Source organism: Melospiza melodia, chromosome 3 (assembly GCF_035770615.1).
Source record: "Melospiza melodia melodia isolate bMelMel2 chromosome 3, bMelMel2.pri, whole genome shotgun sequence".
NCBI lineage: Eukaryota > Metazoa > Chordata > Aves > Passeriformes > Passerellidae > Melospiza > Melospiza melodia.
In genome coordinates, this window is record NC_086196.1 from 20,720,176 (window position 1) to 21,008,533 (window position 288,358).

General features: G+C 42.9%; 1 protein-coding gene and 1 non-coding gene across 6 annotated transcripts; both read left to right on the plus strand.

The window, feature by feature from the left end:
• The first annotated feature begins 235 nt into the window (after positions 1–235).
• Positions 236–204,870, plus strand: EVA1A (eva-1 homolog A, regulator of programmed cell death). 5 transcript variants are annotated; one of them, XM_063150943.1, is made up of 8 exons: positions 236–428; positions 56,453–56,667; positions 66,800–66,923; positions 84,435–84,587; positions 98,817–98,960; positions 190,361–190,525; positions 194,274–194,462; positions 201,554–204,870. In XM_063150943.1, exons 1-8 carry the CDS (start codon positions 329–331, stop codon positions 201,922–201,924), a joined length of 1,461 nt encoding a protein of 486 aa, XP_063007013.1. In that variant the 5' UTR covers positions 236–328; the 3' UTR covers positions 201,925–204,870. The 5 variants fall into 5 exon arrangements, with proteins under 5 accessions (XP_063007013.1, XP_063007014.1, XP_063007017.1 ...); XM_063150944.1 differs by having other exon boundaries at positions 194,277–194,462; XM_063150947.1 differs by lacking the exons at positions 236–428; positions 56,453–56,667; positions 66,800–66,923; positions 84,435–84,587; positions 98,817–98,960 and adding an exon at positions 137,011–137,131.
• On the plus strand, positions 123,145–123,216 carry TRNAC-GCA (transfer RNA cysteine (anticodon GCA)). Its single transcript has one exon. It is a non-coding gene; the product is annotated as a tRNA-Cys (tRNA).
• Positions 204,871–288,358: the final 83,488 nt, after the last annotated feature.

The following is a 288,358-nucleotide window of genomic DNA, read 5'->3' on the forward strand; positions in this document are numbered from 1 at the left end:
CCCCAGTGCAGCTCGCAGTGCCACAGCTGGACAGCTGCACAAGGCTGCAGCAAATTTGGGCAAAGAGGTGAAGAGGTGCCTTTTAGGACCCTGGGAACTCCGCCAAGGCTCAGGTAGGTCTGTCTCATTCGTCAGCCGGGATTCATTCACTCCCAGGGATGTGTGTGTGTGTGCGTGTGTGCCGAATGCTTTTCCTTCCCCGCCGCTGGCTGCGAGCCTTCCCAGCAATGGGACTAACGCTGCTCTCCGGGCAATGAGGAGTGCTGGGCAGGGACAGGAACAGCTTTCCTTTCCTCGGGAAGAAAACGAGCCGTGAGGACACCTAAGGATGTGCTGCCCAGATGTGCTGCCCACCCCCACCTTCCTCCTAGGACTCATGTGCTTGACAGCTTTCAGCAACTTTGCCAAGACTTCTGCAGACTTCTCAGGTAGGGAGAAGCGCCGATCCCTCCGTGTGCTGCTCGTGCTTGGGGGCTCTTATCCCAGTGCTCAGGAGCAGCTCGGGGAAAGGGGATGTGAGCAGATCTGGGATAGTTATGTGGGAAGTAATTTGAATCTTTTAAAAATAAGCCAAAGATGAAAAGCGTCTTCCGTGCGAGGATTTTGAGTTTCTTAGAATCCTGTCTCCATAATCAGCGAACCAATTTCAAAAGAGTTCGTCTGACTAACTTTGGGAACAAGAGAAACAATAGTGTTAACTTGTGTAAGTTTGTAGCAGGAATGGTATTAACCTGTGTAAGTTTTTAGCACGTTTTGCTCTGTGTTTCTCAAAGGAGTGAAAAGAGGCAGATTAGGAGACTGGGATGGTTTAGGGTGTAAATTAAAGCTCACATAGCAAGTCTGAATTATTTTGTAGTGGGCCAGATTCCCTCCTCTTAACATATAGCTCCTGGTTGTTGCAAAAGCCCCCTGAGCTGAGATAAAGGAGGTGCATGCACAGAACAAATTATATTCTGAGCCTGTGCTCTCTTAAACTGCAAGAAAAAGTCTAATTTAATAATATCTTCTGAATCTAAAAATGTTGATAGCACTTGTTTGGAGTTGTACACAGCAGGTAAATACCCAGCACTTTCAAAGTCTGGAGTCCCATGTAAGTTTTATAACTTTATAGCTGCGCTAGTTGATTTAAAATTATATTTCTGCTTCTGTTCTTTCTGGATATGCATGTGGATCTGACAAAACAACAGAATTCATTTTGCAGCTTCAGCAGGGCTGATCATTTTGCTTGGGAGTGCCCAGTGAGGGCCACTTTTCTTTTAGGATATTGGTTCTAATTTTGGGTCTTAGTGTGAATAACTAGCCTGGCATACTCTTTAGGGGTGTTTTGCAAAACTCTTGTAGTGGATAAGAGCTGCCAATTATAGTTTGCTGATGCAAAAGAGTAATTTGCAAGGGTTGAACCTCACTGGACTTGGGTTTCAACACATCCCAGCACTGCTGCTCACTGCCTGGGAGTGCATGTGTCTGTGTGCTGTGGGAAATTTGTGTTAGAAAGGAGGAGCTTGTGGTGGAGGGTGGGGGAAAGAATATGTACGGTGCTGGAAGTCTTAATGTGAATTGAAGGGGGCTGGCTTGCCTGTGATTCAGTCTCCTTTGGGGGCACATCAGTCCTGGGGGCTCCCATTCAAGGCAGATCTGCTTCTGAATGGAAAGGACTGAGGCATTTCCCTGTTTCTGGTGTGCTTTTATCCTTTTCTTGGCACTGAGCTTTCTCTGTGCTCCTGCTTGCAAGCAAGTTGATTCAGATGGGGTGCATGGAGTAGGCATGATGGGAGCCAAAGCTGCAGCGGGGAAAGGAGTTGTCTTTCTGAAATGTAGATAAAGTTTTCCCAGCCAGGCCAAACTGCCAAGCATTAAAATGTGTCCAGGTGTCCCAGGGCAAGGGTGCTTTACATGGTGTTTGTACAACATAGCTGCAACAGTGGAAGGAAATGAGATAGGCTTCAGTGGTGCTGGCAGGGGGACCAGATGCTGTTCTTTTAAAAAATGGATAAGAAAGTTGCTGATAACAAAGTTTTCTGTAGCATCCAACTGAACTATCATGCTTTGGGAGAAGAGGGGTGGCTAGTATCCCTGCATATGTGTGTGGCAAGACTGTACTCTGAAGCAGGGTCTGTAATCCCCACAGCACAACCTCCCATGAGTTTCCATAACTGTTGAAACCTTCTGCCAGGTCCAACCTATGTTTCCTGATAGCAGGCTTGGCAAATGTCCCCAGTCTTGTCGGACTGACTGTACCTTGCAGGACAGGAAACATGATTTGCTGCAGGAAAGGGCTGTACCCAGTGTGTAGCAGCTCAAATGTAGTTTTATAAGCTCAGGAGCTGAGTACCCACAAGATGATAGGGGGTAGGGAAAGGTACAGCATTTCCCAAATCACACCTTATGCTTTCCCAGCACATTTGCACTGACCCCATCCACCTCCCTGCAATGCATGAGGATTTGCACTGTGTGCCTCTCTGAAGGAGCAGCAGCCCAGGGAACTCTTCCTACCTGATGGAGAATCTTGTTTGTCACTGTTATCCCTGTAAGTGAATTGTCAGCTAGCTTAAGGAATGGAAGGAGGACATCCTTCTAATATTATTTGACTGTAATTATTTCTGGCCTGTTATACCCTTTTCTATACTTCAGCATGTTCTGAATTCTTCTCTGGCATGACTGGAACTGAACAGGTGAAAATCTTTGGGGGCAACTTACAGCTTTATTGTATGCCATCCCACCTAGAGGTGGTGCATCCAAAACATAAATTGTCTACACCCCAGGGAGATGAGTGGATTTGTATTGGGTATTACTGCAGAGGAATGTAAGGCTTGCTGTGATCCCACAGAGGTTTCTGCAGCAGTTGGTGCTGCAGGGAGATGACACAGCTCTTTGGGATGTAAAGGCTTTTCCAGCTTGCAAATGAATAGCACTACTGTCCAGAGACAGCAGCTGATGCTCTTTGGGGAAGAATGGGGGTTTAAAACTCAGTCCTGTAGACCTTGTAGAGCAGCAAAACCTCTCTGGCTTCTCAGCTTGGTTTGACCCAGCATTACCAAGGAGGTGCTGCTGTTCGTAATAGGCTATGGCTGTGTGGTGGGGGCCAGACTTTGTGGGTCCAGCCCTGGAGGGAGAAGCTCAGGGACAACAAGACTTGAGCTCTAATCAGATCATAAGTCAGCAGCACTGACCTGACTCTCATGCTGCAGCTCTGCAATAGGGCTGGATAAAAGACTCACCAAGGACTTCAAACCCAACCACATCCCACTGCTCCCAGTACTCTCCACTGGCTGGGTCTTCTGTATCTCTCAGCTGCAGGAGGATTTGATTTTCATGTAGGTCATGGCAAGGCACACCCTGAGGAGGTGCCCAGAGATGTGGCTAATGGAGTCTCAGCTCTCACAAGAGAGCACAAGCAGGGCTGGTGGGGATTTCTAACCCCTGAGCACACAGCACACTCCATCCCTCCTGTTTGAACACCTCAAATGCCACAATGTGAACATGAGCAGTGCGTGTCCTGCTGGGGACTGGTGCAATCTGAGATGTAAGAATTCAAATTCCTTTTAAGTGAAGTATTTGAACTATGTGAAGAGTTTTGAAGTTGTTTTCTTTAATAGTTCTTTAAACATTGATGTTTGTAGCAGGGTGTGGGGGTAGGAAGCAGATCCTGAGGGAGAAAGTGGACTTATCAGGCACTTTGCAGCCACTTCTTAAGAAGACCTGGACTTTTTCTCTGTGGCTCCTTGTAGAATGACGTCTTGGTTTAATCTCATTCTGTGATCTGTTCTTGTGCTCAGGACTGTTTGAAGACTTAGAACCTGCTGTCTTGATGTGTCACTTTCCCCTAATGTTAAAGGTGATACTTGAGGACTGTGATGAGGTGTGGGGTAAGAATCTGGTCTTTTCAATCTCAGTACATTAACCATAAACCTCTAGTGCTAATCTCTGCAGCAGCAATGAATTCTCCAAAATCCTTGCTGTTTGATAAAACTTGACCTTTGTTTTAGGCCCTTTCTAATTTTAGTGAGAGTCTAAGACAGAGCAATGCCCTTGCCCCTGCCAGGGGAAGCTGTGCCATAGCTTCTCTGCATGGGCTCTGGGAGGCAGTGATCCGTGTGCAGTGCTCAGGCCTTGCTCCTCAGAGGGACAAGGTTAATGAAAATGGGGCCAAAAGTAGGCTTTGGTGCTAACTTTAAATGCAGGCATTGAAAGCTTAGTCAACAGCTATTGCTCATATCCTGTGTGCTCTCTCTGCTCAGCCACGATGTTCCTGTCTCTGAAGCTAAGTCATGCAAACACATGTTGAATTTTGCTCTGCCCACAGCTGCCAAGGTGACCATTTAACTTCCAGCTGCATACCTGCAAGGAATTAAACTTGTGTTGGTATCATGCCATGCTCTGATTCTCCTCAAGGATTTTCCTGTTTATTAGCTGATTTCAGGCATGTTGGGCAGAAGGATGGTGGCATCAGATCTATGGGATTGCCACGAGTTTCATGTTAATGGAGACAGGTCCCTCCATACTGCAGAAAGGGTTGTGAACTCAAGCATTTACAGACATCAGAGAATCCACTGCAAGCATCTAAGCCAAAAACTTAGTTTTCTAGGCATGGAAACAGCTTGGCTGGGAGCTAGTGCCTTTTTTGATACAGGAGAACTCAGCTGAAAGAAAAACCAGCCCCGGTAGTGCTGCTCCCCTTGGGTCTGCTTTAATGTTTATGTTCTTTGCATTAGATTTTGGCACAAGCTGGATGTGAGCAGCACTTTGCTTAAGGGAGCTGATGTGGCATGGAGCCAGATGAACACAGGTAACTCCCATCCACACCCTGCAGGTGAGCCCTGGGTAGCTTTTGGAACCTCTCCCTGGAGGCTCATTTTGGTTTTGAAAGCATGAAGATTTTTGTTGCTGTTGTTATTATTGTTGTTGGTGGTGATTGGTTGGGTTTTTTTTTTTCCCTTTTCCCCAAGAATATCAGGTTTCAAGTGAAAGCTGCTCTTGCCACCTCCCTGCTAATTGGCTCAGTGTGTTTGTTTGAGTGATGAGGGCTGGAGTTGGGGAGGGGAAAGGCACTTCTCCCTGATTGCATTTAATCAGTCCATAATAAAGGCAATTTGTTTGACAACTCCATTCACCAAATTATCATCAAAATCTACATGCTAACAGCTTCTGAGTGCCTAATAGCCCTGAATGGGTCCATGGTGTCAAGGGGGATTCAGGATTTCCATGTGTTGAAGGTTTCAGGCTGTAAAAGAGGGAATTTTCAAGAGAAAGGTAGATATACCACCACACTGGAAAACAAATTGTAACTCAGTAATGAGGGTTGAATTTTTGAGCTTAGGGGCAAGCAGGCATGCTTTAGGCTTTGGTTAAAGCCTGGGCCATGTCCAGGCCACCTCCATACTTTGTCTTGGGGAAGGGCTCTGAGTGATGAGGTAGGATGGACCTCAGATTGCTGCTTAGAGAGGTCCCTGCCCCAGGTGATCTTTTCCTCCTCAGCTGGAGGCTGAATGTGCTACTCCATCCATCCCAGCTGCCTGGGCTGCAGTTTGGCTTACTGAGGGCAAACTGCCCATGCTGGGGTACAGAAATTCTCCTTTGCAGAGCTGACAAAATCCAAAACCTCATCAAAGCTGCTTTAAAACCACTTGGCCTCTTCTGATAATGTTCTGGAGATGTGGCTGCATGGGGTGGGAGCTGAAGGGGGTGGCTGTGTCTGGGAGCCGTGGCTGAGGGGCTCTCACGGGGGAAGCTGCAGCTGGGGTTTGTGTCACATGTATCTGCTTGACTGTGGAAAAGAGTCTAAAGACCTCAGAGAGCTGGGAGGTGTTGGAGGAGGAAATCAGTAGGAGTTTGGGTGGGTACCAAGTGCCAGATCTGCTGCTCTTGGGAGAGCAGGAAAAGAATCATCACAGACGCTGGGGCTATTTTGGTGCCTGAGAGAGTTGTTCTGGTTTATCAGCAGGGATGCAGCTCCATGGTATCAACAAAGCCATGTTACCCATACCAAATACCATTTTAAGCAAAGATACAGGTTTCTGTCCACCTCTGTATGGAGGCATGCTCCAGAAAACACTGTGGGTTTCCCAACAGTTGTGATGAAAATGCTGTGAGGGGAGACTCTGTGCCTGCTGACTGTAAAAATATTCAACATTTACTTTTACTGACAGCTGAGGGGAGCAAATTGAGCTGCGGGATGACAAACACGTGCTTCCAATTCCTTGTGTTTGTGGTCCTGGGCAGTCACCAGGGGCACTGCTGTTACTGCTGCAAAAACACAGCTGCTGGCTGGTGTTTGTGGAGCCAGGGAAAGGAGACACAGTCTGGGAGGGATGGATGGGGCTGCTGTGGGTGCCAGGATGTCTCATGAGGGGTCTGTGTGAAACCTCATGTAGGCAGTGACTCCAAGCTCAAGAGCCATATGTGTGCATCTGGCTCCTGTCACGTGGAAATCCTCTGGTTTGGCCATCACAGCTGCCAGCAGGAGCCAAGGGACCTCAGGGATCCCAACGTCTGGGTGATCACTGGCAGTATTTATATTGTATCTACTAATTGCAGAAGCCCAGAAAATGATGAAGACTTTTGTTAGTACCAGGAATACTTTATTTATTAGTAGTAACAAAAAAAAAGGAAAAAAAGAATCTGCTCTGGTAGTTTTAATGACTTCAAAGTATCCCAGTATCCCACTAGATGCACAGACAATTTGAGGAAATGGTCCTTGCAGCATTCTTCCTATGTCTCTGTGTTATCAGGGATACAACTGCTGCAGAATTAAAGAAAGCAACTGTTTATATCCTCAGGTAAAAATTTTCCCTGACTTAAGGCACTGTGAAAGCACATTTTATATGCCACAAATTTTATATTTTTAGTTTGGTCAACTAAAAATAAAAAAGTGAGAATTTTGACTTATTATTTTTTCAACTGAGATACTTAGAAGCTAAATTCACAATTTCATCTGGGAGTGGGGAGAATAAGCTCAGTCTCTGCAGGAGGAGAAAAACTGTGTATTTACACTTGGCACTGTGCTGATCCTTTGTTGATGCTAATTTAAACACAGCCTGATCTCCCAAAGTGCTCAGTGTTCAGAGCTGAAGATTGGCCTGGGCTGTGTTTAGGTGGGTGTACAGTGATTTAGTTGGCCAACACCAGGGCTGTTTACATGTCTTATTTGAGACTGGCTGCTTATGCTTGGCATGTTTGTGCAGGTATAGATTGAACTTTTTGTTTTCTGCTCCAAAATAGCAATCCCAATCCCTGGGGGTGGGGGGACGGACCATTTAAAGCAACTGCCCATTTTGTTTTGGTTTTTTGTGCTCTTGTAATTTCTTTATACAGGTACCAAAGAGTTTCACAGATTGTGTCCCTTGAAAGGTGTGTGACTGCCTGCAGGAAGAGGTCCAATGTGCCCCTCAAAGTGGTTGAGAGGATTTTTGGTCAGGATGGTTTGGTACAATACTACAAGGCTCCTTGTGTCCTTTCCAGTGCTGAGCCTCATTGATCCAGCATTGCTGCTGTCTGGGATTTTTGTGCTCTTTCAAAAAGGCAGCCACAGGCCAAAATCTGCTCAGCTGTGAGGCAGCTTTGCTGGCTTGCCAAGAGCTGTACAGAATGAACAGAACCACAGAAATTAATCCCAACTCATCTTCTAGATTAAAACTAGTGTAGGAGTAATAATTAGGAACATGCTTAAGAGAGCTGCTTGGGTTACCTGTTATTATTATTTATTTACTTTGCTGCTTCTTTTGCCTGAGGATGGATGGTGAATTGTGGCTCTTTCAGCCTGGGTTTGGGCTAATCCAAATGTGCCTGGCTCAGCTCACTAACTGAGGGTATGAACTCATTTGTAGTAATTAAAACTGTGAATGTCTCCCCTTTCAGTGTGTGCAGTGCCTGGCTGCCTGGAGCTCAGTGTGTGTCTTCTCACATCAGAGAGACAATGATGAGTTGGTAGTTCTGGGTTGCACAGGAAGTAAATCTTGGCTGAGTCTTTTCAGATATGCTCTGTGCTCTTGAATTGTGGTGTCAGTGTTGATGGGGGTCCTTTGGATGCTGAGGCTTGCTGTTCAATAATCCCTCTTGGATCCATCTGGATCCTTGCATGAAGATGGTGCAGTGTGTGTGTGAGCTGCAGTTTGGCCAAACCCTCTGAGAACTCAGGTGTCAGAAGTGTGTTTGAATGAACAGATGCATGTAGGTGCTGCTGAGGAATTTGCAGGAGATGTTGTCCAAGCACTTTAGTTGTGGCAGGCAGGGGAGCTCACATCCAGCTGTTGGTAAAGTATCTCACATTCTTAACAAAGAGGAAGAAAGATTTAAAAATACATTTACTTTTTTTAATGTTGTATTTAGGGAAGAAGGCCTAGAGACCTAGAGGAGATTCCTCAGCCATTTACAATCAAAAAACTTCACTGTGTACTTTTGTGCACCAACTTTTGACCTGATATCAATACACTGTTTGCCAGAAGAGGGATTTTTTCACTCCCCCAGCAGCCCATAAAAGAATCAGAATCCTCAGAGTGTGAGAGGGAGCTGACTTCAGGTGAGATAGACAAAATCCTTGACAAACTGGGTACCTGATGGGGCTGCTTGTCAAGAAGGGGCCATTCAGACCACCTACTCTGAGACCCCCAGTGTGCTTGTTTTATTTTATTTTCATCTACTATCAGATGCCTGTGGTTTTGCTGCTGTGATATTATCAACATGTGTTGTATCAGCCTCAAGGGTTTAAAGTGGGCTTTTACTCCCATTAGTAAATATGGAAACAAACACAGCAGTGTGGGGATTTTCTGCTAATGTTTCCTCTGTGATTTCTGTATCATACTGTGGGCTGGTGTTGAAATTAAGGCTGCTCTACAGCAGGTGCAATTCCTGACATTAATTTCCCATGTTTGCTGTATTATGCAAAGGCTTTTGGCTCACACGCTCTTCCTAAAAGTTGCGTTGGGCCAAGAGTGCAGAGACTTGGTGCAATTAAAGTGATAGGTGGTAACTTGAGCTCCTGTGGCTGGGTTATGGATTATTGTTTTGGGCCTCAGTCTTTGGGAAATCTCCTCTCTGTGGTCTGCGTGGGGTCTGTACATGCAGTGCTGCTGTGGCCCTGGGTGCCCACAGGATGCTATGGGACAAAATTCTGCTGTTTGGTTTGGAAAATGTTTAACTTTTGTGTGAAACATTTGAATAACAGTATTATTATTCAATCAAACATTTGGAAGTTAAGAAATGTTAAAATTAAGGTAGTCTTAACTGCTTGAGTCCAGCCCTTTGGGTGTTTATGTTACTCTTTAATGAGAACATTCTTTTTCTCTAATTCCTTGGGATTCCTATGTTGTCCAGGGCACAGAACAGTGGTCTTAAAATTGCTTTCTTTATTCTTTTGTTCTTTATAGCCCTGGGGCCTTATTTCCTGTATGTTTAATGGTATTTAAATCCTATTATGTTATTTAAACCCTATTCTGCTTGTTGTGAGGGATGTACTTACAGGGATGTACTTACCCTTCTGGAAGGAGTCTGGAATGTTACCTGCATTGCACAGATAAGGATCCAAGGCAGAGAGATTAGCATCATGAGCTCAACTTGCCCAGTATTTCAGAGATTGTTTAGTATCCACCTTCTTCTCCAGGAGCAGCCCCTTATCTATTCTCTTAAGCTGTGGTAAGCAGGAAGAAATGTACTCAGTACGCAGTTCCTTCTCCAGTATTATATTATCTGTGTGCAATTGGACTGCACAGGTTAAAATGGACATTTCAGTTGCAAAGTCAAGTGCACAGAACTGAGTGTTGTGGGTTAACACCTGTAGGCAGCCAAGCACTGCCCAACTGCTTGCTTGCCTCCACTTCCTACCTCCAAGTAGGACAGGGGAAGAGGGAGGGAAGACTAAAAGCAAGAAAACTCATGGAATGACATAAAAATAGTGAAAGAGAAGTGGATGAAATAAAAAAAAAAAGGAAAATAAGTGATGCAAAGTCATTACCACTGCTTCCCACAGGCAGGCTGATGCTCAGTCAGTTCCTAAGCTGATTTATCCCACTCCACTCTGTTTTTATTGCTGAACGTGACACTACATGGCATGGGAGATCTCTTTGCTTGGCTGGGGCCACCTGCCTGGCTGTATCCCTCCCAAAATCTCGTGCACCCTATAATCTATTTGCTGGGAAGGCAGAGTGAGGGACAGACAAGGTGCTGATGCAGTGCAAAAGCTCTTCAGCAATAGCTAAAACATTAATATATTATCAGTAATGTTTTGGCTGTGGATCCAAAGCACAGCACTGTACAAACTGCTGCAAAAAAATTAACTCCATCACAGCCAGACACAGTACACTAAGGAAAGGGCAACATTACACCTGTATTTTATGTGTAATATGAGCTAGAGTTTGATATTATAGGAAACCTTCAGCTGGCCAGCTGGCAGATATGATCTGAGCCATAAAGTGCAGTTGTGAGAAGGGTTTTGTTTTGCATAGTGGTTTCCTTTTTTTCTTTTCCTCCTTTTTTTCTTTTCCTCCTTTTTTTCTTTTTCCTCCTTTTTTTTTTTTTATTTATTTTTTTTTTTCCCTAGGGCAGTCATCCTTTCAGGGTACTTTTAGGATGAGATAAGAGCTCTTAAAATTGAGTTACAAATTTGGGGTCAGTCCTTGAAACACATTCTAAAAGATCTTTTAAAATGAGTTTTGAAGACATTTAAGACATTTCCCCCTCCAATTTTCTTTTTTTTTTTTTTTGCTTGCTTCTGTTCCTCCATAAAAGAAGAAAAAAAAAAGTTTGTGTATCTATTCAAGGGCACAAATAAAGATCCTGCAGTGCAAGTGATATTGCTAAAAATAAATCCTCTGGGATTTGTTGAGTTTATTTCCCTCTGGATTTTTATTGTGTGGGTAACCCCTTGGAAACCGAGGTTGTTGATCTGACTGTTTCCAAAGCATGCCCCTCTCTTCATGTATCCTTTGTGCAGGAGCCACTTCTGTTGTGTTAACACCCTTTGCTTCCTGGTTTATGTGCTCATCTGAATTCCAGCTGAAAGAGGTTCCAGCCGTGTCAAAGTGAGTGTGGCGATGCCGCAGCTCGCGGTGGTGCCGGAGCGCGCACATCTGTGACCCACGCTGTGCTCACATGCTCCTGCATTGTTGGCCTCACAATAAAGGAGGGAGCTGGGGTTTTGTTCAGCCAAACAACTTGGATGGAATGGGTTGTATGGAAAAAAGAATAGATGAAGCTTGGCTGTTATTTGCCATAATGTGCTTTGTTTTAGCTGCGGTGTGGGGGATGCAGCACTCCCAGAAGAGGATGGCCTCTATAGCAGCCAAGGGGAGCTGATGGGTTGGAGGGGGATGCAGAGAGATGTTCAGCAAGAGTGGGTGAAACATTTTTCTGATTTGGATTTGCTTGTCTTTAGCTGACAGCCCCAGGCTTTCACTTTGGCTTTACTACAGGAGCAGAGACTCTGCTGTATCAATAAGTTGGACCATAAATGTGTTTGGTGCCATTTGCCCTGGGTTTGGTGCAGAGTTACTGTGCACAGATAGTAGTTAGTGCATTTGGCAATGGTACAGCCCAGGGGCTGGACAGTAAAGGTCTATCAGCAGCTGCAGGAAACTGAATACTTGGTGTCAGCCAATCCATTTTTCTTGCTGGATAAATGAAAATCTCTTTATCTCTCTTTTCATAAACATTGTCCATATAATTGGAGGGCAAGGTTCAAGTTCAAACTGATAAGATTATTTTGCTTCCCTAAACTCTGTGACAATAGTCCCCTTGGCAAATTAAGCCATGGATCTCCTTTTGCTGTAATGGGAACCAATCTCATTAAAAACAGAGCTGGATTAGTGATGAGTCCAACCTCCCATACAGATACACATTCTGACCCCAGCAGGCCTGAAGCGCCTTTTGTTCAATCAGCCTCCTGTGTATTTTCCCAGCGCTCCTGAATCTGTGTGATGGAGCTGAGGGTGATTATTTCTACTCAAGCAAGGCCTGCTGAGGGTGGAAAACAAGCTGATTGGTCAGTATGATATCAGAATAGGAATGATAAGGTGTTTTTAAAATGTTTATCTTGATTTAAGTCATTGGAGTACAAGACTGATTAAGTTGCCTGTTACAGGATATTGAAGATTAAAGGCCAATTGTTACTGCTTTGACTTGTGAGGAAGATGATCCTTTTCTGCCTCTCAGCACTGCTGTCATCTACCCATCAGAAAATCTGAATCTATTCACACCAGCCTCCCCAACATCTGAACACAGGAAACTCTTTTTTGGGGACAAAGAAAGACAAACCTTTTCACCTCTGACCTGTGTTTGTTCTGTCTGTCCTTCTTCATGCCAGTTTTGGCTCCTGAGGGGCTGTTTGCAGCCATGTCCAAGCTGCTTTATCAAGCAGGTGGGACTGAGAGTCCCAAGACTCTCATGGAAGAGAGCAGCATGTCTGTGCCTACAGCAACCTCCTGGGCAGATGTTGTGGCTCAGGAGCAGTGCTGAGCTCTGGGGATGCTGTGCTGGAACTCACTCTATCTATCTATCTATCTATCTATCTATCTATCTATCTATCTATCTATCTATCTATCTATCTATCTATCTATCTATCTATCTATCTATCTTATCAGCAATTTTTCCTCTTGCAGAGGGTCCTTAGCTCTGAGAGATTAGAGGTGCAACCCTGGCTGATTCCAGCTGCTCCCATGAGATGGAGCCTTGCTAAAGATGCTAAGAGGGGTAAATCCCACTGCTTCCTGGGTTAAGAGCCATTTTCTGATCCTTAAGGAAATCCTTGTGCCCTTGCATCTCTCTTACATCCTACTTTTCTGTCTTGGAGGTATTGCCAGGAGGTTGACTCCTGGATGGAAGTTTGTGCTTGAAGCAATCTGGTAGGGAGGGCAGACTGTGGGTGTGATATTTGAAAGTGGCACCAAAGGAAAAATGAGCCTGATCTGTTATTGTAGTAACTAGTTGCTATTGATTAGCCAGGGGGCTGATGATGAAGTGGAGGGCAGTCCTGACTTGGTGAGTAATTCACTAAAAATCAGTGAGGTTATTAACATGAGGGAAAGTTGGATTCTCTATATGCCCACTCCTGATGGGTCCAAAGTGGTGGTGTTTTTTTTTTTTTTTTTTTTTTTTAATTCTTATTAAATGTGATTTTCAAGAGCAAGGGTTAACCAGGGTAACTAGCACTGCTAAGCTGTAGTCTGTGTCTCACCAGCCAGACTGCAAATGGGCAGCCAAAGAAACAGATCTGTTTTCTGTTCTTGATACATTTCTGGATCTATTTTGAGGTTTCTCTGAAAGATCAGAACAATGAAGCACCCTTTGACAATAGCAATCTCTTTTCTCTGTGATGCAGCCTGAGGAAGCATTCAGACCCTTTCCTTCTGGGATTGCTCATTTCCTCTTTTTTTTTTTTTTTTTTTTTTCTCCTGAAATAAAAACAATACTCTCCCAAAAGCACAACTTCTGCAGTGCTCTGGTAGAGCCAGCCTCTGTCACTCCATCAGGGAGGCATCAGATGGGACATTGTCTTCTGTTTTTCCCCCTCTAAGCTGCAAGTCAGGGACAACAAATCACAGCAAAAAAACCCCACCAAAAATAAAACAAAAAACCCCAAACTCCCTTTTCATATATTGTTTTAGTGCTGTCAAAAATAGTAACTAATGCTCACCCTGAATTTCTCTCAGTCTTTTTGCCAAAGTTTCCATCCTTGATGTGCACAAAGGGGAATGAGGCGTGTGGGAAAGAAATGACATGCAGTGAAATGAAATATCATCCAGTCACTTGGAGCCACAGTCCTTGGGTGTCCTGAAGTCTGAGGCTGCAGCCCCAAGCCTGATTCAAGTGTGAGAGGAGCCTGTGATTAAAGAGACTGTCACAAAACTCCTGTCCCTGCAGACACATCCCTGAAGCTCACTGTGAGAGCTTGAGATCTGTGGGACTCTGCCTCTGTTTTCATGCCTGTCCCTTTTCATTACATGATTCCTAATTGTCTCCATATGTCTTTCACTGTAGCTTGAGACTTTGCTGGTTTTCTTGGAGCCCATATTCCACAGTTACCTGAATTGTGGTGACTTCTAAATAGTTTGGGGGCTGAGAAAACCTCCCAGACTGATGGTGGCTGCCTGCCTATGCCAGGCAGATGTGGCTGGTGGGAGCATTTTCTTTGTCAGCTTGGCCTGATGATGGGCTGTGTTACTTTTCTATTGTCCCCAGGCATTTCTGGTGGAGATGGTCGAGAATTAAACTCTTCTACTACTTTTTTCTCCACTGCAGCTGTGCCCACCCTCTTCTGCTCTCCAGTACAGTATCAGAATTATGTTGGTTCAAACTTTATTTTTGTCTTATTAAGGACTAAATCAGCCTGACCCACCCTGATCCCCAGGGGAGACCTTGTCACAGCCTTTCAGTACTTGAAGGGGACTTAAAGACAGAGAGAGAGTTTTTGCCAAGACCTGCAGTGACAGGACAAGAGGTAATGGCTTTAAACTGAAATGTTTAGATTAGGCATAAGAGAGAAATTTTTTTATGATCAGTGTAGTGAGACATTGGAACAGGCTGCCCAGAGAAGCTGTGGGTGCCCCCATCCCTGTTCAAGATTGTGATGGAGAGGGCTTTAGGCAACCTGATCTGGTGAAAAATGTTTGGGTGAGTTTGACTAGGTGGTCTTTGAAGATCCCTTCAAACCCAAATAATTCTGTGATTCTAAGATTTCAGAATTCTGTTTAAACTCAGACTTGTTCCTTTTTGCAAAACTTTTCTGTTGGTTGATAACCACTTTTCTTCCGTAGGGTTAGAGAGGGCTGCAGGATGATGTTAGTACTCTGGGTGAGAAGGTATTACCCTTGTATCCATGCCTGTTGGATGTGGAATTGCCTTATAAAGCCCTCCTGAGCCTTGTCAATGTTGGTGGATTAGTGCAGAGCTGCATTTCTGTCTCTGCTGGCCAAAGCCAGAGAATGCTGCATGGGGAGGGAGGCTGGCCAGATGCCTTGTCCCTTGTTTCTGGCCCAATTCCTGGTATAGTTTTCTGAAGAACATCAGAGCTGCCTCCATCCCAGCTGTGTGTCATTGGCACTACAGCAGCACTGATGGATGGGGAGAGAGATCAGGCCTTTTCCTCAACACCTGGGCTGGTGGTGGTGGAGCAGGAAGGAGGTCAACACCCTCTTCTGCTCAGAAGGAGTAGGGGCAATCACTTCATTTAGGGTTTTCCCCACTGGTGATGAGTCTGATTTGCATTGTGGAGAAGCTGACATGTAGGTGTCTGGCTCATTTGATAAGAAAACTCAGCTGTGCTCCATCCCCTGTGAGATGAGGGCATGAAGTTTTCTTGGACGTTAGGCATGGGGAAGGAACAATTATCACAGAAATGTGGTGGGAAATGTCTGTCTGATGGTGTGTTTAAACAGAGAGCGAGGATGCACAAAATTGTCAGACAGAGGTGAAAATTTATTCTCCCAGGCCCTTCTCCATCTTAATCTTGCTTGGCTATGTGAGGGGAGGACCCAGGCTTCCCAATGCCCAGGCACAAGCAAAGCTTGCTGTATTTTCAACACTCTGAGGAAGGCTGTTTTTTTATCAATCTGATGGCCTGATCATACTAGTACTTCACTGATAAATAATTATTGGTGTTAATGAGGCTTTTAGGATTGCTCTGGAAACTTTGCAATAATATAAGGCAAGGCTGCAAATTAAACACCCTAGGGGCTTGGTGTGCCTCCAAGGCAAGACAGGCCAGGTGCTTTTATGTTTGTGACTTTACTAAATGTTCTAGCTTTACTTAAAAGTTCGAATTTTCCTTCCCACTTCTTCCTCTAGTCCTGAATTTCCATCAGATCTCCAGCTAATATGTTCAAGCACATTCAATAAATCTATGAAGTGGAACTCACAGTTAGAGATCATTGATCATTCATGAAGAATTAATATAGAGAATAAATACCAATAGCACTATTTTTCAGCTGAAGAAACTGAAGCACAGATTGTACCATCAGTAGTGGAATTCTGTTTTCCTTGGCTATTCCAGAGACCTTCATCTCACCTAAGTTGTTGCTTTGGACTTCTAGGGGATGCATCATCTGACTTTTATTACAGCTACTTATAGAGATTATTGGCATCCCATCCATGGTTGCTGGTTCCTTCTGACTGTCTTTTTAGGATATTTTTTTTCAGGAAACTTCCTCTTAGGGGTGTGAGGTGTGAACTGGAATACCACCCTCTTGTCAGTGTCCTTACAAGGAATGTCTGGGCTGCACTAGCCTTGCAGTTGCTCCCTTACCGTGAGGAACGCCAGGTAAAACTCCCTGTACTGCTTTGATGGAGCTAAACAAGCCCAAAGAGCCCCGCTAGCCTCAGTGGTTTGAGAAGAGTGTATTTGGGTTTTCTATTTTTCTCTTTCCATCCTAAGGACTCTACTCATTGTTTTGATGTATGTGCCACCCCCTATTCTTAGAAATGCTGTGCTTGTTTAAAGAACAGAATGACATTCATTCACTCTGAAACAACCTGGGGATTTGTTTTCTTGGGCGTTGTAAAGCAGACAAGGTGTAACTGCTGCAATTAGGAGGTGATGGGCTAATCTCTTTAGTCAGTGGGGGGAAAAACTGGGGTCAGTGGGTTGGATAAGGAAATGTGAAGATGGATTTTGATGTGCCAGATGGCCTGGCATAGTGGTTCCACTAATTTGGGAAGAAGGAGAGCCAACAGTAGCTTTGAAGAACAAAAGCTGTAGCAAGAGTTGGCATGTGATTTCTCTGAGCAAAAAAACCTGTAATTTCTCAGCTGAGTGGGGACTTGTGGGATTCATCCATGCCTGCTGTATTTTATTTTATCTTTTTTTTTTTGCCTTTTAGACCAGTTTTGGGCAGTAAGAGACAGTCCTCCAGCGAAAGTCAATGAGACACTGGCATTATATCGATGTGCTTGGATGATTAGTGGCTGAGCAAGAAAAAACAATCCCGACATCTCATTCTTTTAGAAGAGGTTGATAATTTAAATATCTCTGTGGGGAAAGTTATGTTAATGGTGTCCCTTTATCCACAAATATGTAAGATTTTAGATTTAGGAATACCAATACTTGTTTTGGGGATGAGATTTTAGGCTTTCAGCAAAATGCTTTGGGCTCAGCCCTTCATTTTCTGACATCAGTCTTTTCATCCTTATGGAAGTAAGCAAGAGATAGAGGTTTGGGAGATGAAAGAATGGAGAAGAAAAAAAACTGTAGTTTTCAAGAGTGAGCTCTGAGACAGGAACATCTCTGCTTTGGCTTGGCCCAACCTGAGATACTGTCACCGGATTTTGCTTTCACAAATAACCCAGTGGCTGTTTTAATTTCCACTCATTTTTGTGTTCTTGGTACACACAAAGGCATCAGCACATGCTGAGGCACTTTCCATCCTGAGTCTCTGCAGGGCTGTGGCCCAAGAGATACCCACAGGTAGGTGGGAAGAAGTTGGATGGAGCCCTTCTCCTTCCCACTTTGCTCCACGCTCAAGACAAGTGCTCATTCCTTACCTCTGTCACCTACCCTCACCTATATTTTTCCAGGAAAAAAACAATAAGCAATCTTTGGCAAGCTTGGCTGTATTGCCTAAAACAAAAGCTGAGGAACTCAAATTGCACACTCTGGCCACTTCACCTGGCAACACCACAGTGCTCTTTTCTTTTAGTGAGCATCCAGCACAGGAAAAAGCTTGTTCTGGGCTCTGGGCCATTACAACAGTTCTACTGAGGAGTGCCCAAACTTGGAACAGTCTGATAAGAGCTCTTAGTCTATAAAGCAATGACCAGGCTTCAACTGGCTGTGAAATAATGAAAAGTATATTTATGATAAGAAGCCTTATTGAAAAATGTACTTGTAACTGGAACACAGCCAGTCAGCATCTGTATTTCCTGGCAGTAGAAAAAGGAGGAATTTTTCACACTGGTTTAGTGTGTTTGGTATTATGAATGTTCTAGGGGCTGGATTTTTAGCAAATGGACAAATGTGGGTCTAATGGCAGTAATAATGATCTGTGTACAACCTGAGAGTGCCTCAGGTTAAACATAGCTGCATCCTTTCCATCCCCAAAGAGCAATAAGGGCTGGAGTTTCTTAGTCTCCATCTTGAGTCCTATTTACATTATCATTAGTAAAAATCAACACATTTTTTAACCTATAAATGCCATGCACACAGCAGCACTTTGACACAATACATACAGCTTAGCCATTTCCAACCTAATGCCTTCCTAAGAGTAAGCCATGTAGAATTTAATGTGGAAAACGTTAATCTGGCAAGAGATTTCTTCCTTCTGCAAAGGGTGTGGGTTCTGCTGCTCAGGGGATGTGACTGCCAGGCACTCCAGTGATCAGAGGCACTCACAGTGTCAGGCAAAGTCCCCATCAAGATGCAGCCGTGGGGAGGCTGTTGTAAATCAGAGTGGCCCCAGATGTCCTACAGGGCAGAGGGGAGATTGATGGGGGGTGGGGAAGCAGAGGCAAGGAAAGTTCAAGCATCACCCTGACCCTCAAGAAGGGAGAATAGCCCCAACCCTCAGCTAGGTTTGATTGAAGCCTGCTGCTCCCCCAAAGGGGAAAGGTCAGGCTCTGCTCTGTCAGGCCCCCTCAAACACAAAACCTGTTTATACAGGACCCACCCCCGGACCTTGTGAGGTGGAGGGTAAATGGGCTTGGAGACATTCAATGCTCCTCTCTCTGGTAACCCTTGTGTCAATGAACAGTGGAAATTCAGATGGGGCTGGTAGTAAAAGCCTGGAAGGAAGTGATCAGCTTAAACCCCACATAAACATTAACTGGAGTTAGCCCCCATGAGCACTCCATTGGTGGTCCTGGGATGGTTCAGCTATGGATCCCTTGCAGAAGGGATGTGCTGTGTTTGGGTGGTGGTGGTTGCCAGCATGTGCCTGAAGCAGGTCACCTCTGTGCCCAGCCCTGTGCCCCACAGCCTGAGCACGGCTCAGGGTGATGCTTACCTGGGCAGAGGAGGGTTCCCACACTTCTCTGCCAGCCCAGTGACCTGGAGCAAAGTATTGCCAGCCCCAGTGGTTTGCCTGGAAGTAAGATGTAAGTTTGCTGTGTGTCTGGGGACCTGTGGTCAGGCGGGCAGACAGAATTCACAAAAGAATTAAAGAAGAGACCTTAAAGATCATTGAGTCCAACCCATGCCCTAACACCTCATCTAAGCCATGGCACTCAGTGCCACATCCAGTTTTTTTTTAAACACATCCAGGGATGGTGACTCTACCACCTCCCTGGGCAGGCCATTCCAGAACTCTATCACCCTTTCTGTAAAATCTTTCTCCTAATATCCAACCTATATTTCCCTTGACGCAGACATTTTGATGTGTCCTGAATTTCCTGCAGTGGAGGTCTCTGCCAGAAAAATTGACCTTCTCTGCTCCCAGACATCATCTTTCCTGAGACCACTAAATGTGTGGACAGGGAATAGCTTCTGGCCACCTGAACTATTATTGTGACCTGTGGCAGTCTTACAGAGGAACTGTTTTGATCCCATGTCACCTGATGAGCACTTGCCCAAGTGTCATTTGATACAAAATGCTTGTGTCACTTGTATATGCAGGACAGAAATGTAGATATTTGGGTTCAGGTATGATTTTCATGTCCTGTCCTCCATCTGGCTTGTGCTCACATTGTAATAAGGCTGTTTGGAATAAGCAGCCTGTTTGACTTGTCCTAGCCAAAGGTTGGGCACCTCTTCAACTAACCACAGTAAGAACTGGCAATTTCTGGAGTGAATTGGATGTTTCCATCATAGGATAGGGAGCAGGAAAATAGCTTCAACCATCTGATTTTAATGTACCACCATGCATCTACTGGAGCCCTCCCAGCTGCTTTCCAAACTCTCCTCTTCCTTTCTGCCCTTAGAAGAAGCTGAAGTAAGTACAGCTCAGCCAAGCATGGCACCTCTGCTCTGGTCCTGCATGGCTTCTTTCTGTTTGAAAGTTACCAGTATAGAACGCATTGATTAATAGCCCAGTAAATTAACTGGCAGCCTCTGTAGCTTGCTTTGCAGCTGATGGCTTTCAGGGAACTGTTGGAGTGGAAAAACATCACAAAGTGCCAACTTAGCAGGCGTGGTAGTGCCCACTGTATGGCAGGCGTTTTCGTCACAGGAAAGAAAACAAAGGCTTTTCTCTCATGAATGTTGCAGGCAGAGACTGACTCACAAGTAGGGTGAAGGAAAGGAGTTTTAAAAAGTCTAAAACCAGGGGGAACTCCTTAAACATGTAGTTGAAACACAAAGTTGGCACTTTTCAGGTAGTGGAATTTTTTGCCACTAGATTGTAGCTGGAAACTGACCTGGATTTATTATTTACAGATTTTGATTCTATGGCGATTCCTGTATTGAAGGGAAGATAAAATTCTGCCCAGATCTGAGGCTGTGAAATTTTCCCTCCTGCTCTTTCTTTCCAAGGCAGCAGAGTTGTAACTAAAGAGGGAAGTACAGGCTGTATCTCTGCCTGTATCTCAGCTGCTGCTGAGGCACTGCTTTCCCCAGCTCTTCAGAGTCAATTTGGATTAGTAAGCAGAGCAGAGACTGGGAAATATGAGCTTAGAATACTGTCCATGTGAGCCAAATGAACTGCTGATATTAAATATCAAAAGCAAAAATTTCTGTGTTCCTGTAATAAATTGATATTCCGATCTGTGTGGGAGCAAATAGTACCATCAGAAAAGAAAGAAAAAAAAAAAGAGACTTGCCAACAACAAATGAAATAAAATGTATAACATAATTTAAAAAATGTTAAGGAGAACAAAATTTTGTCTGCCTGATGCATTCATTTAGCTCTTTAGTGTGAGCCCCATTGCTTTGTTTCTCCAATTTTGTATCAAAATCTATTGAGGCTTATTTGAGTTGTCTAGGTATTGCAGGAAATAAAGCAGAATTGCCTTGCTCTGCCCTGGTCTGAGATGGTTTCTTGTGTGAAAATACTGCTCTGCAATGATGCCTCTTTACCTGGGGGGCTTCTACCGTATTCAGTTTTGTTATTGTTGCTTTAGTGGATAGCAAGGAGCGAGATGCAGCTCCAGAAATCAGTTCCTCCAAACAGACTTTGAAGAACTAAGACTTAAGTTGGATCTTAACCAAGCAGCATTTTAGCTCTTGCTTAAACTCCTGGTTTCTTGGTTGTGTTTTGGTGGGAAGTAAGGATTCCAAGCAGGACTGGAGAGCCAAATATTGTGTTAAATCTGGGTCTTTAAGTCACGGGATGGTTTGGCTTTGGCATAAGGAATGGAACAAAACTTTGCTGTGGGAGTCTAATCTTACCAAAAAGGAAATCTAACTTTATGGCTTTTGTGATTCAAAATGTTGAGCATTGTAATACAAGAACTTCCTCTGTGTGTTCAAAGTTGTTAAAAATGATTTTGATGGGTTTAATTTTATATTAATTCAGAAGTGTGGTCTTGTTCAGCAGTTGGGATAAGAGAAATGTGTGGAAGGGATCAGAGTAGAGAGCAGATTTCCAGCTGTTTCCTGGCCCCATGGTTTTTCCCCACTATGTGGCTTGCTGTCCCTCTGCCTGCCGTGTGAGGTCTGTGCATGGAATAAAATGGAGCACACGGTTTGAAGGTGGGAGCTAGAGATAGTGGGGCAAGTCTGCTTGTGTGGTGGGTGCTGTGGGTTCCTCAGAGAGTTGTGAAAGACCAGGAATATTTTGTCTGAAAGACCTTGCTGTGACTTTCTGCACATTGTACATCCAAGGTGGTTGATCGATAGGATTCATTATGGGAAATTAATGCCCCAGCCAGCAGATCTTTATTTGAACACAGTTGTGCCTCACACCAGTTTATGTGGAGACAGACTGGCAGCCCTCGTGTTTTGCCTTGTCTTTGCATAATGAGACACTGAGATATTGCTTGTCTTGGCTAAACAACAGAAACAGACTGTGATGAATTGCATTTATGCCTGTTCCTGATTGTTTTAAGGTGCCTATTTCTGGTGGCCAGGAAGAAAGATGAGTGTTTACATTTTCTTTAAATGCTGACACAGACTCTTTGCCCCTGAGTAGTCCAGATTAACGCATAGCCAAGACTTCTGGCATAGGTCCACAAGGACAGATTATTCACTGTACTTTGAAAGGGTGTTGGGTTTCTGTATCTGACCTTTTGGGTGGATAAATGGGAGGATTAGCTGCTAAGGAAGCAATTATCCACTCTCTATAATTAATATCTCCTTCTTATTCTCTGGTGTTACTTGACCTGGAACTCTGAGAGCCTGTTGGTGTTGCCAGTTCTGTAATTACCACCTTTAGAATGAGGGCTGCAGTCCCCGACCTTCCAAAGTCAGCGCGGTGGAAGTGGGGAGGAAGAACACAGGGGAGGAGTTATTGAATCCAGCTCCAGTGACCAAGACAATGGAGATGGGGATGATTAAAGACTGTAGTTTTGTTTCTGAGGTAACTCTCTACCCTTTAATGCCACAGCAGCTTTCGACATGAAGATGAAACATGCCTGCTATTCTTGTGAAACAAAGCCCGCCCTGTCAATAAAGCAAACAGGTGCCTAATGCCTCTGCACATGCCTTTGGGAAGGTTGCCTTTCCCATCAATCCCACGGTGTTTTCAGTTGTCACTGCTGAAAATGCCATCTTGATCAAGTGCAGCCAGGGATTGTCATTCTGCACTATCATTTCCCATTTGCAGATGTAGCCAGAAGCTGATACCATCTGACAGTTCTAGGAGGAGGATGCATTCTTTTTACTCTACCTTTAAAAGCAATCCTGGATTCCTCACTTATCCCTCTCTGTTTTGAGGTATTTATGCTGTCCATTGCCATTGGAAAGGAGATTGAGACTCAAATAGTATTTAATGATTCTTGGGAAATCTTAAATTTTGTTGTGTATCTGGATTTAAAAAAAGATATACATTTGTTATATATAAATCTATCAATATATAAATATAATTACATATATAATAACTAAATAAATTATTTATATAATTTTACATAAAACAGAGCAGTGGTTTGGCCAAATCAAATTGGAATTTCTTATTTGAAAACATTTCTTGTTTTCACAAAAATCACTTTTGAAACAAAAAGCCAAAGGAGCATAAACTTTTAAAACATATAAGTATAAAGATAATATTTAACTTATTTTTCAATTTCTAAAAGGATTAACTGGTGCTTTTAAATTGTGCTTGTAATTTAGAGATTTATGGCAGACTCTTATTTGATGCCATTGCTGAAGAAGCAGCATAGGTGGAAGTTAGTTATTTTTCCCCTGCACTGTATTTTGAGATAAAGGGCAGTCAGAGTTAATAAATTAAAGACAATTAAACCTTTTACATATATGTTGTTATTCAGGTATGTGCTACCTGAATATCAAGGGTTTTCAAGGGGATTTCAGCCGAATGAAGACTCGGGAAATTTTTCTGGGAACGATGAGGCTTGAGCAGGTAAGGTGGGACTTTGTACAGCACAGAGGTAAATGGGAAAACCACATAAAAACATGGTGAGATTATGCACCACATCCCAGCTGTGGGATTATCTTCTGCCTGCCACACACTGAAAGCAAATACAAGCAAAAAGGGTGAAGCATTTACAGTGCTGAAAATCAGCATTTACTCAGAGGAGACCTCCGAAGTTGTCTCCTGGGGCCACATCTAAGGAAGAGCTAATCTGTCAAATGGTCTTCTGCAGAGCACTAATTCAGGAAATAATCTGTTTACCAAGCCTTGAGTGAATAAAAACTTTCATTGAATAGTCAAAAATAATGCAGAAATTTCCTGTATGTGAGCAAAGATTTTTTTTCTCCTACTGAGCAGGGGAGGCTGAGTTCCCAGAGAAAACACCTTCCATGCTTACAGCAGACACTAGAAAATGTCACTTTGTTGACAGAAGAAGGTGTCAACTGCTACTAATACTGTGGAGTCATTGTCAAAGCAGTGGGGTCCCCCCTGCCTGGGCCGGGCTGTTTGTCTGAGCTCAGTGGGAGACTGAATTGGCCTGACTTAACCCTGTGCATCACGGGAACCTGAGGACTGTGATATTACCCTTGAGGCAAATTGAATTGGGAGACAAACATTGACAGTGCAGATTCAGAAGAAGAAAAACACGTGAGGAATGTGAAAGCTGAACATCCTGTATGCTCTTGCTGCTTACTTGGTGCTGCCTTTTATTAAACCATGGAGGTCACCTTGTGTTGTAAAAGATATTTGTCTTGGTTTTCAGAATCCGCATGGACTAGCCTGTATGGAAGCTTCAATCAGATCTCTGCTGTCTTCTGTTAAACTTACTACTTCAAATAAAATAATAAATTCAAATAATAGAGTAACACAAATCTTCTTCAATTAATGAATCATCATTAAGTAGTAGCAGCAATAGTTTATAGGAGTCATCACTTCTCAGCTGCTGTGTAGAAGTTGCATGTCTTGTGTCAACATTTGCTTTTTATTGTCAGGACTTTTTAATATGCAGGATGTGCATCTACCTTGACAAGCTCAGATCAGGAGCGTGTTGAATTTTCTGCATCTCAGCTGAAATTGCATAGAGCTATAGAAGCGCAGAGTAGTTTGGGTGGGAAGGAACCTTAAATATAATTTATTTCCAAGCCCTCTGTCAAGGGCAGGGATACCTTCCACTAGACGAGGTTGCTCAGATCCCTTCCAGCCTGGCCTTGAGCACTTCCAGGGATGAGGTATACACAGCTTCTCTGGGCAGCCTGTGCCAGGGCCCCACCAGGACCTTCTCAGGGAAGAATTTTTGTAGGCTTTCTTGGCTAGAGAAGATTTCCTTTGGCAAAGCAGTCTTTGGATGTTTCCCGTGATGAGATGCTCAATCTCCCAGAGCTACCAGCAGTGCTCCTTTGGTGCCTGTGTCATTTCTGCCAGTGGTGACTGTCCAAGTCTCAAAACTCATGGTCACCTCTTGTTTTCTCAGGTCCAGAAGAAGGGCTTTCTGGTTCTTTTGATATTCTCAGCCTTTACTTTTCTTGGGTATAACTGCAGTTTCTCTTCCTCCAAACATTCAATGACAGCAAATCATGACATCTGCTATAGCAATAATAATTACTTTATTGAGAAATAAGTAAAGTTAGAATCAATTCAATCTGTCTGTGGTTGTACCCATACATCTGCTGGGGTTATTCAAAGCACTTTTAGATTTTTCCACAGTGTCTAAAATGTACTTTAAAAGTAAGTTAAATAAGAGTTCTCCCATAATCACCTGTCTCCAGGAGATGGAGCTCCAAGAAAAACACCAATTACTGTTGGGTTTGTAATTTAAATTATGAAGGTTAGCAACACTAATTCTATGTCCCTGGCTGGGAAGACTTGTCAACAGCTCAATTACCATGAGTGGATCTCATTTTGTATTCCAGAAGTGTAGGGAAAGAAACTGAGAGGAGAAAAATACACCAATTTACTTCAGCTACAGAGTGCCTGGGCCTGTATCCAGTTGTGAGTACTGCTCACTGGAAACAATACATGAGCATTTAACAAGGAGAGTAATTAACTGTTAGTGTAGCTTATGAAGATTTGCCACAGATTTTTTGCTTCTTTGGAGCTTTTCAATCTGAAGCTCAAGGGTTTGCTTTGTGAATGCTTCTTTTTGAAGTTACTGAGCCTCAGTGAAAGGTTTGCCATGTGAACACCTCAGGCCTGTGTTACAGTGGAGGTCTGGCTAAACAGCTTTAATGGCTCTGCTTGGCTTTGAAACCTCCGTAATTGGGTTGCACACAGTGCTAAGATTTGCTCTTTACTGATTAAAAATACTCATGCCAAAGAGACCCTCTGCATTTGGAACTTGAATAGGCCACTTGCATTTGGCTCTGACAGCTTTCAAAGGAAGTCCTGAAAGAGGGAACCCATGGGCAGCAGAGCTCCTGCTGCTCCCCTGCCCCGGCTGCCTCTCCTCCCTCCGGCCTGGAAGTGCCTCCCTGGCCTTTGGGAAAGCTTTGCCTGGAAGGGGCTCTGCTTCCTAAGGGACAGCTGGCTGGGCACAAATGCAGCTCAGCAGGTCCTGGGAGGAGGTTTGATGGAGAGAAATCCAGCCTGTTCAGTGCTGGACTTTGCAAATGGGTTAATGGAAAGTTTTGCTTCTTGAGAGGAACCATGACTTTACCTTGGCTACAACAGACCAGCCAAATATTTCAAAGCTGTCTAGCAAATGACTACTCAAAAATGTTAATGCTTATTGTGGGGGTGGAAAAACATCTCATTGTAAAACATGAAGCCAAGGAATAGACACAGTTTTTATTTAAATAAAAAGGAAAATGGGTTCTACAAGTTTCTTTTTTTTTTTTTTTTTTCTATGAGTTTTTCTCTGCCCTCATTTTCTAATTTGAAAATTTTAAATAAGGTGACAAATTTAAATTAAGAAAACAAACAAAAAACTTTTGGAAAAAAAAGCTTTAAAAAAAAAGAAAAGTGATGAAAAAAGAAAAATCAATAACAAAGTGCACAGTCATGTTTTTTAATTTCTTTTTACTTTTAATGATCTAAGACAGATAAGGGCCTTTGGTCACAGTGAATTTTTAAGTGCTTTAGGAGTTTTTTAACCATCACTAAAATCAATAGTGAAGATTATAAAAGATGGCAGTTCAGCCTGAAAAATAGCTGTTGCTTGTGCAGGCAGAAATGTTCACATATACTCAGCTGGAGCCCTGAATATGTTTTTATGAGTTCAGACCAAACATCTACCCCAATAATATTCCATCTAGGGGGATGAAATCAAATTAACAGACAGCTTCACACTGTTGGAAATATTCAGAGCTCTTTTTCTGACAATGAATAACGCAGAAATTAAGATGTACCTTCAGACAGTGGAACCTGCTTTTGTGAGTGCAATATCACCGATCTTTAAAGTTGTTTTCTGACAACGTGGGAATGCTTTGGTGTGCAGGTGATATTTTTGAGTGCTGAGTTCTGTTTTTGTAAGCCATAATTCTTCCTGGATTTTATTATTTGCCATAGATTTTGGACATTGATATCCTCCAGTCACTTTTAGACTCTGCATGAAGTACAAAAACAACTGAAGTGCTCCTGAGAAGTTCCTGCTAAGCCACAGTTTTGGTATTGGCTGTATCCTCTCTCTGGTTTTCCCTTGTGATTTATAGATGAAATCATGGATCATGACCATAGTGCCGTGGTGTTTTGATGATCTCTCATACTGTCAGACACTTGGCACTTTCCTAAACAGTTTGAGTCCAGTTTCTGGAGTTAAGGATGGGCATGGAGGCCCAGAGAGCTGCTTTGAAGGTTACAGGGGTTTAACCACATAGGCAAGGCCAGGCCATGTCAGTTGTCTCAGGACAAGAGAATGGCATCCACCACTCATTACTTTTGAGGCTGTGCAAGAAAAATAGGTGATCAGGGCATCCTTTATTGTCATATTGCAAATATGTGAAGCCCAAAGAGAGTAGGAAATCAGCCAGGTGAGGATTATGGAGTCTCTGGTGGGGCCCATGTACACCCACAGGTGCCTGCATGATGCGGCAGCTGGAGGAGGTGTTTCTGTGCTGCAGCCCCATAACTGCAGGAGGCTGTGAGAGCTGCCTGTTAGGGAGATCTCCAGGCAGTTTCAGTGTTATGGAATTACAGCAAAGGCAAGTAGGATGGATGGGCAGAAATAGAAAGTTGTGAGATAAGCAAGGCCTTGAGCACAACCTAAAATTTAGAATGCTCTTGGGGCTGCCTCTAACATCACCAGCTCCACTGGTGCTGCCATTGCAGAGGGCTGAGTTCTGTGGACAGCCTCAAATAGAGCACCAAGGCTGCCCTTGGGTAAGGGTGTGCACACAGATAATATCATGTTAACAATCACTAACACGTTGCTCTCTTCAGGAGCTCAGGGATCACGTCCTTTCTGAATGAAGGAACAGTTCCTCTGGTCCTTCTGTCATGATCTAGGAGCAGCTTGGTGAGGAAATATCCAAAGTATCACATATTCATGGGGCCAGACTGTTTAAGAAATAACTTTGTGCCACACAAAAGTTTGGACCAGTGTTTCCAGAGAGTCAGTGGTCCTCATAGCTGCCATTCTTAGTTCTGTGGAGTGTTTGCAAGCACCAGCTTAAATTCAGCTATTTTAATGGTTGGCAAGAAATTGGTTTGCTTTGCTCCTTCTAGAATAATAAAATTGCTAGAGGTTGGAAAGGAACATTCCGATCATCAAGTCCAAACATCAACCTATCAATGCCATCATGTTCACCACTAACCATGTTCTCAGGTGCCACCTCTACACATTTTTTTGAATGCTTTCAGGGATGGATGGTGACTCTAGCACTTCCCTGGGCAACCTGTTCCAATACTTTACAACCTTTTCTGTGAAATAAATTTTTCTAATATCCAATCTAAACCTCCCCTGGCACAACTTGAAGCCATCCATTTTCTCTCATCATGTCGTTGTTACCTAGTGGGAGAGAGGTAACCCCTACCCCTACCCCACTACAATCTCCTTGCAGGTAGTTGTACAGAACAATAAGGACCCTCCTGAGCCTTCTTGATTTCCAGGCTGAGCCCCCCCAGCTCCCTCAGCTGCTCCTCATAAGATTTCTGATTGAGGTGTGGGTGCTTGGCTCCTTGTGAATTGCTGATCCTCATTGTTTATTACTGGGGAGAACTGTCAAAGGCTTGGGGGTCTGGAAAAGCAGTTGAAGTGCATTGCCTTTCTCCCTGATTTTCCATGGCAAATTCTAGAGGAGGTCCCTCACTGCTTGTCAATGCAGAGTCATGAACTGGGCTTTCTATGAGCCCAGTGTTTCTTGGCAGCCTCCTCACATGGGCTGGTTGAGGAAATAGATGTTGCTGCATGCATATTTTCCCAGGATATTCCAGGGGTGATTCAAAGAATCATGGAGGGGTTTCATTCCTCTCCCCAGCAGACCCTCTCCCGCAGTTCTCCCACCAGAGCAGTGGAGCTGCCACTAATTGGCCTGACAAGTGGAACAGCTCCTTTCTGAGGGGACCCCACGCTCCCTTGTGGAGAGGAATTTGCTTTGAAGTCTTCTCCCTGCCCTGCATTGTCTACACACCTTGCTTTGTGTGAGTGTGATAAATGGAAATCAAACAGTCCCAGATCAAGGAAACAAGCACTAAGTCCTGCCTGCCTTTCCAAAACATTTGCTGTGTTTATTACAAAGCTGTCAGGGTTGCACAGAGCAGCCAAATTCAAAGCAGCCAAAATGCTGAGTAGCCAAATGCTGCTCTCCTCCTTTTGACTGATTTTTTGGTGTAAGAACACATCAAAGCTGATGGAAGTGGGCTGAAGTGAGCTTGTTAGTACTAATGTCTCTGTGTGACACAGTGTCAGAAAAACTGTGACCTGGCACAGCTATACTGTTGCAGTAAGAGGCCCAAATCAAAGTTTGTAATTAGGATACTCAAATGGATTATTCCTATTATTACTGCTTAGAGCCCTCAAATTTTTCTCAGCCATGAAAAAATGGAGATTTCATGGTCTAATGGTTTGATGAGTAGAGCAGTATCAGGAGGGCACAAGGCTGGGCTTCTGTTCCCTGTTACTTTCACTGAATTGCAATGTGAACTCCCTAAGTCATTTCATCTCTCTGTGTCTCTCCTCTTCCTCTCTGCCTCTATTGTCTGTTCTGAATCACATGGTAAGACTGAATTAGACTCTGCACTTATAGGGGTAATAAATCCCTCATTTTTCTTTATTTAGTGCATCTGGATGTGGAAAAGGAGGCAATGTTCCTTGAGAAAATAAAAGGGGGAAACACTCATTAAAAAAAACAACCCCAAAGGTGCAGGTTTTCACCTGCTGCTCATAACAGCCTCTGTGGCTTGAGAGGGAGCCTGGGACAGAGAGGGGAAATCAGTATTTTTCAAAAGATGGGATTTCACTATAGGGAAAATATGGATGACAAATTTGGTGACCCTCTGTAATGGGGTTACAGCAGAGGTGGACAAGGGAAGCACAACTGATGCAATCTACCTGGACTTGTGCAAAGCATTTGACATTGTCCCATGTGACATCCTTGTCCTCAAACTGGGAAGACATGGATTTGATAGATGGACTGCTGAATGGATTAAGAACAGTCTGGATGGTGACTCTCAAAGAGTTATGGAAAATGGCTGAATATCCAAGTGGAGACCAGTGGCAAGTGTGATTCCTCAGGGTTGGTATTGGGATTGTCACTTTTTAACATTTTGTCAGTAACTTGAACAGTGGGACTGAGGCACCCTCAGCAGGTTTGCTGGTGACACTGAGCTGTGTGGTGCAGGTGACACGCTGGAGGGAAGGGATGCCATCCTGAGGGGCCTGGACTGGCTTGAGAGGTGGGACTGTGGGAACCTCATGGAGTTCAACAAGGCCAAGTGCAAGGTCCTGCACCTGGATCGAGGCAATCCCAAGCAGAAATCCAAGCTAGGTGGAGAATGGATTGAGAGCAGCCTTGGGGACAAGGATTTTGAGTGCTGGTGGATTAAAAGCTCAAATGTGACCTGCCAAAGTGCACTCACAGTCCAGAAAGTCAAACGTGTCCTGGGCTGCATCAGAAGCAGAGTGGGCAGCAGGTCAAGGGAGAGGTTTCTGCCCCTCTGCTCTGCTCTTGTGACACCCCATGAGCAGTGCTGCATCCAGCTCTGGGGCTCCCAACACAGGAGGGATGTGGAGATCTTGAATGAGTCCCGAGGAGGCCATGAGGGAATCAGAGGAAGCAGCTCTGCTGTGGGGACAGGCTGAATGAGTTGGGTCTGTTCAGCCTCATGGAGAGAAGGCTTTGAGGAGACCTTGAAGCAGCTTTCAGTATCTAAAGGAGCTACAAAAGAGCTGGAGAGGGACTTTTGACAAGGGCATGTAGTGATTGCATGGGGTGGAATGGCCTATTGGCTCAGCAGAATTTTAGTTTCTCACCTAAGAGATTTCTCTTTCCCAAAGATTTAAACTGTGCAGGGAGGGAAAGTATGTGGCTGTTCAGCCAGTCCTGCCACTCTGGAAGTCTGGAAGAGGATTTCTACCAGCTGAAGAGCTGAGCTGTGTGGGGTGGGGTGCAGTGGCATTGAATGCCAGCAGCTCTGTTATCCAAACTTTTTGTTTCCTGAATAACTCAGTTTCTGGGCACAACTGGGCCTCAGTAATGTGGGAGGAATCTTATTAGGAGGTTGCAATGAAGAAAGACTGGCTTTTGTAAGAGGTAAATGAAGTAGTTATTAAAAAGGAAGGACAAAGCTACCAAAAGCCTCATTCATGTTACAGGTTCAGGCATGGGACAGAAGAGAAATCCACAAAAATCTGCCTTTCAGCTTTTTCTATTGCCTGTGTTTGAATGGGAAATTGGATATCCCCAGGATCCTGGGAGACAGCACACATGAAAACAGCGCTGAATTCCTTCAGGGGGATGTGAGGAGGAAGTGACATCTGTTTTGCATCCAAACATTACTTGAAGTCTAGTTAAAACTCTTGTTGTGACAGGGAAGTGAAAAAACACAGAGAAAATCCCCCTTCCTTTATGGTTGGGAATCACTGCAGCCAGGCAGGGGGAATACTAATGGGGATCTCTGATCTTTCCTCCACTCACGAATCAATGCCATCCCAGTTTCAAACAAGCCACTTAGTCACCCATGATCAAGTCTTCAGTAAATGTGGAACAACTTGTTAGTGATAGATGGGATCATTCATGTTGGGCTAACTTGGCCTCTCTGTATGAGAAAGAGAACAATATTAATCTAAGCAGGTAATTATTTGCTGTTCTTCAGTTAATTATCTTGACTTAATCTGATGTATGGAAAACAGTGGCTCATGTAAGTTAAGGCTGGTATTTCAAAGGCAACATGGGGATTTGGGATGTTGATAGGGATAGGGAGAGACAGAGAACAATCTGTATGTCATGAAATGTTTTGAGGCTTTTGGCTTTGAAGATCCCTTAACTTTTTCACAATCAGAGCTGCTAGCTCTTTCCCTTTATGCTTTTTCTAGAATAAGCATTCTTTTTAGATGCTTGCCTTGAAGCTGGAAGAGCCACACACAAGTGCCTGAAGGCCCAATTTATAGGATCAATTTCTTTTTGAATCCCCCGTTTGAAGCTCTTCTATCCTGTGAAACATCCCTTTGGTGTATGAGATATTACCTGATCTTCACCATGTTCAAGGAATGACCTGGACATGGCACTTAGAGCTGTGGTCTGTTTGACAAGGTGGTGATTGCTCAAAGGTTGGGCTTGATGATCTTGGAGGTCTTTTCCAATATAAACAACTCTGTGATAAGCCTGCAGTTACCTGAGATAGAGAATTCGTGGACAAGGATCTATCCCATACAGGACAGCCCAGGGATTTCCTTGTCAGCTGTTCTAAGGCTGTAGCTGCCCTAGCACCTTGCTTTGGAAGTCAGGAAACATCCCCATCAAAATGAAACCATAATGAAAACAAGTTTGGAAGCGTGGAAATATTGCATTTTTCTTTGGATCCTTACCCACAGAAGTAACTTTGGGGTTTTTTTTAAAGGGTTCTAGTTCATTCAGCCCGCAGCTATGAAGGTAGGCGCACCTAATTTAAAATATCCCCACATTTTGCATGTGCCCTCCACTCAGCTGCTGGAAGGCTGTGGTGAAACAAGAGAACAGCTGAAGGCTGCATGTGAGTGCCTCCCCCAGATCCTCTGTTTTGGGGCACTTAGGGCAGCACATCTCTTGCCCTGCTTGCCAGGGGCACTTGAGCTGCTGCTTTCTGAACCAAGATGCCTCTAAGCACCCATGTAAATCAGGCTGAAAGCTGAATTATTTCTTTTTCTTAAGCAGAAGGATTAAGCAGGCAAGTCTGGGCTAAAGATTACTTTGCTCTATGGGACCACACAGCCAATCTCACCTGCTCTCTGCTAGACAAAGCACAGAGCCTGGAGGTGGGAACAAATGCTGGAGGAGGCCAGTGTGGGGAGGGACTGCTGATATTCAGTCAGGAGGATTTACCTGGCTGGTATGATAAGAAAGACAGATGTGCTGGCTTTCCTCTTCATACATAAAAATGAATAATCAGTATATAAGCTGCTGGCATTTTCCCTGTTTCATATCCCAGTTTGGACTACACTTATAATTAGCAGAAGACTGAAGCAGCCTCATGCTTGCTCTATGTCTAATCATGGGAGCAGGTGCTTAGGATGATTTGTGGATTTGTCTGATAAAATCCTACTTTCTCCCTTCTTCCTCATTCTTGACACAGTTTCACTGTCTCCCCAGGCAGGCTTGAGCTCTTCTCTGTGGAAAGCAGAGAGGGAAGATGGAATACCAGAGGTATCCTGGCATGTGTGAGACTGAGTGCCATCAGTCAGATGATGTTAGTGTGAAATCTGCAAGGAAGAAGATGCTGCAGTGCAGTTATATTTGGCAATGGAAAATTGCCAAAGAGCTGCTTCTGGAGCTGAGCTCCTAATCTTTGTTGTTGTTGTTGTTGTTGCAAAATTATGAATAGTATTAGCATGAAGGAGATGATTAGCAGGTCAGACCTTTGTGTGGTGTGGGGAGTTAGTTTGACTCTTGTGGTATTAAAGTGCTGGTGTCTTGCATGGCCTTTCTCAGACTGACACAGGTAACAGGTACCTCTGCACAGACCCCTCTTTGGGAGGCAGAAGCTGAAGAGTTCCCCTTGCTCAGCATGGCAGAGATGGTGATTTAATGCCTCAGATGTGCATAGACCAAAGACCTGGTCTACCAAGACAGGAGTGAGTGCATGCTCACGTTTTCAGAAGCAGTTTATCTTGTCTGAGTTGAGAGTCAAATACATAAAATATTTCCCTGGATTTAGCCCTAAATGACCTAATAGCACTAGGTTCTGGCTGAAATAGTGTCCAGTATCAGGAATGATGCCAGTTCTTGAACATAACACTTGATCAGACTCTGACTACCCCAGCAACCAGTATGTATAAGGCTCTGGAAGGGAATCATTCTGTTAAGTTTTAGCTCCTCAAACTGTTCTGCTGTGGTTTTGTTCTCCCAGGGGGCCTGATGTACTCCAGTGGCTGTTCTTGCAAAGAGCTGGATTATAAAAGTCTCTTGATTCTTCCCTTGTTAGAGGCTTGTGGTTTATGAGGTTAGAAACCTTTCTGGCTTAAGCTTTCACTTTGTCATGATTAGCTGTTTTACATGAGTGAAATTAATTTCTCTTTGGGTAATTTCAACTAAATGGGCCCTTTTCACCTACAGCAGAAGAGAGACCATCTTTGGGATTTTGAAATGAAGTCTTGCTAGTGAGAAAATCAAAAGCAAACAGTGGGCAGCTGTTAAACTTCCTCTGCACAGAAAAGCAGGGGAAGTTTATTGAAACCAGGAGATTTTTTTTTTTGGTTGAACTTGGGAATTGAACTTCAAATTTATTTTTTCCATTACCATTACACCTTTGCACAGAAGGCAATGCCTGATACAGCTCTCCTGCAGAGACTGGGTGGATTGTGAGAGACTGGATTTCTTTGTGTAACTCCCCTAGCTCATGGTTTCTCCAAAACCTGCCTAACAGTTTTCAGAATCTAAGTGTTAGTCTTCCTGTGGATGTGTGTTCTTTGTGCTGCAGGCTGTAAGGCAACTGCAGCAGAGAGTGGATTCAAAAATTATTAATTTTGGTGCTGAGGTATTGGTATTCTAATACTGGAGCACCTGTGAGACTTTCAGGAGCAATATCTGGGGCATAATGGGGGAGGACAGAATGGGAAGTTACATGAAGCAAAGGAAGACTTCCAGAACACCACAAATTAGTTCAGTGACATGGCTGGAGGGCCAAAAACCCAGTCTATCCTTTTCCCACAAGACAGTGGCCCATTCTTGGCACATTCATGTTTTATGCAGGTTGCATCCTCACATTTCCCTTAGCATAGCAGAAGTAAGTGTGATGGGGTGTGGAGTGAGCTGTGTCACAATTGACCCTTGGACAGTGTCCCTTGTGCTCTCCTGTAATGACCCTGTTCAAGGGACCCTGTGCACATCTCCAGAGAAAGTGATGGAGGTTCATCTTCACTTCTTCCTCAGCCTCAAAGTGTTCCTGCCCTGGGAGTGACCCTGCCCCTTGGAATTCTTGCCCAGAGGGCTATGTGGGGACATTCTCTGAGGGTTTCTTTTCCCCATCACATTATGTTCATTCAGGCAGTGTGTGGTCCTGTTGACTGCAAAAGGTCTGGCTTCCTTTCTTGGTCTCCCTAGCATGCTCTAATGTTTGGTACTGAAAGATACAAGCAAAAGAAAGCCAAATAATTAGCTATCCCAGCCCTAATTCCCTGGGCAGAAGTTCACTTTTCAGTAACTGAAACTGGCTTAATCCTAATCCCCTGCAAATCCCCCTTCCTAAGAGTCTTTGTGAGGTTCCCTTATTGGTAAGAGCTTCCAAAAAAGACCAGTGCTGCTTTTGGGCTGCTTTTTTTTAAAAGCCTCTAAGTATTGTAGCTGATGTGATGTAATACAAGGACAGTGAATCTCTGAAGCCATAAACCCCTTTCTGTGGGTTATTAATGTACAAAACAAACTGGAAGAAGAGCTCTGGTGTTGCAGGCACAAATCTTCTCCCCCTGTTATTGCTATAAACCTCGTTGCTTTCCCCTCCTGCAAGCTGGCCATTTTCTAGGAGACAACCTTCTCTGAAAAACTCTCACTGCCCCTTCTGCTTTGCTGACTGACATTGGTGGATTTGAGGGGATGCTCTGGGATAACTTGTCATTGCTGCTTTATTTAGACAGTGAAGAAAATTTCCCATAACTGATACATTTGGCACTTGTTTCTGATCATCTGAGTCATGGGTTCGTTCTGCTTCTCTGTGTTGTCTGTGTAAGGAACCAGAGCCTGACTGCCCAGATCAGATCTTTGTGCTCTTGATGACTCAGTAGTTAGGGCACTGAGTTGGCCTGTCTGAGTTGTAATTCATGGGCTGTGTGTCTCAGGCATGTATGGGAGTTAAAAGAATTCTCCTTCAGCTTCACAGAGAGGGGGAAAGAGAAAGATTTGAGGGAAAATTAGATGTTCCTGTCCTTTGCCTGGAGTGGATATTGCTGATGAAACCTACACTTTTCTTTTTGCAAACAAATGGGTCAGATTTCCCTGTGCCCTCACATCCTTCTTCTACCTCTTAGTTCTCACCTCTTCCAGTTTTCAGTCCTGGGAACGGACTGGATGAAAGACTCTGAGTTGTACAGGTGCTGGCCTCACTTCCTCTACCTCCTTTCTCTGCCACAGGGATCAGGTGGAGCACACCTGGACTAAGGGGAAAAGGCCCATTATTTATTATGACAGCCTGATAGATGAGCACCTTTCTTTGAATAGACATGCTAATTAAAGGCAGTCTGTGTGCTAATTATGTTTTTCTGCATTGTAACCAAGAACTCTAAGAAACTTGCTGGTCTCAGCAATAAAATGGAGAGAGATTGGTGGTAGGAAATTTACAGTCTAATGCTGAGGGAAACTTCTTTGTTATCACCACAGATTTAAAGATTTTTCTGCTCTCTACTTATTTCCTTCATAAACCTTTGGACTAATTAGCTTCTATGACTTTCCTCCTGAAAAAGGATTAGGACAAGGAGTTAGGAGATAAATGAACATTGAATGTGCATTTTTACAGTGTTGCTGGTATTCTTCTTCCCCACCCCTTTCTCCCCCTTTTTTTTTCTTTTAAAATCCCAAGGTACTTCAATCTCCTTTTCATTGTGCATTTCTGATGAAGTGTCAGGGGTCTGATATAATTCTGAAGCTTCATCCAGGCCTTGTGGCAGAGTTGTTTTGTAATTGCTTCTCCTCCTCTATGAGCTTAAGTCTCACCCCAGTTCAGCACATGCAGCTCTGAGGAGCAGGGTCATGGTGGCTTGTCCCAGGCTAAATCCTAGATCAGTCCTAGATCCAGCTGCTTGGGAATACCTGGGTGGATTTAAAACAGTCATGGCTCAGATTTGTGAAGCTGTTACTCAGACATGAAAAAGATGATGTTTCTTATCTTTAGATGAATTCACACCTGTCAAAGGTTTAAATAGCACTGGCAGAAGTAACCTGCTCACTCCTGTATTTAAAGACAATGTCTGTGTCAGGAATGTATGTGTCCTGGGCATACTCTGGGATCTGTGGAGGGACAGGAGGCCAACTTGAACCCCAGGCTGGCTGAAATGCCCTGCTGAAGTGCCCTTCCATCTCCACAGATGGCAGAGGGACCCTGGGGTGATGCTGCTCCTACATAGCTCAGTAGATTGGCAATATTAGATAGGTGACCCTGCCTGACCAGGACTGCAGTGCTGGTTTTAGTGATGCTGTACAAATGCCTAAAAAATGCTTCTCCCTAACCTAAAGTGAGCATGAAGTCCTAGATTGCAACATGGCCAAGGCAGTGCCAAATGCATTCCCCCACCTTGCTTGCAGAGGAAAAGTTATTTTTGTGCTGGGATAGCCACTGACACCCCTGGTTGCTGAGTTGTCTCATGGTAAATGAGTGAGCCTTAGGAGGTTTCCAGAGCCTATTTTACTGGCTTTTGCTGCTTTAGGTAAATCTACCAGCCCTTACTTTTCTGCAAAGTTGCATTGGTAGAAGTTGATAGTCCTAAAGTGAGGGACCCCTGGCTTTAATGAGGGAGCTGACTTGAGTGTACTGATGTGCAAAGAAAGGCTTTGTGAGAGGACCTGTGCTCCTGAATCTAATTCTCTGTGCTTCACTGCTCTAGAGACTCACTTGTCTGGGACTGGGAGAGTTGCATATTGTTATGCTGAATTTTAGGACCTGTCTAGGAAATGACCTTCCCAGCCTCCAGGCTGAATAGGGCTTACACCAGCCTCCCCTTGTGTCCATGGGTCATTTACATTTTATGTTAAGGGACAGCATAGCTCAGATCATAGTGCTTTTCAGAGAAAGGTGATAGTTCCACTATCAGCTGAGATTTAATACCTCCACAACAGGCAAAGCCTGTCATATCAATTTGTTGTTCTGGCCCATTCCCAGGCAAAATGCCATTCCCTGGTACAAAAGCTCCTATTGTTGGCATTGGGCTGATTCCTAACATGCTCAGTGCTTTCTCCCTCACAGAAATGCAATGTGCAGTATGAAACACAATTTTAAGGCTTGTAGATTGTAACTAATTCTCAGTAGTCCAACAGAGCAGACAATGACAATTATGGAAATCTTAGGAGCTGCCTGAAGATGAGCAGGAGATGGAGAAATTAGTCTATTATTGCAAGTTTTTATTCTTCCAACTATTCAAAACACATTTAACAAAACATTCTATCTTTTGGCAAGAGGAACTTTGATTAAAATTTTTTGGGGAAAGAGGAGGTAAAGGAACAGCTCCCTGACTCAGGAAATCATACCTGTCCTGTGGAGAGCTGCTTACCATATGGTTATGCCTGCATGAAAGAATTAAACACTTTTAAGGGATTGGAATTCAATCAGAGAATAATCAATGGATTTAGGGTGGAAGGGACCACTGGAGGTCTTGTAGCTCAAGCCCCCACTTAAAGCAAGGTGCACCTCGAAGTTGTGTTAGGGGGGTGTGATCTTGCCCAATATACCCTGAAAATATCCCAAGGATGTGGCTTCCACAGGCTCTCTGGGCAACCTGTTCCAGGACTTACCCACTCTGGTGGTAAAAAATTTAGCTTGGTTGGGTTTTCCCTTGATGTAACTTCTGACCTTTGCATCTTGTCCTCTATCTGTGCACTTCTGGGAAGGATCTGGCTTTCTCTTCAATAACCAACCCCATTAGGAAGTGCAATCTGCAGTCAGGTCCTGCCCTTAATCTTTCCCAGACTAAACAAACATGCTTTCATTACTCCTCTGTGTATGTGCTCCAGCTCTCTAATCATCTTGGTGGTCCTCTTGGTGAACTCCCTTCGGTTTTTCAGCATCTCTGTCTGACTGGGATTTCCGTGAGTGCTGGGGAGATAGGAATCATCAGTCCCTTGGCTGCTGAAGTGAGGAGGATTTCAGCACATTAGTGTGTCTCTAAGTGCTTTCCTGGAGCTGGAACAAAGCTATAACCACAGAGGTTTTCAAGTTGCTCAGGGTCTTGTTCAGCTGGGTTTTGAGCAACACCAAGAACAGAGATTATACAAATTCATGGCAAAAGGATCTGGGATAGCTCACAAATTGTTCTTGGGAGGTGACTGCTTCTCATTGTTGACTTTAAAAAGATGCAAACAATGATAGTCCAGATTTGGATGCAAATTTAAGTGCCCTATTATGAGGTTGATGCCTGCAAGATAATGTCCTTACACAGTCTGTCTCAGCTTAGATCTGCCCCTGTAGCCGTGGGTGCTGAGTCAGGTGTGAGCAGGGCAGAGCAGGTATGCTCTCCTCTGCTCATTGCTGTGGGAGTTTGGGTTTGAAGGAAGATTGTTTTATGGGTATTGTACTGGTAAATTTGTTCAGTATTCCAAATAGGGAAGGCAGAAGTGGCTAAACTTTGTATCACCCACATTAGAACTGGGTAAATTCCTATTTCCTGCATTTACTCCAGTTTTCAGATGAGTGGATGTTTCACCTGGTGACTGAAACGTTCTCAGACGTGATTTTGAGGAGCATGATGTGGTGCTAAAATATGGGGATTTTTGTGGTTTTTAAAGCTCCAAGTCACCTGAAAACATCAAACTGGGTTTGAGTCAATATACCCTTCTCAGTGATGGGAATATTAAGCACTTCAAAAGTTTCCAGCTCACACAAGCCTTCCTTCTACCTTTGGAAGGATTGCCATGGATCAGCTACCTCCAGCCCTTTTTGGGAAGACTGTGCCCTTCAATTTTCCTTTGATATTTTGATTGAGAGCTAGGTGAAGGGTTGGAGTGACCATGAGAACCTGATGATAGCTATATGCCCTGTCTGCATGTGAGCTACACTGAGAGTTGCTTCAAATATTTATAGCCCTGTCCCCTTCTGCCTCATCTGAAAAACATCTTGATAGCCAGGCAGGCTCAAGCCTGAATGAAGAACAATTCAATTGCACTCCTGTTAGGTCTAGAGCTGTAATAGAAAGAAACAGACTTTAAAATTCTTCCAACCAGCCCTTCTGCCTGGGCTGGACAGGTTGTTGAAAGGCTCTTTGTATTACTGTTGGTTTTGGAAATCCCTGGATTGCAGAGCTGTATGTGAGGCTCTGAGCAGCAGATCAATCTATTTCAGCCATTGTTCCCAGATGGGAAGTATCCCAGTAACCTACCATTTTTTCCTTTTCCTGTGGGGAACAAGAGCTGCTGGGAGGAATTATTTCAGTCTTGTGAGATCTTAGAGTCACTAAGCTCTAAAAGCTGCTTTTTGGAACTGTTAATTTGTGTTTGGCAATTATTCCTTGCTGTCCTACTCTTTGCAGTCCTGAGGAAGGTTTCCATCCCACCTAAATGCTCTGTTTTTCTTTGGAGAATAATTCTGCTTGACCCCTATGACTTTAAAAACAATATATAGAAGGTTTTTGGTGGTTTCCCCCACAGCTTAGCCAAGATATAGCAGTTCTGTTGTTTCTCAATGCACAGAAAGTAATGTCTACACTGAAATTGTATCCAAGAAGTTTCTCTCCTTGTTATGGTGCATGTTGTGGAAACCCAAGATTTGTGCCCTTGGTTTGTCCTCTGGGAGGGACAGTTCTGCTCCACAGAACCTGAGGCATTCTGCCAATTCCCCACTGTTGTTTTCATCCCCTGACCTTTCTCCTGGCTAACCCCCCTCCCACCTCAAGGGTGAGAGGCAGTGGAAGGAAGATGGAGTTACAGCTTCCTAGACGTTTGGCTGTTTTGTCTTTTGTACATCACTTTGTGGCTGACAGGATGTTATTTTTTTCTTCAGAAAATGCCTTGCATGCTAATCTCTGTGCATTAGCTGATCACAACATAAATGCTTGTCCATTATTCCAGTGCCTTCCTGTGTGTCTTTCATCTCCATGCTCTCCAGCGTTCTCCCGTTTCACTTTTTCCCCTCTTTTGTCATTAACTCTGCTTAATACAATCCACCTCAGTACCACAACTCCAGGCTACAGAAACAGGGACAGATACTGTAATCAGATTGATGGACTCAGTTAATAAACCCATTATTAACTGAGTTAACTATTATTAACCTGATTCTGAAGTGCTCTGCAAAGTCCAGGCTTCATGGGACTGTGACAATGATGTCCCTTTCCACTATTTATTTATCTGCTAATAATAGAGGCCTATTGACTTTTTTGCTGTACTAAAAGTTAACTAGTATGCTCCAGCTTATTTCCAGAGAATTCAACAATTGCTGTTGTTCTAATTATTACTATTATTATTATTATTATTTTTTTTTAATTGCTCTTTTACATTCTGATATTTAGGGTAGCTTGAGAGCAAAACTCAGTGCAAAGTAGGCTTGGGGTTTCTCTGTCCTTACTTCTGAGTATGCCATGCAGATTTCTGTATCTCAGGTCCTGGGCTCTCTGTATAGGCACTGCAGAGATGGATGCATTCTTACATCAAGCAAGAGCAGCTGAACCAGCCCGAACTGAAGGAACATCATAACCATTCTGTTCTAGTGTATGACCAGCCTCACAGCTCAAGGAGTTCATAAATCAAGAGCTGTATGTGAACTCATTGGTTCTTGATGGGTTTTTCTTCCATTCATGGATGTTTTGGTCCTTGTGAATGTTTGAGACCAGCAGAAGTGCAGTGGCAACAAATGCCACAGTTCAGCTTCTCAGGTGGTAAGAAAATCCCCTCTTGTGTTTAATCAACCTTTTTTATTTAAATTGAAAGAAACAGCATTTTCAATCCTTTCATTTCCCTTCCTCACTTCCACTTTCTGTGTGGTCTCTCACCTCCCAGTTGCCTGTCTTCCAGGTGGAAGAGGGTTAGTTGCAGTTTAACACCTTTCTCTTAAATGTCTCTGAATTCTCTGCATGATTTCAGAGGGATGGGAGGTGGATCTAGTAATGCAGACACTCTTCTGGGTATGAATATGGAATGGTTATACAGTGACACCGTGGTGCTTTCCTCATTGCCTTCTATTCCTTCCTAACAATTCCTAGTTTTTTCCCTCTGTTATTAATGAGTATTGTTTTTTATATTTTCACAGAACTTTGACTACTCCAAGACTCCTATCATGTGTTCCTTTGTTTTACTTACATTGTCTTTCATTTGGGATTTTTGACTAAACTTCAGTACCTGCAGTAAACTTGACAGAATTTTCACTGTGTGATGCTTCAGACCTGGGCTAGGTGTGTGCTTTAGCATGAGACATTACAGGAATGACTGCCTGATTTTTCTCCATTTTGCTGAGAGATTGCTTGTGGTGATCCAGGAAGGCATTTGTTGGGATTTGGAGAAAGAACTTCAGGAGGAGTAGTCAAGCAGGCTACAAGGCAATGCTGTTGGTTTTGAAATATCTGGACACTAAGTCGTTATGTAAAACTCACAACAAATTTTTCAGATTTCGTTATCTAAAACTGTTCCTGTAGCTCTCTCCATGTTTGCATCAGAATAAATCTAATTAATAAACACAGATGTGAAGACTAAACAAATCCTGAAAGGTGGTATTGTTACAGTGCTTGCTCAGCAGTCAGAGTGCCAAGTGCCATTTCCATTGTCTGGAGCAGCAGTTTGCTTGAGTGATAACATTGTTTATAAAGGTCAGTGATGCTGCTTGTGCAGGAGATGTACCTGGGAGGGCCTTTTCTTGCTTCCCTTCTGTTGCAGGACAATTCAAGTATAACTAATAGGCATCTCTGTGTGAGTAGAGCTGAGATGATGCTGAAATGCACCTGGGGTCATAACAAACAGAATTTCTACTCTGAATAAAGTTGTTTTTTTTTCCAAGCTGTCTTAAAGGAGACTGGGGCTTGTCAATGCATCCTGAGAAGTGATTATATCACAGAATGACTGAGGCTGGAAAATCACAGAATCATAAAATTATTTAGTTAAAAAAGACATCTAGATCATCTTGTCCAGCCTATCTGCTTAGAGCAGGGTCACCCACAGCAGCTTGTTCAGGGCTCTCTCTAGTTGGATTTTGAATATCTGGAAGATTGGAGACTCCACAATGTCTCTGGACAACCTACTCCAGAGTTTGATCACTCTCACAATTACACATACATGTTTAAATGGAATATCCTGCATTTGATTTTGTTCCCACATCTTCTTGTTCATTCACTGGATACCAGTGAGAATACCAATCTGGCTCTGTGTTCTTCACTCCCTGTCCCATCAGTTATTTATAGACATTGACAAGATCCCCCTGAACCTTTTCTTGCCCAGTCTAAGCAGTCCCAGCTTTCTCAGCCTCTCGTTATGTAACAGATGCTCCGTCCCTTGAGCTTTGTGGCCCTTTGATGGACTCATACCAGAGTCAGGGTTTTTTTTTTTTTTTTTTGCACAGGGGAACTCAACTGGGCATAACACTCCAGCGGGCTCTCACCAGTGCTGAGGGGCAGGCTTTCCTCTCCTGACCTGCTGCTGATGCTCCTCCCAAAGGCTGGCTTTGCTGTGAGGGCCCATTACTGACTCATGGTCACCTAGGCATCTGCCAGGACACCCTGGTTCTTTTCTACCAAGCTGCTTTTCAGCCTGTTGTTCCCCAAAATGATGCACAGGGATATTCCTCCCTATGAGCAGTCTTGAGATTTCCCTTTAGTTAAAATTAATGAGATTCCTGTTTGCTCATTTCTGCAGACTGTCAGAATTCCCTCTGAATGATGGAACAACCATCTGCTCCTTCCTGTTCTGTGTCATCTGCAAGTATGCAGATGCCATGCACAGGTTCAGAGGTGTTCCTTAATGTTAAAAAACATAACATTTACCTCAACAGCAGAAAACCTGGGTGCAGGTGCCTATCCTGACCTAAACCAGGATAATGGAGGAGGGAATATTCTTCAATCTAAAGTGTCTGAGGAGAAAAAAACTCAAACAAACAAAACCCCAAAAAACCCAAATCACCTTTTCTGGGGAAGAATGATGTGTCTGAATCCAGCATGGGGTTGGGATACAGCTGGGACATGCACTCAGATGCAGCAAGTCAGAAATGCTCCCAGGTCTTGCAGTTTAATCCCAGCCTTTAGCTGTAACACTGTCCATATATGAGCACAATCCTCACTGACTTTTCCAGCAGCTGACCCTGGAGCTGTTTGGGCCTGGAATACAATGGGTACAAGGAAAACGTGCACTGTGGATGTAGCTGCTGTTACAGCTGTGAGGCAAAGAGCCCTGTAAAGTGCTACTCTGCTAAAGAAATCCCTTCCTCTAATCTATTAGTCAAAACAACTGCTCTGTGTCAAAGCAGCACAAATAGCTTTTAGCCAAAAAGCTTTTCTAGCTGCTGTTTGGCTGGGGCCTGTCTGCCCTGCCCAAGTGCTGTCCCCATGCAAGGGGTGACTGCAGCACTGGGGTTCATAAATTCCACTGTCAGCTTTCCATTGTCCCTTTGTTCTTCGTTGCCAAGGAAGCCAAATATTATTTCTGTCCTTAAAAGAAGTTGCAAATATGGGGAATGGCTTCAGTAAAAGGTGGGGAGAAATACCTTTTGTGTTCTCTCTTATTGCCTTTAAGGAGCTGATTTGGGTGATGTGGTAGAATGGGGCTGTTCTGTCTTTTCTCTGTTAGTCAGATGTCTTTATCATTATTATTAACTTATATTCCAGACTAAGCAGTTCCCTCTCTTTGTGTATCCTTTCATCTCCTTTGTCACATCCTGAAGTGCTACTGAGTGGTCCTGAATAAAAATCAGTCTGCATTTATATCTCTTTATCCCCAGGCTTTCTGTGATGCCTGCTACTTCACATTCACAAGCCCTTTTTTTTTTTTTTTTCTGGTCTTCCCATGAATATAGATGCAGGATCATCCTCAGCTGACATTTGGAAAACTGAGGTGCAGGTGAAACTGATACCAGATTAATTATACTGGGAACTCCATCTGGCCCTGTGGCTTCCAGCCAGAGGTGACCATTTTTGATCACACAATCAGAGAATGGTTTGGGTTGAAAGGAAACTTAGAGAGCCTCTCATTCCAAACCCCTGCCATGAGCACAGACACCTTCCACTAGACCAGGTTTCTCAAAGCTTTCCACTTGAGCACCAAGAAGGTAAAGCTTGTTTAGCAGGTAGAAAGGAAACTCCTGCATTAATACTTGATTTTCAGCTCAAGGTACAGAGACAGTCCTGCCTTTACTCCCCAGTGCTAATTTTCTGTCTTTCTCAGGAGGAATATGTGTAACTTGAGGTTAGGTGACTTCAGGCTGCCTGGGCAGTGTTACAGCTTGGACTGGTGATGCTCAAGATGCCTGTCTATTGATAGTATTGTTTATATCAAACAATAGAAGAGCAATTTACCTGTGACATCATCATTCCAACTATCCTGACAACATTTATCAGGGCTTAAAGTTGTCCAGTTGCTGGTGAATAATAAATTCCCTCTTGGCTAAAGTCAATGGCTTAAACAGCAGATGCTGATCTGGCAGTTTTGCCTGGTTGTGGCAGATGCAGCACACTGCATGTCCTGTTAAGACAATACTTGAGGTTTGTAGCCAGGTCATCAGAGATAGAGCACATCAGAAATCAGGAGAGACTTACGGAAACCTACTTTTGATCTTCATTTTTTTTACCCCCCTCTTTTTATAGCCTCTCTGAGATCCCATTTTTTCCTGGATTTTTTTTTTCCTTTTTGCAAGCAGGTATGATTTGGAAATAAGAGATCACATGAGGACATAAAGACAGGTCACTTACAAATGGATACCCTTGCTCAAAATCTTTATCTTTTCTCCCTTTTACTATTTTAAGGCTGCTCTCTGTTCCTCCAGTTTCAAGTGACCCAATCTCCACAATCCTTCCAGCTGATTCTTGCTGTCATGATGAACTCCTGAGACCACTCTTCTAACTGAAAAATGAGAAAGAGATTTTATATGTCTATTCTAACCTCTGTCTTCTTTTATTTTCCCTTTTTCATTTCCTTCTTTTTCCCTTACTCTGCTTTATCCTTTGACTGTTTAGCCTCTTCTATCTTGTCTCAGTCTCTACTCATTTTCTTTCCTCTCTTGGGGTTCATAAAGCTGCCAAGGCCTGGCCAAAGCAAAGAGAAATATGCATTTCACAGGCAAAGGTCATGCAGAGGGCAGCTCTTACTGCAGGTCCTGGGGAAAAGGATGCAAGTTTGTTTCAGAGCTGTTGCTTTCATTACATTTGACAAATCTACTCTCAATAAGCATAAATAAATAAAATATGGAATGTAAAGCAGAAGGAAAAGGGAGATGTGAAAATTCCAGTGCTGGAAAAAAGCTTTTGCCTAACTTTTGGATTGTCTTGGGAGGTGAGTTCTGGGAGAATTAAGCACGAGGTCTCTGTTCTGGAGGGAAATCACCAATGTGGGTTTTCTGCAGTGTCTCATCAGAGCTCATGCAATATGTGAGCAGTACCTGCCCTTCCCAACACAGGCTGTGATTTGTCATTATCCCCCAAAATTTTCTGCTTTTTCACTGGAAAATTTGCCAGGTGGGAAAGCAATCCAGTGATTTGACCTCCCTGAGCGTGGAGATTGCCAACCTTACCTATCATTGCACAGCACCAAATGAGAGAGGCCTTGAATTTTAGTTTGCAGGGCAAAAAAGATTCTAATGAGAATGACCATTGCAGTGCTGAACTGCTTTTTAAAAACAGTGGAGGAGACTACAACCTGATTGGAAAGTTTTTCTGTAGGAAAACTCTTCTCTGCCAAGTTGGTATTTGCACATGTAAGTCACACTCTATTATTTCATGCAAGGTAACAGGATTTCAGATTTGCTCTCTGGGATCACAAGAATTGTTCAACATTTTCACCTGCCAGTTGAAATCTACATTTTTCAGGGATGTGTGGTCACTCAGAGAGCCCCAGAGCTGGCTCCTGGCACTGTGTGCAAAGCACTCACATCTGCTTGTGATGGCTTTAGCAGCAGCTCCCGTGGGGTTATGCACTTTTGCCTTCCCTTCTGCCACTTGGCCCAGTCTAAATAAATCTGCCATTGCCCTGTACTCACAGTCTTGTCAGAATAATTTCTTCTGAATGGGCAGAAACCTGTTTATTCAGTGTTGGTGTTTCTTAGCCCTTGTCATATTGTCATGGCTGAATTCTTGATTTGTTTAAAGGATTGGTCAGCGTGCATAAAGTCTTGTCTGTCACTTGTGTGGTCAAACAACCACTTTCTTTTTCACAGTGTGATATGCTGTGCAAAAGATTTCTTTTAATTTGGGTGGTAGCAGGATACTTCCCTGTCACTCCTAGTAAAGCTGTGGGCAAAGGCCAGGCAGATTTTAGGCACATCTTCTGCTGTAGCTCTGCTGAGCTCACAGTTACAGAATGGCTGATTTATAGTTCCCTTACTGCACGTTCTGGTGCAAAAAAACCCCTCTGTCCTCTGTGTTTGCAATGGTGAAAGCCTGGGTTTTGGTAAAATTGGACCATTCCCAAGCTGCTGCTCTGTCTCTCACAGTCACACTGTGTGGGGACATGAAGGAGCTGTTACAGACCTTGCCAGAGATAAACACAACCTGCTTTCATGACAAATGCCAAATATTTCCTATTTCCAGAGAAGATTTGGGATCAAATTTTCTTTGGTATGTGGTGAACTGGTAAATCCCTTGCTTCCTAAATACTAGAGATAAAAAAAGGTGCATTCATTGGGCAAAAGGGTGCATCAGGGGGCTGCTGACAGGCTCTGTGCTTGCCAGCATTGACTTCTGACACAGCTGAGGGCCCAAGAAGGGATTTGATGGAGACACAGCTGCCAAATGACACAAATTTGATTTCAGGAATTTTAGTATCTGGACCAGAAGGTGCAGAACAGTTATCAGTCTCTTGCCCTAAGACATAGTGATGCTTCAAGGACAGGCTGAGTGTGGCACAGATCCTGTTTGAGCTCTTAAACCTGGCTGCTGAAAGACATCAAGCTTTGGGATTGTTCTTTTCTTAGCTGGGCTCTTTCCAATTGCATTTTAATTTTGTAATGTTGATTTTCAAGGCTGAATTTTTCATAAGAATTTATCTCCCAAAGGGGTGGGATCAAAAGGACTTTAGTGTGAAAATATAAGTCCAAATGAACACCAATGGGACTTCAATACATGAGGAAAGGTGCATTGGTAGTTATGCATGTATCCTGAAGAGTTATATGGATATAATTATGGCAGACTAATTATATCCCTGTAGTTTTGCTGTTAAAAATCTCCTGTATATAAACCACCTAGATAAAACTGTCCTTTGAATAAAATAAATCTGTTATAACTTAATTTAGAAGAGCTGCATGGCTGTGGTGGTGTTAAGTTCTTTATTGCTGCTTAGAATGCAATGGCAAGGCCAGAGTGAGCAGTGCTGTGATTTATGTGTGGGATGACTGTTTTGGAAAGGACTTGGTTGGGAGCCAAGGAGAAAGAGCCAGCTGAAGCTGCTCAGGAAGTTTCACCCATGCAGTTCCCTCAGCTGTAAAGCAATGACCTTAAGCCTTACTGCAGCTGTATCTCTGGAATGAAATAGTGCCCAGCTTGTCACAGTGTATGGGATTGACCTTTGGGGACTGTTGGAAGTATAGCCTAAATCTCTCTCAAAATCACAGCTCTCATTCTCTGAGTGCTGAACAAACCCCATAAGGCTTCTCAAGACAACCTGGTTATGCTATAAGATGTATTTTATAAATTTGATTGCAGTATGTGCAATATAATTTATGTATTTGACACATAATACATACCACTGCAAGTTATCCTTTTTTCAATTAAAGCAAGACATTAATATTTATAATGCTGTAACACTACCATATTACTTATATAATATATTAATATTTATGAAGTTATGACATTATTCTAACAAAGTGTTATAAGAAATTTAGTACTGCAAAAAATGAACTCCTCAATTGTAGTGAGGTTCAGGTTCTTCTGCAAATTAAATTAGGTAAAATATTCTGTCAAGTTGCTTGGTTTTTGGTTTTTTTAATACACATGTGTGTGCATATGTCTACATATAAATATATTTTTCATATATACACATACCCACATGTACACACACATGGAATTTTGAGTGGGAAGGGTTAGGAGTTGCCAAATCTGGCAGCCTGATAGGGCAGAGATACAAGAGCCCTGTGTCCCCGGGTGCAGGCAGCTGTGGTGCTGAGCAGCTGCTCTGACAGAGCGGGGCTGGGTCAGGCCACTGGATTCAGGCACCAACACTTGGCTTCCACACAAACACAAACAGCACCAGTTGCCTCATCCTGTTCCCCTGTCCAGCTGAGCAGGATGAAAGCCTGTTAGTAGGAAATGTAAAATAAATACATTTCATGTGGATCCTCTGAAAACTGGCCCCAGAGTGTCCACTCAGGTTTGTGGTCCTCAGTCACCTCACACAAATAGGAGAATGCAGAGAGGATTTGTTGACTCCTGGTCTTGCCGTAGCTGTCCTGGACTTCCTGAAAACAACTCAAAGCCTCTCTGGCCTTGGCAGTATTTGTCTTGTGGCTGCTTTCATACCTGCCTCCCAAAGCTTTTATTCTACTTGCCAGCCTGCCCAGCTTGACAGCCAGCAGTGGCCCCAGATGTACCTACACACTGAGCACTCAACCTCTTGCTTCAGTGGCTGGCAGGAGACATCCATGGACACTGACCTTGTTCCAGCTATGGCTGCTCTCAGCTCCATACATCACATGCACACAAATCACTGGAAGAGACTTAGATCTGAAACCAGGGAGCAGGAATCAGTAGCTGGAGAGAGGGTTGCAAGCTGGTGAAGTCCTTGTGCACTGCCTTCCAACCAAATTCTCTGTACTGTCAAATTTCTTGCAAAATTGTGGCTGCCTGCAACCATACAGCTCAGCAAACAAGAGTTTTTTGAGAAATTGCTGAAATCCAAAGGAAGTGGGTGGACAGCACCTTGAATAACCAGTCATGATACTGGTGCACAATTCTAGGAGAAACACTGACAAATGGAGGGAGTCCAGTGGAGGGCCAGGAGGATACTTTGAACCTGAAGCACATGGCATAGGAGGGATGGTGGAGAAGAGAAAGCTAAGCAGTATCCAGATGCTTCCTTCTGCTTCCTGAAAATGGCTATACATAAACCAAAGCTGGGCTCTTCTCAGAGCGGCAAACTAACAAGGCAGGAGGCAAGAAACATGAGTCGTGGCAGGGGAAATTTTTAGCACTTTTTTGAAATAAAAAAAAAAAAATTGAAAAATTTGAATGACAAGGGAGGTGAAGCCCTGGCAGAGGTGCCTCAGAGGCTGGGGAATCCCTGTTATTGGCAGCCCTTGCTCAGGGCTGAACACGGTGCTGAGCAGCTTGATTTCACTTTGATATTGACCCTGCTCCAAACAGTAGTCTGAGCTGGGTGACCTGCAGGAGGCTCTTCCAGGATAAATATTCAAGCATTAAAAAAAAAATAGATAACTTTTTAAACTCTGTCCATTTGTTTTTTTAAAATGTAGAATTTCAGGAAAAATAAATCTCCATAGGTGTAAAGGCTTAAAAAACTTGTTTTAGAAAAAAAGTAAGCTCTCAAGAAAGTATGGACTTATGGGACAGTCAAAAAAAATCATCAAAGATGATAATTCAAATAACAAAGATTTTTGGTATTGAATTTTTAGACTGATTGTTTAAAGTTATAGACCAAAACTACTTGCAGTTGGAGTTGCTTTTTTATTCCTCCAGAGTAATTCCAACTGTCTGTGTAAAAGCTGTAGTGTTTATTGAATTTTGTAGAAGTTTAGAGTTAGGGAATTTAAGGGAATAATTAGTAATCCTCAATAGTGTCTATGTCATATTCAAACCTGCAGAATTGAAAATGACAGTGTTTTTACTTCTGCCACCCCTAACCTTCACCAATCTGACTTCCAGTACTTTCTCATCCCTACAAAAAGCTGGAATGAAATACTGATCAGCATTTACAAAACCTACCTTGTTTAGACTTTAGCTGGCACTCAGCTGCAGTTCTAAGTTCACTCTTCTTTCAAAACCATTTTTCTGAATTAACACTGGATGCTGCTTGAAACTGTAGCTGAGGCACAGAAGATCAGATAGTGGGCAAGGAACTGTTGACTTAAAATAAAAATATTTTCCTTAATACGCTTACAAGATGTTCAGGTTTGTTCAGAGCTGTATGGTATCTGAAAGGTGAAAGGCTTGGGGAGTAGCTGAACTGAAAGCAAATCCCTCTGTAGAAGGATTGTAATAGCACATTTCAATCTCCAGCATTAGTAACAAAGCAAAACAAACCCTACTTGTCTGTACTGGGCTGCTCTGTGATTCGAGAGAGCAGCTTTTGCTGCCACCACCACAGGATTATCAGTAATGCCTGGTATGAAATGCACTCATTTAGTCCCTGCTCTGGCTTCAAGCCTGTTCGGGGGTCACATTTCAGCCCTGTTGGCCCATCCTCACGGCTGTCACTCGATTCCCCTGGCTCAGCTCTGTTTCTGTGAGATGTTACAAGGATCAGTGCTCTGCCCATAAAGAAAAAGCTGAAATTCTCCAGTCCACAGCCTGCCTGAAAACCAGTGTGGTTTAGGGGTTGTCTGAACTCCAGAAAATCTGATTAAGGTATCTCCTGGAAAAAAAGTTCTATGTCACATTCAGTGTCTCTATAACATCTGCAAGGGAACTGAGGAAATTAGAAGAAAATGGCAGCAGATTCTGAAAAAACAATATGGATTTGGAAAATAAGAGGATAATAAATAAAAGAATCTGTGTGAACCAGCAACAAGGGAATACTTAATTCACTAGCAGTTAATTGCAGTGACTCCATGTGTTTCAGTGATTGGTAAATCACTTATTTCTAAGTATAAAGTCCTTTTTTTATGAGGCTGATTTTTCTCTATGATATGTACGTACTCCTGTATTTGTAACCACAAGAGCTCAAAATGGGATATTTTAAGAAGACATTACAATAGCTTGGATATAGCTTGATGCAGATGTTTATGAAGCTCTGGCTTTAATTATATGTAGTAATTCATTTACCATTAGGATCCTTTGAATTTTCTTGTAATTTATTAAAAGTTTTGGATCACATCCAAACTGTAAAAAGAGTTAGTTCTATTGTGATTTTCTCTATTCTTCCAGCACATTCCTACAGGGATGTTCCCTAGTGAAAGATGAAATCTCTGTTCTGAGGATTGGCAGCTGGTGAGTTGCTATGTGCCTTGTCAAGCAAAACTAGAACTGGTTTTAGTGGAAGCAGGAGAAGAGAACTTGCTGGTTTTAGACAGCCATGGCTAATTGGGATACATGAATGAATGTGTGCTCTGCTGTTATCAAAGAACAGTTACAGACTCATAGACTCATGGAATCATAGAACAGTTTGGGCTGGAAAAGGACTTTAAAGACCATTCATTCCAATCCCCTGCCTTGTGCAGGGGCACCTTCCTTTATCCCAGATTGCTCCAAGCTCTGTCCAACCTGGCCTTGAACACTTCTAAAGATGGGGCAGCCACAGCTTCTCTGGGCAACCTGTGCCAGTGTCTCACCACCCTCACAGTAAAGAATTTCTGCCTAAGATGAGAATTTTCTAGTTTAAAGCCATTCTGTCTTGTCCTCTCACTTTGTGCCCCCGTGAAATGCCCCTCTCTGGACTTGTTGTAAAGCCCCTTTATGTACTGGAGGCTGTATTTTCCTACTTCTGGATGGGGTGGAAGCCCTTATGCCATCTGTGCTTTTGTGAACTGCTCCATCAGCTGCTTTGGTTTCAAAAAGGAAGGGCTGTAGCTCCACGAGAGAAATAAAGGAGGATGTTTAGATTTACAGTTCCTGTAAAATGGTGATATTCTGTATGAAGATGTTATGTTTCTCTTTCCTTCATATGTGTTAGGATCTAGAACTGACTGTTGGAGGACTCAAGTGAGTGTTGGAAACTCAACAGTTTCCTGGAGAGACAATGGTTCAAATGATTCTTAGGAGCTGACATTTCTGGGGGGGATAAAGTTACGGTCAGCATTAAGGATTGTGTTTGGCGAGTAGTGTAAAATAATTGCTGGTGACTGATAGCAGGCAAACCCCACACTTTGGAAAAATAAATTGCAGGTGGTGTTTGAAGGGAAGATTTCCTTCTTTTTGAGGGAAAAAAAGATCTGTCATTTCATGATGCATTTCTTTTGGTTGTTTATTCTGTCTTCAGAGTGTAAATCCCTGCTTTGGTGGTGACACTGTTTTTTTTGAATTGAGGAGATGTTTAGCTCTGGAGCTCTATACATTGATTTAACTTGGGAGTATGAAAGCCCATCATCAAAGATTCCACATCCTTGACACAATCCTTAAGAAAAGAGAAGTGTTAACCACAAAACATTTTGAAATTATTTTTGTTATCCCAGGTTTTCAAAACATGAAGCAGTTAGAAAAGGTTTAATGGGCTTAATTATTTAGATTTCTTTGTTGCTTTTAATATGTTTTCAAATGAAATTCATATTTTTAAAGAAAAGCTCAAATTACCACCTGGTCTAACATTGTTTTACCCTGGTATACAAATGCTATTAAAGTCCTCAATCACATGCCATTGGCTTCATGTTTAAATATTTCATTCAGCAAAGAGACTCCCAGTGGTTCCCTCCCTGGTACCACACGTAAGGGTATAAAAGGTTACTTGGAGACTTGTTACTGAAAATTCAACAAGGGTCCTGAAAAGAATTCAGATTTTGGGTTACTGAACAATGAATCAATGGGTAATGAAATGCCAACACTTTCAAAAGAACTGCCAATGAATTAGTACAAATCTGACACACTTAAAGAGAAAAAAAAAGCAATAATTCTCTACAGCCACTTCCTTTTGCACTTTGAAGAACATCATCTCCTCCATGACCATGCCCGTGCCTAATCCAGTCTCTTCTCTCTGACAGTGGTCAGTGCAGATGTTTCAGACATTGTGCTTTGTGTATTATGAGTCAATCACCATCAAAGCCTTCAATCCCATCAATATCTTGAGCTTGAGCGAACTCAAGTTATTTTGAGATTTCTGGTGGAAGATGAGAGGAAGGAGCTCTTTCAACAAGTGATCTGCACTAATTGCAGGGGCTGTAACCTTCCTGATCCTGAATTGGCAATATGAAAGGCATGCTGTAGGAGGCTGTTCTGACAGAGTAGTTGAATATTCAGAGGAGACAGTAGAGTCCTGACTGCACTTTGGTTGTATTTCTCTGGCTCCTTAATAGGATAGCCTCAGGGAAAAGTCCTAATGCACTGGACTAACAGTGTGGAAATGCATTTCAATATTTTGTGCTGTATTCTGATTCTGTTTGTGGTTTGCTTGCCCTGATGGCCATCCTGCATAGTTGCCTTACTTTTGAGGGAGAGAGCTGAACTAATTGCAGGACTAGGTGTGCAGCACCCACAGGGCATATATTCCACCAACTGGGAAAGCAGGTCCAGCCCAGTGGTTAATTTTGTCCCAGAGTGCCTCCTTGAACAAGTGAAATAAAGGCAGTAAATTAAGTAGTGTTTTTTGCTGATCTGATGCAGCCCTGTCACTCACTCTGATAACTGAGGCTGTGTCTCAGCTTTTTTCTTATGAGCAAAAGCTGCCCTTGGGACTTGGAAATTAACATGCTGATTTGAGTAAATATTTATTTGGCACACACCTCGAGGCACTGCAGCAACAGAACTGTGAAGTAAGAACTACAGGCTAAAATTTAGAGAAATCAGAGAATCCAGCCCCCACAGTGGCAGCTGAACAATGAAGCTAAATTACTGTGTGTTGGTTTTCTCTAAGAACAGTAATCGTAGTTGTTTTAGACACCTTGAAATTTGTTGAGATTGGTGGTCTTTCACAGCACTCTTGAGCTAGGTTTTGGTGTTGGCATGGAAGAAGAGCTATTCCCAGTAAAAGGTCTGGATACAGGAAGTGAAAAATTGGGAAAGTGGGGTTTAATTATTGTTTTAAAGTACCTAAAGGTATAGACAAAATGGAAACAGTCGTCTCTCTGAAAGGGTTCACTGTGACAGCTGTTAGGCTTTGGCACAGGGTGCTCAGAGAGGTTGTGGAGGCTCCACCCTTGGGTTCAGAACTGGGAAAGCTGGACTAAATTAGCCCTGCTTGGAACAGAAGGCTGAACTAGATGACTTGCAAGGTAACAACCTAAGTCATTCTGTGATTATGGGTCACCAAGAGAATAGTCTTTTTTTTTTGAAAAAACAAGTTTTATCTCTCCTCTTAGGAATTTGTCCAGGGATTGTTTCTTTTAATTGCTCTGTCTTTTTTCTCTATTGTATCTCTTAAAAGTATAGCAGCAGCCATCCCACCATGTCCTCTCTCTGTCTTCCTCCACAGAGCAAGAGGAATATAAGGACAGGCATTGTGGGGTGGCTGCTTGTAGGCTTGTGTAGGTGGCAGTAGTGGGAAGGGGACTTTCAGACCCATTGCAGAGAGGAGATCTGTGGGGTTGAATGGAGCCATAGCTGACACTGATATGGGGCATGCTCTAGTGTTCCCTGTATGGATGTCTCTGTATCAGCAACCAGGAGGCTTCCCTGAGTGCGGCAAAGTCAGGATTGTTTGGGAGCTCCCATGGCAACCTGACTGTAATCAGCCCTTTTGACTCAGTGTAATTTTAATGAGACTTTGTGCCGCTGCTTTATTCTTGTCAACAACTTCATTATAGTGGATAACATAATCCCCTAAGAAACAAGGAGAGATTTGGTTCTGTATAATGTTCTCCTTCAAAAAATATTGTGACTGTTCAAAATGAGAGAGAAAGCAAAGCTCTGAGGAAGTGTCAAAGGCCTAGGACAGAAGGTGCAGCCAGAAGAATTAAAATGGTATAATGTGAGAGGAGATCAAAGATGGGACTGGAGTACCAGGATGAAAAAGGACCTCATATAACCAATTGTACCCCAACCTTCCCCTTAGTGACTCTGCATTTGGGCCTTTTTGCCCATGACCATTAGTTTATAGGAAAAGTGATGTTGGAAGGGACCTCTGTTCTCTAGTCTAACCTATTGCTCTAGAATGTCAGACCTGCTGGCTCAGGGCTTTATCCAGTAAAGTCTTGGAAACTTCCAATAATGTAGGCTGCACAGCTTCTCTGGGCAAGCTGCTCCGCTGCTTGACTGCTCTCTGAAGGACTTGCTCCATATATCTGGTCTAAAACTCCTGTTTCTTACTGTGCCTGTTATTTCTCATTTTCCTACTGTGAAGAGCCTGCTCCATCTCTTTGATAACCTCAGAGTAGATACTGGCAAGCTGCTGTTATTTCCTCCCAAAAATGTCTCTTCTCCAGGCTGAAGAAGCCACTTCTTACAGGGCAAGTGCTCCACCTTCCAGCCTTTTTGGTGGCTTTCTGTACTCACTCCAGTTTATTGAAATCTGTCTTGTACTGAGGGGCCAAAAATTGCATTTGTCATCTAGACTAAGTCTAAATGATGAGTCTGGCTCAGCTGCATTTCCTGTAAACTTGACGGATATGCTGATGTAAATAAGTTGTATGATTCAACTAACAGTTTAGAGCATCCAAATGTTCCTTCCACTAAGGATATGAAACATGGCTGAAGGTCAAATCACCAAGTGTCCCTAATGTCCCTGTCATCGTGTCTCTCCTTTGCACATTTGTGAGATGAGTAATAAAATCTGCATCCCTCATTGACTATTATTTTGTGTTTGTTGGCTGCACTGCTGTAAATCAACTAATTGTTAACTACTTTTCCCTAATGATGGTTTTTGTTGTGTTTTTTGCAGGTTACATATCACAGGTATTAAAGAATTACACTGACCATGCCTGTGATGGAGAATATGTGTCCCTGAGATGTCCCCACAGAACCACCATCAGCATCCAGTCTTCTTTTTACGGCCGAATTGTACCAAGCCATCAGCTGTGCCCTTCTCGCTATCCCCACTCCTATGCAACTTTAATTAAAGAAGATGTTGCCTGTTCAGTTGGCACTTCTCTTCAGGTATTGTTAAAATGCATTTCTTAAATTTGTACTTCACCTTTCCTTGGCCAGGCAGCAGCTCTCAGTGTTGGTGCAGCACAGACCTGCCTTAAGCAGGGCTACCCAGCATGGGAGCTCTGACATCTCACACAGCTTAGTGGATAATTCATCCTTGTAGTTTAGACAGGACTAAATTAGATTTTGCTAGTGAATTTCTTAGTTTTCCTGCAACTCTAGTCAGTAACACTTCAGGAATGTGGTTGAAGGAGAACTACACTTGAGGGCTGCATTATGTTTGACTGGGTTTGAAGAGCATTATTTTTATAGTTTTCCTTCCCAATTATTAGCTTTTTCAACACATTCAGAAATTGCTGTAGCATTCTTTTTAGCTTTAGATATTATTTCAAGAGGCTTTTACTTTGGTAACTTGAAACCCAAAAAGAATCCTTGGTTTTACTTTTTGTGACTCATTTGGCTCTTGGGCCATTGTAAGTGGTCATACATCACTTAAACTCGTAACATCCCCCAGTAGTTAATCAGCTCTGACCATCTGTGTAGGGAAAGTTGTCTCTGTGTATTGTCCCAAGAGCACATGTGACGTCAGCAAATCAAAGGATTACTTGGAAGGTGCCAGTGTTACTCAACTGTCAGTGGGAGCAACTAAAATTAGCAACATGAGTTGGCTGATGTTGTTGAGATGAATAGGGTCTGCTCCTGGGTGTTGAAGCAAGCACAAGTTTTTCCAAGTGCCAGATTTGGGACTGTGAAAACTTTTGGGCAAAGCTCTCAGTTATCCAGTGTGTTTATGGCTTAGAATCAATAATAACTCATAATAAAAAATTATAGCAGACTAGATTAATGAACCTACAGGGTTAGTGAGTAATTTCTTTTATAATTTGGCTAAAGGCCAGAGTTTTCCACATCACTTCTCCCCCTTGCATCCAGGGTTTTTAAGAGACATTTACAGCATTTTTTAAAAAGTTGATGTGAGTGCTTTGGCTTCCAAACACCAGTGGTAAGTTCTCAAGAATTTGGACAAGGTTGGTGTTTGGCTGTAGTGTAACCCTTAGGCTGACAGATTTGAAGTTGCTCTCATGACACTTCCACTGCACAACAAGGGACTGAGTTGTAGTATGGGAGGATGTGGTCCTTATCAGTGGAAGGTTTTCCCAGATATGATAACAAAAGTTCATAATGAAACAGATGAGAGGCAGTTGTGTTGTTTAGGTGGGAGAACACAGAGAGAAAGCTTTGACAGAGGCTAGCCTTCACTGCTTTTATTGATTTGCTGAAAAATTTACTTGCAACATTTCATTTAGCAAGGTGATTGATAGCTATGAGCATCGCCTGAACCCTTGTGGGTGAGTGGCACACTTAAGGCATCTGGAAGAACTTGAGAAGAAGGAAGATATTACCCTAGGGTTTCCATTTCATGGTTTTATGTGTAGGAGGGATTGAAAATAAATCCTTACCTGCCTCTCTTAGCATTTTATGTCCTCAGACCTGTTCCCCATTAGCTTTGCCTTCAATACTTAGGTGCCTTGTAATTCCCAATCCCTGTTTATCAGAGTGAGAATTGTGTTCCCTGTAGGTAGTCCTGCAGTAGATCCCTTGTGCAGTACATTTCTTACATGATGATGACCAGAACACTTATTAACCCATTTTGGGGGATGCAGATGTGCTGGGAAAGCAGCTGACATTCTCTCTTCTGCCACAAATTTCTTGGGACACCTTTGGCAAGTTCCTGAGCCTTTTTGGAGGAGACTCACAGCCTCTTTGGTGCCCCCAAATGTGGCTTTGATCCTTCCATGTGTTGTGGTTGCCCAGGGTAGGATGAGTCCAAATGCCAGAGATGAATCTCATCTTCTCTCTCAGTTCTGGAGGGGATGAGGCCTCTCTGAGGGGTAAGCCAGGAACTCCACAAGCTGAATGGCAAGCTGCCTGCAGCTCACTGGTAGGAAATGCATGTGTGTTGGAAAATTGGAAAGCTGTAGACAAGGAAATTGTGTGTATTTTTGTGGTTTTGCAACTCAGATATATGGCTGCTACAGGCAGGACCAATTGTGTGTATATTCTGCTTGTCAGTAATTGAAAAAGTCAGCCAAACCAAACCCTTCATAACTAAGTATATAAAATCACTGTGTCTAATCAAAGCCATGACTGTATAAATCTGCTGCTTCTCTGGAGAGCAGTCTGGAGGGAGTGAGGAGCATTTATTAACTGTGCCCTGCAAACACTAGCTGTGCATGTAAACTCCTGTTTACAATCTCTCTCCACTGTAAATGTCCAGTTCAGATATTGTTTCTTTGTTAAAAAGGGAAAAGAAGGAGTTGATTACACTGAGAGAACCACTGCTAATTCATCTTTATGTGATTGGCTGCCAGGATTCCTTGCTTTAGTCACTTGTTTTGTTTGCAGACTACCTGGGAGAGTGTGGATGAGACATTAGGGCAGTGACCCAGTGACCCCAGACTACACATTTCTGTTGTTCTAACACTGTAATGTCAGATTCAGTGGGAGCTTTCCAAATGCACAAAGAATTTGGACATTCATAGAATCACCACCGACTCATAGAACGGTCTGAGTTGGAAGGGATCCTAAAGATTGTCTTGTTCTAAGCCCCTGCCATGTGCAGAGACACCTTCCACTAGATCAGGTTGCCCAAAGCCCCATCCAATCTGGCCTTGAACATTTCCAGGGATGGGACAGCCAGAACTGGTCAGTCTGTTCCAGTGCCTCACCACGCTCCGAGTAAAGAATTTCTTCTTGGTATCTAATCTAAATTTACCCTTCTTCACCTCAAGGCTTTTCCCCCTTGTTGTATGACTGCACACCCTTCTTGTAAGCCTCTTGTAAGCCCCCTTTATGTACTGGAAGGCTGAATTCTGGATCAGTATTTCTGATGCCACTTGTTTTCAGCAATGAAACACTTGAGGTCTGTATGGAAGAATGTATAATGGTTGGCTAAAATTATTGCTTATTACCAGAAAACTATATTACACTTTACAGCTGATTATCTGCAATTTTCTCGTTTTGATAAATTGGCAGAAAATAAAACCACAGCTTATTTGTAAGGAAAACAGAAAACCCTGGAGAGCCACTTAATTTGTTGTGCTTCTGCCCCCTGATATTTACCGAACACATTGAGGGCTAACTTCTCTCTCCATTTGCACAGATACTGAAATCAGCAGATAGATGCTCTTCCAAGGGCAATATTTTGCTGTGTCACTTGTTTCCCCAGGAGGAGCTGTGCATAGAAGGTGCTCTGGAGCTGAATCCTGACTCTCCTTAGAAAGACTAGCTAATCTGGGGAGGGCCTGTGGGCATGGCCTGTGCCCTGGGTCTCTTTCAACACTCTCCAGGACAACCAGACCTTGGTGACAAGGATCACTGGTGCTGCTGATGTGGTATTTCCTTTTGTCCTTTGGGTGAGAGACATGACACCTTTGCTGCCACCATCACCTGCTGTCGCTTCAGCAACCCTGCAAGAGGGAGCAGATTCCTTGCATGCTGACCCCAGGATTGCCTGAACTCTTCCTCTCTCTTTTTTTTTTTTTTTTTTTTGTCATTTTCATCCACCAGGAAGGTTTCTGTGAAACAAACAAACAAACAAACAAACAAAAAAGAAGAAATGAAAGGGAGCTGACCTCTTTGCTGGTGGAAAGATGAGACAAACTTTCCAGAGATGGCTCTCAAAGCTCAGGCCAGCTGTTGATCGCAAAAAGAGAGGGCTCATGTTGCTGTTTCCAAAGTGGATTTTGTTTTCCCCAGTTATTCTGGATTGAAGGTAAAATACAAAGTAAAAGAAACATTCCCAACTGCTCCAGCTTTCTTGGCAGGCCAAGGACCATGGCTCCTGACATGTCCAGTCACCAGATATTGCATGGTCCCACTGATGTCACAGCCCTAAGTGGCCTCAACAGGAATAAAAAAGGGCCCTTTCTCATGACTTTGAACATCTAGAAGATGATGATGGTCAGGGGGAAAGAAGGAAGAAATTGGTAGAAAAGAAGAATAATGGTCATCAGTACCACTGGGAGGAGAACCCATTGTTGTATTGAATATTAGAATTCCACAGTTTCTAGGAATTTTGAACAAGGTTTCAGTCTCAAAAATGTCAAATGTCAGTGAACTAAAAAGCAGTGTGGGAAACTTTTTTAGACCACATGAATTACTTTGCAGAGGATGGTGAGCAGTGAGCTCAGGGTCCAGAAGAGTTTTCTGCACTGCCAAAGTTGCTGCTAAAAATCACAGAACCAGTGCTGTTTCATTCATGAATCTTGCCTAAGCTGAAATAGAACTCTCTGGCAAGTGGCTCCTCCAGCTAGTTATTTGCAAGTAGAACTGCTGGATGCAGAGGTCACAGACAATCTCTAAATTGCTATGTCTGTGAAATCTTTGGCATGACTGAAGTAGCTCATCAGAGCAGAGTGATTATGTCCTTGAAGGAGTAGAGGCACTGGAGGCAGAGGTGGCCAGTGCAGCCTGTCTCCCTGATGAGGCAGGACTGCTCCCCAGGGTGTAAGCCTCCTAATGCTTTGTTTACTCTAAATTTAAACTTTCCAAGTCATGGGGCTTCCATCATTGCCACTAAGACCCTGCTTGACAGTGTAATGGTTTGCTCCCAGGGGGTTTTTTTTCCACTTTGTGTTTTAAGCTTTCCCTTTCTTTAATCTCATGACTTTTGGTTATGCATCCTTTTGTATTTCTTCAGCTTAGACCTCCTCTCCCTTTGAAGTTGACCCTGCATACAGATTAAGTTTCCTACTGTTAGGAAATGTAGGTAATGTTAATTAGGTGATATTTGTAATGCAGCTTTTATCAGGCCCTTCTATTTGGTGGAGATGTTGCTGCTCTTTGTGAATTGCTGTTTCTGGGCTCTTTCAAGGCCCTAACAGAGGAGCACTGGTGAATCCTGCTGTTGTTTTAACATCCCAGCCCACTGCTATGTGCTCTACTGTCCTGCTGGCATCTACTACTCCCATAGCAGAGCTGGTGACAGGGAATGCATGCCTAGTTTTCAGTCCTTTATTTCACAGTCTGGTATGTTTTTGTGACTGACCAAACATGTGGGCATAGTTTCCTCCTGCTGACTCTGCTGTGAGCCAGCAAAGTCCATGGGAGAGTGTTAAGAGATAGTAGAGCACTAAAACCTGCTATAGATCAAGATTCAGGGCCTCTGATCTCTTCTTCAAGTGATGCACAGATGGAATACAGTAATTTGGGCAAAGCTGAACTAGTTTCTAGTGGAGCAGGCTGGGAAGGTGGCTCAGTGAAGCCATAGGCAGGTCACCTGCACCTCATCAACATGGATTTCACTTCCTTATGTAGTCTGTGCTTCCCTGTTGCTGATTCTTGGAAAATCTTCTTCCTCCATGGACTTCAGTAATTTGCATGAATGGAGATGAATGTTCAGTGTTCAGCAACAGGACTGTAAATAAGTTTTCAACTTGAAAGCACTAAGTTTATAGCATGCTTTAAAGTATTGCCAGTGTTTAAGGGTACATAAAAGAGTATCAAAATTCAAATGAAATGTGACATGAAGCCATTATGAATGTATTGTGCTGTAGGGAGAGTTCATGATAACCTGTTTGTTGTATTTATTTCCCATTGCAAAAACTCTGAAGGTGCACCAATATAAGTGTTGGTGCAACTCCACCATAATGTCCATGCCTGGACTGAATTTCACCTAAAAATACTTAAAATTACTGGTATCTTCTTGCACAAGTTTCTTAACAGAGCTATATGCATCTTCCTTTGACTGCACATGGTTCTGATACATTCATGCAGCTTGCTCTGTGAGTTACTCTCCCCAGCAACACACAATTTGAGCAATTATTTAGTAGGGCTCCTCTGTGTAATTTCATGCATGACTGACATGCCCTGCAGTCATCCTTATGGTCCTTTGAAGATGGAGGCTGTACAGAGAGCAGCCCTGTGGCAAAGCCCTCGTTCCCATTGAGTTTCACCATTGGCTTCTATGGGCCCAAAGTTACACCCTAAGTGTGTTGGATCTCTGAGCTGCTCTGAGGGACCAAGAACTGAGATAAGTTTAATTGCCTTGGGTGTTAAGCTCAGTTGTGGTTTATTTTAAGCATGCAGGGGAAGCACTTCTTGAAGAATGATTTGAAGAGACAGGCTAAAAACGAGCACACCCCTGGGAATGGCTGGGGATGGCCTCCTTGCAGAGCTCACATCCAGCTCCTCATTTAAAAGGTTGTTATCTAATGAGCACAAGCAATTACTTAGCTAATGAGCACAACAAAATGAGCACGAGAATGCAGTTTCGTCTGCAGTGGCTACTTGAAAGACATGATTTTGAGCTTGAGGCTGCCCTTGCTTTAAGACCCAGGTCACTGCAGGGAGATTAATCCAGGGCACAAATCACAGGGGTTAGATTAGTGTTTGTTTTACTTGAATTCACTTTTCTTGCTCTCTTATCTCCTCTAAATCTTGCAGCTTCTTAGCTCAGTCATGAACCAGGGAGTGGAATGGGTTTAAACAGCCACAGCTTCCCTCCTGAGCACTGGCTGTCAGCCCTCAGGCCTGATTTACCACTGTAATGCAATTATAAAATGGCACAGTGCAATTAATGTGTCTTCCCTCCTCTTTCATGCCAGACAGGAATTCCTGAATTCCTCCTCCACCTTCCTCAGTTGGAGTGATTGTTATAATATAATCTAAACTGAGGTGACTTTATTTGGCTTTAGTCAGGGATCCACCAGACTTGGAGACATGTGGAGCTGGTTGTACTTCCCAGCTAGGGCCAGTTCTGTGAGCCTATTGCGGTTTCTGTGCAAGTCCAGATTATTTGTGGGCCTCTTTCTGGCTGGTTTTGTGGTTGTGTTTTCCCACCTTTTCAGCTGACAGTGACAACCAGAATAACAAGGAAAACATGGAATGAATTGCCCACATTTTCCCATCCATTTAGCAAAAGCCATGTGAGCTCAAGACATTCCCTCACTACCAAGTGAGCTCTCAGCTTTCCTGGTATCAGTCTACCTGATCATCTGCAAATGCTTCAGAAAAAACATCAAACATCTGCCAGAACTCTGATACTGCCTAGATGTATGATTTTTGAGAGTGAGGCCAGAAAGCCAAGGTCTTGGCTTCTGGTAAACACCAGAACCTCTGGACCTGCAGGGAACTGTACCTTTGGGGGGTCATCTGGTCACACTTGTTCTGCATGGTGTTTAAGAAGATGCTGGTACATAGCACATACTGATGAAAGCAGTGGGAAAGAAAATTTCTGTGCATGCAAGGATAGGTAAAGTTATATGTGCAAGTTTTTAAGTTAACATTAAGACTGGTGTAACAACATTTTTAAAAAATTTTAAGCAAGGAAATGCACCATCAAGTAGAGGTAATTTTCCCTGCATTTTTTTCCTGATGTATTTCACTGAGGATTGAACATATATATTTTTTAATTTTACCTTTTATGGATATGTTTCATTATGCATAAGACATTACTCAAACTGTGTGCAGGAAATCAGAAATCTGAATGATTTTTTTAGATTTTCAGGAAAAAATGTTGCCCTTTGGGGGAGGTAAAATAGCATTACATGAATGAAAAGGAAATATTGATTTCTTTCCCCCCATGAAACTTTTCAGAGTCATGGCTTTTGTCAAATTAAATTGGAACTGTAGCTAAACACTATAACAAATTAGTAAATGGCATATTGAGACCTAAGAAAACTTCACTTTTTTATCTGCTTTCACAATGGCAGAGATGACTTTTGCTCCTTAATTTAGTTAGAATTTTCTCCCTAGGGCTTTTTTTTTTTGCTGCCCCCTGGTTTCACTTATGTGGAATACAAGGAATAAGCAAGAGCTGCCACAAGTTAGAGCAGAGCCAAGACAAAGTGGCACTGCCTGAAGGCTGCCCATGTCTGTGGTTCTCTGAGGTCAGTGAATTGTTGTCTTTGTTCCTGATGCTGAGTCTGAGAATAGATGAACAAATGTTGCAGAGGTGTCTTACCGGAGGTTTCAAAGTTGTTTTCTTGTTGGCCTACCTCAGTCTTTCTGAAATCCAGGGAGGTTTTCCAACTGGTTTTAACAGCACCCATGACACAATGCTGAAGTTTCTTGAAATGCCCACCTGTCTGCTGTGAACAGGTTTGTAGTTCAAAACCCAAGTCTGATGCCTTTGAGGGGAGAAAGCTTCCCTAGAGGGAAAGGAAACATTTGGGATCCTGCTTCTTTTCCCTTACTCAATATTTTTAGTTTTACTTGTATATAAGCATGGCTGTCCAGTACCAGAAAATCTTTTCAGGTGCACAATGATTTGGAGAGAATTTCTCTCAATATGTGTAGCCCTCCAGAATTGTTTCAGTTTTTCTTTGCTTTTTTGAGATGAAAAGAGTTATCTGTGCTGGAACCATTGCTTAAATTCCTTTGCAACTCACTGGATTTTGCATTAAATTAAATTTCACATGCTGAGTGAGCAGCCAACCCTTATGAGCCTAGAGGAAAGAATGTGCTCTTTCTATGCATTTTAATGTGATGGTCAAGCTGGGGCTAATGCTCCCAGGCACCTCCTTCAGTGTTCACCTCACCATCCTAAATCCTGTATTTTTAAATGAAATGCCTGCATTTTATTACCTTTGTAAGTAGAAAACAACAGCATATGTTCTCTGCCTGCTAGAAAAGGCCTGGATTGTTTTGGTTTGAACTTTAAAATAAAGGTCAGACTTGAGGCAGGCATGAATTCTTGCATGTGTCAGCCCAAAAGGTGAAAGCTGTAGGAAGTTATGAGCAACTGCAAATGAGGCAGCTTCAAATTGCACTTGAAACTGGAACAGCTGTTGTTCAAAGCATGACATTCAGAGTTATAATGCTAAAGATTCTATATATTACATTCAGGGAGAACTCAAAAATAGAAAGTACTCACTGAAGCAGAGAGAAAATTGGTTTGGGTGGCACATGGTTGAGAAGGAACAGCCTTTATATTAATGGCACATGGAGAAGATTGTGGGAAAGCCCAAATATCGAGAAGGGTATAAGAACAGTGAACAGAGAGAAGACAAAAGAGACCAGGGGAGCCTAGGGGAATTTCTGAGGAAGGATTTTCCAGTGCCTCCTTGCAAGTGAAATTAATTGTTTTGGGGCTGGAATTCACAGCTCTGTATCACAGGGACTTAACGAGGCTGGTGGATTACCTCGCTCTGTGGTCTCAAAATGCTCTGACAGGTTCATGTGTGTCAGGCAAACATTATGGTAATTTTAGTGCTTTAGGGGCTCTACAGGAGTACATAAATACCACCTTAGCCATCCAGCTGAATTTAAAACTTAATTACTGCCCCACTCAATATTATTCTCCCCCCCTACCACTGCTTTAGAGGATCAGAGGGTTAAAAGAAATCATTAATCTTCCTTAATGAAGCTATTTTCTAGCAGGAGACAGAATGTCTTGCCCCTGAGGATTCTGAGATGGAGTTTTTGTGAGAGTTATGAATGAGGGAGTGGGGAGCAAGTGCTAGAGGAAAAGCATAAAAGGGGGTAGGACCCAAAATGCCAGTAGTGGGAGAAGCCCCTGCCTCACAGTCCCTTCCTGACTTTAGCTAAAAGAATGTAATAATCATGGGGGAAGAGGAATGAGCCCTATTAAAAACTGTCTAAATTGGCTGTATAACAGTGTTCCCACCACAACTACTAATTATTGGAATACCAGCAATTTATATATCTATATATTTACCAGCTTTTATATAACTGAGACAAGAGCTGTCTTGAAATTGTGTATCTCCAGAGAAATCTAAAGCAGATTGGTGGTGGCAGAGTTCAGGTCTTTACTTTTAACTGTCAAGGTGGATCCATGTCCTCAAAGCTGCTTTTCCTGGGATTATACTGTTTTATATTATGATTAAATAGCATGCAAGTGTTTCAAAATCTCTGGGACCATCCCAGTGCAAATCCTTCCTTTTGCACCCAAGCAAGGGGATGAAAACCTGCTCTCTAAACAGTGCAAGGAGCACTGAATCTGTGGCTCCTGTGGCACCCGCTGTGTCGGGCACCATCACCTGCCTCCTGCCAGGGCTGGTTGTGGAGGCAGGGACGGCCTTCTCTTTCTGCAGGTTGTGTCTGTTTGATGTTCCCTTTAGCGGGGACACTGAAGTGCTTTTGTTTCTCTGTTTCTGGTGCCTATCCCCGGCTGCAGAAGATGCTGGATGAGTGCCAGGACAGGCGGAGCTGCCAGTTCCTCGTCAACAGCCGGCTCTTTGGGACGGACCCCTGCCCCGGGACTGGCAAGTACCTCCTTGTGTGGTACAAGTGCAGGCCAAGTAAGTATTTCTCTATCAAATCACTTTGCTCTGTTGAGACCAAAGCATTTTTGTACTTAATGCTCACCAGACAGCCCTTCTAGGACTTCTTGTTCCCTTCTGACCGGTCCGGCCTTTTGCCTCCACCCGGTCACACGTAGGATGGCCTTGGGATAGCCCGCGCTCCAAAGGATGAGTGCACTCTTCAGATTTTTCGGTCTTCAATATTGTTTATTGTTTCTTATCTACAAAGTTGTCTCCCAGCCTGACAGAGGTCTGACCAGCAAGGCAGCCAAGGGCACACTGACCTCCCATTGGGCAGTCGTCTATTTTTATACTAAAAACTACGTACAATATATTTACCTTTACCTTCCAATACCTTTTACCCTTATTAACAAGTTCACATTTGACATGAACCAATCCCAAAGTGCCAACATCACCACCAAAGATGGATGACAGGAAGAAGAAAGAAGAAGGACAAGACATGCCCTAATTCCTCCATCTTGTCTCCTACAACCCCCCTGTACCAAAATCCCAAAACCTGTATTTTCACCCTGTGAATAATTAATTCTTACACCACTTATCCCCAAGTGATTCTCTTGTCCTCATACAGGTGGCACATCTCGTGCAGGGTCAAAATCCAACCACCAAGCACTTCTGGCAACATTCCAGGATTTCCAAGCCCCCCAGGGGTTATCTTGGCAACTCTGGACATCAGGAGTGATGTGCTGAGTTCCCACACCCTTCCACCTCTAATTTCAGTGTAGATAACTCCCAGTGTGGAGCATTTCCCTTTCCCCCTCACTTGCTGCCTTGCTGGGATGCTCCAGCTCGGCCTCCTTCCTGCTTGCCAGCTGCCTGAGTTTCTGCAGGTGGCAGTGCCAGCCTTTGCCAGTGTTCAGCTCATGCCGTCAGTGCTGGCTGGGCTCCTCCTGATCCCACCTGCAGCTGCCCTCCTGTCCTGGTGAGTAGAGGGACAGCTGTCCCCTCTCTGCTGGCTGCTCCAGGGGCAGTGGGAGTTCCTTGTCTGGCCCTCAGAGCTGGGTGTCTCAGCAGGCCCTGGTGGAGGTGTTGGTGTGACAGGAACCTCACCTGCCCATGCCATGCCAAAAGCCAACTTTTAATTGCTCCCAGATCAGGCTGGGAAATGTTACCTTGTCTTTTGCATGATCTCATTAGCTGTGTTTAAATTAAATAGGGCTGGATACTGGGAGTGCAATCATGTGCTGCAGAGGAGTGAGCCCAGAGCAGCTTTGGCTCAGGACACCCAACACCCTCTTGGCCAATTCCTGGCCCCAGCAGGGGAGTTAGCACAGCCTAGACACCATTCTCCATCAGGGTTTTAGAAGCAGATACATTGTTTTGGAGACTGATCAGGTTTGATGTGAACAAACTGCCCACTGATGTCAGCTGGAGAACAGTACCCATTTCTATTTAAGCACAGGTCTGATGAGGAGCATCTGAGGAAGCTGGGGGTGTTTGACCTGGAAAAAGGAGGCTCAGGAAGGACCTTATCACTGTACAACCACCTGAAAGGAGGTTGTACCAAGGTGGGGGTCAGCCTCTTCTTCCAAGTAACAAATTATATGACAAGAAAAAACGGCCTCAAGATGCACTAGGGGAGGTTTAGGTAGGATCTAAAAACGGGAAAAATCTCTTTACTGAGCAGTGGTCAAGCATTGGAACAAGTTGCCTTGTTCCACTCTTCCAAGGGAAGTGGTGGAATCACTGTGGTTGGGAAGTATTCAAAAGTGTGTAGATGTGGTGCTTAGGGACATGATTTAATAGTGGACTTGGCAGTGCTGAGTTAATAGGACTTGGTGATCTTACAGATCTTGTTCAACCTTAATGATTCTATGAATTAACTGGTTATGACAATTAATCTGGACATGGCATTTCAGACCAGCCTCAAGATTTTTAGATGACATTACTAACATGGCCTCAGCATTACAGCAGCAGTATTTTTGGGAAAGAATCAAAAACCAGGAAAGTTTTCACAGTAGAGAAAAACAGATCTGACTTCAGAAAAGGTTTAAAAAAAAGCAGAAACATTCAGACTGCCAGCAGCAGCACAGAAGAAGACTTTTTGCCCCAGCAGGAAAAAACCTGTGCTAATGAAGTGAAGGGGTCTGGCCAGATCTGTGTGGAATTCAAATCAGAAGTAGGTAATGAAGCATCTGCATTTGTTGTGGGATTTTCATGGGTGATTGTAATATCCCTTGTTGGGTGAGAAATGCATCTCTTTGAGAGGGGTGTTCTGACAAGTCCTCCTGAACCTGCAGGGTTTGTATCAAAGCTCACTTGAAAAATTTGACTATTGAGGCCTGTGCTGAACTTCTGAAGGTACTTCAGGACCCATCTGTGCATTAATATTTATGGCCTGGCATTCTTTGCTAATTACAGATACAGTAGTAAAGTAGTAAAGTCAGTGTGTAGAGTAGGTGACTTTCCTGAAAGAGAGCAGGGGAAGCTGCTTGAAAATATTTCCCCAAGACATTTTTCGGGCAGCTCAAATTTTGCAGAGTGAAACAGGATAATCTGACAGAAATTATTGTTTCTTAGTGATTGGGCAAACTATTAATCAGAACCCCTTAGATTACTAACAGTGTTTGAAATATGTGAGAATTAGCCCAGATATACCAGGTCATAGTCAGCCTTTCCCTGGTGATTCAAAATGTTGATTTTGAGTCTCACAAACAGTATCTAGTGCTGTTGGGAGTTCAATAAGCCTTTCCACCTATCTATAGGGAGAAAGCTAATGAGGGGACTGAGGAATGATGCATCCATAAAATGTGAAATACAGGACAATAAGAAATTTGGGTGGACTTTTTTTTGGGTTATTGAGTGTTGTTTATGAGCTGTAAGTAAATATATGCTTAAGAGCTGAACCCCAAGACTGTGGTCCTGTGAAGTTCTGAGCTGTTCCAGAAAATGTGAACACACAGAGCTGTAATCAAAGAGTCCTTGTGAAGAGCTCACTTCCTTGCACAGGATTTGATCATAAATTTAGCAAAAGAAAAATATAATTTCTTGGGTTCTGTTTCTGATTTTGTCTTTCTTGACAGCAGACATAGGAGAAATACTTTAATAAGAAGATATTTAAGGTCTGAATTTTCTTGAATTAATATTGATATCTATTTCTTTTTGTTGCTTATTGAGGGAGCCTGTTATGATTATGTCACTGAAGTAGGTGTTTTGGTTAAGCACCTACCTAGGAAAAATGAGTGTGAGAGAAGTGGCCTGCAGATTTCAGACAGGCCATCTTTAATATTAAATAAGGATACCCAAGTTCTTCTATTGTCAGAGTCATGCTGAAGCCTCAGAAGGCCTCTGAACAGAGGTAGTTATCCAAAGAGAAAGACTTCCTTGAAAGAAAGCAAAACTGAAGTTAGTGGCATTTGCTTGTACCTTTGCTGAGGGATTAAGAGATGGTGCAGTCATCCCCTGGAGCCACTGTCACTGCAGCTTTGTCTCCCTGACACTCCCCTGCACTTGAAATCGAGTGGTTCCGATGCTCGGTGCTCTGTGGGGGTCATGCACAAGGCAAGGTGCTATTTTGGTTTCTCATGGGCAGAATTTCAAGGAGATGGAGGACAGTAAATCAAGCTGAAACTGAAAGACAAAGATTTTTCAGATGGTGGGGCTCTGGGGGGCAGGGCAATGAGGGGATGTCTCCTGTACTCATCCCTCAGAGACTGCTCTTGCTGGAAGCAGGGAAAACTTGTGCAGAGGCGTTGCAGCTCACCTCCTCTAGAAATTAAAAGAAATAATTCAGAGAAGTGCATGCTTAACTAGAAGCAGTGAGAAAGGAATTTGCTTGTGTGTTTTTTTGGGAAGCCTTGTGCTATTCATGATCTCCTATGATCCAATAGATGGACCTGGGATCTAATGGACACTCATATTGCATGTTCAGGACTTGAAGTGTCAGCAGTTTGGCAGTCCTGTGAATTCTCTGTGCCTGTAAATAAATAAATACACTATATGTGTGTACTTTTAATTTTAAAGTTTAGGATGTGTAAGGAGATCAGAAATGATCAATAAAATACTCTGTTCTGTCTCAGTTTTGGGCAAAGGAGATTTACTTACAACTACTAAGTGTCTTGAGAGCCAAGGTCCATCAGAGTGTAGAGAAGCTTAGATTTCATTTTCAGCTGACGTGGTGGTGTTCAATCAAAGTTTGGAATTGATGATCTTGGTCTCTTCTAACCTCAATGATTCTATGGTTTATTTTATTTTTCTGTACCATGTGTGCCTTGGGTCAGAGGAACAGTACAGGTCTCAGCAGAGCACAGCTTGTGCTTCTTCCCTTGGAGGTGCTTCTGCAATTCCTCCTGCTGTCCACAGCCTCAGCAGAGCCCCTGCAGGCTCCCTGCAACTCAGGGTGGGCATGCGCTGCTGCAGCACTGAAACCTGGAATTGTTCTCTCCTAGTGTAGGTTTAGTTTGGAATTTAGCACTGGCCAGAGATGGTTTCCAGTGGGAAGTCTGGGTTATGGGCACCTTGTTTTAGAAGCTAAAAAAGTTGATGAGAATGATGGTCCCACAACAGTGGGCCTCAGTGCCAGGGAATGGGCACATCCAATTTATCAGGGCCAATGTATCCTGAGATCCGCATCCAAAGTGCATTGAAGCCTAGGATCAAACCCTGAACACACAGGGGAATTAAATCTCCAGGGTACCTTTCAGGATCATTAAAAAATTGCACATAAATCCAATTATTTCCCAGGTAACATGCTGATTTGATTTAGACTCATTAAGTGTAATTACCGGGTGGGCTGCAGGAACAGATAATTAGAGGGAATTGACATACTATTTAATTGGACTAACATGAATTCCCTCTAACTGAAATCTGGATTCACCAATATTATTCAAACAATTCAGTGTTTGTTCATCCCCCTCACTTCAGAGACAGAGAACCGTGTAAGATCGTGTGTTATTGTAAGCTAGGAAATATTTGCTCTGTGTGCCAGACTTTCTGGAGGGGCTCTGTGATCTAATCCTGGCTGGGAACAGGATCTGTGGGGCTGCCCAAGTCATGCTGAAGAAATAACTTCACCTCTCTGCACCCCAGCAATACCACTGCAGCTGATTTTATTTGGTTTGGTTGCTGCTCTGGGCTATTGCACCAGCAGAGATCCATCTGCCCCTGCGCAGCAGCTCTTTGCCCGTTGTGGCTTTTTGGTTGTTTGGTTATTTTTTGGCTTTGCTGTTTCAAAAGTGTCAATGCTTCTGAACAAAGTGGGGACATAAATGTTTTCCCGGCTCTGCAGAGGGAATACTTAGGGTGAGATGTGCTGTCAGAGTGGCCATTTCAGGCAGTGCTGTCAAGAAATGGGATGGCTCCTACCTTATTTCTTTTACTTACTCCATGAGATCTCCACATAGTGCCTTTCTTTTGTGTCCTCCTTTGCCATTGCCACACTGTTCTGGATGGAATGATTCCTTCTCAGCTCTGAAGAGCCTAAAGCTGCAGCTTCCTATAAAATGCTACAGTGATATTTTCCCATTTTTCTCTTGGGCAGTTACTACTTCAGCTTATGACTTCAAGGATTCTGGGAGGGATAATCTACATCCTTTTTTAAAAAAAATTATTTTTATTTCATTTAAAAATGCTGAGTGAAGGAGCTGGATGTGATAATTGAAGGGTGGTGAATATGAAGCTCCTCTTAATCATCCCAGTGATGTAACAAAGTGTAAATCCAAACTTTGCTGCTCTACATTTATTCACAAATGTAAGCCTGAAGTCTTTGAAGTTCCAGAAAGCCTGGATTGTGACCTAGGCTCAAATTTCAGCTCAAATCCTTCTGTAACAATACAAAAACTTATTTGGGAGGGGAACATCAAGGCTCTGAGAAATGTATTTGGGAAGGAAACGTTTGCTGGCAAAGGGTGAAGTGCCAAAAATTTGCAAGGAGTTAGGAGGAGGAAAGGGGGTGAGGGAGATCACATTATCCTGGTTTGGAACCTGTAGTTCTGATTTATTGGAAAATCTTTGAGCTGAGAATTGACTGGACACATGTTTTGAGGAGAGCAGACTTTAATTCTCTTCACCATAGATTTGATAAAATGTAAGATAAAAATGTAAGAAGCCCGGTTAATTCTTGTGAGAAGTCAATGACTTTTTCAAACACAGGAATGACCATCCTTACTCAGACAACTTTATTTTTCTTAACAGCCCTAAGCAGCTTTAACTAGAAAGTGAATGAATTTAAAAAACAATTAGGAATTAATCCATTTAGATCACCTTCTGATAAAAGTGCCATCTTCAAATTTCTGCTCTCTATCATACAGTGACAGCACTGCCATTCTGTGTCCCAGAAGTGTGTGCCCTTTGGTGAAGATGTGCCAGGGCAAACAGCAGAATGCCATCAGTGTTGCCAGAGCTATTCCAACTGTCAAGGAATGGTGAAGAGTCCTGCTCCTTGTTGTGATTTCATGTCTTTTGGTGAAATGGTCAGGTCTGCTCATCAGATTTCAGCTGAATTGGCTGAAAAGTATAGAAAGGACATTTTGGAAGGATCACCTAGGCGTGCAGTGAGTGCCTTTTGTTCAGCTTTTAATTTTCCTACAGCCCATTCCTTCAGTATTGAATCTTGTATGGGCTTTGCCCTTGGCTTTGCTTGGCTGGGGATTGCATATTTCTGTTAAATTCAGTGAACACAGCCTGAAAAGCCACATCTCATCACACATCCTCAAGGCTTGCATTCCCTAGACAGAATTTGTAAAATGCTGTGAGAAGAGCACAAGGCTATAGAAAGTACAGAGGTTTTGTGGAAGTTTAAGATGAGAGCAAAGAAGGACCTAAATGTATTCCTGGTTGCTTTAATGCTGGTGATTGATTTTAGTGCTGGAATAGATTGGTAATTCAGTGGTCATCAACCCTCTCAGAAAAGCATTAATCTCCTTCATCAGACAGGTTTATTGGTGGCAAGAGAAGTTCACTGTATTGTTTGCTGCATTGCTTTTTGGTGGGCCAGGCTTCCCAAAGCAGCGTGATGGAGTTGAGGATGTTTAATGGGCACATCCCCCTGGCCCAGCCACTGAGGCAAGAGAAAGAGCCTTTTGCCTCCTGCATTCACCAGCTCTCTCTTGCTTATTATCTGTATTATTTCTAAATAAGGTGATGCAGGGAGTGGAAATTTATAAGGGCAATAAAACCTTAGGCAGCAACCACTGTGGTGATGAAAAGGTGTAAATAAAGGAATGTTGTAAATAACAGAGGTCAGATCTATCAGCCCACAGTTGTGGCCAGAGAAATGCTAATGCTAATGATTAATACTGTTTTAAGCTGTTGATGCACAGAGATTTTCAGGAGCTGTCAAATAGCCCTATCTCTGTAGCACATTAATCACTGGACTGCCAGAAGGAGGATTAACAGGAATATGTGATTCCAGTGTCAGCAAATGCAGAGATTGTTGTCAGTTTAATTATAAATATGATTGCAATATTAATACAATATATTAGCTAATATAATAAATGAAAATATTATATTAGCACTAATGTAATTATATTACAGCATTTTTATTATAATCATAATTTTCTTCTCCTGCAGAGAATGAAACTGCTGCTGAACCTTGGAGAGTTAAAAAAAAAATCTCATTTTGCTTTCAAACCCAATCAGTCAGCCCTGATTGACATAATAAGGAAGCAGTGAAAACTGTGGTGTTTCCTGCTATGTAGATATAAGGATTCCCTTTGCTGGATCAGGTCTCCAGTGTCCAGATGTGAACCACTAAAAAAGACAGATTCTGAAATCTGCCTAAATTGTATAAATACCAGAACTGTGACTTTTACAGATCCTCTTTGTCCATTGTCATTTAAGTTTTCTGTGGGTTGGGGAAAAAACCCCAACAAACCAGGGATAACAATACCCTTTTCTAAGCCATGAATTTCAAGTGAAGGAAAAGGAAGGGTTAGACTTTCAGTGCTGGGATAGGTGAGTCCACAGCAGTGCCAGGAGGAGCTCCCTGTGTTCCTCAGGAGATCCAGCCCATCCTTGGGCACTGTGGCACCTGTGGTGCCTTTCTGTGCTGAGGGCAGAGGCTGTGTGGTGGCTGGTCCTGCAGGTGTCAGAAATGGCTTTGGCTGCTGGCAGGGGCAAAGTGATCAGGGAGTCTTCTCAGGAGACCCAGGAGTGTCCTTGGAGCGACCCAGGAGTGTTCTTGGGGCGATTAACCGGAACACAGGGAAACCAAGTTGTGAAAACAGAGCCCATAAGTCTAAATCCCAACAGAGTTCTACTATGGTAGAGGTTTGCAAGCTCTGAATGACAGATTTCAGAATTTTCTGGTGCACTGGTGAAGAACTGATGTGAACAACTTGCTCCAGAAACCATATTCTAAAAAAACTGCGATGCTGCAAAAGTTAACTTCTGTGGAAGTTTGGGTCTGTGAGTCCTACACTCACAGATTAAACTGTGAGTGTAGGACTCACAGAACAGAGAAGTAAATTTATACAGCACTCCTGCAGGATGTCCTATATATGGACTAATTCAAGACTGAAAATATGGACCAATTGTTCTCCTCAAATAAATGTCTTTTAGGGGGAAAAAAAGGCAAAAAAAAAAAAAAAAAAAGAAAAAAGGCAGAGAAGAGTAAATCTCTGGGGTATTGTCATGGTTATAAACTCTTTCCATTACTGTGCATTTCCTCATTATTTTTTCAATATCTGTCCTACAGTTGGTTTGCAAATTGACTACACATTTTTTAAAACAGGTATCTCCTGATAGCTTCAATGTTTTATCATACTAATGGTGTATCAAGCTCTTCTAACTTGCACACTGATTTTTCTGACTACTTCAAAGGCAGTGGAGGTTGTCACCTATTCATGTATCTGCAAACTGGGACCTCTAAAGCATCCATGATGAATTTTGGAAATTTGGTTACTGTATTTCTCTCAGCTACATTCTTTTTTATTTCTTGGGCAAATCCGTTGAGGGAATACTGTGTAGTTAATTATTTAGGACAGTAGTGAATTGGCTTTTAATCTAGTAGACCTCATTTTCCCATATTGTATTCTCTAGGCAACCCAGTGGGTTATATGTAAAAATATCAATCAGGTGTCCTTTTAATGTTCTTGTGTCAGAATTATTATTGCCATTATTTTAATGTCTGTAGAAGACTATTTTAATGATATAAGACTGCGTTGTCCCTTTCAGCAATTTTAATAATAACTTTAGCAGCATTACTCCAGATTTATACAATCACTGGAAGAGCAGAACAAAACAGCTATGAGCAGTGGTGCTAATTAAGTCTTTTTCCTTATATATCTTTAAGCTACTTTTCCTTGTTGCATCTCTCTCATCTTTTTGTTGGAGTACAAAATATTGGCTGTGTTTCCCATGTTGCCTCCTATAGCGTTGCTTGTCCTGATTTAAGTCCATGATAGCTGGCCAAGTTTACAGTTTACAGTTTATTAGTTGGCTGCTTTACAGGTCATAAATCCATGCTGGTTGACTGGTGGGACAGTGCAATGAATACAACCAGCTTTGGCACTGGTTTGGCTCTCTTCTGAAATTGGCTACCAGTTCTTAAAAAAATGTAGAGGGACTTCACTACATTTGTCACCTTGATGTTTCTGTCAAATCTCACTGAACCTCGGCCAGCAGGTCTTTGGAAGCAGACAAATGGTGAGGCAGAGGCTTAGGCAGCAAAGCACCAGTAAGCCAGAGCTGCTTCAGAAAATCAGCCCAATTTCAGTAATGGAAGAAATAGGAAGAGAATTAAATTTGTCCTGGGCTCCCAGGTGTATTTTTAACTCCTATGTATATCTAGTGAACATATTTTGATTTTTTCCTTTTTTTTTTTTCCCTCAGATAACCATATACCTCTCTTTGTCCAACAGGAAAGTGCAACTAGGTGCATCTGAACTCTGCTTTGGAAATGAAGTGTAGCAGTTAATTTGCAGCACTGCCAGCCTTTTCACAGCAGAATATAAAAGGACAACTACCTCAGAATAATGAAAGTGACAGTGGGGAGAGGAGCCTTTTAAACACTGCAAATTGGATAGGTGCATCACGAGTGTAATTTTAAGGGAATCTGACAAGGTCATTTGCAAAGAACAATCTTCTTACTTGTCGAAAGGGTTTCAGACCTCCACAACTTCGCACTCTTGAGTTTTCAGGGTACTTTTGAAGTTGGCAGGCTGCCTGTTTAATATAATTCTGGACTGTCATCTGAATTGTATCTTTCAGAGTTTCAGATTCTCTCCTGTAGAAGTAAGTGGTGCACGCCAGGCTACCGAGGGTGGTGAACTTCCGTTCTTAAAAATTATATGACACCATCTTCACAAAAATTTTCTCAAGGGAAAATTGAACTGAAATAATGTTAAAAGATATTTGCATGCAAATATATGAATTTGTGACACTGACTTTTTTAGTGCTCCAAATTAAAGGTAAAATCCTTTTTAGATTCCTTTGAAATGAAGGAGTCACCAGGTAGCCCACAGTAAAATGCTTGTGGGGGAGTGATAGTGAGGGCTGTACTCCAGGACTCTGGAGACTTTTTTGTCCTGAAAAGGTTTTCTCCATCCAGCCCTGCCTAAGGGAATGCTCACTGGATTGATATGGATTTATTAAAATCCTGATATGAACAGAAAGTTCTCATTAGTAGCAGGGTCACATGGAATTGGAGGAAGCTCTGGAAATCAGGATATGAAGTGCATATCATAAGTAAAATTAGAAGAAAACAGAAAAGAAAGGAGCCACAGCAATGTGAACTGGTCTAAATAGTAGGCTTTTTGTCACTGGGAGAAACTTCTGACCTTTGTTGACTGTCCCCTGAAAAGATGAGGGGGAATGGCTTTAAACCACGTATCTAAATCTACTCTTTAAAGGAGGGTAAATTCAGATTGGATATTAGGAGAAAATCCTTCACACTGAGTGTGTCGAGACACTGCACAGGTTTCCCTGAGAAGATGTGGCTGCCCCATTCTTCAAAGTGTTCAAGGCCAGGTTGGATGGAGCTTGGAGCATCTTGGGACAGTGGAAGGTGTCCCTGCCCATGACAGGGAGTTGGAATGGGATGATCTTTGAGGTCCCTTCCAAGCCAAACCATTTTATGAACCTATGAATCTATGATTTGCAGTCAGGGTCTTGAAGGCCAGAACCTGCTTATATCTTTCAAAGCTCAAAAAAGGATGAAATACTGTAATAATAAATGCTTTCTTCAAATGAAAAATAAGTAAATATATAACATAGGAATAGAAGCATGGGGAAAAGCTTTGAAGTGATGCATTGACTGAAAAATACTCTTTAATACAACTTTTTCTTCTCTGCAGGGTGTCATAGCAGTGAATGCTGTCCAAGGCACTTTTTCTCTCACTGCTTTGAGATGCACTCCCTTATTTTAGTTTTGGGATGGACTTAGTTCTACTTAACCCTAAAATTATTCTCTATGTTTTACAAAAGTTACTGGAAATTAGCTGATTGTGGAGAAAAAGAAAATATAAAAACAGGGGTCACAGGTTACTAGGAGGGGCACTGGATGGGTATCTCCAGGATGAGTTGTTCATGGGCAGTCCTGTGCACAGCACTCTTACTCAAGGATGCTGCTTAAAGGTGTTTATCCTAGGTTTATGGTCTTTGAAACTCATTTTTCCACTTCCCATGGAAGAGATGTAAGCAGGTTCTCACTATACTCATCTCTCACATGACTAACAGGATTGATGGAACAACTTGCCCAAGGAAGTTGCGAAGTCTCAATCCTTGCAGATGGTAAAAACTTGAATGGATATGGCCTTCAGCCACCTACTGCTCCAGTTTACTCTGGTCTGAACATGAGGATTGACCCAGATATTCTCCAGAGGTTCTTTATGTCCACAGTGACTCAGTGAATTTTGGTCTGGAGTGACAATGTTCACAGAAAAAAGTTCAAATTTCCATGGTTAACCCTTGCTTTGGCTTCTCTCTTTAGGCTGACACAAAAAAATTGCTGTGGTGGCTTTGCAATGTAAGTGTTCTGCCCAGATGTGCTGAAATCACCAAAATCTCACCACATGCGTTATCACCATCTTTATTATTTGGGGATGGTTTCCAGTGTCCATAAAAATTTGTTGAATTTTAACTGGTGGCTAAAAGGTTGTGTATTCCACTTTGCATCTCAGCTGTTCCACTTTACAATCAATCCATGCCTGAGAGGTGCAGTAGGAGCTGGAGGAGGGAAGAGTGACACAGAGGTGTGCCCATCATTATTTGTGGAGAGAGTGGCTAGAAGAGAATTCTCCCTATGTCCTTTTTCACAGACCAGCACAAACTACCATCCAGTAGTTAAATGTAGTCCTTTGTCAGCTGAAGGGAATTAGGTGATGGTGGAATGGGTGGATATAGTGAAGAGTTATGAGTTTCAAGGCAAGAAATGTTCTTTCTTTTGGGTGGCATGAAGAGGAACATATAACAAAGCTGGGATGAATGTGAGTGAGGCAAAAATTGGGTTAAAGAGAAATTACTGGCTAAGATGATGTCCAGTTTGGTTCTGAAGTGACATCTTGGATGCAGTCATGTTAATTTAACAGTTATAACCTATATAATAACCTATATAAGAAAGTCTTCTATGGGAAACGATCCTGACCTGATAAAGAATTGGGGAAAAGTATCTCTGTTTCCTAAAAATTCACTTTGCTCAGATCCTCAATTCTAAGATTTAGATCCTTTAGGATTTTGTGAAGAAAACAGATTTCTCTTTACATGTATTTCCAGCTCTTTGATCTGGGAAATCGGGTCAGCTATTATGCACTGATTAAGTGAAGTATGAATACTTGGAATAGCAAATTCCATAATTTTTCCTACAAGTTCTATTCAAAAATATAATTTTAGGCAAGGTGAACCTCTGGCATAGATGGATTTCATCATTTTGTTAGAAGCAAAATATCTTTAGGAGGTTTTGTGTCTAAGGTCTCGCAGAGATTGAGGCAATTGACATTTAGTTTTGAGATTCCAAATCAAGATAATTCAGAAAATTCTTGTGAGCTATAAGGGAAAGCATTCTTAAGATACTGGCAAAATGTAATTGCTGATGGTCATACAGGTTAATATTATTGTACACATCCAATAATTACTAAAGGTCTTCTTATTGACTTTACTGTTTGAGAGAGACCATTTTTCTATTAGAAACATTTATAATTGTTTCCCTGTAATTGTCTGAGCTAAGTTACAATTGTGTCAAATAATGACCTTTAAAAACGTGTCTAGAAAAGCCTGCAGCTGTTCCCTCCTTGGGTTCTCTCTACCGAGTTATATTTAAGCCAGTGTCTCTGAAACCAGGCAGTAATAAAAGGGATATTATCCTTAGCAAATATCTTAATCATGGTAAATCTCTGTTGCCCTACAAATGACTGCATGGGGGATTAGAGTGGAGTAAGCCATTTGCTGAATATCACTGCCACCTTTCCGAGGCCATTTAAGCGTGTTTAATTTTTCAGGGTGAAACATGAAACCCACTAATACAAATGTTTGCATTTGGCCTGAATTATATCCAGACTGTAACAGTTAGAGCAGGCTTAGGAACAGATTGTGAGTGATCTGTAGGAGGCCAGTTCTGCTTGGGAGAGTGAGAGAGAAAAATACATTTTTGTTCCCAGTCCCAGCTCTCTTATGTCACTTACGCTGCCTCGCTTCTTTTCAATATTTATGTAAGGCTATCATGGAGTGAAGTACCAGTAAATATAGGGATGATGCTTAGCTCTGTATTTTTAAAATATCAATCCTTACTGTCATCCAGTGCCTGAGAGCGTGAGTGTGTCTGACTTGGGTTCATCCTGGCTAAAATGGAGGTGACAATGCTATGAAGTACGAAATACTTTCAGGGACTTGTATTCCTCCCTTGCATCACTTCCTATCTGTTTATGCACATTTCTATCAGGTTGCCCAGAAACATGGAGACTCCCTGTTTTCCAGTGGTCAAGCTTAAGAGAATCTTCTGGGAGAGTGAAGTGCTACTGTGCATTTCATGCTTTCTTTTTTTCCTTTTAACAAAGCAGTGTATTCTCTCTGTGCCTGCCCAGGCAACTGCAACCCTAGCCAGTGTGGGCTCAGCCAGAGCCTTGCAACTGGCAGCTCCAGGAGGTGTTTCCTGGGGCAGAATTCAGTGACTGGGAGGTGATACCTGTTTTGGGTGGCACAACCCTCTTATTCCACACTGCAGCATGCCAGGAACACATCACCCATGTGCCCCCCTTGTTCCCAAGGAATCTGCACTTGGATTCACCTCCCAGCCTGATTTCTTGAGCTTTCCATCAGGCAGCTTTCCCCATAAGCCCTGAACATGACTTCCAAGAGCAGCTATGAGGGTCAGAGCTGTGAGTGTGAGAGGCAGTGTTTTGTTGTTCATAGGATCATGGAATCACAGAACAGTTTGGGTTGGAAAGCACTTGAAAGACTATCTCATTCCAACTCACTTGCTATCATCAGAGACACCTTCCACTATCCCAGGTTGCTCACAGCCCTATCTAGCCTGGCCTTGAACACTTCCAGGGATAGGGCAGGCACAGCTTCTCAGTTCCAGTCCCTCACGACCCTCAGAGTAAATAATTTATTTCTAACATCCAACATAAACCTGCCTTCTTCCACCTTAAGGCCATTCCCCCTGTCCTTTCACTACTTTGTCCTTGTGAAAAGTCCTTCTCCAGCTTCCTTGTAGCCCCTTTAGGAACTGGAGCAAGCTGTTGTTCATTGTCTCATGACTGCTGGACAGATCTTCAACAAAGGTGTGAATGTCTGTCCATCCCAGAGTTTACTGTGCTCAATGAAATATTCTGTTTTTAAATCCCAAGCAAGTTTCCAAATGTCAAGCCCTGGCTTTGAATGGTCAGCAGAATTTAATAAATATTCTAATGACCTTAAATGAGACCACAGGATGTGTGGTTAAGCAGTTATACTTGTTAATTGGGAGATGTAGCTAGTAATAACCAAATTGAAAGAGGAAATTGAGTTAGTGCCTGTAAGAAATGAGACATTTACAGTGGACCCTCTCATTAGAGACTTAAAAATTATTATTTTTCTAAACTTAATCACCTATTTCATTTTTCACCCACTTCAGCCAGACACAAGTATTCTTTTCTGTGACAGTGGTTTAACATAAATTATGTTTAACTTGTCTTATTGGAGAATTTGTGTCTTTGTGCTTTTAGCTTGAATCCGTGTTTTTTCCTTAAGGAACAAATAAATTCTGTTAAATGGATAAAGTTTTATTATACTCTGTTAAGTTTTCTACTGTATAGGAAGGTTAAAGCTTTTATTTCATTTCCCTCACAGAAGAAACAAAGTTCCTGTGGGAGACAATCATAGGTGAAGATGAAAACCCCTTGGTGTGTTCAGTATCTTTCAGATGCTTTCATGGTGATTTTGGATGAAATACCTACATAGATAAAATGGACGTAGAAAAATAGAACTATTTGGATTAGAAAAGCCCTCTAAAATCATCAAGTCCAACAATTAACCTGACACTATCAAGTCCACCATTAATTCTTCACAGGTGTATGAGGTTTCTGTCTCTTTACTTACTCTGAAGGTGCAAACTTCAATTTCTGATTCCAGCCCCCACAACTCAGTCGTTGTGGGTTTTTCCCTGTAGCTGCTGCTGAGGGATGTCTGCTCTTTGCATAGACTCTCCCATGAAAGAGTGAGGCCTTAATTGTGTCTTCATCTAGAGAGGTGGATCAGAAAGTGTTTTCACATTCACTAAATATTTTAGAGGTTTGAAAGTTTCTCTGCAGCAGGATAAAACTAGAAATGTTCAGAGATTTTTGTAAAAAGGCTGCGGAGTGTGAAGGAAAATGATGTACTGGAATAGGGTCCAAGGTCAAGCTTCTCAGCTGGACTGAAGGTTCAGAACAGGGTTTTCACATTCCAGTTGATGCCCTCATCACCAGGTAATTGGCTATTTTGAGGAGGCTTTTTTTTGACTTCAAGTAGGAATTTTCAAGCTGAGCATGAAAAGTCATTTTGTTCTCAGATGTTTCTTTTAAATCAGTATGCCTCTGTTTTGGTATAATACATGTTTTCTCCACACAGCTTCTTCTGAAAAAATCTAATGTAAGGTAGAAATTAGCCCTTCTTTGGACATGTATTTAACCAGATGACCTCCTGAAAAGTTCTCCAACCTAAATTCTATGATTCAGCTTGGAAAGATCACCCTTGATCTCTAATAAGCAAAAATGATTCTTGAACCTAGAGTTATAATACAGTAAAAAATAGTGCATGGTCTAAAGACTTAAATATTAACTTATAAACAAATTATTAGCTACTGTTTTCAGTTGCTGAGTAGTTTTATGCATATGAACTTTGCATAAGTTCTCATATATATATATTTTTAAAATATATATATTTACATAGATATCTATATATATATATATATAGATATATATGCGTGTATGTGTGTGATATTAGACACGGAGAACCGTGTAAAAGAAGGAAAAAATCATGCCAGTAAGGGACACAGGGCCAGGGGCAGCCCCAGGCACTGGATGATGCTCATGTGCTCTATGGCCCCGCTTTGACCTTGCACAAGTGGAAGCATTCAAGAGGAAATGACTGATCATGCCTGGGATTTTACCATGGGCACAAACCCTTCCCATTTAGCAATGTGGATGCTGTTGTGGCTACATTTCAAATGGTAAGTAACACAAGGAAGTGAAAGGTCACTGTACAGAGGCTGGGGAAGTTGAGGTTGTATTTCAGACTGTGTCCTGAGTTGCCTGGGGTGTCCATAGACAAGTCTCTTCAGTTATTTTAGTCTCTTTATGCCACTTGCATTGTCTTAGCCTCTTTCTTTCAGATGTGTGTCTTGCTTTAAAAACTCAGCTTTTCAAAACAGTTTTTGTTTTCTGTGGTATATTGGGAGGCACACATGGGAAGGGCCTGTTCTAGGTTGGGACCTCTAGAGGTTCTCATAATCCAAATGATAAAGACAAGGGAATGACATGTGATTTCTTAGGAAATGACCATCCAGTGTCCTTGAGAGATGTAAACTGAGTGATTGTTCTGTGTGTACCACCTTTACAAGAGCAAGAGTGCCCATTTCAAGAAGGATTTGGGGACAAGCTTCTGCATATCTGTGTTCACAACAGGCAGGAACAGCTTCCACAACAATTAAATTTAGTATAGCTTCTATTGAATCTGCCATGGAAGAACTGCTGTGAAAAAAAAGCCATGGAGCATGATTATGTTTGCATTTGAGCTGCTGTGATATAGAATAAATGCCTGGCACATAAAGAGCTGCTTCATGGATGAGATTGGTTCCTAAAGATGGGCTTTTACCTTCCCATGCCATATTATCATGTAGAAAACGCTCAAATGCCATGCCTCTTCACTTATCTGTCTGCAAAACGAAAATGTAGGCTATTTAACAGAACTGACCTATGCTGGGTTAAAATACATTTTTAAATGTGTTGATAGGGATTATGTAATGGGAGAGATCAGTGCTCCGGTAGCAAGCGCAGTGCTAAGGCTGGGGTTGTGCTGAGGCTGTGCTGGGAGCTGAGGTGTACCCCTGAGCCCACCCTGGATCAGCTGAGTAATGAAGTGTTTGTTTGCTTCCAGATGAATACAAGAGTAAAGTAGCCTGTGAAGATGACAAGCTGAGGCTGAGCTGTAAGAAGAGCATGGTGATAGCCATTTACTCTGCTATCTTTGGGAGGACACAAGGAGGCAGCCTGGAGTGCCCTTACCAAAACCTAGGAGTGCCCATGATTGGTAAGCAGGGGAATGGCTTGATGACACATTGATGTGGGCAGGGTGATTTCATTTATTGTCATCACAGCAGAGCTGGCACAGACCCCGGTCAGAAAAGGGAGATGGAACTTGGCATGGTGGTGCTCCTGATGTGTGGTACCTTGTCAACCAGCAGTGAGCTTCATCATGAGCACCAAACTGAGGTGCAGCTATTTGTCCTAGCTGAGTTCCACAGCCAGGCCACAGGCTTTTCACAGATTCATCTGATTGTATGATTGAAGGTGCTTGAATTTCTTATCAATTTTCTGTCTTCGTGGTGGTTCATCCACTGAGCCTCTGCCTGTAATTTGGAGGAACATATTATCTGGGGATGTCATGTACCATCTGCAGCCACTGAAGTCTTGACATTGCATTTAAACTTTTACTGAAGTTAAATTAAATTCAAAAAGCAAGTTTTAAAGTCTCATCATGTTATGGTTGGCTTACAGTACCTTCAAGTACCTTCTTTACTCTCAGGCTATCAGAGTCTCATACAGTCATGAGTTAAACATAAATAATTGAAAAACGTTCACTGGAACTTGAGCTGATGTGAAATGACTGAATATTTTAGGCTGTGGTAGAGAAAGCAACAGTCACAGTACAAAATCCTGTGCTCAGCATTTGTCATAATTCTTCTCTGCAGAGCTGAGAGGGAATTAACAGGTTTCCCAAAGGAATTGCCTCCAGAGAGGGAAAGGCTGCAGAGGAGACTGCACAGGGAACCTTGATCTGCTGCTATTGCCTGTGCTGGGATCTGTTCTGCTGTATCTGAGGGTCTTTGGCTTCACAGCTGCTGATCCTGTGCCCTTAAGGAGTTAAATGCTATTCAAATGGAAGCATGTCAAGTAAGCAATATGATACTCAGATGATGGGTGTCAGTAGAAACCCACAGGTGGAGTGAGGCCAGTCAGGCTATTTGTGCAGCATGGTGAGTGTCTTGCTTGTGTGGCTGTGCAAATCTGAGCACTTGTAGCACAGCTGAGTTGTGCAGGGTGTCCTGAGGTGACCAGTGTTCCTGGATGTGCTCCTGTAGTTCTCCAGTTGCCAGAAGCCAAAACAGATGTGTGTGGCAGGTTAGCCTGGGCCTTTTTGGTGTGTGTTTGGGATGGGCTGTCTGAGCACTGGGTGCTGTGGGGATTGGGTTGCTGGGTGAGAACTTGCCAAGTCAGTGAAACAGGATGGGTTTCTGGAGCAGACCTGAGCACCCCACTCTGTTGTCCTTGCTGAGAGGGCAGGAACAGCACTTGCCAGTGACAGGGCACCAGCACAGGAACCCACTCTTCAATGTCAGCATGAAACAAAACTCTATGTGAAGCCACAAAGGGTAAAGTTTTATTCTTCTTTTTCCAGCTGCAAAATCATGAAACTGATACTGGCTGAGAGCAGGGTATGTGGGACCAGAAAACGGGACAGCAGGCACAAACAGGGAGAACAAGCAGTGGGATCTGATAGCAGGGCTGCATGTGCCATAGGATCTCCAGCACCTGTATGCCCTGCTGTTCTCAAACTGGCCTTGTGAGCTCTACAAATTGGGATGTTTGCCCAAGGAAATGAGGAATCAGATCCTAGAGGGCAGCACTCAGTCTGCTGCTGGGATGAGGCAGGGCCTTCCTCAAGTGTCAGCTCCTAAATGAAATTACTTACATGAGCAGGCCATGTAATGCCAAGTCAGGGGTGGGAATGCTGAGGAAACTTTACACTAAAAAACCAGTTCAAGGTTTTAAGCTGTGAACAGATGCTAAAAATTACAAAGTTGTTGGACAGGAGCAAATATCCACATGTTTGGAATTGCTGGGGTCTCAAGTATCTTAAGTCGGTCTGGTGCTCCTGGGGTGCTGTGGGAGTTGGTATGTCCAATCCATAAGAGCAAAGGGAGGGCGGGAAGGGTGTCTGGAATGTCTGCTGGCTGCATGCCCTGCAGGGCTGGGGAGGAGATGTGAGGAACTCACCACGGAGCAGTGACTTCCCTGGGCCTTCCCTGCCATTTGGGCTCTGTGTGTGTGGGGTGAAAGACACACTATGGCTGTTGATGTTTCCTTGAATGATGAAATCCTGAGCGAATTGTGGGGGCAGAGTGAGCTTAACTAAAAGAAAGTTGGGGATGAGCAGATGGTCATTGCCAATTCACCATGCTCCAGCCCTTAAATCTCAGTCATGTTTGGGAGTGGTTGTTTAGGTTTCCTCAGCTACAGCTCAGGGATCCCCTTGGCATGAGGCAGCCTCTGATTATCACAGCCTTCCCTTCGTCTGCCTGTGTGAGCTGACCCAGTGGGGCAGAGCTCCAGTGCTGCAGGAATGGGAAGGTGAGCTCTGGCTGTAGTTTGCACTTCTCTTGGCCCCACAGGAGAAACTGGTGTAGGATCCTCCTCCAACTCAAATCAGCAAAAAGCACATTCACACTGTGCTTCCCCATGGCACACTGCAAACCTCCCATTGCTGTCTCCAGGGACAGGAGCAGGTTGTACTCCCAGCTGTCAGGAGTGATTGTGGGAGCAGCACTCAGGGTCCCCCAGCCTGCTTCAGAACTGCTCTTCTCACGGGCCTGCCTAGCCCAGCAGGCAGCTCTGTTCCTTCAGGAGCAGGTGGAAACATCACAATTTATAAATCAAAGTTTCTGCTGTCTGGAGAACATTTGCCTGCACGTTTCCACAGCCCTGCAGTGTGGGGAGGGCTGCTCCGTGGCAGCCTTTGATCCCAGATATTCACAACGAGCTGATCTTACAAACATGACTGTGTGAATCAGACTTTGCAGCAACATCCAGTTCCTGTTAGGCAGGGCCCAGCTATGTTCTGTACATGGGAGATTTATTTTTTTTTGAATTTCATTGGTATGATGATTTTTGTCAAGTCTGAGCCTTGACAAAGGGCATTTTGCTGGAAGTAGGACCTGCACAAGTTTGCAGTGTTTATTTTTATCCATGCAGCCTGAGCTACTTGATGAGTGAAGAAGTCATGCTTGCCCCAAAAGCAGTGAACATTATCTGTTCTTCCTCTCCTAATGAAAAACTGTTCAGAAAATTTTGTTCCATTTTTCTTTCTGTGGACAAAATGCACATTTGGATTGAATTTAGAAATATACAGCTTCTACAGGTGAAGGTTTTTAAGAACTGAGGTCTAAGATGGTCAGGAGAGGTGGCCTAATAGAGCATTGCATATGTAAGGTAAACCTATTCAATTTGTGTTGTTTCTGCCTTGAAAAACAAGACCTTGTACTCCTGTGGAAGTGTTGAGGAGAAAAAGTCTACTACCTGAATTTCCTGGATTCTACATTAAGTGCTCAGCTGGTCTCTTATCCTGGTGTTGCAGTCATTTTAACCCAGCTATTGCTGTGCTGCTTTTTGGGTGATGAAAGATCCCCAAGCCACCCTTCACATGCCATGCCATGCCAGACACATGCTTTCTCTTTGTGTAATGTCCATGTGAATGTGCTTAGCATCTGTGAAGAGAAAGTTGTGGTGGAGAACTCCATCCTATTGCTGTCATGTTAAAGTGAAAATCTGTCAGGATCCTCTTTTAACTGGAAGCATGCTGAAACTTGTGTCTCTGACCGTAATGGGAAACCCCTGCAAACAACTGGAGCCCTCCTTGAATGCCTTGGGAACTCTGAAAAGCTCCTAAAAGAATTTGACCTTATTTGTAACTCTCTTAATAAAGCCTCCACTTTGCTGCCAGCATGTGCAGTGAGCACACACAGAGCATGGAGAGGTCTCTGGGGAAAGGGCTATTTACAAGCAATGAACCATTAATATCCCTCAGCCAAGTGAGCCCTTTGCCCCCTTTTCCTGCTGTTTACAGCTGCCTCTGCCTGCATCTCCAAGTGGCTTGTTTATTCTGAGAGAAGTAATGTAAAAAATGGTCTTTTTCTACATGTGTCTGAGTGCAAGATAATGATCTAATTAGGAGGCTGAGGAGGAAGATCTTGGATGTAAAATGATTACCCTTTTTGTTGCTTAGTGCAGCAATATCTGTGCTCATGTTCAGGACACCTGACTCGTTCACATTATTCATTTTTACAGTGTCTCTCCCCCTGAACCACAGGGAGCGAGATGGACGTGTTCAGCTGACTTCTGACACAGGATCCAGGACTCCTTCTCAAGGACCCTGTCTTTCTCCATCACACAGAGCCCAAAGCAATTTATAAAATTTATACAAAAAGGCCAAAGCAATTTAAGGGCTCATCCTGGGTAGAAGGAATCTGGGTTTGGTGTTGGAGTCGCAGCAAGATCGTGGGAACCCTGGCTCCTCAGCCTTGCTCTGGATCCTGGGGTGTGGATTAATCTGAGACTGCTGAGACTGAAATGTCCTTGTCACTTAACATACAAGTTGTCTCCTGTGCTCCTGTAAAGGGGAAAAATGAATGTGTTTACAAGTCCCTGAGGAAGCTCAGATGGTCAGTGGCACTCTCTGGCTCATGGGATCTGATAATGGAAGAGCACAGGAAGGAGTTCAGCAAATAAGCCTGTGCTTTAGGTGCTCATTCCCTGGCATTTTTCATTCAAATGCAGTGACAGAAGGTGATCCAACCCAGTTTGTTTTGATTTCCCTCTCTTAATGGAGATGTATATAAGACTTGAAGCAGAGTCCTCATATAAATATTTATTACATCATATAAATAATGGACCCTTCTAGTTTGTTTATCTGTGACCAGATCTAGCATGTGAATGAATATGAATTACATGCAGTAAAAAATCCATTCTATTCCAGGGTACATGTTCCTGCCAGCAGAAGAGCTGGCTTTAAGAGACTGCTGCCCCTCCAGCTGTGCATTTCTGGCTCTCTTCTGCTTTACCATCTATGACCATTTTCCATCCTGTTTCCATCAGGACAAGGTTGTGGCTGTGCTCTAATCTTAGTCTTAAGTCAAATGCTTAAAAATAAAAGTGTTGAGCTGGACAATGAGGAGTAGTAACCTCTGGCACTGCTGGGGGAAGCAGAGGATGGCTGGGACTGCGTGAAGGGATGGGATATCCACAGAAATCTGTGCTGGCCAGACAATGCCATGTAGCACAGCTGACCTTCAGCAGATCCAAGTGGCTGAAAGACTCTCATGCTTCATCCTGTTTTCCCTGTCTCGCCTTTAAAGCAGCTGCAGTGCTGGGTATCTGGGGGATGAGCAGCAGCTGGGGGGCTCAGACCCTGCCATTCCTCTCTACAGAGCACACCAGGCTTCCAAAGCACCCCTGCTGTAGGTGTGACTCTGTGTATGCTTCATTTACATTCAGGGCAGAAACTACTTTATTATGTGTATAGCTCATGATTAAGAACATGTTTTTAGAGGCCAATCTGTTTGTATGTAATAAAACCCATAAGTATCCAAATCTGAAGGCTAAATAAATATCAGTTGCTGTTTAATTCACATATCATACCTTGTTAAATTTAAATTGAAATGCAGTTCCCATTTAGAATGCTGAGTTAAAGTGGGACAAAGCCTGCTTTCAGAAGGTTGTTCTTCAATTTTAGATACTTTATGTGTTTCACTTTTTGTTTCAAAACAGCAGGAGGTAATTAAAATCACTTTACAGCTGTTTCTAGAAGGCTCCAACTATTGTTGGATTCCATAGAGCCATAAAAATGATTTATATGAAATTGTTTTTATATCCACACAATAGTTATTTTAAAAAAATAATTAAAAAGTACATTCAAATGTGAATCTGGACAAGATCTTTCTCTAAACCAAGGTTCAAGCTGGTTTTGAAATGCTGTTTACAGTGCAGTATGATCCCATAGAGTGATTGTAATTAAAAATTCTGAAACTAGTAATTTAAATAGCACTAGCAGGCTCTGTGATGGTATTTGAAGAAGTTAAGTATTTGTATCAGTAATATCAACTTCTTTAGTGGCTGATATCATAAAAGTAGCTTATTGCCCAACTATTAGTTAAAAGCAGCCCCAAAATACAATCCTAACAATAAGAGGGCAAAGTTCAAGAGATTTAAATGTGTAGCATCTCAGTTGGTTTCCATGGAATTGCTTTGAATGAAAACCGGTGTAACTTGTTCAAAACTGATAAAGTTCCTCTTAAACTAATTCAGATGTCACTCAAGAATATTGCAAAATTGCCACAGTGAGAGCCTGAGAAACAAAGGTAATGTGAAACCTGGGAGTTTGCAGGCATGCCATGCTTTATTTTAGGGACCAAGGGCAAGAAGTGACTTGCAGGCTGTGTCAGCTGGGTAATCTCTTCAGAAAATGGGCCAGTCCTGCAGCTTGTGAAGTTCAGACCTTGCTTCAGACTAGGTCTAGGCACTTGTTGAATATCCCCATGTTCAGTAAAAGACTTTTTTTGTGTTGTAATGAATAGGAAGGAGAAATGAACTCAAGGACTTCACAGAGAGTAGATACATTGAAGACACTATCCCTTTATTCTGATATCTTCTGAGCGATGCTGAAGCTGTTACCTTCTTTGCTTCTTTTCTTGAATGTCTTACAGCCCATGATCTGCTCTGCTGCAAATTAAACAATAAAATTTAACTGTTTAACTGATTTGCCACTGCAAATCTTTTTTGTTCTCTAAGACTTCTTGGAGCCATGTTTGAAGCTGTCCTTGGATTCTCACTTCAGCTCCCAAACCCAAGAAATGTTATTAATTTGATCAACTTTTCAAACTGAATCAGTCCCTGCAAAACTGGAGGCTCGTATATTTTATGTGAATTCTGGCTCCAGATCCATGGGTGATAAGATGATTTAAGTTCAAATTAATAAACCAAGTGTTTCTAAATGTAACTATAGGATCTGTAATTAAATCTGTACTCAATCCTTCAGCTGCAGTCTCTAAATGTGATTGGTTTCTTTTGAGATAATTTTCTCTTTTCTGACCTACTGCAGAAGTTTCCAAAGTTTTATGAACTGTATAGTGCAAATTTTTCTCTCTCTTTGTGTGAAACATGCTTTTTTAATGTAAAGCTGGCCTTCTCTGCATATTCTTGTAATGTTTGGATATAGATTTCCTTTGTAGCCAGTTCAGTGACATTGTGCAAGACATATGTTCTATATACTGTATCAACTTGAAATTCTCTGCTGCTATTTGTAATATGATGATGACCATTTATCATTCTACAAATACCAGCAGGGAACTTCACCTTTTAATTGTAGTGGATTCCTGCTCCTGAACTTCTTCTGTGTATGTAAATATACTTCTGCTTCTGTACCTTTTTTGTTTAAGGGCAGTTTTTGGTTTCTATTGGCTGAACTTCACATTGGTTGGTCTTAAGGATACTTAAATATTTGTAGTTTGTTTTCTCCCTCTTGTCATGTGGATCTAGACCCAACTCACTTCTTTTGTTCTCTATCAAGACTTGTGGGCCATGGCAGGGAAGAGAAATCCGGTGTATTTCAGTTGCCCCCAACTGAAACTGTGTGACAACTTTACACTGATAAAGAAATTATTTCCCCAGGCTGCTAAATGGGAGAGAAAGTGGACAAAATCCATCTTTATTAACAGTCTTCTGCACTGGCTTTTAAAGAGAACATCAAACTTAATGGGTATGGGCTTAGTTGAGAATGCCTGGGGTTTGATGTACTGCACAGAGTGCAGACTGACTCATTGATATTCCGTGAAGACATCCTTCACAGGCTGCTGGATGGCTAATTTTGGCTGAAGCGGAGGCTTAGGCACCTCTATCAGCTGCCCCTGTGTGAAGGAGCTGATGTTTGTATCAACCAGAGCTAATGGAACATCTTTAAAATGGATGAGAAAGTGCCCAAAACCAGGAGAGCTTCCTTCCCTCCTGCTTATGAAGGAGGTTCTTTTTCAGATTGAAGCAGTCACTCCTAGGTAAAACATGAAGGAATTTAAACAGTTGCCTCACCTGAAAGATTGGAATTACTTCCTGCTTGTGTCCTTCCAGCCATTCCATTGAAATTTGCTTTGTCTTTTGGCAGACAAGTGGATAACCAGAGCAGTGATTCAGACATCTGTCAGCTTTCTTTGTAGGAACGAAATTTCTCTCCTCTTAGTTAACTGACTCCTTCCATCTTTCATTCTGTCCTCTCGCATTCATAGCTCCCAGCAAGAAACCTTTCCTCTTTTGTTCTCAAGCAGGAAATCAGGCTGGCTGTTTTGGGGAAAAATCCTGTCCTCTGCTTGGGAGGAGTGTCCTCCTCAAGATATCAGTTGTTTGTAAATTACATCCCTTACGGGAAAATTTATCTTAAGTTGATCCTTTCACCTGCTCCTCAAAAGACAGCAAGGAAAGCTAAGGTTCTGCTGATTATTTAATTTCAGATTAAAGATTTGGGTCTGCTCCTGATGCCTTTACACGGAGCCAAAGCATCCCACAGAATTTGTCTCTTGATCAGCTATGACCAGTCCTGTTCCAGTTCCTAAACATTTACTTCATGTGTACTGCTGGAAGTAGTATTTTAAGGCAGTGATCCTCTTTCTGAAGTCTTTAATTATGGCCAACCATTTGGTCCTTTTGACACCTCAAGGTCTTACATTTTCTTGGCTGAAAAAAGTAATATGAGTGCCCCATTTTTCTTGAAAGTACACAGACTCAAGAGTCTGACTCATCCACTTATGAATGGGTGGAGTTTTTTCTCAGGCTCCAGTTTTCTTTCTTTTTAAAGTGTGTGCCTGTTAATATTGGGTTTAGCTCCATGTCCTGCTGCCTCTCCAGATCCATGGACAGCCTGTGGAAAACTCTTGCCTGGTAACTTCACAGCATGCTAACAGATTCACCTGACCAGCTGTGTGTGGTCCTGCTTGCTCTGGACAGCCTGTCTCATTTGTGCGGGAACGCACCTTTGCAGGTTCAGCAGGGCTGTGCCAGGTGAGTCTGATCATGAACAGATAAACAGATGTTCTTGAACATCTGCAATATGCCCAACTTCACTGTGGGATTAGTCACCCTTCTCAAAATTCAGGGTTTAAATCTGTTTGTGAATCCATCTGTTGCTGCCTTGGAAGAGGCTCCAATCTCCAATAGAGCATTTAAGAGTTACCAAAATGCAAAAATTAAAGAGTTTGGAAACATTCTTTCAAACCCAGAAAGGTTTTGCAATCAAAAGCAGCAAAGCATGGCTCAGATTTCAGATTTGGATGTATCACCCTTACTGGAGAAAAACAAGTAACACTGAGTAACCAAAATTAAGGATATGATTAATAGGCATTGGCTCCAGTTTATTTTATTTTATTTTTTTACCAGGAAGAGGTAATAAAGAAGTATTCACGCTGGGAAGCAGCCTTAGACTGACTAAAATCCATTCATTGTGGTGAGCTTGATGATATGGACATTACATCACCGAGACCAATTCCAGTTTTAAAGCCAACATGGTCTGCAAGCTGCAGCTGGTAAAATCCTCCATCATCTCTGTTGTCCTGGTTTGGGTTTTTACCCTGACAGAGGCTGGGCTGATGGAGTAAGTAAGGTGAATTACTGGTGAGGTGAATTACCCACTGAGGACTTAGACTGATGGTTGTGAAATCCAACTGGCCAGTGGTCTGCATTTGTGAAGTGATCCTGGGAAAGGGAATTCACCTTGCACCAGGAGCAAGGCTGGAGGGATGTGCAACTTCTGGAAATTGGGGCCAGAGGTAAAGAGAATAAAGTGAGCTGATCACACTCCCCCACTGCCCCAGTTTTAGCTGAAAATGCCATATTTGAAAAGCACAGATGATACTTTTAAACGCTTTCACATGTGAAAGTTTCACCATAGCCAGGATTCGTATGTGCTCTCTGGCAGTGTACTCAAGCAATCCAAGACTAATGAAAGCCAAGGGTAACTCTGGCCCAACCTCTCCTAGAGGGCTCTCTATCATCTATGAGGTCTTAAAGCAGTTTTTATTGCTGTGTCATGGGATTTGAGCTTTGTTGGCTTTAAGAGGTTCTCGGCAGGGGCCTGGCTCTGCTAAGCAGTGCTTACCTCAGACTTAGTGATACAGTGTTGGCGTTTGTGAGTGTCCTTCCCACATCTCTGACACACGGAGTCACTTGTTTGTTACTGGTGCCAGGGTGGTATCTCATAAAACATTTGGAATTTGCATTTAGCAAGCAAACAAGCAGCAGAAGAAAGGAGATTGTGGAATATAAGATCACTAAGGTTGGAAAAGACCTTAAGATCATCTAATCCAACTGTAATGCTGCCCTGAATGAGCATGACATCTGGTACAATAAGTGCCATGTCTAGTCTCCCACTTCTGAAGACCTGGAAAAAATGAATTTGGCCAGCTGAAGGGGACCACAGCCCAAATCTGCTCCACCACATTGCTGGGCTTGGCTTCCTTGCATCTTTTTGGCAGGATAAGTGCATGTTTTATGGATAAAATCCCTCTGTTTTCCTGCCTCTCTGAGCTCTGAGGATGGGCACCTGGAGGTGAAGACTTCTGACCTGGAATCACCTTCTGAAGAGGTACTAATATAATTGGAGCTTTCACTTCCATGAGCTCCCCAAGAACTCATCTACATTTGGAAGGTAAATTACCTATGTGCACTTCATAACATCTAACACTTCATAACAGGAGTGAATTCACTGTTTTTATAAGCCCAAGACACAGGGGTAAAAGAAAATACAGTGTTGTTCCTTCTAGAGCTCCAAATGCCATGGTGGTGACTGTGATTTATGAAGGTGCTGTAGTCTCATCTATCACTCAGCCACCTCTCAGATGTACTATTGACATCTTCAGTGCCCATTAGTGAGGGAATAAAGATGCTTGAATACGACATTTTGGCAAGCAGCTAAATGAACTCCTTGTCAGAAACCCTTTGAAGTGTGTATGGAAAATGGTCCCATTTGGAGGTTGTGATTGCTGCTCTTACATTTTCCAGTTCAATGTGTTATGTGGAGGATGAACATGCTGGCAGACCAAAAAATCCAAGATGGGAGACAAAGCTAATTTCAGTGTTGGTGTAGTCCTCCCTCAAAACACTGCAAGCTGCTTGCCCTGCCTTTATGGGAATGTACCAGGCACTTTTGCTTAGAAATTGCATGGAGGCAAAACCAGGGAAAATTCCCTGTTGTGAGCAAAAGGAAGTCTTTGAAGTGAACACTTGGTCAGAATTTGTGCCTAGACCGCATTTCTGTTTTTTCAGGGCTAGAAAAATATGACTGTTTCCATGAGAATGGCTCAGGTCTTTCCATGGGGAAAATGGGAAGAGTATTTGAATTTCCCATGTGGGAGACTGTTGCTCCTGTAGAGTTTAGCTGGATCTTGTAACATGGATACCTCAGATGACTTTCTGCCACTTCTGCATTCACCAGATTCTGGTGTTCATTGGGTCTGGAGGTGAGGGAAAACAGTAAAAGTTTCCTAAATTATGTCTGTTTGCAGCAAGAGCCAAGGAAATGGAGCACTACAAGAAACTTCCACTGTGCTGTATTGAAGTCACACTGGCAGCCACTTAAAAAAGCAGTCAGAGATTGCTGGAAATCTTCAGTAATGACCTGGGACATGATTTATAGGTGGTACCACATTGGGGATGACTTGTTACAGCTTAACTAGAACACTGAAGTGTCTGGTTTGGGGTTCTCCAGGTAAGGAGAGATGTTGGAAAGGAGCAGCAAGTCCAGTGGAACTCCACCAAGCTGGTCAGGGGCTTGGAGCATACAGCATATGGGGGAATACTGAGGGATACAGGGTTGTTCAGTTTTCAGATGAGAAAGCTCTGGGTGGGATATTATTTCTGGTTTTTACTAAGGAATAGATGGTTCTACAAAAGATTCTTTTTGGGAACACACAGAAGGAAACAGCAGATGAACACCAAAAGCAATGAACATGAGTTGCACCAATAGAAACCTGATTATGCACAATGAAAAAATTCTTCACCTGGAGAGGGGCTTAGCCCTGGATCAAGTGTCCAAGGAGTTTGGGAAATATTTCTCTGTGGAGATTTTCAAAACTTGCCTGGGTGAATTCCTGAGCAACCTGATGTAACATCAAAGCTGGCTGTTCTTTGGGCAGGAGGTTGGAGTGGATAGGATCCAGATATTGCTTTCAGCTAAATTATGGGATGGTTAATGTGCTGCAGTGCCAGCAGGTGACGTTTTCCCCAAATATATTATTTCATGCTATGGTTTGCAAAAAGTCCATGTAAAAGAGGCTTTTACAATCTTGATGCCCTATTTTCTATGTGAGGGGCTTTCATCTTCAGCTGTAATTGAAGCATAGAGAGCTCCTTCTACTCTTCTGTTTATTGTGGCTGGTGCAGGTTGAGCTGGAGCAGCCTGGCCGTTGGAGAGTTGAGGACTTCACTAAGGGTGTTTGTGACTATGGTGGCCTGGTCTGTGCCCAAAGAACTTGGGTGTCTGGGGTTACATGTGTACAGGTAATTGAGTAGTATCAGTGGCACAGGTACTGGAAATAGAGCTGTACTGTGAAACTGCAGCGTGGTCCATGGCTTGTTGTCTTGGCCGAGATAACTCTCCCAGGCAGTCCAGAAGCTCATAGAATTCTGGAATGGTTTGAGTTGGAAGGGTTCTTAAAGATCATCTTGTTCCAGTCCCCCTACCATGGGCAGGAGCACCTGCCACTAGACCAGGTTGCTCAAAGCCCCAAAAATACAGTGGGGGCCTTCTGCAAGTTGGCTATTAGGATAACCCTGTTATATCTCAGGCTGTATTACCTGTTTGGAGTAATGCTAGCTGGCAAAATAATTCTAAGGTGTAGGGTATCACTTAAACAAAGAGGGTAAAGGTGTCCATAATTTAGCCCTCTTTGGTTTCTTGATACAGATGCTGCTGGTAATGTCAGTTTGGGTGGAGATCATGGCCTGTTCAGAACTGCTTGGGAGGAAGGAGGCCATCCATACCAGGACATGACTAGTGAAGGCTAAAAAAGCTGTCAATGTTAGTGTGAGAGTGTATGACAAATGAAACTCCTAGAAGCATTTTCAGTCTGATGAATCTACAGCTTTGGCACCTGAAGAATCAGTTTGATCTGTTAAGGTGGAGAGCAGAGTCTGTAGTTTAGTGCACACATATTCCTAAATGAGGAAGGTCCCAAAGGCTGCCCATCTCTGGGGATGCTGGACGCAAAAGCCTTGTTGTGCCTCTCACAGGACCAGCAATGTATAATTCCCCATGGATACAGTATGCTCCTGTGCCAGAGGGCAAGGCCCCTAAGCAGACAGCTGTGGGATGTTCTCTGTTATGTGTGAGAACAATAACAAATAAAAAGAATAGGCACCCTCCGAGAAATCCTCTGCAGCATTTAGATTTGCTGAGTTTCTCTAGCTGGACATTTGCAAAGAGACAATGAATCAGGATTGCTGCATGCCAGATGTTTCCAGTGAAATCTCTGACACTCATTGGATCAGAAATCCCCTAAGGAAGTTTGGGTCATTCAGTATGAAACTGTTCACATGGAGTTTTCTTCTTTTGTCATTTGCAGCATGTGAAATAAAATGCTGCCTTTGATTTGAGAAAAAGGGCATGTTACCCTGTAGGCTTGGTTTTCTGTGGCTTTCCCGTGTCTCTCATGGCTTTTATTGTTATTCTGGTTCTAGCATTCAGTACCTTTTGAGGTCCATTTTTCATTTCCCTTCCTCGTAATTAGTGACCAAAAGGAGTTTGTATTCCATTCTTTGTAGCTGTCCTGCTCCTTTTAGCAATGATTTGATGTTTAAGAAATGTCTCCTTGCAAGCTTCCCCCTCAGCTTGGTCCTGGCTGGACAGTGAAAGCAAACTGTCAGTCTTGCGCCTAAAAGCTCAGGACTTTATCTGTGCAAATTGTTCTCACCCTAGGTAAGAAAACAGGCAAAACCACCTGGTAGAGAAAAATATATGGGAAAACAATTTTGGAACTTCCCGTATTCTAAATTTCTAATATGAAAAATGTTTCTACTTGCATGGAATGAATGTAATTAAAACAATATTTCTGCTTACATGGTAGATGATAATGTTATAATTATCACACCTCATACTAATTTTCATCAGATTTAGAAATGTAACATCAAAGAGCAGGCAGAGACACTGATCACCTTTTTCTTCAACAGGGGTCAGAGAGGGGGATTTGAGACACCTCTTGTGGTTGTTACAAAGATGAAACATCTTTTATTCTCAGCCTTCTTTGTATGGGTGTGTGATTCTTCAATGTTCTTTCAATTTATTAGAGGTGTGTTAGAGTCAGATACACTTTCTCATGTAAACATAAAAACTTTTAAACATGGAAATCTTGTATGTACTCTCACAGTCTGCAACTGGTAAATTATTTTTAGGCAATTTCTGTTGTGAATGGACAAATACTCACAGATAGGTATTGTTTTTCCCTTTTAGAGTGTCAGTCAGCTACTGCTCTGCAGCTCATGATCAAGCGCTGTCACGGGAAAAGAAGCTGCAGCATATATGCCAGCACCTATGAATTTGGAGATCCTTGTTACCCAGGCATCCAAAAGCATCTTAATGTCATCTACACCTGTGGTAAGTTACAAAATTCTCTGACTCTCACTGGGCTCTATGTTTGTTGAACAGTGGTGTGTGGAGAATAAGATGCAAAAAGTTGTTGAACTTCCAGTTGACTCGTGGTGGTTCTTATTTGGTTGACAAGGAAAAGCTTTGGGTCACCAGAGTGGTTTAATTCTGTCACTTTTTGTACTCATTGGCTCTATAGAAAAAGCAAAAAATGTAGAAATTATATTTATTAACCCATTCATCTGCTTCTTCAAGGCAGGAATATCTGGCAGTGAAGTCAGTCTGCTCAGTGGATGTTTACACACTGAATGTTGGTATCCTGCAGCAAAGCTGTGGTTATCAGTAGGATCCTTATAACTTTATTCTGTATTTATTTCATTTTGTACCATAGAATCAGGTGATTACCAAACCATACCCCTTCATTGCGTTAGTAGAAAATCACTCCCAAAATCTTCAGGTAAACATTGCAACAATTTTTTAAACAAAGTACTATTATTAAACAAAAAATAAACAGTTTGCTCTCAGTTGGGAGCTTAAGTCATAGCATTGAGCAGACACTCTGCTGTTACCTGACTAGTCATCTTATTTTGCAACAGAGGAAAAATTGTTCCTGTCTGAGCTCTGTAGTATAAAAAACATCTGTCTTCTTACTGTGATGACATTTTGGTCATTTGTAGCTGACATATCTTAAAATATTTCCTTCAGGGTTTTGCTTACATAGCTGTCACTAGGATCAACTCAGTCTCTCAGTATTCCTTTTTGCATCCATCTGGAAGTGCAAATTTTGGTGCTGTACTGAATGTGCTGAGCAGACAGTGGCTCACGTAGTGAAGGAGAAGCTGTCTGTGCCCTCAAACAGCAATGGGTCTGTGGGTCAGTCTGTGTGTAACTGCAGCATGCTGAGTGTGACAGAAAGCATTTGAGATGCAGTCACTGTAAGATTTTGTGTAGTGGCTACAGCATGGTGGCTGTGCATCACCCTGAGGAGCAGGGACATTGATGCAGGAGCATCAGCCTCTCAGCTCGTCTGGCTGTTGTTTCATTTGGCTGGAGTGGCAGGAAGGTTGGGTTTTGCTTGAAGTGATGAAGCAAGAAGTAACAAAGCTATCCTTGCAAAGCCCTGTGAGATTTCTAGTCAGGAAGGTGATGTTTTAATATCACTTTTCTCATAAAAAGGCTGGGGAGAAGCTTATCCTCATGGGGATTTGACAGAAACAAAGACAATGTAGAAGGCAAAACAGGAGCTCCATCCCTCAAAAATCCAGGGAAAACAAACAGAGCCCCATGATGTATTTCCAAGAGGATTTCTCCTTCAAAGGCCTCCAGGGCCTAATTCTAGAATTGTGGTCCAGGTCTCAAAGTCCACTATAAGAAGCACTAATGATCTCTTAATCTGACCTTAACTCTCTAGTCCAAGCCTAATTGCATCAGGAAATGAGTCACACTTGAGAGCACAAAATGGCATGTTTTGCTTTTCTGTGGGTAAAATCTGCCTCATCCTTTGAAGGTGGCCATGGCTCCTTTTCAAAACCATGATCTCAGACATGTCTCAGAACTGGATTTTGTGATCAACAGACACATATTTCTCGCCTCAAATAGCAAAGTCCTTCAACATGTGAAAATGAAATAAACAAGAAATCAAATTCCAGTTCCATGTGCTAGTGCCAGACAGAGCTAAGTCCTGGAATTCTTTTAGAAGAAATGATAAAACCAAACATTTTGATATTCTCATGACCTAGAGAATGATATCAGTGTAGAAAACCTCCTGCTGGCTGTCTCTTTGTTTCAGTTTTCCTTAAAGCTGTACACATTATGGCTTCTGGCATAGTGCTACTTTCATCAAAACCTTGGGAGTGAAAGGGAACAGGCTGGGATAAATGGGCATGGCTGCACTTCCCTGTTGCCTGTATCTCAATACATATCTCTGTTTCCCACCTCTTGCACTTGGAAATGTTGTCTCTTGCTGTTGTTGTCTGGAGATCCGTGAAAGATGCAGTGACCCTGGCATACTTGGGAAATATGATGGGTGTACAAATGGGTTTCTCCGAGCATCACTTCAACCCTTTTTGCTGCTGCTTCAAGTAAGTGACCCCATCACTCTCTGAGGTCAGGCAGTGCAGTCACTCTGCTCCTCTCTGTCACTCCCTGCCTGCCCAACTGTGGCAGAGATGTCCTGCCATGTGTCACTGGTCTTACCTGTGAGAAAAACTGCCACGTGTCCTTGGCCAGTGCTGCTGACCTGCTTCAGAAGAGTTGGTGAGAGCAAGAACTGCGATGGAGGTAGCTGTAGGTGGGAAAGTCTTCATGCAGACATTTCCTTTGTGAGGAACTTCAGTAACTGCAGGGACAGAGCAGCTGAGCTCAGCTTCTGGTGTTAAAGCATGGGAAGGACTGGAAGGAGACCAATATTTCTTCTTCTGATAGCAACTAATGAAAAAACGTCTGCTGAGTAAGTAATTTATGAGGTGACAAAAGGTAATATTAATGAAAAGCCCATGAGCTGTTAGCAGAAATCACGGCTGAGATGGACCCTGTGAGACATTGGTAGTGTTTATGTAGACCAAGGCCCAGGGAAGAGCTGGTGAGATGTCTTATCTCCCAGTCCTGGCAGGAGAACATCTGCAGGGTCTCTCAGGTCATCGTGTCCACTGTTCTTCCCTAGCCTGACAGAAGGACCTGGGCCCTATTCCAGATCTCCAAGAGGTAAATGGATGAGGCAAGAACTTTGCTTTCTTTAAGCCATATCCATATTTCTTAAAGGTTCATTCCTCTAGCTTCCATGTTTTATTGGACATGAAAACTCCTGCCAGACACACACAATTTTGCCAGATGAATCTGTTCTTAAATAACGGTGTCATCTAACTGCTTGCCCAGCTGTATATTTTAAAAATATTGGTTGTAATTACTCCAGCCAGTGGGAATGGCTCAAGTCAGCAGTTCTCCATATCAAATTATACCTCTTTGCACTGTGGGCTCAAGGTCTATTGGCATCACCTAGCTGAGAGGGAAATGCCACCAGTTTGTGTGTATGTTTGAGGTGATTGAAGCAAACAAACACCCAGCAGCATGGTGTGATAGAGATCTCTCATGTGCATTAGGGTCCCATTAGCGCAGCCAAGGAAACAGATGAAAAAACCTCCAGCATAAAAACATTCCAAACCTGAACCTTGGCAGGAGCTGAAATACAAAAATTTGGCCCAAAGCCACATTTAACTAATAAAATGGTATGGAAGGTGGGATTTTCCAGTATGTGGGTCCCATTACTGCACTAATAAATACATTAATTAATTTTTCAAAAGAAAAAGGCAAGTTCATTCTGGGAAGCACATAAGGCCTGGTGAGGTTGAGCTCTGACTGTGGCAGCTGTAACAGAGGTAAATGTAAAAGTTTTAGTTCTACCTTTTCTTTAAAATACCCTTAGAGTGGAAAAGAAAATTAAAAAAACATTAATGCAACTGAGAAAAATAATACAATAAAGACTTACTAGAAGTATTTCTGTCCTTGTTTCCTCTTCCCCCAAACATCTTCCTTTGTCTCTGTCTTTCTTTTGTATAAAATATTGTAATTTTTTGTAATATCTGTGAGTAGTTTGGTAGTGGTTTTGTACTTATTGATGAAACTTACTGTGCTCACAATCTTTTCATTTTCTTAATTGTCCAGTTATTAACTTCAAAGTCACTCTTTAATTCTCTATATCTCTTTCCTCTCTAGTTTGCTAGATTAGTTTTTTTTTTGCCTGTGCTGAAGTCCTAACTGAGCACTGCATTAAAACCTGTGGAATTTTTTCACACACAGTGCCACTTGGACTCAAGGAAGCGTTGAAGTGTGTGCTTTATTTTAGGACCTACGGATAATTACCATGAAAGTTAAATATTTTCTCAAATTCTTCCTTGAGTGGGGATGAGGGGCCTGTCTGTGTGTAAAGTGAAACCTTATTCTGAGCACTGAAAGTCAAGGGAGCCATTCAGAGAGCCCACTGTCCCCACTGCCAGACCTGTGCATTCCATGCAGGCTGCAAATACAAACCCTCTGCTAAGGACTTGCTGTTCTTTAAATGCAGGCATCCATCAGAAACACTTTGATGAGAATAAAAGAAATTTAAAGAAGGGGGATTGTGAATTTCTTTATGTCTAGATGTGCTTCAGTGGGTTGGTTATCAGTCCTGATAACTGGTGACTTTTAGTGCTGCAGTTGGACATGTACTGAACAAAATGGAGGAAATATGGCCTTGGATGTGTTTTTGATGTGAATATCTGTCGTACATTTAGATGTGTGCGTGCCTCCTGCTTGATTCATGCTTGCCAGGAAGGGGTCATTGGGCTGAGAGCTAATGAACTGCCATGGTAACTCATAAATTGCTTGGAAAACCCTGTAGTTCTGCCACATTAATAATCCTGCCATCCTGCTTTATGAGGCAATAAGCTGAGTCCCAGGGGCGAAGTGCTTCACATCCCAACAAGAGAATTGTGCAGGTAAAGAACAAAGCCTGGGCACAGGGGCAGCAGCTACTGTTGCTTTGGGGTGTCTGGTGCTGCTGGGAGACCAGATGGGGTCAAGGAGAGGTGCCTGAGGTGCTCTGGGGCAATGGGGCTGTGCTGACCTTTGCTTTCTCTGAGTGCTTGGGAAAGCAGCCTGGCTTTCTCTAAAATATGTTTAGAGAAATGTTCTTTCAAGCTGGACTAGAGGCAGGGTCTTTGTTGAACAAGGCAGCTCTGAGGTGGTTGCCCTCATGATGATGATGAGGAGGAAAGGAAAAAAGCTGCACAAATTCTCTCCTGTCATCTCAAAGGGACTGTGCTCTGGTCCATTAGCTCCTGTGCAGTAAATCTATCAATGCCTCAGGCTGGATGAATGTAATGGTTCCTTTCCCTCTTAAAATTTATGAATTCATGAATGTAGAAAATGTATTTTATCACTGCAAAAAGCGCTTTCTGTTGCTATAAAACTCAATTCTAAGACCTACAAAAAATAGAAAAAGAGCAATTCCAGACTTCCAAGAAAAAACAAAAGCCTTTTACACCCCTTTGAAACAGGGCAATGCAGGCAGGGTCTTGCTAGGGAAAGACACACAGAATGTATAATGCAGACTTTCTTTCTTCAAAAGTTGAAATAAAATTTCTGTTTACAAACAAATAAACATTTTAGGCAATCTACCTCTAGGGATGTTCCACTGAATGTATAATGTCTGATAATGTTTGTTTAACTGGGTTTCTTGTATAATGCTGTGAAACAGAACTCACAAATATGTAGATTTGAAATGCATGGCCACATAGGTTTGACCTACCAAATAAATAAAGAACAGAATAATGATATGATATGATATAATTCCATGTGGCTACTTTCATTGTCAAGACATTGAGTTCAGACATAGTTCAGGACATCTATTCAAATCCTTTGTCATATTTTCCTAAGTTGATGGAGGTTTGTCAAGCAATTTTTGTATCAAGCCAATGCTTCTCTTCAAGCTACATAGTATTTTTAAAAAAGCTATCCAACCTTCATGTAATGACTACAAATATTGAAATATTCATGAAGTGGGATTAATTTGACCAAGTGTCGACATATAAGCCATAGAGATTTATAGTGTGTACATCCCCTTCTGAGGAAAAACTCCTTTTACAGATAATGTGGAGAAGCAGCTGCTTTTGAGGCACAAATCATCTCGTCCTAAAGTAAGTGCCTGAAAGAGATGAACTGCATATTTGAAGTGACAGTTCTCCTGTACTGACTGTAAATGGGGCTCCTGGTGCTTAGCTGGCATGTTGTTATCTACGTGTAGAACCTCTACAATGCAGATACCTACATCTATCTACATCCACTCACCCCTGGAAATGTTCAAAGCCAAGTTGGATGGGGCTTTGAGCAACCTGCTCTGGTAGATGTCCCTACCCATGGCGGGGGTGGGTTGGAGCTAGATGAACTTTGAGATCCTTTCCTACCCAAACTATTCAGTGATTCCATGGATTCATGACCTGGTTAGATGCTTTCAGCCACCCTGTTCTTACACAAATGTTTTTTTGGTCAAAATAAAAATTTCTACATAATGATAATACTAGTGTTTTGTCCTTATTTATTGGTTTCCACTCCCACTCTTCGACAGATCTCCAACTCTTAAAGATTCATCCAAGTAAGAGAGGAACATGATGTTTATTTAAGTTCTTGAGAAATTACCTCGAGCCATGAGTGTTAATGCTGAAAAAGTTCTCAAACAGCAGCTTGGTCTCTGGCACCTCAGCTCATGGTTATATCAATCTCTACACATGGGTTTGGAGAGGGGTTTTCCTATTAACTGGTTTTGAAGGGGAGTGAGGTCAATTTTCTGTGTTTTATCTTTATTAATTCCCTAAATGTTTCCAGGAGTTAGGATGGGATCAATATATTTGCTGACTTCTTTGACTGGCTGATTGTTCTTTTGGACTTTTGTTCTTGAGGTCAGACTTGTTCTAAACTGTCAAGGAGTGCATCTGGTGGTATGGAAAAGGGGCAGAGTAGATGTTCCCTGGTGATGTAACATTTGTTACTAGGTTCTGCAAACAAATGGATTTGTTGACCCTCCTCCTTCTGCATGTTTCCATCTAGGTGAAGAAAAAGCAAAGCACTTGTTTTCCTTTCAGAAACTAAGACCTCATATTCATAATTACTCATACTTCAACAGACCCTGTTAAAAAAGCTGTGCAGTGTAACTAAAACTGCACCGTGATAGGTGACCAGATAGCTCAAGGCTGATGTTTTTTGACTTCTGAGGCTGTGATTTTATCACCTTTGGTGATGACTTAACAATTTTTGTGGATGCAGTTTCCTACATCTCAGCGAAAAGCAAAGAGGAAACCCCTCAGTCAGCAAGACTCATAATTTGGATTCATGGCATGGATCTGTTGGAGTTCATGGATTACCTGAGAGTAAAGGCAAGATGTCATCTCTTTTGCTTGCCAGTGCTGAAGTGAGTGGGGCACATGTTTTACTAAAGAGCTTGGAGGTACCTGCTCATAACAGGCCACTACAGGGACAAAGAGCTGTTTATGCTTAACAGTAGTGATTGAACTGGGATGTGAAACTTGACACAAACAGCCTCATTAGTTTTAAGATGAAGGTTGGTAAATCAGGTAATTGAAAACTGTCATTGTGCTGCTCCTGTTTGTCTTTTCTTACTGCACAGCTCACTGTAGCTTGATATGAATCGACCCAGGAGAGTCCGAACACGCCTGGCCTGGCTGGCCCAGACACAGCAGCTCTTCATTACCAGGGCAGAATGAGCCTGTGTCTGATGCAGATTAGGGTAAATGAATATTCTAAGGAAGCAGAGCTCTGCATCTCAGGTGGAGGAGGAACAGGTAATGCTGTCACCTCAAGGGATGGGCTCGAAACCCCTTTGATTCCTGCAGAGAAGAAATGGAGGCTTGGAGATAAAGATCATTGCCTTGGGGATGGGGAGGAAAGAAGATGGGTCTGGAAGAAGCAGAGAGGGCATTCAAAGGACACTTTTTATGATGATCTTAAGCAGAATGAGCTGTGAGACAAGTGCTACCTTACAATTAGGGAAGGTTTTCAAGCCTGCTGTGGTCCTTCAACTCTGGGAGAGCTTCTGCTATGGAAAGAGTCCCATAAAGAGTTAGCTAAATTACTCTGCAACCCCTGAGCTCCATTGTTCATGAAGTGTGTGTACCTGAGACCTTTAATCCTTTTATCTCTGTGTTTCATATGTTTTAATTTGTTTTGTTTCATTTGGTAAGGCCTGTGGCCTAAAAGTCACAGGGGAAGACAGCAGGGAAGAATGGTCAGTCTGTTGTAGTGAAGTGGTGATAAGAAGGAGGCGGGTGTTTTTAGTTTTTCATTCTGGTATTATTCATATATTTTATAAATTTAGAAATTTAAGAAATGTTTTATAATGGACCTGTAGTTTACGCTGTAATAACTGTAATCCTAAACTGTAATGTAACCAAGGTTTTATGGTGGCTGACACAACTTTGAGGTTACTAAATAGATTTTCTCATGGAATGATTTCCTCTGGCATAAATTTGCCCAAGTCCTTGAGGCTGAACAGCAATCTGCCATCTAGAGGGTGGATTTCAGGCCTGGGGTAGATCTGGAGGGTTCTGCCTGGCTGTCTTGAGATCGCCATGCTTGAATAGGAGGGGTGCAGTCTCAAATTGACTCATGATCCACCCATGATTTCACCCCAGAAAAGCAGATCTACCCGAGAATGACTGTGCAAGATGACATCTGAATGTCATAAAAGAAATCTTTCAGGAACTCTGGAGAGAGAGAAGTAAAGCAGAATTAAAGTCATATGGTTTCTCTCTGTGGTGATTTTTTTCCCCCTGTAAACTTAACCCTGCTGTATAGACTTTCAATTCTTTGTCATATCGATGCCTTTAATGATGCTTTAAAATTCTGACCATGAGTAAGTGGTAGATATTTAGAATTTTAATACCACAGGTTGGTTTTTTTTTTACCTGGGAACCACATTGAATAACCTCATAAATAGGGTTACTCTTGTGTCTCCATGCCTGGTAAGACCTGTGCAGATTTCAAATATAGTAATTAACAGTAATGTTGGCAAGTATGAAACTTTTTTACCGGTGAGGAGGTTGGCAGCCAGTCTGCCAGCCCTTTTCAAGCAGGAGACTGCAAACTGCAGCCAGAGGAATGTGTCAGCAATGAATGGCTGACCCTCGAGTCAGCGATCACCCTAACTCCTCCTAATTGAGGTTAATGCCAGAAGGACTGACACCTTGATGCTCACTCATTAGTGCCTGGAGGCTAATGGAGATTGCTGACAGCTCAGTGAAACACACATTAGATTAAATTTAAAGGGAGCATTTGACACCATGACCAATTAAGATCTATTTGCATTTACGTATTTTTGCCTTCCCCTTTTTAAAATGTATCAAGAAAATTACCTTTCCTTCTACCCTTTATAGAAGGATTCATGGCTGGTGCCCTACTGCCAGCACATGCACATTTTCCTGCTGTGCACCTACCACTGCCCTGCTGGTTTCTACTGACCTCTCTCCACTTTAATGTGAAACAAATAGGAAATCTTCTGGGATTTGGAAAATGAAAATTTGGAAAATTTGTTCCTGACCATGAAAAGAGAATTAGAAGACCAGGACAGCGAGAAGAATAAAAACCAGCAGCTTTTTGAAAGTTACCAAAGATGCAAATATATATGATCTCTGTAGTGGTGTCTTGGTACAATTGAGGTTTGTGAGCTGTTGCTGTAATAGAAAATCAATATAATAGGCACTCAGGGGTATCTATAGTCCATTGATGAGAGCTACATGGGCATGGGTACATTTGAGGGATGTGGTTTACTGGTGAACTTATCTGGGTTAATGGTTGAACTCAATCTTACAGCCTTTTCCAAGCTAAATGATTCTATGATTCTATGATCAAATGTGTAATTTAATTGCTGGGAAGTGCACTAATGAATGTTACCACGGCTACAAGAATCAGCAAGGATTGTTGTGCAATGCACTCAGTGCCTCAGAAGCATTTCCTGCTGCGGGTGATGTTACACAGGCAGGGCCAGCCAAACTTTGGGAGAAAGTGGTAGTCTCATTTTGGGTGTGGAGAGCATTTACACAGGGGTTTGTGTCGTGGCAGCTGAACCAAAAACTGTCAACTCTCTTACCAATGTATATTCTGTGCAATATATATATATTCAAAGTATATTCATTGTTAGATGAGTAGATACATGCTTTGTTCTCCAGGTGGAATTCTCACCATGCAGTGTTTGCTGCCCAATCTTTGATTATATGAAAGAAAAGAAAGCAGTAGGATATGGCAAGTTAATTTCTAATTCACTGCTGTTTTCAACCTGAGGTGTGGCTCTCCATGGTCAAACCACTAGTCCTGTGTGGACTAGGCAGGGAGGAGGATGCTGTGCCTTGTGTGAATTATGTGATTTATAACAGCTGAATGATGTCCAACCTGGGTCTCTTTAGTGTTACTAAAAATAATTTCCCTTATTCCAGTTCAGGTTCTTGTTTGGGAGAGGCCAAATAATGGCAGAGTGTAGAGAATGACATTTATGAGTCTTCTCACTACCTGTGTTAAAACCCAGCCCTACATCATCCTTCAGTACTATAAGAGAACTCCAGGGAATCACTCTTTCTCCTCACTTTGGACATTTTCTTCCATTTCTGCTTGATCTCTGAAGCCCAAGGTATGGGTATTTTATCTTCTGTTTGTAGGGAAGTTTTGGAATGGGCTTTTATTGTCATGCTGTCTTGTTGTCTCTGCCCTGGTGCTTAGAGATGGGGATGCCACTGAGGCATTTAAAGTAGACACCTCCCAGAAGTTCCTTAGGTCATGTCTGCTCAGCACAGATGACTTTTTGGGGGGCATCCCACCTTAGAATGGGGAGGAGATTGCCATGGAAGTTTCGTTCTTTGGGAAACTTTCCTTAACATTCATCTGGCACTTGCATTTCTGACCTCCTTTTCAAGACCTCCATTTATTCAAAATATCCACACCCAAACAGTTAATGCCCCTTCAGACAGACACTTCAAATACTGTTGACAGGGGCTACTTTTCATGTCCTGTTTTAGTCACTGTTTAGCTAAGCCATTCATGTTCAGCTCCTTTAATCTTCTCTCATAAATCAGCCTGCCCAGCCACTCAATTGTCTTTTTGTTGCTCTTTTCCACAATTACCTGTATCTTTTAACAAACACTGAGCAGGCTTATGATTATTTCCTCCCTGGGGACCAGCAGAGACTTACAATCTCTTTGCCATATAATAGCCATGACTGTTGTTTTAGCATTGGGCAGCGGCAGCACCATTACCCAGGAAGAGTAGTGGGTAAGAAGAAGAAAAGAAGAAAAAAGAAAAGAAGCTGACTCTCTCTCTGCAGTTTCAGTCCCAAGTATCCTGCTGCTCAGTATTTCACTTATTATTCCTTGTTTAGGTGAACTGAGCCAAAAAATGTAAGAGTTTCTGAATGTGAGAGGAGGGAAGCATTTCTGCATGGGGAGGACGGGATCATGAGGAGCAGTATCAGGATCCTTTGCTGGCTGGTTGTGTTTCCAGCTTTACTGACACCCAGGCCTGGGGTCTTAAGGGTGACTGATACTGCATAATATAAACAAGGAAGAAAATCTACTAGATCCCTTCCAAAGATATTTTACTAAATTCCTTACTCTTGAGCCCACCCTGGGCCATCTCTTATCTTTGAAAGCCATCTCACAGCTGCCTGCAAAGACTCTGAAGCTGGTTAATCCCAGCAGATGGACCTTGGTGTCTGTGCCTGGAGGGGAAGGAGCAAGGGTGGGAGGGCAGAGTCTTGGAGGTCTCTTTGTTAATGGGTGTCACTCCATTTTGGTTCAAGCCAAAGCCTCAGGGAGAGGCAGAAAACTGGTATGCAGCTTCATTTGGAATCCAACAAACCTGCTTTGGGTCAAAAGTTGCCCCAGCCTGGATAAGCTCATAGCTTGCAGGGACCCAGGGAGTGTATATCAAATACCAATCTATAAATAAGAATTGCACTATTTAGTCCCTGGATAATATGTATTTGCCTCAAACTTTGATGAAATTCTCAAAGTATTTTCTTTAGAAGAAAAAAAAAAAAAAACAAAAAACCACTTCTTGGAATGGACGAGAAATGCCTTTTTTAAAAGGGTCCATGAAAAATTAGAAAGAAAATAACAGCTTACAAAAGGGCAACCCCCTACTACATCTCTTCCCCAGGCATGGTAGTCAGCATGGCCCAGTGGAGGGGTGCTGGCCTAAGGGCAAGAGGTTTCTGCTTAACCCTGATCAATCATCAGCTCCTTGGGCTGTGCTTCCTCCTGCCTGGTGTTGTTACACCCTGGGGCTGTTTGCTCAGCATCTGGCAGAGAGAGCAGCAGCCTCCCCACCTCCCTGGTGTTTTGGTTTATGCATCGAGTGCAGACATGATCACACAGATGTGAGGAGTCTCTGCTTTCAGTGCCTACAGTTGCTGGTGAACTTTATTGACATGAAGCTTCAGAATGATTGGGTGTTAAGCTCCTGCCTCACATGTCCATTGCTGCCATGATCATTCACTCAGTCATGAATTCAATGACAGTCTCACATTCATCTCACTTTTTTGTTATTGTTTCTTATTGTTATAATTTTTATTACTATGAAAAAAACTAATAAATTCTCTTCCTCTCTACTTTTTCTCCAGTGAAAAAAATCACTAGGGATAAAACTCAGGATTATGTACTAACACACGTTTTTTAACATGCTACATATTGATCAAAGGGTCTGACTTCTGCTGTGTGAAAGCTGTATCTGATTCCCATAAGGAGGAAAGGCAAATTTTCTCCTCTGTGCTATTAGAGATGATCAAAACCTTCTGCAGATGCTTTAAGTATCAATGAAGAATGAAGTATAGGATGCTGGTGCAATGCTGTGGCCGTCTTTTGGGAGGATTGAACCACCCAGAAAACTGGAGTTGGAGCACATGTAATGTAAATTTTCTGTCAGAGATATTTTTTAGCTTGTTACAGTACTAACAAACAAATGGATTTACTTTCCTTCCTCACCTCATAATTCTTTGTCCTTTAAGTTGTGCTGAATTAGATATGAGGGTTCCTCTGACAGTACAGAAAATTAAATGGGGAAGGCATAGATACTGGTTTGTACTTTCTGTTTTTCTTTTCTTCCTGTCCTGTTCAGCGTTGTCAGGGTAGTGATTTTCTCTTAAGCAACACTTAGGCCTATGCATATGTTTGCATTTAATTTCCAGATGGGGAGGCAGGCCTCTAATAACAGTGTGAGCTGCTGCTTTATGGATCTGGCTGGCTGACTGAGTTACCTTCTTTTTGCAGCTGGCCAAGAAACTGCACCCCACACCCAGGATGCTGACACACTCATGGCTGAGCCAGGCTTTTGGACTCTCAGGCCAGACTGGTGCAAAAAATTTTTTACCTGTCCCAGGCTGTGCAAAGGTTCACCAGCTCTTTACATATGTGGGGCTCTTGAACCTAGGATCATAGAAACTGCTTTACTTCCTGACTGCTCTTCATACATGTTTTTCCTGAAGTCTTAGGCAGATTTTCTTCAAGAAAATATATTTAACCATTAGCATTGACATTTTGGTTATGGCAAGAATATTTTCCTGTGTAGAGGGACTTTTAATGATCCCTCTGTTTCTCTGTAAGTGCTCCTCTGCAGGCTTCCTGAAGGGATTTCTGTCTCTGTGTCTCAGGGGTCTCATCCTGGCTTGGAGAGTTGTGTTTTCCTGAGGGACCTTACTTAGCAAGTTGTAGGTCTCAGTGTAGCTGGGTCCAACCCACTTTGAAGTTCAAGACTAAGGTTTGGACTAACAACCTGGAGTCCAAGTAGAAGGCTGGAGTGCTGAGTGCACAGACATATTGACCCGAATAGGAATACATTTGCAAATAGGTGTGTTATTAAACACGCTCTAATGCTGACCAGATGTAGCTGTCTATGGTATAATCAGCTACATATGGACTAGATACATTGGCCTCCCTTTGTAGTCAGTATATGAAAAGAAAAAGACATTTCTAGGTTGCAGTTCATCTCATTTTCAAGTAGGTATCTCAGGGACCCCTCTCTCATTTTTAAAGGAACCCATGGTGACTGGACCAGATGTGAATACCTGCATTGTTGACATCTGAAGTTATGCCAGATAGTTCTTATCTTGAACATGTTTCCTAGAAAATTATCTATTTTCAATAATTGTTTCTCATTACTTTCCTGTCTTCAAACCTCATGATGTCTAAATTATCTTCAAGCATATTGTTGATTACAATTTTACTAAATTGCCTCAAATAATCTCTTTTTTAAAACATATTAGTCTTTGACAGTTTTACATCTTATTACCAGACAAGTAGAAAATTAGTGCATAGTTAAATAATATCTGCTTTGTCTAAATAACATCTCTTCTAAAGATTTCTTAGTCTTCAGTGGGTTTGAACCCTATTTTGCAGGATGGGATTCAGGTTTTCATTCTGATTCTGAATGTAACTGTCTAGAGGTTTCACATCTCTGGCTGTAGCCAAGGAAATTTGTTTTTGTACTGTACTACATGGAGCTCAGTAGCCCATATATACGCATAAAGTGACATTTTAGACAATTTGGTTTATTTATATATCCTGCCTAATATTTGCACAATCTGTCTTTGATGTTTCAGCCTAGGGCTGTTCAAAAGCACTCAACAGTCATATTTAACTGGATCATGGGTATTGGACCAGCTGGATTACTCTTGGATCAGTGCTGACAATAATGGGTTCTCACACACGGAATGCCCATGTGGACAGTTACATTTTCACTTCCCAGCTTCTTGTCACTGTGCAAAGATGAAACCTTGGGAAGAGTTTATCTTTGAAGGATGCAGTGGTCTTAATATAGTTTCCTTGCTCTGGCAGCTGTTCCTGTGAAGGACACAAGAATGCAGGAGAGAGGCGTGTTGCTATTTATTTCTTGTTTTGACCCATCTTTGAAAACAGTGAATCCCAAAAATGGACATGGCAATGATGTCCTTCTTACAGCATAGAAAAGCAAAGATTCTCTTTTCTGTTTTGGGACATCAAAGGAATCCATGTCCTTCTGAAATGCATTTCCTTTTCCTACTTCATGAAAAAAACCCCTTTCCCAATCTTTTGTTTCAGTGGAAGCTTACCCAACTCAGAAGCAGGAGTTTGCTGTTAGGGCTAGAGTTTGTAACATTGAAAACATGAGAATTCTCAACCAGAAATGCCTTGAACCAGCACAAGAATAGCAGTTTATCCCATAGTCAAAGCTCCTGGTGTGTTTATGCGCTGTATCAGGCAGAATGCTCCTGCAGATCCAGTTTCACCAGCTCTGTGTGGTGTTTGTCCTCATGGAAGCAGCTGGACTGACACCAGCAGGTCCATGAGCACTTCCAAACCCTCCTGCTTCCTGGCTGCCCAGCCATCCTGTGTGCCCAGCTCTGCAGGAGAGGTTCTGCCTGGTTGGAAGGACATGCTGCAGCCAGACCTGCAAGGAACTGCTTGCTTGGACAACCTGTGTCACCTGGAGAAGGGACCAGGCCCCTGCAGTGAGGTGAACACCTCCAGAAACACAGGGAAACGCCATTCTAAGCAGAGCATTTGGTGCATGCAGCTTCCAACTAGGTCCAGTGGTTTGTAAGGCTATACCAGGAACTACCCAGTCCTGATCTTGGCAAAAGCCAACACAGCCTGATTAGAGCCTTCTCCAGCTGGCTCTAAACACATCAGCACCATCAGCCAGTCTTGCAGCATGCCATGCTTGGCCACTCCACTGTCTCTGCCCCATAGAGGTGTCCTGGGAATTACTGGTGTTGGTTTGGTGCCTACTGGTGGGAAATCCCTGTGCCAGGGTGAGTCCCCCATCTTGCAGCTCCCAGCATCTCCTGTGCACTTGGTGTCTCTCAAGCAGCAGAGGAGGCAGGGAATGAGTCTGAATACTTCAAGGAGGCAGCTATGACCTGCCAGGCATCCCTGATACTGGGCAGCCAGACTGGAGATTTAACTGTGTTTTGGAGAGAGTCTCCATGGGTTTGTACAATTAAAATGTTCCCTGGCCCTAAGGGCAAGTGGCAAGGCATGGCTCACATCTGAACAGAAGAAATCTCTATACCCAAACTAGCTGCAGTGAAAACTCCCTGGTTGTGCTGTCCCCTGTACGATTCCAGGGCAGAGAACTGACCAAAATTCCTATGGAAATTTTATAAGTTACAAAATGTGTACAATTCCAAGCCAGTGCTTGAGCCCTTTAGTTTATTAATGTATATATCTATATCCTGGATTTGAAGTTCAGATCAAGGAGTTTTATTAATCTTTTTTCTTCCTGTCCCTCTTTGTTTATTCTTTAGTCTTTCTGGGATAACAGGCTATGGCATTCATGAGCCTGGCATGCTAAAAAACATCCCTGCTACAGATCAACACAGCTTTACTGTCAGAAAGGGCATGGGGCTGCAAAAAAATATGGGGGAAATATTGAGGCTGTCTGGGCCATGTGAGCTGGAGAGTGAGTCTGGCATTGGCCAGAGAATGGCCAGTGAACCCTGAACTTGGCTCCCATCATAGTGAGAGAGCAAGAGAGGAACAGAGGTGAGGGCTGTGCCCTGCCACTGCAGAGGATGCTGCCCCATTTTTTGTTCTTGGGCTGTTCTCAAATATTTTTGTCCAGTTCTTTCTCTTATTTTTGTTGCCATGAGGTTGGCAAAGCAAAACCAGCTAATGCCAGTTGTTCCTTCTGTCCACAGGACATGGCCACTTGGCTGCTCAAGTTTCCTCTTCTGCTTTTGCTGTTCTCCCTCTCTGAGAAAGGAGCAGCTGTTCCATGCGCCTCTGTCTGGGACATTCAGAGAAGGAGAATGCCTCTTCTCTCACACTAATGACCTTGTCCATGATTTCTCAGCCTACTTGGAAGGGAGATTAGACAACATCCATCATTATTTAGACTGGCAGTGGAAACCAAACTGGGCTAATTTGATAACTTTGAAAAATACAGACTTCTCAGACCAGTGTTTCTTTTGGACATGTACCTTCTAGTAGCATTTAATTTATTTCTTTAATTACCACTCCAAATCTTTATTAAATATTACCAGTTCAGTCTGAACTCTGGTTTTCTTTGATGGTTCTTAGGATCAGATCCTATTGCCAAGAGAAGCTGGAACATTTCTAGTTATTAACCAAGAGAAGCTGGAACATTTCTAGTCATTAACCAAAAATGACTCTGAAAGGGGCTTTGGGATCAGAAATATGGAGATATTGAAGTAACCTTTCTAGTCAAAGTTTGAATCCCTTCTTAGATAACAGCTTTTGCAGGGAGAAAGTCCAAACTCCCTAAACACAGTGGGCAGAAAAACTCAGTAAGAGATTATGTCTTGTCCAAGTGGCTCCTAGGACCTGCTGCAAAATACTTCCAGTGGAGTCAACAGGTTTTGAGTCAGGTCTCGGGTGACTCTGTTCTGCAATAAACATAGCAGTAATTGTAGACTTGTAGACCATGGTGCTCATTTTGGTCACCATGATATTATTATAACAGATTCCCAGTCCACAAACACACCCTTCCCTTTGCTAGCCCAGCAGATCCTGTGAACCTAACATGCTGTTGAAAGAGAGTTCCACATAGTGTGGTTTCCCTGAGCCTTTCAAACATGTCATAAAACCAGAGGAGCTGCAGTAATCATCATTATTAGTAACCAGACTTGGAGCCTGACTCTGAATCTGCCGTGAATATAAACAACCTGTGTTCGTGTGCATCCTCCCTGCCTTTGGTGATGAGTGTTTCACTGTGAGATTAGAGGATGAAGGCTCTGAGATAATGATTTCAGCTGTGTGCCTCTTAGCACTGTAAAGCCCATAGAATATCAGAAAATTTATTGCTGTGACTTAGTTGCAAACTCCCTGGAGTGGTCAGGGGTTGTGGACCTCATGATAAATAGCACACGCTAATATTTAGCAAATGATAATGCAGACCACAGAAAAATGGGAACAGAGGAAAACATACTCCCAAGGGCTGACAACTAATGCAAAGAGCCAAGAAATAGTTTATAGTGGGAGGGAATTTCCCCAGCTTCCCTCCTCCATGCATAAGTCACTGCATTATGGATGCATTGCACAGAGCCCAACATTGATTCCTCAAGCACCAAAGTTACTCCTGGCAGGAGTTCAGAACATACAAACTCACAAAGCCCCACAGGCAGAGCAGACCTGATGTTTTCCAGCCCCAGCTGGAAGGTGGTAGAGCCTATATTTGAAGCAGATGAAAGGGCTTGTGACTGAAGCTTAACTGGTTGTTTATAGGTCTTCTCTGATGTGTCTGTGCCATCTGCTTCATGCACAGGGCAGGCATCTTACCAGACCACTTCTCTGTCAACCCTTCCCACTTAGCTCCTTTCCAGAGAGCTAAAAAGTCCTCCATCTTCTTTCACCCAACCAACATGGACATATTTGTGCTAGAATTCTCCCTCTGCCTGGGTAATGCCCTCCTGGAAGAGTGACATTCCCTGATCATAAACAGAAGTGTGTCATTCCACGGGATGAGGCACAGACAGCATGATGTCAGAGGGTGGTGGGTGAGCCCTTCTGGGATCAGGATCCCTTGGTGAGGTATTGGACATGCATTTGTACAGACAGCACTGCTCTGGTGAGTGCTGTGCCAAATTATGTCAGCCCTTGAGGCAGGAGGGTTTGTACAGCTGGTAAGGGGTTGGGGTAAGCTGGGGGCTGGGGTGACCTACAGCCCCTTTTCCTTTTTATGGCCTTTAAAAGAGGCAGCTGAAAGGTGGATGATGCCAACCAGCTGTGCCTGCCACTTCCAGTCTGGGTTGGGCATGGTGAATTCCTGGTGAATGAGTAGAAAGGAAGGAGAGGGAGGAATGAGGGGCAGCCAAGACACAGTCTTGAAACATGACAGGTCTGCAGTGGATGAGGCAGCTTCCCCTTGATGCCTGCAGGAAATTTGGGTCATTAGCAGGTGATGGATGCCTTAGCAGAGCTGTCTGTCCTGTGGTGATGGAAAATGTCCACCTCATGTAGCACCACTGTGCTTAGCCCACAACTGAACTGAGCAAATTCAGAGGCAGAGCGTGGCAATGCCCAAGGGCTTTAGACATTACTTTGGGATTGAAGGTGAAAAATGATGTGGGTAAACAACTGATTGTGAGAAGCAAGGCTCTGATTGCAATTGAATTTGATTTTTCCTTCATTTGTGGGAAATATAGACTGTCAGAAATCAGACATTCAGTCATGAAACTTGTGAGAGACAAGGATTAGAACTGCAGACTTGGGCTCATAAGGTGAGAATTTAAGTTTCCTGTGTGATTATATGGAAACTGCAGTAAAACACACATAAAACCAAATTGCGAGTCATGCGTTTCAGATGCTGGGAAGGGAGGAATGATGGATAGCCTGTGGCAAAATCCAGTGTACGTACGTGTGACTGCAAAAGATCAGAAGAAGGCATAAGCATCTGATTTAGAATACTTGTAGTGCAGAGGCAGATTCGTAGCATATGTTGAGAGCTTATAGGGAACAGGCCATGCAATATGTGATACCACACGCAGAGAGCCAGCACTCTGGAAACTTCCTTCTCCTGGGAAAAAGATCATGGAGCAACATTTATTTTTAAGAGGCACCCTCATGTTTTATATATTTGCACTTTCTGTCATGATATTTGATAGCATTGCATTTCATCACTTGGAGACACACTGCTTGGGAAGGCAGGCCTGGAGAGTACCTGTACTCTGCTCAAATCCCTTTGCTGTGGCTGCATGCCATACTAGTCCCTTTATTTGGCCATTGTGTGTTCTGAGAGCAAATTGTGTGTAGTTGGGTTGAACTGATGAAGTATATCCTGGGAGAGATGCACTGGAGGAGGACACCATGGATTGACAGACCCAAGGAGTAGATCAGTGAGATGCTCACAAATAGCAAGTCCAGCCCTTTCTCCTGAGTTCAAAAAGAGCTTAACATGAAACCTGTATGCTTTCAAAATCCTGTGTTCTCAAATCAAAGCAGCAATGCCCTAATTAAAGCCACGTCTAACCTTGACTCCTTACACATAACACAGAGGAGCTGGCTGTCTTGCCTGTGCCCTCCCTCTGCCCTCCCTGACAGCCTTACAGCCCTTTTTATGAGCAGACTGGAACACTGTGCATTCACCTCTGGCTGTGGGTAAGCAGGAGCCTCTGATAGTGTCCTGCCTCTTGCTGGAGTGGAGGTGACTGGTGGAGACACATCTCTACCAGCCAAAATATCTCATCTGTGATGACACAGACCCTTCTGTCAACATCTCCTTCACGCTGGATGGAATATCATTTGGTTGAGGCCAGGGGGAGAAACCTTCCCCCTTCAGATCCATTTTCCAGTGAGTAGGGGCTGCTTTCAGGTATTGAACAGGCAGCCAAGGCCCTTTACTGCTCTTTGCTGACACCATCACTCAGCATCCTCCTGCAGCATAGCTGGGGGGAGTGGGGGCCCTCTGGCTGCTTTCCAGCTACCAACAGCTGCACGTTCCCCTCCACAGAGGTGACTCTGGTCCCAGGGAGATGGCCTGATGCAATGGTGTTTGGAAAGACCTGCAGCAAAGAAGCAGAACTGGGAGGAAGGGATCATTGCTGGGGTAAGAATGGTGGAAAAGACTCCAGGAAGGAAACTGGCAATGAGAAATGTGGTTGGCAATGGGAGAGAAGTAGGAGTTATGGAAAAGGAATGAAAGAGAAAACTCTGAGAGGAGCAGTTCAATCACTCTGTAGATAATACAGGATATTTGAGCCAGGATTTCAATTTTTCTTTTTTCTTTTTTCTTTTTTTTTTTTTGTAATATTCCAGCTCTGATCTGAGTTACTGCAGAAGAATTGTTTTATTGTTTTGTGCCTGACTTTCCCCATTTATGAACCAGATAATGGCCATTAGCAAACCTATAGCAGGTGAGGGCATCTTCAGATCCAAGTCTGAAAGTGTTGACACTTGAGCATTATTGATAGACATGCGGAGACAGGCTGTCTCTGTGAATACTTCTGCAAAAATCTTCTTGAGTCTCTTTAAATTTGGCAGCTCCTAGAGCCCATGCACAAAACCTGGAGCACCTTCACAAGGTCTGACACTGGTACTTATGCCCTTAACTGTTTTACAGTGCTGGTGTTGTGAGGGGAGGGAGCAACAGAGCTCCGAGCACATCCTTAAGGACCAAACACCCATAAGATTCGTCTGCAGTTCCAAAAGTGCAAGTGAGGTCTCTGTCTGAACCAGTCTGGGAAGCCTGGACAGGCCTGGGTGACCTTAGATAGGTCAATTACTCCCTCATTTCTACATCTCTGCATTTAAAAATAAAATATGAGGATACTTTGCAGAAGAGTGATGAAGGTAAGTAAGATAAAGAGTAGGATGTGATGAGATATATTCAGAATCTGTGGAAGTGCTCAGATAAAAGTTCTCCATGAAGGTGGATGCTGTTATCTGCCACTTATCTGCCATTCACCTCACTGCACTCCACCCTCGGTCACTAACCATTAACATCACTCAGAGACTTGAAGTGATTTCAACAAATTGTCTGAGATGTGCTGCTCTCATTTCAATAGGTCTTAGGCAAGACAACAGGAGAAAGTAATGCAATGTCACAATGCTGATAGCAAGCGAGTCACAGATGCTGATACCAAGAGACTTATTTAGTCCATTTTGATCTTTTTTGCCTTGCTTTTCTCGTCTCATCAAACAATCATTGCTGTACTCCACAACTGTGTCTCCCTGACATCCTTCCTTAGGACCCACAGCCCAGGCCTGAAGCTCCCTAAAGAACTGGCCATTTTGAAGATCTTCACTGTGTTCACCTTTGTTCACATCTCTTTTCAGAACCTGTGTAAGTGATGAGGTGGAAGTATTAGACACTTCAGATGGAAGCATTATAGACACAGTCCTGACTTTGATGTAGGCTGCTGGTTGTGCTTCACTGGCCTGTGTGTGCAGCAGAATGCTGGAACTGGTGGGAGCCGGGGACGTTCAATAGTCTGGTGTTCAGTTACTTGAAAGTTTCACATCTTCTGAACCAAGGCAGTACTTGGCCTTTTTATTTTCTCCCCACTTTGCTGTCTCAGAACTGTCCTGGCCTGTTCCTTATGCCAGTCTGAGTCACACAGCAGCTGGAATAAGCTTCTCTCTCCATTAGCTTTTGGAAATGTTTGTGCTTTGAAAGGGCAGGGCCCATGTAGAGGATACTTCATTTTCTCCAATTTACATAATTTTTCTGTTCAGATGTTTGGTTGTTTTTTGGGGTGTGTATGTCTTCAAACTTCCAGAACTCTGTTGAAACAGCTATTTCATGACTGGTGATGGAAATTTGTATTTCTGTTTAGTGGAATGACACAAAGAAATAAAGAGTTCAGACATGAAGCTGATACAGAATCTTGTTCTTGTACTGGGGTGACCCCATGTCCATGGTGGAAAAGGAGTTCTGATCTGTGCGAAGGGTGTCTGTAGGCACTACAGACAGAAACTTTTCCACATGCCCATATACCTTACTGCACTTCTTGTGGGTTAGCTGACTTTCTCCAAGTTGGGGAACATCCATAGAGTGCTGTGAGTGGAAGTGACATATTTACCTCGCCTTGTCTCCTTTCATCCCATTTTAGACCTCAAACTGTCTAACAGCATTAGGAGGCCCCACAGAATAAGAACTTGAAGTCAGTACTGCTGGATTTACTGAATCTCTGTGCTATCTCCTGACACTAACATTAACTGAATACATCAGGAAAGGGGCGAATTTTTAGGGATATGGGAAACAGGAAAATCTTAGAAATGAAACTTGGGAAACCAAATCTGCCTGCTGTGTTTGTCATGCAATTAGTCAAGAAGCTGGCTCACAAAGTTGTCTCTGAAAACCAGAAGAATCAAATGAGAGCCAGAGGACAGAGGAGAATATGTTGTATTGATCTTTACAAATGAGCAGCAGTCATTAAAAGAGTTAGTAACTATCCAATAAATTTGGCTTCCATGTCTAGTGAAAGAATCTAAATAAGGAAGGAAGAAGAATTTGCTGTGCTATGCATTCACATGGAGTCATATGTATATTAGTGAACTCTCAAGAGAGTTGCCAAAATGGAATGTAAATGATGGAAAAAAGAGGGGGTGAATTTTGTTGTCATGGAATACTGGAGAAAAGACTAAACAAAGTAAATCTGTAAGCAGTTAAAGCAAACCTCATCCCTGGTGAAGAAGATTTTATTGAATTTTCTGTGTGACTCAGAGCACACTTTAGTTATTAGTTTGATTCCTTTAGTAGCATGTAGGAAGTATGCTGCCCCTCTACACATGTTGATTTCACCGTTGAAAAGGAACATGGATGACACACACATTGATTTGTAGGAAGGAAATCCAGACAAAACTTAATCACTTGGCTTGATCCAACTGCAGGCCAAGTAGATGAAAAGAATATGGTCATTTAATCTGTGTAAATAAGATGTCTATTCATGTACTGAGGCAATTAATGTATTGTTTCATGAAGACTGCGCTGAAAATTTAATTTAAATTGACTGGAGATGAGGATTTTAAAGCAGACTGAAAACAGGCTGGAGGCACCAGAAACACATAGCAATGAATAAATGCCAAGACTTGGTGGAAGATACCTCAGGGGAACAGAAGGGAACAATGTTAGACTGCTTTTGTTTAAGATCCTTATTTATGGTTTGGAAGGAGGGTTGGCTATGGTAGCTCATTGTGGGATGGTGCTCATCTTAGGAGAGATCATCCTTTCCAAAGCCCTCATACTAATAATTTTTGATGTGTGGCAAACTTTGGATGAATCAAAATCACAGCAAATGGTGCCAAAAAGTTCAGTCTGGGGACCTTACCCAAATTCCCAGTGAATGTACCTGTCTGTAGGTGCTTTCTACAGAAATCTCAGTCCATGTGGTCCGCCATTTAGAGCAAACAAATTCTCTTAGTTTCTATTAGGCTTCAGCCTCTCCCATTTATTTATTTAGTGTTTGTCTGACTTTTCTTGCATTGGATTCTCCAAACCAGATCCTCCTGGCTGACCCCATGGACATGCTGTTTCACTGTACTGGTGTTTGAACACATATTGTGATTCCAGCAAGAATCTTGATACTAAGAAATATTTCAGACAGAGGGCTGGTGATGCAATAGGGACCTGTAGGATCTCTGTTTCCTTACTAAATTTACTGTTCTCCAGCCTGTTTCCAGAGGCCTGGGAATTACTCAGTGAAAGCTGAACTTCAGGACTGTCCTTTGGGAATTATCACCATTGCTTTGAGATGGGGATTCAGTCCCTGGAGTCATCAGGCCACTGTTACTTCTGATTGTGGGTGTTCAGCTACTCTGCTGAGGGGACAAGGGCATGGTGCTGGCTGAGAAAAGGGATGGGCAATGCAGCTGGCCTTGCTGTGCACATCTGGTCAAAGGAACTGGACAGATAAGTCTGTTCCATATCTGGAAAGAAGTGCAGGGAAGGAGTTAAAGGGAATGCAGAGCAATTTTCCCATAATTTTGCAATTTGTTGCCTGGTACTGTCCAGCACTAGCTGTAAGTTTTTATTTGTTCATAAGACATTGCTGAGCTACCCCAGAAATCCTACACCCCTGTGTGTCTTGTACAAGGCTCAGGAAGAAATGCAGTGAGGTTGTCTGTGCTGGACCAGTTCTGCAAGGCTGGCTCATATTCATATTATGAACTCCTTGGGGCAGGAATGTCCTAATGGGTTTCATTTACAAAAGGAAGACATTCAGGAAGGGGGTATAGCTCAGTGGTAGAGCATTTGACTGCAGATCAAGAGGTCCCTGGTTCAACTCCAGGTGCCCCCTCATGTGCCTTTTTTTTTGGGAAGATATTAGAAAAACAACTCTTTATTGTGTGGGTGGTGAGGCACTGGAACAGGTTCTCCAGAGAAGCTGTGGATGCCCCATCTCTGGAAGTGTTCAAGGCCAGGCTGGATCGGGCTTGGAGCAACCTTGCCTAGTTAAAGATGTCCTTGTCCATGACAGGTGATTGGAATGAGAGGATCTTTAGAGTCTCTTCCAACCCAAACAATTCTTATGATTTTATGATTTTTTGTGGTTTTAAGGAAATACACATAGTGTTTAGACACTGAGTAGCAGGATTGAGATTATGAAGGAAATTAAAGCATGAGCAACCAAAGGGACAAGCCACAGCCAAAAAGCAAGTAAAGATGGAGAGGAGTGAGTGTTAACCACAGGAGCACATTTATTTCAACCCCTGTAAGAATCTCCATTTTCTCTGCATAGTCTTCTTGTTTGGGTACAGATACCCCAATCTTAGGGTCAAAAATGCCAAATTTCCCTCTTTTTCTCCAGTGCTTGGCTGAAGGAAGCATTCCTCACATATTCCTGTGCTTAAGTGAACATTGGTTTGGGTCTTGAGTGGGAGGGATGACTAAGGACTAAGAATTAATTGCTTGATTCATTCTCTGATTATTCTTTACAAGTATTAGAAAAGGTGTTATTATCTGCTGAAAGATCATTATTTTAATTGTGCTTTGATGAGAAGAGAAAACAAGGGAATCAGTTACTCCATTAGTAGTGTATTAAAGACAAATGCAGAATCCCATGAAACTTTTCCCAAAGATGACATTTATTAGGTTGTAAAATAACCTCCCACAGAAGCCTGTCATTTAACTGATAAATTACTGAGGCCAAGAGGCCATAAGACCTCCTTAAATTAATTGCTGTTTGAACTGGAGTGAAAATTAAAAGAAGTTGGTTTGAAGATTCCCAGTGACTGTAAGTATCCCACAAAATTGTCAAAGATACCAGAATTATATCTGTTCTGAATGTCTAGATTTAACTTTTACCTGCTGGCCACTATGCGATCTTTTAAGGTTGAAGGAACTTCGTTAGCTAATTCTAGTTCTCTCTTTGAACACTTATAGTCTGTGATTAAGAAACCTCTCAGCCTTTTCTTTGTAAAATTAAAGAGGTAAATCTTCTCATGTCTTTCTCCATAATGAGGTTTCCCATTTCTTTATTCATTCTTGTGTCTTTTCCCTCAATTATTTTTCGTTCTTCAGTACCTGCTGCCTTTAGAATGGGCTCTGAATACCATCAGCAGTTGCACCAATGCCAGATTGGGTTGTTATATAATTTCGTCACTTCTTCTACTTGGTATTACATCTCTAGTACATGCATTATGCTGCTGAAGATGTCTATGTTACACCACTTAGATTCTGTCACTTTCTAGGCTTTTTCCAGTTTGCTTCTGGCCTCCTTTGTCATGCCTGAGAAGCAAGTTCTCCACTGCCTAATCTTACATTCAGGACTTCACTGAAATTCACTGTTGGCTTGTGTGCAACCTTTTCTCCTGTGTCAGCAATAAAAACACTAAATAGCAACTGGTAAGATAACATCTATAGGGGCCTGAAAATTCACTTGCTGAGTGAACATTTGCCATTTATTATTTAATTTGGAGAGCTATCAGCTGGTCTCCAATTAGTCTACACTGTACTATGTTTATTTTAAACCAGCCAAGTATATTACTCAAGAATTCAAATTTGGTGCTCTTCAAAAGCCCATTGCCTCAATACTATTACTTTTATCAAGCTCATTTGTAGGCTCATCAAAACATGAGACTGGATTAATTAATAAGACTCCTTTTCCATTACACGTTGTTAATGTATATTAATTATTTATTTGTTGAGCGCTGTCACGGATGTTCTGGGATTTTGCCTGTGATTGATGTACTGCAGACAAGCCCAGGATGACAGGCTTAATTATCTCTTTTTAATGTGTGTGGTGTATGGAGAGCATCCACTTATTTACCTCCTAAAATATTCCTCAAGTTTCAGGGAGGCATTGTGTTGCAGTGAGTTGGACACATACATAACAAGCAGCTACTGGATTTCACTAAGGGATTTTAATTTTTAATACTATTCTAAATGTGTCTGTTGGTTTTTATTATTGTATCATGCTCCCTTCTGAGTAGCTGTTTGCATACAGAATCCCTTGGGTATGTGCTTCTTGAGAAAAGAGACAGGAGCAATCCTTGGGAAGATCACCTGACCTGGTCTGAACCCAACTATGTTATTTTCCATTCTTTTCCTGCACCCATCAGATGAGCATGGGAACATCTTCTGGTAGTGCATTAGTCAAAATGATCATACATCTTTCAACTATTGTTTTTATAACCTCTCCTCTGGGGAAGAGTGTTTGAAGTGCAGCATATTATTTTCTTAAGATTTTAAGGCAGTTTGACTTTTATGAAATGTGTGTCCTCTTACATCTTTTAGAATCACAGCATCATTAATGTTGGAAAAGACCTTTCAGATCATTAAGTCCAACCATTAACCCAGCACTGCCAAGCCCACCACTAAACCATGTCCCTCAAAGCCACATCACATCTTCTAAATATCTCCAGGGATGGAGACTCCACTGCTGTCCTGGGCGGCCTCTTCCAGTGCTTGACAATCCTTTCAGTAAAGACAATTTTCCTAATATTCAATCTACACCTCCACTGGTGCAACTTGAAGCCATTTCCTCCTGTCCTATCACTTGCTACCTGGGAGAAGAGACTCATCCCAGCTTGCTATAACCTCCTTGCAAATACCTCTGTCTTTTCCTCATTCTTTGTCATTATGTTCTCCTCTGCTTCCAGCAAAGGATGGAGATTCTTGACCCTTCTTGGGTTGGTAATATATTTATAGAAACGTTTTTTATTGTTTTTTTAAGAGCAGTAGCTGCACTTTTATTTCACATAACAGATGCAAAAGAATGGAACCATGTATCTTTAGTGAAAAGGAATGGGATTTGAAGTAGTCTGCAGTTCCTACAGGAATTCATTCCACCGTTTTGATAAGACCCTTTTTTCTTTTCCCATTGATCCAGAGGATCATAGTTGCTAACCATTGTCTTCTTCTGGTCCTTGACTAAGTCTTGGAGATGTCCTAAGTGCAGACCACAAAGATACAGGCACAGAATTCTGGAGTTCTTCAGGAAGCTGGAATAGACAGTGGAGGAGGGATTTACTGTGCCATGATGCTCTCAGCCTGATGACTTTCTTGTTTCAAATATCTCTGGGCCCATACCTGTGCCATGGATATATCCATCTGTCCAGCCTGACATGACAGACATTACTCAAAAATAGCAGAGGATGGGAGCTTAGCATCAGCATTCCCTATCAGCTCAGCTGTTGGAAAGAAACCTTCCTTCTCTGAGACACTGGGGATTCCAGGTTGAAGTGGGATTTGATTCAGGAATCTTAGCTCAGAGTCTGGAACATGTTGGCAAAGCTGAGTTCTGGGTATGCAGATGGCTAATGATTAATGGCTAAAACCCAAGAAGAGCTGCATTATAAATGGAGAGATTTGTGTTATTTCTCACAGAATATGACTGTGCTTCTTTGCAATGGCCAGTTTTGATACACACTGATAACAAATTGGGGCAAAATTTATAGGCTTCAGGGAGGTCAGATGTGTTTTATTTTTTTTTTTGTCCTGGTGGTTTTTTTTCCTCTCTCTTTTTTTTTTTTTTTTTTTTTCATTTCTGTCACCTTGCTTACATAGTAAGCCCCTTGCTCAAATTCATCACCTTCCTGAGGGTAGAAATGCAACTCTGAGATATTGAAAACAATTAAAACTTAACATGACAAGATTATAGGCATCTATAGGCATCTAACTAATCTCCTTAAGATCAGCAATTCCCAAAGCTTCCTATTTTTGAAACCCTTTTTGCAACCACAGTAGATTTTCCCTTTGCACATCCAGGTCTATGATCATTTCCAGTTTGGGACTCACGATCCATCTTGGTTTAGGAACCCCTGTTCTTGTCCTGTAGAGAGTAAACATTTTCCTTGCTGAGCCCCTTGGGTCACAGTCTGCACTTTCTATAACCTCTATTAAAAATGAGAAAGCATCAGCAATGCAATGCAAGAGAAGGAAGGATTTAATCACTCTTCTGTCTGTCCCTACCTTTTCAATTTTCAAGAACAGGATCCTTGATCTCCTGTTTTCTTCTATAGCACATGGGACACACTCATGGCTAAGTATTTACTGGATGGATTTGGATTTGGGAACAGATCTTTGGAATCAAGAGCATGGAGAATTTTTCAGGTTGCCCAGTCAGTTTTGCACCTTGATTTAAATAATTGTTCTTTGAAAATTTATGTCACTTTCATCAACTTAGTGCAGTAAAGATGATGTTGGTATCTGTGGTACAAACTGACTGAAAATCCATCCTGTTATTAATAAATGGTGTCTGCAAACACAGTGGCATTTTACTGTTCTTAAATATTTGCCTGCTTTTGTCTGTGCTGTGGAAAAATAATGCCTGCTGGAGTGTTTCTGCCTCTGCCTGTCTTCTGCTTGTGACCTGACATGAACTGCTTTATGTAATGCTCCCTAGCAGCAGTGCTGCTGCTGGAGACAGGGCTGTTCCTGTGGCCAGAGGTAGCTCCACATCCAATTTTAAAGGTTTTTTTAGCCATTCAACTTAACAAATGCAATGCCAGGAAGGAGAAGGTTTTTGCCAGCAGTGTTTTATCTCCAACTCCAATTAGGTGAGCTTGCTGAGAAGGGCTATGTTTGTTCTTTGTCTTGTTCTCTGTTGCCAAAGACTCCTCATTTTCTTGTGCTCGGTTCCTCCTCTCCAGCAGATAAGGTGAACATTGCAATGAGGTGACTCCTGTTTGATAGGTGTCACTGTGTGGGCTGGGAAGAGTTGATGGCTTAGCTCAGGATGGTGGAGTTTCAATCAGTTGCCTTCACAGGAGCATCATCTCTGCAGGAGTCACTTTCAATGTGACATAATATACAACAATATTTAGTTTCAGGCCAGGAATTTTCTTCATCATTTATGTTTGTGGAAGCCATGATTTCTTTAATGTAGCACAAATCTAACATACGCAGGGAATAGATACCCTCCAGATGTGCTTCCAGGCCTAAATCCAGGTCTAGAAATCCATACCATACTTCATTCAAGAGCAGCGGAAAGAGGGCCTGGATACCCCTTGATTTCTTTGAGCTGCCAAGAACAGAGGCTTTGCAGCATGAAACTGTAATTTAAGGATAGCCCTTTGCTGATTTCAAGCAGTCAATTATTTGAATGTTAAGAATTAAGTGCTCTCGGGGTGGAAGTGAAGTGTCTCAGCTGAACTCTATTTTAAAATAATTTGCTGGTGATCAATTGTCTATGTCCAGACATCTGGCAAGAATCATGTGGCAAGATTTAAGTCCAACATAACCCCCTGAGAGGAGTTTAGACTGCACCAGTGGAGTGTGTTCCCTGGGACAGCAATTCTGACTCATTTCCATGCCACAGACTTATGCATCCATACACAGCAGACCTCAGACTGCACCACTGGGCACCAGGTATTCTGCTTGGTTTTACTCAGATGCTAAAGCCTATATATAGGGCTTTCCCCACCTCTCTCTTCTTTCCTCAATATCTTTTGTTCTTAATTTTCTCTCTTGTCCACTCCACTTTCTATATGGGTAAAATGACACATCTCAGCTTAGAATTTATATTCACATATACTTGTCTCCTGTTCATGCTCATGATGGCTTAGAAAGCCTGAAGGGATATTCTGTAATTCAGTGTCCATTCATGTGTGTTTTCAGTACTTCCCATTAAACAGCAGCATGCAGAAATGTTGGCAAGAACAGAGATAACAGAAATGCTGTCCTCACTATTCCAGGGGGTGCAAAGCAGGCAGAGACAAAACTGCCTTATTTTCTTCAGGGACATCTAATCACTTCAAAAGCTCTCCCTCTGACTGCCCAGTTTTTCCATCTCACTGTGAGCTGCTGCAACCTGGAACTGGGAGTTTTGGGCAGATGGTGTCAGAGACACCTCAGCAGTCATCCCAGCCAGGGAAGCTCTGAGAAGTGCCATGAAACTCAATTGTGTCCCTGTTTAAATTCTCTACATCCCTGTTTATATTCCTAGAGAATACAGAATACAGTATGGTATGGACATGTTTGGGCTGGCTCCACACAGGGTAAGACTGACACCCATAGAACCTCCAAGCTGATATGCCTCTGGATAGGGTCCATCAGTTCAGCAGATGATGTCCCTGCCATAATTTCACTTCATCTGGACCAAGTTGGTTCATCTCCCTACCAAGTGCTGTCCTGCAGCATGGCTTAGCAAAGCTTGGTAGGGCATCAGCTTGGAGATCTCTGTGTTGTGACACAAACCAGATAAAAGCTACAGGGCAGCATACAAATTTGTATTTCATTTGGGAGCATCCTCAAAGGCATTCAATGGTCTTCTGTCCTCTCTTTCTTAGGTATCTGTTATACCTCTGGCTCTCATGGCTTAAGGCAAATTTTGCCTTAATTGGCAAGCTACCTCTTTTTAATAACCTTTTATTTTGAATTTGCAGGACATAAGCATCGCTTTGGTTTGCTTCAGATGGCCAGGGCTATATTCTACAGCATAAAAAACACTGGTAGAAAGCAGGGAGTGGAACTGATTCATCAGTAATAGCATCTCAAATGCATTTATTTATTTCTTAAGTGCTCTGGGAAATGCTTTCCTTGAAAACCAGAAATCCGCATGTGGATTGATTTTTGTGGGTTTTACTGAATATAGAAACCAACAATTCTGTATCTAGAGTGATTGGAGGCGTGGAGACCTTGCTGACACCTCTGTGACATAAGATCATTCAAGCAGGATAAGGTCATACTAGCAAAATTGCAGGAATCTCAAAGCAGGATCTGACAAATCTTGCAAGATCAAAACCCTCAATGTTCTGCATGCATTCTCCTTTCCAGCCTCTGGAGCCTACTTCCTCAAAAAGAGGTTAAAGGAAGAAAGGTACTTTAAAGTTCCTCTTTGTAAATGAAATCATAATTGATGGAAAATTAAAGCAATTGATGTAATATAAACCTCCTGGTAACTGGAGAAGGTGCTACAGAGGCTTCCCAGCAGTTATACATCAAGAAACATTCTTAATCTCCTAGATAATGTGGAAAAAGAATGATATTTATTATCTACAAGTCCTTACAAGCTGAGGATGCAGTTTATAAAACTGTATTTGGCTCCCCCTCCTTTTCCTCTTTATTGTAATCCGTCACCATGGATCATTTTACATCCAAACTCACCTTCATCTGTTATCGTACTTTGGTGATTTATCGGCATCATGAATTTCTGATTAATAAGGCTGGAAGGACATCCATCAGAAGAACTAAGAATCTGTGATCATTTCCTCTCAGGCTCTCATTAGCTGTGGCTGTCCTTCTGGGAGTTTTATCTTTGTCTTTCTATTTCCAGACTAAAGCACATGAGGCTTAAAAATAATATCCTAAGATTAATCTTTTGTTTCTCTTGCCTTTTAAAACCTTTGGTCAAGATGGAATATGATCTCCATGCTGTCAGCTGAAATAAGTAGAAACAACACAAACTGTACAAATACACTCCTAATGAATGAGCAGGCAAGTTAGAATAATAGATGGTTTGATTCAGCCTCCTTCATTCTAGATGGAAAAGACAAAGCTCTACAGATAATCCTATGATCATATAAAATATTTGTGGGGTAGATAGGAATTACACTCAACAGTGTCTTTTCCATGAGAACTTCCTTTTTCTTTATGTTGCTTTGGTTTTTAAAATGACATGAGTTGTGGTGAAATACCCCTCTGGTACTTTCAGGTTGCTGTGCTTAGTGAAGTGGGAAAGGTTTTGTTTCAGAGTTTCTATACTAAGCTCTCTTTTTAATGAGACACTCCTAGGTTAAAAATACCTTCTGAAAGCAACTTCCCACGTCTTTCCTACATCAGTGACAGATTGGAGCAGAAAATGTGGAGTACGCCAGAAAGTGATAAGTTGAGGTTAGAGGTCTAGCCAAAGTCAAGTGCTAGGGAGTTTCAGCTGTAGAGAGCTGATGCTTTGAATTATAATAATGTGATTAATGTTTCTAATGTAAGTGGGTTTGGGAGTTACAAGGACTTGCAGCAACAGCTTGGATAAGAATGGTGAAACCTGCTTTTAGAGTTTTATTTATAGCACATTCATTAGGTTGGGCAAAATGGACAACATGTGCTTATGTGGTTAATGATAAATCCATATGAGGACTAAACTAGTCTGCTGAGTTATGAGAAAGCCATTTGTAGGTCAGATTTTTCTGGAGAGAGACAGACTTGAGAGGAACAATTCCTATCTGTTTGAGGGTAGGGGGAAGGGAGAGGAGAGAAGAAGAAACCAGCTTTTCTCCTTTTGTAAAATACACAGGATGTTATGTTACATAAATGTTGCAGATCGTCATTAGTTTTTAAAGGTCATTTGCCCCTGAAGTTTATGTAGATGGCTTCATAAATGCCAAAAATAGCATGGGGAGGAGCAGATATGTATGGAATGGAAATAATTCAATTTTTTTTTTATAAAATGGCAGATAATCTAATGTTAACATATGAAAACTGAAAAAGCCAGAAAAGAATACATCTCCGATGCATTATATTTTTTCTTGTGAGATTCAGACAATCTAGAATGAAATAAAAGGTACTGAAGGAAAAAAAAGTTATATAAGACTATTCCTTCTCTTTGAATTCACCACACCTTAATCCTGCTGCTGTAAGCAGTTTAAGGTACTCTTTCAAACAGAAATAGTTTCCCCAGGTGAGAGTATAATTAATAAACCCAGTATTTTGGCACATGGTTCATGTTGTGGTTTTAGTTATAGATCTGCCAAAAGGATAAAAAATGATTGGTTCCCCTCCTCTATCCTTATCCAGGGTTGTGCAGATCCTTCAGCCACAGGTCCCCCTGGTTTCCACCAGAGACCATGATGCCATTTGGACTGAAAAAATAAAAAATAAATAAAAGCAAGAAAAACAAAGACAAACTAGTAAAAGAAAACCCTTATGAATGCCCTTTATATAGCAGCCAAATGCATAAGTTCCATGCTAGAATTTCAATAGTTGCATGCTGCACATCCTCACAAATAAACAGGCAAAACCTATCCATTTGCAACAAGCTATTTCCCTTCTTTGCTCTTATTCCTAGGTAGAAATGGAAATGTGATGTTCATTTTCAAGGAAACGAGTTGCTGTGTGAATGCTCTCAAATGTGTTCCCATACCTCTGCTGGGTGTTGCTGCAGGTGCTATTTGTGAATGAGCTCAGATTGTCAGAACACACTTTCAGAAAAGCTGACTGATTATAGTGAGTATTTTTAGCAAGAGAAAATGTCACCTAGTGCAGAGATATTTAATGATATATATGTGTATGTACAACAAAAACAAGTACAAGAAACTCTTTCAGATGAATTCCCTTTGAAAAGTCATTTATTACTCTCAGGACAGTCAGTTAATAAAATACATGGTGGCTTTCCCCTGCCCTTGACACCCTGTAATCCACAGTGGATCCCTGCTGAGAAGATGTACTTTAGTGCCACACAGCACCTTGGGCTCCAGTGGTAACTGCATGAAAACTTAATGGCCTAATCAGAGTTTACCTCATTTAGAGGCTACAGAAGATGACTTGTTTCTGCCATCAAAAGTCGTGACAACACTATTATAATATTTATTTTACAGATATGAAATAATCCATGTTTTGCTCTGAGAGGTAAACACATATTTTATTTTTGACCCCCTTGGTAGACAGAGAAAATTAGGTTCAGAGATTGCAATAATTAGCTAGGTTAATAATCCCTGCTGCAGGAGGGTCAGCTCCAGAGGGGATTCATCTCACCTGTGTTAAACTGTGTTTGGATAAAACAAATTATCTTCCACAAGGACCAGTCTCTATTAATTAGAGAGGGTCACTACAGATATTTAGCTCAGATCTACCCTTGAGCTGGCTAAGCACAGTGCAGATACATCCCACCCCATGGATTGAAACACTGGTTTTTTGAATGACAAGCAAGGACCAAGCTCTAGGAATAGATGTGCTCTTTACCTTGGAGAACTTACAGACAAAAACCACTGTCTTAAATACAAGAAATAAGAATGTTAAATCTGTGTGGAAAAATCTGAGACTCACAGGGCAAGCCTGTATTTGCCCAAGGCTTCAGGATGAAGAAAAAGTCTTGTGGTTCTTTTGGATAACTTATCATTCTGAAATTAGCTATATTTAGCTTACTGGTTAAGTTAATTAATCAGCATTGGGCCCTGCCACTGGAAAACTTTTATGGTGTTAAATATTATCATGGTCCCTGTTTATCCCAGGGTGGGGTGCCAAGTCTCTGGCATAGCTTGACCAGTAGCATGACCAAGAGATTTTTCCCAACAGGAAGTCTGCATGGGGCCATTCTTTTTTGGAGGTTAAGGGCATTTAGCCCCCCTGTACATGAGGCTGTGCCTGCTGGCCCTGGGACCAAAGACCGGCCCTGACCCTGTTTAGTTAATCTCTTTCTCTTCTCATTTTGCTATTTGACCTCTTCACGATCAGAACCATGGGGAAGCAGCTATGGTGTGCTGGGCTTGATGCAGGGCTAGCCTTACTTTGAAATAATGTGGTGCTATCTAATTCCCTTCTGCTGTTCTCTCTAATCTGTAAAGACCTCACAAATCTGATTCTGGCCTGGTTACCCTAATCTGCATCATGGGCTGCCCAATTCGCTGACTTCAACGGGCCACACTGGACTGTGTTAGGGTTTTGAGCTGATATTTGGTTTTTTGAACTTGTTGAGCAAACAGATCTGCAAGATCTCTTCTTGACAGTGCACTAGCTCTGATCTGAAACGAAACACAGCTTTAGACATCTGTTTCAAGGGCAGAACTATTCTGAGCTTATTTAAACTTGATACAAGGCTCTGTTTATATTTCTTTGATTAATTGAAAATAACCTCTCATTAGGGAAGTGACAACCGATACCATACGATTGTGCTCAAGTCATTCACAGGAGCGAAAGAAATACACCAAGGGTTAGGCAGGTCAAAGCCCTTGTTTGGATCAAAGCATATGTTGAACACTGTATAAATGCCAAATCTGAAAGTGTTTTGTGTTTAAGGTTGAAGTTTGGAGTAAAATGATACTATAACAATAAATTCCCAATTCAGCTTTTTAGGTCGCTACTGCATTCACAAAGGCACAGCAAAGAGAGGGATGCATCTGATGGAGCAACTGGATAGGAGTCCAAGTCTGCTAAAAATTTACAGTATAGGTGAGGTAATACCACATCCAGGTCTGGTAGGCACATTTGAAAAAGAACTTTAATGCAATGGAAATGGATCTTGAAAAAGTGACAGGTATGGTTTGTGGTTTGTCCATAAATCTGCCTTACCATGAAAGACTAAAAAAGCTCAGCTATTTTTATTTATTCAGGACAAGGTTATGGGATGACTTGTCTGTGGTTTTGTAAAGCTGAGCTTGCATGGAGAGGGAGCAGCAGGCTCCAGTTTCCACTCAGAGCTGCATGGCTTGGCTGTTTTCAACCAAAATATTGGAGGGTCCCCAGCTATGCCTAGGCTTGAAATATTCCTGCTGTTCTGGGGGTAGACTGAGGATGGGCTGTACCTTGGTGGGCTCAGCCTTCTCTGTCCATGCCTGATATGCAGCTTCCTGGAGAGACTGGTGAGTGATGGCCAGGGTTGAGGGTGGAGAGTGAGGCCAGACAAATGCAAATCATAAAGGCAGCCCTTCTTCCTGACAGGGTGATAGCCACCGAAATAACTTATCTGGGGTGGATTGTCCTTCCCTGAAAGTCTCTGATTTGGGGGGGGATGTGTCCTTGCATGATGTACCATAATTTGTAATGATTCAGGTGTTGCTTTGGGACACCATTCTGTGGCTTCAGCTATGCAGGTGATCAGGCCAGGTGATGGAAATTATCAAATGAGTGATCTCACCTGGCCTTAAAATATTCCTATTAAATAGGAATATTTAAATATTCTTGTTTTAGTGAGAATATTATATTCCTATAAGACTGATTGGTAAATGGAAATGTCTCAGTGAGGCCATCCTTAGCCTGAGGAAGGTCAATTTTTAGGAAAAAAAATCTCTCACCACTTTCATATTTGTAGGCAGAATAGCTATGTTTATATTTGCTTTCCAGGAAAGAGTTAAATCTGAGCTTAGACCTGGGCTCCAACTGTCCCTGTGGTTTACTATGTCTGGTAGGACATCTTTCAGTAGGATGAGGAGTGATACAACTTCTTCCAAACAACATTTGACCTTCTGTTCAATCTACAGCGACCTGGTTGTGTGGGCATCTCATCCACCTTTCAGCAGTGGTGTGGGAACCTAATCAGGAAGATGAGGACCCCTTAGAAAGTCCCATGGGCTCCTGTCAAAGAGTTTATGGCACTGCCTACTGCAAGGGAAGGTGGGATTTGCAGAGAGCCCAGAGTCAGGCTAGGTCAGGGCTGACTGAAAAGGACACATTTTAAGTTTAAAGGATACGTTTAAAACTGCAACCAAGTTCAAAAGCTGCTGTGCCCTTGCACCCGCCATGTAGAGAGGTGTTCAGGGGGTTTGCCTTGCAGGAAGGTTAGAGTGGATATTAGGAAAATAATCCAAATAGATTAGGAATAATGCTACTAGAAAATCCATTGTCTTGGATATCAGGAAAAATTTCTTCACTGGAAGGCTGGTCAAGCACTGGAACAGTTTGGTCAGAGGCATGGTGGAGTCACCATCTTCAGAAGTGTTCCCAAAATGTGTAGGTGTCATGGCTGGGGCTATGGTTTAGTGGTGAGCATGTTGTTAGTTGGACTTGGCAACATCTCCATTAAAACATTCCATTCCATGGCGACATCCTTCCATTACAAAATTTTACTGTATCTTGATTAGTAATCACTACACTGGAGTGATTATTCTGTGATTTTTTTTTTCTACTAATGATTTTTTTTTCAGCCTTCTGACTTCAGAATTCAAAGACCAATGTAAGAAATACCTTGAGGTATATGCTCATGGGACATAAAATCTTAATGACTTTATATGATTCTGAAGTATCCATCCAGCTTTGTTCAGTAAAGGCAGTTTCTTGCATCCATGCGAGTAAAGGTTTGACCACAGTGTGATTTTCTGCCTCTGTCAGTCGTGCCACTGGCGCATCTCGCGGGTGCCTGGGCTGTCCCTTGTCCTGTCCCCAGGCCGTGTGCTCCTCTCCGGGCTGGGCGCAGTCCCGGGAGCCCGGCCCGTCCCCTGCCCCGGGAGCTGCGGGCGCTGCCGCATTCGGAGCGGCTCCTGGGGCAGCAGCTGCCGCTCAGGATGCAGGGGGGACCTCGCTCCTGCCTGCTGCCCTCCGGCACACGCTGGAGCATCCGACAGCTTGGAAAAGCCAGGAAAATGCTGAAAATGGCATTTCGCTCTTAGTGTCTAACATTATCGCACCACTCCTGCTCAAGTAAATAAACTCTGATGGGAATCCCGCCCCTACCCCCTTCATTCCTTGCTTTAATAAAACTTGTCACAGTGATTTTTTTTTCCCAGTCAGCAGATTTTTACGCTGGTTAACGAGGGCGAAAAATTTCTCTTCCCCCCCAGCCGCCCCCAGTTGCCTCCCCTCTCTTTCATGTCAGGGGCCAAGTTTGGATTGGAGCCTGGTGAAGTTTCTGTGTCATTTCCTGTTGCTGCCCTCCCCGACACTCGCTCCGCGCTCCAGCCCTCCCGCAGACGCGCAGGGCGTCCGCCCTCCCTCCTTCCCTCCCTCCCTCCCTCCCGGCCGGCGGCTTTTGGGGAGGATGTGACAGCGCTGGGCACACCTCACGCTCCCGCCTGTCAAGCCGCATTCCTGCTCCTGCTGTCCCACGGGCTCAGCTCCCTGCCCGCTGCCAGGAGCGCCGAGAAGCCGAACGCTGGAACAACTTTCTTCTCTCCACGCAGCCCGCGGTGCGTCCCAGGCTGCTGGGAACCGGAGGCGGTGAGAGCAAACCCATCCTTGTCCCGCAAACTTCGCCCGCTCCTGCTGTCCGTGCAGGAGATGGGCAGCGAGGGGCCGGGGATGCCGGTGCAGGGTGTTTGGGTGGGCGAGGGGCTGCGGGGGGACTGGGAGGGGACAGGGAGGGGACAGGAGCCCCGTGCGTCTCACTCCGTCGGACAGGTCAGCTGTGAGGGCTGGCATTGGTGCTGTTGTGCTGGTGGCTTGATGCGAGTGACGGAAAAAGGGCTGTTGAACAGAGGGGGAGAGCGGCACGGGGATGTCCAGAACCCGGGCAGGCAGCGAGAGGAGGTGAGGCAAAGAGCAGGGGCTGCTCAGCCTTTTCTCTTACGTGTTTGTCTTTCAGCTTCAGTTTAGTGCTCACAGGTTTTTCCCAGGGCTGGCTTGCGGCAGCGTTCACGGGGTTTGTGAGTGTGTCCAGTCCCGGGGATTGCTTTTCTGAGCAGAAAAAGCTGATACATGTGGAAATCTGTGTTACCCTCGCTTGGAGGAGCGGGCACGACTCAACTGGCATCTGTAAAATCCTGCTTGTGTTGCCTTTCCTCTGCCATTGCCTTATTTGCTCGCTGAACACACGTATATTTGGTAGGAAAACTACACAAATGCTTGTGCTTTAAAGTGGAACAACTGTGACTTCATGTACTATTTCTGTCATTCCTGACTCGTTCAGTCTTGACTGTTTCTTGGACAAACAAGGCATAACAAAGTGACGGATAAATCCCGAAGCATGTGCTGGAGCCGGTTCCCGGAGCTTCCAGAGTTAAAAGGTTTTCTTGAACTCACTGACACAGGGCAGTAAATCTCAATGTGTCAGTAAGAGAGGAAGAAAAGCGCTTGCAGAGCATTGCACACTGGCAGATAGAGTCAGTGCTGCACAACCTCGGGTCCTCACAGGCAGGATCAGCTCCCAACACCTCCAGCTACCCAGCAGCATTTAGAAAGGTCAATCATATGTACAATATTTACCAGCTAATTGTAAGTGGGGCAATAAAAGCCTTGGAGTTGGCCCCAGGAGAAATGATCCCCAGGCGTTGTGTACGGTGTGTTTACCTCCCAGTCACTGCTTGATTCATGTTGCTCTCTCAGCTCCCTCTCATTTTGTGCTGGTTTGGCAGTAGAGTTCTCTCTGTCGCTCCTTCCCTAATGAGAAAGTGGTAGGAAAAGGTACAAGATGGGTATGTAGGAAATTGGCTTTGGGCTCACCCTGGGCACTTCAGTTGCTCTCCACTGCCCCAGCCAAGGCACATCTCCCGTGGCTGGGGAAAGTTCAAGCCCCCTGTCCTGCCTTGGCACCCCTTATCTTGCTGTCATAAGCAATAGGGGACCCAGGAGACATTTACTGACAGCTTTGCCTGGAGCCAGTTTCTAGGTAAAAGCTCAAAGTTTCTTTCACAGCTCTTCCATAAAAGGCTTTTTTTTTTTTTTTTTTTTTTTTTTTTTTTTTTTTTTTTAATTGAGTTGAGTAGGAAATCCTTTTTTGGGTCTTCCAATCTCCCAGACTCTTTCTGAGTGTTGTGCTACTGGGGGATTTAACAAAAAGTATTCACTCAGTATTCTCACAACAGGCTTATACATGTACTAGTGAGGTGGTCTTGAGGATCTGTGCTACCACACAGGGCTTGATCTGAGACAACTTCTGGGTGTTGCTGGAGTTCAGGAAGGGCCAGGACACTCCAAAGGCAGTTTGGATGTAGTCACCTTGTTTCAGAGTGTAAGAGAGTTTAATAATATGTAGGCGTCAGGCTGTGCCAATTGGCTTCAGGGCTGAAGAATGGGCTCTGGCAGGGGTTAGTTTACTAGCAGAGACACACATAGCCAAAATTGAGTAATGAGCTCATATAACAGAGGGAGGAGAGAAACTGTAGCAGGAGTTGCTCTCAGCACCTCCTAGGAGCCCAAGAAACAGCATTTACCTGGAGCTGTGCTCTGTATTCTGGATGTGAAAGGAAACGAGGTGACAGACTGGCATTTTCACAGGGGTTCAGCAGGCAAGTCAGCTATGAGGTGAACAGAATCATTGCCTGTGCAAGGTGACTGGGGGCCTGACTGAGCTTCAGGGGCTGCTTTGGGTGCTTGAAGGGGGGATATGACCTCCAGACCTTTGGAAAACCACCCATATATCCACCCATCTGTTGAGAGATGAACCTCTGTCTCCAGTGCAGTTTTTGGGAGTGTGTTTCTAAACTATCCCAAAACATTACCTATGTGCCAGGGAGGTGAACATAATTTAATCCTTAATTTTTTTTGAATTTAAATGTTAACACTCTTCATTTTAAGCTGAGATCACCCTGCTGATTCCAGTGATGTTATTCTTGATTTACAGCAGTGGAGGGCAGGTAAAAATCAGTCCCTTAATATTAGTCCCTTAATATTTTTCTGACACTTGCAAAGGAGAAAGCAAAACAAGAGAAACCCACTCAAGGTGAGATTATGATCGGAACTGAAGGGTCTAAAGTACCACCAAGACTTTTCTGACTTTTTTTTTTCTTTCTTACTTGCCCTACATCTCAGTTTTTCCTTCTGTCAATAGAAATTTGTTCTGTGCATGAGCAAAAGCTGGGTCCCTATTTTTACACAGAATGCTGTAACAGCAGCAAACCCAGGGTCGCTGTCCTGTCTCTCTCCTTGTGTGAGTGTGCTCTCCACACCACACAGTGCTCGTGTAGCCTTGACAGATGAGCCAGGGGATGGCCATTCCAGTTCTGCTGCTTACCTTGGGAAAGTGCTCTGGAGCCCAACAGACTTTACTGTCTGGAAATATTTCCTGTTGCACAACATAAATTGTCTCTTTCAGTTTAATCCTGTTGTCTTAGATTACCTCACCCAAGTACTACCTTGAGTAAAGCCTCTCTCGACAGCCACTCCACTGCAGTGGGGGAGCCAGAGATCTAAGAGGCCACAGGGTGTGAAGACTCTGCAAGAAGGTGGGGTGGGTATGTGCTTCCCTTCCCCCTTTCTCATCTTGCGCAAGGGCAGGGCAAACAAGTCCTGCTTTTTAACATCAGGTCTGTGCGACTTCTCGTCCCTGAGCCAGACCCCTCTGCAGCTCCACAAACCCATGATGGCCATTGAGACCCCCAGGAGAGATCTCCCATCACTGGCGGCTTCTTGTGGTGCTGGTGGTCCTTTTCTCTGAGCTGCTTTTTCTTGCTTCAGTGCTTGAGCTTGGTGTGGTGCTCCCTGTCCTGCCCGAGGTTGCTCTGAGGATTCTGTGCTGCTCACCAGCATGTTGGCTGCCATCTGCTTCAGTTTCTCTCAGCTTCTCCTAGGGAACAGCAGCAGCATTTGGGGTAGCCTTGGCCCAGTTTGTGGGTGCTTCCCAGCTCCCTGTGCTTCTCCATCTCCCCAGGCTGAATCAGACGCTCTGTGTTCATCTGCTTTGCTCTTGCTCAGCTGCAGCTCCAGCTCTCGTGGTATTTAAATGCTGATGCACAAATTTAGGTAACATTTACACGCTCTAGTGAGTCTTCAGCTCGCCTGCACAAATTTCTTATTTTCCTTCTTCTAATGCAGTGCCACTACCTGAGGACAGTGCTGCCTCCTTGCTCCAGGGAACTGCTGATCCCTGCTCTGTTTATGGGACATTGCCATAGCAATGAGGATGTGTAGTGGAGATGGTCAGGATTAACCAGACCATATCCCTGCTGCTGGCCAAACAGAGCCAAAAAGGTGTCAGGCTCCTTCCCTCCCCAAACAGAATCCTGTTTGCTTTGACTATTTTTAAACATATTTGCTGGTGGAGCCTGGAGCTCACTGTCAATCTGAGCCTTGCTACATGCAACCCACAGCTCTTTAAAATGGATTAATGTGGAGATGGGAAGGACAGTTGTTGCTCTTCTGTCCACTGGCTTGGGGCTACCTGATATGATGGTGGTTGTGGCAGTCACTTGCTTCTCAGTAAATCAGCTAAAGGCAACAAACTTCTCAAAGTCAGAGGCTTTTTCTCCTTCCTCCTGACTTCTGGACTTGAACTGGTGAGAAGGAGGTGAGAGGCCTCTGTATCCCATCAGCAATTCCCTCAATCATCCTCTCCCTCCCTGGAAGTGTTATTTTTGGTTAATTCATACAAGTCTGGGCCTCCTTGGTCTATCCTGTGGGAGGAAGCTCCAGGCTGGAATTTTGTAATAAAAGCCAGATTTTTCTCTGGAGGCAGAGTGGAAGAGGCCACTCCTGTTGCTCCTCCAGTTCTTGTTAGTTCTTGATCAGCTTAATCTGGCAACTGTGAGAGGTGTTCTTTCTCTGCTGAGAATAAATCTGGCTTCTGAGGAAGGTCAGCATTGTGGTGCTCACTCTGAGATACCTGATTTCCACAGAGCCACTGGTGGAAATCACAGCTCAAGCTATTTGGACCTCATCTTCCTGAAGGAAGTTTCCAGAAGTTCACTGGGTCTCTGAGTGCATCACAGGCCATTTGCACCCATGCAGAACCACAGCTTTCCTAAAAACAAGAAGTTTCCCTCCAGTGTCCTTGGCCAGAGTTAGTTTGCTCTTAACCTTAGGAGCACGGGGCAGTCTGTCCCCTGCCACACCAGCAGGGGCTGGTTTTCACTGTGTACCTGCACCTGGGAGACTTCTCAGAGGTGTTCTGTGGTTATGAAAAGAACACAGATCTGGCCTCTGATTTCCTTTGTGAGCATGATAATTCAGCGTTCTCCTCCTTCACTGACCATTGGCAATAGAAAGACCACTATTCCCTGCTCTCTTCTCTTTGCCTGTCCTTGAAGTTGGGGTTGTTTCCATAGAGGCTGGTGCAGTGACAAGTTGAGAACATCTGAAGTTGCCATAATTTAAATATGCAGGTGCTATCTTAAATATAAATATATCCTGGGAACTTACTAACTAAATTTGAGTTTTCTTCAAATCCAGTGCTAAGGATGGAGACAGCAGCTGAATCTGACCTATAATCCTCACTGGTACTTTTCACACTACCTGTAAGACAGTCTTTTGGAGTTTCCCATCCAGGCTTTTTTCACTAACTTAATAAAATCTATCTTGTGCTCCTTTTATTTTACTAGTCACTGTGATTCTCCTCTGACATAGCCTAAACTATGTTTGGACTACTTTCCCCCCCCCCCCCCCCTTCTTTTTTATTAATGTATCCATGGACTGTATAGTCTTCAGAGATTTATTTTTCTTTAATGAAATCAGCCTCATTTTCCTGGCTAGGGTACTGCATGAATGTCACATTTAAATACGTGCTTTCAAGTCCAGTCCTTCCCCTCAGATATATTACTTTACACTACATTTGTCTGTGTTAAACTGCAGTGCTGATTTACTACATCAGTGACCATAAAAGACTCCAATTCCTCTGACTCCGGTTTTGTTGTTTCTCACTGTTTATTATGCACAATGATCTGATTTTTAGAATAGTTGGCACATTGTAAGCTGAAGTTTCTTAATTCTTTTCCTCTGCTTGATACAATGGTTACAATTAGATTAAAGTGTATTTAGTGGATTTGGATGGCAGAGCCAGTACAAAAAGCTCTCCTGGGAGGCATGAATGTCACAGCAGTGTGTGGTGCCAGGTGTGCACAGGAATGAAGGGGTAAAGATGTGCCCAAAGTGTAGGGAAGATCCCTTACCTCTGTCCCACAAGGAGGTGGAAGCAGAGAGTGATCAACTGTCAGAGGTCAGTCCTTTCTTTTTTCTTGAAGGCCTCCCTTTTTTTCTTGGAGAGCTCTGTAAGTGTTTTCTTCCTCTGCTGCAATTCAGAAGTCAGAAGGGTGCTCTTCAGCCTGCTAAGGAGGTTTGAACAGCACTGAGCCTGCAAGATCTGAGATATGGTCAGCAGGATCTTAAATAGCTTTCAGTCTTGCTGTTTAAACATGCAAAATTGGGAATTCCCTTTGTTCCCTTAATTTCCTTATTTGAAGAAGTCCAAGCTAGGCAAACCTGCCAGGCATGCTAATGCCTCCTGACAAACTGCTTCAAAACACGAGTTTCATGGAAGGACAGCATCACTGCAGCACAAACCCTTCCCAGAGAGACAGAAGTACACCTTGGCCATATTTTAGTCAACCTCCAGCCTCAGTCTGTGCTTCCGTGCATGGCTCTGCATCATCTGTCATTCAGGAGGGTGCTGGGTTGGGTGGTGAATATCTCATGCACCACTTGTGAGAAATTACAGCTGATATTTAGAAAATGCTTCTGTGCAATGTCAGCCAACTTCTGAGAGGAGCAAGCCAGGAGGCAGGTGCCTGTTCAGATACGTCCCTGGTGTTTTCAGCTGTCTGGCTCTCAGCAGCTCCTCACTGGGCACACAAGGGAACACCTATTTGCCCTTCCCAGGCCCCCTGTCTCCTTGGACCCTACATGTGCGGTACAGGTTCTGAGTCACCCCTCAGAAATCCAGTGCTCCTGACTCCTTCTGACTCTGCTGAATGCCTCAATGCTTAAAATAGGTGCTCCAGGTCATGCTGCTGGGTGGGATGGCTGCAGGTTCCCTATTGTGACATGTGGGTAAGGCTTTTATTAAATGTGGCCTCAAGTCAACTTTCCATAACTCAGGTTTTGCAGGTGCAAAGCGCAGACTACAATCTGGGGAAGTATTCTTGACCTTAATCATTATTTGCAAAGCAGTGTGTGAGGCACTGCCTGTTGTTACTAAGAGAAGTGATGCATGTTAGAAGGGGATCACGTGGCTATCAGCCTGTCCAATCTGGCTTTATTTTCCAACAACACTAAATACTTGCTGATTCTGTCCAGATCTTGCTGGTAGTTTTCTAGAGTTGTCTCTGAGGCAGGGGCTTTCTTGCAAGAAAAAAAGTATGCACCAGGGCCCTTGTTTTCCCTCTGCACAGCTCTGACTGCAGCTGGCTGCCAAGCATCACACAGCAAGGCAGAGCAATGCTTGTGAATCACCATGGAACAACATCAGACGAGCCAAACAGGCCCATGTGATTTTAGGCAGGGCTCAAGAATTTTGTTCTTTAGCTTCAACCCAGGGGGCAAATTTGTTCATTTTCCTGGCACTGCAACAATGATAAAGTCTCTGCACCCATTTGCCCTGAACCAGTGTTTGTTCTCTGAAACATTTGCTGTTTCCATTTTGTGTGACAATAGCTGTTACAGGATAGGTGGAGATTTTGTGGAACCAATTTTCAGGTACATTAATCACCCCCTCCTGAGTATATAAAATGTCCTTAAAGCAAGTGTAAAGGGTATTGATTCCAGAATCAGACAAACGGGTTCCCAACTCTGAAGTGAGTATGTGTTGCAAACTTCAGCGGGGAGATGAATAACTAAATTATTGTCTCACCCTCTGAGACAGGTGCTTAGGACAAAGTGCTGATGCCTGGTGGCCACAATGGATGTTGGAGGAAAATTTTAGGAAGGTTGAAGAACCTGTGCCTGAAGACATTGAGGGCTCCAGTGGTTCATGCACTTGGCATATGCAGGTTCCTGAGCCTTATCTGGTGACTTGGACTAAAATCACAGAATCATGGAAACACAGGGCTGGAAAAGACCTCTAGTTTCATTGAGTCCAACCAATAACCCAACACCACTGTGTTCACCACTTATCCATGCCCCTTAGTGCCACATCTACACTCTTTTTGAATACTTCAGGGACTGGCACTCAAGCACAAACCTTGTGAGAGATGTGTTTAATAGCATAGATAGTAAAGTTCTGGAACCTGAAATGTTCATTACTACAGAACTCACTGCTACATAAAGACCACTAGAGCTTTCTTGACCTTTGATTCTTTCCCCTCATGGCAGAGATCACATAGTGTGAATCAGTTCAGAGATGAAGTGAAAGCCTACAGCAACCAGCAAAAGAAAACTTGACCTAGGGAGGAAGGAAGGTATTTTTTGTGAAATACAGGAATGCAGGCAAAGATATGAGGAAAACCACCTACTAAACAGAAGCAAGCTCATGAAGTGGACATGAAACATCTTATATTGACTTTTCATGTCTCCTGGACAGCCTAGAGTTATTTCAAAAAAGCACAGCTTGACACAAGCACCCTAAATTATATCCCTGTCTCAGTGGCTTCTTGGGACCCAATGTGCCACACAGAGCCACTATGGACCTGAGGAGGAGCCCAAGTGCAGATGGAAGAGCAAGGAAGCCTGTGACCTCCCCCAGTCCAACATCTGTGACATGAGGAAGGTCATCTTATCCAATTGCAAAGTGGAGGTGCTACCTCAAAGCCATCTGTTAGACGTTTCATTCCTTCTTGCTTGGGGTACCTGGAGAACTGAAAAGCTCCATGTGATTGCTAGTGTTAATAAGGAGGAAAGGGTGGAAAAACCCCCATGACTTTTTGTTTCATATGTTGCTTGAGAAAACATGTACTGTCTGCAGTGAGACCTCACAGCATGTTAGTTCTTAAAGCATATATGCAAAAGTTTGAAACTGGAGGTTTTGTTGACCCTGGAAGAAAAAGCAGATTCCAAACAGAAGCTCAGGAAGAAAAATCTGTGGTTCCATCTGTATTTGTTTTTGCTTTACTGATAAATGGATGCATCTTGCCTGTGTTATGGTTTTGTCCTGCTTATCTTCTGAATCTGCATAAACTTTATTTCAGGGCAGTTATAATTTCAAGACCTGGTCACAAGGTAGGCAGCTGAGGAGCTGCATCAGTTCTTCTATCCTCTCTTTCATTGAAATCCTGAGCTTTGGGTCTTGCTTTTGAGCAGAAATTTTGTGATGGAGACTGTAGGGAATAAATGGCTAACTGGAAAATGTGAACCTCCACAAGGGTTTGAGCTTTGGTCTACAGAAAACAACCTGATGATTTCAATCTGCAGAGGGCCATAAGGACATTCAGATTAAAAACTCAGTATGGGAAAACTTAAAATCTCCATGGCTTTTAGGGGAATTAGTTCTGCCTTTGTGTTTCCACTGGGCCATGGACTACTCGAGGGTGTCTGAGGGGTTGTTTCCCCTTGGCCCATGCCTGGCTTTTGATGCAGCTGTGGCACTGCTGTGATGCAATACCCAGGGAGTGACAAGTCATTCCTGTGAGGCTCAAAGGAGAAGGAGAAGGAGTCAGTGCTAAGGGAGGCTGCAGTGTTTGTGGGGTAACTCCTGTGATCCGTCATTAGTTCTTCTAAGTGTTTAATCTGTTACATCATCATGCAGAGTCTGGTGCTCTAGGATGAGATGGAATTGTTCTGTTTGACTTCAATTCAGCTTCTTTTGGCCCCTTCAGTCTGAATGTAGGCTCTTCATGGCTGCAGTTTACCAGGAGGCACTGTAGAAAAGTTCTAGCACGCGTTTATTTAAACAACATCTGATATATTCTGGAGGATAAATGGTATGGAGCAGCTCCAGTGCTGTTTCCAAAGAACATCCTTGGCAAGAAAACAGAGAGGAAGGAAAGATCCGTTATGTGTGCCTATGTATTGCCCCTAGAACAGGATCAAAGTTATGAAAAGAAACTCTGGTTTTGTTTCTCCACAGTTGTTAAAGTTCACAGGCCTCCCAGGATCTACATTTCAAGGCTATCATCAACCAAATTTTGTACATTTACATTTGTTCAAAATAGTTTCCAGGCAGTGAGTAATTAGTGGTTAGAAATGGCTTGCAGTTTGGTGATGATTTGATTAAGTGAAATCCTTAGGAAAATGAGCATTCCAGTTTCTTTTGTGTTTCCCTCCTTCACCTGTGGGCCACAGCTTCTTCCCCACCCAATCTCACAGGAGGCATCTCCTGTATTTCAGTAAGGAATAGATGGATCTTAGTCAGGAAAGACAGGAGGATGCCTCCAGCCAGAATGAGCAGCAGGAAAAGACATTAACTCCAAAAAATTGCCACTTTAGCATTCTTCCTGGAGAACTTCAAATGCAGTAATTACATCCCTCTCCCCAAGAACTCCACGTACTCTGTTCTTTTGAATTAATTAATCCCTAAGTCTGAGGCATTCTGCAAACAAATAAAGAAGACCCATCCCTGTACATTTCTATGCTGGCCAGTGAGCTAGTGAAGAAAAGGGGGGAAACAAAAATAAAGAGCTAAATAGTCAAAGTTTACCAAATTATGTATAAATAAAAATAATTTTCTAATGTTGTGCAAAGTGGGATATGGATTTTTTAAAATAAGATGGTGAAGTGATAGAAGAGTATAATTTGACCTGTCGATCCTTGTTAATAAAAAGACCATTTTGTGTCCTGCTCCTTTATTCAGAAGTGGGGACAATGGAAGGGAGAGTTAAGTACTTAGGTAGGCTCTTTTATAAAAATCTTTGTTTTGCTCATTTACTTCAGGAAATTTTGATTAAAAATATTGATGTAACAAAGGATGGTGTCTTTATGCCTTCCTGTATAACTGGAGATTTGTCAGATAGTCACTAAGCCATATATTCCCAGCTGGTGGGAATGAATTTACAAATGTTTGGACCTAGAAACCCAAATGGATTTACAAACAGTTGCTTGAAGTGATTTTGCAGATCTTGTTGTGACAATGACATATTGCTCATGATTCCAAACCATAGGCTTAGTACCAATGCAGTGCTACCTTGGGTGGCAGAAGGAGAGAAACAGGCTCATTTTCTTGGCTGTCTACAACTCCCTGACAGGAGCCATGTGGGGGTTGATCTCTTCCCCAGGACACAAGGGAGACGACAAGGGGAAAAGACATCAAGTTGCACAAAGGGCAGTTTAGAATGCATATGAGGAAGAATTTTTTCAAAGAGAGAGTTGCCAATCATTGAATCAGTCAGCCCAGGGCAGTGGTGGGGTGACCATCCCTGGAGAGATTTAACAGACGTGTAGATGTGGCTCTGAGGGATATGGTGTAGTGGTGGGCTTGGCAGTGCTGGGTTAATGGTTGGACTTGATGATCTTGGAGGTCTCTTCCAGCTTAATGGTTGTATGATTCCTTGCATCCTGGAGAATTTTCCAGTATTTGGCAAGCCAGCAAGGTCCAGGGTATAGCACCCATCACTGGCCACCATCTCACAAAGTACATCTCACATCCTTCTGGACACCATCTCACAAAGTAGGCCAACCCAGCTGTTTAGGTACCTCAGTAAAAGGTCAAAAAGGACTAGTGAGACCATCCAGCCCATCTTCCTGGGTAACAGCAGCCACAGACTTACCTTGGCTTAAATCCCATGGCAGCCACAACCACCTCAACTTTTCAAGTGGGACCATCCTTGGCAGTGGTATTTCCACCACTGCCAGCAGCTGACCTGGGTAAAGCTGTTACTGTCTCTCCCCTTGGCCCTGTTTCCCTCTGAAGCCAGCACATGTGACATTAGTAGTCCCTGGATCCTTGCTGGGAACCCCATGAGCTGTAGTAGATTCTCCCAAGGAAGTCCATCCAACTTCATTTGCAGGACCTGTGTATGCAGAACACATGAGATCCCTCAGGAAAATTTGCAGTCTAAACCCATTTAAAACTTTCTATGGAAAAAGAAAAGTCTGAAATTCCTCACTCAGCAATATTGCATGCATGAGGCTCGGTTAATTCACCTTGAAAGAGGCCTTGAGGAGGACTTGCACATTCCTGGTGCATTTGGGACAGGACATGGGTGAGTGCCCCAGAGCAGCACCAGATAAGCAGAAATCATTGCAGCAGCCTGGTGAGGGGGCCATGGGATCTGCAGGGCTGGCGGCGCTGCCAGAGCAGATCGGTTTGAACTGCAGCCGCTTTTTCTCACAGATGGGATAAAAATAAGATAGATTAAGTATATCCAAGAAAAAATAGTTATGCAAAGGCTTGAGAAAGCTGCCAATGTCAGCAAAGGGAGGCAGTAATGTACGCAAACTTCAGAGGAGGGGAACTGCAGAGCGTCCTGCAGGAGCGAGCAGAGGGGACTGGCTCTGAGTGTTGGCTGGATGTGGGGTGAGGGGCTGGCCAGGCGATTTGGTTGAGTTGTGTTTAATGCAAATCCCAATGGAGGGGGAGGTTTTTCTTTTAGTTGAAAAATGTGCCTGCCTCTATATTAAAATGTTTTTGCCCCTTCTGTGGTTCTTTGAGTCAACTTCTTCCTGGTTGAGTCACTCAGGCTGATAGGTAGGTGCTGAAGTCTCTGCTGAAATCTGGAGCTCCCTGTCAGTGCTTTTGATGTCTATTCTCCTTCTCTGGGGTTAGATATCATCAGCTTTCAGCTTTCATCTTGCAGCCAGCTTTCCATCAGATCCTTGGGAATGTCCAGTGTAGGCAAGATGAGGAGCTGCTGCCTTAAACTGGATCTTGTACGAGTGAGCAGCAACACCTCAGCTGTCAGAGCTATAGGATGGTCCCCCGTGAGCACAAAGCTCAGTTTGGATGACTGATGGAGCATAAGCAGATGGAATATCAGGGCTTTGAAAGGCTCAGACAAGCAATAGTTGCTGCTTTTCAGTAGCTCTGTAGTAACTGGCTGTGAGCTTGGTCTCAGGCAATGTCAGATTAATCTGCCTTCACTTAGTCAGCTCTGACCCTGACTTCTAGATTTCTGCTCTTTTTCTTTCCTTTTTTGTTTTTTTGGACAGTCACTACAACTGGGTCACGGCTAATGTGTAAGGGTCTCCATACATTAAGTCTTCAGAGGGGCTGAGCCATAGGAAAACCTCTTTCCTGGCACTTAGAAGGAAAGACTTATAAGTGCATATAAGTATATGAAGGGAGAGTGTCAGAGGATGAAGCCAAGCTCTGCTTGGTGGTGACAAGCAATAGGACAAGAAGCAGAAGCTGATGCCCAGGAAGTTCCACCTGAATGTGAGGAGGAACTTTTCTGTGCAGTAACCAAGCATTGGAACAAGAGCCCAGAGAGGGTGTGAAGTCTCCCTCACTGGAGGTATTCCAGACCCATCTGGACACAATCCTGCGCCCTGTGCTCTGGGTTGACCCTGCTTGAGCAGGGAGTTGGACCAGATGAATCACTGTGGTCCCTTCCAGCCCAACTCATTCTGTGATTCTGAGACCAAGTCTGAAATGGTGCTTCTCTAATTTGTCAACGTTTACTCTCCTCTGGGGAGGTGTAAACAGTGAGGGGCATGACCAGAAGGAATGAAGTCCACAAGATATCATTCTCCACTAAGGAACAGTAATTTTTGGCCTCTGGAGTAGTTGCTTCAGAAAAGTTTTTAAATGCACTTAATTTAGACAAGAAATAATCTCGGTGAAAGGGGGTTGAGAACGTGCAGGGAACATTCTGGGGATAAACATCTGCCTCTTTTTGGTTAACAGCCATATTTATTACTTTAAAACAAATACCTCTATCTGACCCAGAGAGCTTGTGGAAGGAAGCCAGAAAATAAGCTGTGTTGCTACCGATGAGATAATGGATCAGAAAAAAAAAAAAAACCAACTAAAAAATTGTGCTAAAAAACCAAACCTCAGTCAAAATCTGTTTCTCATTTCTTTTTACATTCCTCTGAAAATTAAGACAAGTGTAGTTTTTCAGCTAGGTTTCACTTTGTAGTTGGTGGGTTTTACACTTGCCCAAAAAGAACTACAACTTGTATTTCCCACATTGTTTGAGAGCCGCACCAGAGATGTGTCTGAGCAGCAAAGTTCACTCCCCCCATGCATTAGGGCTGGGGAATTGATGTGCTTTATATGAGAAAGAGTAACCAGATGCAAAGATTGCATCAAGGATCTTAGATGGCCAGGAGGCAGCTGAGTCTAGGCCTTCCCTTCAGCCCTCTCCTCTAGAGCTGTCTTTCTGTCTGTGTCTGTGCAATCAGTGTCACTGATGCCAGCGCAGTGATCCCTCTGTCTGCCTGGCCAGCCACACTGCTCTCCCATCTGGGGATGATGCAATTTCCTTTGCTTCTTTATTGGGAGATTAAAGGAGCTGCTTCTTCTCCCTTTTCCTTGGAGATAATTTATTGTTTCTGGATTTAATAACTTTTTGTATTTGAAGGTTTCCTGCAGATGGATTAGGAGGCAGTGCAAGCAGTGCAATGACAGCATTGTCAAAGCAGGTATCTGCAGTGTAGGCTACCTGTTCCCTGATCCTCCTGTTGTATATATTGAGATTCATGTGCACATCCTGTCTGTCATTTCAAAGGCAACTTTGGCTATTGGACATTGTTTACTATAGGAAATGTAAAAGGGAAATTGTCTTGCATGTCTTTCTGGTAGCTGTTGGTAAGTCAAGTGGTGACTTTATCTGCCTGAAAGGAGGCTGTAGACAGGTAAGAGTCAGTCTCTTCTCCCAGGAAACAAGGAAATGGCCTCAGGTTGCACCAGATAAGGTTTAGGTTGAATATGAGGGACAAAGTGAGGTCAGGCATTGGAACAGACTGCAAAGGGAAGTGATGGAATCACTCCCTGGAAGTGTTCAAAAATGTATAGATGTGTCACTTCGGGACTGATTTAATGGTAGGCATAACCATGCTGGGTTAATGGTTGGACTTGATGATCTTAGAGGTCTTTTCCAACCTAAATGATTCTATGATTAATAACTGCATCAAAATTTTCAGAATTTTTCTCATCTTGGTGTTTGGCTCATTGGTAATATATATTCTTTTGAAACAGTCAGACAGCACTCATTACCACCAAGTTTTGTATCTAGGGGACCCTCCTACCCAGAAGCTTCTGTTGCCTCTCTTGTGAGCAGCAAATGGCACCTGCCACAATGAGTTAGGAGGGTTATATAGGGATTTGCATTAATAAGACATTGAGCTGGAGATTTGGCTGGAGGCTCCAGCCCACCTGCTGTAGGGGCCAGATGTAAATCCATGAGGTCCTGCAGGGGTATGCTATCCTAGCACATGCCATCCCAGCCCTGGGAGCCTCCCCTGCAGCTGTGAGTGGAGCTCTGCTGAGCTGCCTGGGAGCAGGTTGGCTCCCCTGAAGCCATTCTGTCACCGCAGCCTGGCACCCCATGGATCAGCTCTGCTTGTGGGATGGAAAGGGACTGCTGGTTCTTCAGCCTGAGGGGTGAAGTTGTGCCCTTTTGGGCTCTCTGGGGCCCAGTTTCAGTCCTGACACCTTGGGAGACTTGCCACATGATGTGGCTGTTCTTTCAGGACACAGATAACTACAGCTATTGATTTATTTTGTTGTTAAGCACAAGAGGAGCACAAGGGAATGCAGATGTCTGTCAGCTTTGCAGCAAATTGCAGAGACCCCTTTGTGGCAAGTTTGGGTTGCTTCTGCTTTTCCAGTTGTCCCATTTTCTTTCATGTAGAAGACTCTCCTGAGTCTGAAATTCTTCCCTTTAGGTTTCCAAGGTCTGATTCTTTCTGTAACAGTTCTCATGGATGTTTGTTTTTTTTTTTTTCTAACCAAAAATCTGCATGGGAATGTTCAGTATATGAAGGGCTTGCAAAGGTCTGTCCTTTGAACGCATGGACACTCTCCCGTGTGCTAGGGCAAGGATTGATATGCAAGATTCAGCTCCTAATAAGCCTCCATTTGGGGTGGGAAGGCACTTGGAGTTTCCTCTGGTAGATAGGTGAATCCATTTCTAGTGGCTCTTCACAGCACTACGACGAGCACGTCCTTTGTAATGACACTTTTTTTTCCTCCTCAGATTCAGGGGTTGCTTTACTTAACTTGGTTTACAACTCTATCAACCAAAATCTATTAATACATTTTCCCAGTAAAGACAAAGCTAGTTTCTGACAATTTTTTTTTTTTTTTTGTTTAATTATATTGCTTAGAAGGAGAGATTAAGCAGCAAATAGAGCCCTGGCATGAGCGGCTCCGTTTGCATAGCCCTGTCAGCTGTGCCATTTTTCACACATCTCATGGACAAAGTGTTACTGGCAAATTGTTTATGTACAGAAGGAGCCAATGTCACATACCTTCCCCATTCCTGCTCACCCACCTTTTACTGAAAGCTTTATAGAGAGAGCTGCAGAGCTGCTGATAGCTGCAGTAGAGAACAGAATGAGTCAAATGCCAAGTTTTGCTGCAGAGGTTTTCCTCATTGGGACAGTGACAAGTGGAAATACAAACTGAATAAATGGGTCTGATGATGCTGGACTGTAAGCAGGTTTTAAACCCCCAATTTTCCCAGCACACCAGCATTTAGCCCTCAGTCTCTTGAGTTACACAACATTACACAACCCTCTTAAATAGGCCAATTATTTCTCTATGCAAGAGTGACTCAGAGAGATTTTCCTGTCTGTTGCATATGAAATATATATTTAATTTTCTCCAAGAAAGCCCATTTTTATTTGCAATTCGAGTGAAATCAATATTCCAAAATGGCATTTCAATAAAATCAAAGTTGTAAAGTAAACAAAGTAATGGGAAGAAAAGCACTGTAAATAGATTTTTAAATGTCAGACAGTTGATATATATTTTCAAATATGCAACTTGATTTCACAGTGATAAATATGGGAAACTGGTAGCAGGTGAACAAGAACTATGAAAAGACAGAAATTATGTGAAGGTGCCTGTGCTTTCCTCTTAGCTATGGCAACCTGCAGGTGTGTGGGACCCCCCTGGGTGGAAGGGTCAGAACAGGCATTGTTTTTGCAACAGAGTCATAGAATTAAAGGATAGTTTGCATTGAAAGGGAACTTAAAGGTCATGATGTCCAAGCTGTCTGCAATAAGCAGGAACATCATCTGCTAGACCAGGTTACTCAGAGTCCTGTCCAACCTGACCTTCAATGTTTCTGGGGATGGGGCATCTGCCACCTTTCTGGGCCACCTGTGCCTGTTTTACCATCCTTATTAAAAAACCAACAAACAAGCAAACAAACAAACAAAAAACCCTGAAAAAAGACGATTTGCAGTAGAGCCTCTATTGTTTCAGCAAGCCAACTCCTGGATTTTTTTCTCACCAGGAAATTCATAGAGGTTAAAGAAGGAAGAGAGCATTAAGGAAGAGCTGTGGGGGTCATTGCAGGAATCAGTATTGCGCTGATGGCCAAGCTGATGGTGCTGGAATCACCATCTCTTCTTCACCTGTAAATCCCCCAGCTTTACTCAATGTTTCACATGCTGCACAATGACATTCCCTCTTGCTTTTCCCAGGAAGGCACAGGGTGGTTGTGCTCTGCTGAGCAGTGGCCATGTCCCAAGCAGCAGCAGCTGGTCTTGTATTGGGACAGGACTTGCATAGTTCAAATTGTCACTTGCAGTGACCCTCAGCAGAAACCTTTGTGATTAGAAACTTGTGAGGACATCCCCGCAACTTGCAAAAAAAGTTTGTCAACTTTCTGGGGAGAAAATCAACTGGAAGACAGAAAAAGTGTTATATCCCCAGACAAGAAAATTGGTGCAAAGAAGACAAGTGTAGAAATGCCATGTAACTCCAAAATGATTTTGAGGTGGGAGAAGAATAGCAAACAATGCTATACATGTTTTCTGCTTTCTTAATCACAACATCCCTCCCTAAAATGTGCTCCAGATTTACCAAATGTATTGTGAAGTCAAAACAGGTTAGCTTGCAGGTCAGAGAGGTGTGAATGGACCTTAGTCACCTACAAATCAAGATTTCTAAATCATTTGCTATTATTTTGGTTAGAAAGTTTGGGAACACTTTAACATGAATGAAAGAAACAAGAACATAATTGAACTAATAATCTGTTTGAGGGGAAAATTGGGACATGGTTTCAAATTGTTTTAAAAAAAAGGCAAGACATGGAGGCTGAGAACCAATCCAACTAGTATCTGCTATCTCTGGAGTGCTGGTAAGCAGGAATGGGACACTTGGTGGGAGAAGAGACCATTACTTTGGGACTGGAGTTCTCCATCCTGGTGCATTTTTCAGGCTTTTCAGGTCACCCCCGAACAGGCATTTCTGAGGGTGGGGAGTTTCCCCCCATGAGTGAATGATCCACAGGGTTGGTGTGTCCATGTTGTGATGTCCAGCAATGGGGTAATCTTGAGCTGCCTCTTGTCACCTCCCTGGTTTTGCCTGGATGCTCTGGATTTCTGTACAATGGTGATTTTTTAGCTTGGGAAGGTGCTGTTCACATCACCCTAAAAGTGGGCTTGGGCATTATCTTTGATGCAGGAAGCAGATGTGGTGCTGTCCCACTTTGCTGCCAGGAGTCCAAGATAAAACTCAGACCTCCCAAGCTTTCCTGTTGTTTTGTCTTAGTCCAGGAAATTCAGCTGGCATCTCTCTTATTCCTGCTGGTTAGAGAGACTTAGAGTTTTCATTAGATGCTGGATTTGGATCTTGGCTAATGAAAAGCAGAGTGAAATCACACTCACAGTCTGGCAGGGAGTTTGAATACTTGTGCAATAGGAAAGGTCCTCTCAGGTGCAGTTTGTGCTGTATGGTTTGTGTAATGCTCAGCAAAGACCTGTCAGTGCTGAGGTTTCCTGCTGCTCATAGAATTCCTTTACTATTTTTTTTTCTTTTCCTTGCTTTGTAGAATTTGATCTCTGCTTTAAATTATATCATCAATAAAGTGTGTGCTTTGATAATTGCAATGTGCCTTGCTGGATCGGGATCATTCCCTTCCTCAGTCTCAATTTGCTTCACCCTCACTTCTAACTTTACTTTCTGGGGAAAGGAAAGGATTGTTTTCCTTTGGTATTGCCAGAGATGATGGTCTTTGATTTCTATGTCCATGGACTGAGATTGTTCTCAAATCCAGCCTGTCATATTGAAATGATTTACTTCTTTCATTGTTTGAATCTCCCTGTTATTCCTTGCCAATTCTGTGTGTGAGAATGTTCATTCCTGCATTTACCAGGGTTTTCTCCATCTGACTGGACTGGCAGGTTCACATCTGTCTTTCATAAGGAGGATTTTACAGACAAGAACTCCCTGGAAAGGGATTAAGCCTTTTGGCTGTTGTTGTTATTGTTGTTGTTCCTGAGTTTGTCACTGCTGAGAGGATGATAAATGCTGTGCACGAGACCCACCGTGAGCAACTCCTGTCCCTGCTGGGGGGTAGATGTTGTTGTCTCTTTGCCCATCATCACCTGCATTACAATTTTTGTTTATGAAAAGCCAGCAAATGCTCACAGTGAAACAACCTCGGCAGTGCAGAGCAGCTCTAAGGCTGTGGCTGAAGGCTGCTTGGTGATTCTGAGGCAGTGTCCAAAATGGATAAAGCAGGGAGGGACTGCATATCAATATTTTCCCCATCTTAAGCCTATTTGTTTACTAATTCCCTATGGAACAGGTATCTCCTGCTAGTGGTGGATAACATGAGAACCATCACTCTGTGCACTGAACTAGCTGTTCTTATATTTCTGGGGGTGGCTGAAAACAGGTAAAGTGGTAGATAGCTGCAGTTTTTAATATCTAAATCTGCCCACCTGGCACAGCTGGAATGCCTAAGCCCAGAATTCCAAGTAGTTGCCATCATTATGTGGCAACTGCAGGTTGTTGTGTCTGAACACCTTGAAGGGGTTTGCTGAAAGCCCTCAGAAGCAGAGCAATCCTGTTCTCAGCCCTGTGATCACACAGCAGTGTGGGCAGAGTGAGGAAGCAGCTTTGCTGGCTTTTTACTCTGACACGGATTTGCCTTGGTGGCCATGGGCAAGTCAATTAAGTTCCATGGTTCAGCTTTCTCACTTGTGAGAGGTAAATGCTATGCTGCTTTTAAAACATTTACAGTGTTTCTGAGAATTAATTAGTTGGTGTTTGAGGCACAATAGTTTTCCATAGGGGTTTTTCACTGAGTTCTTGGTCCCTTTGCTCTGGAGGGTGTTAATTGCTGTATGCTTTTGGGATGGCCCTAAGGAGATGAGAGCAAAGGCATATGGAGGCGAGTGTGTGATTAACAAAACAAGCCTGGGGTAGAACAGAGTTCCCCAGGTGAGAAATGGAGTTGCTATTGGCCTCTGGCTTTCCTTTTGGCATGTGTTCCTGAAAAGGCCCCAGTGCAGAGAGCATCCCATGATAAATCCCACTGTTCATCTGTCTTGGGGCTCTCAGGGCTGCCCCTTTGCTTTCAGAAGTGCTCAGCCACGTAAGGGCAGGAAGGATCTGAAATTGCCTTCCCCTCCTATCTGTGTGGCCAGGTGAGGAAGTGAGGAATGTAATTTCATGCACCATAAATAGTAGTAATTCCAAGTACTTAGGACTCGAGCATGCACATTACTGTGGTGTGAGCTCTCTCCCCTGGCTGCAGTTGGAGCAGTCACACTTGGGACCTGTTTGTCTTGGCAGAGCTGCCCTCAGGAATGAGGTAACTTTGGAAAAGACATTCCTTCACTCATGGCAAATGGATAAAAATATCTGAACTTCCACAGGCCTGGGAAGGAGAGCAGGAGCCAGGGTAAAGCACAGAGCACAGACCTCTGGAGCAAGGGCTGCAGGTCTCCAACACTGCCACAACACCCTTGTTGGACCAGGAGCTACCATGGGGTGTGTCATGGGCTTCATGATATTTTGCTCAATTTGGCTACTTGGAGCTTGCAAGTTACAGCAAATGACCTCTGTCCTTGCTGAAAACTCTGTTTTGCAGCTCAGTGGCTTACATATTGAGTTTACAAGAGTGATATAAGAGCCTCTGCTCTGCCAATAGCTGTGAGAGTATCTTGGACAGTGCTTTGGGACAGAGTACACAGCACTGCTGTTAACCAAAGATGGGCTGAGGATTGATGTGCTTTTCCTCCTTTAAAATAAAATTAGGCAGCCTTTCTCTTCTATGACAGAAGAGATGCTGGTAAAGGCTTGAAGTTAAGGATGTTAAACTATGTGGACATGCAGGAACAGTGTAGTGTGAACTGACTGAAGGCTGATAGTTGCCTTTCTTGTATGAAAGGAGCTTTTCAGAATGAAACAAAAAAGACATAATTTCACATCTTGAAGGAAGGTAATGAAGTGCTGCAGTTATGCCTCTCCCTGAAGATCTGTCCCCAAGCCTTCACAGGCAAAGCAAAGGGCTTGCTCAGGTAGTTTATTATGCAGTGAGAGTTCCTGCTGCTGCTCTTCCCGTGCAGCTGGAACCCCAGCCCTGGGTGTTTTTATGTGTGATGCATGCAGTCACTTAGAGACACTTCATAAATCATGTTTGAAAAGTGACTTTTTTGTGTGTATGTGTTTTGCTTAGTTTTGTTTTGGAATTTGGCAATAAACAACGCAACTAAAAGAAAAATCAAGCTTGGGATTGGCTCAGTCATCAGCTCTGGGGGAAGGGAGGCTCTGGAGATCAACATATTTATAAGTGTGCAGTAGTTGGATTGGGTGTATTGACTACTTTTTTGGCAAGGCTGATGTTGCTTGATTATTAAGAATGATTCTGTATTATTTATGTCACCCATCTGAGGTTGCTCTATCTTTGCAGATGTGCCCTAAAGCAGGGAAGCAGAGCACAGGCAGTGCAGCCAGGCTGTTTAAGTTTTATTGGAAAGCACTGCTTTCATTGTAAGAACAGCTTTTTACAGCCAGGCAGCTCCGTCTGTCCTTGTTTTCCTTCCAGGAATGCAAGGGGCTGGGGGGGAGCAAGAAGCAGAGAAATGCAACTTTGATTGAAACTCTGGGGGCCATGAAAAAGAGCAGAAAGGAAAGCAAGAAAGCCATAAAAACACTGCAGTGGGGGCCAGTGAAAGCATGATGCAGTCCTGAGAGCATGATGGGGCTGTAGGAGCTGTAGTTCCTCTTTCCTCAGGATGCTTTTCGATTCTTGCTATGAGAACTCCTCCAGCTAGAAACCTTCACTAAGGAGGTTGGAAAGAACATGGACATGGTTTAACTTGTTTCCTCTTGTGGTGATTGCAATGGGAAAGGCTGTACCTGTCTGTGAGGGCAATGTATGGGTCCCACTCACTGTCCCTGAAAATCTTGATGTCAGCCCTCAGTGCCCCACAGAGGTGCTGAATGCAGGACTGAGGCCAGGAGAGGTGTCAATCCTGACCCACATGAGCTCTTAGGTGCTTGTGTGCATGAGCCAGCAATTGGAACCACACATCCATTCTCCCAATCCTATCTTGAAGGTTGCAGGAGCCAAATTCCATGCTCCCAGCATTTTTTCTGCCTTCCTGATCAAGGCCCACTGGAGGCACTCAGTAGGTGTCTGCCTTGTGTGGCTGATAGCTGAAAAGGAACAGTTTCTCATATTTACCCAGATGGGATGACCAGGATGACAAGGCTGTTGTTACTGATGCTCCTGAGAGAAGAGCAGCACTGTGCATCACTGTGGCTGCTGTCAGGGACACAGCCCTTCCTCACTGGGGTTGCCAAAATCAAATCCACCCATGTGGTGATGAACCTTCACAGCAAGGCTCTGTCCTGTGCCTTTGGGGCTCACGGCTGTGTGGGGCTGAGCTTCCCCAGGAGGAGAAGGCAACTCCTTCAGCAGGGCTCTCTGCTCCCTTCAGCATGTGGAAATTATCAAGCTCTCCTGAGGCTGAGGTGAGGTTTGGAAGCACAGCTCTTGTCCCCTGAGCTCCACTGGCAGTGTTGCAGAAGGTGGCTTTTATGTGCACTTGTTTGATGAAGAGTGGCTGTGACTGCTGGGCTTTGCTCTGAAGCTGGGGCTGTCACTGTGACAAGATCCTGCTGGAGAAGATGAGTCCTTCAGGAGTGAGTATGTGAGCCAGTGGCATTCCCAGGCATGTGCAGAGGATGCCAGCCTTAGATGTCAAAGTAAGCCTAGGTGTGAAGGAATTTAGTGAGGTGCCTGGGCAGGAAATCAGTATTTTTTTTGTGACTCATTTTGTTAGTGTTAAGCACTTTCCTTCTCCCTGAAGTGAAATTCACAGCCTGATTGCTGTGTCACAAATCCTACCTCCAGTGGTACTCCCAGGGTGAGAAACAAAATGAGGGCAAAGAAAAAGCAGCCAGAGCCCAACCTTAGGGCTTTGTCTTTGCTAGGGCTGTGGTAACACCAACAAAATCCTTTAGGCCAGTGGTCATAGCTCTGGAGCTCTCCTCTGTAGTTGTGGTGTCTGCAGAAAAAGGCCACCTTGTCTGCCTCTCTTCTTTTTCTGCTTGTTTTGCCAGGATGATGTATTTATTTGGGTTAGGTGTCAAGCAACATCCTCTGCTAGAACAACACCACTGGCTGCCAGAATCAGGTCACTGCTGGTCACTCCCTGACCAGGGAGTTTAGGCTCTGTCTCTCTGCAATACTTAGGTGATGATTTTAGAAATGCTGCATTGTGGAAGCTCCTATTCCCAAATCATGCTTTGGGAAGAGCTCCTGGTCAGCTGGGAACATGACACCCCAGTGACTTATTACAGACTTTGGCACTGCCACCTGAAACTGAGGTGACCAAAACTCAGTTTGTCTCATCCAGGTAAAGGGATTTGATGTTCAAGCAAGCAACTTTGACTGAATTAGTCTGGATTAAGTCTGGAAGGCTCTGGAGATCTGGGAAGCCAAGAATGATTTTAATAGTACTGTGTCTATGACCAGCAGACAGTTAAAGGCTGCTAATGCAGGTGGGCTTTGTCAGCATCTTTGGTTCATGTGGAGAGGAAAGTGCTCACTCCTGAGTCATGCAGTGAGCACTGTGAGCTCCTCTTAGAAGCTTATTAGTCACCAAGCAGGGTGGACACTGACCACTCCTGCCAGACATTCAGTCAGGGGAGACTCTTCTGGCAATGCACGTCGATGATTTGCTTTCCTTTCCATTAAAAGTGTTTTTCTAGTGACTAATCAAGGTTTTCCTGATGTAACTTCTTAGCCTATGACTTGTCACATGTCCAAATGAGTACAGAAAACAGATTTTTTCTTTCTGCTGTCTAGCAACCTCTGTATTTTTGAAGGCTGTTTTTATGTCTCCCAGGTTCCTCCTCAGTCTCCTGCTGTTATAGTGACAGTACCAGTGCTGCCTAAAATTTGTGACTGTTCTTTCTCTTTCCTCTGGAATCTCTCATGGAGCTCCATGATTGCATTCCAGAGCACCAGACCAGGCAGAGGACTCTAGCTGAGATCTTCCTTACTGCTCAGCAAGAGAAAAGAGTTTAGATCTTCTGGTCTGAGGTCCGTCAGCCACTTGACATCACTGGTTGTTGTTCACCACTCAGATCTGCAGGACAGCTATGCAGAAAGCTGATTTTCATCCTGTATCTTCCTTGTGGAATGTTCCTGGCTGATTTTGGTATCTTGGACTTGCCTGTATCTCCAGTTTCTCAAGATCACGTTTGAATCCTCTCCCTCTCATTTTATTGGAGTCCTTCCTAGTGTGGTATCATCTGAAAATGCAATAAACATTATCTATATTCCAGCATCCTGGTCACCATCCAGGTACTTTGTGTTCAGGAAAATGAAAATATTTTCATTAGAACTGGATCTAGGACTGACCTCTGCAAAACCCTGCTTGATGTATCCTTTCACTGTGAGAAATGAATCCTTGATAACTACACAAACACTTTTCCAGCTAGTTTGATTCCTGCCTTAAGAATACACTGTGTTTCTGTAGTTTGATTATGAGAAGGTCCTGAGAGACACTGTTCTTTCCAGAGCACTGCTGATGTGGAGCCTCTGAATAGGGAAGGTTCAGATTAGCAGTAAATTAATCCTCTGGTGAAGGCAGACCATAAATGAAATGCAAGAACACACAGTGGCCACTCTGAAGCCTACTGTTCATTTTCCCCCCTCATTTTCTGAGCAGCAGCACAGCTCTCAAGACCACACAGCATTTGATGCTGCAAGGCAGACAGTGCATCTTTCAGAACATTTCACTGACTTTCCTACTAGAGGCACATGAATTTTTCCCTCCCCAAAACACCTTTCCCAAGACAGGGAAATGCTGTCTAGAATGAGTGTTGGTGTTCCCACACCTTTCTGAAGAGCTGCACAGTTGGAAGTCAGCAGCCAGCCCTTGCCTGGAAAATAGATTTTACTTGCAGAATTGGCAAGTCCTGCTTTGCAAAGACATTTTTCTAGATTAAAACATAAGAATCAGATGCTTACCAACAATAATAAATGAGACATAGCCAGAGAAAATATATTAGGAATTCCACCCTAGAGTACTGCATCCAGGTCTGGGGTCCCCAGCACAAGAAAGTGGTGGACCTGTTGGAGTGGGTCCAGAGAAGGGACACAAAGGTATCAGAGCAGCACCTTCCCTACAAAGACAGGCTGAGAGAGCTGCAGTCGTTCAGCCTGGAGATGTAAAAGCTTTGGGGAAAGCTCCTTGCATCCTTCCAGTGCCCTAAAGGGGGTTATGAAAAGGAGAAGAGGGACCTTTTATACGTGCAGACAGTGACAGGAAAAGGGATTATGGTTTTAAACTGAAAGAGAGCAGGTTTAGATTAGATGTCAGGAAGAATTTCTGTACTCATATCACAGTGAGACACTGGGACAGGATGCTCAGAGAGGCTGTGGATGCCACATCCCTGGAATTGTTCAAGTCTAGGTTTGATGGTGCCCTGAGTGACCTGGTCTAGTGAATGGCATCTCTGCTTATGGAAAGGAGATTGGAATGAGATGATCTTTAAGGTCCCTTCCAACCCAAACCATTCTATGATTCTGCAGTTCTATGATACTGCATATAATATAGGTGCTCAGTAGGAATTTGCTGTTAGGATTTTTTATAGTGCAAGTGCATTAGCTAGGAGAGGAATAAAAATTTGTTTTCTTTCTATGTTGTTTGCATCACAGATTCTGACTTTAGCTCACTTCTGATCAAACTATTCATTAAAAATATACAGACACAAGCTTTTTGCCTGCGTTTCTGACTGCTCTCACTGGCTGCATCCATATCAGCAAACTGCACAGGTCCAAGGTGTGGGTTCAAGCATCATCCAAATGGTTTAATTGTTTCTGTGCTCTTTGCCCTGGCTTTGCCCCCTGCGACATAACCTTCATCCACTCATGGTTTGGGAGCCAGCATGGTTCTTTCCTGTGAGCAATAAGAATGAAGCCATAGCACGTGGAAGGGTGTAAAGGAGAAAGTTTAGCCATATGGACGCAATCTGTGCTGTGCCTGTTGCCCTGGGGGTCAGAGAATGAGCCTTGACCTGTCTTATTTATAAGCAGAGACATAGAGGCTACAGAACCCTTACATTGTATGTAAAGGCACAGAATAGTTCAATAACATTTTCATTTATTTGCAAGGTCTCCTTCCCCTTGTGCTTCTGCCAGGTTTGTTTCTAAGTCCAGATGCTAATACTTGCACATAGGTGAGTTTCACGACCATTCACATGTGGCTGAATTTGTTTGAACAAAGGTTCTTTTGTGATTGAGGCTTAGCACTTTGTGAGCCATGGATTTGTCTTCAAAATAAGTTTTTTTTCATTGATATCTGATTTATGGTGTGGAGGAAGAGAAAGACAAGTTTGTTGTTTGGATTTTTGACTCATTAAATTTATTCTGTGCCAGCTGAATATACAAGGATGCTTACACATGTGCTTCATGCCATGACTGGTGCTAATTACAAACTCTTGAGCACAAAAGCAGGACAAACCTGGCTGATTGCTCCTGCCAGCTGTTTGCTAAATTGGCTCATTCAAGTCACTGAAATGGCAGAAAATTAAAAAGGCAAAAAAGTGACTGCTTGGATTTGCAAGTAAAACCAGCTTGCTTTAGACTGGGCAGGGGAAGAGATCAAGTGTGGGTGTGGGGATAGCTAGAAGTAGGCAAAGGGAGGGAATCAGAAGGAGAGAAAAGCAGGACAGAGTTGAGGGTAAGTTGAGCCTTTCTTTCTGGCAACAATAGACTCTTAATTTGCTTTACTCTTTTGGTGAACACTTACTTTTCTAGGTGATGGAGAAGGGTAGGTGACTTCAAAGAATCAGTCAGGCCAAGAATCAATAGCACCTATTGCAGGATGGGTTGAATTGCCTTGGGAAGGTGAATTGTCTCCACCTGTTAGTGACATAGGGGATTTCATCATCTAGTTTAAACTAATCTTTTAATCTCAGACTGATATTGGATGAAGCCTGATGTTGGACCAGTTCACATTAATTATTAATATTAAAAAGTCAAGACAAAGATGAAGCCTGACATTTCTGTATGCTTAGTCTCAACACAGGTTTCTATCCCTTCTGTAGTAGAGCTAACATTTGGTACTTTGAATGATGCAAATACTGATTAGCAGAAGCATTTCTTCTTGTTAAAAGCCATTGGTGACCACACAGTCCCACACCAGACATGTTGCATATTGTGCCTGGTTTTTGTCAGCCAGTGGATGATACCAAGATGAGCAATGCAGCTGATGAGCTTGAGGGAAGGGATGCCATCAAAAGGGACCTTGGCAGTCTCCATGAACTTCAGCAAGGCCAAGTTCCAGGTCCTGCACCTGTGTAATCTCCAGTATCATAATGACTAGGGGGTGAAGGGATTCAGAGCAGCCCTGTGGAGAAAGATGTGGGGATGAAAACTGGATGTGAGCCAGCAATGTGGACTTGCAGCATTAAAAACAGAGACAGAAAGAGTTTTTTCCAAGATCCATGGACAGGACAACGGAAAATGGTTTTAAGCTGAAAGAGGGTAGGATGGGATTAGGTATAAGGAAAAAAAAATCTCTTATGAGGGTGGTGATACACTGGACCTGGTTGCCCAGAGATGTGGATGCCCCATTGTTGGAAGTGTTCAAGGTAAGGTTGGATGGGGCTTTGAGCAACTTGACCTCAGCCCTCATGTCAGGGGGGTTGGATTTAGGTGATCTTTAAGGTCTCTTCCAACCCAAACTTTTACATGATTCTATGGACTCCTGTTAACATACTTTGAGTGGTTTTTAGTTTGTTTTATACACCAGATTTCTTTGCAACTCTCTTTTGTAGATATCATAGAATCACAGGATCAAGTTGGAAGAGACCTCAGTGCGTTGATCATCGTGTCCTGATGGGTCTCTAATATCTCCAGTAGCCAGAAGTAACCTGTTCCAGGGCTTGGTCACTGCACAGGAGAGAAATTCTTCATATCCCTGTGGTACTTCCTGGGCATCAGTTTCTGCCCATTGCTTCTTGTTCTGTTGCTTGGATTCCAAGCTTGTTGTTCTGAAGTGTTTCTGTCAGGTCAGGAGGGTGGCCTGGGGAAGTGTTCAAAGTCAAAATGTGAAACAGAGAACAACTCTCCCTGAGCTACAAGGGATATCTCACTGGGAAACATTTCATCAGAAGAGTGATTTCTGTTTGGAGTTCCGGTGTGTTAAAAGTACCCTCAGTCACTGGCTGTTCCCAGGCTGTCATTTCTTGTACTGGAGCTGTCAGCATTGTCAGTTCTTGCCTTGAGAGGCCATTTCAGGTCTCCAGACTAGGGATGAAACCGCTTTTCTTCTGGCTTTGTGCAGTAATGGTCCTGAAATGGGCCTATGAACCAGCACCTGCTCTGTCACACCAGCGCCTTTAATGAGGCATATGAACTACCATGGGAATTACATCATGGAGCAGGGTGGAAGTGTATTGGGATATTTGGTTTTTTTCCCAGATAATACTTCTGAAAGTTCACAGACAGGTCTCTCTTAAGTCTTCACATTGATCATTGCCAATTAAAAATCTTTCTGAAATGTCCTTAGCAGCTCCAACAGGAACTGGCCCACCCTCAAGATTTACCAGCTCCATGATGTTGATGAAGGGTTGAATTTTTCACACTTCTGATTGATTGGCAATTATGAGGTCTGCTTGTTACAGGTTTCCAGCATAGAATCATTATTATTTTTTGCTGTTAACGATGTTATGAGCCAAGCCCTAAGCCTCTGGCAATTCTCTGAATTGCTCATCATCATCTTGAATTTAGATTTCATGATAATTAGGATGTCTGAGTTGGACAGTGAAAATGGGCATTCTGATCTAACCCTCTACCATGTAGGCTGTTGTTTTCCAAGCCATCTGCATGCTGTGACAGCAGGCTAGGAAGCTCCTCAAATTTTTAAAGGTGAAGAGGATAAAAATAAGTTTTCCTTAACAAGCCATTCCTGACTGCCTTGCAAACCACATCTTGAGTGTCAGCAGGACATCGAGCAGAGTCTGGTCATATAAAGCTGTAAACAGGAATTAAACAGACTGTGTTTTGTAGCTGCACATTGCTGAAAGTTGCTCCCCACTTGCTTTTGGGAAGACTGTCCCAGCACAGTGTGGGGTGGTTTGCCCCTTCTCTCATTGCTGTGCTCTCAGAAAAGGAAAGAGGCCAAAATGGGGCACTAGTCACAACCAGATGTTGGGCTGCCTTGAGTGCCAGGAAGTGGAGGGTTATAAATCCCAGGCAGGCCTGAGCTGGGGGGGAACATTACACACCCCCTCTCACATGTGATTGCCATTAACCATTCCCTCTGCAAGAAGGGAAACAACAGGGCAGTGAACAAACAGGGCTCTGGGTCTGAGGGGCCTCAGGACAGCTTTTAGAGGTGGCAGGGTGAGACACACTGACTTACACGTTGTCTCCATGGGGCAGATGCAAGTGCAGGAGTGTTTCAAGTAGCCTTCAGGAGTCAGGAATGTGAGACATGAGCATCAACATGAAATAAACACATGCAAAATGCCTTTATTTAGGTTACAGGGTCTTATTAGCTCATCTTGGAGAGAGAACTATGCATAAGAGTCCATTGCCTACTTTAAATGCTATGCCTGGTCAGGTAGACCTTCCTGCATTTTTGCTAATTTAGTTTTCATCCCCTAAGCATGTGATCCTCAGTGTTGGTACAGAAACAAACCCAGAGCCAAACCAGGTAAAATAAACCCTGATTCTTGCAAGTGGCTGCAGGCAAAATTCCATCACAAACAGGCAATGAAATAGGATCATAGGATCACTTGCCATATGGTAATTCAGGTTGGGAGGGAGCCCTGAAGGGCTCTGGTCCTACCTCCTGCTCCAAACTGGATCAGCTGCAGGGCAGACTGGGTCCCTCAGGGATTTGCAGCAGGCAGCATATAGGATGTTGGGAAACAGGACAAATGCTGAGATGGTTGTATAGCCTTTCTCTCTGCATAGTGAAAACCTCAGCCTTTAGCTCTGGCCCAGTTTGGTTTCAAATTAGATGTTTTTGTTTGAACCGCAATTAAAGAGCTTTGAACTCTTACCCTACAGTCATATTCAGCTACCACTGTACACATGGACATGGATACAGCGCAACTGGTGCAAAATGCCCTAAATTGTCTGTCTGGGAGGTCTGGGTGGGAAAAGAGAGAAGATTAAAGGCTAAGGAGGGGTCATCCCTAAGTGTACTGGGAGAAAGATGGTTCCTGGAGGACTGGCCCAAAGCAAGACAGAGAGTTTAAGAGGTGATGTCTAATTTGGGGAATTCCTTAGGGACAGCAGGGTGGAACCAGCTCAGGGGAGCAGGAGAAGAAAGAGTGTTGGCTGCATGAGAATGAGGGGAAGAGCTGGGAGGGGACCAGACAATTCTAGCAGAAAAGAAAGGAGTTTGATGGTGCTGAGATCACAGGAAACACTATCTTTGTGTGCACATAAATAGCAATAGTAATGCAGAAGCTGAAAGTACAAGGAGTATAGTTCATGTTTGGAAAAACATGAGGTTAAGTGATATTAGAAGCAGAGTTGAAGATGCATGCTTTAGCATAATGGGAAACTCATTACACATACATTTAAATATCTTCTCCAGTACATCCAGTGCTTTATAAAGGTCATGGGCTCATTTGTGGAGTTTAAAAGCCAGAAGAGACCATGGGATCATCCAACATGATGTAATACAGACAAATCGAATTACATCTTATCCATGTACCATTATACTAATCTCAGTACAATAAACACATCCCATCTTGGGGTTTAGACCTTGTCTGGAGAACCCACAAGAAGGACAAGGCACCTGTGGCAGTGATAGTAAAGATTAGTGATGCTGACTGCTTAAGACCTGCAGTATTTCTATAATTTGGGGACTGTGCTATGACTGATAAGTTCACTGGAAGCTGGCAGTTTCCCTCTCTTCATACATCAAGGCATCTTTCACAGACTCCATGTTGATACAGTAAACAGTACTCTCTTTCCATTTTCTAGCACAAAGCATTTTTTCAGGTCTTGAATCACATTGATGCCTTGGAGTGGCTACCTAGAACAGAGGCTGAACAAAGTTAAGTGAATAAAGTGGGTATTTATTAAAGCCCTTCAATAGTATACCTTGGGCAGTCAGAAAGCCTCTGAGAGGGGCTACACCCAATATGGATGATGGGCATGAGTTTTTCAGATAGATATAAATTTGGTCTATTTGCATATCAGGGGTTAATTCTCCAATTACAACTTCATGTTATGAAGTCATATTCCCCTGGTTTGCTCCTCCCAATTCACTTTTGTTTATGCTTTTTGGAGCCTGAGGCTGTAGGATGTCCTTGGGTTCCAGGCCCACAGCAATTCTTTTGTCTGACCAAAGTGGGAAGACGGTAGTTAACACTGAAGTTTACAGTTATGCACTAATGCAGCACAGGATTTGAAAAATATAAAGGCTGAAATCTTAAGGCATCAACACAACAAACTCATCTCTGTGTCTTCAGTCATCTTTTTTCAAGTTAAAGCAAAAGGACTGCAAGAATAATAAAATCATTAAAACTGGGAAAGATCCCTGAGATCTGTTAAACCAGCACCACTGTGTTTGCCACTAACCCCTATCCCTGAGTGCCATATCCACACCTTTTGTAACACTTCCAGGAATGATTTTACCATCTCCATGAGCAGCCTGTTCCAATGCCTGACCACCCTTTCAGTGAGGCAAAACTCCATCCTTTAGGGTATGACTCTGCTCCTGGCCTGCTGCTCTGCTGGTTTGCTGCCACAGTTGTGTGGGCACGAGCAGGCTGAGGTCATCAACCCAAGCATGCCCTGTGGCTAATGACCAGCAACAGATTTTCTATTTGGATATTTCATATCTGAACAATTCAAGATTTATTGCTTCCCCTGAGGTTCTTTTAGGACCAGATTTTTTCATCAAGTTGTTTGTCTAACTCCATCCTCACATGCAACTTCCTACCCCACCACAAAATCAACTATGTAGTGTTTATATTTATTTAGAAGCATTCTGTTCCCTGTTTTTTTTTTTTTGTTTTGTTTTGTTTTTTGTTTTGTTTTTGTTACTGGTTTGCTATTTTGTTGTTGTTCATTAGCATTAACTTTACATTTATTACAATATATTCAGGGTCTAATAAATTCTAATATTGCTCCAGATTGGCATAAACAGTCTGGTATTCTGTGGATATGCCAGAATTATACTTGCCTCTCCTGTGTGAGTTATTTGAATTTGAAACCATGGCAGTCCAGGGCATGTAAAGTGTTGCTAAAGCATAAAATGGCAACAAGCAGGGAATTTATGTGTGTGCTAATGTAAAAAAAAAAAAAAATTCAAATGGTGATTGCTCAGTGAAGAAATTGGACAATAAGGAATGCATGTACAAACTCAGAAGGTCTTTTTGGAAAATCCCAAATTTTACCATTCAGACAATTATTAATGTTTCTATCTGAAGGTAATTTGCATGTACAGTAAATTTGATATGCAGAATCTTTTCAACTTGTATTCATTGTTAGGGTTTGCCTTGCATGTAAGTGTCAGGCAAGTAATGATCATTTTGTCTCAAGCTCCTGTAGAAAAAATATGATCTTTGGATAGCTTTGAAAAATGCCATTAATCATCTCTGCTTCATCCACAAGGAAGAATGGTTTTGAGATTAGGGCTTTGGAGGGAATCTTGGAGGATCTGGTTTGTGTTTCCCAGATCTGTCACGAACATTCATACATCTTCAGGTTGTAATTCAAAATAGTTTATCTAGCAGCTCAGTAGAAGCAGAAATAACCCCATTTTCAAATGCAATAATTTGGTTAGATATTAAGCCTTCTGTAAACTCCTTTGCAGCTATGGGACTTCTCAAAAAGACTAAACACGTGTCTCTCTGTACCAAGTTCCTACCTTTAAAATAGGAATAATAGATTTCTTTGACCTTTTTGCCTTCATCTTCCCTTGATTTTCTGTCAATTATAAACATTTTGGAGGAGAAACCCCCTTAAACTATGTTTATGTGGTTCCAGAGAGAACATCAGTCTTATTTTGCCTTTGGGTACATTTGTAAAATTAATCTTAATTTGCAGTTATTTAATCTAAAATTAAAAGTCTGGGAAGAGAGTAGGTTAGGAGTTTTCAGACACATTAAAGGCTGTGGCAGAGATGTGGAGATGGCCTATTGATCACCTTGCATGAGAGACTAAGAGTGTTGAAGGTATTTTGCAGGTTGGGGAGTTTTTGTAAGACAATAGCCATATTCAGCCAATGCACAATCCAGCCTGTTTGTACTAATGGACAACAGACATGTTCACAAACAATGAATAATGGACATATTCAGAAATGAGGTCGGTATATCCTTGAAAAAGGTACAAGAAGAAGAGTCATCAGGACTCAGCAAGTTTGTCAGCAAGCTTGGGAAAGTGAGCCGTGGGTGGGCCAAAGAATCACAGCAAGACGCGTGAAAAAATTAGATGATCCAATCAGCATTCTATTTTAGACGAGTGAACAGCTAGGATTAACCAATCATGTATTAGCTAGAGACACGTAGACAGTAAAGACTTATTATAAATATAGTCTTTTTAGGAATATTTGGCTTCACTAGATCATATTAGTTATGGTGTGATGTCCCTGAACCTCTGCACCCCGCATAAGAGCAAAAAGTGTAGCAAAGGAATTCGAGCTCTGTATTCAAAAAAATGTTATAGAGGTGAAAAGAGAGATGTTCTGGAAAAGTCTGAATGGTTGTCACTGGGTCTACACATCACTGAGGGTCTTTTAAAGTGAGCCAGATGGGATCCTGCTACGGGTCCAGAAGGGTAGACTAGATGGCCCAGCAAACCCATTTCCAGCCCTGCTTCTCTGTGACACTCAGCTCTAATTTGCAATTGCCTCAGGCTGAACTAGTGACTTTCCCAAACCCACGCAGTGTGCTGTTCAGAGGGCCAGGATTTGTTCTGCTTCTCCTCTGACTGTTTGCCAGTCGAACTCTCCGTGGACTTCTCCTCAGCAGTGCCAAAGCTCATGCTGCTCTTTCACTTTGGGATGTTTTTTCCTGAAGCACAAAACTCTACCTTGAAATATGAGTTTTCCAACTGTGAAGGCGAACGTTTGTTTTCACACAGAACTTGAGGCAGGACAGGAGAAGGTGTTTGGTTTTCGGTGACGCTACCCACATGTGATTTTTGGCTGGGTGCAGAGTGTGGAGTGGAAAGCCTCACGTTCCAGCTGGCTTCACTCTACAGCACAGGAGTCCTTGCCAGATTTCTCAGGACAATTTAAATCAGCTCAGGCTCTGGCATGCTCTCTCCTGTGCAAATGGGAAGGTATGAGCATCTGTGCTGGGGGTCTTACTCCTTACCAAAACTCCTGGAGTTAGGTGTTAATGAATGGTGATGAACAGGCACTGCTCAGAGCACAGGGACTGCACTTGTCCTGTGAAATAAAATGTGGTATAGCCTCTCTTGTCCTAGGGATGAGTGGCACAGCAGGATTTGCATCTAGCCAGATGTTTTTCCTTCAAAACAGGGCAGTCACACATATCCTGACTGCCCGAGGGCAATGATCCTGTCTACAGCCAGCTGTGACTGGGGAGAGTGCTAGCTGGCATGGGCCAAGTTGCTGTTGAGGACTGTTTGAACATTTAAAGAGTACAAATGATCATTTGCTGTGCTTGGACCGATGCCCTGGGCCTCCTCAGTTTGCAAGGAGGACCTACAGCAGCAGTGCCAGCGCAGCAGGGAGCTCAGTGCTGGGAGGGCCCTGCAGCTGAGCTCTGTAGGATGCGCTGGAGCTCCATCCTGGCAGAACAGCGTGTCGCTCAGCTGAAGCCTGTGCTGATGCAGCAATTGACTCACACCAGAAATCCAGTGTTAAAAATTTCTTCTAAACTCATGACAAAGGTCTGTGCTGTGCTCCAAGTGCTTTGGCCAAGTATCCGAACACTCAGCTGGGAGTGCCCAGACAGGTGGGGTGCTAGCTCTTACCCCATCTTTTGTGATTGCTCTGAAAGCTGGCAGCACTTGTGGTGTGAGCCGGTGCACCTCTAAGACCTGGTGGCTGGGGTTAACATGCCTGTAGATTCAATGTACCATGTATCTGGGAGATGTTTTGGTTGGGTTCATTTTTGAGGAGAAACAGTTGGTAATTGTCAGCTATGGACCAAGGCTGTCTGAAGACTTTAAAAGGAAATATTTTCTTCTTGACAGAGGATACATTCAATCAGATTTGGTGGTAGTGCATGTATGGCACTTGAATGAACCTTCTAATCTAATATGGAAATCAAATTTACTTGGGTTTTTTTGGGTCACTGCCTTGTATTCTTTGCTACATTCTCTGAGTCTGTTGCAGGCAGCCACACAGGACCAGTCTCTAACAGTTTATAACATTCAGCATTTGACTTACAAATGGGGACTAGTGAAGGCTGTGGAGCTGACAGCCCTGTAGCCTGGGGTGGATATGCACTGGTTGGCAGCAGAAATCACACAGTCTCAGCCATGTCAGCTTCACACATCACCTCCCTGTCACAAGCTTGCTTTGGAAGGATCATGTCTGGCTACAAGACCCATGCAATCCCAGGGGAGAGGGGACATTCATTATGTTTTTGGTATTCAAACCATGACAGCCAACAAGTCTTCCTTTTAGAGTTGTTGATAATTGTGATTTTTCCTGCTGACTGCTGAAACAAGGGTAGCACATTCATTTCACTTAATTCATCACTCAGACATAATCTTTTGCCTTTTTGGCATATTTTTTGACTGACATCTCTTTAGTGCTTGAATCCCAATCTGTTGATGCCTGACTGGTTGTGTCCTGGGGAAAAGAGCAATTCCTGTATCCAAACATTCCTCCCAAGAGGCCAGGATGTGGTCTGGTTCACTCTGGCCTGGTGATGCCTTTTCCTGGTCTTAGAAAATTGAGAGGCAGACACAGGTAAGGGATAAGGGGATAAGGAATAAGGGGATAAGGAATAAGGGGATAAGGGATAAGGGGTTTTTACCTCAGTGTTTTAACAAGGATCCTTATGTTGCACCACTTTGCCAGGTGGGATGTGCTGCAATACACACAATAGCTTGTGTATACAATTTACAGACCCTGCAAATAAGCATTTCTAACAAGGATGCCCCAATGGGAGGCCTGGATGAAGGGTGTGATATTCCCCAGTCTGAGGAATTCTCCCCTGGATGGGCCAAATCTCTCGTTTACAGGATATGTTCTAGAGAGCACCTTAGTTTCCCAAGGTAGCATAGGGTTTTCCAGCCTCCTACTGTGAGTTCTTTAGGATGTTTGGTCTCCTGGCCTCACCAAATACTAGGGCTATGCTGAATTATCAGACTTAAGGAATTACAGGTATGCATGCTAAGAATACTGAGGATACACAGAAGTTATATAAAAGGTATAGAAAAGGCAAAAAATCATCTGGGCATCACTGGCCATCAGAAACCTCAGCAAACTCTGTTCAAATGCCGCAGTGGTCACTTCTACCCTATGGATGTAGAAGGGCTCAACTGTTTTGAATTTTCCCTATATTTGTAAAAATAAAATTATTCCTAATCAAATAATTAAAAGTGCTTAGTTTAATTAGTCACATTTATCAGCAGTATTTTTACAGCTCTTTGCTGCCATTAGTGCTAAGGCTGGAGCACAGAACAGAGGAGAAGAAGGCTGGGTCAGGACTAATGTCACAGCCAGCTTTTAATCCCTCTCCTGATAGTCCATCTTTCATGGTGGCTTGTGTCCATCTGTGTTCATGTGCCAACGTGAGCAGAAGCCAGTTTAAGACATCCTATTGAGCTTTTTGTCAAGGTGTCTTTGGCAAGACTTCCATTAATAATTAATTCTAAGGGGAGTTTGTGCTCTCCAGAGTTGGAGCCAAGCCTGGGAGCACAGCCATGGTAAGCTGTACCTGTATTTAGCTTGGGTGGAAAGTTTCTGTCTCAGGCGAGCTGCAATTCTTGTAATCTCTCTGCCTGTTTTGGAAGTAAGAGGATGCAGTTTGTTGTGTCTGTGGGTAATCACCTTGCTAGAGCTTTATGTCTGCTCCACATGCTCAGTGGTGACAGGGACTTATTTCTCTAGGACTGTTTCCTCTGTTTTTGGTTTGTTTTTTTTTTTTTTTTTTTTTTTTTTTTGATTGAGAGTACAAACAGGGTCTTTTGTGCCGAAAAACACCTGATAAATAACAATAGAAGTACAAGAAAATGAATGCAAAACATGTCTGTAAGAGATCAAAACATTGCATCATAGAATCATAAAGTGGTTTGTGTTGGAAGGGACCTTAAAGATCATCTCATTGCAGCCCCCTGCCCTGGGCAGGAACACCTTCTACAATCCCAGGCTGCTCCAAACCCTGTCCAACCTGGCCTTGGACACTTCCAGGGATAGGGCATCAAAAACTTCTCAGGGCAACCTGTGCCAGGGCTTCATCACCCTTGCGGTCAAGAATTTCTTCCTAGTGTCCAATCTAAATCTACCCTCTTTAGGCAGGGCATTCTTCTTTCAAGAGCTCAAAGTGTTGGCCTGAGGGATCTCCATCAGAAAATGGACTTTTGTTTTCACTCAGTCAAACTGAGAGGGAAGAGGATTTTTAATATCTGACTATAACATCACATTTTTGGAAAAATGCACTCATGGTTCATTGTGTCCAAGTGTGGCTCTGAAGCCTTGTCTAGATGGAAATGTTTGTGGTCTGAGAGTATGAGAATAGGAAGTTATCTTTTGTCTCTACAGTTGGATCTATCACAGGAAAAAAAACATTAATGGGAAGCAATCTTTGCTCATGAAATCAAATGATTGATACAAGCATTGCTTAAGAGTAAGTTACACTGTAGTTTTACAGAGTGGTTGTAGTGCCATTTACAAGAGAAATCTTGGGAACCCAAGAACAAGGGGGAGGTTTAGCTGTGCATCTATCATCTATTTTAGTTCTCTGTCATTTGCATCATTTAACTGAGATATGGAAAGAATAAAAGTCAAAGACTTCCCTTTGGCATAAATTGGAACAACATTTATGGCTTGAATTTGACCCAGGAGACTATTTTATCCCACCATCTTTCTCTCAAACCCTGCTGGTGTCCTTGATGGATGAGATGTCCAGTATGAAATCCTTTTGCAATCACATGAGCCTGCTGAACTCTCTCACAGAACCTGTGTGTTCTTTGTGTTTAACAGGACAAGAGGACATTAGGGAAAGATGTGGTAATGCATTTCCTTCCTGTTTCTGGGCAATGGCAGCTCCATGCTGTGCTAACAAAGTGGTTTGATAAAAGTGGTTTGATAAGAGTGTTCAGCTTGGGTTGGCTGAGTTCAATCCCTTCATCCTTGGAGGAGGCTGAGAGCTGCTCTCCATGGAGCTCTGACAAGTGGAAGGGACGTGTCCTGCTCCATGAGGGCAGATGGTGCAGCACAGATGGGCTGTTGAAGCAGGTACGTCTGTACACAAACAGTATTTTTGCCACAGATGTGGCTGGAACATGTGCAGGGACAGGTCAGATGAGTCCAGGCAAATTCTTTTCAGCCCTGTTCTTTGCCTGTGGAGCAGTTCAACATTCAGTGTTTCTAAAGGGCTGTCCATTCAGATAACACACAGCTGATAACGTCCCTGAGCTGAATAAGTGTCACGGCCCTGTGTCTGGGTACAGTCCCACAGGGCTCTTCCAGCTTTCTTTGCTGTGGACAGGCAGCAAACTCAGCTCTTTGCTTGGCCTGACACATCTCCAGGTCACCACTGGGTCCTCTGTCTGTTGTGCTGCCACAGACCTGTTATGTGATGTCCCACATGCTCTGAGCCCTGAGGAGCAGCAGTGACCTCCCAGGCTTGGGCAGCTGCTTAGTCTTTGTGTTTGACTTCTGGACTTCACTGAGAACTTCTGTACTGATGAACAAAATTGTGCCAAAGCCCAGCTCTTGACACCTTGGTGAGGCTGGTGGTGCCCTGGCAACTTGATCTAATGGGTGGCATCCCTGCCATGGAACTAGGTGGTCTTCAGGGTTTGTTTCAGCCCAAGCTATTTATGATTCCATAATTTTATGATCCATGACACTGGAACTCTGTGGACCTCCTGCTGCATTACAGAAATGACCTTTTATGTTGCAAAGTCTGGACATGGCTTAGAAGTCAGCAGGGACCACATGCTCTTCCCAGCAGGCATTTTGGATGGAGTCACCTTGTTTTGAGTGTGAAGACAGTTTAATGACACAAAGGTCACACTGTACCAGGTGAATGGTGTGTTTAATTTTCTTGCATCACAGCAACCACAGTTTACCTCTTCCAGAACATATAAGAGTGGAGGTTAATGCTCTTTGTGTCATTGTAAACAGTTTCAAGGATCAGGTGATCCTTATTTTATCTATCACAAAATCTTCACAGGTCTAAACAGAATGCTGGAAGGACCACACACATTTTCCTTCCCAGGTTTCCTCATTGTTTATGGCAATGAAGCTGGTGAAGGGTCTAGCAAACTTCTTATGAGGAGTGGCTGAGGGAGCTGGGGATGCTTAGTGTGAAAGCTCAGAGAGGACCTCACTGCTCCCTACAATTCCATGAAAGGAGGTTGTAGCCAGGTGAGGGCCAATCTTTTCTACCATGTCTCAAGTGAAAGGACAAGAAGAAGTGACTTTCAGTTGCACCAGGGGAGGTTTGGATTAGATAATAGAAAAATAAAAAATCACTGAAAGACAGCTGGACATTGGAATAAGTTGCCCAGGAAGGTGGTGGAATCACTCTCTGGAAGTGTCCAAGAGGTGTCTGGATGTGGATATGTTTTAGGGGTGATTATGGTGGGGCTGGGTTGATGGTTGGACTAATTAATCTTGAAAGTCCTTTCCAATCTTGATGCTTCTGTGATTGTGGGATGATTTCAGGCACCCTTTGCTTGAAGGCCAGGGTCTGCTGATGTGAGTAGGGTCATCACTCCTATGTGTGGGCTCCTTTTCAGATCACAGCATCCCCCTTCCTCCTCAGCCAGGTGTGTGTTAACTGTAGATAATTGTAGGTATTGGGTATTTAGTCTCTGACTTTTCAGGAGAAGCTAACAAAACACATCCTCAGATGACATCAAGACACCACTGAGGTAGAATATTTTCTGCCTCTGAAGATTGTCTGGGGAAATACAAAATGTGAGAGTGGACGTTGTCTTCATGCATAACAAGCAGCACCAGCCACTTCACTGCCTGCTTGGCCTGCAGGGAAACAGGGAGGCTGGGTCTTCAAGGTCAAGTACATGTCCATGCTCATTCCAGGGATTTGTATTAGGTGACCTTTAAAGGTCCCTTCCAGGCCAAACCATTTTATAATTATTTGAAGAGTCATCTGACCATTCATTTCACTTCTTTCCTTTCAGTCCCATCACTGCAGATTTACAGGGTGGTACAAGCTGCATGAGGCTTGGTGCAAGACCCTGCAGTGCAAACTGCTGTGATTCCCCTTGGAAGAGCCTGGGAAACAAGTGAGAGATCAGAGTTACTGCTCATATGTCCCATTAGATGCCTGAGTTTGAATAATGTCCCAGCCATTTCACTCCTTTTATCATCCTGCTGTAGGGAGACCAGCCTGAAGATGGATTTCAATTTCCAGCTCTGTGAAACTTGTCTGCAAACTGGTACTTGGGTGCTTCCAGAGTTTGGGTTGCTGTTGAGAAATGGGCAGGCATTTCCCTTCACCAGCTGCTGTACAAGCACAAAGATGCCATTTCCTCTCCATACAGTGTTTGTAATTAGTGTGCCACTTTCACAATAAGCCCCACTTTCAACTTTATTTGTCTTAGACTTTCCATTACCTGGAATGTAATTGGAAGTGAGTTATTTGTTCAAGGGTGAAAAAAAATAGCTTTGATGCAAGATTTTTTTAAAAATACAGATTTTTAAGATAGGTTCTTTATTTTATCACAGAGAAAAGTCTGAATCAGCTCAAAGGTGGAAAGCTCAGACCAGCCAGAACAGTGATCCAGTTCTCACCCTCTATAGTAACATTGATTTTAATGGAATGGTAGAGGTCTAAAGAAGGCAGTGATACAACAGACTTGTAGAGTGGACTTGCTGCAGTTCTTGCTGAACTAGGAGAAAGTTAGGAAGGAGGTTTACCCCAGTGTAAATGAGATTAATCTCCTGTCTTATTCCACTGAAACAGCCAATGCTTTGATCCTCGTTCAATTATTTGTTGTATTCCCCCTGTGCCCATGAATCACAGCCTTCTCCTGCCAAGCTGAGGTCAGTTTTAATACTATAATATTTGATACATCTCATATCAGCAGTCTGCATCTGGCAGTCAACAAGTTAACAACTATTTTTCTCCTTTAGCTGCTATGATCCCATGCAGTTATTAGAGTTAAGGTAATTAAGGTGGATTACTTCAGATTTTAGGTAATGTGGATGGTTATTGGAATTGCAATTAATAACATCTTGTCACTATAACCCAAGCAGGTTGTGAGGTAGATTTTATCCTGTGCAGCTGCATTGATAGGGATTAATTTTCCTTTGGCAGCTCCAATTTGTGAGCTGAGCCAATCCTGCAGCATGTGTCCTTACAGAGATGGACAGTGGCTCCTGTGGTATGAGGAGGGGTCATCCCAGCATGGGACAGAGATACTTTGAAGGACTGTATTTATGAGTTTCTCTGCTGTTTACAGGGTCTCATAAACCATCCCTGTCTATCCTCCCACACAGAAAATTTGTTTGTTAAAGGTTTACTTGTTCAAAAGGTGCTCACAGCCTCTTTGTGCTGGATTAATCCTTTTATCTGATGATAAGATATCAGGGTTGGTGGGCTCAGGATATCCAGTGGAGGGAACAAATAGTGCAGTACAGAGCATTACATTCCACTTGAAGTGTCACCTTAAACTGAGTGCATGCCAGATAAAGGCTCTGCCCTGGGTTCAAGTTGCTAGCAGCAAAGGTATGTGTTAAAGTCATGTTTTTTCAAAGAGTCCCAAAAAGGAAGCCTAAAAATAGAGGTCCTACAGTATGGAGTTCCTTGGCTGAGTTAGCAACCTGCATTTCCTTTGGAATATGTGATAAGAAACACTTTCAAACACGTGGCAGGATAAGATGTGTCTCCATTTACATGTTTTAACTGATTGAATTCAGTAATTTTGGAAGGGGATCAATGGCAGTGGATGGGCCTTGCTACCCAAACAGGCAGAAACTGGGCAGTGCTTAGCAAAGGCCACCAGCAGAGGAGCATTGCTGGCCTTCCCAGAATGATCCGTGGGGCTTAGCTGCAGTGGCCACCTGGTAAAGCAAGTATTGCAAGTAGTCAGGGTCTTCAGAGACGTGCCAGCCTGCTAGAGGGGTCTCAAGGGAGGCCCAGGCAGTCCTGGAATAATTTCTGTATTAATAGGTGGGTAGGATTTGATTCAGGATTCTTTACCTCTGTTAACTTTGGAATAAATGAGAGGAGCTTTTTGCCCAGCAATGTTCTATACCTGAATGTATATCCATACATGATGTGCAAGCTTGCAGCTCAGTCTTGCCAAGCTTTAGGTGCCCGCAAACGGAGGGATTAGTTAGCCAGTCTGTATAACTGATGGAGGGACAAATTCACCCCTTCCCATCCCCGTAAAATACCTTCAATTAGGCAGTGTGAATCCAGGAATCATTTGAGATATTCATATAAATGAATCTTAATGACATGTGTGGAGAGTGGGAAAGAACAGACTGGTGTGCAAGAAATGTCCCTGCTGAACATTTCATGAAGCCTAATAGAAACAAACAACTTAACTTAAAAAAACCTTGTGTTCTCTTAAAAAAAACCAACCCACTATTAAGTACTGGAAAGCTGCCACCAGAACCCAGTACTGAGTATTCCCACAGTTTCTTCCCAGTGCTCCCAGACTGCAGCTGCAGGGCAAGTTGCATAAGAGCGTGGGGTAGGTGCTCAGCAACATCCTCGCTGGGCTGTAACAAAACCCTGGCATTGTTTTCCATGGTGTGTATTTGCTTTTATGTGGGGTCAGGAAAGTGACTGTAATTTGCTGTTTCACAAAACTGGCAGTTACTCACAGTAGCAATTGTAGTAAGATTTGGGCTTGCAGTCCTTACTGCTCCCTTGGGCTATGCATGGAAGCAAGATGATGCATGCTACGTGTTTTTCTACCAGAAAAATAAATAAAATAAAATACATAAACCACGCAAAGAACTTTTCACAGTCTCCAAGCCAGATTATTTAAAGCTGATGCTGTGTGTTAGAGAGGTTCTGCCTGTAAATGTACTTTGAAAAAAACAGGGGAGGCTTGATACTCATAATTAAAAAACATCTATAGGGTTTTTCCTCAAACTTTCCACTGTGCTCAGGAAATCTCAGCCCCAAAGGAGGATGTCTCACAGGTTATAACCATATGAATGGAAGGATTTATATTGAAAACAGTTTTGCCACTTTGTTCACAGATCCTTGGATTTCAAGTTTGTTAGTGTAGCCTGGTTTCTATAAGCCAAGTGCTGAACCACTGAGGAGCCAGTGGTCCCCACACTGAGTTTTGGGTCTCAAACCAAGCTGTGTTTTCATTCAGTAAATGCTGATCTGCATTCATCTGTGTATAATTGAAGGGCATTTAGTCCTGTAGCTGCCTTACACAGTTTTATGCACTCCTAATCTTTATTCCAATGCAATTGATAACCTTTCCCTATGTAGGGTTTCCAGTTTAGGCATTTCATGGGACCCTGGGAATTGCCGCACTAAGTCAAACATGTGACCAGAAGAAGTCACTGCCTTTAATGGCAGAGGTTACCAGCTGCTTTCTGATGACATTCCTCAGCTCCTGCTATCAGGACACTGCTATCTTTTTGGGAAAAACTTCTAGCCCTTTGCCTAGTTCTCTGCTGTTTGATTGCCGACAGGAAAAGCTGATGAACTGATAAAGCACTAGCACACACTTTTGGATAAGTAGCACTTGGATAGAAAGAAAATATTTTTGTACACAGCATAGTTTTGTTGCCTTAATTACCAACACTTTAATTATGCAAGGAGAGCAGATGGAAGAATCTCCAGGCTATACCTGCCAGCAGACTCTGGGACAAAACATGGGGGAACTTCCAGAGATGTGCTGGTTGTGGTTTCTCTTTGAATTAGGTTTCTTTTCTGGATTGCTCTTCTGGTGTCTCAGAGGTCATCAGTGGTCAGTGGACATTGGGTGGGTGGCATTGCTTCAGAGCCAGGCACAGAAAAATCCCCTAAATATCTATCTTGGTCAGTAGTCTTGGAGGAGAAATTATATTCCTAACTCTTGGAATATAATGATTGGATCATACCAGGCTAATTGTTGACTCAGATGCTGAAGGATGAAGCTTCTTATTCTTTATTAAAATATTTGGGCAGTGCAATGCAGCTGATGTTATTTTCCCTGGTACCTTCCTTTCCTGCCTGGGTTCTGCTTCCTGGCTGCTCCTCTCCTGTGCTTGATGGAGGCTGGCATAGCTTCCTATCAGCTCTAGAGGATTTCAGGACCTCTGGCCCTTTACTCCATCCCTTTCTCCCTACTTTATCTTGGATATCCTTGCCCTGGCTCTCATTTAAGTGACTCACAGTGATACATAATGTTCACCCAAACACTGCTTTTGGGTACACAGTCATGAAGATCACCAAGGGCCACTTTCCCTGACAGTTTTTGTGTACACCTTTCACTGAGATTTAAGGGAGTGCCTTTTGGCCCAAGTTTTACAGAATTGGTTGCTGTGACTCAGCTGATTCCAGATAACTTGCAGGGCTGGAACCACTTGGGTATGGGCTGGCATCCTGAGTACAGAGACTCTCCCTTGCTGGTGAGCAATTCCTCGCATGAGCAATGCCCTGACTCTGGATCGGCCACACTTGAACACACAATACTCACTGCTCCATCAGTGCTCTCCTGGGAGTCACGTATTGTGCCACACATTTCCTGAAAAATAGATAAGCAGCACAAAAGAATTTCTGCCAAGCCCTATAGCCTAAATGTCAAAACAGTTCTGTATTATAAGAGGAATTCCAGTACTCTGGGTTGGAAGGGACCCACAAGGATCACCAAGTCCAGCTCTTAAGTGAATGGCACAACCTTGGCATTTTTAGCACCAGGCTCTGACCAACTCAGTTAAAGTCTTGCAATGTTAAATGTTTGACTAAAATGAGTGAAGATAATGAAAAGAAATAGGAGTATGTCCAAGTACAAAAACTGGTGTAACTCTGATCCAAAGTGGAGTGGATATATTCAGAGCACTGCATAAAATTCCAGTTTGTAATAAGTCTCTCTGAAGAAACCAACAAACAATATTCCATAAATGCCTAAGAAAGCCAGGGCTGGTTTGCAAAGTACCAATGAAAGTATGTGACAAATGCAGCCCAAAGAGGGGAAATAGGGAAGACTGGCAGAATGAGCCTGACTTCCTTGCTAATCTGATTCTTCTGGGCCTGGTGGAGAGGAGATGCAGCCGTACTACCAGCAAAGGTGCCATGGTGGGATGAAGCTGAGCATGCTGGAATTTGCACAAGAATCAGCTTGAGCCTCATCCTCCTCAAGATGCGTTATCTTGTGAAAATGCAGAACTCTCCTGACGTTGGGAGCAGGCAGAAATTTACCAGATGAAAGTAACTCTTTGTATCTGCAGGTATCTCTTACAAGGCTTTCTTCCTTTTGATCCATTTTTCTTTCCAAATAGAACGTGTAGGGAGCAGACTGGCGCATGCAGTGCTTTCCCCTGTGCCCTTTGGAGACCAAAAGCCACATCAAGCAGGAGATTTATGAGTTGCTGGCAATAGATGCTTCATATTCTGTTATTACATTTCAGATGATGAAAGAAGAACAACTGACTTTCATGGCTGTGAAAGCACTAGGAAAACTGCCTGTGGACAGATCGAGCACATGCATCACTGGATAGAAATTAAGGTGTTTTATAGCTTCAAGTTCAGATTTGGAAAGTTCAAGATAGCAGAAAAATATCTGAGTAAAGATGTGAGGCAGTTCGTAAGATTTCAACTCAGATACACTCAGGAGAATAAATCCAAAGGTAACATTATGATTCATTAACTATCCCTAATTAGGCTCCTAAATTTAAGTAGACAGAATCTTCCCTGGAGGCTTTCAAAGGCACCCACCTTTCACTGTTGATGATACAAGGAGCTTAGGAGCATAGCTTATTTAAGGAGGACTTCTTCCTTAGGGACCTACAGGGCATGGGTTGAGTTCCCAGATTAGGTGAATTGGATTTCTAATAAGGTTATTGCATTTCTGGGCAGGCAGAAGTCAGAGGTGTCAGAGAAAAGGGTAATCTGTTGCCCTGTGCAGGAGGAGGAGAGCCTGGGAGGGAATGGTGCTCCTGTTTGTCTCTTCCCTGTGGAGTCTCAGTTGGATGTGCACCGTTTCCTAAATCTCCTTCATCTCCCAAGGCCTCTCACATCACTGGGCCTTTCACCTGTGAGAGATTTTACTGGGAGCAGTGGTGAGACTGAGCCAATTTGTGTTCCACAGGCTTTGTTCCTTGACTGCAATTGCTTCCACTTTGGAAATTGCTTCTCTGATTGCAGCTGCATGAGGAAAGGATAAGCACGTCCTTTTCTGTGGAGGGCAAATAAGAGAAAGGGTTGTCTGTATTATATTTATATTCTTATTGCACAACACTTCTCTAGCAGGCTGCTGCCAGGAGATACAGTAAAAGGCAAAAGTATCTGGGCTGTCTCAAGAGGAGTCTTGGCAGAGTGATCTGAAAGTTTTTATGGGTTGTGTTAGACATCCCAGCTTAGATGTGTTAGACATACCACTTCCCACCACTCCCAAGTCACCAGCAGAACAGAGAGATTCCTGCTTTGGGCCTCTGGAGGGAGGGCCCTGGTGCAGGCTGTGGGCTCAGGGAGGTGTAGGTGGCTTTGGTTGTGACAGAGCTTGTTTCCCAGACAGTCTCCTTGCTTTCTGCATGGTGCTTGGAGGTGGCCTTACTGTAATTGGCATGAGTCACTTCCTTGTTATTGGTGGTTTGGAACACCATGCATGAAAAACATGGCTGCAGCAGGCTGAGGAACTCCCTCTTGCTCTTGGGCTTTGCATTCAGTTTCAGGATTGCAGCCCATATCCATGCTGGGTGAAAAAATGTTTTTTTCAAAATAACTGAAGGAGATGGAAGCTGAGGTTTGAACGACTTGCATTTGTTAAATCTCTGATCTGGTGTTTGGGGTTTTTTTAATGATAGTGAACGTTTTTCTTGGCAGTTTGTTGATCAAATCCCAACTTTCAGATTTATGGTCTGTTGCAGAAAGTCCCTTCATGTCTCATGTTGCCTTCTGGGACAATTTACACTTCCTGTTTAAATGGTACTGTACCTTCACTTTGAATAAAATATAGGATGGTATGACATGCCTTTGCAGCCTAGGTACAGAGGTGATGTCAAGGGTGCTCAGCCTTTTCCAAGGCTCATGGAGACATTTGAGAGCTGCAGGATCTGATGATCTCCTATCAGGTGATTGTACTCTTATCTGACCAAAAATCCAGGATGTCTGGTGGCAGGGCAGGACTTGAAGGTAGGCTTTGAATGTCTGACACAACACATGTGATCATGAGAAGAGGCAAAACCTCTTTCCATGTGAGGCCCTGAACTAGATGGAGCATGGATAGCTGGAAAAGGTTTCAACTTGTTCCTTGGCCATGTCTGAGACCCTTGGGATAAAGCCAAGGGGGTAGGCTGTGCCTCAATTTATTTTTGTTAATCAAATTATCATTTTCCCAGCCCCGTGTTTCCAGCTACAAAGTGGTGTTACTGTTGTCACCAGGCATAGAGTCTTCTCTTGTATGGGATTTTTCCTTCTTGCTCTCTGACTGTTCTGTGATACTTTATGATCTGGCACAGCCAAAATCTATTATTTTAATAGGTATTGTTGACTGACTGCTTAGTGAATTTAGGTTTTACTGCACAAAACCCACTGTTAGTTCTGCAGTTTGAGAGAGCCATGTACATGTGTACTAAGGAATTGCTTTCTTATAACAACTTGGTATGATGAATGATCCTATTTCAGGCTGAATTCTGTGAATTCTTAAATATCAAAAAAGAATACTTCTGAGATGCTACCTCTAAAAACATGCAGTAGTTTATATTGGGTGTTTACTCACAGTATTTTATTATTATTATTATTTTAAAAATATATTCAGCACCAACAGTTCCTGGCCCCAATGTGCCCAGATAAAAGGTTTGGTTGTAATTTTCTTTGGTGAGGGAGTAATGTTTTTGTTCAAATTGTACTCTGCTTCAAGCATGCTCAGGAGAGTTTGCTGAAGATCTTGCAGATTTGCTTTAATCATGCTGAGTTTTGGGAGCAAATGCACAGGAGAATATAGAGCAGAGGACTGGAAAATGACAAGCCCCTTGTCTGTGTGTTTTAAACACTGAGCTTTCATTGATCCCCTCCAACTTACTGATGTGCATAACCAGTGAAGATGGAGGTCAGGGGATAATTGCTTCCTGGGAGTGGAAGTCTTTAAGCCTGTTTAGGACAGAGCAAGCATCAGAAAACACCAAAAGATCAAATTAGCAAAAAGGGGGAATAGTTTGAGTGCAAGGCTGAGCTTGTTTCCTTTCTTTGGCACAGACTCCTTCTGTGGGATTGGACAAATAATTTTGATATTTAAACACTTTCAAAACTCTGTCCCTGAGCCAATTCCCCATCCATAAAATATGGGGCTATAGCATCAACTGTTTGGATTAGGGGAATAATGTATGTGTTTAAATTGAAACACTCAGCAACGCTGGAAAATAATTACACAGAAAGAGCAGTATTCCTCTGAAAATAATATATTGTGGCAACTGGTTGAACCCCCAGGAGTGGAGTGTTTAAAACTAGAGAGATCAACAAAGGAAACACAGCAAATTATCTCATTATGGTCTTTTCATACCTGAAGAGGGCCTGCAAGAAACCTGAGGAGGAACATGGACATGTAATGACAGGCCAAGGAGGAATGACTTTAAACTGAAAAAGAATAGGTTTAGTCTGGGTATTAGGAAGAAATTCTTGACTGTGAGGGTGGTGAGGCACTGGCACAGGTTGCCCAGAGTTGCTGTGACTGCCCCATACCTGGAAGTGTCCAAGGCCAGGTTGGACGAGGCTTGGAACAACCTGGGCTTGGTGAAGGTGTCCCTGGCCAGGACAGGGGACTTGGAACGAGATGGTCTTTAAGGTCCCTCCCAACCCAAACCAGTCTGAGATTCTCTGCCCTTAATGAACAGTGAGGAGGTATTGACTGGCCTTTTCCATCTCTTAGCACTGCAATTCAGAATGTTACTGCTTGTAGACACAGTAACTTTTTCTTTTCATTAGCCCTGGCTTTTCTGGCCACACAAGAAACTGTTTGTGTGAAAATTCCAGCAGAAGGCGTCTCCACCGAGTACAAATAAGGATACTGTCAGCAGCACCAGCATGTGCCTTTTCACACTGTCCTGCTGGCTGCTCCTGCCGACTCTGATGGATCTGCTCTGCCCATGAGAGCACACTCTGGCTTTGATTTTCCTTCACCCCTGTTTCTGCAGTGTGGAGAGGCTGCCAGGCAGCAGAGGAGAGGTTTTATTATGAGATGGGTGCCATTAATTCATTGCAAATGGGTAATGCAGCTCTTGGTTGGGAATTGGTATAAATTATTGCTAGCATGATGTTGATTCAGACAGATGAGCAGTGGGAGCTGGGATTGCTTTTAAACCAGACACAGAGGGATTATGTAAAGACTTGAAAGCCTGTAATGGAAGAGGAATGAACCTGCTGATCCAAAAGAATTGCAGATTTATAACCTAGAACCAACTTCTGCAGGTACCTTCATGGAGTGTCACAGAGATGGTGACACTTTGTCTCCAGATCAAATCCTGGCTGACATGGAATCCATGTGGTGATGTTTGAGTTGAACTCCAGGGTGAGTGGCTGAGCAGGGCTTGCCATCTAAAAAGTTACAGCTCTGCCTGTGTTTCTCGGATGCACAGCCCAAGCTGCTGTAGAATTTTATCATTTGGATAAATAGCCACATTTCAATGCTGACTGCTACCCCCTGAGAGACTGAAAGTCCCTGGAGATCCCCAGAGCAACTCATCTCCTCTTTTGCAGATGATCCAAGCTCATTTCTCATGTGCATTTTTAAGTGCAGGGTTCCTGACTATGAGGTGTGTGAACACTTTTATTGAAGCTGTTTCTTCCCCTCTTGACCCATCACTCATTCTGCTGACTGAGTTGCTTTAACTTCTCTGCTAGATTGCATGGAGCAGGACAAGTGCCAACCCTTCCCTGCCAGGATTTTTGTGCTTAATACTGAGATAAGACTAAAATCCTTGGTACTTCTTTTCTGGTGGTTTTAATAATAAATAACTTTCCTTGACACTTTGCTTCAACTCATGCCATGCTTTATGTCAGATGCACTCCTCTCTGGAGAATTTAAGGAGGGCATTTCAAAGGAACCAGATGTTTAATCTTTCTTGTGGAGTTGGCTGCCACACAGGAGCTAACTGGAAATTGTGAGGTATTTTACACTTGAGAAATGCTTTCCATTTCCCAGTCTTTCTAAATCAAAAGAAAGCTGTGTATCGGCTGAGCATCACATAAACTAGAAAAAGAGCAGACTTGCTGCGTGCCATCTCTCTGTGTACTCTTTGCAAAGATGGGCCTTTCCTGGCAAAGTGTGCTCAAGATGTTTATGGAGTCCACAGAGAAAAATGATCCTTTGAAGTGGAAAAGTCCAAGTTTGCGTGCTGTAGACATCCTGTGCTGCTCTAAGTTGCTTCCAGAGTTTTAAAGTTATCTAGTTGCTGATGTGAAGAAAAGCACCTCTTGAAATTTTTGGAAGTACCAAAGTGTTTGCTAGTCACAGTTGTTAAGCATGTGCCTGCTTTTGGGAATCTCACAGCCACCTCTGTTTTAAGGCACCAAATGACTACCTGATAGTGTTCTTAAAACCTCAACCATCCCAAAGAGGTAACAGCACAGCCCTACTCCATAAGATGTTGTGACAATCATACTCTATCAATGCTTCTCCTTGAATATTTCTCCATCTCTACTCTTCCTTGAGATACTGTTGCTGACTGATTTAGCAATGGTTTGCTTTACCTGACTCCTCCTCTGGTCCTGTAGGTAGCATTCAGGTGGGGTGGCACAGATGCTAAGATGGAAAAGCCATATCTCAGTTCTCTGGGCATGCTTAGGAGCACCCAGAGATCATGGTGTTTCTTTCTCCTGCTTCACTCAAATGTTTAAGTGTTGGGTAGTGTCAATTTTTCTATGAAAGATGCAGGTTCATCCAGCCTGTCTTGTGCCCTGGAGATGGTCGTGAATGCTGAGAGGTAAAGGAGATATTTATGAAGAAGAGTAAGTCTGAAACATGAAAGCTTTTTCCTTCATTTTCTTCACTGGATGCCTATCAACAGGTTACTGGGATGCAGTTTGGGTGAAAAGTTTATAAAGGAAAATATCCTGTGTCTTTTAAATACTTATCAGGTTCTCAGTCTGAGAGACAGCAATAGGACTCTTTATTTTTTGAGAGTGCTGAGCCCTATGCACTCTGCGTCCTTTTGGGCGCCTCAAATTCAGCACCCAGAACTGCAGTTCTCCCTGGCTGTGGTTTGCAGGATAATCTCTGTTCTACCCACCCACTCTCCAGACTCTGATATTTCCCTGGCACAGGTATCCCCCTCATTCCTGTCTGGTTCCTACCAGGGGATGTGTTTTTTGCTGCCTTCCAACTGTTGCCAATTCAGATTTCACTAGAAACCTCTGTGCCAGCTCTTTGATATTCAGAAGCTGAGGGGTTTTCTGTCTGTTTCCTGACCTGGCATGACTCTTCTAATAATGCAAGACCTTCAGTGCTGATGTCCTGGCAGCCTAATACAGGAGGTCAGTCTGTAAATCTAGTTACAATTTTCCTTGCCTCAGCAAAGACAGTAAGTGAAACATAAAGTAAACAAAGTGGTTGGATCACTTCACCCACCAGTAATGTGGTGGGTGATGCAGGCAAATTTAATGGATGCGATTAAATCTCCTGTTCCAGTCTGGCAGCTGATTAGCTGCAGGGGGCAGGCAGGAATTTCCTTTCTGATCCAGAGCTGCCCTCTTTCCAAGTTCTCCTTCAAGCTTCTGCCAAGCATCTCAAAGTGCTTTGCATTTTTAATTGCGCTTCTTCACGCCCCTGTGAGGGTGGAGATGAGAGATAGCATGATCCTAAGTGGAGCCCCGGGGAAACTGAGGCACTGGGAGGGGGCAGCCTGCTTGGAATGAGAGAGGAAGGTGGTGTTAGACTTGGAGAAAGGGGACATGGGCATCCCAGAGATCTTCTCTTGAAGCTCATGTGGGTCTCCTGAACTTGTGCCTAGTCCTCAACAGTCTGTGTCTTAAGCACAGACTGTTGTTGGTTGTCTGCTAGGCATTAATGTATAGTCACTGACAGGAAAAATAAATCTTTCTCCTGTGGAAATTTTAATTTATTTTTGTCTTTCATCACTCAATTCCTCTACTTTCTGAAGAGAATGACCTGTATACATATTTCTTCTCTTTGTATGGAGAAGCACTTTGCTCTGAAATAGCCTCAGGTGTTGGCTGTGGCTGAGGAAGAGAACTGGTTCAGTTCCATAGATGACTCCATTCTTTGTCCCTACAGGGGAAATTTGTGAATTCTCTGTGTGGATTCACCTTCAGTGGGTGTACACTGAGGTAGCTACACCAGCTTTGATTTCTTTACCTGGTTGTACAGCTGAAGAACTGGCCTTGTAAGGAGGAGAAAACACTCCTGTTATTAGGGCATGCTTTGGTCCAAAGAAGAGACCAGAGATGTGCAAAAAACCTGTCAAGTATGAACCCATCATTCCACATGCGTATTGCTCATGCTGTGGCTGCCAAAACAGAGAGCAGTATGGGTTAGCTGAGTCTTCATGTTCCTTGGGATGGTGGGAAAGGAGAATGAGCCTTTCCCATCTTACAGCCTACAACTCAATGGGAAACAGAGTATTTTGGATCTCACAGGGTCGGGAGGGTTTCCTATAGCAGGAACTTATTTTTTGTGGTGTGTTGGATTATTTAAGCTTTATGATTTCATGTGAACAGCATCCTCCAGAGTTCGGTTTTGTGAATCTGGAGTGGACAAAAAGTTCTGAAGTTCAGTCTTGAGCCAGCAGCTTGATGGCTGAGAGAGGCAGGATTTCAGGCATAGCTATAGCTCCCATTGCCATAGGGCATCCTGTCTGGCCTGCTGTCATAGTAGGAGCAGAGAACTCTAACTGAAGTGCTCTGAAGCCTAGAACTGAGGCCAAAGCCTGGCTTACTAACTTCTGTTTCAGTTTCTGAGATGAGTGTCTAAATAGAACATCTGAATCTGATCCTTAGCCTAGTATCAAGGCTTAATTGTAAATTAACAGTATCTTAATCACTTTATGGTTTCCAGCACTCTCTCATTAAATGTCTCTGTGCTGGCATTTGAAGAGCATTCATCATAGTGGAAAATGAGTGTCTGTTTGGGCTGCACGTGGTATAATTAACTATCAGCTCAGCCCATAGCATGACGTGACAATTCTCATTCTGACCAGCTGAAATAACTCACTCTAATGACTGTGCTCTTCTTGCTCCTCTCTTTCAGTTCCCAAGAAGCTTCTGCATGAAACTCAGGCAGGACCAACCAATCAACAAGGGCATCAGAAGTCACATTTTCCGCTGCAGCCGAGAGTGTTTGACCCCAATGTTATAGGGGACGGCGTGTTCCTTTCGGATGTCTCTCCTTCCAACATAGAGCCAGCTCTCCCAGGTAGCTGTGATCATTGTGGTGTTGGCCCAAACCTAAGGGTGTTGTGGTAACTGTTCCCTTCCATCTCCTCTTTTCTGGATTTCTGTATTGCTCCTAAATCCCATCCATGTCCCAGTCAGAAAGGACTGTGACAGCTTCAAGATGTGATCAGCAATGGGCTAAAGTGAAACTGTGAAATTGCTCAAGGAACACTGGGTTTCTTGGGGTAGCACTCATGGCCATGCCTGTCCAAACTCATCACAGAAATACTTTCCAGACCTGTCTAGTGGCAAAGGAAAAAAAAAAAAACAGGGCAGAGACAGTAGATCTGCCTCATGGGACAGAGGAGTTTTCAACTGAACTTTGAAATATAGTGCTGTTTGCATAAAATGCAAAGTGAAAAGATATGAATGAAGTCAGATCTTAGCCATCTCTAGGGATAGGTGAGTAGGAGGAAGGGTGGTGTATGAATAAAGGAAAAGCACAGGTGAGCACGTGTTGGATTCCTCTGTGGTTTTGTGCTGCTTCCCAACATGCAGGAGATGGTTTATGACATTACTGAAAATCCCAGTCTGTGCTCCCAGAGATTCAGCTTGAGGGTGGGTATGGGCAGAGCTTGTCTCTGTCTACACTTCTGGCAAAGTTAATCCACAGCTTGGATAGCCAATTCACAAATAAACAAGAACTGGCCATAACAGGTTTGTCAGTTTGGAAGCCTGACTGAAAAACTGTCAAGGAAAAGAGTTTTAAGTTAGCTCCAAATACGTATTGTGATCCTGGAGATTCTTTTAAGCAAGGAAAAATATCCTGAACTCATTTCCACTCATCTAAACATTTTAACTTGTACAAATGACACCTTTTGTTTAGTTTTTACATAGTTCATTCATGCACTTTCAAAATATGCACCACTTTTCAAACAAAAATGTCGTTTTGAAATTAAAGCCCAGAAGAAGTTTGTTATTTTTGTTTCAAAAATAACAAAATACTTGGAAATTTCTGTAATTTCCCTTGCTGTTTTATTTCTTTTGTTAAAACTATTTGCTAACATCAGCCTGGTATCATGAATAACCTCTCCTGTGCTTATACTGTGGTGTTGGGCAAATTTACTGCTCCCTGAAAGAATTTTGTTCAGCTTCGGTGTAAACTCACAGAGAAACCATTCAAGTGACTGGCAACAGCTAAGACAGGGTGGTGAGGAGAAAACCAGTAGTAGTGAGCTGATTAGGCATTGAAAAGTCTCCAAAGCCAGCAGGGAGGAAAGGGAATATCTTTTAGTATGATCCTTAAAGGAATGGCAGACCAGGGAACCCCATGTGTAGTAACACATGGCCCTTGAGAAATTGTGTGTGTTTGTTTTTTTCCTTCCTGCATAAGTCCAGTCATTTTCTGCCTTCTGTGTCTGTGCTTGTACAGTCCTGCCAATGATAAAACCAGCTCTGTGGTTTTGTGGTGCTCTTTGCTGGAGTTTAGTGTATGCAGGCCACTATTAATTTAAAAACATGTTTGATTGCATCTGTTCATTTGAAAAGTCAGAAGTGAAAAAAAAAAAAGGGGATTCTTCTTACACCTCACATCTCGAGAGGTGTTATCCCTTACTCTGCCTCCTGAAGACATTGTTGTGGCACATGGTTTACAAGGGCTGCTCCACACCCAACAGAGTGGTGTCCTTCTGACATAGGAAATAAGTATGAGATTATTTCCTGGTGGTGCTCTTTATTTTCCTCAATTGCGAAAGGATCTTACATTAACTAGCTCAGAGCCAGACCTCAGTCAGAGACATCTCGGGCAGGATTCAGTTACCCCCATACAAATGTGTCATTTGTGATCACCTGGGTGTTCACCTGGCTTCTAGAAGGGTGGGCATTTCCCCTCCATCCCTTCTCATACCTGTCAACTCTGCACAGATGTCCTCCTGACCCTGGGGTGTCTTAGATGTTTGTGTATGAGCAAATGCATTGAGCTTCAAGTGTCTGCTGTGGGGAGAGCTGAATGACTCTCTGCTATCCATCAACTAATAGCAGGATTCTCTTGCCTTAGTTTAGATCCATGGTGCTACTTGAGATGCTTTGAAATATCCAAGTTTTAGGTTCAGTTTTTGGAAGTTAAATATTTACCATGGATCTCTGGATTTCCTTGGAACAGCAGTAGGGAAAAATTTGAATACTTGTACAGGCAGATTTAGCAGACAGGGAGGATAAAGGAGATATTAGAGGGCATGTTAATGTGAATTTAAAAAAAAAACTGAACTAAAAAATATTGTGAAATGTTGCTATTGATTTCCTGCCAAATGTGCCCTTAGACCTTCTGTGTCCATTTTGCCCAAGGGGTCTGCAGTAACCTCTATTCTCCTAAAGCAAGAGGCTCTTGGAATATCTTACTCTTTGGGATATGACACCCAAGCACTCAGGTTTAAACATTTTGCTTGGAGTCCAGTCATTAACATCGTGGTAACCTTGAACATGTGGCTTTCCCAAGGCCATGCAGCTATTCAGTGCCAGAGGTACAGCTGTGCCCACATTCCTTGGGGCTGATCCCTCACAGTGACACCTGGACATCCATCCCCGCTGGTTCTCCTCCAGGCAGATTAGGAGTTGGCATCACTGCACACACATTCCTGCCCTCAGTCCCTCTCCATCCAGTATTACCTGTTCTCTTTGACTCTCCTCACTTTCTGTTACTGCTTCCTTGGGCTGAGCTGCTTCCTGGCACCCGCAGCAGGAAGCTGAACGTGATGTCTCGTGCTGCTGGGTTTGCAGGGAAAGGAGATGGATCAAGCAGCCAAGGAACAGAGACCATCTCACATCACACTACTCCTGACAGCCTTTGCTTGCATGGCACTGGTGACATCATTGGAGATGGAGCTGGCAGTGTCCTGAATTTAATACCTGCAGATAAGCAGAAGCCAGGTGCAAGTCTGTGATTTTACAGAGTGGTGCTTACTTTTGGCCAGAACTAGACACCCAGAGAAGGGAGCCTGGAAATCTATAATAGCTACAGTTAAAAACTCACATGGATGATGGAGCTGGATCCTGTGCACTGACTTTTTCCTGTGTTGAAAACAATTACTGTTCTGTGAGTAGTGGGGGTGTCTGCCTGCAGATCAAGGTGTGGAGAGCCCTCAACAGCGAGCTGATAAAGTCTGAAAGGGTCTCCTTGAGCCTCCTGGAATGAACTGCCTCCTTAGCTCTAGTCCTCAACAAATAAAATCAAATCATTAACCCATGTTCACTCACCTCTCCAGAGAGGAAATGGTATCTGGGTGAAACACAATACGAGCAGGCTTCTGAGGGAAGTCATAAACTCGGGTCTGCCCTTCCCCACGAAGGTTGGAGAGAAAGCATGTCTGTTAGCCAGCTGTGGATGGATCACTACAGCCCCACACCACCAGAGGGTTGTGGGCTCTGCCTGTGTTTTCCAGTCCTCCTTACAAGCTTAGCTGAACCCACTGTTGATAAAGGCTCCTTTGATTTACATAAGAGAAAAGAAACCTGATTATATATTTGCTGTAACATAGGTGGGTGTGTTTAAATGGTGACATGAAAGAGCAGGAGATGGGGGAGAGATGATGATGCCTGGATGAAGAGGAGGTATGTGCTCAGCTGAAGCTGCTTGAGAAGGTTTTGTTACCCCCCAAAAAGGGACAAACTTGGGCAGCTCCCTGTTGAGCAGCTCCAGATTTCTGAACACAGATGCTGACCTGGGGATAAGGCGAGGTAGGGCTGGGTCACGTTCCACATTCCTCATTCCTCATTCCCTTTCTGTGTCAAAGCAGAGAAGAAGAAGGGGAGGTCAGCCACTTTCTACCCTGTAGACAACACTCCCCTCCTGCTCCCTGTGGATGAGACAGAACCGCCGGGGCTCAGCAGCAGCAGCAGCAGCAGCAGCATGGAGCCCGTGGGTGTCGGCACGGAGATGGCCCTGCTCAGCAACATCCTGGCAGCCTATGCCTTCATCACAGGTACTGTTTGTCTGGTGTCTCACACCTCCCTGGGCTCCTGAAAGCTTTTTGTAGACCCTCCTTTCACAGTCACCTGGGGCTAAATCTGCCTCTCTGAACTGTTTGTGTATTTCATTCTTCTCTCAGTGAATTCTCCCTTGGAAGGCCTGACGAGGCAGCTCTAGCAGGCAGTGTATAACTGAGTTTATTGTGCGCTGCTTTCCACTGGCTCAGCTCTCATCTGCAGTTAAACACAATGTAATCTTAATGTGGTATTATTCCTAATGCTTCATTTTCCTGGAGATCAAAGCCTGGCTCCTTGGGGAGGCAAGTTTGTTGTCCTGTAATTTGGAAAATAAGCAGCTCTCAAATCTTTTCACTGCTTAAGAGAATTTGGCTTATCTTCAGTAGAAGTGTGAAGATGAAGTAACTTGAGAGTCTACTTAATTTTATATTTAAATCTACTTTAGAGTACGATTTCCTTAGATCACAGTTTATCTTTCACCCACGTGTATCTTTCAAGTAACGGGGGAGCAGTCTTCTAAAAAAATTCACGTTAAAAGGTGAATGAAAAGTGACAGAACCAGGGGGAATGCCTTTAAACTGCAAGAGAGTGGATTTAATTAGACATTAGGAAGAAATTCTTTACTGTGAGGATGGTGAGACACTGGCACAGATGGTCCAGAGAGGTTGTGGCTGCCCCATTCCTGGAAGTGTTCAAGGCCACATTAACTAGAACTCCAGTATTTGCGAGCTACTTTTTCATGTCTGCCAGCTAATTCAGTCTTGCTAATTCATTAAACAGTGTGCATTCTTGCTGCTGTGCTCTTGCTCTTGCTGAGATGCCCCCATGCTGCTAATCCAAGTATTTGGAATTGAAGCAGCTAACTTGGGCTTTGCACTTTGGAACCACTGAGTAGATTAGTGAGAGTGTTTCTGCATATTATTTAGTGAAGGATTCTTCTAAAAGGACTATGAAGGGTTATACAAATTTCTGCTCTTCTATACATCCAGTGCTGTCATCAGGATGCATTTTTTCATGACAGCCCTCAGAGTCAGGCAGATTAAATGGAATTAGTAGTGTCCTTCACAGAAGATAGCTGGGTAGGATAGATTTGTTTTCTTGCATGGGTGTCTCCAAGGAAAAGTTAAACAAACAAGCTTTAAAGGAGTCTTTTGTCTGTCTGACTTTTCCCCCCTTACCTACAGCTACCAGTTTTAACATGAGAATAGCTACCTTCCCATCCCTACTATAAAACAAAATGCTGTCAATATTGTGTTCCCCATCTGAACAGTAATGGGCAGAAAAAGCTGTAGAAATAATGGTCCAGGATATTTGGGACTGTGATTCAGGGCTGCTGACAACAACCCGTGGACTTTGCTTCCACTGACCACAGCAGAGCTCTTTGACTCTGTGTTGGTTTTGGGGCACAAAGTGTTGATTCATCCCTGTCACAAGGTGTCAGCCTTGGCAGGAGCCTCCAGATTTTACTGCAGCACAAGAAACTTTTACTGTCCTGTTGCTGTGGGATTTGTTTGCCCTGTCTTCGCATGGTTTCCTTGTGTGGTGTTCACATCCACTGGATGTCAAATAGGTAAACTCAGACCTCAAAACTTTGGTTTCACATGCTGAGTTCAGGACTTATGTTTTCCAATGTATCATGGAATCATAGAATGTTTTAGGTTGGAAGAGCCCTTAAAGATCAGCTGGTTCCCATGTTCCTCACCATGGCTGTTAGATGGGTTTCAGTCTCAGTGACATATATGTCCAGTTTGTTATTTATTATAATAATATTTGATGACTGACCCGTGGATTGAAACAGCAGATGTCCTAAACCATCTTTATCTGCTGCATGTAATTTAGCCTCTGCTTTTTGTGGAAATGACGGATTTGTCATGATTTATTTTGTTATATGTGAGTATGAGATGTTTTAGCTTATGACTTCTGTGTCAGAGGGCACAAATATAATTTACATAAAACTAGAGCACTGGCAACCCATCCGTCTTCATAGTGCATATTTTGAACAGCAGGGAAGTTGTTTTTTTTTTTTTCCAATTTTTTTTTTATGCCTGCCGGAATTTGGGGCCCTGAAGGCAGCTCAAGCCACAGCTGATGTCCATAGAAGATCCATTATAGTGGCTCAGGAAAGTCAAGGTATTGAGCAGCCAGGGAGGGCTGGTTCTGGGTCACACATCTTCCCACTGCTCCTGAGCACAGCTCTGGTGCCAAAGAGAAACAGCAGTGCAAGAACTGCTCTGTTCCATGACACTTGAAACGTCCCTCAGGTGCTCTCTGCAGACTGAAAGCGCTGCATTCAGGGCTTTCCTGTGCTCATGAACTGTCTCAGAATAGAAATTTGTTAAAGAAAATTGTAAATAGGCAGGGGCAGTATAAAAAAGTGTTTTTTCTCTTGGGGCAGAGTCTGGTGGATACTCTCAGATCCACTGCAGGGAAATGAAGCTGTGGGTTTTTTGCTCTTTCATGGGGAAAGTGCAGGCTTGAAAGGATGATCCTCTCTACTGCCTTTCCTCTCTCCTGGCAGTGGGGTGTTTTTTAGCCTGGGGAGAGCATCCACAAATAGTGGAATCCCTTCTGTGCTTAATGGTGTTCACATTTTGTGCACAAAATGGCAGTTTTGGGTGGGCAGCTGCAGGTGAAGAGTGTGCAGACTCAGTCACTCACACGTGCAGAGTCTTGCAGTGCACAGAGAAGTGCCAGTATTAGCAAAAGGCTCTGTGTTCATTTCCACCATCTTTTGGACTGATATTCCCATGTAAGAGCTGGGAATCTTCCTATGGACAGCTGAATAGTAAAAATCACAGCAGGCAGCAAAAGTGTCCTGATTTGCAGCTATCATGGTTAGATATCAGAGCCAGTTACGTGTCAGTCTCATTCCAGATTCCAGAACCTATTTCTTCAGAAACAGGGAAAAAGTGTGAATAATGTCAATGAGGAATGAAATTAGTAGCTGATCCAACAGATTAATATTATTTAGAGTTTAGTATTGCAAAAGACTCAGAGACACTCTTTGTTAGAAAACTGATTTTCTTTATAAAATTAGGTTTGTAATTATAGGTTATCTCTGCCTACAAACCTCAGACCTGTAGTTTGTTGTGGACCTGTTCCTGAGTGTTTGGAAAGTCTTCACCAGTCTCAGTGACAGCTCGAACTGTCCTTGCAGTCACAGACTATCAAGACCAGAAATATCCCTCATGGTTATATAAATATTAAACATTCAAAATGTATCAGAGCTCTTCCAGTGCCTCCTTTTGGACAGGAGACTTATCCAATTTTTGTCACTGCATTTAGGATGAAGTAGTTGGAGGGAGACCTCCACAAATTCCTGTTTTATTTTTCTTTCACAAGCAAAGCTTTGCTGCCAAGTTATTAACAAGGGGCTTCCAAAATACAACCCGGGGAGATCATTCCAAGTTTTAGACTGTTTGGCCTGAGCCTTGTTAATAAGGGGCTCCTGGAGAGCTTCCTCTGTTCTATCAGGGGATTTCAGCAGCCTGTGGGGCTGACTGCAAATTCCCTAGAAGATATTGCTCCTACTGTTTGTCTGGCCATGCTTGGTGCTGAACCTTTTACTGGGGGCCCTCTGAAATTTTCCTCCCCACTGAGGTTTTGGAATGCATGGAGCCATTACAGGAAGCCAGCAGCGTTAATGCCTAGATTGTTTTTTATTTATTGAAACAATTTATTATAATAGCAATAACAGCCTTGGCCTGGGGCATTTCCTGGGGAATTAATGGCAGTCTTGATGCTCCCAGCAGATTGTTAGCCCTCAGGAAACAAGCTTCATAATTGCTGCTGGTTTGGTTGGAAAAATAAAATAAAATGTGTTTTTAATTTTTTTGTCCAGTTTGAGTGCCTAGAGAATGGTGGTTTTTGTGTAGAGGGTTATGTAGAGCGTATATCTTTTGTCTGCATGGACTAATTTTAGGCTTGAATCAATGACATTTTTATCAATCCTTCCAATCCAGAGAGAGAAATACAAGAAAGGAGAAAGGTAGCCTCAGCCAAAGAGATTGGCAGAAACTGGGTTCTGCTGGAAGCTGGGAGCTGTCATCTACAGCATTGTAAGAAAAAGCTTCAGTGGTGAAAATCTATGTTTTAATGAGTGTAAACACACATAAGCACACAAGAATATATATCAAAATTGTGCTAACTCCTGATACTCATGCCAATACACATTTAAAGAACTTTTTTCCAAGTATAATGAGTGTTTTGAGAAGCTTCCCTGTTGATGTGATGAATCTGGGCCACCTTCAAGCTTTTGGAAGGTGCTGAGCATCCATTTGCTGAAGAAGGTGCCTGGTTTTGGTCTTTACAAGTAGAACATGCAGTGGGTTAGGCTCTCAAAATCACCAATCAGCCATCAAACCCACAAATCTAGGCTATTGCTGACTTGGCTACTTGAAGTGAGAAAAAAGCAGAACCTGTGGTTTTTAGCTTAAGTTGCTCTTTCTGCTGTGAAAAAAAAAAAGAAAAAAAAGAGATGCTGCTGTGCAAGTGGATTGTATGCACGATAAATGTCAAGACTGCAGCTGAACACAGGGCTGCATCTCTGTGAGGAAGTCCAGACAGTGTCTCAGATGTTGACAGAGTAGCTGTAGGAGCTCATAAATGCCACTGGAGCCCAAAAATTCAATTACAGCTCTTGCACTGCATGAAGGGCTGTATGGATGAGCACAGGCAGGGGAAGAAAAATGGTTGCTTAAGGAGCAATGGAGGTAAAATTGCTCATGAACTGGATACAGTAGCATGGAAAAAGGAGTGGAGGAGAAAGGAAAGGCAAGACAAGGGCAAAATTGGGGGCAGAGAATCCACATGTGTCTGTGTCTCAGGCTCCAGTCTATGTTTTTTTTATGAGTTGCTCTAAAGGAGCGAGCAGTGGAACTAATGCAACCAAATCAAGCCCATGTGTGTGCAGGACTGGCGCTCAGGGAAGTGCTCATGGCATCCTCTCAGCCAGGCAGAGCCAAGGCCGGCTGCAGCCAGTGCCTTCCAGGACAAACACCCCAGTTCTGCTCATTTGCTCACATTCCCATGATCCAGGTGGCCCCAGAGCCCTTCTTAGGGCTACCTGCAAGAGGAGCTGGGTGATTACTGTCCTCAGTTAAATTGTACATAGAGGTAAAAATGTTATCAGGTAGGGACTCTGCTTTTACTGTTTACACAGGACTGGATGGACAGCAGCAGCCTCTGCTTTTTCCTCCTACTGCACAAAGGAGGCTGCAGTTTTAATTTGGGTCCTGACCCTTGCATTCAGAGTAGCCATTGCCTCCAATGGAGGCAGGATTTCACTCAGCCAGGCTGCTGCAGGGGCCATTGGCACATTCTCCATGAGCATCTTTTTTACCTTTGGAATTTTGCTGTCTTGCTTTTGTCAAAATATCTTAGTTTAAAGCCTGTGGCTTTGGTCTTACTTGACTTTCCAACTACTGCTGCATTTTGTAGAATGTTTGGTTCAAAGATACCTTACAGACCATCTGCAGACCTAAAGGCCTTCAGTTCTAACCCCCTGTCATGGGCCCACTGGCACATTCAGTTCAGTGTCCTGCTTGTTCTTTGCATTACAGCCGAGTTTGCAGGAGGCTGGTCCGCCCTTTTCTCTTTTTTTGACTTATCTGCTGCACTTTCCTTATCTTTCTTTGTCCTATCTTCAGCCTGATTTTCCCCCATGTCATCCACACCAACCACTCTTGGATCAGTTTAATGATTTATTAGCCAATTTTCAGACTATCTTGACATCTTCTTCCACTTTGGCTCATCAGTCACCTCTGAGATTCATTTGGGAGAGAAGTGAAGAGCACAAAGGCATTCAATCTCTGTAACTGCTCCATGAGCACCTCCAGGCCCTGAACTACAGGCTGCTTTCAATAGCACAAGCCAGTGTTTGGGCTCTGACCATGGAATAATTTAGGTTGGAAGAGGCCTCTGCAGGTCACCAGGTCCAATCCCCTGGTCAGAGCACAGCTAGCTTCTAATTTAGAACCAGTTTTGAAATTAGAGCAGGGTCTTGCCCTGTTGAGTTTTGAACATCTCCAAATAGTTTCCAGTTCACCTTTGACAAACTCTGCTTTAGGAGATTGGCTGGAAAAGGCACTTCTAAAAGCACTGTGCAGGGAAGTGAAGCCTTTTAGCTACAGAGATCTTTTGGGGTCGGATGTCAGAGTCTCAGCTGGCAGAAGCTGTTACGGATCCTTCTGGGTTCAAGGGAGTAAAACTCATCTGAGGAGCTGACTCCATCCTTGAGCTCAAGATACTCAGCAGACACTGCAGAGTAGAGCTGGCCTTGACACTTCTGCTCAGTTCACCTTTACCCATTTAGTGCACCAATAAACCAGGATGATTCAGTCCAGGGGAATGGCAGTAACAACATTTATCATAATTACATGTCTAAGTAGTCCCATGAACCAAAAAAAAAAAAAAAAAAAAAAAGGAAAAAAAGAGGAGGTGGTACATAAACAAGATGACCTAGTTTGAAAGGCATTGTGGATCCTTTGGAGTCTTGTTATATCACCTCAGAAATGTGGCTGTGCAGGACTCATCCTGTTGGTGCACTGACTCCAGTTCTGCCTGTGGAGCACAGGTAGATATTTTGGTGGTCTGGGCAGGGAGCCAGCACTCTTGCCTTAGATAAGCAAATGAAGTCTATGAATAAATAATGTGCATTTTTGCCATGCTGCCAAGCCTCCCATTTCAGCTGGGCCACAGCACAGGGCATATAAAGTTTTGTAATCATCCTTATGCCTGATGTGAAGGCTGTGGATGCGACAGCAAGATGCACTTACCTGCAGCTGGCTGCGCAGCCGCCCCGTGGGAATCACAGTTAGCTCTGTGGGCTGCTCCCTTCCCTTCCAGACAACTCCCAAACACAACTGCAGCAAACCCACATTCTCCATGTGGGCAAATGCCTTGGCAGCAAATCCAGAGTTTAAATTCCTGATTGCCCTGGGGGGAGGAGACAGGAGGGCATGGAAGTAAAAGCAGCCATTGGAAACTCGGCCCCTCTAGAAAATGTTGTGGTGTGTGCACGGAGGGGCCGCGTGTGCTCTGTTCTTTGAAGGGTTCTTTTCCTCCATCATTTCCTTTCTCCCTGCAGAAAACCCCGAGCGGGCTGCGCTGTATTTCGTGTCCGGAGTGTGCATTGGACTGGTGCTGACCCTGCTGGCCCTGGTGCTCCGGGTGTCCTGCCGGACGGACTGCAAGCGCTCCTCCTCCAAAAAACCTCCCCGGGAGCGGGAGAGCGACAGCGACAGCAGCGACAGCGACGACGACTCGGACACCACGTCGGACCTGTCGGCCCGCAGGCACCGCAGGTTCGAGAGGACTTTGAACATGAACGTGTTCACCTCGGCGGAGGAGCTGGAGCGGGCGCAGCGGCTGGAGGAGCGGGAGCGCATCATCCGCGAGATCTGGATGAACGGGCAGCCCGACATTCCCGGCACCAGGAGCCTCAACCGCTATTACTGAGCCATGGGGGCTCCGTGCTCCTGCCCTGCGCCCCGGGGCTGCCCCACACCTCGGGGAGCAGAGGGAGGGGACAGTACAACACGGGCATCTCCCCTTTTCCCACCAGGTGTGCCGCCTGGAGCGCGTGGATGGACAGCCGTGATGATTCCCAAATCTCTCCCTGACATATTGGTATCACCCCTCTTCCCGGACGCTTTCTGGTTTCAAAGAAGTGAGTGCCAACTTGCCAACTTCACTTCCGAGCAGCAGGCAGGGAGGAGACAATGGCAGCTCTCCCGCGTGGGATGTGGCATTGGGCACACCATGGTGTGAGTGCTCCTTTCTTGGCTGGACAGCGAGGCTCTCCAGGATCTGGTCTTCATTTAGGATTTTTTGGTTTCCCTTTCTCGAGGACTGTGGAAGAATTGTGAACAAAATGACAACTCTGAAAGATGACTTGGGGGAGGTGCATCCTGACCGATTGTCTTGTGACTTCAGAAGCCATGAGATTAACCTAATTACAACCCAACAGCAAATAGGACTTGTTAAGAACTGGGGGATGGGAGGGAGGGGGATTCTTCCATCGTGAAATCATCTCGGTGCTTGGATGTTTGCCATAGTGTGTTCAGTTATTTATGGCTGTCTTTTCATCTTCCTTTTCAATGGGAACATTTAGTTTTTTTACTGACACCTCAGGGATAAAATCCTATTATTTTTTTGAGTCTGCTCTCCCTGCTGGCCCCTGTCAAACACAACCCAACCCATCTCCAACAGTGAAATTCTGGTAATATAGAGATGTGTCAGTCACTAGTGAGAAGTTAAAAACCTCAAAGAGGTTGAAAAAGGTTTTCTTTTTGTTTTAAATATATATATATATATTTGAAGATGCTGCACAGGAATGTGCCTTATTCTTTTTTTTTTTTTGTTTCTGTTGTTGTTAAACTACAGTTTTCCTATGGATAGCAATGCACAATGTTTTATATATTTTATTAAAAAAAATAAAATTTAAAAAAATTCTGTGTTTACCAGAGGCAAACCAACACAGAAGAAGCCATGTCTAACAACAAAATGGGTAATAAATGCTAAATAAACTCTGGTTTGCTTCAATACAATTGAATTTGCATCCTCACTTTTGGCATAGGTGTTGCTTGAGAGAAATCTTTGGAAGAGTGGCACACCTCTGCAAGCAATCAAGGCTGGTGTTTTCTGCATGCAGGGAGCTGGCAGCACCTTTTTTTTTCAGCTGCAGCCCATCTATCAACTTGTGTGGTGCACACGGGCAGGAGAGCTGAGCAATGTGTTGGTTACTCAAGGGGTCACCTCAATGTGATTTCATGATGCTTTGAGTTTGTCCCCCGTGCTCACATCATACCTGGGCCAGAAAGAAATGTTAAATTAACTAAAAAACAAAACCAGCACAAAGTGTGGAAGGAAAAGGTGCAATGTTTTAGTGCTTCTTCAGTCGTCCCCTGGAGTTTTCAGTGGGATCTTCACTCCCCAAGCAGCAGTTCACATCACCTCAGCTGAAGAACTTGGTGTTTCTCACATCTGCATGGCTCTGCTATAGCCTGCATGGCTTTGGGGCCTGCTCCTCTGTCATTTAGGCATGGAAATATTATTTCCAGAATCTTAAGGGTTTGCAAGGAAAATGAAGATCAAAAGCTCTGACTACCCAGAGCTTTTGCCAAGCTTTAAGGAGAGATGGAAATGGGTGGATCTGCCCACAAGATGACTGAGGATGTTATAAGGGATGGTGTGCTGTGCCAAACAGCTGCATGGTGGGACAGACCCCTGGCACTTGGGGCCTTCCTGGCACTCTTTGGGATCACTAGGTCTTTTCCCTTAATGAGAAAAACTGGTTGGGAGTACCCTAAATACTCCTCGTGGCTCTTGCAGGGTGAGAGCAAAGCTGAGTACCTGCAGCTGGTGGCACTGGCACTGTCTGAGGTCAGGCTGGCTGGTCAGAGGTGGCTTCACCTGGGAAGGCAATTTGAGCACTGTGGAGTGATTCTGGGTCTGGTCCTGTGAAGATTTGAATGGAAAGGCTCAGTGTTGGAATGGAATATGATTTTTGCATCTAATATGTAGAAATAAAGCAGGAGTCAGGTCCCAAGCCAGGTGCTTTAGCTGGAATGTTGAACACACTCTGCTGAGGGTGTTGAGGAGCAAAGACAGGCGAGGTCAGCGGGGTCAGTTCTGTTGGCCGTGTGTTTTCCCCTACAATGACACAGTCCCTCAACACTGGTGATTCAAGGACAGCATGTTTTCAGATTAGAATGCTCTGTCCTGGGACACTGCTTGCAAAACTTATTTTAAAAATGTTATAAATGAATGGATTTATGTGTATGATTTTCCCAAATGACTATTTGTTTGACCAGAGGAAAGAACAACTGTGGTAAATCTAAGTATACCTGATAAGCAACTGTGGGATTAAAATATGTGCTTCAAATGTAAATCACAGCCAAACTTGAGTTGCAAATGGATGAACAGTCCTCCCTTAGCATTGCTAGTGCTGCTGTAAATCTTCCAGATGAAGTTTGAAATAAAAAGGAGCAGGGTTGAGCAGACAAACCCATCACAGCCTTGCCCTAGGTAAAAAAATGTAATACAAGTAGTCTCATTGTCTTCACTCCATGAGCAATACCTTCACATACTTTCTAGCTCCTATTTTGTGTCAGGGACTTGCATTTCTAAGAAAACTTTTACTAAAGAAAAACTGCAATCCTTGGAGCTATGGAAAAGACTTTAAGTCATTGGGTAACTATTTCTCAGTTTGTCTCAGAAGTGCTCAGTAGTTTCTCTGAGGAACAAAACAGTCAAAATTCATGGGGTGAGAGTTTGATGGTTTGTCTTTAGCTCCAGCAATGGAGCAAAATCAGTCTCCTGGAGTATGGAAGAGCTGGATTCACTGGGGGTGGGTCAAATCTGTATTTCTTACCCTGCAAAAGAATATCTTAAGCACACAGAGGTTTGGACTTGTCTGGTTTCCACCTTCTGTGTTGTGCTCAGTGTGCCATGTGAATATTAAAACACTCATAGAGCCAGGGAGCAGAGAAAAATTGCTTTTCTGCAAGCCTACTGCGAGTCCCTCTTGTAGGAGGTTATGCATAGCTCTGCTCTCTTACTTCCATGCTTAATTAATTTTTTACATTAAAATGAAATATTATTTCCAGAATAACACTCTTCAAATTCACCACCACAGATAAAGGAGTTGAAATAATTTTTTTCTGTTTTCTGAATGAAATTCTTAATTTACATTTTGGGTAAAGAGATGCTGAATTCATTTTCCATGTGTACCTGGTTTTTGTGCCTCAGTTTAACTTTAGAATTTTATAACGGGGATAACAGAGCAATCCTGGACTTGATCATAGTGGGAAGCACATGACTTTATATTTAAAGGAGCAGCATTGCAGCTGCCACATGCTGTCTGCTGGACCCAAGGATTGAGGCAAGTGAGCCTTGAGCAGTGAAGTGCCTGTGCTGGACACTTTCACACCTCTTGCAACTGCAGGATACTTGGATTAGTAACCACAGAGCAGTGCAGTTGTACCATGTTAGCTTGGTGAATGAGTGTGATGGGTTGGAAATCTGAGGGTTGCACTCCTGGGAGAAGATGAACACATTGAAGAGATGAGTCAGGTTTTCAGAGCCTTGGCTGCACGTTCATTGTCCTCCTGTCTGGTGGGGCAGATGGTTACAGAAGCCATGGCTGTGCATGGAGAGGTGGCAGAGGGAAGGTTGCTCCAGCCAGACCCCGCGCTGGTGTCCCACTCTCTTCCCATGGCCCCTGACTTGTCAGGGCTGTTTTCCCCTCCTGCCACCATCCGGCCATGGACACTGACCTCCTTTGAGGACCTGTGTTCAATGTACCCTGAAAATCTCAGTAATGTAGTGTTTGCTGCCTTTCCCATGTCCACCCTGGTGTTCATACCCTCAATGAATTCCAGCTGGTTAATGAGGCATGCCTTTGCCCTCCAGAACCCACGGTGCCACTATTTAACCCCTTGCCTGCCATCCTTCCCAGCACCCCAGGGGCTACACAAATAAAATGAGCTCCCTGAGCCATGGTGCTGCCAGGATGTACAGCATATGCCTGTGGTGCTGCAGGGAATCTGAATTTCCTTTTGTGCTGCATGGAGCATCTCAAGTTTCTGGAGGTGTCACAAGCAATTAATCATCTAAGACTGGCCCAGAAATCCTTCTGCTCAGAATCATTGTGGAGGTTTTTTCACAGTGAAGTTTTAATAATCTGATCTGAATTTCTACTGTCCTTAGATACCCCAAAAAAATAATTCCCAGTTTGCTTGCCTTTGCTTGTACATTCATTAGAAGTGGTGCAGCTTGCTCCTTCACACAATTTCCTCTATTTTTTTGCGGTTGTCTCAAGGACTCTCAGTTAAACACAACCAATCAAAAAGGCAGAAATGGTTTTGGTTCCTCACAGGGCAGCTCACCATTGTGTGCTTTCCTACACCCCTGAGCTGAAGGTGCTGTCTTACTCTGAATGATGTGGTAGTTTAGTAGTATTTAAACAAATATTTAAGCAAATCAGTTGCTTTGGGGGTTTTCAGTTCTGGGCACTGAATGGATCTATTCCAGTGACAGTGATGTAATGTCACCATTGGGATCCCTGTCACCAGGGAGCCTGGGGCACTGGGGTGATGTCACTGGGAATGATGTGTGGGCTGAACCATGACCATGCAAGCTGCTTGGAGGGTGTGTGCCATGGGTGCTCTAGGGGCACACTTGCTCATATCATGAGAGCCAGCCAGCTCCCCAGGTGGACCTCTCCAGAAGGATGGATGGCTTTGTCCTCAAAACAAACTCAAGTGCAACTGGCCCATGGGAGGTCTGTGTTTGCTGAGAGGAGAGGTAAGAGACATTCCTTGTTCAGGTTCCTGGAAACATGGACAGGACTCCTCCAGAGTCAGGTTTAATGGATATCTACACTGATTCTCTTTTCCCTCTGTCTGATCACTGATGGGGAGCTCAGGAACGTCCCCAGAAGGAGGGAGGTGCTGCACCAGTGTTCTCCACACTGAACCTCTGATGAGAGCCCTTGATGGTTGGGAGTGAGGGACAGGGGACTCCTGCTGTTGATTTAATACACCTGTAATCCTCAAACAAAGCTCCCTGGGGATGAGGCTTCACCAGGAGCCAGGGGAAAGGGGCCACTCTTTGATGACCAAAGGCTGATGACACAGTACTGGGCACTGAGGTCAGGACCATGAGCAAGGCCAGGCAAATGTGACACCCAGCACTCCTACTGCAACCTGCCAAAAATGGCAAGGTTTCCTGGCCTGCTTCTCTGGAACCAGGTCCTGAGAGACAGGAGGGACAGTCTGATTTGTTTTGGTGCTAAGAGATGTGTCTGATAGAGAAGACACTAATTTGGGGGGTGGGAGTAGACTGGTGGTAAGTAGCCCACCTATGTGTATGTGTCAGTGATGGCTTCACACTGTGCATTTGCAAATATGTGGCTGCTTTCCAAATCGCCCTGGAGTGTCAGAATTATCCAGAAAACATTTCAAAGTCATAGAATCATAGAATATCTTGAGTTGCAAGGGACTCAAGGATCATCAAAGTCCCACTCCTGGCTCTGCACAGGACACCCCACAAATCACACCCTGTGCCTGAGAGCATTGTCCAAAGACTCGAGCTCTGTCAGGCTGGTGCTGTGACTGCTGCCCTGGGGAGCTGCTCCAGTGCCCAACCACGCTCTTGGTGAAGAAACTTTTCCCAAAGTCCACCTTAAACATTCCCTGATGCAACTTCAGGCCATTCCCTTGGGTCCTGTCACTGTCACAGGGAAGAGATCAGTGCCTGCCCCTCCTCTTCCCCTCACGAGAAAGCTGTAACTGCAATGAGATCTCACCTCAGTCTCCTTTTCTCCAGGCTGAACAGACCAATTGACATCTGCTCCTCCTCCTAGACTGAGTGCCTACACCAATAAGATGCATTTTTAATTCCAGAAATTCACCACCTGATTTTATGTTTTGTTACACCTGCTTTGTCTTTTCACCTTCCCCCCAATGAAACAATGAATTGGTAAAACCAAAGCCTCAGGATCCCTCCCAAGGTCTAAGCAAATGCAAGTGTGTTTCATTTTATTTCATTCTACAATAATAGAATCTAAATAAAGTGCTTGGAAAAATATTCCTGTGGGGATTTTTATTCTTTTTGATTTAAAGGCATTCATTTTAAAAGAGTTCTTCGAAGAGTGTATAATGTTTTCTTATCAGTTGTACTACTAGAGGAACTTCTGACCAGAAGAGAGGGGTATGCTACTCTGCTAGTGCCCAATCCACCATTCTTTGGAAGCATTTTTAATTTTACATATCCCAGTCCCTCCTATGTTAGTCCTTTGCTGAGCAACCTCTAAGAGTCCTCCTCCCATTTCACCCCTAGATTGCCCAGCTATGGCCAGGGCTGTAATTTGTGGCAGACCACATTTCTGTGGCTGATGTTTTATCCTTTACTTTTCCTAGGTGTCTGGGATTCTGAGCTACCTGTTTTGTGCCAGCTGCAGAGGAAACATTGAGTTATGGCACTGGGATGGACCTTGTCTTTCAATAGTTCATCTGCCAATTTTCTGTTGGCAAACACGTGGATTGGGGGTAGGGATGGTGATGGAAGGGAAAAAAATCAAAACCTGGATTTGGATAGTTTTTTCTAATGAAGGACACTGTTCTGAGAAAAGCTGGGTGGCTGAGAAGGAGAGGAATCCTCTGAGCTTGAGCAGAGGAAATGCAGTCTTGGGACAACCTGTTTTTGCCAAGCTTTGTGTCCTTTGCCAAAAGCAATCACTGCCCCTTTGGCACCTCCTGAGAGCTTCAATCATTTCTCTTGCATAATAAGTTTATGTTTCTGAAGCAAAAACTTTCTGAGGACAAAGAGTGACAGCCGATGGGGAAAACAGTCAGGATTCTTTTTCTTTGAGCTATATGCAAACACCTTTCCCTTTTCATTATGAATTCATGAAGACATATGAGCTAGAAGGATGTGATGGAAATTGGCATTTAAAAGCCTTGAAAAGGGACATCTAAATATATTTTTTGCAGTTTCTGCCAGAGCATTCACTTGGCGTGTTTATTTTCTGGTGGTGTTTGGAGTCCCATGTTATTCTGTATCATGATTGAAACCAAAACTCCCCCGGGCACTTTATGGGGATGCAGTGCCATACTGGAAAAACATCCTTTGGCTTTTGAAAAGGCAGTAATTTGTACATTCCATTTCTTGTAAAAGTCTTTGAAATTCCCTTTTATGAGGTCCTCTCCTCAGTTCTGGTGTGAGGGGACTTTTTAAATGAATGGATTGTTTAGAAGGGACAGAAGTAGTTCTCTTTCCTCCTGCATTTTTGAAGCCTCCAGACCATCCATGATCAGCAGAGTTCAGAGGCATCTGATGGTTTTTCAGAACTGTTCTTTGTATTAATTTCTTTCTTTGCTGGCTGCTCTGAAGTAGCAGACCCAACTGGACCTCTGTGTGTTGCTGTTTCAGGCCACAGCTCTCCTGGGTGTCCAAGCTCCCAAAGTGATTACAGCACCAGTAATGAATCTGTGCATTCCTGGCATCTTTTAAAAGGACAATTTAAGAGAAAAAGTTCAAGAGGGATCAAGCAAACCAATGTGAGTCAGAACAGGTGACTTTGCATCCAAACCAATGTAGGATTTTTCTTCTGGAACTGGAAGTGGTCTGGCAATGACAAGTTTTCTTCTGAGAACTAACTGAAAAAGCAGAAAAAGTAATTGCTACTGATAGTGCCCTGAAGACAATACATTTCCCCAAACAGCAGCTCCAGAGGATGCTTTTCCTGGGAAGGAAAGTTTAATGCTGTCTGACAAGACCCTGAAAGCTGCCACTCACAATCTTGGAGTGCTTTTGGGACTCCCCTGATGCTTCCTGTAGTAAATCAGCATCTCAGCAGGCTCTTGTGCCTGGATCTGTGCTCAGGCTGCAGCCCCAGAGGTGCTGGTCCCTTGTGCACCAGGGCAGGACAAACAGCAGCAGCACAGGCAGGGATGAGGCTGGCGAGGAGAAGCCTCTCCCCAGATCTTGCTGAGGGCTGGGGACCGCCAAGGAATGGACTCTGGCTCACTGGAGAGGAGAGGAGAGGAGAGGAGAGGAGAGGAGAGGAGAGGAGAGGAGAGGAGAGGAGAGGAGAGGAGAGGAGAGGAGAGGAGAGGAGAGGAGAGGAGAGGAGAGGAGAGGAGAGGAGAGGAGAGGAGAGGAGAGGAGAGGGACAGGAACAAGAGGTCTGATAAACAGAGAACTTGTTGAATCTAAGCACTCTGCTTCCCAGGTCCCTCTCCCCAACATCCAGGCATTCCAAAACCCCTCCCATCTACAGCCCTCCTTCTGGAGGCTTCTTTGCCTGGTGACATAGGCCATGGCACAGTCTCCACTAGGTTGCTTGTTCCTTTTGGATGAAGGCTCAAGCCTCAAAGCTTTATTTCCAGAACATAAGCCATTTTTGTGGGAATCCTTAAAATCAGAGGGTTTGGGGAAAGCTGCAAAAGGCAGGCCTCAGAGACAGCAGAACTGTGATTAGAGCTAAGCAGTAGCCATAAGATTGGTCAGCAGAAAAATTTTGTAAGAAGTAGAAAAGTAAGGACAAATAGAACAACAGTCTATGCATTAACGCTTGTCAAGAAACTCCCTAAGCTGCAGAAAAGTTTATCTAGTGAGATATTAGGAAGTTCTAAGCTTAATAATGGAGCTCTGTGCATTGTGTTTTAAGGCTTACAAGCAGGTATTGTACTTGAAATAAGCAAACATTGTTTTAACCAAAGTCCGTGTGCTTATAGTGGTTGGATGGAACTACTGTCAATGTGCTTTTGCTTTGTGTGATTAGTCAAAAAACTTTTAAAGTAAGTTGTAACATTAAGTTCTTGGTCTGCCACCTGGGATGTGAGCTGATGGCACCCTCCCATTGTCATAACCATGTAATGAGACAGATGCTGGAAAATACAACAGCTCAAGATGCACTCCTAGTGGTCCCGTCCCATTTGTGATTTGTACACAGCCCCTGGCCAGTGATTACTTTCAGCAATGAGAACTTTTTCTGGTGAGGAATAAATCCTCTCTACCTTCCACAAAAGAAGAATCTCATTTCTTCTTGGTGTGGTGGAGCTGTATGGCCAACCAGTGGGATGTGATTTACCACAGGTTTATTTATACACTGGCAATGAAATATGCTCAGTTTTCCAGGATGGAAAAATGCCATTTGAATGTGAACTAGTTATATTTACTTCCTTACTGTAAATTGCCATTGAAAAGCAAAAGCAACAGTGAGACCAGTCAGTGTTTATGTCTAATACACCCACACAGAATCTCCTCCAGTGAAAGGATGAAGGAGTAAATAGTTTCTGAATGAGCCATTTTGATTTGGGCTATTTCTAGTTCATATCAAGCTATTACAGTGACAGAAAAGCCCCCATAGTTCTTGACTTGTAATTTGGAATATTTCAATTAAAAATTGCCTAACAGGGATGAATTCAGAAACCTCATCACAACTAACCCATTTCCACAAATTTTTTTTTTCTTTTTTTTCTTTTAAGAAAATAAATGTTGGGCTGAAAACTACTTGGCTAATACCACACACTGGAGCTGAAGCTAAATTCAGGCTGCACATAAAAGCAAACTTTTTCAATAACAGCAAAAATTAAGGATTGGGAGAAATTAACATGTGATGGTTTCTATGTGAAAGTTTTAATTAGTGTAGGGGATTTCTGAATTACATTTTTCCTTCTGGATCAGGTAGAAATACAGAGAAGGTCTTGATGTAAGTGATGTGAAAGGGATATTAGATGGTCTGGAAAGCTCCTGCTAAATGTATAATGTGTGACACTGAGTGTCTTCCATGGGCTAAATGCAGGGTGTGCTCTGGCCCACATGATGGTGATAGAGCAACCCAGAAACAGCATAGGGCAATCAGTACCCTGAGCTATCAATGCCCTGAGCTATTGCAACCCTGAGCTATCAATACCCTGAGCTATTGATACCCTGAGCTATTGAAACCCTGAGCTATCAATTACCTGAGCTACCAATACCCTGAAATATCAGCACTCTGAGCTACCAATACCCTCTTCAAGTGATGGCCCTGCCCAGGGGGTGAGATTTCTGTCCCTGAGCAGTAGCTGTCCCAATTAATTGAAACTGGCTTGTTATGAAAGTTGTCACAGGAGATTTTCCTTTTATTTAGAAGCTGACAAGCAGAAATCCTGAGTTGACTTCCCTGGCATGATGCTGACCAACTCACTGGAGGCCCTTGGTGGGACCAGGGTCCATCACTGCCTGCTGGAGTTTGTAGCCATCAGTCACTGAGCTCAGAGAGGAAAAATGACATCTTATGTCCAAAGCATGTTTTGGGGCTGTGAGAGACTGGCAGGATGGGGGAAGCTGGTGACCATGGAGCACTCTGCCACCACTCAGGGATGGAGCCTCTCCAGCCACTCCTCTCTCATGGAGACTGATGGTGTGGCAGAGGAATATTGTTAGTGAGGAGCTGTCCTTCCCCCTCCAAAGGTCTGTGAAAGCCCTGCAGGCTGTTTGGATCAGGCAAAACCAGGATGAGGGCTGACAGCCACCTCTGAGTCCCCCAGGGAAGGATACCATGATAACAGGGTTAATGCTCTGGTTCCATGACTGCTGGGGTAACAAGAAAGTGTTTCTTTGCAGATAGTGCTTCCTCAGGCTTCACTTTCTGGAGCTGAGTTCCAACACCCTACCAAAGCCTGTCATGGCTGCAATCACTCCTTCTTCCTCTTTGCAGGTCATTGGGGTGCTTTGCAAATGGAACATTTTCAATGTGCCTGAAAGGACAGCGGTGTGTTTTTTCTGCCCATTTCAGAGCTGGGGGAGGGGAGGAAAAGCAGGGAAAACCCCATCTCTGCAGCTTTGTTTGGCCATGGCATCATGAAATGGTGTCTAGTGCCTGGCCACCACCCAGAGACACTGACCATCTAGTTTTGCAGACAGGACAAATATAAAGAACAGAGGAAGGAAATTCAGGTGTGCAGGGGGATAACAAGCACCAGGCAATTTTAGTGTGTAGGTGGGAAAGGATCAGTGCATCTTAAATCTCCTATTTATGATTCTCAACCTTACTTCTGAGGTGCTTACATATCTCTTGAGTGTATAGCCAATTTTGGATATTTAGATTCAACACTGTGAATAACTGAAGAAACTCTCTGCATCCAAATGCCCTGTGAGATCTGCTGCACTGAGCGTGTTGGCTGTGCAGTCTTTGTGCTCATTCCAAATGACACAGGAGTTGGGGCACTTGCCTGGGAGAAGGTGGGTCTGGGCTGCTGTAGCTCTGCTCTTAGTCTGGTCAACCACTGATGGAAACAAAGACCCAGACTCAGATCTCTCTGGTTTCACAACTCTCCTTTAGATGTCCAAGCTACAGGAAAGTCCAAACACCAGAGAGTAATGAGACACATAGTTTGAAGTCTGTGGAGTGGAGCAACCATAAGGCTTAAGACAAGTCCTGTTTAGGTTGTGGCAATATGGCCTTAAATTGTTTTATTAAGCAGAGGTTTTTCCTAACTATGCTTGGGTGGAAAAGCACTATCTACTGCTCAGAGCTGAAGAAATCTCAAGATATTTCGGGAGTACTCCAACCGAATTCTCCTTGTGATGATTTTGAGATACTTCCTGAATGTATTGATGTTGTGGAAGAATGATATTTTTGATTTCTAAGCAAGGTTCTGAATTTATTGCTGAGCCTATGAAAATAACAGAAGCACAAGTGCATTCTTGTGTAAAATAAAACTACTTAGGGCAAAACAGTTATAAAAGCTGGTAGAACTTCCATTTGAATGTATGAAATATTGATGGCCTGAAGGTCCAGAGAAGTGACTTGCACTGATTAGCTCAGTGCTGGACTCTGAATATTGCTTTAGAGCCATTTATCTCAAAACCAACTATCTCCTCTGAGAGAAGGACCTTTGCAACGTGATTTATAATTGCAAACTTCTAAATACAAGATTGCCTTGGTTGTGAATTTTTTAATCTTTCAACCTTAATTCCATGTCATGTGGTTCTAGTGTCATATTTTATCTTTGGTTTTATTCATAACATGGCCATAATTTCCTTGCTGACCTTCTATCAGTGAATTCATTACATTTCAAAGGGCACATTGTCCTTCACTGCCTCATAGCAGCAGAGGCAAAACTACTTAATGGTGTGTATTTAGAGCAGCCATTGGGCAAAGATATTTTATAAACATGACACAGTGAATGGTGCAACAGCTCAACATGCCCTAAAAATAACGGGTGTCTGTGATTCTTCAGCCTACAAATTATTTTGTGACTTGTGTTGGAAAGATCTGAGAATTAGCATCATTCTGGTGTCTTTTATATCTAAAGTTCTCACCTTGATTGCTGCTGTAGAAGTTACTCCTTCTGCCTTTGTGCATATGAATCTCTATAGCACTGAAAGACTCAGCATCTCAGACAGAAGCCAACCTTTGCTGTTGCTCTTCCTTTTTGGAGGGAGATGAGGTGATTTATTAATATTGAAGTTGTAGCAGTCTGAAGAGCACAACTCAGTTATTGCTATAACTGAGCTCATTCTCACATTTCACTCACAGAACTTAGAAACATTTTCGAGATTACTCCTGGTTTCTGTTGCCAGGAGAACTCTTATCCTATGCAGAAAGGAAAACTTCAGCTGCAGAACTGGAAGCACATTAAAATGCCTGCACATGTACACCTATGTACAAAGAAGCACGAAACTGAGTGATGCCTGATGGTCAGCCACTCCTCTAGAAAATGGGCAGTGTATTCAGCCACATATAACAATTTAATAATAACAATTTAATTTTACTTTTTGGGGCTCCTCAAAGAATTAGTAAGATTTTTTTGCCTTTCTGCATGATTGTGTTTAAGGATTTTGTATTCAGCACTGTAAAGTTGCAAAATTTAACAAGTTAAGAGTTTGTTGCCAAAACTTAAAAGGACCTACTTTGGGATGGGGAGTTCTGGTGGAACAGGATCTCAGCTTCCCTTGGGGCAGCAGCAAACAACTCTCCTCTCAAAGACTGCTGAGGTTTGTAAGGAGCTATTTTTTGCTACATGAATCTGCAGCATTTGAGAATGTACCCCTGGATGTAAAAAAAAAAAAAAAAAAAACCAACAAAAACAACAAAAACAACAAAGCAAACCAAACCAAAGCAAAAAATGTACATCCAAATCAGGGCTTCTTCACTGCTGGTCTCTGTAAGCTGTTCCATTGTTCCATCATGTTTAATATTGCAGTCTTGCCAATTATTCCTTTGTTATTTTTCATTCAATTGTTATTTCATTCAATTGTTATTTGCTCATGAATTTCTGACTTAACCCACTCAACATCCATGTTGATTTCTGCATTTCTTTATTCAGGTAAAGCAGATGAGTGTGCTGTAGATCTTTCTTTTTGAATAAAGAACAATCAGGAGAACAGATGGCAAAGGAACATGAATTGCACTTTGAGTGGAACATGAATTCCACTTCATGCTGCTTTTTCCCATCACATTATTTTTAGTGATTGATGTTTCATCTGTTTTGTGAATGTATACATAAGAGGTTAAGAAGGTCCTGTGCTACTAATTCATTAATTAAAAGCAAACGAACTACAGACAAGCTTCTACACTGATCTGTTACAGGATGCAAGAGAATAATAAGATCATTAACATTGGAAAAGATGTCTAAGATCATTAAGTCTGGCCATTAGCCCGACATTGTCAATTCCAGCACTAAACCATGTCCATAAGTGCCACATCTCAGCACTGGCTTCAGTAGAGTTATGCTGATTTAGGTTGAACAAGAGAAAGTGGTCAATAAATGCATCAATGAAATCAGCAAAACTTCCACTGCCATTACTGAATCTTCAGGAGTGAGAAGTACAATGTTCTGGTTTTGCTGAAAAGGAACCCATCCTATATCTGAATCAGACCTGGTTTTCTCATTTACCTCATATACAGAATTATGTATAGACACACCTGTGGCTTTGCAGATGGGGCAGGAGGCAGGGACTCTTCTAACACCCTGTGGATGTGCATGGATTGAGGGACAGTGTCTCTGCTACAGCAACCTTTGTCTAGCTGGGAAAAACATGTTGGACAGACAAGCACATCTTCCTATAGCTTTTATCTGGGCTTGTGCTATATTGAGATTGCTTCTTCTGTGCTGTCCTACAGATAAAAAGTCACACAGAGACAGCACCTTGATGCTTTTGTGCTGCAGTTCTGCACTGTGGGACAGAGATGGTTAACTCAGAGCCTGGGGTGAGACAGTATGTGTCTGCCTGAAAAAGTCTTAGACCTGCTCTTCACCACTATTTGTTTTGATACCTCTGTCCTTTGCTACCCCAATGATGAAAAGCTTGAATTTGACCAAGCTTCTCCTCAGTTATCTGCAGTTCCTGGGGCTTGATCCTCATTACAAGTTCTTACTGGTGTTCAGAGTCAGTGTTAAACAGGAGCTTATTTAGTCAAATATTTCAGGGCTGGTATTCAGTACTTGATTAACATTTATGCTGTATATTGTCTTTTTTGGGTGTCCCATTCGGGCTGTGAGGCAAGGGCAGATAATTTCCAGGAACGAACAGTTGTGATTCTGGCACTGATTAGTTTGGGAAATGTTGCTTGGTTGTGGAAGTAAGTAAGCTCTGTCTGAGATAGATCCTTTGGATCTTACTCATGAGCAGCAAGCTGATCTCCAGATGTCCTCAGAAGGTTCCTGCAGCTCTGTGCCACATCTGGGCTCTGTCTGTCTGCCCACGACTGCTCTCAGCTCAGCATCACTGGCTTCTCACAATGAAGCCTGAAGCTGGGCAGGCTGCATCCAAGTAATGGGCTGCTGAAAAATTAATCCACTCTGACAAATTAGCAGAAAGAAGCTTTGGACCCTTCTCAGATCTGTGCTGATTTGAGCTAAGCAGTGTCAGCTCTCTGGTTTTAATCATAAGCAGAAAAACATGGAATGGCCATCATTAAATAGGCTGTTGTCCTGAGTTTTCTCTCTTCCAACTTTTCCAAAGACAGAGCCATGTACACAACTTAGAGGCATTTCCCTGTGTGTAGGAAGCAATTTATAATGCTCATCTTGAGCTTTAAAGGGGGGGGGGGGGGGAAAGTGTTTTAAAGACAGAAGTGTAAAAACAGAACTAAGAAGTTGTGGGCACTACTTAAAGGGATCAGTGCTTTTGTTTAGGCTGAAAGAAGTGAAGTGCTCTGAATAACCTTGAAATTGAGCTGGCGCACAAAAGATACTTTACCAGAGAGTTACTCTCAGCCTGTAACTGTTCAGTCAGATGAGCTTTGGCTTGTAGCAGTGTCTTGGAGAGTTTTTCATTGTTTTTACCACTCTTCTCTTGTGAAGGGTCTAGAAGATATAGCCATAATGTGGTTTAGGCATTGCAATGCCCAGCTCCTAGATAACACAAACTTAGGTGAATCCCCAGCCCTGAGTAGGTGTCAAGGTCTTTAACAAAGTATCCATCTTCAGCATCACCTCCTCATCACTTACCTGCTGCAGGACTCCATGCTTAAAAATATGTATATACTCTGAGGGCTATCTCATTGTCTGACCTATGTCTGCTGCCACAGGATGCTTGGCACCATATTGCCAGGCTCAGGGTCAGGAGAAGTTCATTGCTGTGGCCCTTGTCCTGTGGCATCCTCTGATCTTGCACCATGAACTGGACATGGGTGGTCACATGTGCATATTTCAGGAGAACAAGAGCCGCTATGTGGTCCTTAGATATTTTGTCCAAGCTTAACAGAACCTCTGAAAGGTGATTCAGCCCATCCTGAGGTGGGCATCCAGGGCAGAACAGATTAATTATTCTCTGAGGACTTTTCTGAGCACCACCGAGCCCTTGAGGGTTCAATCTTTGGTTTGTTCCTGGTCCAAGAGGGCAATGCAATGTTTCAGCACTTTTGCTTAGGGTCAGTGAGAGAAACCTGAGCCTCTGGAGAACTTTGGACGGAGGTGGTTCAGAGAGAGCCCCAGGCATCCTGGGGATGAGCACAGTTAAATGTTCAGGGTAGGAACCTACTTCTCCCTGCAGCTCTTGCCCCCATTACCTCACATTTTGTAGCGTGTTACCCCAGAGAATACTGAATCCAATGCCTTTGGCAAATGTTGCATTTGCATTAATATTTTAGCAAATAAAAGAGAGAAAAACTTTGTAGATGTTGCACTGAATCACCAGGCTGGTGTAGCAACATGGAGTTTCTACATAAGTGACATAATTAATTCTGACTAAATTAAGCTACATTTCTAATTAGATTTGAGTTTCTCCGTATCTTGCATTGCCTGGGCTTTTGAAGCAAGACTTTGCCATTTAGTGCTGAGGGCAGCTTAATCCTGCCAGAGAGGCTCAGGCTATGTTTTCTTCACATCACTTTGTTTTAGTTCATCTTTTATGATTTCATTTTAAAAAGAGGTTTGTTGTGGTTTTTGTTTTTTTTTTTAATTTTCTTTTTTAATATATTTAAAAACAACAAATGAAAGCTGAAGAAAACCCCAGTATAGCAAAAAAAAAAAAAAAAAAAAAGAAAAAAAAGAAAAAAAAATTAAGGCAAAACTGTCTGGTTGAGAAAGCACAGCTTGCATGTCTGCTGAGAAGCGGTTTAAGGTTAGACATCTGCCTTGTAATAGGTTGCGTCTGGACACAAAATGCCAGTGTTCACCAGTAAGCCTCAAGAAATGCAAAGAGCCTAAGCATAAATTTTTAAGGTCTTTAATAAATCATGCATTTTATTTCCAGGTGCTTTTAGTTCTGGAAACAGATCTTCCCCCTCCCTTGGGAAAGAAACTAAACAAGACAAAACAAAACCCTAGAACATTCCTGTGGAGATTAAAAAAAAAATCATAGTACTTTATTAAAAAAGAAAAAAGTTATGGGAAAAACCGATTATTTCTGATGAGCTCTGGCACAACAATTTCATAGCTCATTTTATCTAATGGACAGAAAATATTTCACCTTTGGAGGACTCCTCAGCTCTCAGTGTTAACTTTTCCTGAGGCACGTGTGAGAAAGTAGCCTTACTCCTCACCCCTGGACAACAGACATGGACTGCAACTGATGGAGCAAAAGGAATTTTACAGGCAGATCCTCTCAGGTGTGGGACAGGGAGGGGATCTCCCTGCTGGGACTCCCCAAGCCTACTCTGGTATCCTTAGTTGCCTTTAGCAGCTCCACCCACAGCAGCAGATAAAATAGGGGAGGAGCTGCTTTTGGCTGAGGCCAATTTGTGCCATTTAAACTTGTATTAATCCTTCTAATCCCCAGTCCAGGATGGCTGCATCCAAATCACTCATTGGTCCCAGTTTTGTGCCTTGAGCCCTGAGAGCGGCCCAGGTCTGACTGGTGCCAGGGGGATGCCAATAATCCAGGAGTGTGGGTGGCTGAGTGACACTTTTGAGGCCCATCTCCTCATTTCATGTAGTCTATTCAGACAGAGAATGAGTTCCTGACAGGTCCAGAGATGAGGAGAAGGCAGCAGAACTGCTCTGGATGCTCAGGTATAATTCAAGCACTAATTCCTATTACTGTAATCTCTACGAGAGAGGTGGACCTGTTCTCTTGGAAGGTTGCACATCAGCCTGAGGCAGCAGCTCTAGGGTGACTCTCCATGGCTGGGATTCTTCAGTGACCTGGCAAATCAAGTGGAACTCAGATCATCTCTTTTCCCTTCAGACAATGAGGGGAGGAAACCACAACCAGATGGGAAAAAATGGGGAGAAATTCCCATGTCTTGGTTTTTCCACCCCCTTTCAATGAAAGCAAGGATAGAGGTGATGCCATGAGGAGCTGCCTGCAGAATGAGCAGACGTGGAGGAGAAGGGTAGGAGAACCAGCAGATGAGCTTTAGTGTAATCCCCAAAGGGTAAAGCTCCAACTGCTTGGGGCATACGGACCACATTTAGCTGTGAAAGTGTTTAAATGAGTTAATCGTGGCTAAGCTCCTTGTTGAGGATTCCAAATCTTTTCACTAAAAAGCAGATCATGTTAATCCAAATAAATTTCTCAAATCCACTATTATTCAGATTATCAAACTTTAGGGCACATTAACTGTTCTCTAACATGTATGTGCAGGCTACGTGGCAGCTCTCCCCTTGTTAAACCTTTTAAAGCATCTGGATTGAGGGAGAAAGCAGTGTTTGGATTAACTCTCTCCTTTCATGCCCTCTCTTTTTTGGAGTTGATTTTGTATTCAGTTATGAGGATGGCCTGGCACCTGATCTTTGGGAGGTGTTTTTGGCAGAAGGGGGATGAATCACCCCAAGTTAAAGGAGTTGTGAATAATGTGAATTCATAACGTGCTTCAGGCTTCCTTTTTACAATCAGGACAAACCCTGGAAGCCACATAATCCTGTTGTTCTGTGAATGGGCACTCAAGCCCAGGCTGTTTGAGATCTGATTCTGGATGGTCATCATCTGGAACAGACATCATTAGCAAAAGCTCAACATCATGACCAAATATCTTTCATAGATGGAGAGGTTATTAGATTTACAGTTTTTTGAAGCAAATTTCATATTGGTTGGAAGTACTGATCTGCCTTCTTTTGACACTCCAGTTCTGTAGACTAGGGGAGAAGGACTAAACATTTCCTCACTACCTAATGTGCTGTAAACAATTTATTTAAAAGCAAACGTCCAGATGTGCTAAATAATGCAGTGGGCTTGTCCAAAACTCCCATTTCTGAGGCATGAATAATGCATACTAAAATAAAATGGACAAGAATTTCTAAGTTTGTTTAGAACTGAATTAAGTGCTGATAAATTAACAAACATGGTTGTCAGTGCTGGTTTGGGAGCTGAAATATTCTGGGACACCAAAAAAAAAAAAAAAAAAAGAATCACAAACATTCCATGTCCCAAAATAAGCATCTGCAAAATGTCTGCATTAGCATTACTATTATGAATTTAGTCTGAAGAGACTTTCAAGCCAGAAGGGGCCACTGGATCCACTTGACTATCTCCATAACACAGGGTGTAGAGTTTCACTGAATGATTCCTGTCTTGAGTTTTCAGGCTCTGACTGAGCTAAAGCAAAGGGAGACAAAAAAGAAAAGATGAATATTTGCAATGGCTTGGATGAGAATTGAGAGAGGAAAACTTGAGAAGTGGAGGGAGATGAAAGGTGAAGCTCCAGATTGGTATCTGAAGGTCACTCACCATATGTTGGTTTAAGGTCTAAGGTGCAGCAATTGACCTGCAAAGCAGGGAAGAAAGTATTTCTGTCTCTGGCCATCAGTCACTCTGCTCAGGCTACTGTCTCTTCCCATCTTTGACTTACTGCTGGGGAGCCAATTCCTTTCCCATGAGCCATCATGTTGGAGCAATAAATCTGAATTGTTTCTGGGATCAATTGACAACCGTGTGCCAGGAGAAGGAAATCCTCTTAATTTCCCTTTCACTGGAGTCACATAGTCCAGATAACTGGAAGGTGAAATTAAGGATGGGACTACACTAGAGAGTTCAGAGCAGGATGTGGGTTTCTCCAAAACATGGGAGTGTTTGGAGGCAGGCTGAGCCAGAGATGCAAGAAATGAACATATCAGGAAATATATTCTGGATATCTATTTTGGAAAAATGTTTATTGTCACTGCACATTGCCAGACTGACTAATCCTGCTGGTTCCACAGGACGTCCCTGCAGAACATAGCTCAGAAATGCCCCATTAGCTTTTTCTTCTACTTGAGAGTTCCCCTCCTGCTCTGTTCCTCTGTGGAAGGTCTCACAGACAGCTGGGAATTAATGGGAACTTTTGTGTTGCAGATACCAGGCTGAGTGAGACCCCATGGTCAAAGCATTAGACTAAACCATCAAACACCAAACTTCTTCATCACTCATCTTGCTTCATTAGGCTTGCAGTTTAGTTGAAAGCCACAAATGGGAAATGAAGATAAACCAAAAAAAGGGGAAAAAAAAAAGGAAGAAAATTGACATTTTTGCAGAGGCAGAAATTAGGGAAATCTGTTGAGAGGTTCCTTCTGACTCTTTTTCAGAGTATAATTGGAGACAGTTTCCTTATCCTCACAATGCAAATGTGGTCCAAATGAGATTTGACTGCTCTTGGTGCCAGACTGGTATCCTGATGAACTCTTTCCCTGCCTGGGCAAAGGGAGGGTCTGACAGCTGTGAGGGTGTCTGCCACAACTCCTGGGCTCTCAGTTTATCCTGCTACTTAATAGGACCCTGTAGTGGGGGACAATCTCAACCCACCTGCGGCAGCAACCTAAATACCCAAGGCAGGCAGGAGAACCAGGACTTTTATTCCTACCCTATAGAAAGGAAAGGGAGACCCACAAGGTGACAGCCAGCTGTGTCCCAGGTTGCATCCAAAGCACGTGGGCAGCTGAGGAGGGGGGAAATCTGTCCCTCTGCTCTGCTGGGACCCCACCCGCAGTGCTGCATCAGCTCTGGGGTCCCCAGCATGATGGACCTATTGGAGAGAGTCCAAAGGTAGGACAGCTCTGTGAGGGAAGATGGTTGGATGGATGAAACCCCTCTGCTGTGAGAAAGGCTCAAAGAATTGGGATTGTTCAGCCTGGAAAAGGAAAAGCTTCAGGTGACCTAATTGTGACCTTCCAGTACCTGAAGGGAGCTGACAAGAAAGAAGGAGACAGACTATTTACAAGGGCCTGGAGTGGTAGGATAAGGGGAAATGCCTTAAAACTGACAGAGATCAGGTTTAGATTGGATATTAGGAAAAAATTCTTCCCTGTGAGGGTGGTGAGGCTCTGGAATAAGTTGCCCAGAGAAGTTGTGGATGCCCCAGAGATGTTCAAGGCAGTGTTGGAAGGGGCTCTGAGTAACCTGAGAGGTTGGAATTAGATGATCTTTGGTATCTTCCAACCCAAACCATGCTGTGATTCTATGAGTACATTGGATCCAAACAACTGGGAGGACTCAGCAAACCAGAGACCCACATTCCTGCTGGCAAACCAATACCTGATTGCCACTGGTATGTATGGAAGTTCAGTGCCTGCATGTTATGGAAAACAACAAGCTGAAATACGCCCTGACCTGAGCTAACCTGCAGAGCCCTGGCCCAGGGCCCAGTGCAGGGTCACCTCTGCTGTTTGGTTAAGCCCCAGTTTCTGTGTACACAGACCCAATGGCACTCAGATATGGCCATGCTGACATGCAGGAGCAGATCAGCCTGAACCTTTCACCCCAGCTTGGCTTCAGCCTCTGGTAGCACTAAGCCATCTCATGGCCCCTGCTTACAAACAGATCCTTTTTACCCCGTGCAAGAAACTCATATTCAGTGTTTGGTCCTCTAGAGCTGCTGTTCTTCAGTGCTGGTTCTGTTTCACTTCAAAAGCTAGCAAGAAATATTTCCCTAGTGTCCTCTCTATGCTTACTGCAATTTATTAAGTTATGCTTCAAACATTTCGGATCACAGTTGGGCTGCAAGGCATTACACAAAGTAGGAGCATTTTGCTTGCAGAGTGCACAAGATGTTTCTTTGCTCATGGGATTCTTTGTGATGTTTGGTGTGTCTCTTGTTCAGTTTATATTGATGGGCAAATATCCTGGTTCTTTTATTTTGATGTAGATTGTTTCCTGGACCAATCCCATATTTTAGCTCCGTAATAGGAGAGTGGGTGGAAGCAAAGAAAGTGATAAAATCTCCCATTGCTGCTGGTGAATTTCTGAGATGTTTTCTTCAGCTCAAGTTTTGGGTTTTTTTTATATTGTGGTTAGAAGTCTACATTTAGTGCCACACTGTTTGATATTGAAGAAGCCCTGACCAGGTTTTGCTTTGGTTAGGGACAGGAGGATGCCTGGAAGGCAAAGAGGAGGTTTCACTAAAGTTCATGGGTATGTCCAGTGTGCAGGGATGGAATTGCAGGGAGCTGACTTTTACTATGTGTGAAAATTATCTGTCTTCTGGTTTGGGTTGAGATTTGGACAACCTTTCTCTCAGAGCTGGAAAGCTTACAATGGGGTGGCTGCAGAGGATTCCTTGGATATTAGGAAGAAATTCTTCCCTGTGAGGGTGGTGAGGCCTTGGCATAGGTTGACCAGAGAAGCTGTGGCTGCCCCATCCCTGGAATTGTCCAAGGTCAGGTTGGATAGGGCTTGAAGTGACCTGGTCTGGTGGAAGTTGTCCCTGCCCATGGCAGGGAGCTCGAACAAGGTGATTTTTCAGGTCCCTTCCAACACAAACCTTTCTATGGTTCTGTGATTTGCCCCTCTCTGTGTTGAATCCCTTTTGCACAGACACCTTGGCCACTCATCTGGCAGTGCCTGAACATTCCTGGCATCACAAAATCCTGGCTTATAGGGTAAAACAGCAGCAAATTCAGCTTGCTTTGAACACCAGGCTGTGATGACACAGAGGCAGCTTGGCTGTGCAGGACAGGGCAAACAGCATAGGGTGACAGATTTTTCAGGTGGGCTCATTGTCTGACCTTGATCAACAAGGTTTTGGCACAGATTGCTCCTGCACACTGCAGGGTGGAAGCCAAAATAGAGTTTTTTGAGGCTGCCCTCAAATGTAGATGCACCCCATGCTTGCAAGCGTCCCCCAAAACTTTCTTTGCCCACACAAGCTCAGAGGGTCATATCCAAACATCCTCACTATGTGGGAGAAAGGAGGACAAAAGGAGGACAGTGGCTGGAAGCTGTCCCCAGGCACAGTGGCCTTTCCACAGGCTGCTCTTTTGGAGCTGCTGAAGTTCATAGAGCTCTGCTGGGGGGAAGAGGAGCGAGGGGGATGCGAGTGAGGCTGCCATGTGGGGATGTGTCTAATGCTAAACACGTGCACAGATCTTTCCAGTGATTCACTGGAGAGCAGGAATGTCGTGCTCCTGGTGAGCCGGGGCAGGAGGGGCCTCACGTGTGAGCTGAAGCAGAGCCAGGCCCATGATGGAGCCCAGCAGAGGAACTTCCGCGAATCAAAGGCGCGCGTGTTTATTTACAGAGCTGCCAGCAGCTGGGGAGCCGCCCCAACAAGCTCATAAACATATTTACAGGGCTTTCACAGCAAGGCTTGCAAGGAACAATAAAGCAATCACTCAGCACCTCTGCTTAGGAGCTCTTAATGGCGAGGAGTCCTACCCAGAGCTGGGAGGCACTGGCTGAGGCCTCGGGCCCAGCCTGCTGCACTGAGCTTTATTGCTTTTCTCTCCCAGAAGCTTTCCCAATTCCCTCTGCTCCTGTAAGGAGCTGATCTGTTCTTTAACTCAGCTGGGATGGGGATAAGGAACTCAGCTGCCCATCCTGCTCCAAAGGGTGGAAAAGCATATACCTTCTACGTGTCTTTGAGTTTCCACATTTTTGCAGATGTGTGAGCACCATGTCCAGTCTCCTGTAACCATCTGTTCTCCAAACACCAACACTCACCAAGGAAACCCCCAGGTGCTCTCCCAAACACTGTAAATCCACAGCCCTTGGTGCTTGCATTGGTACTTTACCAAACATCTTGTACCCATAGCACTTTACTTCACCTCTGGGCTCAGAAAAGGAACAGATTAGACTACTCTAGTCAAGTTTTCAAGTCCAGGGGATACTTTCTTTCTGTATTAATTGTTTTCCTTGAGGGGGATGTGATGCCAGAGGTAGAAAATGTCCCAGGACTTGGCACCATGGTTACAAATAGGGCCAGGAGGAGTGGATTAAACAATGCAGGAGGACAAAGGAAGGAGAGCAGAAGAACCAAGGGGCAGGACTTCTTTCCTCCTTCATCCATCCCTGAGCTGCAGGTCATCAAAGCACACACTGTGCTGCCACCTAAGCTTGGCCAGCAGCCCCAGCTGCAGCCTGAAGCCTTTGGAGCCTGTGCAGGGCTCCTCCCTCTGTAGGGCACGAGAGTTGAAAGGGACTGTGGTGGTATTTTTAGCAAAGAGCACAAAAGTATGTGGGAAGGGTCATGATTTGTCCTGTGGAACCGCAGATGTTTCTCAAGACATCACGTAGGAGGGCTGATGGTCTGGAGGAGGAATCTGCCAGGCTCTGGCATGAGTGGAACCCCTGGGAAAGGGCTGGTCTCTCACTGCCTTTGAGGGCAAGTGCTTGGAATGAAAACAAACTGAAGGGTTTTAGTGGTCCCAGACAAGAGGCAAGCTGGGCCCATTGCAATTTGGATATTCTCCATTACTGACACAATTCAGTGTCCCATTTTATTTTATTTTGTTTCTACAGCATCCAGCTAGTAGCATGACCTTCTTAGACCTTTAAAAATGGCCTCTGTGTGAATAGGAAGAAGGGATTTTAGCCAAGATTTTTAGACTGCAAGCTGAGGAATCATTTGCGTTATTGGGCTAGTGCTTGGTTTCCTGAGCTGGTTGTTGCTGCTCTTCTCTTTTTGGAGAAGTATGGGGTGGTGGCAATTCTTGGACCTAAGGCTGGAATCAGAGCTGGGAATGAGAGGTTAAGGGCAGTGCAGAGGCTCCAGACTTAGACAAATCTAGTCCTGGCTTTGAGAGTCATGGTCCTGCTGGGAATTTGGGTTCACGCTCTGGGTAGTCTCCTCCAGCAGCCATGGTTCTGTGCAGAGTCAGCTTATGGCAAACTTGAGCAGAGAGTCATATAATCATTAAAGCTGGAAAAGGCCTCCAAAGTCATTTGGTCCAATAATTAACCCAGCACTTCCAAGTCCACCACTAAACCACGTCCCTCAGTGCCTCATCCACATCTATTAAAAACCTCTGGGATGGTGACTCAGCCTGTTCCCTGGGAAGCCTGTTCTGATGCCTGTCAACTCTTTCAGTGGAGACATTTTTCCTAATATCTAATAGAAACCTGGTGCAACTTAAGGTCATTCCCTGTTCTCCTGTCCCTTGTTACCTGGGAGAGGAGACTGGCCCCCACCTGGCTCCTGTGCTTCATCTGTTTTAGTCATGTGCAAAACCCTTGGGGGTTTTTTCATTCTGCATTTTGGGACTGTTACTGCAGTTTTTCAGCTAACAGTTCTTAGCTGACAACTAACATCCATGAAGTCACATACGGGAGCTTGGGGAATGCCCCAAAATTGCACTATTTTGAAGGTCCCTTTTTGACCTGGCTTCAGAGTTTCAGGACATCTGTGAGTGTCTGTGATTTTCAGTTTCTAAGTATCTAAGCAATCTGAGCAAACTCACAGTAAATCACCAGTGAAGTACTATCAGAGTCACATCTCTTGTCCCTTATCTTTGGAGGACTAAATGACCTTTCAAGGTCCCTTCCAACCCAAAATATTCTATTGTTTAATGAATTTGGATGCCCTTAAAGAAGCTAAATGTGCCAGGAGTTTTAAGATGGATATTGATTACAAGCAGGGGTCTTATACACCATGTCAATGCATGCTCTTCAGGAAGACAATTTCCCTTTGAATTCTCCCAAAAATATCAAAGTATTATCACTGTTAAGAAATGTTACAGTCATGCTTGGAAAAATATCCTGAAATTCTGGTGGGTTTTTTTCTTCCTTCTTTTTGTTTTGTTTTCTTTAATATATTTTTTAATATATTTTTTAATATATTTTTTATGTTTTTTTAATATATTTTTTATGTTGCCTTTATTTTGGATTATTACTGATATGTTTGATGATTTGGAGGTTTTACTTTCATTGCTCTGCTGGAGTTTCCCTTGTTTTCCTGCATTTTTTTATTGATTGGCTGCCAGGGAAGTGAGGAGTGGGTTATTGATGTGAAGAGTATCAGAGAGTATTAGATTAGAGCTATTCAAAGGGAAACAATTTCGGCAATTTCTATTCCATTATAAAATTTAGAGCATTGTATTTTCATCCCAGAGGGGACTGGGAAAAAAAAAAAAGAGGAAATCGTGAGAAATTTTTGCTAAAGAAAATTGTCTTGTTAGCTGTTTCACCCTCTACTGAGGATTCCATTCAGTTCTGAAGGAGCAAACACCTTCTATTGAATGTCACCAGTCAAGGATTTCCTTGGAGGCTGCAAAGCCTCCTTAAGAGCTTGAGAGCTGCTAAGACAGGTCTGCAAGTGTTGTTGAACTGGAGGTTCACATTTTGCAACCATGTTTTAGATGTCCCTTTTCTCACTCTGAGAACACTTGCAAATATTTTAGGAGCAAGAGGATATTTGGTTAAGCAAACAAAAACACAAAGCTGCATGGAGGCCATAACCCCTCAGGTAGCAGCTTGCTCGCTTCAGGGTTGTATGAACTGTGATTTAAATTAAAAATAATAATAAATTGTTTCCTGAGGTCTGTTGAGGCATTGATACATCCTTTCTCCTCCTTGGAATGAGAGCACAAGCCAAACAAAGGTGAGAAAATACAGTCTCCCTGTGCATCTCTTCTGCGGAGGAGAATAATTGCTGCCTAAATTCAGTTTAATCAGCACTCTGTCCCTTGTTCCCAAGCTTTGCTCTGTATCAGCCAACCATAAAGCCCTAAAGAATGGGGAAAAAGTTATTTTTGGCTTTAGAATTGCATAATCCTTCAGGTGAGGTGTTCAGCAGATGACAGAGCAGAGGGGGAAGCCGTGGAACTGACTGTGAAGCTCATCCCACTGCGGAGCTGAACGTGCTGAGCCCCGAGAGCCCTGGTGTTAATGGGCTGTAGCACATAGGAAGTGAGCAGGGTGAGTGATAAGGTCTGGATCTGGGCTCTGACAATTCCCCCAGGTGCCTGAAAGATCCAGTGTTTCTGCCTGAGCTGTTAAAGGGTCTGCTGCAGAAGACAGACTGCATGATGATTAGAACCATCTGTTCTTTGCTCTTGCCACAGCAAATTCAATATTAAGGGCTCACAGGCCTTCCAATGGGGTCCAAACCCCCCTATTTGCTGATATATACCACATGCAGCATATCCATTTCTGACCAGCTTCCTCTGGCCTCTTGGTGGCCTGGGGCACATACTGGGCAAGAAAAATTGTAGCGTGCTCTGCCAGTGTGTGACAGGCCACCAAACAGGATCAGCAAACTCTACAAGCCCTGGGGAAGTGATGCCCTGTGTGACCTTGCCCACATTCACTGAATCCTTTGAACAATGTCATTCATGGCTGGAACTCCTCTTGCTTATTCCTGTCACAAGAGGGAACCCATGCTACATGGCTTGCTCATGGCCAAGGAAACCACCTGGGAAATCCATTTCCACATTTGACCATCAGAGCTAGGATCTGATAGGAAAGGGCCATATCTCTGTCTCCAAGTGTGCAATGTCAGGCTAGTCATAGAATCACAAAATAGTTCGGGTTGGAAGGGACCTTTAAAGAACATCTAGTCCAATCCCCCTGCAATGACCAGGGACATGTTCAGCTAGATCATCTTGCTGAAAGGCCCATCCCACCTGGCCTTGAATGTTTCCAGGGTTGAGGGGATTTCTACAGCATCTCTGGGCAATCTGGGCCAGTGTTTTGCCATCCTCAATGTAAAAAACTTCTTCTTTAATCTAAATTGCCCCTCTTTCAGTTTAAAACCATTATCCCTTGTCCTAGGACAATAGGCCCTGGTAATAATTGTCAACACCTTTCTTCTGGACCTCCTTGAGTTACAGGAAAGCTGCTATAAGGTGTCCCCAGACTCTTCTCCAGGCTGAACAATTCCAACTCTACCAGCCTTTAATCCTGAGTGACTGTATTATGTCTCCTTTATTCAGAACAAAACAAAACAAAACAAAAAAACCAACCAAAAATCCACCAAAAAACTAAAGAAAATAAATTCATCCAAGAGGAAATTCGCCCAAGATGTCCAAATTTTTGGCTGCAGGAGGCAACATATCTGTTAGCATGGTTTTGACCATGCACCAGTGTGGTTCTTTCCGTTCACTGCTGACCACAGGTGGTCCCTGTTGGTGGCACCACCGGGGTCTGTGCAAACCCCAAGAGCTTTTTCCCATTTTGTGTTTGCCTGCCTGCCATATCAGCACTCTCTGCCTCTGTGTTTCTGTCTTTGCACCTTTCTCCAGTAGTTCTCTGGCAAGGATATCCAAACAGAAAATCCTCTGCTCTGCTGCTCATGGTAATGCCCTGTGCAATAGATGGCTCTGATCCACCTGCAGAACAGCTGACACTCAAGGGAAAAGCCTGCTCCCAGATGCATAAATATGGATTATTTCTAGTCCAGGGGGAATAAAAAGCTGTTGGTCTGTGCTGTGCGTCATGACAACACCCCTCAGAAGCCACCTGGACACCCAGGGATCCAAAGCATGGAAACCAGCACTGCAGGGAAATGTTGCCAAGAGATTAGAAAAAAATTAGAAAATATCAAAATGCAGTGCTTAGAGGAAGGCACTGAGATCCATATGCAGGCACCTAAATGAGTGATTACACAGCTGAAGGTATTGAGCATCCAGAGTGGCCATGAAAGAAGATATAAAACTGATGTGCAGATTCAAACAGAGCTGAACACCTACTTGACAGTGCTCTTATCTGCTAAATCACAGATTCTATTGCAAAATAATTAGTGTCCCTGTACTTAATACACGTTATTCAACAGAGCAAATTACTCTGTTCCCCTAGGTCTTATTAAGAGCTAAAAGCAATTTTCAGCAAGTTACCAGATTGAGAAGGCTGTGACTGTGACAGAAAACATGAGAAACTGTTTCTTAGCTCATAGAGAAAAATGTCCATGATTTTAATTATTAAGTTTCACCTGCTGCATTATTTTTTGTAGTTCAGTGGTTTAATAACAAACAATTTTCCCTGTTTGATGATCCAGGCTTGGCACTGAAGAGAAGTGGGTAAGATTAAAAATGAGTGAATTCTAGTTAGATTGAGCATCTTCTAGCCTGCCTTGGGCTTTCCACTGACTTACTGATTTAAGAAAGCCACTCATTCATGATGGGTTTAGATCCAGCAAGAATGACTAGCTATGCCTCTAAAGCAATGCAAATTAAAACAGGTATCTGTAGGGACAGCTAAATGCTATGTCAGCTCTCATTTTCCTGGAGAACAGGATTTTCCCACACCACCTTTCTCTGCCCAGCTGCTTTGAATTAAAGTCAGCTCTTCATGAGCCCATTTTTCTCTCCTGGTACCAGTGTAAATCAAAAGCTAACTCTGTTAATGTCACTGGTGTAAAATTGGAGGAAATGAGAGAAGAATTAGCCTGGGAAAGATCTAATTTACTTCTTGCGCTCTGTCTTTCCTAGTTCAATATAGATTAAAAATATTCACCAATGTATACAAATGGGAAACCAGCACAGCACACCATCTGTCTGGGAGTGGAAAAATCAGGACTTTTTCTCTACCTCCCAGACTTGCTATAAAGCAAACAAAAATGGACAAGGCACTTCAACAGTTTCATGCTAAGAAAGCACAAGAAGAAAGCTGCACAGTACCTAGGGATTGCGGTTCAAGGCATCTGGTACAAGCCAGGCTTTGGAGTTAACTGAAACCTGGGACCTGCAGGGTTAATGTGTGTTTATATAAGCACCAGAAACTGTCATTTTAGTTCTTTTCCATGCACCCATGCATATTTGCCGTGGCCCACATGCACAATAGAGCTCTTTTCAGAAATGACATTATGTAGTGTTTTACCACACAAAAAAAAAAAAAAAATTAAAAGAAGGGGTGAAAGTTTCCTTTTCATCCTGCCAATGGGAAATGTGCCTTATGTGCTTCAGCAAATTACTGCCTGGAGGCAGAACAAGCTCTTTGTAATATTTTGGTGCAAAAAGCAGGTACCTAGTCATCTATCCAGCAGGGTGTCACATAGCTGGGTCCTCTGGAGAGAGCTGGTTGCCTTTGAACTTTCTTTCCCAGCAGTGCTGCTGCATGGAGTTATACCCCAGAATGCCATTCCCCTCTCAGGAGGTCTGCAACAGCTGTAGCACATGTTTTATGGGTTCTGCAAAACGAAATAGTCCCCCAGAAAATACAGTAGCTACATTCAGGTGGGTATTTTGCTCGCCTGTGTATTCTTCCAACAGCCACTGACAAATGTGAATGCTGTGGTTGTAACAGGGCACACTCGGTGCATCTTTCTCCTTATAAGGAGCTTGACTGCAATAAGTCATCTTTTCAAACAGAGTTTGGGTGAGCTGGAGAGGGGAGGGTGACCAGTATAAGGTATTTAATGTCTTCCATGAGGAATGCAAGGGATGCTTGACATGGAATACATATGTTTAATGCCATTTCTCTGTGGGGCAAAGCAGTGCTCCTGAGCTAGAGTCATCCTAGGGACTGGAAATCCACAGAGAAAATGAGACCAGACCCAGACACTTCCATGCCCTGAGTCACACAAACTCGTCAGGTCTTGTCTGCTTCATGGAAAGGTGAACTTGCCTACAAAGCAGTCTGCAAAGCTGGGCTGGGGTGCTCCTGCTCCAGCCTGGCCTCACAGTGCATGTGATGGATTCAGCCAGAGGGAGTGGGATGGCATTTACCAGAGCAAAGGTAACCCACGGGAATATACTGAGGGGTTCATATCACAATGGAGAAAACCACCCATCCTGTTCTTTCTGATGTTTTTGTGTAAATAAATACGTAACTTGGAAGAAAGAGATGCTGAATGAAGTGAAAATGGTCTTTAAATTCTCCAAGGACAGAGCTGTTTGAGCGGTCGTGATCTAAGTACATGACTGGGGCAGAGTTTGTGGACAGAGATCTTAACTGGCCCTGCAAGATTTGTCTCACTCAAAAATCACGGCACTTAACATTCCTGTCAGTAAACCAGCCCTGATCTCTCATTACTGGGTCACAGAGTGGGAAGGAAAATCCTTTCATCTTGCTATGGCTCAACTTGATTTTCCAGGCTTCCAGTGGATTACTGAAGTGACCGAGGGTGCAGCCTTAGTGACCTCTACCAGCCTTCCCTTGCACAGCTCCATGGAACCAAGAATTGACTCCTCACTGAGGACAGTTACTGGATAACTTGTATTTCTCTTTGTCCCATTGTGTCTCCCAGTAGAATGCATTTCTCAGTGAGGGAGAGCTGGCTTTCTGTTTGTTTGCTTCGAAACTTCATTTTCTTAATCCAGCCTGGATTCAGTAGGGCAGGCTGTTTAAGCTTTGTTTCCATGAAATGGTTGTTAGTATGACCTTCATAAGAGCATGGAAAGCATGTCAGTGTTTTCTGATGTTTTCTCATAGAAATGTTGATTCCCTCACTCTCAATCAGTTTACACAATATTAATTCATAGACATAGAGTGGTTTGGCTTAGAAGGGACCTTAAGGATCATCTAGTTCCAGTCAAAGTTCTTAATTGTTAGGTGATTTTCCCAGTTCTTGAATCAATGTCCCTTTTCTGTGCTTGCTGCCATTGCTTTTTCAACATGGTTTTAAAACCAGCTACGTGCAGCCTACTTTCAGCCATCTGTAGATGGGTATCTCTGCTTAAATATTTGCCCATCAGATGAAGGTATCTCCACTCTCCCGCTCAGACTCTCTTGAGTTTTACCAGACCATCTAATTAAATATCACAGGACTTCTATCAAACCAATTCTTGTTAGAGCCTTGTTTTCATGTGGTAAAAATGTGGGTGAGCAAGTTACCTGGCCAAGGTGGGGGCCAGGCTGGTGCCTAGCGGTCCCTCCTCTCTGGCTGAGAAGGCAGGGTTGCCCACATGCCCTTTTGCCTTGAACTCCAGCCCAGTGACATGTTCAGTTCAGAAACAATCCATTTTATTGCTCTCCCATGTAAATAAAAGCTGCATATCGCCACTGGGTGACAAGCAATTTCCTCCAACTCCCACACGTATAATAAAGGAGAAAAATTGCAGATGACATCGCTGTAGACTGACATAGAAAACAGCAATTTACGTATTTCCCAGGGGAAAAAAAGGAGAAAGATTAGAGAAGACTGTGCCTCCCTATTAAAACTGCAGCTGCACATTTCCAGTGCAATGCTGTGCTTGCAAATTATTTCTTGGAAAGATAACTTAATTTTTATTGCCCCATAACACCTATGGAAGGAGAGAGGAGGAATAAATCTGGTGGCAAAGTGCACCCCTTAGTGGGAATTACTTCAGCCACCATCACAGGCCTGCCTGGGAGCTCTGAACAGATTTTTCATGCTCTTTGCTACACACTGGGATGCCCAGACCCAAAAACCTGCAGACCTCAAACCTGATTCTCTGTCATCTTCCTCTCTTGGTGTAATAATGTGTCAAAACAGGACAAGTCTACACAGGGGTAAATGTGGGGATTCAACTGTGAAGCCTGTGAGTCTCACTGGAGTTCCCCTTCAGGCCAGTAGAGAAATCCTCAACCACTGGAATTGGACTCTGAGCCTCACCTGAGCCATGCCAGGCCAGGATTAGTTTGGTTCAGAATTAATCTCTTCATTGCTGAAAAGAATCTGCCACTTCCATGTGCTGGTAATACAACATCCTTCAAGGTTTACCACAACAAAATGATGCTATTCTTTTCTGTCTGTGTCTTGGCTGTGTTGTACCTGGTACTCAGAGCAAATTGATGCCATTTAGTTTCTTTGGAAACTTAAAATATTTTTCATCTCCTCTAACTTTAGGTGTCCATCAGGAAGACACACATATGAAATCCTTAACTCACATATGCAGTATTTAAAGTGGGGCATCCTTTTCTAGTACCTGGAAAGAAATGCAGCTTTGCTGGTGGTGCCAGTACTGTTCTGTTTTAGATACCTTCCTCAGGCCAGGAGGAACCACCTCTGTTCCCTTCATTTGTCTATAAAATATCTTTGGCCAGTTCTGACAACTACAGAAAAATTCTGTAGTTGTCAGAATTATTATTATCTACAGAAAAATTCTGCTCCCTGTGCATCAAAGCTCAGTTTCATGCTCTCGTATTGTTTGTTTTATACTCCACTGAGAAGGGCCACTCAGGACAATAAAGTACGGCAAAAAATTAAAATACAATGAATAAAGGAAGCAAGAGATCAAAGATCTTTTAACAGAGAAGGACATTCAGCTAGCCCAGATTGCACTTAATTAATAATAATGAAAAGTAATGTTTTTTGTCCCCATCTTGTCTGACCATAAGGCAGCACAGACTCTGCAAGAAGCCACTGGGGTCTACCTGCAGCTGGCTGAGTCCCCCTCCACCAAAGCCTGGACCTCAGAGCAAAGTAATTGTATTATTCCAGGGAAAAGCCCACGGCTCCATCTAGAGGGCAGAAAGAAATACTGGAGCATCTGGATTGTGGTTTATCTCCTTCTGTGAGGAGTGCTGTTACTTGAATGATCAGATGCACATGGAGGTAGGCTGGAGGGAGGGCAGGTTTTTGAGGCTGGAGAGGGAACTGTGAGAGGAATAAAACAGATCCAATTACTTTCTCTGTGGCTGCCTGCAATCAATAACGCAGTGGCTCAAGGATTAGATTTGAAACAATCTGTCTGGAGATGATGGAAATGTTGCAGGCAAAAAAATATCCATGGAAGTCATCCTCTAAAGATGTGCCAGCCTCTTGAAAAGTCTGAACACTCTCTCTGTTTCTTTCCAGCTCTTTCACCTCCAAAGTTCCAGTAAGTTTACTGAAAGGGTGGCGATTTCCTCCAGCAATCCTTCCCACCTGTCCTTTGGTGACACCCATACCATGTTGAGGCCCTTTTCCTGCCTTGTACATTCTCCAGGGTGTAAAACATATTTTCACCTTTCTAAGAAGTTCTGTTATAATTGAACCGTGGCCAAACGCCGAAATTATGTGTTGGGAATTCTGTGGTGTGAAAACCAGTAACATTGTCAGGATCAGCTGATATCTTGTGTTTATGTCCAGTATACAAATGGGTGATGTTATCTGTGCTTGGCTGCTTCTCAGGGCTTGTGCATCTCAGGGTAAATGTTGTTACTGAGTTATCCTACACTGTGACATCAGTCATGCTTACAGCTCTGTGCACCTAAAGCTGCTGTGGGGTGCTGTGCATCCATGTGTGGGTTCTGTCTGGAGCCCTTATCCCATGGCAGTGCCCCGCTCTGGTGTTTTGGGAAGGACCCAGTGTGGGTCCCACTTAGCCAGGAGAAGCCCAGATCAGAGGCGTGCAAGTGGGTGTGGGTAGGCTCAGGACCCTTCAGCCCCATCCACAGCAACAGAACCTCTGAACCCAGCAAGATTCACTTTGTCCAGACCTTCTCTGCAGAACTGTGTTGGTGAAGTTGGAACCCCCATCCCTGTGATGCCCAAGAGACCCCACAAAGGGCTGGTGCAGAGGGCAGAGCTCTGTGCTCCTGCCTGGTTCCATCTCTGTGCTTCAGCCCAGCTCCAGCAGGTGCAGTGGGGGTGGGAAAGCCAAAGGCCTTGCCTGTGAATAGGGACCTGGGTCCCTTCTGCTGGCCAAGGTGTGGGATGGAGAAACCACCCTCATCACAGGAGGATGAGGAGGCTGGCAAGGCTCAGGGAGGGTGGTAGCAGTTCTAGGGGTCCCTTCTGCATCACAGGAAGTCACTTTTTGTGACTTTTTGTCACTTTTTCAATGTGCTTTTTGCTGGTACTGTTGTCCAAAAGCTCTGACCAAATGGAACAATACCACAGACACACAAAAACTCTTCAGACAAAAAATCAAGGGATCACAAAGTTTGAAAAGTCCTCCAAGATTAAGTCAAACCTTTGAGCAAATACCCCTGTGCCCTCTAAACCATATCATAAAGTGCCACATCTACTCATTTTCTGAACAATGTCAGGGATGGAGACTCCATCACTTCCCTGAGGAACCTGTTCCAATGCTTTACCATTTTTAAAGTGAAGAAATGTTTCCCAGTATCCAATCTGAACCTCCCCTGGCACAACTCAAGGCCATTATTCCTTGTCCTATCAGACATCTTTCAAAGTATTAGAGGGAGCAGGGAAATTGGTAGGGCCTGGAGGATCGATGATCTTAGAGGTCTCTTCCAACCTCATTATTCTGTGATTCTGTGATTCTCCCTCCCCGTGTATTTTTGCTCTGTCCCGGAGGCACACTGAAGTGCTGGGGCTGCATCACCACACGGTGGCAGGAGCTCTCTTCTGCTGCTGGCCCTGCGCTGCAGCACCGGCGCTGGAGATGCTGCTCCGCCTGCCCAGAGCGTTTGGCTGCCCCCTGAAAAGCGAGGATGGAGTTTGCAAAGGCACAGGCAGCTGCAATTCCAATCAGAACTGCGGTTCCACTTATCGATCACTTTAGAAGTGTGCAGGCTTGAGGAAGATATGAACACCGCATAAATATTGCTGAGCTGACATAAAATGTTCTGGTGTATGTGTGCACTCAGATCTTTTCTGCATCTGCTCATCAATGGTATGTTCAACACCAGGAAGATTATGAATATATTCATTCCAATCCTACACTAATTTGTTTTGCTTTCCTTCCCCCATAGTCTTGCTGATGCAAGCAAAAGTTTTTGGAACATGTGTTAAATACATCTTTGCACAGAGGGGTTTTGCTGGTTTGGTCCCACTGCAATGTATGCGTCAAATGAGGAGACAGAATCAGTAAAGCACAAGCTGCTGAAGAATTGTTGTAAAAGTTTTAATGCTGGAACTAGTGCTGATCTTAGGATTATCTCTAAATCATCTTCAGTAGATGGATGCCAATCTATCATTTTATTTCGTGATGCTGCAAAAAACTTCACTCCGTGTACTCAGGATGAGACCTGGCACTTTTCAAATGAGAAACTGCAGTTTCATCAATATAAGAACTTTCCATAGGAACATGTCCATTTGATGACTTTATACTCAGAAAAAGCCAATGTTCTCAATTGCAACCATTATTGGCAATGTTCTTGGAATGGAACCCTGGCATTTTTTCTATTCCCAAATGATTGGTTTCTAAATCACTTTCATTTAACAATTAAGTTATAAATTTTAACAATAGTCTTATTTGCCTTTCCAGGTAGGCTGGAATGAAAATTAGAGCAATTTTTGAGTTTGATTCCCAAGTAAAAAGGGAGGGAAAGGACTTTTTTCTTTTGCAGGAAAAAAAAATAACTGTGGTTTTCAAGGCAGTTTTCATTCTGAGACTGAAACTGCGATGAAAAGTGTCTGATGAAGATTGGGTGTGTATTACAGGGCCTGAGAGAGCAAATAACTCTTCTCTCCAGAATTCAACAGCAGCAGAATGAAACACAGCAGGTTCAGGACTGGGACCACTCACCACTTCTTACTGCAAGTGCTGGCAGCCTCAGCAACTCTGGGAAGTTGGAAGGGTCCTGTTTGTCCAACTACGTAACCACAGTGGATGTTTAAGCAGATTTGTTCTTAGCTTTGTTAGGAAATATCTGCTTCCTTTCTACTGTACATTAGCCTTGGTCTTGAATCCAGGTCCAGCCAGCCATCATCACATTCCCCCTTGCACTCTTTCAAAGCTTCATCACATTAAAACCCCCTGTAAAATGCAAGTATTTGCTGGCTCACCAGAGAGGATGACTTGGAGAAAATTGACTACAGGTAAATGCATTGAAAGAAGCAATTAAAAAGCAGTTCAGCATCATTATGGAACTTCTTCCAAGTGCAGTTCTTCCTACATGTCAAGCCTATGATGAATGGATTGCAGAAATGTCATTGTATTATACTGCTGTGTAATAATAACAGGTCCAGTGGAAAAGTTCAGGTAATGCTGATATTGTCCTGGAACAAATATAAAGTAGGTAACACACAGGAGTCAATTTTATCCCATTTTTCATGATTCTATGGATTTTAAAATGTAAGAATAACAAGCCAAGCCAAATACTCATCAACCATAGCTTTAGCTAGTAAATTAAGTGTGCACTGTTCATTCTCACTCACATGGCTAATCCTTCTAACTCCCTACTTTTCAAAAGCAGTGGCCATGTCCAAACTTTGTAACATCAGGGATGGTCTAATGTTCTAATCCTTGCACAGTGCAAAAATATCTGTGTTAGGAATAAATAATAAATGCTTGGAAATATAAAATAAAAAGAGGGGAAATACCCTCACTATTTGAATTCACCCTGGGTCTGGCAATCTGTGACTTTGTGATGTAAGGAACAAGATGGATTTGGTTTCTGCTTCATGTTTGAGTCCTAAACAGACCTGCAGCTACTGTTAATAGTAAAATTAAATGCTGAGTCTTTAACAAGTTTTTTGTCATGATTCAAAGATTGTTTTCCTGTTTACTGAGAGCTATTGGCTGGGTGTCACTTTTGCCTTCTAGAACCACTGGCCCCATCTGTGTCTGATGGGGTCCATGTGCTTTTCTTGGCAGTACTGGTGTCCAGGCTATCACCATAACCTCTCAAGATTACATCCCTGTGCTTGTTCAGGAATCCTAATCCAGCAGCACCATTCAATGTTCGATGGGCTCCTGCAAACACTTTTCCCCCCAAAATAATTGCTGCCATTACTAGACTTGATTTCTCTTTGAATTCTTTTCTAAGTCCAGGTGTTTCCTTCCCAATGACATAGTAGGCACAGGGGACAGCAAAAGTAATGTGTGAGATCTATTTGCAAACTGGTAAAATCCACATACAGAGAGAGGAATGGAGACACTGACTCTGCTGCCAACTTGAATATAAATAATTCCCAGTAAAATGGAAGGCAACTCATGTTACATTTGTATGTTGAAGTAAAAGATATTAAGCAGGAAATATTTATTAAAGTAGTGCTTTTTAAAGGCCTCCTTCTTTCTTTGATGTAGGTACCTGTAAAAAAGTTTGATTTGTGTAAAAGTTCTACTATTGTATGCAGACAAGTTGACTCATTTTCCATTTGGGCAGAGAGGAAATAGAGAAAGGAGCCTGCTTTTTTATAAGAACTGTGTTGGCCATTGTTTTCAGCTAGGATAACCAACATCTGATCTCCTCAGTCTGAAGTTCATCAGGTTCAGAAACTCCTTTTTCAGCTAGAAGTGCCTGAACCAGCCAACTATTAACTAAGAACATCTGCAGGAACTCCCTGCTTCCTACTGCTTGAAACTGTGAAGACAAGACCACAAAATTTATAGACACAGAGAGAGAACAAGAAGTGAAAATTTGGTCATGAGGCATGATTGGCAGGCTCTGCTTTCTGCTCCCAGGCTCTTTTATAAAAGATTTCTGAATAAAAATGCATGGAGATCCTTGAGGCTCATGAGCAGAGCTCAGAGAGGCAGCAGCCAGAAGATGTGGAATCTTGTGCAGCAGCCTCCGACTTCTCTATTGGGACATTTTTTGGGGGACAGTGGCACAGGAACCCTCTGAGTCTGTCTGCTGCTGCCAGGTAAGGACAAGGACAAGATCAGAGGAACCACAAGGCTCTGGGACTGAGGGAGCTCTCAAAGCTCCTACAGAGAGTGGTCAGCTGTTCCTGGCCCCGAGTGCCTGGAGGCTTTGATTAAGCTGCCACTGAACGGGGGGACCAAGCAGTCCCCCCCCCCAAGCTGCTCTTTTCTCCATTTCATCATTCAAATCCACACATGGAACCCCTCTTGTTTGCCATAGGAAGAACCAGGTTGTGGAGCCAAAAACCACAGGCTGTGCAAGCCATATCATTCAAGAAACCCTAATTACCTCACTCTTTCTTCTAATCAGCTCCTGACTCTAACAGAATCATGAACAGAGATGGTTATGGGCACATACCTCTCTTTGCACTGCAACTGTTTGAATTTTAACCTTCCTTTTAATATCTTCTTATAAAAAATGTGCAGTTCTTGAGTTGTCCTGTTTTTTTCCAGGTGACCATCAGATGCTCAAATACTCTGATCTGCAGTGAGAAGGAACATTATGAACACCTACAAAATGACATTGCTGGCTTTAGCAGATGTGCATGTTTTGTAGCTGGTCCAGAGATAGCATTTCTCATATTCAGGAGGGCTCAGTTCATATCATGAATTAGTGATGCTATTGTACATCTTACAATATTTTACATAATTAAACGTGACAATGCCATTTGATATGGACAATTAAACTCGTATTTGTGAGCAAAGTGTAATTAACAGTATAGACACTGTGCCATTTTGGAATTTGCTTTCCGTAAGTCTAATTACTTCACATAACTAAAACACATTTGAAAGTTTATCTTTAATTTAGTTCTATCCTTTGCAATTAAACCTTTTAAGACAGCTAGATTAGAAACAGAATGTTAAAACATGAAGACTGCTAGAATGCATACCCAAAAGCTCCCAATTTTTAGGCTATTTCAATAACAGATACTGCAAAGAAATTATACTCTTTGCACAAAATGCATTTTATGACTTTATAGAGAAACATTTTTCTTTGGAAGATCCTGGGGAAATGTACTTCCTGAGTCATACTCTCTGTCTCTGACTTTTTCTCTGTACATCTAAATGTTTCTTTGAAATTACTGAAAGATTTATCTCAAAGCGTGCACCAAACTTGTTTTCCTAAAAAATAAGGGATATCATCCATAGCTGCAGTGATGATTCATGCATAAAAATGTGGGGTATTTTACAGCTATATTAGGAGTTTTAAATTAAACAGTGCCAGGGGCTGGGCATTGGGACTTGATTATCCAATACCCTTAGAGGAGACCCCTGATACTTGCCCATGTGATACCTGTGCATGCTGAGGAGTTGTTATTTGCTGTACATCATCCATAGTAAGCATTTTTGTTGCATTTACCCCCTTCTTTTTTTTTTAAATATATATAAAATGAGAATTTAATAGCATGTCTGTGATCATACTGGGCCAGTTAAGGCAATGTCACTAATTAGCTCAGAAGCACAGATGTCAGCTGCCTCTCACAGCAGTGGGCTTCCTTACACACTCAGCTGATGCCATAGGGCTTGATAGGTTGAAATGCAAGACTGTGCCAGGAGATGCAGAGCTATTGATTCAGCTTCTCCATGACTTTAATCTCAATATTTCTAAGTTAGACCAGAGCTGAGAATGGCACTAAAAAGAATTAGCTATTGTTTTTGTGTTACATAATATTATTGAAGCAAACAGGGCAGAATCTTTCAGATTTTATGAGTTTTAAGCAGAGCTCAGAGAGTCAGAACACTGTCTGTCCACCCACTTCTCCAAAAAATGCTTGTAGGAGTCTGCTAATCTAATGAATCTAAATGTTTTCAGTTTAAATGTCTACATCTAAGCTGATTTTCTAGGCCTCTTTCATAGATAGTAGGGAAAAGCAAGTACTTCTAATCTCCTTCCTTCTCACTTAAATGTCCAAAACAGCTCAGATGACTCACAGGCCATTAAGTGCATATTTATGAGAAAACACCAGAAAAATTAACTGAGGAAAACTAGGCTGGAGCTGATTCCTGCATGTCACTTAGAGCACCCCTCTGCTCAAAGCAAGACCAACTGCAATGGTAGATCTGATTGCCAGGGGCTCTCTGTGAACTGCTTTTTGCTGGCCTAGAAAGGGGAGTGATTAGTTCAGACGTGGATGCTCATATTGCACATGTCCTCATGCAGGCACAGGAACTCTTTCCCCTCTGGCTGTTTTTGTGTGTGTGCTTGATGAGTGCTCAGATGGCCTAGTCTTCTAGCAGCTGTCAGGAACATCTGGAGCACAATTAAAAGTGGAAGAGAAACTGTGATGCTAAATAAAGGAAAGCTATAAATCAGCCCACCAGAAACGTGCACAAAGCTGAACTAGCTCCATAACAATTTACCAAAGAAACACCTCTCTAGAGAAGTCATGTTCAGACCTTTTCAAAATGCACTTGGCATGTCAAGTGCAATGATTTAGGGATGTGATTGAGTTTGAAATTTAAACTAAATTTAAACAGTTTGAAGTTTAGTGTCTGAATTCAGCTACTGACATAGGGTGTGTATAGGCTCTCCAGGTATCCTAGCTGTGGTGGAGTCAGCAGAGTTGAGACATTTAGGTGCCCAGAGACTGAGGCTGTGGCATGATCCTGTGTCTTGTGTCAGTCAGGACGCCCTAGGATGTCCTATCTATAATTCCAGATGGAGAAGTCTTTCCTGCATGTCTGAGCACTGGCTGGTGTCTTCCATGTCCTTCCATGACGCCAGGTGTCTTCAAAGGCCACCTAAGGTGACTTAATATTGAATTGTGTGTATTTCCACCCACCTGCCAGCCTTTTTTAGTTGGCATCTGTCATAGGTACCATCATTTCTCTAAGAATTGAAAATTGCCCCTGGAAAATGCTGGATTATCCACAGTCCTCATACAAGCTGCAGAAAAGTGCAGAGAACATGAAGGTTTCTCTCCTGAGACCAACACAGCTAAGCAGGGTGTCATAAAAATGGAACTGAAGTCCTTAGAGACCTTCCACTATTCCCTAGGAATTAAAAAAAAACAAGTGAAAGGCTTAGTGAAAGCATCTGTGCAAAGAAATATAACAGATATCAGTGCCACTGACAATCTGCCTACTGGTTAGTGTGGGTCCAGTTCCTGTATTGCTTTGAGTCTTCATTTGCCTTTAATTAAATTGAGATAACACAATTTCTAAAGACTTGGAGATTCTTCAATGGCAAAGAGCCAAGGAAAATTGTTTAATGCTTAAAATAGGAAATTAGAAAAGATCTTAGTTCAAACTGCTGCTGGATCTTTTGAAAAAATAAATTTCTGAGAAAGAAATACTGGGCAATTGAAAGGAAACTACGCTACAAAACTTTTAGAAAAAAATAGAGAATCATTAAACAACCAGAAGAGGAAAGGCAGTTATATGACTCCAAGTAAATAAACCACTCAGTTAAATAAAAAAAAATCACCTCATTTTTAGCTCAAAATTTTGCTTGTCTGGTAAACAATTGATGTCTCTTTTTATTTATAAAAATATTAATAGGATGTGATTGCAAATGACATTTCCATGCTAATTTCTCACTATGTTTATGAATGTGAAAAACTCTGCTGGATTTTTTACAAATCTGGATCAACAAGACCTGGTTGGAAAGAATAAAAGAAACAAGATGCGTGAGCAAAATGTTTCCAAATTTTTTACATTAAGGCCTTCACCACACTCAAATATCTAAAGTTCTGGTCCGTTTTGAAAATTCTATTCTTCTCCATGAAATTCAGAAGTAATTCTACTGATGTTATTGTAATGAGATGATACACCATTCTCACCAGATGAGGTCTGGAATCAGATCTTTATACACAAACATTTTTTCCCCCACTTTCATGTGTTCCATAACTTCATTTGCCAAATGTAGTAAGATCCTCCTAGAAAAGAAGATGATGCACCAGCTGGATGAAAGTAGACAGTGAATTTAAAACTGTCTGAATGGTCATGCTCAGAGGATGGTGATGTTGGAGTCTAATAATTAGATTTTCCCTTATTTTCAGCATGCTCATAATTTAAAACATATAAAAAAAATCCTACTGAAATTGGTCAAAATTCCTTCAGTATTTAAAATTATACATATTTAAGTGTTTCAGATGAAAGAGCAATTGCAGATTAATGGGAAGATAAAGCTCAGCTGCACAGTGACACTTGGACAGGATATAGAAAAAATGCCTAATGAATTTATTGTGGAACAGAATATATTGCAATATCTGAATAAGGAAAGCAAATTTCATGACTGCCACAGAATCTGAGGCTGCTTATGAAATTCTAAAATAGAGTGCATTTGAAATGCAGTAATTTTCTTTTTTTAATTGAATACCAGGAAGGAAGTGAGTTTTGCTGAAAGCGAGCCAGCTATTGGCATGCTTCTTCAGCAATCCATCATAGCTTTCCAACTTTATTTTCTTGTACAGCACAACACATAAAAAGAAAGCAGATGCATTTATTTAACTTGAGACTTGTCTGGACTGCCCACACACCAACACTGGAAAGGAGGAGAGCAGAGTCACCAGTCAGGTTTTGTTCTCCTGTGTGTCCTGTCACATATCTGGCAGACTTGGGGGATGTCTTGGACACCCACAGGTGTCCTGGATAATGCTAGGAACTCTGTGCTTAAGCAACAGAGTTGAGATCTGTACAGATGGGAGAAGTTGCTTAGACACTTCCAGTGCCAGAAGTCTCCTGGACACAGACACCTCCACAGAAGGATCCCCTGGATGTCAGAATCATAGAATGGTTGGGGGTGGAAGGTCATTGAGATGATCTCAAGGATCATCTTGTTCCAACTCCCCTGCCATGTGCAGGAATGTCCACCAGAGGTGTTTACTCAGAGCCCCATCCAGCCTGGCCTTGAACATCTCCAGGAGTGGTGAATCCACAAACTCTCTGTTTCAGTGTCTCACCACCCTCCTAGTACAGAATGTCTATTTTAGACACTCTGGGCTATTCTGTGCTCATTCCTTCATCTGCGAGCTCTACAAAATGAGCACCTGCCTTTCCAGTGAAAGACGAGTGCTTGGACTTAATTGCATTATTTTCACATATTCTCAAGAAGAAGCCCTTCATCCCTGCACTCAAGTCCTCATATCAGCTAATCCATTTTTAGGATTTCAAGCAAGGATATTTCTAAAGCAATGGTTTGTTTTGGAACTCCTCTGATATTCAGGAGCAGAGTTGCTTCATGTCTCTAGAAATCTCCACCTACCTGGAGTTATGGAGTTATCCCAGCTGCTCATCTTTTCTGGGGACTAGAAACTATGAAGTTACATGACAGAACTTCTGTGGATCTTTTCAGATTATTGGGTTAATGTTTCATTCCTTAATTTCAGGTACTTGCACCAATCACCCACCTGTTACCATGCTTTTTTGTCCTACTTCTTACAATATCTATTTTCAGTGGCTCAGTTGAAGCAAAACAAAACTTTCTATGCAAATTCCTCCTTTAGAACTATGGCATTTCATTCTGTAAATGGAACTAGGTCATGGAGCTTGTCAATATTTTAAGCATGTTAAGACACAAAGGGATTAAAGTATTAAATACATGCCTAACAAACAAGAACACAATGAATTATAATAAACTTACACTAGAATATAATTTACTCAAAAATACATTTCTTAACCTGCAAAATGCATATAGCTTTCAAGAAAAAATACTTTTGGTAATTTTCTAAAAGGTGGCCTGTGAATTGAAACAGTAAACCTTTATTTGAAAGTAAAATACTGTTCAGCCAGGAGAAGAGAAGGATCTGTGGAGACCTAAAGTTCAAAAGGGCCTACAAGAAGTCTGGTGAGGGTGTTTTACCCTCACCAGAGGGTAAAACTCTCACCAGAGGGAAAGAAGTGATAGGGTAAGGGCTTTAAATTGACAGAAAGCAGGTTCAGATTAGATAGTAGGAAGAAATTCTCCATTTTGAGGGTGATGAGGTCCCGGCACAGTTTGCCCAGAGAAGCTGTGGCTGCCCTACCCCTGGAAGTGTTCAAGGCCAGGTTCGACAGGGCTTGGAGCAACCTGGTTTAGTGGAAGGTGTCACTGCCCATGACATAATTTTTAAGATCCCTTCCAACCCATCCTTTCTATTATTCATTTCCTTCACCTGCAGATGTGCCAGCTGTTGTTGCATCTGAAGTGTTTAGCCTGTTACTAAACGGGGATGAAACCATGACTGATCCCTCCTGTTTCCATGTTAACTAAAATATTAAGAGTGAGGATCACCCCAGCTAAGCTTAGCTGTCTAAAAACAGGCATCTAGTCTATACAAGACATATAAGCTTTTAAAAAACTCTTAGAGATGGGTGTCTCCAGCTAGACAGCCATGACCCTTGTCCAAACACATCTCATAGGTTATGTGCTTTTCTTCATCACTTATAAGCACAAGTAATTCTTTTCACTTTCTAGAAGCTCAATCCTCACCTGTGTGTATTAACATTGCTGCTGTTCAAAGGCATGTGCTCCAATCCCAATCTGATTGGATTCATTAATGATTAAAAATAACTTCCTCCAGCATGGTAATGCTAAAGTCTCAGCATTTATGGGAGCTGAGGCACTCAGCAGCACAGGACAGGCTGACAAACCCCAAACGATTCCTGTAGATACACAAGAGAAACCTCTCTTAGACCATATGTTTCTGTCATTTTCAGACTCTCAAATAGAAAGAGGTTACTTGTGCAGGCAGTGTTGACTTTGAGGAATTTGAGGCAAATTCAAGAGGAGATGTTAAGAATTAAACACGCAGTGATCAGAGGCAACAAAACTGATTTAAGATTTAGGCAGGAGGCAAAAGCCTTTAAATGAAAGGGTCAGGAATTCTGTTTTTATGAATAGCAAGGCATCAGGCCAAGCAAGATAGAAGCATTTCTCTGCATTTCTTAAGATGACTCTGCAGAATTACTAATCCAGTAAATACACAGACCAATGCACTGTCCTTCCAGGTCCTTATCTGCTGATCTAGGAAGGCAAATCACTTTTCTTGCATTTCTGCAATAGAAAGAAAATATGCCAAGTTCAGACCAGAAGTATGAAATGTGTGCTGCTAAGACTTACATTAGGGTATTAAGATAGTAAGTGCAGACCAGACAGCTCTCAAATAAAGCAGCTATTCTGATCTTTTTTTCTATCTATTCTATCTAAAAACAATTCAGTGCAATTTTGTGTCCATGGCAGGCTCCAACATGATGTGTGGTGATAGCACTGTTTATTTTCATTTAAGTTAGATTTTGGGTTCTGAGTTAGAAGTGAGCTAAATGTTGTTGAGCAGGGCTGAATTGGAAATATAAAGACAATAATCTATTGTTAATTTCAAGGTTTTATGCACTAAGTGCTGTGATAGCAAAGTTTCCTTCACCACACTTTGCCCACCTTGCTTAAACATGCATTGCAGCACTTTTATTGCTGAAGATGCTCCTTTTACCTATATCAACTGACAAAGATAGCAAGAATATTGTTTTGTCCTAAATAAACCAATCTGTTTTGTTATCACAGAAATGAATCATATTGTCCAGCTGTTATTTCAAATCATATTGTCCAGTTCTTATCTCAAATAACACCTACCCAAGATTAATTTCTATGTATTAAGGTTTCACTAAGGGCTAGAGAAGAAGAATGTGCAAAGGAAACACTCAGACACAGGCATGTGAGTACATTTTTAGAAACACAGGAAGATGCTTTTGAAGCATTCAGAGGGGAATTTCATCTGCCTCAGTTTGGAGGTTTAACTTAGGCAGATGACTAAGTTAAATAATAGAGTTTATACTGTCTGTTATTTCTCAATGAGTTGTGACTCCTTGAAGTTCAGGCAGTTTCATGCTCTCTTTACTGCACCACGCCATTCACAGCCTGTCTCTGCTCATGGATTCCAGCACTTTTTAAATACTGAGGATAAAGACAAAATGCTTAGGATCATAGAATCATTTAGGTTGGAAAAGAACTCTAAAACCATCAAGCCCAACCATTAACCCAGCACTGTCAGAACCACCCCTAAACCATATCCCTAAAAACCTCATCTACACATTTCCTGAACACTTCCAGAGACAGTGATTCCACCGCTTCCCTGGACAGATTTCTTGACAGATTCCAGTGATGTCAAATAACTTGGCACATGTGTAACAGACTTGGAAAGTGAAAAAGTAAATTAGTATATCCTAAGTATTTTTGCTCACGTTTAAACAGAGCTTGATTTATTTATCTTGTCAGCCTACTGTAGAATTTTCAGTTTGAACTATGACAATATTAACACATAAATACTATTTTAAATCTAATATAAATCTAATATAAATATAATAACTAAGTTTTCTGAAACTCACACCTCTTTAGAGAAGATATATTAGCATCTAAAAAAATGCATTCAGTGAGGGGAGATGAAAGGTTTTCATTGCTCATACAGGTGTTATTTTTAATTTAACTTGTCTCTCACCTTTCCTCAGAAATCTCACCTGCTTCTGCTGATCTGTTACAGCAAAGCTGTCAGCAAATGCCAATCAAATGCCAAATGGAAATAGTGCACACTGTGAAAAAAACTAAACCGAAGTGAGTGGGTGTAGAAGCCTGGGTAACCAGGAGTTTAAGCATTGCAATGTCTCAAACCCCAAAGATTATTGTGGAAAAGGGCAAATTAGAACAGGATCTGGCTGGAGAAAAGGCCATGCAGAGGTAGGGCAGCACTTCTCTTGGAATCAACTTCCCTGGTTTGGACCATGGAGGCTGAGCAGCACAGAGCAGTGCAAGCGCAGGAATGGGGCCAAGGAGTGGGCAAGATCAGCAGGGTGGGATTGCAACCAGCCAAGACCCTGTTGCCGGGCTTGCAAGGGTTCTTCGGGGGTGAAGAGAGAGACTAGAATCTTGACTCCATGATCAAAAGGCTGGATTTGTTATTTTATGATATATATGTTACATTAAGACTATACTAATAGGAATAGAGAGAAAAGTTCAGAAGCTTGCTAAACTAAGAATAGAAGAGGAATGAATAAACAAAGGAGCTCTCTGTGATTCTGTGCCAGAGAGAGCTCGGTCTCTGATTGGCCCTTAATTGTAAACATGCAACATGGGCCAATCACAGGTGCACCTGTTGCATTCCACAGCAGCAGATAACCATTGTTTACATTCTCCTTCTGGGGCCTCAGCTTCCCAGAAGAGGGAAAAATCCAAAAGAAAGGATTTTTCACAAAAGATGTCTGTGACAAGACCCTGAAAATGCTCCAGCCCATTTCCAGAAGGATCCAGGAGAATGGACTGTGCATGATAACTCATTTGCATGAGAAGATAAAAACCAGCCCCAGAGCAGGGAAAGCTGTCTACAAAAACAGGTGCTGCTCTAGGCCCTGGACAGCCCAGGGCTGGGGTTTTACTGTCCTCTCCTTTCTGATCTCTCTCTCTCTCTGTGTCTTTTCCTTTTTTTTTCTTTTACTTATCTTACTATTCAAAGACAGGTGCAGAACAATACCAATTTCCTTGCTGAGTGTGCAACTTGCTGACAAAACTTGGAAAGCCATTTGGATCCCTCTGGCTTTTGCTGTTCTGTTTTGACCACAGGCACCTACAAATCTTGGGTGCTGCCTTTTGCTTAGGAATGGGACATGGCAGTGGGGGATTCCAATCCCTCACTCAGGACAACCTTCGTTTTGGTTTCAGCTTTGCTCCAGGGTCACTGGGATCAGAATCTGTCTCCTGGCATCTGTTTTTGGTTGCACATCACAAGGTGAATGTTCAGGTCATGTACTGAACCATCTTAGAAGCAATTCCACAGCCACATTTCTAAATATTTGTTCTTATCTGCAATTAATCCTTTTGAAAAAAAAAAAAAAAGTGAGCCGATGTAATGGTTTAAAAGATTAAAATACATATTCTGACAAAAGCATAGGTTTGATTTGTCACTATTTTGTATAAATGATAATTTTTTTCTGTGAAAAGCTGAATCAGATCTGGGATTGACATTGTAATTTTTGGGTTTGTTAGTAATAAAAAAAGATCCCAATAAAAATGCAAGGAGTGAATGGAAGTTTTTATGTGGAAAAAACCAATACACTGAAAAAAGTTAAATTATATGAGGCCTGATGAGAACATTCTGTTTGATTTGTGGCAAAAGTTTTATTTGTCCTTAGCATGACTTTGGATTTTATTGGTTTGGAGATATCTGAAAGAAATTTCAGGTAAATATAAAATAGAACTCTTTCATATAAGAAAAAAAACTTAAATGTTTGACTTTCTCAAAGAGGTGCTTGACTTTCTTAAAGAACATCCCTTCATCCCAAGGCATCCAGAGAAGTCATGTTCTCCTGACCAACCTTCAGGGTGTTGGCAAGTACTTATCTTCTTCCCAAAGAAATCCAGATGTCTTTTCCTTCCAAAGCACTTAATTTGCTGCTCTGCAGACATCACCCTGGTGTCTTTGATCAGGCCCTGAAGCAGGAGGTGGGGAGCAGCCTGCAGCTGGAGGGAGCAGGTTACACTCGTACCTGCAAGCCAGAACTGAACCTGCAACCTCTGCTGGGTGTTGGCAGTTCAGCGTGGAGCCCATTAGTGCAGTTCTTCTACTCACATGCATTTTCCTCTTCACTACTATTTTCCTTTTATTACTTATCTTATTTATTGCCTTCATCAGGCAAAAGTGTCCCACAGGAAATCTTTCAGAAAATACAATTTCTGCAATGGGAGAGTTTATAGCCCACTAACATTTTGAAAATTGTCAACTAAGAGAACCACACAGGCGTTGGTTAATATATATTTTTAATGTCCTTAATGAATCTGTATGCAGCAATTACAAACAAGGGAGTTAATTTAAAACATATGGTTTATATGCACAATATATCTTAGAATTAATAAAGCAGAGGCAGACAAGTGAAATCAATGTGAAGAAATATATGCAATGTCTTATGCTGAAAACCATTCCTGTCAGAAGTCTGAGTCAAAAGCACCTTATAATAATCCTCCTGTGCTTTCTATCTCTTAGCAATTCTCTGTTCCAAAACCTACAGCAATACTGAAAATGAGAACTCTCTGCTAACATGAAATCAATGTGTTGCTTAATGGCTCATGTGAACTTCTCCATCAGGAAGAAGTGGGCCCTCCCATAATTGTTATATGTAGATATTTTCCACACTAAGTATTATATGCGCCCCCATTAGCCCAGAAATATTCCCTGCTTCCTAAAGTAGGACTGCAGATCTGAGGTACAGTACTCTGCATAAAATCTACCAGCCCAAATCCAGTCAAATAACAAAGATCAAAAGTTGTTTCCATTCAGACAAGCTTTGAGTGGCTGTTTTACTGAGGAGGAAAGACTTGTGTAACTTTTTTTTGTTTCAGGCTGAGTCCTTTGATTTGACATCTCCCTCAAACCTGCTCCAATGCCTGCTGTAATATGAAAGTTGAGAGTACTTTGTTTCTGGAAGTCAGGTGTTTTCTCTGCCTTTTGAAGTCCTCCATCCAAGTTCTGATGTCAACACTGAACTGCAGAGAGGAGAATCATATTAGACTTTTCTTGAGGCACAGAGTGAATTGACATAAATATGAGTTATCTGTTAATATTGTTGTTTTTGTTGCCTGGCCTGATGACTGTGACTCCTATCTCCAGTGCTGCCCAATATATTCAATCAAAAAAGAACCATGTCTTACCCTTTTGGGTAAGCTGTTGCCAATAATTTCTTTGAGTCAGTTGATTCATTTTTATTACTGTTTTTGTTTTCTTTGTGCTGATATTTCTGAAGCTTTCCCTTGACCCTGGGAAAGCTATTTGAAATGAATGTATTTAATTTTTTTGTAGTGAAAATCATACTGTGACTTCAATTTTAAAATGAATTGATAAAAGTTAAAAGTGTCTCTATTTGTTAGAATTGCTCTTCATGACTATTTGCAAAAAGAGTAAAAAGTTCTTAAATATCTTTTAACAAGTGAATTAATAATTTTATTTCCAAAATCCATCATAATTACAATATCTGCATTATTTCTTTCCTTCCTGCTGTAGAATGAGATGAAGAGTTTTAAATTTTATTACAGGAGAACTACTGCTTTGTGTGTATATTACTGCTTCTAAAAGATTGCACAATTTTAAATAAAAGATCACAAAATGAAAGTTCTTCAAAGATATTTTCTTAATGTTTCCAAGCCTAACACTTTGTTTTTCAGTTCTGTGTAGAAACCAAGTTTGTTTTCAATCAAATTTTCTGTATTAGAAGTATTGTTGTACATCCCAAAATTTATCTTATTTCTTCCTTCTGGTTTATTGTGATTTTTTTTTTTTTTGGCGCTACTGTTAACTGAGAACTTCCTGCTGAGACCACAACCCTACATTTCTAGATGCTTAAAGTAAAGCAGCCATCACCCAGAAAATCTTCCAATCTAAACTATGCAGGCAAACAAAGCATGAGGAGAAATCAGTCTGATCCTTATTTTATTGCTGAGGCACTGGAGATTAGTGGCAGCGTTGATATTGGGGTGTAAGGAAGATGAATTCTTCCCTCTCATGGCTGCAAGGCTCCCAGGGCTTACACTGAAGGACAGATTAGCCCTGGATAAGCAGGTACAAGCTGTGACCCCAATCACCCTGTACCAAGGTGATTTCTCTGCTTACCTCTCCTGTTAAGAAAGTGTGAAACATGGCAGTGAGAAAAAAAACAGAACTCTCTGTGGTGAGTATTTGCATAATCACATAGATTATGTATTTCCCTTGCATTAGAGTATATTATGACAATTTTACTACAATTTTCAATTATTACATTCACATGCTACAAGGTTTCTATAATATTTTAGTGTTATATAATGATCTCTAAAGTGCTCAGAAAGCATCACTGTTTTTCTGTCTCTCTCACCTAGACCCTTTGATCATTCCAAGGAAACATTCTCATGGACTGACACTTCCCTCTGTCAAAACATATTTCCAAAGGAAACCTGGGTGACTGCTGCAAGCAACTGTACTCTATAAAGAGTTGCTGGGAAGTTAAGAACTAGAGTTTTGTGTTTCTGGAGGTTTTATTTTCTGAATACTGATGGGACATGGCTCTACCAAGTAGAACCTATTGGCATTCACATTGCCCATCCCTGAGATGAGGTTGGGCGCAGCTGCCAGCACTAAAGCCATGTCAGCTTCTTTCAGTGGGAGGAAAGGGCACCAGCTGCTTGATTAGACCAGATAAGATGCTGAGGAGTAAAACTCCTAAGACTGAGAAAATTGTGAACCCCCTGGGAGCAGGGATTGGCAGCAGCTTTTACTTTTCTTCCCATCCATGAGCTCAGGTAGCACAGTTACCTGAGCTTGCAGTGGAGAAGCCTGTACCACAGCCTTGGATGAGCTATCTCAGGGAAGATAATTTGCTCTTGTTCTCAGCAGGCTGAAATAAATGGATTCAAACTCTGCATGGCTAAACCTTGTTTTGTGTTTTGAGTATTTCTAATTTATTTTGCAGCCTTTCCTGTGGACTTGCCTCAAATTGCAGGATTTGATTTGCTTGCGCTATCCAGCAGGCATGTGAACTCCTGTGGCATTACAAATGGGGTAGATGGATATTTCTGCATGGAGCTTTGGAAGGATCTGAGTTTCCTGCTTCTTAACTCCTTTGGGTGCTCACATGTGTGATTTTCTGAGCAGGAGGGAAGGAGGCAATTGGTCACCTTGCACACATGCTGCCCTTGCTATGGGAACTTAGTACTGCTAAGAGAAAAGGGCAGTACTATGAAAATAAAAGGTTCTACTCCTTTACTCCAAACTGGTGATTGAGTTTCCATTTTCTTGAGGCCTCAATATTCTCCTAATCCTACAACAAAATAATCTGTTTATGGGCTGGTAATTTCTCTGAGGAGAAACAGGAAGATGATTAAAAGGGTGGAGCAGCTCTCCTGTGAGGAAAGGCTGAGAGACTTGGGCTTGTTCAGCCTGGAGAAGGCTCCAAGAAGATTGTTTAGTAGACTTCCAGTGAAGGGAGCTTATAAAAAGAGAGCAGGAGCAGGACTGTTTACAAGGGCATGGAGTGATAGAAGATGGAATGGCTTTAAACTGAGAGAGGAAGATTCCAATTAGATATTAGGAAGAAATTCTTCACTGTGAGGGTGGTGAGGCACAGGTTGCCCAGAGAAGCTGTGGATGCCCCCATTCCTGAAATTTTCCAAGGCCAGGTTGGATGGGACTTGGAGCAACCTGGTTTAGTGGAAGGTGTCCCTGCCCATAGCAGGGGAGTTGGAAGAAGATGATCATTAAGGTCCCTTCCAGACCAATCCATTCTATAATCCCAGGCAAATTATGCAAATGGGTTCAATAATTACATCTAAAAGGCAGTATAATGTCATGCTTCTCTTATTAAGTCCTGCACTTCTTATTAATTTATCCCTCTGGGATTTTAGTCTAGGAATAGTATTCTAACCCTTACTAATGGGTAAGAACCTTTACTAATTGTTGATGGGCTTTTAGTGTTTTATCTGAGGATCATAATTGTCCTTTCCAGCTTGTTTTGAACCCCTGCTTCCTATATAATGTATGTGGAGACTGGTGCTCTTGAGGTTATTGCTCCATCATAACTTGCTCCTGACATCTGGAATAAATTGGAAAAGCAGCTGAACCAGCTTTTGAAAGAAAGGCAGTAGTTCACTTTCATAACAGGTTTTGCTGACCCAGTGATATCATGGATGTATCACTGACTTCCAGAGAAGCAGTGCAGAAGGTTGCTCCATAAATTAGGCATAAAAAATGCAAAGAGGATTTTTTCCTGCCTGGTTCAGGGATGCAGAGCAGCTGACTGCCTCTTACCTTGTCAGCAAGCTCCTCATAGATGCTTTTATTGGCTGGGGTTTTCAGTCCCATGAAACCTTCAGCCACTCAGCCCCTGGGCAGACTCTGCAAAATTCCTTTTACTTGCCTCCAAAGTATGGGAGAAACATGAACAAATAAGGCAATATGGAGAGAAGGAGGCTTGCTGGAGCTTTTTCCTTGACTGATAAGTGTGATCACAGATAGGTTGGATGTGTCATCTCCAGTAGACAAATGGGAGACCCTGCTGCTCTCCAGGTCTGCTTTCAGCTCAGGCTCAGGGGGGGTCTCAGATGGGTTCAAAGCCAGCTTTAAAGCTGCGTGTTTTTAAAGCTGTGAATGACCCAGGAGCCCTCCCCTATGACTAGGAAAAAAGCTGTAGAGGAAGCTGGATTTGTCATAGAATATCACAGAATCATAGACCCATAGAATACACTGAGTGGGAAAGGACCCATCAAGTTCATTAAATCCAGCTCCTGGCCTCCCACAGGACACCCCAAGAACCCCACCAAGTGACTGAGAACATCATCCAAACACTCATTGGACTCAAATGGACTGTGACCCCTTCCCTGGGGAGCCTGTTCCAGTGCACAAACACTCTCTGGGGGAAAAACTTTTTCCTCAGTCCAACCTGAACCTGCCCTGTCTCAGCTCAAGCCATTGCCTTCAGTCCTGACACTGGTCACCAGAGAGAAGAGATCAGTGCCTGCTTTCTGAGGATGCTGAAAACCACAATGAGGTCTCCTCTCAGTCTCCTCTGGGCTGAACAAATCAGGTGACCAGACCCACCTGTTTCTTGAGTAGTCCCAGGGATGGTGATTGCACCTCCTCCATGGGCAGCATGTTCCAAATGCTTAGCCACTCATTCTGTGAACAAATTCTTCCTGATGTCCCTCTTGAATCTTCCCTGGCACAGCTTGAGGCCATGTACTCTTGTCCTGTGACTTTTACCTGGGAAAAGTGCCCAATACCCACCTGGCTCCATCCTCCTTTCAGGGAGTAAACAGTGATAAGGTCTCTCGTGAGCCTCCTTTTCTCCAGGCTAAACAAATCCCAGCTCCCTCAGAGGCTCTTCATAGGTCATGTGCTCCAGAGCCTTCCCCAGCTCCGTTCCCTTCCCTGGACACGCTCCAGCCCCTCAACGTCCTTCCTGAACTGAGGGCCCAGAAGTGGGCCCAGTCCTCAAGGTGGCCTCAGCTGTGCCCAGCACAGGGGACAGTCACTGCCCTGGCCCTGCTGCCACACCAGGGCTGGTACAGCCCAGGTGCCTTTGGCCTTCTTGGCCACCTGGGCCATGTTCAGCTGCTCTCCCCAGCACCCCCAGGTCCTTCTCCGCTTTCCAGCCACTCTGCCCCAGCCTGTGGCACTGCAGGGGTTGTTGTGACCCAAGGGCAGGACTCACTCTGTTTTATTGAACATCACCATTAACCTCAGCTCACTCCTCCTGCCTGTGCAGATCTGAAATGCATTCTCTCAACTGAGACCAGAGGGGGTCAGAGGGGATCCTTCAGGCACTGAGAACCTGGATTTAAAAATGTATTTTGGTATATTTAGGTGTCAACTGGATGTCTTGAAAGGCTTAGAGCATATTCTTCACAAGTTTTGCAGGTGGAATTTTTTTGCATAATTATAGATATCTCTGTCTGACCAAATGCCTGTCAAAAGCAACAGGAGGGAAACTGGTGATTTTAGAGAAAGTTTTGTCTGATTGCAAAGTAGATGAGGTGAGAAACAGCTCATATGTTTCATTTGGTAGTGATGCCCACGTCTCTTTACTGACTTTGAAGAGAGCTTTCATGACTAGACGATGTTTAGAGAACTCTACTGTTTCTAAAGTTATGGATCCCACATTAAGTAGCAAATTAACTTCAGAAATCAGGCACTTGACAAGCTGAGGCTGACCTTGGACTCTCTCTGAAGCAGGTGGTGAGTTAATGAAAAAAAGAAAGGGCAAATCAGCCTGGCCGGGTGAATGAATAAAGAAATGTGACTACCAGAGGGCAGTGTTTGCTTCCACACTTCCTATCCAGAGATGCTGTCAGTATATTTCTGGACTGCAGTGAGTGAATCCTGACAGGTCCCACCTGCAGCTGGTGTTTACCAGCACTGCCAGCTCAGCTGGGGCATGGAGAGGTGCAGCAGCTGCATTTCCATAACAACCACGACAGAATTATCCCCAAACCCTCCTATGAGCACCCTGGGTGACTCCTGAAGAGGCCACATGGAATTGTATGTTAAAAACAGGGATGAACTTGTGAGGGAGCGAATTAAAATCAGAGCCCCTCAGCTCCCTCTGCCATAGTTTTCTATATGAAGAGTGGGACTAGTTTCACTGTTGATAGCCTTTAACATTTTGTGCATGCAGATCATAAATTCCTAAGAATGGGTTTTATCTCTTGTCTATACAATAAGGGCCTAATCTCAGCAGGAACCTGTGGGTTTTCAAGTGACTCAAGTAGGATGGTATGTGATTTACTTACTCATAAAGGAGCAACTCATTTAACTTTGTTCTAGAATTTAAAAAGACCATGTACCCAATACTCTGCCCACCACAATAATGACAATAACAATTCCAAAAAGTACCATATAAAATGGTTAGATTTATGAGAGTGCCTGGTGCTTTTTTGGACTCAGTTCTCACAGATGTCCTGCCAATAATTCAACTCCACTCTTCCCCCACCCCTGCCAAGCCTTAACAAACTTCACTGTGTTGGAACTGCAAACAATTTCTTAGATATATAGCTCTGAAATAAGTATTCCAGACAGGATGCTTTTTATTAACTTTAAAAAAAAGAGAGAGTTTCAGTGCTGCTAGCTCTCAGCCAAGGAGCATGTATCTTTTAAAACGGTAGATAATGTAATATTAATTTAGAAGACATGGGGCCTCTACTTTGGGAGTTCAGGATATGCAGAAGGTTCAAAACAAGTTAAAAATCAAAAAGTTAAATCTATTAATCTTAAAAGGGGACATATACAAGTGCAGATAGAGAAGATGACTTTAGAATGAAGCAATAATTTCTGAAAATGGGCCTTAATGAAGTGGCAGAAGGAGCACTTCACAAGGAACCAGTTCAGCCCTGGCAAACAGGAGGTGAGTGGGAGGGGGCTCAGTGCCCAGGACGATGCTCAGCTCCCAGCAGAAGCTGGCTGCAGCTCACCCTTGGTGCTGCCACCATCTCGGGCTTTGTCTGCAGATCCCTGGTGGAACCCTGTCCCCTGGGAGATGCTTCTCACCTCCTCTGGCTGGGAGGCTGGGAACGGATGGGGATCAGCCCTGATCTGGCTCCAAAGCCTGGCTTAAAGCCTTGCCTGGTCTGTCAGTGCTTGTAAGGCCTCTCAGAATTTACTGTCAGAGCTGAGCTTTCTGCTGGATGGTGCCTGCATTGGGGGGCAGCTGGGATTTATACATCTGTGCCTGCTGGGAGGCACAAATGGGTCATAAACTGATTGCACATGAATATTGGAAGTCTTACCTAACCCTGACTACATGTGGGGGTACCAGTTATCTATTTCTCTGGGTCTGGATTGAAGGCACTTGAGACAGTAATTCATGTTTGGACTCAAGTGTTTATTATTTCTTATCAGTAGAACAGTCTCACTACTGTGAGTTGGGCAGCTTTTCATTAGAAGGCACAAAATGGCCAACAATATCTTGTTACAAGGTTTTTTAAGACTAAACTATCCAATTAAGAACTGACATCTAGATTATTTTCCCTTTTAACTCAGTAACTGATCCCAAAGAGCCAGCAATGTGGACTTTTCTGCCCAATTACAAAATGCCACCCAAACCCATGAAGAAGAAGGAAGAAGAAGCATGAAGAAGAAACCCAGGATAACACTTTGTGCCCTCCATCTTGCTTCCATCCACAACATATCCACAAATCCCAAAACCTAAATTTCTCAGCAAGTGATACACCTACACTACTCTCTATAATCCATTTCACACTTTTGTGGATTCTAGTCTATCTTGAAGTCTAGGCAACTTTCTCCATGAATGAGGGTCAAAGTCAGTGCTCCCCTGGGGGTCAGGGCACCCCAGAGCAGACAGAGAAATATTCCTGGTGCCTGTTCCCACAACTACCTGGGCTGCTTTCACTGTTTTGGGAAGGAAAAACTGCAGATGTCCCTGGAGCAAGGCAAGGCCTGGCTCCATCCCTCAGCCTGTAGCCAGGCTGAGGGGCAGAAGTGCTTGGTCCTGAGGGGGTTGGTGCAATTCTAGGTATGAATTCAGTGCATTAGTCTAAATACATGCAAAAATTGTAAAGTAATTGAATTTGGATGCAGTGGGCAAAGCAGGGCTGGATGTATTTTCTGGGAGTGAATGTGCCATTGGCTTTCAGTTCCACTTACAGACCTGGTTTTTGGTAATAAAACAGCCATAAATCATCTTCTCATAGCAAAGGAGATGCCACTGGGCTTCCTCAGCTCACAGCTTCTCATTAGAGTCTCTGAAATTTAAGCTTGGATTTAAGCAAAATATACCAGAGCTTAGCACAGCAACAACAAAGCTTGGATCTAAGGGATCTGGCAGGCACTCTTAGGAGGGAATGGGACTCATAAAGGGTTTGGGGGGGCTGAATTACATTTGCAAAATGTGTTGAGAACTGAGTGGATCAGTTGGAGGTGTTTTGTTCTTGTGAAAGCAGCTACCACATTATCTTAACCATAAATCTTGCCCTCTCAATTTCATGAACACTCAGCATGCAGCAGGACTTGCTTAATTTTCTCATTCGATTACCTGTCTCTATTTAATAGGAACCATGGAATTCTACAAACTAATGCAAATACATTATAAAACTAATTAGCTGGAACTACTGTGCTTGGAAAAAAATGTAGGTTTCCATATGCATATGGCATCAAATATGCACTTTGGTTTCTATTATGGTGATGGCTTTGTATCAGCAGCAGTCACAGATTGGCAGACAAATGAGAAAGGATTTCAAATGCAGCTTTAATTGATGAAATAGTTAATCTGGAAATTAGGATCCTGCCTCTCTGCAATTGTCGGTCACACATGGTGAGTTTCCAGCTTTTGAAGTACATTTTGCAGATTTTCTGCTGTGCATAATTTAATGTGGTTTTCTATGCACCTGCCTCCCAGCCTTGTCCTCCCCACAAGGACTGACAAATTCCGAATCAAAGTGAGAGAGAAAAAAACCTCTGCTTCTAAAATGGGCTGAATTACCATCTGGATCAGAAAGGGTTGCTTCTTAGTTGTCTCCCAAGATACAAATGGACAAGCTCACTGTCTGCTTATACCAGTTTTGTCATCCTGGTTCAAACCACTGAAGAAAAAACGGGGCATGTTCTCAGCTGTTGTAAATCCATAGAATTCCGGTGACTTTAACCTATTCAGATTTACACTAATTTCCCCACAAATAATTTAAGGCCATAAAAGTATTTTATGTTCATCCAGCTTGGCAACACAAACTGTAGAATTTCATTAGGAATTCCTGTGCTGAATCCAGTAGGTTATGGGTGAAATAGAGCATAGCTTTTAAGTAAGACATAAAAGACTGGAAGATTATCAAGAATAAATGACCATAAACCCAAGATATGCTGTGTTTGCTGTGAGTTGACATTCCAGAATTGAACCCAGCTTCAGAACTCTGACAAGGAGAAAGTTCATCACATACCCATGTTAACCTCTCTTGATTTCCTCAGCTATAAAAATACACTCGTGTTTGCATTTTGAAATTCCCGAGGGCTGAGATACATCTATTGGATTTGATTAGTCCTTCATCAGTGATACTGGAAAGCTCTCTACATATCAGATATATTTTCCTTGCACAGAGTATTTTAGTTCCTGATAAAGACATTCCCTTACTTTCCCCCTAATTATTAGGATTCATTGAGCTCCTAAAGTCACAGAGAACCAGTCCTGGCTTGAACCATCAGGAAGTCCAATTCCAGGAGAAGAAGATGAACTTGAGGAGTTGTTTAGGAATTCTGTGTGACTGTGGGCAGCTCTCCCCTCCATGGTGCTCGAGATTGTTGCCCTCTAGGGTAACCACTGGTGGTAGAGATGGAGATATGGAGCAATTTGTCTTTTCCCTAGGGTTTAATTAAGAATTTAGCAACACAGAGAGATCATGTCCTGGCTGCTGTGCATGTAGGCAGTGATATTCACACCATAGCTTGGTGGAGACCTTGCTGTTTCTGGCTTTGGTGCAGAGCTTAAACTTCTGCTAAAATTCTCACGGTCAGCTCAAGGGGTGGTGAATGCTTGAATAGATTCAATGAGTCAGGATCTCCTGCAGAAGCCTTGTAAAAAGAGGGATAATGTGTATGTCTCAAACATGGACAGAGGGATAAAGCTTTAACAGCCAACAGGCAGGACTGAGTGGCAGCCCAGCCACTGGTGTAACCAATGTGTAGAGTGAGAGGAAGCCTGACCAGGGAGGGATTGATTGAATTGGCTCCTTTGCTCCAGCTTTGCCCCAAGCTGCCCTTGCTTCCATCTGCTCCATGTGCATCATCCTGAGGAGCAGCTGATGCAGAGCAGACCAGACACATCCACAAGCCCTAATTGCCACAGATGAAGTGTCTGCCATTGCTCTCTGGGCTCCCCAGGACATGGGTGGGACAGCTGTGGATGGAGCCAGCTCACAGGGCACTGCACAGTGAGATCCTCTGCTCTGTCTGCTTTGGGAGATGGGATCAGAAATGCTTCAGCAGATGAGGAAACATGTCCCTGGTCAGGAGGTGATGATGGTATGGATTCTACCTCATTTGCAGCAGGAAATTGAACAGGGGCAGATACTTGCTTAAGCAAGTAATTTGCCTGGTTGTAGTTGCTCCACTTCAAGACAGGAAGATATTTATTTGCTTAGTGATTGACAACTGTACCTTGTCAGTGGCTGAGCATTGGCCACATGACAACCTGGTTCAAATCCACCCTCTAAAATCTCCCAGTTAGGACCTGTATTGGGATTGTCTAGTTCCCAAGTGAATATCCTGGTCTCAAGACTCTTTCTTTCTGTGTGTTCTGGTTTGTTTGTTTTGTTTTCCTTGGAGGGACTAGATGAAGAAAGAAAAAATAAGATTTTATTTTTTGTGAATGAAATGTGTTCTCATACTTCTGGTCAGTCTTTTATTGCAAGTCAAACATTGTACATGTAAAAAATGAAAATAAAAGGGGAAAACTACCTTGTAGTTAATGTGACTGCCTTGGTGATGAACCTGTCATATCCCTGCCCTTTGTTTTTCCTTAAGGCCTATAAAATAGATATTTGACCATTTCTTGGAGATGTTGAAAGGTACCTGAGAGCTTGCAGGTTTCTGTATTCTTGTGCAGGAGCCAGCTGGACTGTAAGTACTTAGTCACTTTTGCACATGTACAGCAATTTTCACAGACTCTCAGAGATTGTGATGAAGTGTCAGCTCTATTGATGATTTCGTGAATGAAAGATAACTCTGTGTTTTGGCTCCATCTATCCACACAGTTTCTGCTGAGTTTGAGGAGTTTCAAAAGAAATACACTTTCCTGTTGTGTACAGTCTTTCAAAATGGTGTAATTATCTCAAACACAGCATGCGCTAAAAGCCCTATGGACAGCTCTGTGAAAATCCCTTCATTGATTTTAGGCCTTGAACAAGAGCTACATTTTAGTGAAATAGTTGTTGGCACATTTGTGCCTTCTCAAGCATCAGAAGACACTGGTTTTCCCTGGACATGTCCTGTAACAAACCTTCCATCCACTCCAGTAGTACTTTTACCCCAGTGGCTCCGGTGTGAGTCACCTCCTTCATGGTTTCTCCCAGGGATGCAGGGATAGGATGTGATAGAATGTGCAGGAATGGCTCAAAGCTGTTCCAGGGGAAGTTTGCATGGGATATTAGGAAGCATTCTTCACCAAGAGGGTGGTTGAACACTGGAACAGCATTTTTGGAGAGGCAGTCAATGCCTCAAGCATTTTAAGAAGCAATGTTTAAGATTAATTTGGACAATGCCCTTCCAACATTTGGGTGAGTGAAGTATGCAGAGATTCCCTTGCTCAAACAATTGCTACCGCCTGTAACAGATTTGGATCCTCTCCCATGGCAAGTCTGCAGGTCACTGGGGACAGCAAACATCTGCTTTGGATGTTGAGAAGTGGCTGAGGTGAGTTTGTGGATTGCAACTTCTTTAGGTATAAAATCAGGCATGGAAGAAGTTGTGCACCATGATCACAGAATCACAGAATTATTGGGTTAGAAAGAGATCATCCAGTCGAGCTCCCCTGCCAAGGCAGGGTCACCTGGAGCAGCTGGCACAGGAAGGTGCCCAGGGAGGTTTGGAATGCCCCCAGACCTTCCCTGGGCATGTTCCAGTGCTCTGCCACCCTCCATGTAAAGAAGTTCTTCCTCATGTTGAGGTGGACCTTCTTGTGTTTCAGGTTATGGCCACTGCTCCTCCTCCTCTTGCTGGGCATAACTGAAAACGGTCTGTAACCATCCTCTTGACACCCACCTTTGAAATACTTGTATTTTCTTGGTTTCCTGCACCCTGAGGTTAGGGGCAGCCTTTGGGAAGGGAGGATGTGACCACTCACAGTCATAAGACCCTTGTCCAAACCATTTGTGGCCTCTACTGTCCCATGTCTACCTTTTTCTAACAGACTTTTCTCCTGCTAATGCAGCACTTAGGATCTTTCTCAGCACAAGCACACATATAATGTGGGGGAAGGAAGTTATTGTTCAGATTGTTTGCTGTTGCACCCTCTGGGTTTGACAGTGTGCCAGAAAGCAGGTGCATCATTTGACAAATGCCTTACTGTGGCATCTGCCTCCTCTCTACATCCTCAGCTTGTAATTTTCAATGGATTGATGTACAGCATCTAAAATACAGGAAATTCAGCTTATTGACAATTTGATTTCTCAGTTACTGGAAGAATAGGGAAAAAAAAGGTACTGAACAATATTACTGGACCAGATGGGGAATTTACCAGGTGCATCTGTAACTCTGTAAATATGGAACATTCCTCCTGTGCAGTTACTTCACCCTGTGCTAACTGCCTCATGCACTAAAGAAATCCTTGAGCAGAGGATCTGGAAGAGAAAGCATAGTGCTGAATAAGAGCTGTTTTACACTCTTCTACTCACAGAAAGAGAGAGGTCTGCGCATCAATGACTTCTTCAATTTCCTGACCAAAGGGGATGGAAAGGAAGATTGTGTGACAGATGAATATGTCAGGCAGAGAGGAGGGAATAAAAAGTAAACACATTGCTACTTTAGACAATATTAGGAAAATGGGCGATTTGGAATAGAAATTCTGATTTCTGTTCTCAGTTTCTCCCTTTTTTTTTTTGTTTTCTTCCTAAATATACTCACTCTTTGGTCAAAATGTTTTGCTCTCCTTGGCTTCCATTATGCCATGGTTTTCATCTCACCCAATGCTTCTCTTTTGTGTGTCACACAACTCCTTTTCTTCTCTTGCATGTTTTGAGTCTACCTTATTTTCAGGATATGAGGAGGACCACATGTTAATCTTCTCACCCAGGTGGAGTTCACTGCTTAAACGGTGTCTTGTTCCACCCATGTCCAAACTGTTTTCCTTTGTGCTCTCGCATGGGGCCTCCTGTTTCAGATCTTTTTGCTTCTCTGTGGATACAACTACACTGCTTAGAAAATCATGCCAAGGTATGAGCTAGGGCCAAGTACCACTGATTTTTCATGCTGCATAACTGCTGGTATATGCCTAGGATAGCTTTATTCCATCCAGACAAAGTATAGTAAAAGGGTAAATCATACCTCAGGGAATTAAATGTGTGTTGGGCTGTATGTTCAACATCAGACTGGGTTTGGGTCCCGCCTTCTTATACCATCCTCCAAAGCTGTCCCTGGAAGCTTTTTCTCCTTGAATGCCCCTCACATATCCTCAAACCAGTGCCGCAACTCAAAACACCTGCCCTGATTTTCCTGCTACCAAAACAACAGCCCCATGGGGTGCAACAGCCCTCACAGGTTTTGAGCTGGAATATGCACAGCAAATAACAATAAATGTATCTTCAAGCCCCCTCAGGGAGCACAGAGCTATGAAATGTGCTAGGGGGCAAGGTCAGCTGTTTTGTCTCCTGCTTCATTTAGTGGCAGAGCTACACCTGTAAGTTCTTGTGACACGGGCCATTGTTTGTTTTGGGATTGTAGTGATGCTACCTTGTCCCTCTTTCTTCTTCTTTTGTATCTTTCAACTTTTATTTCTTAAGGGAGCATAATCTGATATAGAGCAGAGGTTTGGAGACAGATCCTTTGCCCTTTACACCCACCTCTGTGCTCTTTCATCATAAACCAAACCAAACCAAAACCAAACACACACGTACATGCACCACACAAACACACACACACACAAAAAAAAAAAAAAAAAAAAAAAAAAAAAAAAAAAAAAAGGCAGCAAGATAAAACAACCAGCAGCTTTGTTCCTGGACACAAGAGGGTTACAGAACCAGTCTGTGGTAGTGGGAGGAGGCAGCTGATGCCTGCTGTGATCCTTGCCCATGGTGGAAACATGAGGAGAAATCACACAGAGGTGCCTCATGTGGAGGGAAGAAAAAAAAAAACCAAACCAACAGTTCTCAGGAAATAGAATCACATTTTTCTGCTATTAATAAGTGAGGACCCTCTCTGGCCTGGAGGCCAACTGGCATGGTCTGGCAATAAACCATGTAGCTCCTTGACATCAAGGAAAGCAAACTTAATGTGGAGCTAAATTCATGCTCCTCCTTTGCTGATAAATTCAGCTTGTTTCCTGCTGTTCAGCTGGAACAAATGCTTCCATTCCCTCTGCCCAGATATCAAGCTCAGGAAATAACTGAAACCCTGGAAAGGCATTTTTGTTTTGATTGCGAAACATAAAGAAACATAAGAAATGGTGTGGGATTATTTTTTTTTGTCAGTTAAACTGTTTTAAGACTTTTTTTTATTTGTGAGGTTTTTTTTGTCATTTAACCTCTTTTAAGAGTATTTTTTTCCCTGAGAAATACCTTTAATTTTGTAATTTCTCACAGTCATATGAACTTTATTTAAAAATGCAGATATGTGTGAAGAGTTGGTTTTACTGACATCAACAACAGAATCAGAGAGACAATTACATAATGCTTTTATTTCAGCTGCTTACACTTGTTTTAACCAATTAATATTTATGGTGGACAACTAACTCCCATGGGAGCTGAATATGTTGGACTTAGGGTTCGAAAATACAGCTCCAATAACTTAATTTGTTTGCTTTCAGGAGAAAGATATCTGTTTTTCTTGTAGTAGCGAAAAGAGGAAATAATGACAAAAGGAGCTTTCTCATTTTTTAATGAGAAAGCTAAATACTATCATATTTATACACTGAGGTGAAAATATGGAGGAATCATCTCCCTGTGGATTTGTTCTGCTCTTAAGCCATTAGAATTGTCTCAGATCTCTGCATCTGCTCTCTGCACACAGTGAAAAAAGGAAGCTGAGCTGAAGACTGGGTCTTCACTTCTTCTTAGACCAAGGCTAAATGAGGCTTTTGAATTAGGAAAACAATTACCATTTCCATTTAAATTTTCTGTAATTAAAAAGCACTTTGTTGTCAGTCTGGCAGTTTTTCCATTGCAGACTAAACTGTTTTTCAGAACTGTGGAGTTCCTACACTGGAATCTATTTTAATTTCTTGGTCCCAAATTTTCTTACACAAAAGAAATCCCCATCAGACGTGAATTTGTTTATAAGGGCAACCCTCTCTCACTAAAACAAACAGTGCATTTTTACGAAGAAGTGCAATGTTTTTATGAACAAACACATTGCAGTTCAGTCAATGAACCCAGCACTTTTTAAATGGCTGCTGCAGAGAAAATCTGGAAAATCCCAATGAAGAAATTTTACAAAGAATAATTCTGGACCATGCTATCGAACCCCCTCTGTTGAGGTCTAAGAAAATAAGACAATGTTCAGTCTTGTGAAACACCATGGATTTACAGCTAAATTAAATGAAATTTATAACACAGGTGAAAACCAGATTCTTTATGTATCATGTCTGTTTCTCTGCTTGTTTCTGCTATCATGGATTGGGTGTGGCTTTACCAAAATTGTCAGGCTTATATTGCTTGAAGTAAGTTTGAGAAGAGATTTGGAATTTACATTAGGTTTGACATTACCTCTGTAACAATGCAGATGCTTGTCTAGAAGGGGATGGACTTTGGTTGTGCTTCATTGCTCCCTGGACCAGCAGCAAGCTGACAGAGATGAGATGGAAACAGTGAATCAGGACATCAATCCCACCCAAATACAATTCACAGATGAAGAGAAATCTGCCTTCATGAAGCCCAAGAATCTCGTTTTTATACCATTAGATAAGCTGGGAAGATGTTCTTCCAAGACACTGCAGCACAGTGTGATGATTATTAGCTCAATTCAGTGCCACAATTACTACAGGCCATTTAGCACAAATGTTCCCCCTGTTGCCATCCATTATTCCAGTAGCTTCAAAAATGTCAGTGTGGGAAGCTGAGAGCATTGCATGTCATGAAAGAAATATGGTTATGTGTGACCAACAGCTCAGCCACACATTTATAATGCAAAACCTCTGACAACACCTTTCTCCTTGTATAATAAGGAAAAGGCTACCATTGAAATCAGATGTTGGACCAAAATTCGATTTTTATCATCATCATTAGTCAGTTGCTTATCACAGGAACAATTTTTCTGTCCTCTTGAAGTGGGTTCATCTCACCTGTTTTCTTCACCTAAAATTCCACTGTCCAAATCTGAGCCACTCACATTGGATTATTTGCAGAGTCGGCACAGAGAAATATGTAATTCCAGTGGATGACTTTTTCTCATCCTAAATAGATATCTGGGATGGAAGAGAGAATCATTTGTTTACAAGTTGTAGGAAACGAGGTGAATTTGCTCATCTTACCCTAAATATATTAACAACAACAACAACAATAATAATAATAAATATTGTATTACTTTGTTTTCTAATAAAATAAATTCACTCTTTTCTCTTAAAGCCTTCCTAGCAGACTGACCCAGGGGAGGCTGGGAAGATGTGGAACTTGGATTCCCCTGGGAAGAGCAGTCAGAAGAGGAGGCACTGCTCCCTCCTGATATTGCACAGCATCCTTCACTCAAATCCCTGGGATCTACAGCATGTGGAGTGTTACTCCACTGAGCTGCAGAGGGATTTGGGTACCTACTGCTAATTTGGGAGATGTGCCTTTCAGAGTCAACAGTACAGCTATTTCTGTCAGTAGACTAAGGAGAAACACACCTGAACTTCCAACCTCCCTTTGGGATTGTTACAACAGTAGCTGTATTTGTTTAACAGAAGTAATTTGAGTGTTTAAACTAAATATATTAATTGAGACCTGGAAATAATCTTTACTGAGTATTTTAAGCTGTCTACCTTGCAAAGGAGTCCAAGCTCACTGTGCAGAATGGTTTGCACTGATGGGAACCTCATTTCTCCTCTAATAAGGGGCAGCAGAAATAATTCTCTCCAAATGCAAAAGGGAGATAAGGTGATGAACCTGCAAGATGCTTAAATCTCTCTAAAAAGGCTCTTAGGGATGAGATCCTGTGTGAAGGTCAAGTAATGACCCTCAAAGCCAGAAGGGCACTGCAGCCTTCACACTGTCACCACCTCAGAGCACATGGCTGATGCTCAAACCCCCAGCCCTGTGCCTGGTCACACTGTGGTGCTCTAGAGATGCTCCCACCTCTCCTGCGCAGTCCCCTCAGGCAGAAGGGAAGAAGGGAACAAACAGTGATTCCCCCACAATATCAAAGAAAAAAAACACATTAAAGTGCATTGCATGACGAATTAAAAAAAAAAGGATTTGCTGGGTGGGTCAATGGTGGCAGGCTTTGCAAATCCTGGCTTTAAAGAAATTGCTCAGAAACCCCATGTAACTCCCAAGAAAGTGCTGAGGAGGCTCCTGAAGAAATCCCATTTCAATTTGCTTATTTAAGTTAGTAGAAAAAAGACCTCCTTGTTACCTAATTTGTTGATAAGTTCAGACACTTTCTGGAATGATTTCTTGCATAATTTACCTTATTGATACATTATTTATAAGTCCTCATTCAATTTTAGGTTCAGGGTTTGGATGTGAATCTTACATAATGAGTAGCTGGTGTCACTTCGTGTCAGAGGAATCAAAAGTGGTTTTGACAACCCTGGGATTGTCACTAAAACAGCAATATAATCAGAGTTAATTTTTCACTGCTGAATCATTGCAAAATGCTCCCCTGCCATTCCCTCACAGGAATCTAATAAATTATAATGTCCTTTAGCTGTTGAAGGAAACAATTTGCTAAGGAGCATCAGTTCCTAGCTAAAATGCTCCATAAACTGAGATCCTAAGGTCCCATATCCTCCCAGGATCTATGACTGGAAGAAGTGTTTTCATTATGTATTTTTTAAGATTATACATTCCTTTCAAGTTTAATCTGGATACATGGATTTGGGAAGACCCATGGTGTTTGCACCATGAGCTTCAAAACATGGGAGTTCTGCAGACTCCTTAGTAATATGCATTGAATTTAAAGAATTCAGTGAGCCTTTGGATTCCCCACTGTCCCTGAGAGCTCAAGATTTCCTTTCACTTTCTGAAAAAGTGGTTAAAAATATAGATACATACTGAGAAGAGTATATTGACAGAGTCTCCACTCACTGTGGATGGAAAACACCCTTTAGTGACAGGCACATAATACATTTTGATAAGGAAAGAGGATCAATTCGTTGCTTGAGATACTAAATCATTTTCTCTTGTTCAAAAGTCTGAAACTAAATAACAAAAAAAGTGTTAAGCCTGTCCCACTGTGATCTAAAATATTCTGTTTCTGCCTTGTTGTTTTGTTTAGCAAAGCAGGAAAAGAATTATTACTTGAGGTACATTCCATGCAAGTTTGTTTTCTAATCTGTCAAGCTTTGAATCCAACTGGCCTGATTAATGTAAAAATCTTTCACAGGGTTCCCTGTGAAGAGTGCTGGGTATTTTAGATGGCATCAAATCCCTGCCTGTCATGAGATCCACTGTAGCAGCCTTTGCTGCTAACTTCAGGCAAAGTGAATTTTGAGTTTTCAGATATAATTCAATGACTGTTCAGAAATAAAGATGTAAGTTTGAAATAAGTTCTCAATTTCCCTTCAAAAGGAAATCATTGCTTCTTAGCTAAAAATTGCTAGATTTGCATCCATAGTTGCCCGTACTCCTGGCGTGCTGCTCTTCATGGAATGCATGTGAAGAATCATGTTAAAGTTCCCTCTGATTCCCAAGCACCAAGCACCTTGTGCATTACAGCTTCTTGGAAACAGACGCTTCATTCTTTTTGCCTGATCTCTTCCAAGAGATGAATGGAACTGATGGTCACATTTCCAAATGTCCCTGAACCTTCAGCACCTCACACACTTTTTGAAGGAAAGGGCAAGTGCAGATTCCTTCCAATTCTTGGACTTGTGCTTTGAAAACAGTATCTTTTTATCAGACATTTTTAATATTCCTTTTTTTAGAAGCTGGGATTGGATTCAGTGAGCATTCATACTGAAGATTAATAAAACCCTCAAACTCTACATAATCAGACATAATCACCCAGTTTCAGCAGGTTGGCAGTGAGTCAGTGGCCAAACATTAATTGTAACCCCTTTGCTGGATCCCTGTTGGAGTCTGAGGGACATCACTCCCCAGCCCTGTCCATAATCACCCTTCCACACCACGGTCTAGTGGGAATTTGCTAAATGGTGCATTTAGGATGTAAACACAGTGGCTTCTGCCTGCCCTCCATTTGCACTTGCAGGTTTGTTTATGCACTGAAGGCTGCTCCCAGCTCCAAGCTGTGCCTGGTGAGCCTGGAAGGGAGCAAACACTTTCTGCTACAGATCAGGAGGCAGCAGTGCAAACAAAATGTCCTCGTTGCAACATTCCCTCAGGTGAAGACAGCCCACAAAGGGAAAGGAAAAGTGAAAGGTGTTGGTTGGGACAGGTACTGCTTTGATACCATCTGTCATTGCCAGTGAAGTGCATCTTTGCAAGGACACTCCTGTCGCTCACAGGACACTCAGCCCGGACACCAGGGGTGGCTCCAAGCCAAACCAGAGAACTCTTCAGAGAGCAGGAGCTTGTGCACATACTGTGCCTGAGGAAGGATGGATGAGCTGCAGCTTTGGCCACCAGCAGCTGTCCTGCTTCTGGCTTTTCCTGGTCACAGTGTGAGCTCTGTGCCCACCTACCACCAGGCTCACAGCCCAGACTGAGCAAAAAGGGGCATGGACACATGAGTGTTATCCAGCCACCTCATTGCAGAAAACACTGTCACAGAGGTCTCTGGAATGATTTTCCCCCCAGTTTTGTGAGATTGGGATAAGGGGAGCATCCATCCTGACTCATGTTGGTCAGAAAGATTTGCATCCTTTTTTTTCTTCTCTAACCCCTTTTGTTCTAGAACAATGTTTTCTGCAGTGGGGTTTGAAGAACACAATTTAAGAGAGTTTATTCATATTGATGGAGAAATTGTCTATACTAACAACAGCAGATAAAAGTGTGGAAATTGTACTGCATGAGACAAAAACAGCAGAGGATTTAGAAGTGTTGAAGATGCCCACTGTGCTCTGAAAAGGGAAAGATGCTCACCTGAGCCAAGGGGCTGCAGATGAATCACAAGATGAAAACCCAGAGAGGGAAGTGCCCTTGTAAGATCAGTCCAGCAGCTGAGTGCAGAACCAGGTCCCCAGGTTAATGCAGGCTGCCCTGGCTTCAGAGCTGGCACCTCCACCCTGGCACAGCCTGCCATCCTGGGCAGTGTTATCCTTCCACTGGTGTTGGCATCTCAAGCAGGACCACTCCAAAATCCTTCTTGTCCCCTGTATTATGTGCACACTGGATTTCTGTTTATCTATCAGAGGGATAAACATCTTTCAGAGGGCCTTGACTATGGCCCCCAGTATGCTGCAGATTTCACAGGGATGACAGTGCCAGACTTCATTTGGTTAAGGCTTATGAATACCTGAATGGCATAAAAGGGTGAAAATAAGAACTTTGGAATTTGAATTTATGGGCACCCATTAGCTGAGTCACTGTGACTTCTGGTCTCAGATCACCTTTATAAATTAATGCTCTGAAGATTTTGTGCACAGATTTTAAAGATTTTTTCTTTTCTCATGTGCTGTTTGAGCACAGGTTTATCTTTTCCACTGGTCCTACAGGAGCAGGTGACAGAAAAAATAATCCCTTAACTTGGAACAAAAGCTTCATTCAGACTTGCTGGATGGCAAGAGACTTTGCTTCAAGTTCCTGAATTTTAGCAATGGCCTAATTGCAGCAGGTGTGTCAGAAGCTTGCTAAAGGAAAATTATACACAGATGCATTTCTGAGTGTTTTATTTCTTGAAAGCGCTAGAATAAAGCAAAGTTTTCTGTGTTATCTGATTGTGATTGTCAGTTAAATAGAAGAATTTTGATTTGCACTGGGAAGCTGAGCAAAATATTCTAAGATCAGTTTTCGGAGGATGTACGTTCAAATCTTATGCCTTGGCTTTATCTCTCAGATGGGTAATTTCTGAGGTTTGGTAAATATAATCAAAAGGGCACAGACATATCTTGCTGCACCAGTTTCTAACAGCACAAGCACCTGGATTTTGTGATGATTATGAAACAATTCTGTCATATTTGCAGACCTATTTGCATTGCATTTTCAATGAAAGTGAAGCAGAAAAAAAAAGAAAGGAGAAACCTCAAAGGAAGAATAGAAAACTAAAAATACACCCACTCTCTCTGTGGTTTCAAATTAGAGCAGAGCATCAGAGATGAAAGAATCTGCTTTTCTTAAATCTCACAGTGCAGCTGCCTCATCTGCTGCCTGCGACGTGTCCGTGTCACAGGAGCAAGTCTCACCTTCCTCCAAAAGCCACATCCTTCTGACAGCTCTGATAAACAGCAGGCAGCCAGCCAGGCTCACCAGATCTTTCAAAATACCAACCCTGTGAACCCAAGAGTCATTTCTCCAGGAAAGCTGTAAATCATAGCCCAGCTCTGCTGCTCCCAGGGATCTCAGGCAAGCAGAGAACAGCGAAGCACCTCGCCCTCGCTGATCTTTCCAGCTTGCTCCCCTGTGAGCATCCCAGCCCCAAGCAGTGACACTTTTGTCCTGCCCCTTTTCAGATAAGAAATAGCTTAAGCTGAACAGCTGCAGAGGAGGGACGTGGTTGTCCCATTCTTGCTGTAAATGGGGAGGCAAATCCTGGGATCTGGCCATTCCTACCCTGGGCTAGGCCTTCACCACAGGATAACAACAGGGAAAACATACAATGGAACTTTTTGGGCCTATTCTCTGAATTCTCATTGCTTTAAGCTCAGGGACCTCCTGAGCCTTTTTTTGAGGAAAGAACATCAAAAATTGTTCTCCCTCATCACGTGCCACTCGCACATGATCAGGCACGTCAGTGGTTTAGGCACAATGGTGGAAAGCAGCTGAAGACTCACATCCTCACAATCTGTGTGAGCTTCGCAGACAATATTTAAAGATTATAATAAATTTTTCATTGTCTAAAAGGAAATAAAAAGAATCTCATGCAAAAACTCTATTTGTTGGCACTTTTTTCTCTTTATGAGTAGGGCAAAATTAGCACCTGGGGGATACTGTAAATTTGTCTAGTCCTGATAAAAAATAAATGAATACTACAAATCTTCAGCAGTAAACTAGTTAATAATGTATTGATCCCTGAATTACAGGGTAAAAGTGCAATATATCTTTTTTGGAGGGCACACCTCCGTTTTCAAGCATTCTTATTCACCCTGGATACATAAATCTGCATTACTGAGGAGAAAGTTTAGCACAAGGTAATAGTGGTTGCTTATCAAAAATTTATTAAAGAGTGACTTAATCATGTAAATGACACCAGGGCATGCAAAGAAATGGAAAAGATGAGCTGGTGTTTTCAAAGTAAACACAGCAATGCAATATTTCTTCTGACTCCTGTAAGGCATAGCAACTAAGTACCAATGAGGTGTCGACCAACTTCACTTTCTTTGTTTATGCAAATATTTATTTCCCTATACAAATATATGCATAAGGCTTAATTACAATCAGAAAACTTAATTATAATCAGAAAGCCTAATGATTATCAGAAAACTTAATTATCACGAGCAAAATTGACTTTCTCTTTTGAAAGCTCTGCCTTAGTGAAGTAACTGTGATGTGAACCTGTTACCACTGAAATCATGGATTAAAAAAAGTGATTGTGAGGCAAAAGTCAGGCTCCTAACTCTCACCTGAGTTGCTTCATGGCTAATGCAGTTACTCCTGGTTCCTCAATCCTATGCTTGTCTTTCTAGATCGTGCAAAATATCTTTGTAACTCACTGTTTGTTAAAAGTGAGAGTTGCTTAGGCTTCATTATTCATCTAGTTAATGATGTTATTGCAGCACAACAAACTGCAGCAGTCACCTCCTGAGTTAATTCCAGCTGAATTCAAAGAAAGCACCATGACAGAGGCTTAAACAACCTCAGTGAGGGATGCACAGGAAGGTTTGTGTCAGGTCTGTTGAGTCAGGGCTGGACATTTCATTATGAACAGGCCCTAGAAGAGGTAACTATATAGGGGTCTTACAGAGCATCAAATGATACCAGAGGAGACATGACCTTCCTCACCTTCACTTGGCTTGAATATTTTATTAACTTGGATTGTCACTTTGCCATAAAACTGAGTGAAACTTGCAGAGAGAATGGGCAGCAGAAGGGAAAGTTTGAAGATATGAAGAATGTTCTTGTTGAACTTATAGAATCAATCGCAGAATGGTTTGGATTGGAATGGACTTTAAAGTCTTTCTCTTTCCAGCCCCTTGCCATGGGCAGGGATACCTTCCACTATCCTATGTTGTTCCAAGCCCCATCCAACCTGGCCTTGAACATTTCGAGGGATGGATCATCCACAGCTTCTCTGGGAAACCTGTGTCACTGTCTCAGCACCCTTCCAGTAAAGAATTTCTCCCTAATATCTAATCTAAACCTGCTCTCTTTCAGTTTAAAGCCATCTCCCCTTGCCAAAAGTCTCTCTCCATCTTTCTTATGGGTCCTCTTTAGGTACTGGAAGGCAGCCATAAGGTTCTGGGTCTTCTAATACTCCAAATACTTCCTTTAATAAACTGTCATTTGCTTTACAATTGTAAAAGTCTCCAATGTTAACCCCTAGCACATGGAGAGGACACAGAATAAAAGAAAATGTTTTGCTTTTCTGCTGCAATGCCAGACCCATGGCCAGGAGTTTCATGAGTGCAACTCACTCTGAGATATGTCCACTGCTCTCAGAACTTTCAAAAGATGGCAGTGCCATGGCCTCTGTTGTCTAAGCTTAGACCAGTTCATCCATGTTCATACTGATAAAGTCTTTATCTTCTGAATTAGGAATGGAGCTGCACATGGGGAATGGTCATTTGCCCAAATTAACCCTCAGGGTAAGCTTCGGAGGTTTATTGAGTTTTGCCTACAGTAGTAGCTAAATAGCGAAGACAAATTCTGAGTGCAGGCTCCAGTGTGTAGTTATTGGTGTTATTCAGTTGTAAAAGTGAACATTTATGCAAGCAGAAGTGTTCATGGGCTCTCTTTTCTGTGTTTCTTGTTACTACTGCAGAGATTTCTGTGTTACAGAGGAATTTTTTAATATCTCTGTCTGTTTGCTTATGACAAAATGAAACCATAACCCTGATTTGGACATCACTGCTTATTGCTGCAGATGTGACAGGGATGTTACAATGTTATCACCTGCCTCATCTGATCTGTGTCCCTTAAGTGCTAAGTGTACATTCCTTTCCCATCCCCCTAATATGTGTCAAATCAATTATAAGCTTTTTACAGCACAGGCTATATCCCCACAAGTATTGTTGTGTCACCTTGGTGTCAGTTTTGCTTCCTGGACAAATGAAAACAAGGATGAGTGAATCAATTAATTCTTGGGAGAAGAGATTGTCCTTTTCAGGTGGTCCTGAATGAAAAGGACAGTTCTGAAGTAGCCTGGCAGAACTTCCACCTCTGTCTAACTCAGAAGTAAAATTGTGATTTACACACAAAGATCCCACTAGCTTTATTTATCCTAACTTGTGCTCATGCTTGAAATGTGTCTCCATTGCTCCATATTTGGGTTGTGGACAGCTCATTTTTCTCATGCTTTGGAAAAACTACAAAGGTGACACTGGTGCAGAATTGCCATCAGTCTTCAGAAGGGTGTTCTATTGATTTCAGATTAGCAAACATCATCTTGGAAAGACTAAAGTTAGCCTGGTCTAAAGAAAACCAGACTGGAAGAAATGGTGGCAAGGCTTTTGCAAAGCACAGTTTTACTGAGGCCAGGGACACAGGGGCTGATTGAGCACTGCAGGTCTCTCTCACTGCTGCATGTGGCAGAGGGGTTGTCTGTTTACATTTTTGTCATTTGTCAGCTGGATGGATGCACCACAGATGAGGGAGGCACGTTGTTAGGTTTAGACACTCTGTAATGGGTAAAGAATAGAGGTTTCTCTCTCAGAGTGGGGATGTACTGAGGAGTTCTGCTTGCCCTCCAAGACCAGCCTTCTCTTGGGTGCCGTCTGACAAAATATTTAGGTGTGAACTATTCAGTAGGTCTCATGCATGTGGGTAAAGTTAAGTAGCAAGCCAATCTTTTGAAAAGATGGGAATTGCAGATGCAGGCTCTTAACGGTAAGAAATAACATTACACTCTAAAGGCAGCTCTTTTTTGTATTTACATTCCGAGCACATTAGGAATTTTTCATTCATCATCCTTCTGACATTGGAAATAGCACAGGGTGAGGCTAGGCAGAAGGGCAGATTTGAACCTGAGCACTCTGATGCCTCTGTCTGTAGATTTACATGATCTCGGGTGTGTACTCCTGCACTTAATTACATTTATTCATCATCTTTTGATGACATATTTCCATTACATGGCATCTTCCCAGTGTCACTGTGTGCCTCTCTGCACAGATTGGTTTGCTCTGAGGAATAAAAGGGAAATAGTAACAGACTTTCCACCATCACCCCTTATGACCTGAACTTTTAATGTCCATAGATAAAAACGATGAGGACTATTGTGCAATCCCAAGGCCTTGAAGTTTTCTTTTCCCATTCTAAAGAAAGGGTATAAAGCATTGAAATATTGTTTTCTTATGAATTTAAGATTTTCTTATGGGAAAAATTAGATTTTCTGCTGGTAGAGAAACTTCTTTGGAGGTCTCCCCAGACTTTCTCTCTTCTAATATGAGAAATCTTGGCTTGCCCAATGATGAGGGAAGAAGAACTGCAACAGTGTTTCAAAAAGTGCAATACCCAGGTCATCCTCTTCAACAGCAAATAGAAACTGAGGTGCAGAGCAATGAGGTGACTTCATTGAAGTCACCCAAGGGCAGACCCTTGTCCTTTCCAATGCAACCACTGACCTCTCCTCTCTCCTCTTAACAATGTCATGTGAATTTTGGATATTGTCAGCCACTCTGTCAAACAAATAATCTTTGGACAAAGAAAAAAAAATGCCAAGGGGATTAATCTTCTTTTTTCCCCCCCCTTTAATAATTTCTAAGAAGAAAAAGGAAATTAACTGAGCAACTCAATGATTTGTCATGAAAGGTGCGCTCAGCCCAGGCTACAGGTGTGAGATTTCCCAGACACACTAAAACTATCCCTGAGTTCCAGTGAATAGAGCTCCACATTGGTTCTAGTGGGTGATGGATGATGCCTCCCTTCCCTTCCCTTCCCTTCCCTTCCCTTCCCTTCCCTTCCCTTCCCTTCCCTTCCCTTCCCTTCCCTTCCCTTCCCTTCCCTTCCCTTCCCTTCCCTTCCCTTCCCTTCCCTTCCCTTCCCTTCCCTTCCCTTCCCTTCCCTTCCCTTCCCTTCCCTTCCCTTCCCTTCCCTTCCCTTCCCTTCCCTTCCCTTCCCTTCCCTTCCCTTCCCTTCCCTTCCCTTCCCTTCCCTTCCCTTCCCTTCCCTTCCCTTCCCTTCCCTTCCCTTCCCCCATTTATTTCAGCACAGAATTAAAGGAGCACCTGGAAAATGAGAATGAATAGCATCCACAACTTCTTTTTTATGTACAAAATCACCTAATGACAGTAAAAATCTGGTTTCCAGACACGGCACATGCACCCTGCAGTCTTAAATACTCAAGACTGGAAATAAAATGTGAGCGACTTCATGCACATGCAACTGTGCTCAAGGAAGACTCAGTAAGAGACCAAGATTTTAAAAATGTCAAAGTTAAGATTTTAAAGGAAATTTTGAATTGCCTCTCTGTGTGGCCATGTGTAGAAATGGTCCATAATTCCATGGGCACATTTTATTTGGTTACATGGGGACTTGATTTTCTTGATTGATGTGATCCTCTCCTTATTTAGTGCAAAGATGAAAAATAAGTAGTGATGGAGGCAGATCAATATTCTGCTTCATTAAGTAAATGCAAGTCAGCATAATTCCTTTGAGCAGGTTCCATCCTGGTCCCCCCAGCAAGAAGTTGATGATCAGAGGGATCAAAGAGCTCAAAGCAAACTTGGTGCTGCTCAAGGTGACCATGCTCTGTGCAAGTGAACTGGACCCATAATTTATGTGCTGAACTCTTTGAACTTTGTAACAATGAAAAGCTTTGCCGTTTTAAGTATTTAGTCAAAGAAGTGGGTGCTTTTCAGAGAAATAGTAAAATGTGCATACCTTATACTCAATTTTCCTGTCAAAGCTGAAGGATGAACAAACTTTCTCAATAAAAATCTGTAGGATGTAGAATATTGTATACACTCACATATTAATATTTTTTGCATGCAAAAATAAAACAGCAAACTGATGCCCCTCTTCCCTCCCTTTTTCACCATGGGAGGAAAAAACCCACAACTTTTTTTTTCCCCGACACTTTCCATTAAAAATCTTTTTCAAATAAAAAAAAATATTCTTCTTTTATGGACATTGATTCTTACTTCTTCCCCATGGATGTTGAAAAGGATGCTAAAAATTATTAAGTTTTCACCGCAGGTTTTCTCAGGGGCATGATTTTCATTCAGAGTAGGACTGTCTGAGGGATGAATGACCAAGGATCAATGTTTAATTTTACACTCTGGACTGCTTTTGCTCTAGAACACATCAAATATAGATGACAATGAATTAAAATAGTTTCTATTCTCTCTTCACACCCACATGTGCCTGAATGAAGGGTTTGTTGTTACCTCTCTTTTTTAAGTTGTGAACCCAATTAGAAATAGGCACTGTGAATGTGTATATATGATATTTTTCCACTGGATCCCATTCGAAATTTTATATAAATATGAGGGATTAAATTATCATTTTTTCCAATGCTCATAGTATTAATTTCTTCATGAAAAAGCAAAACATAAATCAGAAGAGTTTTCAGGGCATACTAGGAAACTAAAAAAAAAACTCAAAAACTTTCCTTATGAAAAAATGTATTATTCAAGAGCAATTTTCTTGGGTTCAGGGTGTACTGGGCTGTGTTCTCTCAGTTCACATTAAAACCTCTGAGTTGCAATGCAGTGATGTGAGTCAGGACCTCATCCCCTGTTCAAAAAACTCCATTTGCTCTTCTGATGTGACTTTTGGGGAGCTTTTGGAGAGCTATTATTGACATTTCAGAGAGGAGCATGGGAGCAAGGAACACAAGAGAGTAAAAAATAGATTTTTCCTAAGTTCTAAAAAATAAATGCCTCAGAGGGGCATTCCAGAGGGGCATGATGACATTGAAGTCATACAATGCTTTTCCTATCTCAAAAGACTTCATGTCACAGATCTTCAAAGTAGGAATTTTTGTGTGTCTCTCCATTGATGATGGAGGGATTTCAAAGAGAGAATTCTCCAAGAGAGCAGAGTAACACTTGGATGGCTCACTCACAGAATTTTGACATCCCCCTCCTCCACAGCTACCTTTGGTAGCCACTGATGTTAGTGGTGTTAGGGCTGTGCCAATGTCTCTCTTCTGGGCCATTTATGCCAGGGGTGTTTGGGGGCACTGCAGTTTTGCACCCATTGCTCTCTTTCCTCCACATCATCCTGGATTACATCCCCATAAACCTATGCTGAAGTTAATTTTTTAATTCTTCTGAATCTCAGTGAGTGAAGAAATAATGGTTTTATACAATTAATCAGGAATTATATTCAAGTATCTTAATCAATACTGTCCTTTAAGATACCAAACAATGAAAACTCTAGATACTAGTTCTTCATTCTCTTATTAGCAATGGCCGTAATGGCCCAGGTGTTTTCCTGAGAGAATGTTGAAGCACCTTTTCTGGATACTTAAATTCTATCCAAAGCACAAGGTTTTGGATGGCTGGTGGGTCTAGGTTTGCAGAAGAGCCAATGAGTTTTGCCACGTAATTACAGCTTGTGTGAAAAATTTTCTCAAAATTTGTGTGACTTTTTCTCTTGTTCTAAACCAGATAACATAGGTGAGGACACTCTTTGTCAAACAACCGTCTCACCCCCAAAAGCACTGTTGCTCCTAACCAGAAGAGATGGCACCCTGAGGCTGTAGAACTTCATTAGTTTTGGCTCTCAAAGAAATGCTACAGGAAACTATTCAATGTCACTGTCATATTTTATGAAAAATCCCTTCACCAGGATTTTTCTCCTGAGAAGTTGAGAAGCCTCAGAAAAGAAATGTAAAGAATAATTATCTGATTTCTTGGAATGTGGTTTGGAGGTTGGTTACCAACAGGTGCATCGTTGATTGGTTCCGTGTAAATTGTTTTTAATTAATGACCAATCCCAGTCCAGCTGTGTTGGGATGCTGGTCAGTCATGGGTTTTTTATTATCATTCTTTTCCAGCTTTCTGATGTCTCTTTTGTCTTTCTTTAGTATAGTTATAGTATATAAATATAATATAATATAATATAATATAATATAATATAATATAATATAATATAATATAATATAATAATATAATATAATATAATATAATATAATATAATATAATATAATATAATATAATATAATATAATATAATATAATATAATATAATATAATATAATATAATATAATATAATATAATATAATATAATATAATATAATATAATATAATATAATATAACATATCAGCCTTCTGAGAACTTGGAGTTAATTCTCATCTCTCACCTCATCCTGGGAACCCACAACAACACTGCAACAATTGGTGACCACCAACAATTGAGTAGTGAGTGTACTTCTTCATAAAGAGAGTTGGTACCTAAAGATATCAGACTCTAAACCTCCCATGACTTTCTTTAGAAACCAAGGTTTTACATGTGTTCACATAACAGAACAGCTACTCCATGGCAGAAGGAGAGAAAACCGAGTAGTGGGGTGAAATGAGCAGAAGCCTCAGTGGTAGGAACAGACCTGGGCTGGCTGGGGAGAGGAAACAGGTGACTGTCAGCACCACAAACATCTCATACATTTGAAATAAAATGATTTGAGAAGAAAAGCAGGCATGGAGATAAGGCTTATCTGCAGAGATGACAGCCTAGCAAGGGTAGACCTGTGCCTGTGGCTTTTAGGACACCACTTTTCCTGAGGGACAGTTGTGGCCGCTTTCCACAGACACCCAAGGTTGGCCCCTGCAAACTGAGAATGAGAGCACCAGGGTGTGTTGGCCTCCTGACTGAAATGCTCCTGGACACTCTGTTTTTGCCAGAAGCCTAAGCAAGTGCACAGATTTCTCTCTTTCAGCCCCCTGCACCCTTTGCAGTCTCCAGGCAAACACAGAGGGGGTTCCTGCAAGGTGCTGGGAGACTCTACTGTCCTTGAAGTTGGAGCTTTATGACTGAAGCGTGTCATGCTTCCAGCCTCAGCTCTTTCATGATGTTTTTGCCTTCATCAATTCCTGCTTCCAGGAGGAAATCCTCCATTTAATGTAGAGGAATGCCTCTGGCTTTGCCCTGTTGCCAGTGTCTTCAAAAGCATCAGCGTTTTTCATTCTAATTAAAAATGAAAAGTCATCAATTATCTATCATTCTTGGGCACAGATCTGAGCTGTGCTTGAAATACCCAATTTCCTGGTTTGCCTCAGTATAGCCATTCTACCTCATGGTTAAAAAAGAGAAAAAAGCACCATTCACACTTATTCAATCCAGGCCTCATTCATACTTTAAAGCCTTCAATTGCAGGAGATAATTCCTTTTCATTATTATTATTTTACTCATGTGTCCTGCAACCCACACTTAATCTCAGGTTCCCAAGTTCCCTGAAGGATTCTGTTTGGACACTTTGCTGTTTTACTAATCCCCTAATAGTAGTGTAGAATGGACTAAGTGACCCATATCCATGGAAAAACAAATCCATGTGCTCAGTTCCAGGGTAATATTTTTCATATATTTGTTCTACTTTTTGAAAACACTCACCAAACTGAGATAATAATAATTTTCCTTTTCTGCAGGGTTTTGTTGCTTCCCAATCCTTGCTTTATTTTGCAAAATAAATATGATCTGCCAATTTCAGTGGGATTAATAATGCTTTGCAAAAGTCTGTGTTTAGCCAGAAATTCTTTGAGAAATATTGGGTGTAAAGAAATGTAGAATATTGCCCATTATGCCTCACTGCTCTTACTGCTTCAGCACCTAACTCCTGCAATAGCACATTTATCAGATTGCACCTGAGCAAGGTATGAAATCCATTTCTACTAACAGATCCATGAAGGAAAAAATGCTTATTTTTTGGAAAGTGCCTGAGTACTGTTCACATTGTGAAAATGACCGGCAGTTTACAAAGAGAATCTGCAGCTTTCTAATTAATTTCAATTGGGTAGAAACATATTTTTACTTGACAGTTTTGTTGCACTCAATTTTTTAACAGTTCAGCTTTTTCTGGCTTTGAATGTTTCTGATCAATATGATCTTATTAATTTGTCTTAAAGAGTCCTCAGTTTTGATGGTTTTCAATATCTGACTTGGTCAATCAATCAGAACTACACACTGATAAGAAAGGAAATCTATCAGAAATGAGATTAAATCCTTGAAATATAATAGAAAGTAAAAAAAACTTACAAAGTAAATAAAATTTCAAAAGATACTACAACAGCAGCTGATTTCTAATAAGCAAATATTTCATAATATTGCAAGTGAAATATGAGCCAAAGTTAGTAATGGCTTTTGCTGATGTGGGAGAAAAGATGTGCTGGACCAACATCAACAACTGAATTGTGAATTATTATGCCTTGTTTAACCCATAGAAGCTTCTGGCCAGGGTGGTACCCAGCATTATTTGTCTTTGATAGCAGTAATGTGTGTACTGAGGTGATGGGGGCTTTGGCAACCATCAAAGGGCACTTGACAGCCAGCAGAGGCAGCCAGAGCAGGCTGGCAGTGCCAGGGGATGCTCCTGAGCTGGGAATGGCACCCGAGCACTGACTGCATTGGCAGGGCAGTGAGGCAGAGATCACAGAATCACAGAAGTGTTTAGGTAGGAAAAGACCTCCAAGACCACTGAGTCCAGCTGTAAATCCAGAACTCTGTTCAGCACCAAACCGTGTCCTCAAGTGCCACATTCATCTTTTTACAGACATTTCAAGAGATGGTGATACCACCACTTCCATGGGCAGTTTGTTCCATTTCTGGATAACTCTTTCAGTGAAGAAAATTTTCCCTTTTGTTTGATCTAAACCTCCTCTGGTACAACTTGATTTCATTTCCTCTTGTCAGTCATTACCGGGAAAAATAGACCAACCTGCCTGGCTGTCCCCTCCTGTCAGGAGCTGTGCAGAGCCAGAAGGTTCCCCCTGAGCCTCCTTTTCTCCAGGCTGAGCCCCTTTCCCAGCTCCCTCAGCTGCTCCTCCTCAGACCTGTGCTCCAGAGCCTTCCCCAGCTCCTTTCCCTTCCCTGGACATGCTCCAGCCCCTCAATGTCCTTCCCGCACTGAGGGGCCCAGAACTGGGTACAGGATTTGAGATGTAGCAGATGCTGGCAGTCATTGCATAAATTCATGGAGATAATGGGGAAACTGGAATGAGGTGTCTGAAGACTAAGCAGGATTGCTCTAAAAGACATTTTAGAGCAATCATTTCTTCCTGTTTCAAGCAAGGGCCATATGTGGACCTCCAGGGAAGAGCTCCTGGCTGGTACCCCAAGAGGAGCCAGAGGATGTCCTGCATTGTCGAACACAGGGCTGACAGAAGGAATAGGTTAAAAATGCTTTTTGCCATGAGTAGCATCCCACTTACTGTCTGGATACCTCCCAGAGCCATATTTTCTGAGGTACTCACCTTTCAAGGAATGACATTAACTAAAAATTGATGTTAGACATTGGGCATCAGCTTGGGGCTTCCCCCTCAACCCTCCAACGTGCTGCAGAAGTGCTGCACATGCACAGCTCAGAGTCCCATGGGAGCTATGTGTTATCAGTGTCCCTCCAAACTGATCTGGAAACCTGAACTGGGAACAAAAAAACCATTGCAATTGCAAATAATTATAGAAAATCAGCAGAAAATAAAGGCTAGGTTTAAAAATTGATCAGTGTTACTTGTTCTGTGGCCTCCAGATCTACTTTTTTTTCTGGGTTGTTTTAAGATTTTCAGCCTGTGTTATGAAACCTACTGTGCAGTCATGTGGATCAAGACAAGCTGAGCACTCCTCCTGCCTGGGGTTTTTGGACCACTCTGACATTTTTCAGACAGGCACAGCTGTGCCAGAGGGGTTAGAAAACTGGAGCAGTTCTATTACAGTGTTAATTTACATGGGGTATATTTCACTTTCTTCTGGGTGAAATGAAATTAATTGGCTTTTTTTCGTTTTTTTTAAGTGAACTTTAAAAAATTGTGTGAGTTGATCAAAAGTCTAAGTGCTTTTAAGTATTGATAGAGCTGTTGTGCTTGCTGTGGATGGGAATTCTTTCTCTGCAGTGCTCAACAAAATCAAGACCTATTTCTGTGATGTGTTATTCTATGTTTTATTTATTTGGAGTCTTTCACTGGATGATTTAACACAAGATGCTGTAGATAGTAAAATGTCCATTAGCTTAAAAAAAGTGTCTAGAGAGCTAATTAAAAATTATCCTATTAAAATAATAAAGTAAAAATTCTTTGGCTTAGGAATTAGTCTCAGTTGCAAATGGTTAAGTTCTGGGAAGATGTACCAGTGAAATATTAAAATATATTAAAATATGTTACACTTTCCTTGGACAGCCTCATCAGTATGGACTGCAGTGTTGGTGTAAGTGAAGAGTAATATGCTTATACTTCATCTCCTTTAAAAAGTGCCACATGAGGATGGAAATTGTATTTGGATCTTGCTGTTATGGCCTGTGCAGTCCTTCATGGCACCGGGTGATGGGATGTGGGTTAAGTGAGCATAAGGACATTCTCTGTTTGAAGCTGCAGGATGCAAGCAGCATCCTGTGGGCCTTTACTTCTTTATCACCCTAGCTGAAAACAAAAAGCATCTCTACATGATCAGGGCAGCTATTCAGGGTTGCCATTAAATTCTGAGAAACTGAAGAAAATAATGAATAGATACACAGCATATCTTGCTCTAGAAGGGAGTTCTGCAGGTCTCCAGTTCAACCCTCTGCTCAGAGCTGATCTAACTTTGAATTTAGCTTGCTCAAGGATTTGCTTCCTTTCAAGTTTTCAATGTCTCCAAAGGCCAACAATTCATGATCTCTCTGGGACCTTGTCTTAGTGCTTAATCACTTAGAATTTATTTTCCTCTTATAAAGCCAGAAATTCCCCTGCTGCAACTTCTGTCTCCTGCATTTTCCCCTTGCACCACTTAGTTATGAGAAGACCTGGGAACCCTTTCTGTGGTGGAAGAGCCATTTTTCATAGAATCACAGGATGCTTTGGGTTAGAAGGCATCTTAAAGATCATCTAATTCCAACCCCATGCCGTGGACAGGGATGCCACCCAGCACATCAAGACATTCTCTTTAGGCTAAAACCCCCAAACAGTTCACTCCAGCCTCTTCCAGCATTGGGTTTGGTAGGGATCTCATTAAAAGACAAACACCCCCACAGAGGGTGAGCCAGCCCAATCCTGCTCAAAGGCAGCTCTGAACATGATCACTGAGCCTCAAGAGGTGAGAAGCAGCCCAGGACAAACCTGCTGAGCTGTCAGCTGCAGAGGCAAATGGGGATGCCACGACTCAGATGCCTGATCTGGATCTGGTGGAACAATTCAGCTGTGAAAGCTGAAAGGGGTGGAGGTAAATGAGCAGTGAAGGCTGCTCTGGCTGGTTTTTACAGATTGAGTGAGGAGGACAGCACCTTCTCAGTGCTGAGGTGAATTTTGGGTCTGTCTTGGTACTGCTAGGCACTGTAGAGATGAAAACACCACTGCATAGCAATCCTCTGGGAAATTAAACTATTGATTACAGCATACAGAGCTGGATAGGATTTATTTATTTATTTATTTATTATCAAGAGATTTTTGCTATTGAAATTTCTATCAATAGAAATAGAAAGGATGTGCAGAAATGTTCTCAGATTGGCAAAAATTTCGCTCAGAAAGGTTTCTCTTAAGTGAGAAACTCACCTGAAATCCCCTCTGGTGACCAGGTTGCAAGGAGTGTGAGTCTCAGAATCTTTTGTGTCAGGATCATTGAACTGGTATTTTTGCAAGTGCAAATCTCTCCTTTTCCTCATGAAGTTCTGCAAAAAGGCTCTCTTTTGTCTGCTGCAAAAGGAATCCAAACAGTGAAGAATCAATAGTTTTTCCTCCCTGGTTGGCTCTGATATTATGCAGTCACAGACTTCCAGCCTGAAGTGACATCTTGTATCCAGTGTCCACAGGATACAAGAAAAAAACTTTCCAGCAACAAACCAGTAACATCTTCTTGTTATTTGTCATTTTATTTCAGTGGCTTTATACGTTTATTTTACAAAGCATTTTTTAAAATAAGTGTTTTATTGCCTTAAAATTGGATAAAGCTGTTCATATGAGAATGATAGAACTGCTACAGGCCTTTTAGCAAATAAATAACAGCTTGGAAAACTATTCTTCTGTTATGGAAACTGCAGCAAATAAAGGCTTTATCAGTCATGAATGAAAGTTTCATAATCACATTAATTTTCCTGAGGTTTATTTCACCTCTAAATCTGTAGAATATTTCAGTTTCTAGAGCTAAAGTTCTGGAATCTTTCCTTATCACTGAAATTCACTTGTTTATGCAAAGAAATAGCAAACAGGCAAGACATGCTGCTGTATTTTAGGTTGAGTTGCAGAACTGAAAAAATTTCCAGTTCCAAGAATGACATGAAGCACTCAATTATGCTGGGCTATACTGGGCTTATGTTTCTTCATAACTCCTATTTCTCCTTGGGTTTTTTTTATTTCTCTTTGTCAAAAAAATGTAGGATTTGATGTTTGGCCATAATTAAGTGTGAACTGTGTAAATAACTGGGTTTCATTTATAGGTCTTGCACTTCTGAAATCTGTTTTCCTTTTTAGTGCAAAACAAATAATGAGTTTTAAAAGTTCTGAGGTGAACCATATCTGATATTTCTCATCTTGATTTGATGATCTGGAGGTCTTTGGTGGGCAGTGAAGCAGGAGACCTCTGATAAATGAAGCCCTGCACTATGGAAGCCCTCTGTGGATAATTTTCCAGCACAGGTCCTGTTCATATTTATCACATTGGTATTAAAAATGACCTTTCCACCAGCAAATGCATGTTTTCTAGTGCTTATAAAATGTGGGGCTTTGGAGTGTATGCTGCATTGATTTGAATCAAAACTGACAGAGAACTGGGGGCACGTTACCATCCCCTGCATCTGGTGTCTCATTTTCCACAAAAGATCCCAAAGTGTTCAGGAAGCTGATGATGTTGAAAGCTGCTTAAAGAAAACATTCTTTTTCCTGAAACTGGGTCACACATAAGAGTTCAGCTGCTGCTAATTAATTTTTCTTTTAGTGTGCTGTCACATTTAGCTTATCATGCAGCGGACCTTCACTGTCAGTGCTCTCTCCCCCTCCAGTGTGGATCTCAGCCACTTTGTCCCAAGGTCAGGCATCTTTATTAGCAGCTTTCCCTTACTGCGTGTGCAGTGAGCTGGCTCATCTGCTCTGATGGTATCAGACAAAACCTGACTGCAAAGCCTCCCTCAGAGGTGACCTCCGGAAAGGAGCAAGGCATCATTCAGCCATGAAAGTGATGGTTTGGCTTAAGTTGTCATAAAATATCAAAACACACAAAAACTTCCACTCCACAATTAAAAAGCCACCCAGTGGGCTTTGCTGCAGCTTTTGTTGCTCTGGGGTACTTGCTGTAGAAATTGTGTGTTCTTCTCTACCAGTCTAGAGGTGGAGGGAGTATAGACCCATGTGACAGACAAAACTTTGCATTCTCATATTTTATGTAGAATATTCTGGGTTGAAAGGGACTCACAAGGATCACCAAGTCCAACTCTTAAGTTTATCCCATACAGGGATGAACGTCATGACCTTGCTGTTATCAGTACCATGGTTAGACCAACTGAGCCAATATCAGTGGCTGCTCTCTGCCCCACTACAAGTCAAATCTGGCAGCATGATGAGAGACCCAGCATGAAAAAGAATATTTCTGACCATTTTTGGCTTTCATGTGAGAACTAATGTGATACACACCTTGGTTGCTGTTAGAAAAATGCTTCACCACCTCCTGCCCAGACTGAAAGTCTGGGTTATGATGGTTATGGCCTCAAATTGTGCCAGAAGAGGTCTAGGTTGGACATTAGGAAATATTTATTCACTGAAAGAGTGGTTAAGCATTGGAACATTTCCAGGGAAGTTCTGGAGTCACCATCCCTGAAAATGTTAAAAAAATGAGCGAATGTGACACT

Excerpts from the sequence above, each read along its gene's own strand:
- EVA1A (XM_063150943.1), top strand. The coding sequence starts at position 329 with ATGTGCTGCCCAGATGTGCTGCCCACCCCCACCTTCCTCCTAGGACTC. Across the intron at positions 84,588-98,816 it reads CCTAGGAGTGCCCATGATTG|AGTGTCAGTCAGCTACTGCT; the intron begins GTAAGCAGGGGA and ends TTTCCCTTTTAG. Across the intron at positions 194,463-201,553 it reads AGCCTATGCCTTCATCACAG|AAAACCCCGAGCGGGCTGCG; the intron begins GTACTGTTTGTC and ends TTCTCCCTGCAG.